Source organism: Tachypleus tridentatus, chromosome 9 (assembly GCF_004210375.1).
Source record: "Tachypleus tridentatus isolate NWPU-2018 chromosome 9, ASM421037v1, whole genome shotgun sequence".
NCBI lineage: Eukaryota > Metazoa > Arthropoda > Merostomata > Xiphosura > Limulidae > Tachypleus > Tachypleus tridentatus.
The window spans coordinates 118,473,020-118,748,653 of NC_134833.1; the positions used below are offsets into that span (position 1 = coordinate 118,473,020).

Genomic DNA, 275,634 nt, shown 5'->3' on the forward strand with positions numbered 1-275,634 from the left:
CAAATATATATATTTTTTTAATCTGGTAAACATTTCACAGACTTGAAAGAAAATATGAAAACTCAAAATAGGTAACTAATAATGGACGTAGCTAAACCTACAGTAGATTTTGTTCCTGTATCCAACACAAAAGTCGATTAAATACAGTAAATGACGGTGCTTGTGCGTAATTGAAATAAACTATAAATACTACAACGTTGAATCTGCACAGTAATTTTTTTTAAAAACAACACCACGTTCGTTAGAGAACTACTTGGCTTGACGATTTGTATTAATCCGCTGTCAAAGCAAGTCCCATGTCTCAGAGAAACTTACATACCTTTACACATATGTATGCGTGACAGACATAACTCGGTATAAATTATCATACAAAACCTTAATCTGTGGCCCTACCAGCACTGAAAATTAGTGGTGACTAGACCCTAGTACTATGTAAACAATATTTTAACAATTCTCTAATATTCAAGTAATATGTTTAACTTTTTTTTCCAGTCAATAAAGTTAACACGTTCAATAATTAACATATCCCAATTCGCTTTTTATACAACTTAAGTGTTTCCTACACCTTGGAAAAAGCTCTAGACATCAGGTCTTTGTTCAACACGTTACCTTAAAATTTCTTCCGCTTAAACAAAACAAAATTCTAGAAACATTCAGATGAAAAACAAAGGAAAGAAATAAACCAGTCAAACATTTTTACGTCCTCATCCTAACGTCGGCAGGTGTTAGGAAGCAATCAAATTAGTGCCTATAGCAACTCGGAGTTTTCTACTGTCCTGAGTGAATGGACTTCAGTGAATATACATACATATATATAAAACTACTACAACATGCGGAATCAGACACTAATTCTCAACCATTTAATTATCTTATAAGAAATAATTAGAACACATTAGTAATAACTATAGTTTCACTGAAGTAATTGAAACACGTAAGCTATGCGTCTATTTGTCACATACAGGATGTAACATTCATCTGTGAGAAATGTTAATGTTTAAGGACTTTTTCCGGTAATATAAGTTGCAAAATACATTTTCATCAGTAGAAAACCAATATAAAAACAGAAAGTAGTGTCACACTATTTATTGTTACTTGGTATTTTAAACCTAAATGACACCTTATGCAACATAAGAACTAAAAAACCGAGTGAGGGACCACTATATTAGACTTGGTCTTCCTTAGTCTAAAACTGCTAACCAGAAAGGAGACAGTATCATCCACAGCCTCCTTCACCAAATAACGATACTTGTTGTCAGTTTCATAACGAACCAATAGCTGAAAAGTTGAAGGTGTTCATAAACAAATTAAATTTAATTGTAGACTATTAAGATATCAAAAGTATACTTACATTAAATACGCGTGTGACAACAAAATCTGGTGAAAACATGACAATTTGCCAATATAATTGTTTGTGATGGTAGGACTGTTACACAACCATATGAAGGGAAGTGGTAAAAAATAAACATTAAGTGCTATAAGTTTAACATTTATGAATATGGCTCTGAAGAGGGAAGGAAGATCAGTGTAATAAACTTAATGTTCGAGCTATAATATTGTGAAATAACCGTATTTCATTTGAAAGTTAACATATAGAAAGGAGGAAGAACCAACAGACACATATCGAACTGTGGACCTACATATCCACAGCCTAACATGCTAAATAAAGGGGTTAGACCGGTCCACTAATACTTAGTTATTCAGCATTTCTTACAAAATGTTCACGTTTTCTAGTCCTACTTCTTATTAACTTATTTTACCCATTATTTGAAAATAAATGAAATTAAAATTACAAACGATATCATTGTAACTTTTCCGAAACGATCGAAGACGTAATTACATTTTATGTGATCCTCGTATATTAGGCTTATCCTAAAACTGAGCATAATATGCTTGATCGGTTTAGTTCTGGTTTAGTCAACGTGACCAGTTTTAGATCCTGTACACCCAATTCAATCAATGTAATTGCCATTAGCTACACTTAAACTCATGTCTGCCTTTTTTTCGCTCGTGTATGCCTATGGGTAATGTAAACGTAAACATGATTTAAACATTTAAGCTTATATTAAAGCCTACATTACACACAACAAGATCAAACCTTTGGTGAAATAAAACATATTTGTAATAAAAAGCAAGCCTTAACAAAAATATAACACTACATAACCAATACAGTCACCACGGCACAGATTTAGTGTTGGAAATAAAAATGTGTTCTGATCTTTGGAGGTGATTGCGAAAGTTTTCTTTTTGTTTGTTTGAAGTTAAGCACAAAGCTACGCTATGCCCAACACGAGTATCGAAAGCCAGTTTCTAGCGTTGTAAGTCCGCAGACATTTTGTTTAAACGGTTTGTAATATTCTAAATATATGAATGTTGATGGTCAAGTATCTAGACTTTTCCGATTAATAAGCGTTAATCACAATTATAGTTTTCTAGGTATATAGTACACTAACTGTAGCAAACCAACAATATACCTGTCTCTTCGTGCGTTACGATTTATAAACTTTAAGGCAATGTTATTGAACGTTCAGTTGGCAACTTCTTCTTTTTCTTCATGTGTCAAATCTGCGGCAGACATCGACGACCATGGCATGCCAGACTTCTCTGTTGTCAATCCTCCTTATCAACTCGATGTTGCTCATTGAGCTCTTGGTGACATAGTTATTGAGGTTGTCGATATATTTAGTTGGCAACAATACTGGCAATCTTTAGCATTCTACATACACACAGAAGCGTAGATTCTGGGGGGATGGGGATACATCCCCCTTCATTTTAGGTGGGGGTATGGTGCATACAATCATTCCCCCCCTACAGTTAGGTCTGTTGGATTGTTTTATTGCATCACAGGCCTACAAATTGTGTGTTTGTTCTTGTGATTCTCGTGTTCTTACCAATCAAATTACATAATTAGGCCTAGATGTAGGCTTTTTCAGTAGCCGAAATGTACATCTTTAATATAGGCGCTTCTAAGCTTTTCGATCTAAGCGATAGTTCGTAAGTATCAGTCAGTAGGCCTAAGTATGTTTACTGCATGTTTACAGCTTTCAGGTTCACGTAATTAGAGATTACCAATTTGCAAATTGAATAGTCCACATAAATGGTTGCAAAAATCATCCCCCCCATCAGGTGTAAAAAATCTACGCCCCTGCATACACACATAGTACATTGTTGATTGTTACGCTAGAGAATCTTTTACAAATTTAAAGAATACGCAAGAATTTCGCAACACATATTTAACGCTACGAGTTACATGCATTTTTAAATATATATTTAGCTTAAGAAAACATCGATATTAAAATAAATACATAATAGTAAATCCATTACACTTATCATGGCGATCTGCTTCCTCTTAATGCTGTATTAGTATCATACTAATCGTGAGATGCCTAGTTACCATAATAATTTTAAAATAAGCAGCACGTTTCTAATAATTTCGAAATTGTTACATCGTCATATGAATAACCTACAAAAAATAGCAAAAAATATTATGTGCTATATATTCATTGACAAAGATTGTGAGTGTTTACTAAATTCTAAAAAAAAATTATATTCAACGTTTGATTTTGCATCCTCTTTCGTGATAAACTACATGTACTTTTGCAGGGTCCCGAAAGTGTTCTGTTTCAAGAGTAACGAAAACCAAAATTAAAACTAATAAATAATTTTATTTATTGCTTTTGAAAATAAAGACTACAAACTGTGTTGTAGTCAAATGAGTGCATAAATCTTCTCGTGATTCGTGACATGCGAACGATTTACTGACGTCACGACAGTACAAATTACAACATTCAGCGTTTTTATATAACATATTTTAGTTCTACTAACTGACTGACAGACAACACATTACTGTAAAGTGTTGGGAGTGATTAAAACAGGTGATCAACTTACTAATTATATATATAGATCCTTTATTCCAGTAGTACTTTCTAAGCATTAAGCACAAAGTGAAACAAAGTTGTTTCTTGTATTTTTCAGGTCTGTGATCTCAGCATGCTATAATCCTGCCACACCCACGACAAGTTTGTTTGCAAGATATTGATTTCTCACTTTCACAGAAAACTAGTACAAACCATAATCCACCTTTTCCCTATATAACAATAGTTAAAACAGTATTAACAGCATTATAAAAGTGGCTTAACATATACTGTGAGTTTTGAATATATGAATAAATAATGGCATGACCTGGTGATTAGGGTGCTCGTCTTTCAATCTAGAGGTCGTGATTTCAAATATTTGTCACCGTACATGCTCTCCCTTTCAGCCGTAGGGACTTTATAACGTGACAGTCAGTCTCACTATTTATTGATGAAAAGAGTAGCCAAAGAATTGGCGGTGGATGGTGTTTACTAGCTGTCTTCCCTCTGGTCTGCTAAATTAAGGGTAGCAAGCTCAATTATCCCTCGTCTAGCTCTGTGCGAAATTAAAAACAAACCAAACCAAATAAATATTTAGAGGCCATGTTTTGCCTTCGAAAGACAAATGAACCCTGAAAAGAATATTTTTGCCTCAGAAGATATTTGAGCAGAGTAGCATGTAGTAATAAGAATTTTAATCAATAGAACACAAGCAACATCTGGTGACAAATTTAGTGTCTAACTTCAACATATTCGAGCTGTACCGCTCCGACAATGAAGCAGAATGGACAATTTGTAACATTCTACTTAATGATGATACACCGTTTTATTTGGATTTTCGAACTATATATGAATTGACTTGGGATAGTTTCATATTCTGCTAAGGATTGTTTGAGACAGTTGTGGCCAGTTTCAGCAGCATAAAATAATTGATGGCTTTCCAGATTAGTGAAATATCCAGATATCTTCTTTGAATCCAAGCCAAGGTCATCCATCATAAAGTGCTTGACCAGTCCTTTGTATTTCAGATCACGTATCTAATCATTAGATGCTTGATTTTGACAATGAACTGACAGAGGTGACCGACACTATTTTAGAATAGCGTACTTGCTTTCCTACTGTCATAATATTCTACAAATTCTATGAACTGCTTTGGGCAATGAACAGTATGAGCGTAGGTAAGGATGCGATGCACTCACTTTCTAAATTCTTACATAAACACTGCTGCTTCAAACAACTTACCCGTAGAAAATTACATACTTATATTACATGGTATGAGGCAAAATACACAAACTCTTTGAATTCTAAAACTTCTACGTTTATTAATCTCCCAGCACATCTCGTTAACGATTACAATTTCCACATCTCACTTTATTTTTTAACTAAATAGTCTATTTCTGTTTTAATCATGTAGTTTTAGTTATCAATAACTTCTCATCAAACTATGCTATTCATACGTATCAGAACTTAATGTTATCACACTCATTCAGGGAGATAATTTAATACATTTGCCTCACTAGAAATATGCAATGTCATAAAAAAAAAACTTACTCTGATTAGTGTGCATTGATACCCAAGTTGGAATTTGTCATGTTAAGTACAAAATTTTATAGATTTTGCTATACACCTCAGAAAATGTCTTAAAATAATAAACATTTTAGCGCTATTCCAAACAAATAAGCTTGCGCGTGATCTGATTACCCTTGACTAGGACTTCACGTTAGAAACAGTACTGTTCATTTTTGATTCCATATTTCAAGCATATTAATAGAAAAGTCTGTTTGTTTATTAAGCGTAAAGCTGCACAATGGGCTATCCATACTTTGCCCACGACGGGCATCAAAACCCGGTTTTTAGCGTTTCAAACGTTAAAAATTACCGCTGTGCCACTGTGAGAAGAGAAGGGATTAGCTGAAAAAAGTAGACAGTTTGCAAGCACGCACTATTGTTAAAGAAAACAAAGATTCAACAGACTTTAAGTAAACCTAGAGTATTTTAAACAGCTTTATAGCTTCTAAGGTTAATCAGTTATAAACAACTTAATGTTACATAATTCAAGTTTGAATATATAGTGAATATCAAATGGTGCTAATGAACCATCTATGCACCAAGAGTTGCCTCACATACCACCAAGTCTGGTTATAAAGAACTAAATGAGGAGTCACTAGTAAAACAATCTTACTACGAGCACAATGCTTAGGAAATGCAGAAATAGTTTTAAAGTAATATTATCAGTTGCCGAAAACATTGTTAAAGCATAAAAGAGGATAAAGAAAGGATAATCCAGTTACAAAACTCATCGAAGGATTAGCAGGTTGTTGTGTTTGCATTTTAAACAAAACAAAGATATCATAAAAATAAACAATTACAATTAATGGTAATATTTTTAACGACGTAGAAGTTGTGATAATGTCTTACTGAACTGAATGAAGTGGTCATTTCATTTCGGACAAGACTGAGTTGTTTTCCTGTTCTCTCATTAAAGCAACATTAGCTGTTGATGCTTTTTATCAAACTGAATTCATCTGTTAAGGTTTTAAACGGGTGTAGTTAGCTACCTCATCATTACACTAGTATTGGTTTCGTCCAAACTGAACGTGCTGATCAACTGACGTTAGTAGAAACTTAGGTTTTTCGTACGCGATTATTATACATAGAAAGAATAATATTTCTCTTGTATTACTGTTACTTAACAATAACCACTAATTCTGTAATGTCGATCGTTTCTAGCTTTCGTAACTTGATATGCAACTGTGTTATTCGTTCATACGGAAGTTTTTTGTTATAGACCTTACGCTAACATACATGCATATACTCTTATGTTTTTTCCAATAATCCAATAATCAACTGTCATATGAGTCAGCATATATAAAGATGTGACACTATAACATTCTCAAGCAAAAATAAAATAAAACAAATAAGTAAAAGATTGAAGATATTTATACCTTTCCTAAATCGTACAAAACTTAAGCAAAACTTTGCTGCCGTTATTCAACGTGAAAGTTTTAACTGTTACATGGAAAAGAAAGCGCTTTGCCATCTGTTTTACTTCCCGCTGATTCTCGCGGCACCCTGTAATTTGTCTCGACAATCTCTTCTACTCATCTATGTTGATAAATAGACGATTTAGGATCTCGTGATGTACCGACCAATCATACACCAGGACTACAAACACGCCCACACGATGTCCTCAAGTGTAGTGTTAATATCGTGAACAAATGTGACATCAAAATGAAGAAGTATTCTTAAAATATACATACTATGAGAGAATGTTACACCGAACTGAAGCATTCTTAAAATATCTACTATGAGCAAATATGACATCAAATTCAAGAACTATTCTTGAAACATATATTCTATTTTTGCTTGCTGTTTGATCGGCCATAAATAATAGTGAAGTTGTAGTAACGGTTCTTCCATGTTTCTATTTATAAGAATTCCTATCAACCTCATCGGATTTTTAAACAAAATTTCCTAACTCATGTACACACCAAAATGTTTACGGCTTCATATTTAGTTTAAACATAAACATGTTCAATATTATAATGTATTTCATTTTTTGAATTCACTCAACTAATAAGCATTTTGCAGATAAGTCGTTTTTATTTGTTTGTGTGGTTTTTGTTGGTTTTCACTTATGTTTTAGTGGCCAAAAATATAACATTACTCAATATAATGCAATATAAGGACCATTGGTAGTGAACGATATAAAACCAAGTTCTTAATTTGAGGGTTGAAAAGATGTAATCATAAGCGTAACTTACAGAGATTAATATATTTTTCATTAACAGTGGATTGTCTCCATTACATTTCAGAATAATTTTTTCTTCTTTTTCGGATATTTATGCAAAGTCTGTGTTAGACATTCCTAAATTTGAAGAAGTCATCGGCGTCTCTGCGACTCTTTGGGCTATACTAGTCGAACAGTGGGATTTGGTCATCACTTTCATATAGCACCCATGTTCTCAAAGTGTATGTTTGTTTAGAGCATGTAGCAACCAATGTAGCAATCTAATTCACACAGTATGATATCAAAAGGTTCGCTTCTGGTAGTAGTAAAAATGGATGATACATATTTTCCTTTCTTCTAGGAATAAAATGGGTTTAAGACATTATTCAAAACTGGCTTGATTTGGCTTTCTAAAAGATATGCTTCCACCCAACCATTCATCCACATCTAAAGATTTTAAGATGTTTAGTAAAAGCAAAATACTTTATTTTCTCTGTAGAATTGAATAAGAAAAGCCGCAAAAATCATGACGGATTTTTACTAATAACTAATCACAATTTGTGTAAGAGTCATTTCATTCAATGATAACCAACCAAAATGTGCGTACGAGTCGTTTAAACTTGTATTAACCAACTAGAATCCGTGTACGAGTCGTTTTATTCTTTAATAACCAACCAGAATCTGTGTACGAGTTGTTTCACTCAGTAATAACCAACCAAAAGCAAAACTGTGTAACACATCACTTTGAGTTTTAGCACAAATACATCCTAAAAATCCTGAATCTTAATTATAACTTGTATGTACATGTATGTAAAAAGTTGCTGCGAAAAGCGAACTGCTAGCTAACAAAAACAAAGATCAAACACACTGTATTTAAACTGGAACAGATTCCTTTTGCTTGGAAAATTTAACACATCTGTATATATTTTGCCATTGAGAATTACTTTAATTCAATATAATATGTTTAGGAAATACTATTGTGTTCTTATTTACTGTAATCAAATGTTAGAATTGCACCTATTTGCGATGGATACCTACCACACAAAGTTGGTAATAAGCCTGACATAATAAATCTGGTTAAATTAGTCTGTATTGATTAGTCAAGTTCAAGCGAAACGTGGCCTTGCGCATATGTATTATGTTACTTATTAATAGTGTACTTACACGTTTAAGCAGATTAATTTTAAACGAACAAGCCATCATGTCACAACATTGTTCAGTGTAATCCAAATATTACTTTGTTTACAGTCATCTTGTACTATATATCATTCAGTAAAGGGAATCTCCAGCGTCACAACGTTGCTGAGTTTATTCCAAAGATTTCGTTCTGTAAGTTCTGTAAGGTGAATTACTCCGAAGTAATATTCAGTTTATTGTTCATCACATTTTAATTAGTATGGTTTCTGGCTAAAGAAAACTGTGGATTTCTTAAAATTGTATTCAATTACTTTTTTCTTGGAAATATGGCATATTGCTATAAATTGACAATATAGGAACTTTGTTGAGTATACATATGAATATGGTAAGTCAAATCACTTTAAACCCTTTTATGTATATATATATATGTATATATATATGTATTGTATAAATGCTATCATACAAGTTTGTTAAGTATTGCAGAAAATTAAACTTACAAAGTTCTCTTATGTTCGCAAATAAAAATGCAAGGTGAAAATAAATTTTGCACACGATATTTTCACTCACAGTTTGGTTGACAACATGGGATTCTAACTTTTCATAAGTAAAAATATTTTTTATAAATTTAGAGCTAAAAATCTGAAATCCGTAAAATGTTTAGCTATAATTTTATAGTTAATAGAAAAATGAGTGTTATTCCTGATTTCATGTCTACACATCTTTGCTGGGAGTACACAGTGCCTACAAAAAAAGTTTCACATGAAAAAACTGATACTAATATTTTACCTTATAACACACATGAAAATGTTTAAAACCGTATTTTTCATAAACAGAAAATAAAGTCAGAACTTTCACTTAAAAGATGTTGAACATATCTTGAAAGGTGAGTTCTTTAACCTTCAAGGTTAATAAATTTTAGAAACATGAACCACGATAATATGTATATATGTTCAAGCATTAAAATATTACGACACCAAACATTTTACTCATGAAGAAGATATTTGCTTCAGTTGTACTCAAGAAAGTAATTAATCAACAAGTATTCATGACAGAATACATGATTTGTCAGTATTTTGTACGTCTTAACATCACTGTACGTTTTATTCGTATCCGATCTCCCCTTCAGCCATCTTTGTTCCACAGCACTCATAGGTTTATTACTTGGTAATTCATGAAAACTTATTTTTTACCTTCTTAAGATACAGTAATAAAGCCAGTTCACTTTAATACTGTGGTTGATATCCCATAACTTAATTCTCCTGTAAGCCAAACATGCATAAGAGTCACCAAAACCAAGCCAGCAATTATTTTGTTATTCACTTTACTGTGTAGGACGAGAAGGAGATATTTCAACATGATTTAGTCTGAAGTATGACAAAAAAAGTGTGTCAGACATTATCTTCAAAAGTGCCTTAATAACACTTTCAGAAACTTTACAACATTTCTCAAACATGATATCTTTAGAAGGTACAATAGTACTTTAACACTATACCTTTATACATGGCACTAATACATAAATTCTTTTCACATGGCTAAACGATGCTAAACCGGGGAAGTTGTGAAGATTTTAGACTTTGCATTTTTAAGAATATTTTATGAAGCTATTATACATATATATGTACCATGTAGATTACTTAAAAATACACGTACACATTTATAAAAATATTGAGACAAGATTACTCATCTGAAATCAATAATGGACCTTTTCTCCACTAAAGCTCCGTGATGTGCCACTGTATGTTGCTATTTTTACACAGATAGATTGGTGCCTTAGAAGACCCGTTTAAATCAAAATGTCGTCAGAACAGGGGCTCACTAATCCTAAAAGGGGGTGTTACACTGATGGTATTACTGTACAAAATACTTCTACCTAGTTATCCCCAAATCAGACTAATCAGCTAATCTGCTGAATAAGTGAAGGACGTGAGTGTTTTTCTTATAGCAAATCCACATCGGACTATTTACTGTGTTCACAGAGGGGAATCGAACTCCTGATTTTTGTGTTATAAATCCTAAGACTTGCCGTTGTTCAAACGATAGACTAAATGGAGGACAGCTAATATGGAATATCAGCTTAACTGTTTAAAGGTAATCACTCTTTGGTCCGAGTGGACTTTGAAACATCAAATTTATCCCTCGTGACTGTGACATACAAGGATGAGGCTAATATCTCGATAGGTTGCGAACAACTAAATTTGTATTTCAAATCATAAGAGGATCATGCAAAGTTCAGCAAGTTCGTCTAACCCTTAAAGACGTGTACAGTGAGAGAGTACAATTAAGAGGCCTACATTTTCATTACAGATAATAAAATATTTATTTCATCTACTGATAAAAAAGACAATGCACTGGTTGATACATTTTCAATATTTTGTCTCTCTAGTCATTTCAGTTAACAAGTCAGTTAAATACATTCACCTCTCACGTATTCTAACAAATCCTTCTTTATTTAATGATATTTATTGTTATTTACGTTTAGAACAAAAAGACATAATAGTTGCGATTCTAGGATATTGTTTATGGGCGAGATGACTGAGTAGCAAAAAAACTGATGGTCCATAGTGCTCGTCCCGTTACTGCAAAAGAAAATTAATAATAATAATAATAAAGTGCTCTTTATTTTGGAGTAATTGGTGTGTTATAACAGGGACAGTTAAATCTCAGTATGCGGTCTGACATGAGTAACCCAGGTTTCTCTTTAGACTATGAGTTCAAAATTAAAGACGACAAGAGCAGACAGTCCTAGAGTAGCATAGTAAGAATATCCGAACAAAGGAGAATCCTTTGAATTACTCGTTGGTAAATTCCTAGGAAGGACTAAAACACGTTAAATTAATTATCGTAACTTAATTATTTTAACGTTCAATTCATTTCAACTGTATACAAAAGGATCCATTTTGTTGAACATTACTCATGGGCCGCAAGCAGTTCATAAGCCGTTCGTTACAGTTGTCAAAAAAGGATATCAGGTCTCATGGCAAGAAACAATAATTAACCATCATATGGAGTGATAAGTTTCACAAGTCATTAAGAGACTCTCTCTGTTACTCAAAGGCAAGTCTGCAGGTTTACGATGCTAAAATTCAGGTTTCGATGCCTGTGGTGACCAGAGCATAGAGAGTCCACTATTAAGCTTTTTGTTTAATAAAGATCAACCAAACCTAACTAAGTGACATGGAAATAGTGTAACTGTGCTGTAATCATTATCTGGGCCTTTTACCTTTTTTGGGTTTCATGCAGTATTAATATTTAGGAGAGCTATAAAATCCTTATCCAACTACGACATCCTGAAATTGCTACCCTGGTAGAGTTACATTATGCACAATGCTATACAATTTTACTACACGTCCTTGTCGTACAACACTTAGGAGATCTGGCCAAACGACTGGAGAATCGTATTTCTATATCTAACAAAGGAGTAATGTGTCGTCTTTCAGGCGTTATGAAAATTACTTTAGAATCACGAGTTAAGTGTAGACGCTGCAACCATTTAAGAAGGTACATTCCGATGTCTGAGCACTTTACTTTAAATACACTTCCTGAAGTGAAAGACGTAACAGTAAGATGTTGAGCTTCTCATTTCCAAAGTCAAAGGAATAGGTAGTTTATGACTGTCGCTAATAAACTGTAATGTTGCCTGTCGTGACAACAAGAAAAACGTCTTGATAATGTTATGTGGTATCTTGCTTTATCGCGCTCCCTGCTGGGGGAAAGATGTAACTTTGTGGTTGATTTTCCATTTATGAACTTATAGTAAACTAAAAGCTCATAGCCCTGTAGGATGTACGTTAGCACCAAATAACTTACACCCCACCTATAAATTCTAAAGTGAACCACAGAGTACTGAAGTTGCTATGTATTTACAGTTGATCTAATGTACTGTTTAACGTTCATAATTCTACATACACATATAGCCACGGTACGTATATAAATAGTTGTTATAACATTTCATTTGGGCCTATCACCAGTTTTACGTGTCATTAACTACAGTTAAAAGCATACTAGATACTGCAAAATCGTTATGTTATAGATTTAAAAATAACAAAAACAGAGAAAGCACTAGTTTTAATTTTTGTTCGTGTTTATGTATCTATTTATTCTATTTAAAATGGGTAAAGGAAAAAAGGATCAATTCAACTCCTTCTTCATGTTGGAGAAAACGTATTACTGGAAGTAAATTTGTTCATACCGTCACTTTTCGTTTATATATATATATAAGTGTATGTGTGTACGCAGGTTTATTATTTAATCATATATTTATTCTACACATTTTCTCTTCAGCCGTGGTCCCTTAGTTCTAACGCAAACCTACACAGACAATCTGACTCTCTTCACTGCAAAGAATCCAGTCCCCCAATTTTAGCGCTGTAAGTTTGTAAGCCTATCGCTGACCTATCGGAGGATTTCTTAATAATAACAAGTTACAAAACTAAAAACAATAACAACTGTATAATGAGTGAAATATCAATAAAATGTTTTATTATTAATTCTGTGTACAAACTATATCTAAAGAAAGGTAGTGTTTCATTTGGTTGTTCCTTGTTTAGGTGACCCGAGAAAATCATAAACAACTGGAACTCCACCTCTCTCCTAAACTATTGATTTGGTTCTTGAGTGTTGGATAAAGTCCATATTCATTCTTCAGTAGAACACGGTCCGGTCGATAGAATGTCCCGTTCTTACATCATGCAATCACTGGATGCGTGTAGCAATAGTTCATTCGTACACATAGCCCGACATGGCCAAGCATGTTAAGGCGTTCGACTCGTAATCCGAGGGTCGCGGGTTCGAATCCCGATCGCACCAAACATGCTCGCTCTTTCAGCCGTGGGGGCGTTATAATGTGACGGTCAATCCCACTATTCGTTGGTAAAAGAATAGCCCAAGAGTTGGCGGTGAGTGGTGATGACTAGTTGCCTTTCCTCTAGCCTTACACTGCTAAATTAGGGACGGCTAGCACAGATAGTCCTCGAGTAGCTTTGTGCGAAATTCAAAACAAACAAACAAATAATTCGAGCACGTGGGTGGCCCTTTTTTTTCACATAAATAAACACTTTTAAAATAAAATGTACACTCTATTTAGCTACCGGTTTGCCCAGTATTAGATTACCATAAATTACGTAAGGAATTTTTGTATTTAGTAGTGAAAGGTACTTAACGAAGGTACAAAGTGTTTCGTGTAAAGAAACGAAGTTTCTGATTCTGACGAGTGATAATATTCTTGTAGCGTGTACCTTGATTTCTAACACAACATGAGCCATTTATAGATAACTCACAAAAGTACGCAACATATAACAAATCGGGGCACAATCGAATTGAGGACACGAACGGCCCTAGACAACAAACAGCTGCGCGTGAAAAATATGATTCAACTTTTGTTTTTTATTTCACAATAATTATCTTCTAATCCTCAGGCTCAGCCATCTGTTATGTATCATCAATGTAAGAACTGGTCTTTGATAAAAAAAACTGTATTTACTGAGTTGTGTCGGAGACGGTGAACAGTAGAGACAAGCAAGTTACAGTGGAGAGAGAGAAGAAAAAAATATAAACTATGCTACAGCAGAAGTAAAATATAACAGTAGAATATTTCTCAGTAACGCCTTAAGCTATTGTTTATAAATCATAACTAAGTAGTAAATTCAGTCATGGTAATAAATGAAACGCAGAAAAAATTAAAATAATAGAACATAATTAAATGTTATACTTAAATATTGTTTAGCTAAATATCATAAATTTCAAAGTAAAGCTTTAGCCGAACTTTAATATAAACCCTAGAGACAGAACCTCCCTAAACGTGTTTAGAGTGAATTCTATTACTCCAGAACCTGAATATTACAACTCACGTCAGCCATGTTGAACTTCTCCTCATTGTAAATTACCCGTTGTCTCTCAAAGACTAGTATTATAGCAGGATAATCACATCTCCACAGGTATTATATGTCACAAATATCAAACAGGTGAAAATCTTCATAGCTTATTTTTCTCTTCTTCACATTTGTTCTCTTGTGTTAAGCTCCCCTGTTGTTACATTTAACCTTTAAGGAGAAAATGAAAGATAAAACAACAAAAAAACATCACAGTAAAATTGTTTCACACACAAAATAAGAATTATAAAACCACTAATAAAAAGTTTATTTATCTTTCAAGCTTTTCTATTAAAAAGCAGAATATGGTTTAAACCTTTGGTGTTACGAATTAGGACTGGAGTCTTTTCAAAAGCCCAAACGTTCTCCAGTTACAATATTACATACTAAGAATGATTCCTCATGTAACGATCCAATCAAATCTAGCTGCTGTAGCTACTTCCCCCCTCTATCCAACTAGTTTACATTGTATATAGTAAAAACATTTTTAGTGTTTTTAAATACAGCTAATTGCGATCAGTTTCTTATATTATATTTTAGTCATCGATTTACGTTAAATTCGGTTTCTCAGTTTGTTCAGCATTATTGAATTATCGACGCTGTTTGAGGTTTTATGTAAATTTGTTTCATGTGATGTTTTAGAGAATTTATTAAGAACTATTAAGGCCCGGCATGGCCAGGTGGGTTAAGGCGTTCGACTCGTAATCTGAAGGTCGCAAGTTCGAATCCCCGTCGCACCAAACATGCTCGCCTTTTCAGCCGTATGGGCGTTATAATGTGACAGTCAATCCCACTATTCGTTGATAAAAGAGTATCCCTAGAGTTGGCGGCGGTTAGTGATGGCTAGCTGCTTTCCCTCTGGTCTCACATTGCTAAATTAGGGACGGCTACCGTAGATAACCCTCGTGTAGCTTTGAGCGAAATTCAAAAACAAATAAACAAGAAATATTAAAATAGGACATTAATTACTCTTCTAAAAGGTCAAAAAATTTTATTTGTAACATCTTTCTAGTGGTATTTAAATGAATTTGATGTGTTTATTATGAGAAAGAATAATTGATTGAATGGCGCAAAATTATACACGGACTCTCGCTCCACTAGACGTCCCTAATTTTCAACTTAAGATCTAGAGGGACGGAAGCTAGTCAACAGCACTCATTGTGAACTCTTGAGTTGCTCCAATCGAGTAATGGGGGTTGACCATTACTGTTATAACGCCCCCACAAACCCAAAGTGTGAAATGCATTTATGTGAATGTGGTAACGGGATATCAATCATAGATTCCTGAATCCACAGTCCTTCTCATTAACGTAAAAGCGTGTCTGTCCAAGGAAGAAGAAAGCTTGTGTAGGCTTAGCTCTTTAAATAGGTATAGTGGTCTACACTTTTTTCAACAATTATAATAATATTTTATTGTGATATCAAAAAATTACCATCAGCTTGTTAAATAATGAAAGTATTAAATGTTTTAGTTTAGGGTTATTAAATTCTTTTGCAGAATATTTTACACTTGCCAAACTGGATAACGAGAGATCATAAACATGTCTGCAAAACATAAGAGTAAATCTGGTCTTGTTTACAATCTGGTTATTGTTTATAGAAATATTTTTCCTGCAAACTGAGAATTTTATATGTTTTTACTGTTACCAGCACATGGCTGACATATGAAATAATAATCCGTGAAAATGAACTTATAACAGACCAGAAATACAAAAACACAGAAAAAATCACACTATAATGGAACTCTTGCTTATATGATGCTGGAAAAACTTTTTGATTACGCGATGTGTAGTCCCCAAATTCGAAAAAAATATTTTATCCTGTGTACATGTAGATTTGCTATAGGGGTCACGATTTTCCCGTTTTGCCTCCATTTCCTGTCATAATAAGCTAATATTTCTCCATTCTCAGGGTGCAGATATGACGCCATAAATACGTCATACGCAGAACTAATGTACTGGCACCATCTATATACATACAATAGTACTGTCTATTGTACGTCCATGTAGATACTTTGCAGGGTGTTTTTGAGTGATTTTTCGTTTGTTTTTTTTTTTTATCGTTACATTATCCCTCTTAATCGATCTACACCAAATCTGGCGTGAAGGTTCGTTGGGTCCATGAGGAGATACACGCAAATTTACGGTTTCACATTTTGTGTTTTGCTGTTTTCATGGGTGTTTTGGGTTTGTTTGTTTTTTAAATTAAGTATAAAAGAAACAACTTTTCACCTCCTAAAATAACCTTTCATTAATCATGAATTTACATGACTTCTGTCCAGAGTATGGTTACCCCAGCTAGTTACGTTAATTTTAAAACTGAGCCTACTCATCAGGCAGAGATAGCACTGCCTATGCATGGATGGCTCAGATTGTTCATCGAAACGATAATTTAAATATCTCTGCGATGGATCATCAGAACTTTACAGTATTTCCTTTTATAACAATATCTATATAACGATTGAGTCACAAGTTATGGTAATGTCTGTAAACATCATAACAAAACCTTTGAATTTCTTGTTCTTTTTTTCTTCTGCTTTTTTTATAGCATGATAAATGAAAAATACAAACAACAATTTCAACTAATTTCAGTGAAGTGCCATAGTTTCAAACGGAGTATTCGCTTTTATAACTGTTATTAATAACTTGTAGTAATTTTTAAAAAATCACAATTATAGTGTAACTGAGGTTATCATCATCCCTTGAAGTTAACTTTCTGACAAAAATTTGGTGTTCCTTTATAAACCATAAGTACAGGATTAAATAGGCACTGCCAGCCAAAAACAGGTAAACAATAAATATTACTGTTAGAACCACATCGTATTTAGAACTTGGTTATGAATACTACATAAAAAACCTTTTAAAAAGAGGAAGTTCTAGTTGCACGGCTTTTCTCGCTTGTTATTGAGCATAAAGTTTCACAATGGGCTATCTGTACTGTACCTACCACAAGTATCGAACCCCAGTTTTTATCGGTGTGAATCCTCAGATTTACCCATGAGCCACTAAGGATGGGGAGGGGTAGTTGCATTAAAATGTAATTGAATTTTAAAAGTTCACAGGCAAAAATGAATGCATAGCAAAATATATAACTGTTCAATCTCAACTGTGGTTAATTTATCCTATTTTTGTCTGTTAACATTCTACTGCATTGTGTGCCTGTGCTATTATGTAGGTTTGATGGAAATGTCATCCCTATTATGTTGTTTGCACTATTTTCGAAGGACTGATATTAGTAATGCATACAGTTACTTCCTTTTTAAAACACTTTCCTTCACTCCTTACAGTTTGTCAGCTACTTAGTTGGAAGAAACAGTCATCATTAATTTAACGAATTGAATACATTGGTTGGTTTGTATTTTATGAAGAGCTTTGTTTGTTTGTTTCAAATTAAGCACAAAGTTACATAATGGGCTATCTGTTCTCTGCCCATCACGGGTATTGAAACCCGGTTTTTAGTGGTTTGAGTTCGAAGACATACCACTGTGTCATTGGGAGGCTTATGAATAGCTATCCATCTGATGAGGCAATTATAACAGAATCAAAAAGTGTCAATTTCGAAATTTAATATATCAATATAGTTCTAGTTACAGTTCTTTGGTTTTTTTTTTTGCTTTTTGTTAAGTACAATGTTTCACAGTGTGTCTGTGTTCAACCAGCGTAAGTATCGAAATCAAGTTTTTAGTGGTGTGAGTCCTCAGATTTACCCTTGAGGTGTTTTATTTCTAAACTAACAAGTTCACTTACTTATTGAAAGTTTTATAAGAGACAGTCCGTTACAAGTAAAACAATTTACACGTGGCAATACAATTTTAATAAATACAAGTTGGTAGAATACCTTTCAAATTACAATTGTGATAAAAAAAAGTCAAATTTAGAGAATCATTTTCTTACACCAGACAAAGTAGGTGATAGAAATTATTATTATTCACGTTTTGGAAAAAAAAAACTGAATAAAAAAATAAAATTATTCATTTAATAATATTTAGTATAATGTTGAAAAGTGTCCTAATTAAGGAACTTTAATAGCATGTGTTAAAAATATCCAATCATAACTTTTATGTGTACAACCAGAAAAGCCCAAGGTTTGTTCTTACGGTAAATTCAAATGTTACTCAGTGAGGCAATTATTATACACTAATTTTAACTTTCTTAAAACTATAGGGTCTTGGATGCTGTGTAACAGTACTAGCTAGCATTTTCAAATACTACAAATATGTCTATATTATTTAACTAATTGGTCATCTTGACCACGTACAAGTGCTAACAATCCAATTCACATCACTTAAATTATCACTATTTTTCACATATCTACACCTGTTGTCTTGATTGTTTGCTTCCAAGAACTAAAACAGGCCATGAAGTACTGTGTATGTGAGAAAATAAAAAGTTAGTATTTGAAAATAAAACCTCAATTATAATTTTATTTCAGAGGACTAATTTCTCACGTGATTTTAAGTTATCCTTAAGCACAAGAAATGTTTCAACATTAAACACTGAAGCTCTTGTCTTGACTGAGAGATACTGCACTATTTGTAAACGTTCTAAACTGTATTCTACCAAATATTTTTCTTATTGAAATGCACTAACGTTTCTTTTACTTTTAGATATCACATTCCAAAATGCACAAGTTAATCTATAACCATGTAACTACCTCCTGTATAATAAACGTTTAACCATATACACGGAGTTTTTCTAAATCTAAATTGAATGAGAGAAAGTTTAGTGTTTTAATATTGAGGGTAGGAGGGAGTAGATCCATTAAAATGTAACTGATTTTATAATTTAACAAATTTAAATTTTATAAATTATGAAGTTTAATTCGAACCTCAATCAAGTGGTCAAATATATCACAGGAATAAACCATTAAAGAAAGCAGTAAATTAAAACTAGTAATATAAACTAATAAATATTCCAAAAGGTAAATATAATGATTGGTACGTTGAGTTTAACCACATCTACTACTAAAACTATGCCAATTTACCCCCTCATTTAAACAAATATTCCTTCTGAGATAGTAAAAATACATAACAAAAGGTAAGAAGTTAATTAGGCAAAGGTATGAACTACAACAGCTCTTCACAATAGTAAGTCTGGTGTTGTCCTTTTTCTATTTTTTTCACTGATTTGAACCTGAAATTTGTCGCATGCTCTAAAAGTAGTTAAAGTCCTAGTTCAAAAGTCGTAATACAGTTTTAAGTACTCAAACTAATACAGAAACATATTTATGTACATAAAAAAGATGTTCAAGTGGACCGGTGGCACAACCTATAACGTGTCTGCCCAAGGCTTAGAAAATTCCAGGTTTGAATCCTGACTGGTTGTACTATTTTATCATTTATAAGCCGCACTTTTAGTATTATGTATAGTTTTGGACTCCTTACCTTAGAAAGGACGTTGAATTGTTATTCAAAGGGTTCATAAAAGGGCTAGTAGAATGGGATGGATTAAGAACTCCAATATTATATTCTAGTAGAATGGGATGGATTAAGAACTCCGATATTATATTCTCTTGAAAAAAGAAGAGTAAGAGGGAAACCGATGAAGATGTTTGAGTTTTTAAGAGGAACTGATAGTGTTGATGTATCGTATTTTTTTCATTCTTAACAGCGCTAATAGTAAGACTAGTGAACACAAATATAAACTTTGACAGGAAGGAGTGATCCACAGATAAAATAGTTTTAATTTTTTAACAGGATAGATGACCTCTTGAATGGATTGCTTTCAGTTGTTTTGAAAACGATAAATTTGAATGAGTTTAAGAGAAACATTAATAACCGTATGAAAGATAAGGGCTCTCTTTAATATTTGTTTTTAATTTATCTATTTAATAGCTTCAGTTCAGAGGATGCGACACTCAGGAAGTCTCATGTTGTCTCTAAACATTATGTTATGTTATAATATTCTAATTATGGGTGTGAAAATAATAGTAATTTTATAAAAAAAAAGTTGATTAATCTTTGGCTTTAGTTTATACATGAGAAAACTTTGTTTTATAAGAAGGCAGTGTTCATTCATTGTTTGTTTGTTTCGAATTTCGCACAAAACTACACGAGGGCCATCTCCACTAGCTATCCCCAATTTAGCAAAGAAAAGGCAGTTAGTCATCACCACCAACTCTTGGGCTACTCTTTCACCTGGAAGATTGAACGCACATTATAACGCCGCCACCGCTGAAAGAACGAGCATATTTGGTATGTGTGTGATTCGAACCCGTGACCCTCAGATTATAAGTCGAGTGCCTTAACCACCTTGCCATGCAGGGCCTGTTTATTACCCCCTCTTGTTTAAAGCATAAACTTTTTAATTGATGACCACATGTTCCAGTACACTTGATTTATTGAAAGATTTTAACTTTTCACGTTCCTTCACACAATTTAGCAGGTTTTGTTTTGTTGTAACACTACAACCATAATTACAGCAATAAGAAATAAATTTATAAACAGAATATAATGATATCAGTGAAGGAACACGGTATTTAAATCTTAGAAAATACTGGGTTTCAAAATATTGAGAATATATCCTAGAATTATAGTCCGTAAAATGATTTTGTTTTTTTTGTTGTTTTTTTACATTCAAGTGAACATTTAGCAACGTAAGTCAAAGTTATAACTAGGGTTTATTTTGGAAGCTTTATACGTAAGTGGTACATTAAAGTTTTGCTTCTTCATCTAGTTACGAAGTATTTTATGAGTAATATGTATCGAACAACAATTTGGTGTAAGATTTTTGATATTATTAAAGACTTCACGAAAAAATACACAAGTACTTGGAATTCTGCAAGCAGGATGATAAAAAATCTTTAAACATAGTTAGTATATTCTTGTGAAATTAGAATACAAGCCTGGGAATGTTTTTTCATGGTATACAGCACACTTCAGCTTACCGTCAGATTAATGAAGAAGTGTACCCAAATATGATCCTTTTGTTATTCGACGGTACATTTTGTATTGCAATGTTATATCCACAATTTGAGACTGGATCAGAATTTCTAAAGACGGGGGAAGTTTCTTCTACATTCCTATGACAATATAGCGGTTTAGAAAATTGAACCCTTTTCTAACCATCTGTGGTAATTTGAGATCAAACAGATTTCCCTACAGTTTTTTTCCAAAGAAATACCAGCAAATAACAGAAGATTTTGTTTTTAACTAATCACAAAACTATACAATGGGCTATATGTGCTTTGGGTATCGAAACCTGGTTTCTAGCGTTGTAATTCTGCAGGTATAATGTTGTGCCACTAGGAAGCATAAGCAAAAAACGCACCTGGATTTCAAGCATCAGCTAGCTTCCTTTGTCCAGCATCATCTCGTGGTTTCTATTTCCTGATAGAATTGGTCAGCTATCAGATCAAAATCCAACCAGTTTTTAAACGTTTTAATCTAGATCAAAACACTATTTAAAACGTTCTTGCGAGCAAACGACGTTGTCTAGCAAACGAACAAATGACTGAGGTGACTAGAACAAGATAATATTAGACATTGTTTGTTTGTTTTTGAATTTCGCGCAAAGCTACACGAGGGCTATCTGCGCTACCCGTCCTTAATTTAGCAGTGTAAGACTAGAGGAAAGGCAGCTAGTCATCACCATCTACCGCCAACTCTTGGGCTATTCTTTTACCAACGAATAGTGAGATTGACGGTCACATTATAACTCCCCCATGGCTGAAAGGGCAAGCATGTTTGGTGCGACCGGGATTCGAACCCGTGACCTTCAGATTACAAGTCGAGCGCCTGAACCCACCGAGCCTCCAATATTAGACATCTTGGACCATGCGAAACAAATAATCAATAATGTAAACACATTATATCACTACAGCTGGTATTAGAACATAGAACACGTACGTAATGCACATCCAAATTAATCTATGTCATAAAAAAATGAAAGGTGATTATACACGATGATTTGCATGGAAAGTCTGTTGTTATAAAACCTCTAATAACATTTGTACAGAAGATAAATGTAAGAATGTGGTTTGGTTAGAAAATATCGCCTCATACATTTTCATCATTCATACAATATTGGAAATAATTGTGGAACAGTGAATAAAAGAAGTATTGACTGTCACTATCATGAGAGTGCCTCTCTTCTTTTGTACGAAAATAAACTTCACCCAAATACATTCATGTGTCAATAGCTTAACTGTGATTGGCTGTCATCCACTTCAAGTCAATGTAATGTCTATTAAAAATACTATTCCCATGCTAGTATGATGAATGCTTTTACGGCTCCTAGGATAGTGCAATGTCACAAGGGTGTATACATCAAAGTTGCAGCTGATGAAAACTGCTCCATGTTACAAATTGAAGCGGAATTGTATGTTTCACTTGGAGCTGTTTAAAAATTCTGAAGAAAGTAAGTGAAACTAGTGTTGTTGATAATAGAAGTAGTCGGAGTTGAAAACCCAAACTCTTTAAAAATGATGTTAAGCAACTCAGAGCATGCTCTTTATTTGATGCTCTATAATCCAGTAGAGATCTTGACAGTAATCTAGTTTTAAATGTAAGGATGAATGTTATTCTTAGAACACTAAGATATACAATAATATGAAATTATTTCAAATAGATGTGTAGATGCTTAAAAACCACTGTTTAGGAAGTTAGCCAAACCAATAGGCTTAAATGAATACTAGACTTCAAACAAGGGATGAACAAAACTGAAGTAGGAAATTTCTTACATCATAATTTAAATATATTACAACATTCAACAATAAATTATTCCATGTCTGAGGGAAGAACTGTATTAGTACTAACTGAAAACGTCACAATGAAGCATGTTTTGGAACTAATAAAAACTTAGCCTGCACGATAGCCCAAAATGTTGAAGATTTATACAGAATAAACAGTATCTTAACTGCTAACATGCACAAGCAGATTTTTATCTATCATGCTTTTATTGATAACGAGACCTGTTGTGTAGGGTTTCATTTTCAAACATTGAAATAGGCCAGTAAATGTATTGATTCTTTTTTAAAAAATAGTTTTATATTAAAAAGCAATAATAATCTTGTTAGGACTATGTTGAGACTTCATTTAACTAACATCATCATGCTGAGAAGAGGACAGGTACAGACTACTAAAAATGATATCTGATTTAAAACTTTAGATTTGCATAAGAGGCTTAAAGTTTTAGTCTTCATTCGCCTGGTACATACACGATAAATACATATAATTGATTCTGGTATTTAGAACTGTTTTGGGCCTTGTCATTACTTTTATGAAAGGTTTATATGAGTCGTGGAATGAAAAATTAGGAGATGCAAATAAGATAATTGGCAGCAAAAGTTAGTTTGAAGAGCTGAGATGCACATTTGTTATTTGCTAATTTAATATTTATTAGAGTTATAAATTTGTGTTTATTTTCTTTTTTGTTTGTTGATGACGTGTGCCTATTTCTAATTTTTAAACTTTTATTGCATGGATATGTGGATGTGAAAACAACATTTAAAATAAAATGTGAAAAACAATAGGCTATTTAGTCCTTGAAAACTGTCTTAAACGCACGCTAATTGTCAGCCTCTACTATTGTCAATCGAAGTTTTGAAAGGCAAAATAATTGTTTATCTTTTGGTTTCTCTTTCTTGATTGTTTGTTTTGAATTTCGAGCGAAACTACAAGAGAGCTTTCTGCGCTAGCCATCTCTAATTTAGCAGCATAAGACTAGAGTAAAGGCAGCTAGTCATCACTATCCATCGCCAACTCTTGGGCTACTTTTTACGAACTAATAATGGGGTTGACAGAACCATTATATCGCCACAACAACTTATAGGGAGAGCATATTTCGTGTAACAGGGATTTGAATCCACGACCCTCAGATTACGAGTCGAGCGCTCTAGCCATCTGGGCATTCCAGGCCCTTCTTTTCCATCTCTGTTCAATTCTAACTATAGTCCCATTCCAAAATATATTAAATAAACAAATAAACGATAAAATACAAACTTACAAAAGAAGATACTAGAGAAGTTAAATGTGTAAAACTGTGCTTGGAAAAATAAATAAACAAATAAACGATAAAATACAAACTTACAAAAGAAGATACTAGAGAAGTTAAATGTGTAAAACTGTGCTGGGAAAAATATTTTTCGATTAAAGATAAGAACAGAGCACAAAAGTCAAAACATCAAGTGAACATGAAGAGTTTTTATTTCTAAATTGCAAAAGTTGATTCTCTAAGCACTTTTTTATTTGAACTTACTGTAAAGGAAGTCAAATGGCTAAAGAAAGGTTGTTTCACTCCTACTACCTTATAAGTTTAATATCATTAGAACCACATCAGATTTTAAACTGATAAGAACAGATACTGCACTTTGATCTTTATATCAACAGCTGCTTTAATTTAGTTCTTAATGATAACGAAGAGATTTCTATCACAATCAGTTTTTAAAGATAGGGAGATTTTTCCTTAAATTACATTTTTGTTGTAGTAAGTACTGTTTTAAAACGTTTAAAACTTCTTTCTCGAGTGAGAAAGGCACTGGTGTTATTAAAAACCAAGGACTTAATATACGTTTTTGATAAAACCGTTTTAAAAATTAGGACTTGTTTTTCAAGCGAGAAAGGCACAAGTTTTATTAAAAACTGAGAACTTAATGTAGTTTGTGTTTAGGTTTGAAGCACAGGTCCAGAAGACATGCTTCCCTAAATCGTAAAGTAAGAAAGCTACTATAATTGTCAGTGTGTACTAATATTAATAAATGTAAATTTTACTGTAGTGCTGTATCATGTTGAACATTACTATCTAACAATCATGATCTCAAACTTAGGTGTTACACGTCATTTACATATCGTATCTTTAATAGAGGCATAATTAGAAAGTTTGTAAAGTAAGACGATAACGTTAGATTCTTAGGTATAGCCGTATTTAGGATGTTGAGGTATTACAGAATAACTTAGGTTAATTAGCATGTTTGACAAATATTTGTCAAATGCCCCTTAATTATAGTAAGGAAAAGGTAACGTTTTTTGAATTATCATAATTCGGATCGCACATTTAATATAGTTTGGAACCAACTCAATAGCTTGACGAAAGAAAAGTATCAGAGAATATTGAAAGACAAGACACTCAAGCCATCGAACCTATTTTCTGTTACTAGTGTAAAGCTAGTGTAGTATATATATTTATACACTAACTATAGGTCACAAAAGGTAATAATCTCTCCGTACAAACTACTTGCTAAACTTTAACTGGAAAAATTTGTACAGATTTAGCCTCTTTTATCTAAGAAAGAATATTGACGAATCGGTATAAAGTTCAGGTGAGGGCCGGTAGGATGATTACTGGGATGAAAGTGGCATCTTACATTCTATTAAGAAAGTAGGATCAAGTGACAATCCTAATTAAGTTTATATTATGCAGGTGCTCGATAGAATCAAAATGCTCCTGTAAATCCAGGCTAAGAAAATTCTAAGCCATCCAAGCCAGATTTCTGTGGTAACTGTTTGAGTAGATGAATTTCCTAGAAGTTTATACATAAATGCCATCATGCTAGCTCCATATTCACGAACATGGGGTGCAGTGTTTAAGATTAACCGCTGTAATAGGATTAATGTATTTTATGATCTTACGACATCCGGTTAACAAGAATGTAGGTAGCTACAAGAAGAAACTCCGTGATAAATTTTGAAATATTATATGTATATAATAGAATGAATAGATGTTTTATATTAATTAGAGTGGCCTGCGATGGGTTTTCTGTCTTGAACTTTTTGCATTTCTACAGTAATTCCTGTATGCTGGATCCAAAAATTATATCCATTTTTCTCCACCATATACGAATATTTCTCAAAACATTATATGTATTTTTATATAAATGAATCACTTTAATTGAAATCGGGTCACATTTTGTTATTTTTAAAATGCTGACAACCACTAGCTACAGATTTCTTTAGACCAATCGCGACGTTAGAATCTTAGAAATCGTTCTAAAGCTCAAACATAATAATAAATAAACTTCACCGAGGGGAATCGAACCCCTGATTTTAGCGTTGTAAACTTACCGCTCTAGCAGTGGTGGACTGAACATAATTAATACCTTGGATTTGGTGTACTTGGATATTCTGAAAGGTTTTGATAATATGCCACATAAGAGTTTTGTTAGGAAGGCTAAAAGAAATAACTAGTTAATTGGTCTGACAGTTGGTTGGATACCAGAAAGCCTAAGTTATGTTAAATGACACTTCTTGGAAGTTTACTTGGCAACAATACTGTCAATAACTAATTTTACATACACATCAAGTACATTGTTGATTCTTACGCTCAAGAATCTTCTACAAATTTAGTGAACAGGCGGGACTTGCGCAATACACATTTAACGTTATAAGTTACATGCATTTCTATATATATATATATATATATTAAACGGAAAGAAATATATATATTAAAATAATATTAACTCCTTTATACAGAGAAATAATTCTTTAAGGACTCTTTCTGACAATTCATTATTTTTGTGTGTGCATATAGTTTATAGTACGAAGAAGGCTGCAAAATTATGAAACAATCGCAAAAAACTTTAAGGAAGTATTATAATAAATTACTATTAAGTGTTATATTCCTACTGTTTTGCTAATGAATATGTTGGAAATGCTATTGTTGTTAAACCTGATCTCTTAACATTCAAATATAATCGCCATCGCCCTCTAGTGGGAAAAGCTAAGCAGAAAGCTTTTGCACGATGAAATGCCCTCTTTAGGTGGTAACAGCTTATAGACCCGCCTAGCAAGATTTTAACTTGCTCTCCTATTTGCCACAGAACAGATAATAATAGCCTAGAGTTTTCTTTCTTTTTTTTTTTTTTGTTGTTGTTATGTGGCTGCTGCTCTTATTTAGCCATTGATTTATACGCAGTCATCTTTATGTGTAAGAATTTTGGGCACTGCGAGAACCTCGCAAAGTAATATTTGCTTAATTTACGTTGAAGAGATCTTAACGATTTATAAAATTATAGCAAACCTTGAGTGTTTATAATTATGTGCGCCATATGCATACCAGTCAGGAAATTGAAAAGTGTCTGTTTCAATAAAAATATTCCGTAGTATATATCTGAACCATGTTAAAACAGAGATAAAGTATCTCTACGAATTATAAATATATATACTGTTGGCCCATACTCCTCATACAAGGACGCTATACAGAACAATAAGAGGCCTGCGACAGACCAGCAAGCATTTCAAAATTTCATCAAAAACATGCAGGTAAGAATAAATATGTTTTTTTAAAAGCTGTTTTGTGGTTGCTTGGTGCTGATTCGATGCTTCATAATTTGTTTCGTAATTATAAATTCAGAGCAATTTTTTGTCCAAACATTTGTATGCGTATGAAATGTATTTTTTATGGATGTAATATTTATTCATTTGAAAACATCACCCAAACGTCAGTCCTTAATAATCAGGTGGGCCTACACAATTGCATAAACATTCGCTCTCAATAACCAAAGACTGACATAGAATATCTTATAAACTTCAGTACATAATTCACAGATACACCTTGGTTATTGTGCTAGCTACAGGCCTCTTTAAGTGGTGACTTGATCGTTTACTAAGCTCAGAACTACAGTTTTTCATATAGTCTAATCATGAATAAATGTGGAGATCAGGACAATTGATAATTTTCAGTATAATCTAAAATGAATATTAGTTTAAAACCCTATCAACAGTTTAATTATTTACAAATATTCGTCTTTAAAAGGAATTTCGGTACATAGATATCTTTGACAACTTTCATCTGGACTATTCAGTGACTTCATATCTTAATCTTCATATCAAATCTTAAACATTTTGGCCTGGCATGGCCAAGCGCGTAAGGCGTGCGACTCGTAATCCGAGGGTCGCGGGTTCGCGCCCGAGTCGCGCCAAACATGCTCGTCCTCCCAGCCGTGGGGGCATTATAATGTGACGGTCAATCCCACTATTCGTTGGTAAAAGAGTAGTCCAAGAGTTGGCAGTGGGTGGTGATGACTAGCTACCTTCCCTCTAGTCTTACACTGCTAAATTAGGGACGGCTAGCACAGATAGCCCTGGAGTAGCTTTGCGCGAAATTCAAAACCAAAAACAAACTTATAGCATAATTTATTTCAAATACGAATATACGACTATTATAAGATTTCATTTTACATGTTTTTAAAATGTGCTTTCTCTATAGATAATTATTGTTGCATGCTTTAATAAAATGTTTAAGTTTTTTTTTTTTTGGAATTTCGCACAAAGCTACTCGAGGGCTATCTGTCACATTATAACGCCCCTACGGCTGAAAGGGCGAATATGTTTGGTGCGATCGGGATTCGAACCCGTGATTCTCGGATTAAGAGTCGAACGCCTTAACACACTTGGGCATGCGGGTCTTATTTTATGAGTTTAACGATTCACAGTGTATAAACCACTGATAGGTGGCTTACAGTCTGATGTGAATTTTTTAGAAAATCTTAGTTTCATAATTATTACTTGCTTGTTTTTAACAGAATACTATTTGCTTATTTTCAGAATACATTAATAATTAACCTGTTTATTTTTCGAATAAAAACTATATGCATTGTTTCACTGCTATTACAATGAAACTACAATATAAGAGAGTAATAATAAATGACCCCAAATGTTTTATCGAAAATAAATAATTTTAAGTATAAATTGAATTGACCTATTAAATCATTAACATTTTCTTTGATTGACATGGTATTTTAATAGACTAGATATACAAAATAAATGTTAATTAAAAATTAATTCAAGTATAATTAATTTATGCACACAAACTATTGTTTATTTTGTAAACAATTTGCATTATTTTCTTTTATTACTTTTTCAGCTGTTTAAGATAGCTGCACATAAAATATCTGTAGGTGCTATATTTGCAGTTAGACAGACTAAGAAAACCAGTGGAACTGGCCATAAACTGATAACTACCTGGATTCGACGGCTTGACACGCACATGAGAAAACAAACTTACAAACGCAGACCAAAACGTGCAAAAACATAGATAGCCGGCTTATCGCCTTCGTTGTCGAGACTGTAATTATGAACTTTCTCGTAAGTGAACAAACTGTTTGTGCACACAAGATCCTAAAGCACTGATTAGCGAACTCTGAACGCTGTTATTGTTATTCAAACAATTTTGACAATTTTGCGACAGGTCTTTAAGATATGGTTGAAAACGTTTCAGTACAGTTTTGAACGTGGAGAATATACATTCTATGGAATTTTCGTAATTACATAGATTATTTTGTTTTGGTTTGTTTTGAATTTCGCTCAAAGCTACACGCGGTCTATCTGCGCTAGCTGTCCCTAATTTAGCAGTAAGACTAGAGGGAACGCAGCTAGTCATCACCACCCACTGTCAACTCTTGAGCTACTCTTTTACTAACGAATAATGGGTTAAGATTTAAGAACTGTTTATGATATTTAAAACACATGTATACTTTTATTTAAATAACTGATGCTAATGTAATTGATATCTTCAGAGTTTTGTCTGGCAATCTTAACTAAGTAGCTAACTGATGGGTAAATATGAACTTAAGTGAGTAGTCAGCAGGAGCTTAACTAAGTAGTCAGTATGAGCATGAGTGAGTAGTGAATGTGAGTTTAACTGAATAGTCAATGTGAGTTAACTGAGTGGTGAATGTGACCTTAAATGAGTAGTCAATGTTAGCTTAACTGAGTAGTCAGTGAGCAGTCAATATGAACTTAACTGAGTGTTCAGCGCTAGTTTGAACTTAAATGAACTGACAATGTTTAAATGACCATTTATTCATAAAGCAACTTTTATCAAAGAAAGTTTGTGCTGCAAAAAAATGCGCGTCATTATGGATTCAGTTATTTAATATCATTTATTTCTGATATGAACAAATAATTATATTAATATTTAATCACTTCACACAGAAAAGCATTAACTAAATAACGATAAGTTAGCTGATGATGCTTTATCATCCGAATATCAAGAGGTAAGCCTATAGCAGTGTATTAGTTAATTGTCTTTTGTAAACGACTCAAACACAAAACATCGTTAAATTTCGTTATATGTTTGTCAGGATTGCGCCACAAAACACATTTTACTAAAATGTACATATTTTATTGTATATATGTATATAGTAATGTATTTTATATTTATATCTAGTGTTATGGTGCATGATAGTGATGACGAGGGCTGAGAACTTAATTCAGCCGGAATATTGACATCCTCACGTGTTAGTGTACTAACGTGTGATTATATCTCTATGTTTTTAAATAGGTAACTTTTCTCTTTATTTTTGACTGCTAACTACTTCCAGGAGTTCGTACTTAACGACTAATTAGTAAATTTAATGATAAAATATACTATGTACGTGTAAAATGCATACAAGCTTCATTTAAAATTGCCGAGATAACCTGCTTATCTTATTGTATTAACTCTACTTTCTACAGGCCTAACATGAAATCCACGATGCTTCTGACTTAATTATGAGAAGTTATGCTTATTATAACATAATCAAAGTTGGATATTTAAAATATGTGATGACAGCTATGCCTTAAGTTGCATGCTCAAGTAAACTACAAATCTGTATGGTCGTGGACGAGCTGCCCCAACAACCTACTGTTATTATGAAACAATGCCTTTAAAGTTTTGTGTACTGGACTTTCTTTGATTGCACCGACAGAGATATGCTGGACAGTCAAATTTAATAACCTACTTTTTAAAGGTCTTAGTAAGTATTTCACAACAATGGTTTCAAAATTTGCTTTTTCCAGGCTATTACGTTTAACACAGGCAAATGTTTCGGAATGTCGGTCTTCCACATTTCAAAATTAATGGTTTATTCATACCTGAATAAACAGTTAAATACTGTCACGACATATTAATACAGCATGAGAGTGGCTTTACATTCGGATATTATTATTATCTTATTTACAGTCATTTTAAATCATTACATAGGTATCTATCTGTGACACGATACACGTATATATATATATACCAATCTCCTCTTCGGTCAATGTTTTTTATGTAAACCAAGCATCTGATCACCTGCCATGTAAACTGAAATGCAAATAATTAGTCATACAGCTTATGCTTGTAAATAAAATTAGGTAAAAGTGACTTTAGAGTTTATCATTTTTCACCTCAACACAGAGAATGGTCACTGTCAACAGTAAAAGAAGCCTGCTACTCCTATGTAAGGTTTAAAATTAGTGTTGGTAAGGTCTTCTCAAATATCTCTCTGAAAGAACTGTTTCTAGTGGGCCTTGAGTTTCTAAACTCACACTATGCATGCTCGATGGGATTGAAGACCAGGGTACGTGCAGGTCAGTCCATTCGTTCAAACCCTTCTTTTCCTTCTAGGAATATATCGACGAGTTCCTTGCAGTGAAACCAACACATTAATATATTATCCTGAAATCAGAGGCAAATGTGCCAAAATATGGCAATATAAAAGGTCATAAGATGTAGAGTCCATAGTTTGTGGGATTAATGGCACCATTTCGTAGGATGTAAAGGTCAATACATCCAACAAGGCATGTCCCCGTTCTCACAAAGCCTTCAGTATTGTCACATAAATCAAGTCCCCGAAAAAAGAAACGTACTGGCTTGTAAGTGTCATATTATTGCATTCACACATGTGGCACTTTTACAAATACAAACACTATTTTCAACTGACATTTGACAATATTTGATGAAGAGCTTCCAAAACATTATAAAAAATATAATATGAAGCGTATATCGAGGACTGATCACGATGTGGTAATTTACATATCCAGTCACTTGCCCTCGGCTGTTTCTCGGTCTGTTATTACTGCGCGTAGCAATCCGGTTAAAGCGTGATTATTTGCAAGTACACATTGTACCTGGAATTAACCCAATGTGGAAGGGCTTCAAATGTAAAGTTTGTAAGACATATACTTTTAGTATATCGAAGAAACAGATTTTTTGTTAAAAGCAGGTTTAAAATACCAATGCTTTATACTTATTTTCTGTAATAGTTTATTGCACTAAAATAAAGTATTTATTCAGTTACAGTAGTCCATTGTTTATGACTCCTATATGTGCTTTATGAAATGTGCGTATATATATATTTGTATAATTATTTATAAACTACACGAAAAAATCAATATAAACAAAGATTTAGTACAAAAATTAAACAACCAGAGTATTGAAACATTATTCTATTCTAAATTAAAACAGTTATAATCTCAATAATGGGTGTTAGTAGAAACAGTTAAAAAGGAGATGAGCCACCAAGATGGTTGCCACCATAAACACGATTATGTTGATGTGGTTTCTTACAAAAATCTAAAAATCGTATTTATACCATTATATCTGATTACACATAGTTGAAATGCTATATTGTTTTGTAGAAAAATTGTAAGGTTCCCTAAACAAATGCCAAGGTTTTTAACTTTTTTTGCGCTAATATATCACAATATTATTTTAACCTTCACTGATTATATTCATAAGATCAGTTATATTTTATGGCTACTTTAAGTACTTATCCCTCAGACGGAAGTTATATAGCATCATGAATAATGAAAGGTTATGTTAGAAAGTGAAAAGTTGATTCTCTTATACGTAATTGTAAAAAATGGCCAATAAAAACTACAAAACAGAAAATGTGAAATTGGAAATTTGTATATATCTCCGCATGGACCCTATGAGCTTCCATACCAAATGTGGCAAAGATCCATCTAGAGGAGGTAAGTTAGTGGTAGAAAACTCTTACAAAAACCGCAAAAATAAAAGTTTGTAGGTATCACCCCATGGACTCAGAAAAAAACCTTCCTGTCAGATTTGATGAAGGCCGTCAAAAGGGCAGCGAGGTAGTGATAAAAAACGCAAAATACAAAACTGGAAATTTGTATGTATCTCTCAGTGAACATCCATACTAAATTTGGTAAAAATCTATATGCAGGGGGCGAAATAGTGATAAGAAACGCAAAACTCCTACATGAGCGGCAAAATAAAAAACTGAAAATTCGTACGTATGGACCTAATGAATCTTCATAAAAGGTAAAGATCCATCTTCACCCTTCAGAGTAGTTGCGTGGACAAAGAACAGGTAGCACGCACACATGTAACATTTTTACAAACACAAGAAAAACATTTGAAGATCTTTGATGAAGAACTTCTAAAATATTATAGAATGTAGTCGAATTTGTAATGAGCAATACCAAAAAATGTTATGGCACACGCATGGTATTGATGGTAATTAGCTCCAAAATTACGTATACGAACAATGACATGACCTGGTTTGAAATGGTTCTCTCTGTACTTTAGAATTTGTAATCGCCCCAAACGATGTGTAAATGGCGACTGTTTTTTTATGTATTTTAGAAGTAAGTACTTGCTCACTTACAAGTGCGACCTTTGAAATGTCACACTCCAATAATTGCTGTCAATCTAGTCTGTTTTTATCTTGTTCTATCCTAGCCGGGCTGTCGAACTGTGGAATGAGCAAAGCACGTCGTCGGCAATGGACATGATGAGCATAGTATGGTTGAGATACCATTATTATACATTTTTTCTAATTCTTATAAATCTCTAAAGGATCAACTAAAGAATGTAGTGTTTAAAAATATAATATGCCTAACACTAATGTCTTATGACAGGTATAATTAATTACAATCATGATTCTACAGGTTGTACAAGGCGTTCGTACTGTAAAAATAATTTTTGAACTAATTGTAATGCAAGGAAAATTTATGTTTGTTAAATATAAGATATTTATACTCCAAGTAGGACGTCGACTTTCTATACCAAAAAGACGACAGAAAGAATGTATAATAAGCTGAGAGAAGCATAACTTTCAACTACTATATACTTTATTATGATGATTTCAGCACTAAAACATGTATAAATTATTATATTCTTGTGTTAATCGTTAGCTGGATTAAAACTGAGCCTTCCTTATATTCTCTCTTCATTTTTCTTCGCCTTGCTTGAGAAACTATTGCTTAACTCATATCTGTTTGAACAGCACTTGTTTTATTTTATCAACCGAAAGTCTGGATGGAGATATATCCGTTTGTTTTGTAAATATGACACGATTTGCAAGCCTCTCACGATTCAATTAGAATTTTAAAATTAGGAGCAAATGTAAGTATGCCGAAGTTCATGACGTCCAAATTTAAAATTACCATTTACCATCTGCACCCAATTGTGGGAAGTTAATTGCTCTGAATGAAACGCGTGCGAAAGCAATCAAAAATGATTTGCAGAATAAAACAAGTTACAACAACCGGATCACACATGTCCTGTGGTTGGCAGTCTAAGCTTCACGGTACTTGCATACCTTCCACAGAAAGGACGAAGCAGAATGATTAGTATTCAGCTGTGTACATAACTTTTGTGTCCATTAAGTTAGTTTCTTTTGTTCTCAGCATTTTCTTACAGGAGTCGCTCCCCAGAATACAGAAATCTTGGACGGTAGGTGAAGTGTCATAGTCTTGTAAAGCATATCGAAGAATAGCCGAATATAGAGTGTTCTACGAATACTCTTTAACTGTTGAGCTCAAACAGTGAAAGCGGATGTAGGAATTATGTTCATGATTAGACAGTTTTGTATATGTATGATTATAAGAGGCATAACGAAGTATCCAGCTCACTGTATACCGCTCAAGTCAAGATAACGTACATATCACACAGCTTTTTCTCTTCTGTGCTGCTGAAGCATGCGTTCAATTACATAAAAGACTTGAAGATGGAATTGTCAGGGCATGAATTATAAAGCAAATTGCAATATCTTTTATTTGTAACAAATGTGTAACAAGTGTTTCTTTAACTTATGAGATAAAGTTTGGCAATATTTTTTTTTTCAGAATGCCAACAAATTCGCTGATCAAGTTATTACTAGAATTAGTGGAAGCTTTAAGGATACACTTCTACATCTAGCACATTCTTCAAACTTACCCTGTTTTTTTTTCACAATCCCATAAAAAATAAATTAAATTCATTTTTATTTCTAACTCCGCAAAGTTGGTATAAAAAATTAAAACTGTTTTTGAATTTATTAGTAAATAAAGTTGAGGCCACTAAAAGCCAATAAAAGCCACTGACTTGCTATTTCAACCGACCGGTAGCAGTTACTGCTACAGAAAAACTGTTGACTCCCACATCAGTAGTTTAAGGGTCCGGCAAGGCCAGGTGGTTAGTGTGTTCGACTAGTAATCTGAGGTGTTCTCAGTACGACTGGCATGGGTATTAAAACTTTAGTTAGAATAAAGTACAGAACAACATTTCGACCTTCCTAGATCATCTTCAGGTTAACAAAGAGGGTCGCGGGTTCGAATCCCCATCACAACAAACATGCCCGCCATTTCAGTCTTGGGGGCGTCATAAAATTACAATGAATCCCACTATTCGTTAGTAAAAGATTAGCCCAAGAGTCGACGGTGGGTGGTGATGAATAGCTGTCTTCCCTCTCGTCTTAAATTGCTAAGTTAGGGACGTCAAGCGTAGATAGCCCTCGTGAAGCTTTGCGCGAAATTAAATAAAAACAAACAAACAACCAACAGTTTAATTTAGCTCTCCTAACTAACCCTAATACTTCATGAGATGTAGGATTGATCATGAGCAAATTGATCTAATAACGGTATCAGGAAAAAACATCCACACTTACTTGTTGTGAAAACCTTTTCTTCTTCCGGAAAGTTAAAAAACAAAAAAGATCTCGCCCGTTTTGCCTCTTTTAACTCTCGTTATTGTATCAGTTTGCAGCTGAGGGAGTTCCCGGCTTGTGGTTTTGTAGTTTAATTTACTGTCGTCTGTATCAGTAGTGTTACCCTGGTTTTAGAAGCCACCTTCTTATCGGTGTCAATCATCACCAAGTGCCATGTTTTGTAACGTAGACGATCATGTCTCTCCACCTTTCCTAGTCCCAGGAACTTGTGTTCACACCAGTCAGCCTCTCTTTATGTAGCCACAAATTTTACAGTTGTTACCAAATGTTCCATTCACTTTCTCCTCTTCACGTGACCAAAGAATGCTGCTTGTCTTATTTGTACTTTTGTTATCAATGTTCTTTTATTCCTACTTGCTGTAAACATCACTTGTTTTCGATCGCATTAAGTGATTCTTTTTTTGTACATCAAGACTGGTTCCATGTAGCAGCTGAGAAATCTTTTCCGCACTTTCACTCTTATACCTTTGTCAGTCAATAACTTTTTATCTTCATAACTGTTGTCTTAGCCTGTTTTTGACCTCATTTTGTTATCTGCCATCTGATGTGATCCATGCCTCTAAGTATTTGAACTTGTAGATTTGATTGCGGAAGGTCTTATTTAATGATAAAGGGTATTTTGAACTAGTGACTTTCTTTAATATATTCATGGTTTCTGTTTTCTTGGTGTTTAAGCTGAGTCCCATATTTATGCTTTCTTTATTTAGAATGTCAAGTAAGAACTGTAGATATTTTTTACTTCCTGCAATTAATGCTGTGTCCATAAGCATATCTTATATTGTTTACATTAGCACTATGTTAACAGCGTATTTTATATTGTTTAAATTAACATTATGCCATCAGTATATGTTATGCTGTTTACATTAACACTGTGTCATCAGAGTATTATATATTGTTCACATTGTTGCCTCCAATACTCATGCCTGTATGTCTGCTATTTCTCTCATAATAATTACACAGTACAAGGAGAAAAGATCAAAGGATAACACACATCCACACATTCTTGATGGATTCCTCTTTTTATCTTCTGAAATTGGCAAGCTTATTTTCAACTCTGATTGCTGGGTTTTGCTCCCAAAATATATTTTTCATGATTCTCATATATTTACCATTTCAACCAATATTTTCAAGAATTCTTATTATGACTTCATGTCTCGCTTTGTCAAACGCCTTTGTATGATCTATGAAACAAAAATACAAATCTTGTTGTATTTGACTACACGCTGTATGATGGTCATCAAGATATAAATTGTATTGGTTTTGCCTTTATTTTCGAGAATTCACATTTTTCAGGTTTGATTCCGTTTCGTGCTCTCATCATAACTATTTTCGATAATATATTTATCAGATAACTTTTACGACTTAATGTTCAGTGCAGCTCACATTCAGGTGCACTTGGTTTATTTGGTAATGTTATGTACATTGATTTTAACAAGTCCGTTGAAATATGGGCTGTTTCGTAGATGTAATTTAAAAACTTGTAACCATATCAATACTAAAGTCATTTAATCCCTCAGCCATTTCAGGGATTTTTTCCACCTTTCATTTTCTTTATTGCATTTTTGCTTCTCCCTTCAAATTAGGACGGTTCTCAAGGTATTCCTTAATATAAAGTCTTCAATTAGGACAGGTCTCAAGGTATTCCTTAATATAAAGTTTTCAATTAGGACGGTTCTCAAGGTATTCCTTAATATAAAGTTTTCAATTAGGACAGGTCTCAAGGTATTCCTTAATATAAAGTTTTCAATTAGGACGGTTCACAAGGTATTCCATAATATAAAGTTTTCAATTTTTTCATCGTCATAAAGTTCCTTGAAATATTCTGAACACCTCCTTCTCCTTCCTTTGATTTTGGGCAGGCTATTGGTGAACATGTCCTTCTCCTACATACTCGGTCATTTCTCTTGTACATTACTTTTGTATCTTGATTGAATATTTCTTCTATCTCTTTGCAGCTGTCATTTACTCATACCTATTCCTCCTTTGTTTCCTTTCAGTTTTCTGATATTTCTTCATTTCTCCCTATTATTCCTGCTTTCTCTTCATTTGTCCATTAGATTCAAAACATTATCTGCCATCCATTTTTTTTTACTTCTTCTTTGAGCTGGTAGTATTATGTCTGTGACTACTTGGTTCATAGAATCTTTCAACAAATCCAATTGTTTCTCAACATCTCTAATCCTTCTAGCACCTTGAATTTGTTCTTTACTGCTAATATAAAATGTGCTTTGATTGCCGCTTTTGATTTCAGAAGTGTTGAGTTGGATATTTTTACTAGCTTTTTCATTTTCATCAGCTTTATTCTGATCTTAGTAAGCACTGGTTTATTATTACTGTTAAAATCAGCCATTTGTAATGCTTTGCATTTTAACATTGCATCGGTGTCAACAGCCACTTCAAAAACGTTTTTAAAGTATCTGGTTTAATTTATTAGTTTATTCTTTCATTAATACATCAGTCCAGTTATTAATTTTAAACCCCTTATTATTAATTATAATATTAATACGTACAAAATATCTTTTTAATTTCTATGTTTATAATTAATGTTTGTGAACATCAAATTTACAAAATAAAATTGTTGTTATCCCTAAGAGTATTAACTGTTCCTCTTATGCTAACTGCGTAGCGCAATATTTCTTTGGAATTTCAATTAAGTAAAATTTCAAATTTATTTTTCTTTGACAAATAGATCTACTTACGATATTATTAGAATATATTATTAACGTTTTAATATTACTAGAACATTAATAATCTGAATTGCTTTTATATATCCCATGTTGTTGTTTTATAGCAAGGCCAAAGAGGGCTATCCACTGAGCTCACAGAGGAGACTCGAACGGGTGATTTGAGAGTTGTAAATCCGTAGCCTTACTGCTGTACTAGTGGGGGGGGGCTTATATATTATCTAAAAAAACAATATATTACAGTCATACTCATTATTTAGACATAAAAGTATTTAGTGCTATAAGTGTAGGCTACGGTTTGTTGTCTTTTGCCCGCCACAATGAGCACATATTTACGTAGTATTTATATTGTTCATTTATTTTTCTCTATTATTCAGCAGGAAAGCTATTTAAGATGTTAAATATACGTAGGAAGCCAAACCTATCATTCCAATCACCCCTTATCACGGAGTTATACCGGTTTCTGCAAATACACCCTTCATCAACTGAATATCATGATATTATAATTTTGTCCTTCAAAGAATATTGCTGAATTTGTAGTAACAAGTACTGAAATATTTTCTCTCTGGAATTGATTATTTGATTTCTAGACTTAAATGAGTGTGTGTATTTGCTTATAGTAAAGCCACATTGGGCAATCTGCTGAGTCCACTGAGGGAAATCGAACCCTTTATTTTAGCGTTGTAAATCCGAAAACTTACCGCTGTAACAGTGGGGGACTAGACTTAAATACAATTGTTTTTACAAGAATGACTTTGGAATCTATTATAATGATACTCAGTTTTTGTTTATCCTCAAAATGCGTGTGTACATAATATAAATATGCATGAGTAAGAACATATTAAACGGTCCCCCGCTAGTACAGCTGTAAGTCTACGGATTTACAACGCAAAAATCAGGGGTTCGATTCCTCTCGGTGAACTCAGCAGATAGCCCTATGTGGCTTCTTTGAGCCACAATGGGCTCAATTCACACACACACAACAGATTTATTTGCTGATAGTAATGAGTACGGTAAAGTTTAGCCCTAAGTAAACTAGAGCAAACACGTACATAAATTAGTGTTAGTTTATCTCTTTATCAACTATAGGCTGTATTTAATTAAAGCTTAACTAATGTTGGGTCTATAGCAAGTGAACTTATAAATTTGCAAGTATAATTTTTTTCTGTTATTCTATAAATCCTGTATTTAAAGAAGTACTGTTGCAATAAAGATATTAATTAGAAAGCAACTGTTTACGGGTCTCTGCCTCCATAATAATATTCCATGTTATAAGATGCTACTAGAAATTAAAAACAAAATGACATGTTATATAATTAAACTGTTACAGGTTGTAACAATGTGCGCATATTCCTTTCTGTAGATTATCTTAACTGTGCTAAGCCTGTCTGTTTCCTCTTAACCACGTACCACGGTAATCTCAGATAAGGCTTAACATGGGCTAGTGGTTACGGCGCTCGATCTCCATTCAGCCAGACGCAGAACTCAAACCTGTCGCCGAATATGCTATATATGGCGTTGTTCATTCTCGAATGAGCTATGGCATTATTCAAATACCAACTATATTAACCAATACAAATCAAAAGACTAACAATTTTCATGTGTTTTTAGAATTCTGAGGTAATTATTAACACATAATGCATTTGTGTACAATACACTCGAATGTAAACTTCCGAACGCAGGACAATGTTCGTAGTAAAGGAGAAACACCGTAACAACGCAAAACCTTGCAGTGGGCATGCATTTGATTCGTAATATACGGGTCGCAGGTTCGAATCCCATTACCATACATACTCGCCCTTTCAGACGTAGGGTCATTATAATGTGTTGGTGATTCCCATTATTTGTTGGTAAAGAGTATTACAAGAGCAGAAAGTAGGAAGTATTAATCAGTGGTTTACTTCTAGTCTATAACTTCAAAATAAGCGCGGATAGCCCTCGAGGAGTTTTGTTCGATATTCAACAAATAAACCTCGGACTACACAGTTCGAATATTTAGCTAATAACCTGATTTATATGCCTGAGTATCTGTGTGTTCAGAATGAGGGGTCAAATGATATGTTAAATTACTTTAATACAGAGAGCACATCTGTTATATTTGTATTTAGTGGTGCTGATAAGTTAAATTCATGATGTTGTTGAAACAAGTATTCGAGTATTACTGTGCTTAAACTGCAACTCCGGCAAATAAATTTTATTTGTTCCATTCCCAACACAATCTATTTTTATTGACCTATCTTTATTAAAACTGTTTGTTTAATTTTTTTTCAACTCACTACTTTCACAATGCTGGTTGTAAATCATGGCTGATTGCTTTAAACGTAGAGAAAATATATCAGCTCATCATTTCATGTGAAACTTTCAGAATAAAATTATTGGACGTCCTATTCTCACCGTTGAGTTGGTCACAGAGATATCTTTTTACCTGGATATATATTTAATATTTAATATTCTAATTTTGTAAAAATGTGAAGTGATGGTCGCCGTAACACGAATTTTGACTAAAGTATTCTCTAAAGTGTTTTTTTTTTCAATAATAAATACATGTTTAATTTATTTTCGTCTTCTAATATATTCGTTATCAGGGACTTACGCTAAATGTTTGAAAGGAGAGTTTCTAATTTCTGAGATCAAAAGTCAACATATGTTGTACGAAGTACAATCAGCATGCAAAGCATGCTAAATTTACGGGGGCCTAAAGACATAATCCCCCAGAACATCTCTTAAAAGAAGGTGCTATGAGATTAAATCTGAAAGCAATTTCGCATGAAATGTGGCTAAAACAATAACATAACTGTTTGTGTATAATCTACAAACATCCAATGAAAAATAAACAAGTCATCTTTCTGTTGTAACACTGCATGGGAAGGTTAGAATAAATATATATATATATATATTGATAGTAATGTACTATACTATCTACATACAGAACAACTATTAAATGTTAGATAACATTACTATTTCATACAACTGTGTACAACAATAATAAGTTAGCTATTTAATCAACAGCTGTCATATACGTACATATTACGCACTACTGAAATATCATCTTAGCATGCTTTATTCTTCTGGGTGATTTTTCACAAATAACTCGCACTCAGATTCAATATTGATAGTAGTGTCATAATGATTATGACACTATATTAAAAGCTAGAGTACGCGGTCTTTTTTTCGGTTTTGTATACACATCAGATTCAATAATTTCCTGATGTGTACATTATTGAACCTAGCAGATGCCTGACGTTCACTTGCTTGTTTTTGTTTGTGTTTGAATTTCGCACAAAGCTACTCGAGGGCTATCTGTGCTAGCTGTCCCTAATTTAACAGTGTAAGACTAGAGGGAAGGCAGCTAGTCATCACCATCTACCGCCAACTCTTGGGCTACTCTTTTACCAACGAATAGTGGAATTGACCGTCACGTTATAACGCGGCTGAAAGGGCGAGCATGTTTGGTGCGACCGGGATGCGAACCCGCGACCCTCAGATTATGAGTCGCACGTCTTAACACGCTTGGCCATGCCGGGCCCCTCCTAACATTCACATGAACATGAACTTAGTTTTAGTGTGTCAAAGAATTTCACCAGCATAAAGACATTTGGTTCACTGAAGCATGTTTTTAAGCAGTCAGCCAGTATCTGGGGCGTGTCCTGTGAAGGTATAATAAATTATTTTGTCTTGCTTTATCAGAAAAATTAGGTTATATCTAAACCGTTGTATACCATGAGCAGCTTTTCCCGAGCAACTCCCGCGGACATGCATGATTATATCTATATACACTACTGGCAAAAAAAAAGGCCAATGAACATAAAGACAAAATATGCATTTTGCGTTGTTAGACTCAACCACTTATTTGAGTAGAGCTTCGAAGGATGAAAATAGGAAAATGGAAAAAAAAACAATTTAGCATTTAATACGGAAAATGTGAACACTGTGAAATTAGCCTAAATATTAGCTGGTCAAAAGTTTAAGACCATACCAAAAACAAGTCCTAAACAGGGTAGGAAATGCCCAACAAGAGGTCTCAGTAGTGAGTTGCACGGCCGCCATTGCGAATAACTTCAAGCATTCGCTTTGGCATGGTCGACATAAGCCTTTACAAAAGGCTGGCTGGAATGTTATTACAAGTGGTGAAGATGACTTCACGAAGATCATGCACTGTTTGGAATTGACGTCCATTTCTATAGACTTCCCTTGTCATCTACCCTCAAACATTTTCAATGGGGTTTAGTTCAGGCGAACACACTGGATGATCCAAAAGAATCACGTTATTTGCCATGAAAAAGTCCTTTGTCCTGCGGGCATTGTGGATTGCAGCGTTGTCCTGCTGAAATATCCACACAAGCGAGGGCCTTCAGTCAATAAGGATGCTCTCTCCAACATGCCAATCTAGCCAGCTGTGTTTGACGCCCCTGTATAACCTGAAGCTCCATTGTTCCATGGAAGGAAAAAACACCCCAGATCATGATGAAACCTCCTCCACTGTGTCGTGTATAAAATGTCTCCGATGGGATATCCTTATCGTGCCAGTAACGTTGGAAGCCATCTGGGCCATCCAGGTTAAATTTTTTTCTCATCAGAAACAAAACCTTTTTCCACTTTACTACGTCCCATGTTTGGTGCTTCTCAGGAAAGTTTAACCGAGCTGTTTCGTGGTGTGGAAGGAGGCGTGGCCTTTGAAGACTTTTACGGTTTTTAAAGCCTTTCTCTCGTAGATGCCGTCTTATTGTTTTTGAGCTGCATTCTGCGTCCCTAAGGGCCTTAATCTGGTTCGACGATCGGCTGGTTTCTTGCCGGACAACCCTTCGAATCCTCCTGCTCAACGCCAGCGAAATTTTACTGGGCCGACCACTTGGAATTCTCGTTCCGTATCTCTCAGGGTCTTTTAAGAAATTTGCAACAGTAGTTTTACTCTGCCCGATCTCATCAGCGATGGCACGTTGAGAGAGACCTTGCTTTTGCAGCTCGACAATTCTGCCACGTTCAAACTCTGTCAACTTTTTAGCCGTTGCCATGTTTTTACCCAATGTACACAGGAGATGTCAGTGGGTGATGTTTACAACACTAATGCTTGAACACAAATGACTAAATTTCGTTACGTGTTTACCGATTAACGTTTTGTTTCAGTATGGTCTTAAACTTTTGACCAGCTAATATTTAGGCTAATTTCATAGTGTTCACATTTTCCCTATTAAATGCTAAAAAGTTTGTTTTTTATTTTCCCTTTTCTTATTTTCATCTTTCGAAGCTCTACTCAAATAAGTGGTTGAGTCGAACAATGCAAAATGCATATTTTTTCTTTATGTTCATTTGCCTTAAGATTTGGGCCAACAGTGTATAAATATACTGGATGAATATTCACCGAAACGATTTCTTAATTCTTGTAAAGAAGCCAGTGAATGAAGTTGTGTGGTAGAATACATTATATTTTAACAGCCTGAGAAGGCACTCTGTATAACTACAGCTACAACAACAAAAATAACATAAACACTATGTTATTTAAGTGTGCACAAAATAAGCATACCCTAAAACAATTGTTAAATTAAGCATATATTGCAACACTTTCATATATTAGCACAAAGTCAGACCTAAGATCAGGTATTGCTATTCAATAGTGCTTTTTTATGTTACCAATATTATCTTAGTAATTTAATCAGTGTAGTGATTTATATTTGTAAACTTATGATGTTCTATTGAGAAACGATCCATTGAATATGAGCTACACTTTTTATTAAGATCATTTTGCACATATTTCCCGCCAGAAACGACGGAGAACCTCCTGACTACAAGTTTCATATATTATTGAAATATTAATAGTGAGCCACATGAACTCGTCAGATTTTTTGTAGTAAACTGTTTTCCCTCTAAGTGTATCAGTAATAAGCTTGCCAACTTATGTCGCTAATATTCATCTTAAATCTTGATGACGAGAAAACCACTTGAAATAAAAATGTATCTCCCTCAGAATCACTGGTATAGGTATTAACACTTTTACTAATGAAGCAGAGAACAACGTTTCGATCTTTCTAGGTCATCTCCAGGTTAAACTAGGAAGGTTAAAACGTTGTTCTCTACTTTATTAGTAAAAGTGTTAATACTCATACCATCCGTTCTGAGATACATTCGTCTGAAACGTTTAACACTAAATTAAAAACTATACTTTAACAGTTTTTCAAAATGGTTCAAACATGTATGGTAAATAATCAACAATGTATATATATATATATTAGTTACACCTAATGAATTCATACAAGTGGTTTTTCAAAAACATAAGGAATTTTTATTTTATTTTATTTTAATGTTTATATTTCATTTTAAAACCAGTACGAACGACATTACCAAAGAACACAATAAATCTTAATAGAATTTGCACTTGATATAAATAGTAATGATAGATAATTAATAAGTTATTTCTGGATTCCAAATCTTCACAAGTTATACTATAAATACAAATTTATAGGTGAAGCTAGAAAAAAATACTAAAAAAAAAAAGTTTCATTTTAATGAGTAAAAGTTTGAAATACGTCATAGAACATTTCAAGAAATATTGTAGCATTTTAAAATAAAGGACCGGTTTTAATCCATATATAATTATTGAACATACTTGTAATGTAAACAATAGTTAAACTCCATCAAACACTGATTTCAGCAACTTTTCGACTAATTTCCTCTATCCTTACACGAAATCAATGAAATCTTAAGTCTGCAATCAATAGCTTTTTTAACAACGAAGGAAAGTTAATGATTTACATAGGTGACACTTAACGCTTCTTTCATAATGCTCATCATAAAAACTATTATTTTTACACTGAATGGATCTTTACAAAAACAATATTTTTATTTTACTTAAGAAAGCAGCTATCTTTACGACTTGGTTCCCACGTCTTTAAAAAACACAAGATAAACCAGTGGGTGGAAACTTCAATCTACAAATAGCACACTTACTTTTTGTTGAACCGTAATATTAATGCGTCTTCACAACAAAGGGCCCGGCATAGCCAGGTGGTTAAGGCACTCGACTCGTAATTCAAGGCTCGAGGGTTCGAATCCCCGTCGCACCAAACTTGATCGCCCTTACAGCCGTAGGAGCATTATAATGTCACGGTCAATCCTATTATTCGTTAGTAAAAGGATAGCCCAAGAGTTGGCGGTGGATGGTGATGACTAGCTGCCTTCCCTCTAGTCTTACACTGCTAAATTAGGGACGGCTAGCGCATATAGCCCTTGTGTAGCTTTGCGCAAAATTAAAAACACACAAAGAAACAAACACAACAAAGACTTTACGAAGTCACAGATCGTGCAGATATAGAGGTGACATACCAAAGCTAAACCTGTCAATGTTTCTTGTCAAAACCAAAACATGTCTACACGACATGTCTATTACAATAGGAAAAAAAACTCAACAAGTACAAACGAAGCACACTACCTCAATTTAAATATTATTGTAAATTTCAAATACTCTCCTTAAAGATTTACAGAAAAACAGATTCTACATATCCTGATACAAACATCTCAAAATAAATATACTATGATGTTTAACTGTCGCAGCTGATCTGATTTGCTAGTATTTGTTGTAATTTGGAAGGTTTTATAGAGAGGAATAAAACGCTAACACTAAAAAGTTTGAGTAAAGGTTTTCTTTCAACAAATTAAACACTGCCTATTCTTTCTAAATTTTTGTGGCCATCACAATCTATTTTTAATTTTTTTATGACTCGATAATCTCGCCATTTTTTATATAATTTTATATAAGGATATTCTGAAAAATTACTTTCTATTAATTGAATGTTTTCGGATTATGCGTAGCTTCTTCATATTTACCTTAGGTGATCTAACACACACATAAGTACCCGCCTTTCAAAAATTATTTTATTCAACTCTGGCACAAATTATTCTGAGCCATTTGTTTTCCATTGTGTGGTCGTTGACTCAGTATGAGTCGCATTATTAACGTAGTTAATCCGTGATATAAATAGGTTTTTCATCATAGACGTATGTACTCAAAGGCAAGTCTAATTACTTAACAAATTACACTTTTATGCTGGGTCAAGAATTTACATTGGTGTAGTTATTGACCCTGTATATATCACGTAGTTAACATAGTCAGTATAGGATATAAATAGCTTTCGCTCTCCTGATCATAGATATTTTGCCCCAAATGTAAACATTTATTTCATCATATAAACTTAAAACCACATGTGTTATCCCTAATTATCTGTTATTTATAGCTCTCATCAAATCTTATACTACGTGTTTTTTGTTGTTGTTTTTTATTTCCACTTTTAAGACTGGTCACCTTTGGTTTGTTCACTTCATGAACCTCTTCAAGGTATGACCGTTAAGCGTATTCACCTACTGATTAAAACACGTAGACCCCTTCTAGTTGGCGAGAGAGAGCATTATATATATATATAAATATATTATTATATAAATGTAAATATATTAATATATATATATATAAATATATAGAGAGTCTTATAACGCTAAAGTCCAGGTTTCGATACTCATGATGGGCACAGCACAAATATCCATTGTGTAGCTTAAAGCTAACAACAAACTAATTTGTAAATATTTATTTAGGTTTTTATTTTATTTATACTTGAGATATGGTTATAGTTTACCAGTCTTTACCAACGTACCGCAACCATTTTCTCTCTTTACAAATTGAGAAAATGTGTTACATACTTCATATGTTTCTTTCATGAAACTATATATGTATTCATGTGTTCGTTTCTGTAAGGACCGAATCGTTAAGTCATGACGGGCTCCACCTACATAACCACACCCGCGTAATTCCACGACTGAATTCCGAGCTTATAAGCAATATGTCACCACGCCCATCAGACCTTATTTAGAAGACTTACATTCCACCTCTAGACAGCGTGGACTCCACAAAGCCCATTGATTCGAATATACAGGTGTAAAAAGATACGACAAAAGTCATTAAGTTCTTCTTGTAAACATGAACTCTACAAAATCCATTGATTCGAATATACAGGTGCAAAAGACACGACTCTTTATTTACGACTAGAATCTGACTTTTTGTGCTAGGTCTGATAACCATATCGTCTTCCTACGTCTGTTTCCCAAGAAGTGAAGTTTACGACACCTGATCTGTTTGGCGAATCTACTTTTTCCTTTGTATATTTATCAAAGAACAAAGCTTGCATTTTCTGCCATGTGTAATGATCTTTTCTGTTTGTCTGGTTATCAAGAAGAAAAGCCGTAACTTTTGTATGTCCAAATAATAACTGATTTGTCCTTGTTAAGTCAATTGGCGTTACATCCCAGTTGTTCTTCATCTGATATAGGAGCTAAACTAAATTCAAATTAATTTATAATTAAAATTCATATGTCTTTGAATAAATACTTTGAAACGGTAACACATCATAAACGTTGGTACTGTAAAAAAATTGTTCGTTCATTTGTTGAATTTCAAACTGCGCTTATTTTGAAGTTATAGACTAGAGACAAGGCAGGTAGCCAATACCACCCACCGCCAACTTTTGTGCTACTCCTTTACCAACGAATAGTGGGATTGACCATTACTTGCAAGAACGAATATGTTCATCGGTGAAAGCATTCTGACCCACTACCCGAAAATTGCGAATCGAGTGCCCACTTTATGACGGTTTTCTATTATTAGAGTAGTTCCCCTCCATTACGAATATGAAAAGCTTATTATACATGAATTGCCTAATGAAAATACTTGGTCGTATGCAATAATTATTTTCAAATTGTGACGTAGGCTTTGAATATTTTGGTGGGTAATGATTACTATGGTTGACATTTAAATAATGCTGTTTAGCTCATTTAGAAATCAACAACTTCTAACAGAGTTATAGAGAGAAGTAACTGGTCTAATTGCCTTAAGTGCATTTACCATGGATTGTTAAATTATTACATACAACATCATATATACCAGATATAGCTATAGCGATCGCTATAGAGAAACAACTTCCGGACAATTTTCAGCTTCGATTCAATGTATCCTTCCATATTAATTCCTTTATCTCAGGTGACAAAACAGATTGTTTTCTTCTAAAGAAACCATTCTGTATAAATGGCGTAACTTACAGACAGGTGCGTAATTGAATTTAACATAATAACATATGGATGGATAGGGACTTACGGACCACCCTGTAGTTTTACATGTATTAACAAATAATAAAATGTAATGACAAGTACCGTTTACAGTTAACAATTTGTAAAGAGAGCTGCCATTTACAAGTAATACTTAGTAAACCCTAGATTATTTCTGGCTTACACATCACAATTTGATGTTCACTCATTGTCCAGAAAGTTTGTGTATTTTTAGAACGTTTTGTAATTTATTAAAACACTCAGTATACCCTTCATAAATATTTTTTGTGCTAAGTATTTTGTAATCTTCACTGTTTGTTCAGAAGTACACCTCAAAAAAAGTTGGTTTATTTTCTCTGTTTCAAAACTTCACGCAAACTTACATAAGGCTTATCTTCTTATAGACGTCCCTATTTCCGAACTGATAAAGCAGACAGAGAGCACTTAGTTAACAGCGCCCATCATCTACACCTATGCTTTTCTTGTCTGATCGAATATTGAAACTTGACTGTTATTCTTATATCACACTAACGGCCTCAAAGTGCAAAGTGAATTTTGGCGGAACCGGGTCACGAAGCATGAATCACAAATATCTCACATCTACAAAAAACATAATATAATATTCACTCCCCTACAAAAAGTACAAGTTCATTAAAGGCATAGTGTAGCAGTTTTACTAATGTTGTTTTCTGTACGATATCTTATTTATTTTGAAAGTTCTCAACTTAGAGCTTATTCTACTACATTTGCTCTATCCTCTCTATGCTCTTTCGGTAGTTTCATTGATGTATTGGCCCATAGTGACAAGATATCTGATACTTACATGCTATCGACCTGACATTCGCATGAGAAGATTGGTATGGCTGGTATAACTAGAGAGTGTAACGTGTTTTTTAAGTTTTTGTACTTGAGAAATAACTAATTTAAAAAGTAATTGGATGATTCTTGTCGCGGATTTACTATTATATATTTATATTAATACCGATGTTTGTTTCAATTAAATATATATTTAGAAATGCATGTAAGTTATACTGTTAAATGTGTATTGGAAAATTCCCGCCTATTCACTAAATTTGTAGAATATTCTCGTGCGTAAGAATCAACAACTCGTGTGTACGTAAATACTAGTAATTGCCAGTATCGTTTCCTTAGCTGAAATTTCTTTAAACTCTCCTCCTCAGCTCATAACTTTAACCAACACAATGTGTCAAGAGACGGTATATATTGTTAGCTTCCCATTAAGTGAATTGTACCTAACTCAGAATTAATTCGTACATCGTGAACCCTCCATAACATATCAAGGAAATTCCAGATCGGACAGAAAGAAGACTCAATACTGTTTGTAAGTTTGAAAAACTTTTGTATGTAAAGTCATTATTTGTAATAACTATTTTCAAGAACCTTTATGATAAATTGTATCATTGTTTGTATGTTAAAATATATTTGTATTAAAAAAAGAAAACTGCTTGTATCAGTCTTGTTGACAAATATAAATTTAATACATCTCGACATTTAGTTAACTTCTAAATTAAAATTTAACCTAGTTTTAGGCTATTTTAAATCCTAATACATAACATAATAAAGTGGGTGCTCGTTCGGAATAAATTATAATACGTAACATCCTGAATAAACAAAATTTGTTCCACAAACACAAAAGCAGGTTTATATGTGAAATAGGTTACCGTTGGTCATGACGGGAAGTCTGCTTATGAGAACAAACACGGTGGAAAGAATGAAACACATTTTATTTTCATGATTAATGAAACATCCATCATGCAAGTTTAAAAATGAAGGGTTGTTATATGTAGCTAAGAACAAATTAAGTAAAATAATAATGACATTGGACGGCTTAGAAAACACTGAGAGTACATAAGCAGAATAATTAACACCTATAAATCATGAATACGAAGAAAACACTAAGGTTATAGAATAATAAGAAAAATATGTTTATATATATACTCTAATGCTCACTGCTAGTTCATAGCGCTTCAAAAAGATTTATATTACTCACTACCGGTTCTTATCACCCCACAATGATTTATATTACTCAGTACCAGTTCAGATCACCTCACAATGATTTATATTACTCAGTACCAGTTCAGATCACCTCACAATGATTTACATTACTTCACTACCGGTTCATATCACCCCACAATGATTTATATTACTCAGTACCAGTTCAGACCGCCCCACAAAGATTAACATAACTCACTACCGGTTCAGATCACCCCACAATGATTTATATTACTTCACTACCAGTTCAGATCACCTCACAATGATTTACATTACTTCACTACCGGTTCATATCACCCCACAATGATTTATATTACTCAGTACCAGTTCAGACCGCCCCACAAAGATTGACATAACTCACTACCGGTTCAGATCACCCCACAATGATTTATATTACTTCACTACCAGTTCAGATCACCTCACAATGATTTACATTACTCAGTATCGGTTTATACCGCCCCAAAATTATTTATATTGCTGGCTACCAGCTCAGACCACCCTACAAATATTTATATTACTCATTACCGGTTCAGAACACCCCACAATGATTTATATTACTTGCTACTTGTTGAGAGACCCCACGAACATTTATATTATCCACTACCGGCTCCGACCGCCCCACAAAGGTTTATATTACTCATTACCGGCTAAAACGCCCTAAGACCATAATGCTATTAATTCTAATGTTAAGAGGCTGATAAAGTGTTGTTTTGGGTTTTAAACATCCTTCATTAATGAAGTTTTGATGTGTTATTTACAAGAAGTAATGATGTAAAAACCACAAATAGGGTCTTAACAGTCTTTGTCAATACTGATAGTCTCTAAGTTTACAACCGTTTTATGAACAAAAATATAGGTAAAACATCAGCCATTCACTTTGAGGAGATTTTGAAAATACGTGTCATTAGAACACTCGGTTATTTCGCAACGAGGGAACGTGGAAATAATTAAAATGAAATTTGAACATTCATTTTATCCGCTCAGAGCATAATATATAAATACCGTATGCTAGAACAGTTATAACCAGAAATTTGAACATTCATTTTATCCGCTCAGAGCATAATATATAAATACCGTATGCTAGAACAGTTATAACCAGTAGGGTTAAATAGCACGATAAGCTGATAGACATTTTAAAATGATGCATCACATATAAGCAAGCGTTTCTGTTGAATATGCACCCAGCACCAACTCTATCCGCTCATGTTTCAATCCGGCATTATACGCCCGCTTCATAGCTCTTCGTTAGTTATGTGGTTCGAGGGAGTTAAATAGCTATTGAGATCAATTCCGCGAGTGCGAAATCGGAGCATAGTAAACGGATTGTTAGGTCGCTACTAGCGGGGAAGTGGTCTTGATCATCCGGCACATCACCAATTGTTCTGACAACACAGCTCATCCCTAGCTAATGTCGTTGGCGTTTGTCCTGGTTCACTCACCGCATAATTCGACATTGTCACAAGTTGGGGCGCGAATAAAAGAACATTTCTGAGCCTATTATGCAAATATGGAGAAGAGTGAACTAACAGCCCGTCATTATACTAACTACTTCACTGTCTCGCTGTACTGTAGGACTTCTAATTAAGAGTTTTCCTATAAACTGTTAGAAATGTTTAATACTAACGTTTCATAGAACAGAATGTTGTTTATAGTACTGTGGACCAAAAATGGTTAACTTTAGCTTCTGAGCTTAGAAAAATACATAAAAATATTGGTTAGTATGTTAAATGACTGCCATTTTATTAATGTTACTACGTATGGATCCAATAATCACAAATTTACAAAAATAACAAGAAACACGGAAGTTATTTGCTTACACCCAGTACACAGTGAAGAATCGACCCAGAAAGCTCATTTTAGCCTGTTCTTACTGGAAAATTCCATGTAGACCGGGCATGGCCAGGTGGTTAAGGCACTCGGCTCGTAATCCGAGGGTCGCGGGCTCACACCAAACATGCTTGCCCTTTCAGCTGTGGGGGCTTTATAATGTGACGGTCAATCCCACTAGTCGTTGATAAAAGAGTAGCCCAAGAGTTCGTGGTGGGTAGAGATGACTAAATGTCTTCCCTCTAGTCTTAAACTGGTAAATTAGGGAAGGCTAGCACAGATAGTCCTCGTGTAGCTTTCCGCGAAATTCAAAATAAAACAAACAATGTAACTATAGATAGATTGGTGGTGGTTTTGTTTCCCATGTAAACTACTGTCCGAGGATTAGAAATAAGTATTACTGTCAAACCTTAAATGCAAAATATTCTACTCTTGTTTCTCCAGTTTACGTAAGGATTTTTATACCACCTCTAGGAAGATTTTTTCGAGTTGTTCTAGAAAAATAACGATAAAAACTTGACTTACATTTAAGGTAATCTCAATCAATAAGCACTCCTATTACAACAACAAGTGTTCTTCCAGGTTCTTGTGATGGCTTATAATTGGCAGAAATGTAAAGATATCTGTTTATGTCTTGCTCAGGACAACAAATCAGAAGCTACAAACCATATTATACTGAGTATCTCTGTATCACTGATTTCGTTTTTACTGTAACGGTTGGTTGCTAGCGTTAACCGCAATAATCATGTCAGAAAGGCTTACATAATTTATGTAAATTTTAAATAAAAGATAATAAACTAGATAAATTTCTAACATACAACATAATTATTACGAAACGGCGTAATGCTTGTTTTTAATATTTGTTTAAACGCACTTTTTAGATATTAAATAAAACATATTACATTTCTTGATGTGTCACGAATATCGCATCTCGCATTTTGTTCATATATGATTATATTTTAAAATATGTAAATTGTGTTTTTTCTATTTTTTGGTGTATGCGCGTTCGTTTCCGGTGTAAAGTAAAACGGACATAACATCTAACGGTGTGAATGTTTTTTCTGGACTTTATGATATAGCTCTAGGACGTGAATCGGGGTGGCATGCATGTCTCTCCAAAAATTACAAAACGATTTACAAAATATGTTAAACGCTGATGGATCACTATGTATAAGAAATGCACTAGGAAATTTATTTAGTTCATTTCGTTGTTGGATTGTGTAATGAGGCCTGTGGATATAGAGTCAATTGTTGGATTGTATAGTGGGCCCGGCGTGGCCAAGCGTGTGACTCGTAATCTGAGGGTCGCGGGTTCGCATCCCCGTCGCGCAAAACATGCTCGCCCTTTCAGCCGTGAGAGCGTTATAATGTGACGGTCAATCCCACTATTCGTTGGTAAAAGAGTAGCCCAAGAGTTGGTGGTGGGTGGTGATGACTAGCTGCCTTCCCTCTAGTCTTACACTGCTAAATTAGGGATGGCTAGCACAGATAGCCCTCGAGTAGTTTTGTGCGAAATTCAAAAACAAACAATTCAAGCGGTTTTATTTCTAGTTTGCTAGACCAAAGCTAAGGTATGCTTTGTGCAGGCAGCTCGTTCGTTTGGCGCGAATATCGGAGACAAACATACAAAGCTATATTTGAATTATTCTTTATCTTAATAACTAAAATATAAATAGTATTTAAGTTTTAACATCGAAATGTTTATCAGCATATTTATCTCATTTTCATCAATTATTTTTCTGAATGTAATATATATTCAGTTTTTCTTTTTTTCCTGGTCTTCTACGTACAAGTATCATGATACTGTATGCTTTCTAATTTTGTACGTGTTTGTGTGTGTGTTATTATCTCCCGTATCAAAATCTAATGCTCGATAATGTTTCAACTAATATGGAACAATTCTAGCAAAAAACCGTGTGTGTGTGTAGCGAATAAAAGCGCACACCCTTTCCAGAAGCTACTGAGTTAAAAACATATTTGATCACGAGGGACCCACTTTTTAGAAATTATAGTTTAGAGAGGTCTCCAAACTTTAATTTCTAGAAACATTTGAAATGACAGAGCCACTCACGTTTCACTTAAAATCAAATGAACACCAAGCCCCGAAAAGCAGCGGGAAGAAGATAACTGATGAAAAGAGAGCAGATAATTCGCGGAGATCACCCCACTTCTGCTGCATAATTAAGGGCAAACGAGCGGTATCTGTTCTTGTAATTCAAAACCCTTGATTTATCCAATCGCTGGTGTAGGATATGGCACGAGCAAACTAATCACCCTACGCTAGTGTACAGAAACGTCATAATCAAATCTGTTTGCATTCAGATATTGTTTATAGTTCTGTATCACGTGTGAATAATGTTCTCGTTAGTTGCAACACTCTACCTCTTCGCCCTTTACAAAGTCCTGATCATAGAAGGAGAGCTTAATTTTCAAAGTGATCAATATCCAATTTTTAAACTAATCTCTTTCTACACTTTCTTTCATAAAGCTTTTGTAAAAGTACAATCAGGAATCGATTCACGAGCAACATCAGTTGAAAATCTACTGCGCAAAAAGAAGAACCAGGATCCTGCAATGATAATGGAAGCACAATGACAAGTGCAAAGACAAATGATTAACATCTTAATTAGCAACGCAGGCTCCTTTGTTTCATTCTTGTCGTACTTTCTTTATAATCACTGCTTTTATATTCGAACGATATAAAAAAGATCAAACTTAAAATTTTCAATTACAGTTTCTTTAAAAATTAAATAACCTATATTTATGTTAACGTGGGGTTCGATTTACAGTAGCATCAATACCTTCCTACATTTACGTTACTGTCAATATGTGCTTACGTTGTTCTTGTGTTTTTTGGGGTCAGTACATCTAGGTTTGTTTTAACATCGATATCTGTTAAGGTTTATGTTAACTTCAACGCCTGTATATTTTTATGATAGCACCTACACCTCCCTGCATTTACGTTAACATCAATATCTATTTGGATTTATGTTAACAAACTTGAATAAATCTTGGATATTTCACATCAGTTCCCTGGAACAGAGGCTCATCTGGTTGAGGAATAGATTTGGTATAAGCATCAACACCTTCTAAATTTATGATACCATCGACACTTGTCTCGATTTATGTTAACATCAACAAATGTTTGGATTTATGTTAACGTCAACAACTGTCGCGATTTATAATAACATCAACAACTGTTTGGATTTATGTTATATTAAAAAGTTTTAGGAAAAAACATTATAGCTGAATAAAAAAGATCCGTAAGGCGAGCTAATGAATTTGAAAAAAGGAATCAAACAAGATAGGGGTGGAAATGGACATATCACTTGATCCAGCTAATGATCACATAACACACTAAACTGTCTTGAATTTATATGGAGAATAAAATATCTACATTACTGGCTTCCCCACTTCGTCTATTGAAATCTTGGTGCTTAAATAGAATATCAGATTATACCTTATCTTTACTTAACTTTAGAATACTAATCCATGACTATTTTACTATAATGTAACACTTCATAACAGTAAATTATGTTCTATTTGTTTTATTAGTGAAAAAGCCAGTAATATAGGGATTTTAATATTCATGTTAAGTTGATACATCTTAGTCCGCTATGTAATCTTTAGCAGATCAAGTAATATACATAATATACATATAATATGTACATTTTCACCCCTATCTTATTTGGTTACTATTTTTTAAATACAGTAGCTAGCCCTACATAGCTTTTTTTATTTAGCGATGAATTTGTTTCATTATGCTTGTTTGTTTACCTTTTTAATATGATGGCGTATGTGGGTTACTAGACTATAGAGTATGTTCTAAAACTTTTAAAGTTTGTATATAATAATAATAAAGTATTCATAATGTGCTAAAAACACGTAGGTCCAAGAAGTCTTGATAAAACTGAAATAGAAACCTTTATGACCTGAGCGCTTTCGTCTTCAGGAGCAAAATAGGTGGTCGCAGATCGTGAAGACTGTTTTCTCTATCAAATGATGATAAAATTATAGTTACTGTCAGAACTAGGTAGGTGCTCTGCTTTTTGAAGAAAAACGATAATAAACGAAAATAAGAAATTTCAGTTTTAGCTATTCGACAGTTTTCGATTTTAGGACGTTCAGGGTATCTGAAAAGCAGCACATACACTGGAGTTAAAACGACTTTTCCAGATAGGTATTCATATCTAACTTTTGAAGAACCATAAAGTTACCATTAATACCTGTCTAAATTTATATCAATATTAGCTCCCTTTTATGTTTATTTTAGCATCAATACCAGTCAGTATTTTCCTTACCATCAATATCCGCATAGATTTATCGTAATAACAATACCTGTTTAGATTTATTTTAACAACAACACCTGTCTTGATTTATCTTAACAACAATACTTGTCTAGATTTATTTTAACAACAACACCTGTCTAGATTTATTTTAACAACACATGTCTAGATTTATCTTAACAACAACACATGTCTCGATTTATCTTAACAACAATACTTGTCTAGATTTATTTTAACAACAATATCTGTCTACATTTGTTTTAAAACAACATCTTTTAGATTTATTTTAACAACAACATCTGTCTAGATTTATCTTAACAACAAGATCTGTTAAAATTTAACTTAACAACACCTGTCTAGATTTATCTTAACAACAATATCTGTTTAGATTTATTTTAACAACAATATCTGTTTAGATTTATTTTAACAACAAAACATGTCTAGATTTATCAGGTCATCGCATAAGTAATGTCCGAAAATTTAATACAGAAAGTGCATCATTATTTCTGTCTTTGTAGAAAGCTTTAATTACTAAAATATGTAGTAGGACGCATAGATTCCCCCCCCGCTAGTACAGCGGTAAGTCTACGGATTTACAACGCTAATATCAGGGGTTCGATTCCCCTCGGTGGACTCAGCAGATAGCCCGATGTGGCTTTGCTATAAGAAAACAATCCACACAGGACGCGTGGAAAAAATGGTTAGACAAATAAAGAAACTAACCCAACTCCACTTTTTCAGATCATTAATCAAATAAACACTTATGAAGATGGATGTGTCTGAGGAACACATTACGCAAATAATGCTTTATGAGTTTAGAAAAAAAGGTAATAGTACAGCAGAAACTACATGAAACATTCAAGGTATTTATGGTGAGGTGTCTATCAATGAAAGAAAATGTCGAAGGTGGTTTCAGAAATTCAGATCGGGTGACTACAGCTTAAGCGATGCGCCACGTGCAGGTCGTCTTGTTGAGTTTAATGATGACTTGCTGCTGGTTGCATTGGTTGAAGATTGTGCTGCAACAGTTGAAGAACTAGTGCAGAAGCTTAATTCAACTCATTCAACAGTTCACCGTCATCTGCAACAGCTTGGAAAGGTGTCAAAACGTGGAAAATGGGTCCTCCGTGATTTGACAGAAGCCAACCTTAGAGCAAGAGTGGACATTTGCACTTCTCTGCACTCTCGTGAACGTAACTCACCTTTTTTTGGACAGGTTAGTGACTGGAAATGAAAAATGGATATTTTATAAAAATGTTAAGCGCCGTAGACAATTGTTCAGTGCAGGTAAACTGGCTAAAGCACAGCCCAAAATGAACCTCCACCCTAGGAAAGTCTTGTTAAGCGTTTGGTGGGATATTGTTGGTGTGATCCACTTTGAGTTACTGCCATTCAATGTAACGATTATGTCAAACTTCTATTGTCAACAGTTAGAGTGCTTGAATACTGCACTGAAAGAAAAGATGACTGCTTTGATCAGTTGTAAAGGTGTTGTGTTACATCAGGATAATGCACGGTCCCATACAACAAGAATCACATTTGCAAAAATTGAAGAGCTAGATTGGGAAAAACTTCCACATCCTCCTTATTCTCCAGACCTTGCCCCATCTGATTATCATCTATTCCAAAATTTGCAGAACTATCTTGATGGAAAAGAGCTTGGAACACATGAAAATGTCAAAACTACCCTCTCCACACTCTTTTCCTCCAAACCCAAATAATTTTATAGAAGTGGCATTCAGATGTGAATCGTTGGTAGGAAGTAATTAATAGTAATGTAACATACATTATTGATTAAATAACATCAAAAGCGTTTGAAATTCTTTCTCTTTTTTCTGAACCTAAAATCGGACATTACTTAAGGGATAACCTGATATTTTAACGACAATTCCAATCTAAATTTATTTTAACAATAACACCTGTCTAGATTTATTTTAACAACACCTGTCTAGATTTACTTTAATAACAACACTTGTGTATGCTTGTTTTTCTCAGCCTTATGTGTCTTGAGAACTGCTTGTGCACTCGCTTTCTTATAAGGGAGAAATTATTTTGGAGAACTTTGTGCACACTCAGCATAAGCGTAAGAGCCAGTCGTGTTGTATAAACACGTTCATGAACAAGATCCTTAAGTAAACAAAAGATATAGGTAGCCTAATTAATATCCAGATCGAATAAACCTGATAGTGTCTGCTGCATTCGTGACGAAGATTAACACAAGTATATGCAAAATTCATATCAATGTTTTGTTTAGTAGTACACCATGGCTGTAATAAGTGTATGAAAGAAATGCACTCATGAAAGCGATCATAAATATAAACAGAAGATGGTCTCATAGGTAATAGGTGCTTAAAGTATTTACAAGTAACTAGTTTGTAGACTTACCCTTATAAAGAAAATTGCTTATAAATACGTTAAAACAGCCTATAATTGTTCCACACCAAAAAATAAAGTCAAGTTTATAGCGTTGATATTATCCATTAAAAACCGTCTTTTAACATGTATAAAAGATTGTGCAAAAATGAGTAATATTAAAGCCTACATTACAGCACATAGAAACCTAGTAATTAGGATAATTTCTTTGGCATTAATGATTTCTTGAAAGATAATGGAAACACAAGATGCTCAAGTTCTACTGCTTAGCAACAGGTAAGGCTAATTAGACCCAAATTATTCCGGATAGTTCCGGAATACATCTCTGACACAAGAGGAACGGACACAAAAGGCCCAGTAGAAGACCACGGGATATGATAAGGAACACTGACGGGTTATTAAATGGCTGGTCAGAGATCGATGAAAGACATACACGAATCAACCTTGATTGATGATCGTTGATGAGTAGCCAAGCTGCACCGTCTACACGAACATCTACTTACTAAAGATTTTACTTGTTTTCAGAGGTAGTTATATGGGAAGAAAGAATCTGAAATACCACCTGCAGTCATGATTAATATATACGTAGTACGCATCAGTGAAAGAATGGATATGGATCACCAAGATTATGTCACTGTTCGTATGAAAGACTCCGGCATCCTTGTGGTAAGTATGTCTCGACCATGGAATATAAGTATTTTCAATGTTACCTGACCAAGGTTATGTCTCGAACTATCCGAATACATTTCTTTCACAGGTTTGCCCCATAAATGTTAAACGTTTCAAATTTTTGTCTCTAAGACTCCAAGAAAAATCAATAATTTCTAAAGAAAGGGAAATTATCTCATTATAAAGTAGGTAAAGTATATATATATATAACCTTTATATAACTTTTATAATTTCCATCTCTCCCTCTATCAGTTTGTTTGACTCACCAGATAGTTCAGAATGTAAGTGTATAGATAATCAAGAGCTTCCCTGAAGGAAAACTTGTAACTGTACGGATAATCAAAATCTTGCTCAAAGAAATAGCACGTAACTGTGTGGATAGTCAAAAACCTTACTGTTAAAGAAAGAATATGAAAGTGTGTAGGTAATCAGGATTTTGCTTAAAGATATAGTATGAAAGTGTGTTGGTAACAAAGACCTTACTTAAAGAAACAGAACGTAATTGCGTGGATAATCAAAAACTGTACTTTTAAAGAAAGAGTGTGAGAATGTGTGGGTAATCAAAACCTTCACTCATTAAAAGTTTATTTGTTACTTTGTTGTTAAGCACAAAACTACACCAAGGGCTATCTGTACTGTGCCCACCGCGGCAATCGAAACTTGATTTTTAGCTTTATAAGATCTTAAGGTCACAATGAGGCATCTGAAGCACACACGTTGAAAGTTCTTTACTCATTGAAAGAACATCAAGTATGCAAATAATTAAGATGTGCGTGCTTTGTAATTCGCATCTGAAACATTCATATTATATAAAGTAATATCAGTGTTATTGACAACTCTCGTAAACTGAAGCATGTGAAGTAAAAATATTAATTATAAAAATAATAAAGCTAAGTTTGTACCATTAATCTTGAAATACTTGGCTGCTAATAAATTAGCCTGATACAGATGGTTGACTAGTCATATTAAGTCAAATTTGAAACATAAATTAACAAGTCACGTGACAACTACAATCGACATAAAGTCGGTGGAACGGTATGTATTAGAACTACATTTACTTTTTGGTGTTCGTGGGTAGTATGATGCCATCATATATTGTTACCTTTTAATATAAATACGTAATGTGTAACACAATGAAGCACAATGATAATTGTTCAGAACACAATACACAATCATGTGTATATGAACGGATATGTCATGGAGGCAGTTTATATACACATGATTTGTGTCATCTTTCCAGATGGAAAAAGGTATTAGTTATGTTACATATCATTGTCTGGGGCACCTAGAAAGCTTTTGATACTGATTTCTGTGTTTACGGACTTTTGCCTGAACAATTATCATTGTGCTTATTACCGCTGGGATATGACTTGTTGCAGGTATATTTTTGGCTGGAACTGCTGCTACAGGTTTATCGATAATCCTTTGTTTTCCAATTCCATTAAGTTAAAAAAAATCCCTATCTTCGAAATTCTAAATATCCGATCTAAACATATCTTTAGCATTTTACTGTAAGAATATTTTACTTCGCAAAGAGGTGTTACATGTTACGTATTTATATTAAAAGGTAACAATTTATGATGGCATCATACTACCCACGAACACCAAAAAGTAAATGTAGTTCTAATACATACCGTTCCACCGACTTTATGTCGATTGTAGTTGTCACGTGACTTGTTAATTTATGTTTCAAGTTTGACTTAATATGACTAGTCAACCATCTGTATCAGGCTAATTTATCAGCAGCCAAGTATTTTAAGATTAATGGGACAAACGTAGCTTTATAATTTTTATAATTAATATTTTTACTTCACATGCTTCAGTTTACGAGAGTTGCCAATAACACTGATATTACTTTATATAATATGAATGTTTCAGACGCGAATTATTCGTACTATTTCACACGAAGACATCTTGTAAGATCGCCCGATACTGTGCTTAGATATTCCTTAATGTAACGCATTAAGTTTTCGTATACAGAACAGTTTTTATTTTTTATTTTAAAGCACAAGTACAAGAAACGATGATAATAATCTCTGGATGATATTTGAGCATTTTAAATTGCAGACGTGAGTTCAGATAATTTTTTATACAATTTGATATTTTTGAATGAATTTAAGGTGTCAAGTTTTGTAATGTAAGAGAGCAAGTAACTATTGTATTGTTCGTAATTCAACAAAACTGCTTTACAGATCTGTCTCGTTCTTTGCATTACCTGGAAGATGTAAATTCGATACCACATTATTATTGTAACGAATTCTTGCACCTTAATATTATGAACACAAATAGTTGTTTAGTATCATTAACTAATAATAAATATGTTTCTTTACCACATTATAAGCACATACCGATTTCAAATTTCACCAAGCGTAGTGAGTTGACAAAAACGTAAATTATTACAGGTTGGTGTCTCATTTAATTTGTCTAAAATTTACCTATTCTGAACAAAATTCCCATCTTATGATATACAGGACAGTGAGCGTATTTTGAACAAGATATCTACTTTATCATCTCCAGAACTTTGTGTTTAGTCTCGATAAAGATATCCATCCTATAGTGTTTAAAATAATGATTTTATCCTGTACAATAAATTCAGCCTATAATGTACGGGACATTGTGTGAATATTATGGATATCAAAACCTTTATCACTTTACCTTTCTAATAGTTTTAAGTCATAACAAGTTATTTAGAATCAAATAATTTCGATTATTAACAATATCCTTCTTAAAACAAGCTAAACTGTTATTTATTTAGATAAATACAATGATCCGCTGAACTGTTGATAAAGACACAACAATGGAACTTACATTTTTCAGTTTTCAAAATGATACTTAAATAAATCATAACAGTGTATTTTGGATATCTTTTAAAATCAAACAAGAAGAAGGCATTTTGTATTTTGCTACTCTTTCTAGCAGCACATACTTATCGTGCGAGAACAAAACGTTAAAATCGGAACTTTGGGCCTAAATCTCCTAACTAATAAATTAGATAATTTGACAGTCCATGCAACTGTTTATGGATTTAAAATTCTAAGTATATGATTATATTGAAACTGTTGTTTAACGCACGTATTAAAAATGAGTTGAATAAATATTTTCGAATTTCACTTTCAATAAACTTTTTTTTTTGTTAAAGGTCAAAAGCTGACCGAGCACTGCAACTATTAGGCTATGATTCGTAAAAAAATGGCACTAGTAAACAGAAATTGTTTTCTACATAACACTTAATTTGTCCATTACAGATTTCAACTCAGAGTAGTGTAAAGACAACATTTTAGAATGTCTTTTGTCCGACACGTATCACTATCAAAAAGGTATTTCGTTCAGTACCAGAAGTAGTTAGCTAGACACGATGCATGACATTGAATGAAATGATGTCATGTCCAGATCAGCTGACAAGTTCTCCTGCATGGGTAGTGACTTGCGGCAGACAAAAAAAAAAAAAAAAAAAAGAGATCTAAAACTATATTTCTCACATATCCTTGTTTTTATAATCTTCATGGAGAGAAGATGTTAATATAGTATTTATCACGGCTGGTTTTGTTTCCACTTTCATAAACGTTCAATTGCTCAAACGATTATAAAACATTGATAGTATCAGCGCACAGTGTACATTTAAATTTTTCAACCTGTTAGGTGTTACATATATGTATTATTTTATAATAACAAAGTAAAAAGCTTTCCGAATCAATATCATTTTAACTAATTTTATTTTACTGATCACTTGCAAATAATTACACTAATTATACCCCTACATTCTGGTGACTAATATCGGTCGCTTTGCCTCAAGTAATATACATCGAGGATAAGAAAAAACAAAAATATTTCATTCCGTTGAAGTGTTTAATCTTTGGTGTTTCTCTTAACTGAAGATTGAAAAAATGGTGGAATGCACAGCCCGTCGTAGAACTCTGTATGTAGTTTAAAATTACAACGTGATGTGTCGCTGTATTTATTTCAAATAATAACTGTAAAACGTTTAAAATAAAGTTTCTTAATTTTAAATTAGACTCCAGAGCACATCAGCCAGATGATGCAACGCAACTGTATGAACGTTTGCACGTATAATTATAGCTTCAACGCAGCATCTGAGTAGAGACCCGTACACGAAACGCTTTCTGTGTACGTTGACTTGCAAATAACCTAAAAGTTTTGTACACTAACATGTATGTAATGATAGAATAACACACATAAATAAAGAACAACGTTATTTAATTGTATTATTTAAATAATTAACGTTGATACGTACAACCTACGTATAAAATAAGATACGTTACGAGGTTTATAAAAGTAGACGAGAAAAATAATTATTTATAGACGTATTTTAGTATATGCAGAGTACTTAGACTCTATACATGTGGGTTTATAGACGTATTCTACAATATACAGAGTACTTAGAAACTATAAATGTGGGGTTTTGTTTTAAATTATTAAATACACAGATTTAAATCCGTTATTTTAAGGATTCACTGAGGAGGTTCGAAATATTTAACTCATATTTCACTTCAATAATATTCAAACAATATGAATGGGAAATAGTCTCAACAGAGAGTTAAGAATGTTGAATAATAAAACGTTGTATCTGTTGAACAATAACAATTCAGTTATTTCATTGTTCGTGTATCAAGGTACTGGCACGTTAAAGGTGAAACTAATGCAGCGATTATCCAATACCATATACAAGGAGGATGGAAAACATGTGAACCTGTATTATGTGCACAGGTTAAGTGACAGAACAAACAGTCTCTTCTGTTAGCTTATAGGAGGAAACAAACGTTTTCGTGAAACAGTGTATTATTTATGTGGTAAGTTATTTTCATCGTAAAGCAGCGTATCGTAATTGTGGTCAGTTTTTTCAATCATTAAGCAGTGTGTTTTGCTGTGGTCAGTTCTTTCAATCGTGAAGCAGTGTATATCGTCACTCCGATCAGTTCTTTTTATCATAAAGCAGCGTATCGTAACTGTGTTCAGTTCTTTCAATCATTAAGCAGTGTATTGTCACTGTGGTCAGTTCTTTCAATCGTGAAGCAGTGTATATCGTCATTCTGATCAGTTCTTTTTATAGTAAAGCAGCGTATCGCCTCTATGGTCAGTTATTTATATCGTTACCCAGCGTATCGCCTCTGTGGTCAGTTATTTCTATCGTTACCCAGCGTATCGCCTCTGTGGTCAGTTATTTCCATTGTTTTTAGTGATGTGCTAAAAGGGGTGGAAAGAAAGGTGTACAAGCAGACAGAAGGACAAAGAAAGTTAAATTAGTTACCATGCATAATTTTTCCGCCTGCTATTTCTTTCCATTACCATCACCTCCATCAACAAAAGCTCTGTCCTCCCTAATTCCCGCTTCCTACTGTCCACTGCCTCATGGCACACTGGCTCGCTCTAGGTGGCCTCAAGTTTTGCTTTCATGCATTTCTTTCTTTATTCGACTAATCCTTTTGTTCAGTGGAGTGAATTTGACAATACAATGCCCTGACAGAAGCGTTGGCGTTTTCATTAAAGTGGTATAGTGGTGTTCTTCGACACAGAAACTGCATTTTCTCATCTTTCGGCAAGCTTTGCTTCAGAGATACACGAAAATGTTTCCACTACATCTATCATTCCTGTTATGAAATAATTATACACATAACCAGCACACCATAGAAGTGATATAAGTATATAACAAGCCCACTATGCTGTTTGTTTGTTTGTTTTTAATTCAGGCTAAATTCTGTATAAAGTACGTAAGAGGTCCTCTAGCTGTCCTGGATCCTCCGAGCTGATGGTGCGGGAAGCAGGGCGGAGTCGATGTCGTTCACAGCACCTCTTCATACACCACACAAACACGATAAAGGTGGTTCCGAAGTGTCTGTGTTGTAGATTTTGTACTCTGTAGGAGCGATTGATTATAAACACGAAGGGCTGAAAACGACAGTGACATCTGAGAAAGTGAGTATAATAACGCAGCGTGTCCCCGCATTTCTGCGGAATTTTATGTTAGCTAAATTCATGCAGTTGATAGCATAAACACCGTCCATTTTAAAACTATAGTAGCGTCTAGAAACATCCACACGATTTAGAAAGGTGCACTTCGCCCGAGACAAAAAAAAAAACACAACATAAATGAAAACCTTTTTTTCTGTGTCACTATTAGTACTGTTTAGTTGAATTTCGAGCAAAGCTACACGAGGGCTACCTGCGCTAGCCGTCCCTAATTTAGCAGTGTAAGACAATACGAAAGGCAGTTAGTCATCACTACCCACCCCCACCTTTCGGGTTACTCTTTTACCACATAATAGTGGGATTGAACGCAACTTTATAACGCCCCCACGGCTGAAAGAACGAGCATGTTTGGTGACCGGGTTTCGATCCCCTCACCCTCAGATTACGAGTTTAGCACCCTATCACCTGACCATGCCGGGCCCCGATGTTAGTGTAATCCAGGTTTGTTATGCAGAGTATATTTATAAAATTACAAACTTGTTTTTCAAATAAGAAAACCTGATAAATCACATTTTTTAACAATAATATAAACTATATATCAGAACGGCTAGTATGGGTATTAACACTTTTGCTAATTAAGCATAGAACGACGTTTCGATCTCCCTAGGTCATCTTCAGGTTAACATCTTCGTTTCAAGTTTCTTGATTTCAAGTGCGTTTCTCGTCATGAATAAACACCATAAACTATTACTTAAACATCTGGAGAGTGTATCGATAGAGGTAAACAACTACTTTATTTTTGTTTTCAAGATTTAACATTAAAAACACCGGCTATGTACATTTTAACGTAGGGTTGTTGTTCTCGTATTTACTACTAACCTTTGAATTGTATTTATTGTTTACTGCTGTTGCATGTTATTAGTTTTATTACTGTTTAGTAGTAACTGTCAGTATTTGTACTACTTCTCTACAACATTATTACAAAATATTTGCAAAAAACATTAGCACGTTTAAAAGGCACGAAGTAAAAAAACACTAGAATATTCAATTTTTGGCTGATGAAATGTCATATGAAAGTCAAAGATTTGAAATTACTGTCGAATTTTCGGCATTCATTCTGAAAGTGTAGCTAAAGATATTTATGTTGCAATGTTCGTGGTCACAGTAGTTATTATTATCAAGGCCATCTTAGACCTATAGTGTTTCAAATATATGACATAAGGTACCGTTGTAGTTAGTTTTTTTGTGTGTGCATCACATGTCCGTTTTCTCATAAGTTGAATTTTAGGCTGAGACAAAAAGTATGTCATGCGTACTAATAGTGTAAACCGTCCTTTAAAATGCTTCGTTTGTGTCATAGATGCTCTTTGGTTGTACAAACTTATTAGCCCAATAAGGTATTAAAAATGCTTGTTAGTAGAATGTATGATCACCTCATTGTAAGTCCTTGGTTGTTTTTTTTATTTCACGCAAAGCTACAAGAGGGTTATGTGTGCTAGCCATCCCTAATTTAGTAGTGTAAGACTGGAGGAAAGGCAGCTACTCATCACCACCCACTGCCAACTCTTGGGCTACTCTTTTACCAACGAATAGTAGGACTGACCGTCGCTTATAACGCCCCCACAGCTGAAAGGGCGAGAAAGTTTGGTGTGACTGGGATTCGAACCCTCAGATTACGAGTGTCGAGCGCCCTAACCATCTGGCCATGACGGGTTACGTACCGACAATATATGAAAATAAGGAAACAAAAATGTAACTGGAAAGAGATGATTCTTTATTAAATACACAAAACACACATTGCTTTGTTGTGTAACTGATGAGGCTTGTTTTTCTTCTGCCTTGTGTAGCTTGGCAAGAGCAGGAAGCCAACATCAAAATATAGCAACCATATACCACATGTCTACAAGCGGATTACATTCTTCAAGCAATGCAACATACCATATTATGCCTAGCCAGTTATATAAGCTTCTGTATTACTGGATTGAACAAGCGAATTCAAAGCATTCCAAACAGAAATAGATAAACGATAATTTGAGACCCACGAATAAAGATTACCTTTACCTGGTAAAAGGATTGACACACCTTTATGTGGTTCAAACATTCGGTCACCATTTATGTGATTTACAGCAAATATAACCTGCATGGAAATTAAGAAGAATATTACATGAATACACCTGAATAAAGATATATTTTGTACTGTATTATGAAGTTCATTTCATCAAAGATAAAACTAAATTATAATCTGTTACAGCTGAGACTCGAATTAAGTAAGAAGCTGTTCTGTTTGATTTATATTTTATCTTTAATTCAAGGATGCATAAAAAATACAATACTTCAGTTTTTTAGTACCGTGTTTCTCCGATAATAAGACCTACCCATAAAATAAGACCTAGTGTGATTTTTGGGGATAGTTTTAATATAAGCCCTACCCTTAAAATAAGCCCTAGTTAAGAGTGGCAGGAAGAGGAAAGAAATAAAAAAAAATGAATTTATTAATTAGTTTAATAGTTAGTTAATTAGTTTGTTTAAGTATTAATCAGTTAGTTTAATAGTTTAATAATAGTTTATTTTAAATGGTTAGTTTAATAGTTGTACTTTGTAACTTCATTTTTTTAATATATCAAAATAAGACATCCCCCGAAAATAAGCCCTAGCGTCATATTTTGGAGTGAAAATTAATATAAGCCCTGTCTTATTTTCAGAGAAACACGGTACATAGCCAGCGATCTAGTACTCTGACAGTAGAGCATGGCTTTACGAATTCTTGTAACTAGGATAACGGTTAAAAAGCTTTAGGGACACACACTGTTGCGTTACTGTTTTTAAGTTTTAAATTTTACCTTTGGTGAAATAAACAGAAATATTCAAAATAATAATTAACCAGTTAATCCGCTGTATAATACCTAATAATAAATTAATTGCAATACCATAACGTTACTTGCACTCATAAATTAACTTAGGTTACTATATGGTAAGTTAAAAAAAGAATTATAAACCCATATATATGTTTTACTAGTTATTAAAGCGTGTAATTCGTGTCTATTTCAATCATAACTCATAAACGTTAACACATTTTTAATGCTTACTGGTTATTTAGCGTCCTAAGTACCACTTAGAAACGGTATTATTCTCAGTTAGTGTTCTATTTTGTCTTTCAAAATCTGTAGTGCATACTGAAGGCATCTGCATATTTTGGAATATAGTTGTGTATATTAACCCCAGGCGAAACATAATATAAATGTGTTAAAGTTCTATCTTTGCTGAAAGCTGAGTTGTAGGTTTGCGTCCTTCGTAACACCATATGATTTCAAGGTGTTAATTTCTTATTCTCTTCGTATGAACTTGTAAGATCAGATTTTATGCCTCACGGCATTTGAATTATGGTCCACTTAGAGTATACCACTGAACTCTTAAACTTCTTAGCGTCATTAAGTCTGGATTCGTTCATCTTACTTAACATTTTATGTTCTGATAACATTACTAAAATTTCTGTTGTTTTTTCAACTTACAACGGAAATATATTAAGCTATTGTTACTATTGTTGTATTTTTAACTTACAACGGAAATACGTTAAGCTATTGTTACTATTGTTGCCTAGAGCCTTGTTTTACAGCATTGTTACACAGTTTATAAAATTCTTATTACTTAGTACGTTGTGTGGCGACGAAAGCTCGCACATGAAAGTATTTTTACGTAGAGAAACGTTCGTGCATAATACTTAAATTTCATTTAGTTTCCTGCTTTTCTTCACTGATCATATTTTCTTCAAGACTAAATACATACTATTTTGTATATAAACTGTTAGTAGTTTTCTTCTTTTTTATATTATATATATGAATCCTTCACTAATCATTATGTAATCAGAAACAATTACGGTGCAGCATTTGTGTCCACAAAAGTACATGAATAATACAAATGTAAAAAATGACAAAACGTGTCTTTGTATCTTAAGGGAATTATCCGCCATAAAACAACGTCTGAATTAACAGCATAAACTGGTAAGTATATACGCGTTTCGCTGGCCTGATTTAGTGTTTATGTGAATACAGTCAAAAGCCGTTTCTGTTTTGTACGTATCTTCCGCGGGACCACCGGCGGCTTAGAAAGCCATAATTTGAAGGTCAGTTTCTTCGCTGGACCACTGGCAAGGGATGCCCCGAGTGACAAGAAAGATTGCTAGCAATTTTTAGCTACAGATGCATTGATAGCTTGGGGTCTCATTGTCAGAACCGTTTAACGAACACACTCCTATTTCAATACCTGATGTGTTTTTGTTGTATCTTTTTTTCTAAAAAGCGTTAAGTCGTTTGAAGCTTCCAAAACAGAGCTTCCTTTCTGGAAGAAAATAAAACATATCACATACAGTTTATTTTGGGTGTTACTATGCCCATTACTACTTAAAGCAAAACTAAATATCAACCGGATGACGAGCATAACTAATTAGATACACATTTATTTTTACGTTTTTGCAATAAATATTATAATGCATCATTTCATCAGTTGGGCACTCACTCAGTTAACTACATTTTCTGTTGTAAACCCAAGAATATCTCACGAGGTTTAGACAGATTCAGGTATTTAGGTTAGAGCTAAATTCAAACTTCTAAACAATGGAAAACAACATCTGTAATAAAAGTTTACAAATAGAATATTAAAAACTAGCTGTCAGTTTCAAGTGTTCTCGTAATATCAGTAAAACCGTACATAAACAGAACTTTTAAACCTCACTAAAAACGTATTATAACCAAGGAAACCTCATTAAACAGCTTCGAAAGAATTTGACATCTGAGATAAATAGGTAAGACACGTATTACTCTTTAAATGTGGAGTCAAGTAGAAGTATGTTACCGATAGCACAGCCCAAAACCGATGTTTATGAATATACAAATAAGTGATGAATTAAATGAATAAGTGAATCGCCAAATCAATAGCTATATTATCGGCGCTACAATTACAAGTTAGCAATTTTAATAACAAGAAAAATATATTAAAGATAATATGAGATGTGTAACACAACTCTTCTCCCATTAACTATCTCCGTAACTCAATAAAACACATGGAGTGGCTAGCAGTAAGTAATAATTAAAGTTGCATCTTCAGTAAAAGTCAAAAAGTAAATACGATGTGAATCTAGATAGCTCGGTAAAAATAATTAGATTTAGAAAGGTAAGTTAGTTAGGTTTTCAAACATCGTGGGTACAAGATTATCACAGTTTGGTACTTTCCTGTTCTATATATTTTGAATTAAGTTATATTGTGTAAACCAGAAGAATATTCTATGGGCTATATGACATATTACTTTCTCTCTCAACTTTCATACACCGCCTTTTTATGTTTAAAAAAATAATAATTATCACATGTGTCTTATTTTTACGACATTGAACAACACTGAGATGTTAGAACATCTATGTTCTTTCTGATCTAGATACTTCTAACTCAACTGCTTGCTCCAATCTAAAGTTGCTCAATATGAGAATCTGCTTCTCATTGTACAAATGTTTTTTAGACAGGTTCGTAGAGAATTGTTATTTTCATAAGTTGCTATTTTGTTTTAATTTTATAATACTTCAGCCACATTGCTCATTTTTAAAGTTAATGTCATTTTCGTTTTTGCACAGGTTTTCAAATAACACGAAGTTTTCATTTTAAAATGCCACTTCCAAGTTTTTTACTGCACATGTGTCGAAAACCCCTGACGCAACTAATTATATTTCAAAACTTGTTTGCGATTTTGTAATTTTTTTCAAAACATCTTTAAATATGCGACATCTTACTTCAGTATTGATAGATTTAAATTCTCCACAAAATGTGTTTGTTGAATTTCCATCAAAGCTATTCGATGGTATAGTAGAGATAAGGCAACTTGTCAACATCACCCACCGCCAGCTCCTGGCGGTATTGGCCGTCACATTATAACGCCATCACGGCTGAAAGGTCTGAACCAGCAGACTGTGTATGAGCCGGGTTTCTTAATTACCAAATCGTAACAGGCTTTACCATAGTCTCCATTAACATTTTGCATATTGTATGACGTCACTGAATAATCAATAGTGTATTGATATTAATAAATGTGATTAAAATAATGTTAAGTGTTCACCACATTTTATAGATCTATGGAAACATACTACACACACACACACACACATATATACTGTTTGTGATATTAATATGTCTTTGAACTTTATTAGATTAGAAGACATGGAATTGAAAACAACATATGTCTTGTATTTGTCGTGTCATGCAGAATGCTTTTTTAACGAGAGAAGTGTCCAGTAACATTGAGTTAGCTGTATCGTCGTGATTTATTATTTTAAATGTAAACAGCTATTACATACATAGATCATATCATATTCATTATTAAGGTAAAAAAAAATGTAAATCCAAGTTCCGAAAGCAAAATCAGAGTTGATACTAATAAAATAACACTAGGTAACACAAATTTTGTTCCTGGATGGTATTGTGTTATTTCTTAATTGCTTATGTTGTAAAAGTACAGAAAATGATGGCCGTTATTATCTTCAAACTTTGCTTTTGTGACCTAGATAATGAAATTTAGAAATTAAACTATTTTGTGTGTAAAAACGGGCACATTTGCACATTTTCATTTGCATAAGATCTGAATAAAACAACATATGAATCAAGATTTGCATGAAATTTATACTAAACTTATACAAGAATGTTTAGAAGTGAGTATTTTTTCGAGATTTGCGTCTGTAATGTAAATCACTTTCACGTACCAGCCCCCAAATATATACGCTCCCAGATCACAAAATCAAAGTTTGAAGAGAAAAATAGGTCTTTTCCATTTACTTTAGGTATAAGTAATTGGGAAATAACACTTTCTGTCCAGGAACAAAAAAGTAAAAATGTTGCTATAGTGTTATCAAATGAAAGATTTTTACTAATGACAAAATCAGAGTTGCTGAGAGATTTAGTAATAACAAAATTAGAGTTATTCCAAAATAGGTTTATCGAATTGAAATTTGTATAAACAGCGAAATCAGAATTATTTTGTTCTAAGTGAACTTATAAGGTAAAATGTATGTACCATGGGTAAAACTATAATTTCTAAGAATGATCTTATTCAAATAGTAAAAATTCAATTGTGTCTACGTTTTAGCTTTACCATTACAGGATGACCTGTATGTTGCTTAAGTGATCAATAAAACTTCCAAAACCTTGATTCATTATTGTTATTATTATTATTTAATATTCAATATTTCGCAGTCAGAAGTTAGCTATTTAAATACTAACTGAAATACATGTATTATTGAAAAAATATTTATTTTAACTTAAATCTTGTCGAAATTGTTTTAAAACAAATTAACACTCCATCCCTGAAAGTTTCAAAGCTGAGCATTTATCGTGTTTTTTGCCGTACGCTCACCAGGTGTAAATAAAATATAGCCGTGTTTATTCCTATCTAACAAAACTAGTTAATTAGCTAAATTGTTTAGGTTATATATTAACAAGACAATGAACTGTTTTTTGTTTTGTTTTTTAGTGCGACTCGTCATCTGCCGTAGGGGCGTTATATGTTACGGTCAATCCCACTATTCGTTGGTAAAAGAGTAGCCCAAGAGTTGGCGGTGGATGGTGATGACTAGCTGCCTTCCCTCTAGTCTTACACTACTAAATTAGGGACGGTTAGCGCAGTTAGCCCTTGTGTTGCTTTGCGCGAAATTCAAAAACAAAACAAACTTTTTTTTTCAAGCTTGATTTATGTTCAGGACGCAGTGAAACATGCTGAAGAAAAGAGCGCCGCTTTAATGTTCAAAGGTTAAGCCGCCGCTTCAAAATTCTTTTGGTAAATGTTTACTCAATTCATATAAGTACAAAATAATAGCCGTTCTTTATTTATTTATTTTTTTGGTTTATTTTCATTCCTTCCGTGAGAGAACCTTCACTCCATTTAACTTCTCCTCTGGACATCCCGAGTCTGCTTGAGGCAGATTTTCTAGTTAATGTCTGTTATCTCTGGTTTGTAAACATTGTAATAAATTTTGTTATTTACTCATTTAAACTACCATACAAGAAAACATCCTCTGATAACAATTCTTTTTTCAGTTATATTTATTTTAAACCATTTAAACACGAAATTCATTTTTCACTATACTCACTTTGAAACACAATATCGTTGGCAAAGTTATTGTTTTACTCGTTACTTCTGTGATTTTGTGAATAATGTTTTATTAAAATTATTAGACAGTTTTCAATTACGTTTGATTGGAATTTGAGTGATAACTAGAAAACAGTTGGAGCTGATTTGACAGTTTGGATTAATGTTTAGTGATAGCTATGAAACGACAGGAACTGACTTAACAATTTGGACTAATTTTATAATTTTAAGTAAAAGCTATTAAACAATCGCAACTGACTTGATACTTTGGACTAATTTTAAGTGAAAGCTATTAAACAATCGGAACTGACTTGACAGTTTGAACTAAGTGATGGCTATGAAGTGACTAAAATGTGTTTATGTAATAGAATCAAAACGTGTTTAGTTTAGACGTAGCATGGAACTCAGAACAAATAAAATGTTTGAGTTCAAATAGAGTGGAGTCTTTTAAAGCTACTTTCTCATATATATTAACATAAAAATGTGATTTTTCTGTTGTTGTTTTTTTGCTGTTGTTTTTTATTGTAAATATTTTAGATCAGCTAAAATTGTAATAATCTGACAGTAAATTAGACGAGAAGTTGTTAGATGTGTGGTATAAAGCTACAACCAAAATTATGATAATGATTATTTACTGGATTTTTACTGCTTTCAAATAAACATGTCAACCTCGCTACTTGGTTCTTGTACCGACGCTGCTCAGAGCTGTTTCTCTCATCAGCTCAGTGAGTTTACAGTACACAAATCCTTGATCGAAAGGTTATTTATAAAAGTTATTTATCAGACATCGAATCTTGTGGTGTATAACTTCTAGGATGACGGAGCTTTGTCTACAAACTATTGATCAATAGAGAGTACTTGGGCAACCGAGGTGTTATATACAATAACAACAGGAAGATATGAAATAGATCTGAAACATTAACGGTGTGGTTCACAACGTTTGCAACGGGTTCAGCGAAGCAAAAACCTAACGTTCAGCAAACAATATTAGGGAGATTATGTGAAATTCGAGACAGAAAAGTAAAAATGTTTTACTATTTAGTGTGTATTTTTAAATATCTATAACGGTTTTCAAATTTGTCAGTAAGCTAGTTCTATATTACTTTTAAGGGAGGAATGAAACATATTTTGTCACAGCGTTTTTACATAAATCTTCATACGTTCTTAATTCGAACAGTTAATTAAAAACAATTTATTGCGTAAAAATTTTATTTACAAATTTTATTGAGAAGCTTAGCGTTTAAATGTTTTCTCTATAAAATTAATTTGTTCCTGGAAATAGAAAATAAACTTTGTTGGTTTGATCGTTGTTATTGTTATTACAAACTATAAGTTGGGATATATTTTCAACGTAAACAATACTCTATACGATCTTGATTTTAAGTTTAATCTTATTGGTTAATATTCGGTACAATTTCTCAACTTTTTTTTTTTTTTTTTTTGGCTCCAGGTTGAACTGATCAGCTCATCTTTGAGATTATGTAAATAATACCCTATGACTTGCCATCTGTAATTTAGATATTATCCTGGACAGTCTGTATCTTTCTACTGGTCTGTCGTATTGATTATTTCTAAATTAGTCTGGTAGAATAGTTGTTGATCCGATAGAGTTTTGTAAACTGAGTTTTCACAGCTGTGATCGACAGCCTCTAGCTAGAACCACCGTTCAGACATGTCTCCAGTGTCTGCGAAGCAGCTTTCCTCTTGGAATTTCTTTTGTCTCGAGTTTTCCAGTGTAATTCTCTCGTGCCAGCGTGCATAAGTGTAATATTTTTTCATTTTCTTTACTCCTTGGTCGTTTTTAGCAAATCTATTATTCTATTATCCGAGGAATGCTAATATGTTTTATATATGAAGCATACCATAACATGGGAAATTACACAGTTTCCAATATTGCCTTCAGAAAGGTAAAAATGTATGATACCTTGCAGATTTATGTTTGACTTGTTTCAATATATTAACTTCAATATATTTATATTTTAATGGCTAATAATATGCATATTTCACTATAATTCATTGTATATTCAGGGAATTTAGTAGTGTTTCATACCTAAGTGGAAAAATATCTATAAATTCTATAATAAATCTATAGATTATAGGTGTTAATATTACACGGTATAAATATGAACTTATAAATAAAAGCAGCAGAAATGAGCGTTTTTTTCGTTTTGCCCCCGAGTAGCACAGCGATATGCTATGTTTGAGCAGAGCGCAGATAGCCCATCTTGTAGCTTTGTGTTTAATTCCAAATAACCAATCAACAATTAGTTCTTCATTTTGTTTTGACTCCTGTAACAGTATGTCTGCACATGTAACAATAGTACTTGTAAAACATTATTTCAAACTCGAGACAGGTGCTTGAGGAGGAGTAGATCCGCTTCCTAATTTTTTTGTAAAGCATTGTTGCGTCATCTGTGTGAAGAAGGTGCTACAAAGGGTCAGGTAGTGTTCCTGCAGCATAGCTGAAATTAATTAAAAAAATTTTAACAAACAGGGTCGGTTAGTGATAGACATTGAAGTGGCTTTCCTCCGACACCAGTTGAAGTTCGCGCGAAAATTGAGAGAGGACTCTCAATGTTGCAGAAACAAATGTTTGTTACGAGTGCAACACCAATCATATTAACAAACAGTGTGGAAACTGTGAACACCAGCCTGGAAAGTTATGTGTGTGTTGTTGAGTTTAGTCCGAGCAGGTTAAAGAGAGTCCATGCACTGGAACTAGGAGATAAAACAAACAAACAAAACACTGTGCTTTAGTCACTGTCTGGAACTGTTTGATGGTCCATGATTTGGCTGAATTTTATTACCTCATTTTTCTCGCCAGGACAATAACTGAAGCTATGGTATCTGAAGAGAAAGAACTGTAAGAGCTCGAACTGCGTGTTGAGAAAGTCACAGTATGGGTCGAACATACATTTGTTATTAAGTAGTTCTTCTTTTGTAGTAGGCCTCACACAAAGGCAGTTAATAGTGTATGCTGCAAATCCATGTTGGAAAATTATCTTATTCTTGAACATTCTGAACAAAAAGGTTCTTTGGCTGAAATGGTATCCACGTAACATGCTAACCTGCCCTACGTTGTATGACCTTGAACGCAATGATTCTAAGTGTATTTGGAATAATAAGCAAACGTATTTCTCTTGCATGGTGAATACGCTTCACTGATTGGTTTCCTGCTACTTCTTGATCTTGTGGTTACCCAAGTTCTTTGGTTTACCGAGTTGCTCCATAAATGTTGCACCCACCATCCCTGCACGTGGACATTGAAAACTTGTGTATTGTACCCTCTCAATAATATAATCATTTTTGGACAGCAGCGGTAATCATATCGCAAAGCTCACAGTTTACCGATTTCTACTTTTGATACTACGAGACGACCAAGTTAATAGTAACCCTGTGTTTTAATAATAAATAAAAATGTAAGATTATTAGAATGTTTTAACTTTTCCTTTTGCATGTTTTGAAATTATTGGGAGAATAAACATAAAAGTAACATTAAAGTAATCAATGATGATAAGGTCTTTATTATTTCGTTTATTAATTGTTCATATACGAACAATTAATGGACGAATAGCAGGTAATTAATAGGTTAATATCGCAAATCATTTGAAAACCTCCATGAAGAATTGTACATACACTCTAAACATTATTAAGTAAATCTTTAATGAAAAGAAGAGTACACATACCTTTAGACATGTCAGTTAGTAGTAATAGACGTTTTAAATAACAATGGGACTAAACACATACCTTTAGACATGTCAATTAGTAGTAATAGACGTTTTAAATAACAACGGGACTAAACACATACCTTTAGACATGTCAAATAGTAGTAATAGACGTTTTAAATAACAACGGGACTAAACACATACCTTTAGACATGTCAATTAGTAGTAATAGACGTTTTAAATAACAATGGGACTAAACACATACCTTTAGACATGTCAATTAGTAGTAATAGACGTTTTAAATAACAATGGGACTAAACACATACCTTTAGACATGTCAATTAGTAGTAATAGACGTTTTAAATAACAATGGGACTAAACAAGTATTAACAATATTATATTATTCAATTGATTTCCAATACATGTTACTCTGTGTCACCAGAGTGCAGCAACGGAGAACGTATAAAAAAGTACGTGAGTTAATCCTAAATATTTCAGAAAAGTTTTATAGCACATAAAACTTTAAAAGTTACACCATCTTCAGCAATTTAATACATACTGACATGAACAATAAAGCTACTGATTCCATTCGTTTTGTGACCATTGTTCAGTATAAACTAATGTTTTTTTCAATATGTTTATGTTAGCCTGTGAGGCAAGATATCTGTGTTGATGAAAGAAAATATCATCATGATACATACTCATCAGGATATCAACACATCACTGAATGCAAAACAATGTAAAAAAAAGTATTAATTATTCCAACATAAATAACTTCACATTAAAACTAATAATCAGCCTGCAGTTAATGTGAATAAAATCACAACCACACAAACATTTGTGTGTTAACTGGGTCAATACAACTTTTAAACATCAATACTGCTTAACATCTGATCAAAACATGCTGCTTAAATAGATCAGATTTAACCTTTCACCCAATATTTGATACAGTTAACGTAACATTTCGTTCTTACTAACTTAGTGTGATTAAAAATTCATTATTTCTTTGATTAGGTACCCCCACTGTTAGCGGTGATTTCGGCCGTAATCCAAATTATATTTTTGAGGTTCAATAAGCTTAGAAGATTTAGATTAGTCCTCAATTCATATACTAACGTAACGATGTAAAGTAATCACTGTGAGAAAAATATACAAATATTAAAATAAATATTATACATATATAAAATGTAAAACATTTTAACATATTGTTAAAGACACAAACGTTATGGCGACTAGACTATAACTTACTTAAGAAAACACATAAATACTTGATTCTGCTTCATTCTCTGTCCCTTGTTTCTTGAAAATATAATATAATATATAACATTTTCACTTCTTTATTCACTTGTATTTAATAATGTCCCCGGTGGCTCAGAAGTCTGAAAGCTTTTAACGCTAAAAATCGAATTTCGTTACTCGCATTAGGCAGAGCACACAGATAGTCCATTGTGTAGCTTTGTGTTGGACAGCAAACAGAATATGCACCACTGGGTCATATTGGTTTAAATGACGCTAAACAAAACTCTTTGTAAGTCAGTCATTTTCGTTATATCTAATGTTCATCGTAGCGGAGTACGGGAAGAAGTATACATTAAAAAAGTTTATCAATGCACATAAAATAACATTAATATACTAGAAAACACTGAACATGGAATTCTCAAGTTCACATTGTTTTCCTTACAAATAAGCATTTAAATATTTACAAAAGACAGATCTACTAACATAAAATATCACTATCTTTCTGTGTCTTAATATTTTGAGTAACGATTTTACGTATATTCTATAGAACATTTAAACATTGTTCAACGACACCAAAAATTAAATAAGTAGTGACCAAATTAAGTTGTCGGTGAAACTGATTCTTTCATTGAGATGATTATTTGTTTGTTTTAAAGCAAAGCCATATTGGATTATCTGTTGTATTCACTGTGGGGAAATTAAACACTATATTTCAGCGTTGTAAGCCCGTAGATTCATTTCTGTCGAAACACTATTCGAATGTGTTTTGACTTCTATATTTGAAATATAATGTAATCAGTATTTTCCAAATATAATGAACACAAGAATCTAGGTATTAAACGGTTTGAACCTTAATTGTATTTCATATTTAAAATTGTCATGACTTTAATTTATTATAGAGCACAGGATTAAGTAGAAAATCTATAAACATGATTTTCTTCTCTCTAAACAGGCCAGGCATGGCCTAGCGCGTAAGGCGTGCGACTCGTAATCCGAGGGTCGCGGGTTCGCGCCCGCGTCGCGCTAAACATGCTCGCCCTCCCAGCCGTGGGGTGTATAATGTGACGGTCAATCCCACTATTCGTTGGTAAAGAGTAGCCCAAGAGTTGGCGGTGGGTGGTGATGACTAGCTGCCTTCCCTCTAGTCTTACACTACTAAATTAGAGACGGCTAGCACAGATAGCCCTCGAGTAGCTTTGTGCAAAATTTCCAAACAAAAAAAACCCTTTTCTCTGAACACTAGCATTTAATGTCGTGAAATCAGTACTTGGTAATAACGTAATCCTTCCTGGTCGCTTTAGATTTACGTGACCACATTGACGACATTATAGGTGAAAAAGACGACTATTCTCACTCAGTTATGAACGTCAACAACCTTGTATTAATGTCACCCCAAGTCTCGATGATCTATTGTTTAGTACAGTAGTGTCAAATTATTCGATAGTGCAATACAGCCATGAGTCTTTATTACTTGAAGGGTTATCACAGCCTATTCCGGGGAATAATTTTTTATACAACAAAGCTAATAAATGATACCGAGTCAAATTACACAACGTTCGAAGGAAAGGTCCTTCAGAGTCCTCCGTGAAAACGGAAAACTTAAACAGCACGAATCTACAGCACCACACCTCAAGCCAATATATATAAAGACATCCTTGTGCACAAAGTTGAGATTATGATAATGGACAAAAACCGTCAAGCAAAAAAGCTAATGTGTTGAAGCTTGTACAGTTAACAAAATTTTAAAACTGACGAAGACTAGGCTTGCAAGTCTGATCTTTATACATTTCCAGTCATATCTCCAAATGGCTGTTTTCACATGAATGTGAACATAAACATTGGAATTCCTATAATCCCATATAACCACACATCCCTTAGTTTATTTGATGTAATGGATTTTTATGTGTTTAGTCTGGGAAAAGATTGTAAAGATGCTTAGCCTAAAACTAAACTCGCCTCATTTGCCCAGTATCGTTATAATATTAAATTGTGGAGTCTAGCAATAGTGTCTTATCACAGCTGTCAGATCCACCAAGATGATGGATGTAGAATGTTGTAGAATGTTTAACTCTCAGTACATGAGGGAATTTGGTTTTGTGTCTTTTCTTCACATTTGTTCTCTTACGTAAAAACATACAATCTTTTCAGATATTAGTGCAGTGTGACACTTATCTTTGTTTGTATGTTACTAATCACAACTTCACACAATGAACTATGTTTGCCATGCCCACTTCGAGTATCAAAACCCGATGTTTTAGCATTGTAAGACTTCAGATCTGCCGCCGATCCACCAGAATAGATTGTTTGATTTGTTTTGAATTTCGCGCAAAGCTACACGAGGGCTATCTGCGCTAGCCGTTTCTAATTTAGCAGTGTAAGACTAGAGGGAAGGCAGGTTGTAATCGCTATCCACCGCCAACACTTGGGCTACTCTTTTACCAACGAATAGTGGGATTGATCGTTACATAGTAACCCCCCACGGCTGAAAGGGCGACCATGTTTGGTGTGAGAGGGAACCAGGGTAGAGGACCTAACATTTATAACATAATAATTTAGTTCAGAAACGTATGGAAAACAGGTACCTCTATATTAAACCTATCAAAATCATTAGCGTTACATGTTGATTTTCACTTTCTAGTTTTCTGCAAGTTTCCTCAATCAAAGCAAAATAAGTTAAACCGTACAGACGCTTTTAAAATTTTGATTTTAGTTTCAAAAAAATAAAAGACAGTTAACTTTTACACTTTTCTATTTTTAATTCAATAAAACTGCTGTTATTCTTCAAAGATAACTCAAGTTGTTTTTTTTTCAAAAGAAAACATGTTATCAAACTTATTCAGAAATAAATTATATGCTTTTTTCGGAATTTTGGAACAAATAATATTTGAAAGATTAATTAAATTTCATATTTATTGTTGATAATAAGCCTGGCGTGGACAATTGGTTAAGGTGTTCGACTCGTTATCTGAGGGTCGCGGTTTCGAATCCCCGTCACATCAAACATGCTTATATAACTTCTTCCAGCCGTAAGGACGTTATAATGTGACAGTCAATTCGTCGGTAAAAGAGTAGCCCAAGAGTTGGCGGTGGGTGGTGATGATTAGCTTTCTTCCCTCTAGTCTTACACTGCTAAATTAGGGACGGCTAGCGCAGATAGTTCTCATGTAGGTTTGCGCTAAATTGAAAAACAAACAAACAATTGTTGATAATTATATATATAATAATACACATGTTTCTATTGTTAAGATTAGTGGCTTTTGATGACTCAGTTGTCAGATAAAGGGCTTGTAACTCTAGCATTATGTGTTCGATTCCTGTTGTAGGTAAATTGCAAATATTCTATGGTGCAGCATTGCAATTAATAACGATACAAACACGTAAACAAAAAAATTAAAATAACTGAATTAAATTAAACTACTAAAGAAAGACACTACCACGTGTCAGTTTAGTATAGTCTTTCAAGGAAAAAATTTTTTTAAACTAAAACTCATAAGAGTTGTACAAAAATCATGGGACGAAAACCCCATTTATACAAAAAATTCAGTAATTTTCTAAGTGACCCGAAACACGAGGAGCACCTTTACTACACAACATTGGTTAATGAGAGTATAAGAAAACTCAGAGCTGTCAAATAAGACAAAATATAGATTGATTAGAGCTCAAAGACAACCGGAAATACATAGATAAATGTTGGTGCTTTATTCGAATGATTTTGATTAAGAGTGCAGTAGCACGTCACCACAAAAACGAGATACGAGCAACAAGCTTAGACCTGAATATTTGACAATACCACTAGGGGTAACGAAAGATAAACTCTAGTACAGCAGTGATTATCAAACGATGTAGGTTCCCGGGACGCAAGATTAGGTAGAATGGAACTTTCAATATTCTTCATGGAGGCTGAGAAATTAGCACAACGTAACGCTCAGAACATCAATGCTCCAGATCCACACAACAGCCCATTCTGGATCAGAATTGTCACACTCAAAGTGAAGGTTATATGGTTACGAGGTCATACATAACCTTTTTGTTAATGTGCCACACTGTAGATCTTAAGGTCCAAGGTATAAGTCCGTAATATGTCCCTGAACATGTTCTGAATTTTTATTTGTGGCCACATTTCTTAATACGACTAAAATTAGCCGGGCAGGCGGTAATTACTACTGCTCAATTTTAAATTAGGCGTGGCTCTACTGTGAACTGAAAAGCTGTAGTAGTAGAGAAAGACTTAAAACTGGAGATGCCTTACATGTCTCTAAATAAATTGTTGTTCTCATAAAGAAAGAACGAAAAACTGTTGTCACAGCGATGTCATATGACCATCTACCTGTAGAATCTTCTGATGTCGGTCTATCGGTTCAATTTTCTGGCTTTTGGTCTGCATAAACGTAGCCTTAGAACTCGAAGTATACTCATAATGGGAGGTCTACGGAAGGTTTGTGGTCTGAGATAGACTTCTCCGTTCTTTCTCAGGAGGCTGTAAATCGCGGTATTGGGTAGTAACGGTAATTACAGTAATCAATCTGAGCAAGAACGACGAAGAATAAAAGTAGTTTCAAGGACAGCACGAGACCTGGAACATAAAGTGCGATTAACCTGGATACAATAAGGAACATGTTACTCGTTCTGACGACAGTGAATGAGTTGCTGGTAATCGAAAACTGTTGATAAAGTTTCATAAATTTTGTTACATGAGTTTGTGATTAGGTTAGTATATATTGAAATGTAACGACAAACAGCCAACTCGTATATAAACTGCTATATTATAGAGATTCTGTGTTTTTTTGTTTTTTAGTTTGTTGTTGTTGTTTTTGCTTGTTTTCGTTATACAAATAGCCTCCAAACACTAGCTTTTTTTCTGTTAGTAAAAAAGATACGTTGTCCATATATCTCACAGCTTGGAGTATATATTAACGTTCTTCTATTGACTTTCTCTTATCAAGAGTTTTAATTAAAGAAGTAAAAACAACATCGTAAGACTGGTGGAAATATTGAAAATATGGAAATGAAATAAACAACTAGTAGTGGAAAAGAGAGTTTTAAAGAATTCTGAAAGTGAAACTACATGAAAGAAATTAAAATTTGTACACGGTTTCATCTTAGAATACCTACTTCACAATGGGAAAGGAACTCAAATTCTTACAGTATTCTGTGTTAATTAGTACAGGTAGACAAAATTTTTTTATATGAAGTCACTTTTATGTGTGGAGTTCTTTAACAGGCCATCATAGTGTTAGAGGTGTGCATAGGTGTCTTTGTCAACTATCATGGTGTTATGTATAAGAGATTCTGTACATGTGGAATGTGGAGTCCTTGCTAGCTATGATTCTCTCTCCTTTTATAATTGCCTTACTACACTGGAAGGATAAATAAAAATTCGGAATGACTCCGTATGTCAAAAATAAAAGTGTCATTTTACAATTAATTAAAGAATCTACCATTTTGTAATTGTTGATCACGCCTGATTTACTGGAATTGCAATATTAAAATAACAAGTCACCTTATGTACATGTAGCTACTAGACGATCCTAATTTTAAATTCCTGAACAGAGAGAATAAAGCCAGATAGTAACACCCTCCGCCACAAGAATATGTTGCTCTTTCACTTTCATAGCGCGTCAAAAGCTGAAAGTGGAAGGGGGAAGTTTGACGTTCCTGTTTACATATAAATCGTTTTGAATGAAAATAAGGTATCATGAAAGGAAGGTTCAATACACTTAGTAATAGTGCTGCTGTTCAGAGAATGTATTACTTAAGGATGCAAACCCTTTACTCGTTAAACGTGAGGTATAAATAGAGCCTGTTTCTTATATGTTTATGTGTTATCTAACATGTCTTAGCTGCTGGTAGGACTGTAAACGTGTTCAAGCAGCTGTTTATCAAACAATCAAAGACAAAGGAAACGAGAGTCTTAAATAGAAAAATGTGATATATTTCGCCTACTCGAGATAGAAGGATTGCAAAGCCAGAAATATTGCACGTTTCACGTACAACGTGAAACAAACAACATTACCTATTCCGAAAACGTATTCTATACTGGGAGAGGTGTCCTCTCCATGTAAAACTTTATTATAGTACAGGCTCATAATACTTGAAAAAAAAAGTTTTGTGTTCCACACCTTCCTAACGATTTCAATATATATGTAAATAAACATATAAAGACATGAAAATAAGAGCAATAACTATTACATTGTTTTCTGAGTACAAGTATATAAAGTGCAAGAAACACTTAACGTTTCATCCTTGTCCTCCTCGTACACACAAAAACACAGCGTTAAGGCAAGGAGCGGTGGAAGAATAAAGGTTGCACTTTGTGTTTAGCACATGTTTAGAAAGTTCGGAGAGAAGTGCAATCGGCGTCCATCAACCTCTTGAAAACCTTTCCATATATACGTACTAACATACACAAAGAAAGCCTACTGACCTAGATGCAAAATAATTGTTTGTATGTTTTCAGTATTCCTACAAAGCTACATTTACTCCTATAATACGCTCGTGGCCCCAGAATGCGTCGGACCAATAATAGACAGGCGATAAAACTTCTAGTTCATAGTCCAGAGTGCAAGCTATTAGGCCACACCCATCTCAGTGCAGAAGAAACGAAGAGAAACTGCGAGAGGCTCTAAGAGTAATGATAGAGATGTGAGAAACTAGCAGCTTTCTCTTTCTAATGCACGAGCTCGTGATCACCACCGTTATAGAAAATATGTAAATGAAGGTGTTTCTAGAAGTACACCACTGTTCTTTATTTACTCTGAACATAAGTACATCCTTTTCCGACACTTAATTTTCTCCCATCATGAGAATTTATTAAAAAATAAAAATAAAACTCTTTTTCTAAAGTATTTTCTGTACACATAATATCTGCATCCAAAAAAAACTTTCTTTAAACAAAAACGTCATGCAATTCAGCAATTTCCTTCAACCAGTTTTTTCTGAAAAATTATAAAATACGCATAAACAACATATTCAATGGAATTTATTATAAACATATGGTAATCCAGTTCAAAACTTTTATAGAAAAGGTACTGCAAACTGTTATGAGATGAGTAAAAACGTGTAGCAAAAAACTACGAAATGATTATTGTATTTTCAGAACATCGTGCAAGAGTTATTTTACAGAATAACAATAATGAAAACCTTTTCACACAAATTTTATTCAGATCCAAATTGTACAATACAAAGTGCTCGTCAGGTAAGTAATATAAGTGCTTTTTAATCAATATAAAATAATTGTTTTTCGGGAAGTAGAGAAGCGCCAATTAGGTAGTTATGTATCACAAAGAGGCATGATTGGTTTGTTGTTGTTTTTTAATTTCGCGCAAAGCTACTCGAGGGCTATCTGCACTAGCCGTCCCTAATTTAACAGTGTAAAACTAGAGGGAAAACAGCTAGTCATCACCACCCACCGCCAATTCTTGGGCTACTCTTTTACCAAAGAATAGTGGGATTGACCGTCACATTATAACGTCCCCACGGCTGAAAGGGGAACATCCGACCGGGATTCGAACCCGTAACCCTCAGGTTACGAGTCCAACGCCTGAACACACCTGGCCATGCCAGGCCAAGAGGCAAGATATTATGAAACGTTTCGCACACGAACATTTTGTCGGTATGTCAGTTGGACGAAATATATCATATTAGTCTATTGGATTCAAGGAGATAATAACGAACAACAGCACGGCGTTGCCTAGTCGTTAGAATACCCATATTACGAATCCCAAGATTAGTGTTACAATATAGTTGCCACAAAAACGCGCTCCGCACTTTGAGACCTTGAAAATACTGAAAGAGTTGCAATCAAAACCTATTGTTCGATTAAACAAAAGTAGTCCAAGAGTTGGTAGTGAATACTGAGGTCTAATGCCTTCCCTCTATGAATGTTTACATTTCTACCTAATCTACAGGATGGCCCGTAAGTCCCTACCCATCCATACATCCTATGTATCCAGTGTATCTGTGTGCTGTCCCTCATTCTCGCTGCATAAGATTATGCGACGCCATGTTCTGTGAGACATTTTTCTCAACATACCAGGGGTTATTGTTCCAAATGTCGCGGTAACAGCTGCCTTCAACTTATCATTAGTATTATTGAATATAACATAATAACATATGGATGGGTAAGAACTTACAGGCCTCCCTGTACATTACCTAAGCGTGCAATATACCAGTTAGTATGTGTATTTTTGAGATAACAGCCTTACACACTGATACCCTGCTGATGATATAATGTAGCTTAAAATACTATGTACATAAAATTCTCGTTTATATCTTTCTATGGTTCTAATTATTTTTTACCATATTATACTAAGATATCTAACTTACGTTTAATATTGTGCACATACTTTAATTATAGTTTAGCGATTATCATTTTAATTACAGTATTTTCTAGCTTAAGTTTGTAATTCATTAACAATGTATTTAAAGCGTAATTCCCTTTTTGTAATTATAATCTTTCCTCTGTGCCAAAAATATCAACACCGTAAACCATATTTACATGTGACTTCTATACGTACCTCTATAGATTTCACGAAAACTAATATTTTTATGCAAGCGAAATGCTAACATTTTAAAAACAAGTATAAATGTCACAAGATTGACTATTGTAATACAATCTGAAAATATGTGTAAATAGATGTCATGAGATTGTACACATGACATTCTAAAGAAATGGGTAAATGTTACGATCATAATTATGTGACGTTTATGATAGGTGTACACGAGCAAACGTGACATTCTAAATAAGTACGTAGATATCGTGAATGTCAACATTTTTTAGCCTTGATATAATGATTGCATGGATTAGTGGTAACACATATAAAAAGGAATGTACAGTTAGGCTAAAATTTACTTCAAGAACGCAGACGTGCTAGAAAAAAAACCTGACTAAACCTGTGATGTTAAACAGCTGTTGTGCTAATGATGAAACACTTTATTTAAACAAAAGTGGGAAAGAACTCGGAACAACATATTGACTGCATATATATATATATATACATTTTTTTTCCTGAAAAGAAGAGTTTTATACTTTTTTAAAAGTTTAACAGATGAATGAAAGTAACAGAACTGTTTTGAACTAGCTTAATATATGAGCGGAATTAGGGTATTACGTTCTAGCTTTAACTAGGAAGAGAAAATGTTATAGACTAGCTGGATACGTGAAATAAAAGAATTTCACATTTAGTTATGTAAATAAGAGGAAAGTTATATAAGAGAAAGAATCAGTGATTTTAAAATGAAGCTAGTTATAAAGGTTACAACATAAACACCTGAGTCGGTTAGAATATAAGAACTTGTACACAGTTACACCACAAGAATCTGAACACATTATACCACAGTAACCTACAAAGTTACACCACAAGAGTCTAAACAATTTCTACTATAAAAACCTAAGCACAGCTACACTACAAAAGTTTAAACAAGTTATATCATAAAAACCTAAACAGCTACACCCCAAGAGTCTAAACAAGTGACATGTTACAGTGTAGCTAGTTATGTATATCATCAAGTGACATGTTACAGTGTAGTTAGGTAAGAGAGAGAATCACAGATGCTACAGTGTAGTTAGACAAGATAGAGAAACACAGATGCTATAGTTTAGTTAGGCAAGTGAGAGAAACACAGATGCTGTAGTGTAGTTAATTATGTATATCATGAAAAGACACATGAGATGTTAGAATGTAACTATTTATATTATGAAGAGACGTGTTACAATCCAACTGGACAAGCGAGAGAAGTTACTTTGGCATAGTCAGTAAAAACCTCAATTTATACTTTATTTGTAAAGTATGTAATTATTATACAGGAGACTAAAAAGTACATAGTTGTATCTAATTTCATGTTGTTGTTTTTTACAACAACGTGTTTTTCTTAACATAGAGATTACACAGTGCGGAAAATAACTTCAAAACACAGAAAATATACTACATCACGTAAAAGTAATAACCCAAACTCAGGACGCTATAACAGCTTTCTTTGGTATTGTTTTTCTACCATTCAGATGAAAACTTATTGCCACATGTACTCTCCTTTTTGTTTATTTTTACTTATTAGTCGATCCTAAAATAGTCGTATAATTTACTTTTATTGAATGTGGTTTCTAATTTTGCTGGAGAATACGATACTGCTTTTCTAAGATTCAGAACTGTCTAATATTTTTTTACCAAGCTATAGTGTGAAAAGTTTAAAAATTAAATTGTCTAAAGGAAAAAGTCTTTCTTGGAGCTGTATATCTGGTCTTTTTGCTGTTAAAAGTCATTAAGTTAACAAATTATAAAGAACAAAGTTTCCAAGTAATGGAACTCGAACCTCTGTGTCTTTTTATCTTGTTTGTTTTATTTTTGACAATTCCATCACAACTCTGTTAAAGTCTTTTGGTTGGATGGAAGCCAGCTGATTTTTAAAATACGGTCATTAAGCCTTTCACTATTCTTCAATGTCACGAGCAGAGCAGAAATATAAAACTCACCTTAATGATAGGCCTAATGTAATCAATTTTAACAGAAGGGAGGAGAAGAGAAGGTTAATCACCAAGAACTTTACCAAATGATGATTGTTGTCGTTTTTTTGAACTTCAATACATCTGGAAGTAGATGGATAAAAAAATAGACAATATATGATTATTTTAGCCAAGTTTCAAGTTTTTAAGTTAACTTTTTATAAACATTCTGAAAAAACAATGTGTGGAGACTTAGAATAAAGCATGTAGCTAATGCTGAAGGCATTATTAAATGTAATTGCAGTTGTTATCAACTATAACAGGGCCGTTTTATCCATTCTTTTAGACAAAACGTTCCCAAACCACAAGAAGTGTAATTTTTTTCAATATCTAAAATCAGGTCTATGTCTAGTATTTGTTTTAAGCAAAATGACATCGATATATATATATAAGCATGAATGTCCATTTCTATTTTACTGTGGATCTGTTCTTTATGCATTTTAAAGCTACAGATTCCAGACTTGAACTATGGATACCAAGTTTATACGAGAAGAAATAAGGGCTATGTGGTCATGGTCAAAATTGAAGTTAAAGTTACCAATATAGCAATTTTTAGCAAATAGGACAAACAGTTGGTCTCAACTTGTAAAGGCTGGATTTTTTTATATATTATCAAGATGGATAATACTTACGTTTCTTCTTTGTGTGAGAACTTCTTCTAACTATTTTATGCATGATCAATTATGTGTTAAAGTGATTTAAAATTTTCACAAAATCATCTGTTGCTTCTCTGTTAGTTCCTCCTTCTTCCTTCTAAACATGCATGCCTACTTTCTAACTCTCCTTAGTTAATTCAGAAAGACTGTTGTTTTATCTCACGCATGCGCGCACACTCTGTCATATAAATAGGTTTAGCCGTTTTTTTGTTTTTTTGTTGTTGTTTTTTTTTGCTTTACTTGCGTATACTCGCAAGAATCAACTACGTGATGACTTTACGAAAACGTTTGGTACGGTACATTTCATTTAAATAGTGTTGCAACGAGAAGATGATAAACTAATTATTCATAAGATGTAATGATAATAAAGTCATAAGGTGCTGCAAATGACGCTTGGCCACATAGCAGAAGTCAAGACACCAAAAAGATAGGGAATTTTGTTTTGGAAACTTGAGATGTCGTACAAACCATTACAAAAAGCAGGAGCAATATACCTGATTTTGCTCTGATTAAAATAGCTTTAGCAATCTTTTTTTTAAATTTTGTTTTGCACTTTGTTGTTTTTATTTAATTTAATCAAAATATTTAGTTAGGTAAAGAAATCATTTTGACTTTTATTTCTTTTTGCTAAAAATCCAGATTAATACGATTGATTTAATCGAAATAACTTGGGATATTTAAAACAATTTTCATCCGAGCAACGCTGGATAGTCTGTTAGTCAATAATAGAATATTATTCATTTTAAAATATTTTACTTTTTCATGGCATTCATCTTAATTTATGAAACCGACATCCAAAGTTGATATGGCCGTTTTATCCCATCTTCATCAGAATGTCATATATATAAATACTATGACTACGGTAAAAATATTTGTTTGTTTTGAATTTTGCGCGAACCTAAACGAAGGCTCTCCTGCGCTAGACGTTCCTAATTTAGTAGTGTAAGACTAGAGGGAAAGCAGTTAGTCATCACCACCTACCGCCAACTCTTTGGCTACTCTTTTACCAACGAATAATGGGATTGACTGAAACATTATAACGCCCTCACGGCTGAAAAGACGAGCATGTTTGGTGTGACGGGGATTCGAACTCGTGGCCCTCAAATTACGAACCGAGAGCCCTAACCACAAGGCCATCGGCAGCGATAAAAGAATTGGGATGTGATTTTCAATATAGTCGACTTACGCTATTTTATTTATATTCATTTATGGCTTGGATACGTTCTACAAGATATTAGTTACTGCAACTATATGAACACTTGATTTTAGAAGTAAGTGGTTTATATGTGTTTTTGTAAAACCGACTTTCTCCTTTTTCCTTTAGGCCCGGCATGGCCACGTGGGTTAAGGCGTGCGACTCGTAATCTGGGGATCGGTATTCGCATCCCCGTCACACCAAACATGCTTGCCCTTTCAGCCATGGAGGCGTTATAATGTGACGGTCAATTCTACTATTCGTTGGTAAAAGAGTAGCCCAAGAGTTGGCGGTGGGTGGTGATGACCAGCTGCCTTCCCTCTAGTTTTAAACTGCTAAATTAGGGACGGCTAGCGCAAATAGACCTCGGTTAGTTTGCGCGAAATTCCAAAAACAAAAACAAACCTTTTTCCTTTAATGTTAGCTTCGTTAATTCTGTTGGCTATAATGTTTAAGGTTATTCTAAACTTTACTATTATTAATAATTTTCATACTTGTTAGCTTGATTTGAATTTGTAGAATTAACCTGAATCCTCGAAGCTGACCAATTCTTATTAGATATTGTTGGAATTACGTTTTCAAGTAACGTTAGCAACTAGAATACTCAACCAATCATTTAATTCCAGTTTTTAATTTTCATTCGTATTGACTTATGATATTATTTGCCTCACAGTTTGTTATATAGGATTGGCTGCATTACTTTATGTTGCTATTTAGTTCATATCTTTATAATTTACTTAAACAAAGTATTCACAATACCATATCCAATAAAATTAAACGTTTTAATAATTCATAAAGTCAAAAGTCATTCAATACAAAAAAGATCAAATACAACAATTAGTAAGTGAATAAGACTAATTAAAACCCTTAAAAGCAATACCAGCAAAATATGAAATATTTTCACAGATATCACAAATATGTTATTATGTAAGTGGTATAACAAAATACCGCAGAGTGAATATAATCACCATATAGCAGAACACTGTAAAATTAATATAACCACCATATAAGAGAGTGAATATAATCACAATATCACAAAACACTGTAGAGTGAATATAGTCACAATATAACAAAACAATGTAGAGTGAAATCATTATCGTGCAATAAAAACCTATGGAGTTAAATCATCACCATATAACAAAACATCACAGAGTGAATATAATCAACATATAAATAAACACTAAAGAGGGAATATAATCACCATATGAAAAAACACTACAGAGTGAATATAATCACCATATAACAAAACATTGCAGATTGAATATAATCACCATATAACAAAACACTACATAGTAAATATAATCACCATATGACAAAACACTGTAGCATGAATATGGTCACAATATAACAAAATAGTGTAGAGTGAAGATAATCACCATATAAGAAAACACTGTGAAGTGAATATAATCACCATTCAACAAAACACTACAGAGTGAATATAATCATCATATAACAAAACATTGCAGATTGAATATAATCACCATATAACAAAACAAAACAGAGTGAATATAATCACCATATAACAAAACACTGTAGAGGGAAATCATCACCATGTAATAAAAACCAGTTGAGTGAAGTCAACACTATATAATAAAACATTGCAGAGCGAATATAATCACAATATCATAAAATACTACAAAGTGAATATAGTAACAATATAACGAAACACTGTAGAGTTCATATCATCACCATATAACAAAATACCACAGAGTGAATTTAATCACCATATAACAAAACACTGCAGAATGAAATCATCACCAGGTAATAAAAATCTGTGGATCGAATATAATCACCATATGACAAAACACTGTAGAGTGAATACAGTCACAATATAACAAAACACTATACAGTGAATATAATCACCATATAACAAAAAACTGCACAGTGAATGTAGTCATGATAAAATAAAACACTGTGGAGTGAATATCATCACTATAGACCAAAACAATGTAGAGTGATTATAATCACTATATAACAATATACTGCAGAGTGAATATTGTCACCATATAACAAAACACTGTAGAGTGAATATAACCACCATATAAAAAATACTACAGAGTGAATATAATCACCATATAAAAAACACTGTAGGATGAATATCATCACATTATAAAAAAAAAACATTGTAGAGGGAAATCATCGCCATATAACAAAACACTGTACAGAGAAATCATCACCATGTAATAAAAGACTGTGGAGTGAAGTCATCACAATATAACAAAATACTGCAGAGTGGATATCATTACCATAGAACAAAACACTGTAGAGTGAATATAATCACCATATAACAAAAACTATAGAGTAAATATAATCGCCACATGACAAAACACTGCATAAGGAATATTGTCACAATATAACAAAACAATGTAGAGTGAAATCATCACCACATAACAAAACACTCTAGAGCAAAATTATCACCATGTAATTAAAGCCTGTGGGGTGAATATAAACACCATATAACAAAACACTATAGGGTGAATATAATCACCATAGAACAAAACACTGTAGATTGAATATAATCACTATATAACAAAACACTGCATAGTGAATATAATCACGATATGACAAAACACTGTAGCGTGAATGTCATCACCATATAACGAAATACCGTAGAGTGAATATAATCACTATACAACAAAACTCTACAGAGTGTATATAGTCACAATATAACAAAATATTGCAGAGTGAATATAGTCAAAATATAAAAAAATGTAGAGGAAATGTAGTCAAAATATAACAAAACAATGTAGTTAGAAATTATCTCTGTTTAACAAAACAATGGAGAGTGAATGTAATAACCATATAGCAAAGCACTGCATAGTGAATATAGTCACAATATAACAAAACACTGCAGAGTGAATACAGTCACAATATAACAAAACACTGTAGAGTGAATATAATCACCATATAACAAAACACTGCATAGTGAATGCAGTCATGATACAACAAAACACTGTAGAGTGAATATCATCACTATATAACAAAATACTGTGGAGTGAATATGTTCACCATATGACAAAACACTACAAAGTGAATATAATCGCCATATAACAAAACACTGTAGAGTGAATATAATCGCCATATAACAAAACACTGTAGAGTGAAATCATCACTATATAACAAAACACTGTAGAATGAATATAATCACCATATAACAAAACACTGAATAGTGAATATAGTCATGATAAACCAAAACACTGTATAGTGAATATCATCATCATATAAAAAACATTGCATTGTGAATAGAATCATAATATAACAAAACACTGTAGATTGAATATATTTGCCATATGACAAAACACGGTAGCGTAAATATCATCAAAATATAACAAAACACTGTAGAGTGAATATAGTCGCAATATAACAAAACACTGTATAGTGAATATGATCACCATATAACTAAACACTGTAGAGTGAATATCATCGCCATATGACAAAACACAGTATAGTGAATACAGTCACAATATAACAAACCACTGCAGAGTGAATATCATCATCATATAACAAAGCACTGTAGAGTGAAATCATCATCATGTAATAAGAACCTGTGGAGTGAACATAATCACCATATGACAAAACACTGCAGAGTGAATATAATCGCCATATGACAAAACACTGCATAGTGAAGATATTCACAATATAACAAACCACTGTAGAGTGAATATAATCACCATATGACAAAACACTGCAGAGTGAATATAATCGCCATATGACAAAACACTGCATAGTAAAGATATTCACAATATAACAAACCACTGTAGAGTGAATATCATCACCATATAACAAAAGACAACAGTGTGAACATAATCACCATATGACAAAATTTTGTAGATTGAATATGATCACCATATAACAAAACAGTGTTCAATAAAATCATCACCATGTAATAAAAACCTGTAGAGCGAATATAATCACCATATTTCAAAACACTGCAGAATGAATATAATCACTATATAACAAAACATTGTATAGTGAATATAATCACTATATGACAAAAAAATAGTGTGAATATAATCACTATATGACAAAAAACAATAGTGTGAATATAATCACTATATGACAAAACTTTGTAGAGTTAATAATATCACCATATAACAAAAGACAACGGTGTGAACATAATCCCCATATGACGAAACTTTATACAGTGAATATCATCACCATACAACAAAATACCGCAGAGTTAATATAGTCATCATATAACAAAATACTGTTCAATGAAATCATCACCATGTAATAAAAACCTGTAGGGCGAATATAACCACCATACAACAAAACACTACCGAGTGAATATGGTCACTATAACAATATACTGCAGAGTGAAGGTAATCACCATATAACAAAACACTGAAAAGTAAAGTCATCACCAAATGACAAAACATTGCAGAGTGAATATCGTTATCACATAACAAAACACTGTACAGTGAAATCATCACCATATGACAAAATACTGTAGAGTGAATATCTTCACCATATAACAAAACACTACAAAGTAAATATAATCACCACATGATAAAACACTGTAGAGTGAATATTATTACTATATAATAAAACACTCTAGAGTGAATATCATCATCATATCACAAAAGACGACAGTGCGTATATAATCACCATATGACAAAACTTTGTAGAGTGAATATCATCACCTTGTAACAAAAATCTGTAGAATGAAATCATCATCACATAACAAAATACCGCATAGTTAATATAGTCACAATATAACAATACATTATAGAGTGAAATGATCACCATATAAGAAAACTTTCCAGAGTGAGTATTTGTTTGTTTGTTTTGAACTTCCCACAAAGCTACTCGAGGGCTCTCTGTGCTTAGAGTGAATGTAATCACCATATAACAAAACATTACAATATGAATATAATCACCATACAACAAAAAACTGCAGAGTGAATATCATCACCATATAACAAAACACTGTAGAGTGAATATAGTTACAATATAACAAAATACTGTAGAGTGAATATAATCACCATATGACAAAACTTTGTAGAGTGAATATGATCACCATATAAAAAAACAGTGTAGAATGAAATCATCACCATATAACAAAATAACGCATAGTTACTATAATCACCATATAACAAAACACTGTTCAATGAAATCATCACCATGTAATAAAAACCTGCAAAGCGAATATAATCACCATATCACAAAACACTGTAAAATCAATATAATCACCACACAACTACAGAGTGAATATAGTCACAATATAACAAAACACTGTAGAGTGAAATCATCACCATATAAAAAACATTTCAGAATGAATATAATACCATATAACAAAACACTGCATAGTGAATATAGTCATTATATAACAAAACAATGTCGAGTGTATATCATCACCATATAACAAAACAATGTCGAGTGTATATCATCACCATATAGCAAAACACTACAGAGTGAATATCATCACCATATAACAAAAAACTATAGAGTGAAATTATCACCATATAACAAAACACTGTAGAGTGAAATCATAACGATGTAATAAAAACGTGATGGGAATATAATCACCATATGGCAAAACACTGTAGAGTTAATACCATCGCCATATAACAAAACACTGCAGAATAAATATAATTGACATCTCGTATAATATTACAAAGCAAATATCATAATCATTACATATAACACTAGTTACTCATGACCTATGAACCATGAGGTTTAGTTAAAGGATTTATAACGCAGACAAGTCTAGACGAAAAGCCCATAGCAACGATTATAGAGTCAACCAACTTTTGTATTCAGCTAGTGAAGTTTGACGTGAAAGTTTCCCAAGATACACACTAATATTCTCTCTGCTCATAAAACTCTTCTCTTTACAATACTTACAAATAACTCCCTCAACTGACCATTAGAGGCTCGCTTTGTCTCTATACTGTAACTAACCCTAACCACTGATTTTGCCTTATCATATATTCATGCACATATATATTGCAGAATAATGAGTACAGACAGGTAATTATGTTCTTATAGTATTATATTAGTAATACAATTGTCATAAATATGAAAATATTTATGACAAATATAGCACGAGTCTGCTTACTTGTTCCCCAAATTACATTCTAAGTAGCTCTTTCCTTCTTGTAACAAACAGTTGAAATGCCCAGATAAACTCTTCAATCATACGGCTATCCAACATTTATTTAACAATTTCTTTCTTACAAGCAACAAATCTTTAACAAACAAAGTGAGTTTTCTTGTGCCATGCCTTTGTTAGGTTTTGAACTCCTCGTACTAGCAGTATTTACATAAAAAATAACTTCTTTATTTAATATTCTATAAAAAGAATAGCTAATTTTTATATGGTAATCTTTTTTAAAAAAATGTAAACTAGAAGTTTCTGAACAGTAAACATTAACACCATAAAAAATTACCCAGTTACAGATTTTCCTATTATTTCTGCTCTTCTTTTCCTTGACAAAAATTGTTTTTAATTTTGTGTAAAGCTACATGAGGACTTCCTGTGTTAGACGTCCATAATTTTGCAGTGTAAGACTAAAGGGAAGACAGCTAGTTATTACCACTCACCGCCGACTCTTGGGCTGCTCTTTTAATGACGAATAATGAGATTGACCGTAACATTATATAACGTCCCCATGTCTTAAAGGTCGAGCATGTTTGATGTGACGGGGATTCGAACCGGCAAACCTCAGATTACGAGTCTAGTGCTTTAACCACCTGGCAAAGCCTGGCATATTGGCAAAGAAGAAGTGTCATTTGGTTTGTTAAGAACATTTAAGTTCAATAATTCGCTAAAATTCATAATTCCAGTCATGAGTAAACAGCACTAATCTACTACATGATTCAAGTTTGAGTCTCTTACAAGACATTCTCTTGCCCTGAGATCCAATAATGAACGAGCGTCATTTCTTTAAAACATTGTCTGTATTAAAAGGTTTCGCTGCTTCCAGAATTAGATGGGACGTTAATACTGATTTTCTTTATTAAAGATAAAGAACCATCAAACCAGTTACAGTTGGGTTTTTTTCACTTTAGCAGTTTAACTGTAATTTCAATGCTCCAGAGTTTACCAAACTCATTTCATTCTAACATTCGAGTATTTTACATTTAATTACAGTCCTTCAGTCGTTTTTGTTTGAAAAAACAGTCAAGTTAGTTTTTATTGTTTTATCAAGCCTTCTTACAGTTCGTTGCTACATTAACTTCCTCAGTGTTTCGAACCTCCTGTTATCGTAGAGGCAAAAATTATCCTTTATGCTAATTATTCCTTGACAAAGAACGTCACAGATAAAGTAAATCTGGTTTAGAAAACTGTGATCCTTGATCACTTTGTTTTTTAGTTTTTTATGAAACACAGTCAGGTTACATCTGCAAAAAAACCACGTGATCTTTTTGTATATAGAATTCAGTTGAATGAACTGACAGACAAAATTTAAATCCAATTACAGGCTTAAATTATACGTTACACTGAGAGGAAAATAGTAAGACGATAATGACGGCTGCAAGATGGATGGTAGCCACTGTGGAAAGAAACAAACTGATATATAGAATAACCCAGACACCCACGCTGGTAATATAAAGCTCGTTAAGAAAATACGCTAGTTTGTAAGACAGAGCATCTTTCACACGACTTTCAAGCATAATACTGGAACCTCGCGCTACCTTAAAACAGAGTAACTACAGCATCCTAGCAACGATGAGAGTGACGAAGAACGAGGCCACGGGACACAGGACAACCCAGTCCTTACATCATTATGGCTGTTAACATAGATTCCTTGCGATGTTTCTTCGAAGAAAAGCGCATCAACACCTGAGAGGACGAGCACTAATCACCACGCCCACTCAGGTGCTGTATAAGACACGTGTAAGTTCTCTTCATTTTCCAAGAATTAAGCTAGCACTAATTTCACATGTATAGCAGCACAATGTCATGGTATCTCGATATCGTCTACCATTATTTATTGTAATTTTATTCCTATGCTACAGTTATCCTCAAGTCGCGCACACGGAGAGAGAGAAAGCAGGTAGAAATACAATGCAAATGGAAATACATAGGGCGAGGTCACATGTTATTTAACACTTTTTTTATACATAAATATATTTTATTCATTTTTGCTTGTTTCACAATGAGGCTAATTTTCTTTGTTCAATAATTTACTACGAACCACAGTGTGATATAGTGGTCCAGCTGTGAATCATAGAAGGTTATGGAAGTAATAGTCATTGCTGTAATTCGATTACAAAAATCGGACAAAGCTCACATGGCGATGAATATTGCTAATTGGCTGCCTTTACTTTGTTTAGTAGATAAATATTAGAGGCGATTATATTTGAATTCTAATCTGGACATTTAGCCTATGTGTGCATAAAAAAACATTTAAGTTGAAAGTCCAATTACTAATTTACTTTGTGTGTTATACATACATACATCTTTATGTTTTCAAATATTATTTCAGTTTTATCTCATATGTAAACTGAGTTATTTTTCAGAACATCGTTAAAAATGTTGGAATAAATGTTTTCTAAAACATCGATAATATCGTTCCAACCGTCTTCTTTCTTTATTATTAGACTTTGTTTTCTCTCTCTCTGTTAAGAAAGTTTCTTTGGGTATTCCTTTTCAGAATACTTGTACCTTTTTCATTCATTCTATTACCAGTGATTAATTTAACTGATATATTTAACACGTATCAAACAAAATACTCTAGTTTCTAGAGATATAGACATTTAAAATATAAAATACTCTAATTTCTAGAGATATAGACATTTAAAATATAAAATACTCTAATTTCTAGAGATATAGACATATCAAACATGAAATAGACTAGCTGTTGCTGTACGTTTTTAATGCAAAACTTCATAGTTGCTGTCTACACATGTGGGGAAATCGAACTCCAAATTTTAGCGTTGTAAGTCCGTACTTTTATCGCTGACCCACAAGATGGCATCCATGTAAAAAGGAAACGAGGCTTTATTGAAATGTACCGGAAGAGGTCAGTTTTTTCATTATAATTATTTTCCAATCTTTTGTATCAATAAATGTTCATGAATCAGGGATGTTATCCCTCCAACAGCAAAAACTAAATGCGATAGAAGGGTTTTCTAAATATGAAACTATTCTATTCAAGTGATCCAAACAGCCTGAATTGTAACAACCACATGATATACATCTGTAAAAAAAATATCACAGACTGAAATATTGTCTTGAGTTTCTTATTGAAATAAGGGTACTTTTCTTTTCTAATGTTGGTGATGTATTTCTTCGTATAATAAAACACACATAAACATATTCACTTAACTGTGCTCACTAACTTATGGTGTTTGATACACGAATGTCAGCTGTGTAATTTGGGTTTTTACAAAATGATGTAATAGATTGTTCATCTTTGAGAGGCGAAGAAAGTTATGGAACCGTTAATGACAACAGTTTGCTTTTCGATCACAAGCAGTTATGATATGATGGTGTTTCGAACAAAACATTTTGACGTTAAGCGTTTTCTCGTGACTTGACATCACCTGCTCTGTTTCTATTCCGCAATGGCTTCGTGACTTTCTCATTTCGAGCACCATAATTTACCGATCACTTTTTTAAGATCCAACTAATAACAAACTAAAATACAAATATAAGGTTTAAAACATGTTAGGCACAGACTAAAATACAGATATCAGATTTAAGACGTGTTAGGTACGGACTGAAATACAGATATGAGAATAAAACATACTAGCCATAAACTAGAACAAATACATGAGAATAAAAACATGTAAGTTACAGACTAAAATACAAATCAGAAGTAAAACATGCTAGCCAAAGATCAAAACTGAGACATGAGAATTGAAATATGCTGCATACGTATATACAGATATTTGAATAAAACGTGCTAGCTATATACTAAAATACAGATATGGGAATTAAAACATATCTAACTACAGACTAAAATGCAGAAGTAATAAAAATTTTGTTTGTTTGAAGTTAAGCACAAAATTACACAATGGGCAACTTGTGCTCTGCCTAATACGAGTGTTGAAACCCGCTTTCGCGCGCAGCAAGCAAGCAAGCAGACATACAGCTGTTCAACTGTATATAATGCAAATGCTACATATAGAATAAATTAGAAACACGCGTGTTAAAACGCACTGATAAAGAAATTAAATTAAAACATGCTAGCTATAGACAAATGGGGTGAAATTTTGTGTATTGTGGCCTGGTAACATTAAAGATTACACTTCACCAACTTAATTCAGTTCACACCATAACAGTCGTTGTCAAAGAATTTGTTAATAGAAATAGCGCCTCAACCATTAATTACTATGACTGTCTTTTCCAATTTAGCCTCAAAATCCCTGGCGTTGAAAATAACTCCTCGTAAGCATTGGATATGGCAGATACAGAGTGTTTAAACATTCTTACTAATGATAAGTTGGTATGTCTGTTTGCGCCAACCCACGGGATTGTATGTATGCAATTAATATTACACTGACGGGTAAACTCATGCTTCGCATACGAAGCGTATTTAAACATTAGGTCTAATTGTTGATATTTTGAGCGCCTGTATTGAGTAGGAAATGCATAATAGTTGTGAAATATTGAACTGTTATAATGATGGAACAATGAAGTATGAAGTTCTGTGGTAGTGTCTACCAAGATTGAGTGCTATACGTTTTACAAGGCAGACAAGCTCGTACTTCGTGTAAAAAGCATACTAAAACTTTAGGTTTAACTACTGATATGTATGAAGATATAACGGTATTGCGTTCATTATAAACCATTGAAAAGTTAAGAAATGTATTGTGTTTTCTTGCGTGTTTTTACAATACTCAAGTAATTCTATTTAAAGTTATTTCTACAAACTTTGTAGTTTTCTACTCGTACATATGTGAATGTACCACTGTACAATTATACAATAGAAATAGTGGTTTTCCATGTGAGCTAACACGCACACGCACACACAGACTAATTGACACACATTGTTCTTTTCATTACAGAGATTTCATGCGTTACTTTGACACTTGTTAATCTCGTCTGACGTTCATCTCAACGACAGTTATTGTTATTGTATTTCAAATATCGTTCTGAAATAAATTATTCTAGTCCAAAAAAAAATTTATCCAAGTGCCATTCAAGGAAAATTTCAACTTAAGTATCTGCTTGAATAGTTATTATTGTATTTTAAATATCTTTTTTCTGAAGAACATTTCTTCAATGAAGTATTTTCTAGATTATTGAAACCTACAACTATTTTCTTATCTTGGATTTCACTTAATATATGTTGCTAATTTTCTTAATGTTTGCTTTTCTTACTAAGTGAGTTTACAACACTGCTGAGCGTTGACAGATAAATTAGAGCAAGTTGATATAGAACATAATGTGCCGCACATAGACAAGCGAGTGTCGCAAATCACAACACTTACGTAATGACAAAACAATGTGGCGTGGATTTCCTGCTGCAGTAAAGTGTGACCCGACTCTTCTGCTACAGTGAATAGCATTTCTGTTTGTTTTTCCGTCAGGATTAAGGCTAAAAATGCGTGATTTGGACGCCGTACCTAAATTACTTTAAAAAAGGATAAACTGTCTGGTTGTAAGGGTGTTTGACCCACAATTTGATGGTTGCAAGTTCGAATATTGTCACAAAACACCTTATATTGTTGCAGACTGGGCCAACCACCAGGGTGTAAAAATTGTGATTGAAGTCGTAGAGAAAAAGTAAAAAGTATAAACAGAAAAAAATGCTATTATTTTATATTTTTTTCTTATATTGAAATAAAATGGAAATCTATTTAGAGCACCATTTAGAGAAAACAAGGATGTTCTAATTTAATCGTTACTGTCTTCATTGCTAACAGAGCCAGGGTACGATAAGTTTTAACGTAATATAATAATTAACTGAAATAAATCCCTTAAACACTTTTCCCAACTTATCCCAAGAATTAATGTTTAGCGAGGTACTTACCGAAATGAATGATTAATTCAAAGTATAAGAACAGCGACTATTACAGCAGGCAAGTTTTGATTTTAATGATTGCCTAATAATGGCCCCGTTCGGGTCGAAATGTTGCAACCATAACATTTAAACTTTACTGCTGTAAAATATTCTATTGTTGTATTTTTAATTAATTATCCCAAGAATATCTCGGGAAAACAACACGAGAAAGTGTCTCCTTTTTTGGTGCTGCAACATATCGAAAGACGCATCGTTTTCACTTGTTACCAGCGCCATGCCGCGTGGCAGTGATTATGCAGCTCGTTCACAACACGTGCGAACTTGAACGGGTTTTATTTTCCCACGTGACTTTTTTTTTTTGCTGGAATCCTACTAATTCTACAGTATTAACGGCAGGAAGCCGAAAATTACAATAATAAATCGCAGAATCACCTATGGGCAAGGTAAACTTGAAAGAATCATGAACGTTTTCACTGCTAGAAGTCTCATTTTAAAGAGCGTTTAGGGAGCCATTTTAGTGGTAACACGAAGTGAACAGATACTAAATATGGCTCTCTTGTTTTTCTTCTTTTTTTTTTTGTCTGAAACTAAGATCGTTGTTGTCTCAGGAGATTATCATGGGTGACAGTAAATGGACGTGCAAGTGACTGTAACTTTGTTTGTACTTGAGCACAAAGCTACATAAAGGGCTATCTGTGCTATGCCCACAATAGGTGCAGAAACCAGGGCTCTAGCGTCGCAAGTACGTAAACATACAATTTTGCTACTGGGGAGCAACTAAGAAAAAACAACATATACAGGATGGCCCGTAAGTCCCTACCCATCCATATGTTATTATGTTATATTCAATAATACTAATGATGAGTTGAAGGCAGCTGTTACCGCAACATTTGGAACAATAACCCCTGCTATGTTGAGAAAAATGTCTCACAGAACATGGCGTCGCATAATATTATGCAGCGAGAATGAGGGACAGAACACAGATACACTGGATACACAAGATATATGGATGGGTAAAGACATACGGGCCACCCTGTAGAGTTTGAGCTATTTTGGATACTGTGGTTTAATATAATGGGCCTTTTTTAATGGTTCATTGTTGGCAAATATAACATTGAAACCAATAATTAGAAGTCACGAAATACAAAGAAAGAAAACGAACAATTAAAAAGTAAAAACAAAACTTACTATAGAGATCAATAATGTGATGATGATGATAGACTTGGGTAGTTTATAAAAGTAACCCAAAAATACCTAAAATGTTTGTGAATTTTAATAAGACAGACTTGGCGAAATATCTAGAATCAATGATGCATTATAAGTATCTGTGAAGCAATTAGTCAGATTTTTAATTCGTTCAGTGATTATGAAGTTCATGATGTTTTCAGAACAGTGTTAGTCATCGTGTTTATTTTACTTAATCGCTTGATTGGCTATAAAATTGCACAAGTAAAAAAATAATTTTATTTGTAAATTAGTCGTAGTAGCATTAGCTAATAAATTTGTGTTCAAAGTGAAAACGATATTTGTGAGCCTACAACTTGTCATACGTAATAGAAGACTGTAGCAAACGTCAAAGATGAAATAAACTATTCATAAACTATGAAATCGATGGTTACGTTCACTGAACTTCGTGTTCTTTTCAACAATTAATTTAATAATACCCGACGAACATCTGAACACTTCGATTCTCGATTCGAACACTCATAATAATAAAAACAGTTTCTGCATTTCAGACAGTGGATAACGAAACAATGAAAATCCTCAAATATTCTGTACGTTCTACCTCTCAAACCGACACAAATATTCATTAACAAAGTAAAAGAGGTATATTACTGTAATGGTAATCGCTGAAGGACTGTGATAAGTTATGCAATAATGCATACATATTGTGTATGTTTTACGTGGTAAAAAAATAAATAGCTGATACAAATATATGCCTTTGAACTTCCTTTCACCTTACTAATGGTGACACAAATTCACTTTTCAACAGGATGAGAAGCTTTCGAAAAATTCGTGAAGTATGTATGTGTGTTTCGATACGAAATAAGATTTCTATAAGAATTATTAGCTACTTTTATGTATCCATTTTAAATATATACTAAAAACGCTACTATCTACATGGTGTACAAAATGTTTTCGTTTCTGTTACATAAAAACAATAACATTTAAAATAACCAGTTTTAAATTACATTGTAGGTGTTGAGACAGTGAGTGATATTACACCTTTCGTGATAACGGAAAACCCACTTCAAGTAAAAATATGTCTCAAAACGGCTGGTATAGGTATTAACACTTTTACTGATAAAGCAGGTTAACTTGAAGATGACCTAAGAAGGTCGAAACGTTGTTCTCTGCTTTATTAATAAAAGTGTTAATACCCATACCAACTGTCCTGAAACCACACCTTCACTTTTTGAGCGTTCGCAGTGCCACAGAATCAGATTCAGTCGAATAACTTAAACTGAAACTAAGATAGTTTAGCTTGAAAAAAAACCCACAAGATTTGTATAGTATTTCACGTGGCACATTTCCATTTATCACTTCTAAAAGCAAAATAATTCGACTTACACAGCATTGCAGTAAACACCAGTGACTCTCTCCTGAGACAGGTGGAGACATCTATAGTGATAGATGGGGTGATTATTTATGTAAGCGGCGGTTTACTAACTCATAATTCATTTCTATTAATTTTGGGGTCTTATTGTTTATTCACAAATTCTATATAAGTGACTCCGCAGCTAGGTTTGATTTAGATATAGAATGAAGCATGCCTGGAGGCGTCCCTTTCTGTGTGGTCTGCCTCTGAGTAAAAACGAAAAATATTTCTCATGCAAAGATTATAAACCTAAGACAGTTTTCATCAGACAAAGAACTCTAGAGAAAAATGTCTAATATAATACATAGATGCCTCATCTAACTGGCATACACATTGAACTGTCGATATTGTTTCGTCAGAAGATTTTACAACAATTAGCCCCCATAATTTTACGTGTAGTTTCTAACACGTAAGTAGTTTCTGTATTACTATAAAGAAACTAAAACTCTAATTGTTAAAGATGTACTTCTTTAAATAGAAAAAAGGATCACATTTTTAGGTAACTTTAACAATATTCGTGTTTGCTTCTGAACGCATAACTAAAAAATGGTGACGTACCCACTGTGGGTATCGAACTTAAAATTTTAGCTTTAGAAGCTCTCACAATTATCTGGTTTTCCAGACATGTCTGTAGATAGTTTCAAATGAAAACAATCTCTTGAAACGCCCGCAGTTCTTGCACATAGAAATACTTTCAGAAACGTATTCTTTTATTCATGATAGAAAGAATGTAGTTGTTTTTTTTGTAAACAGAAGTCACTTGTTCATTTCCGGTTCACGACATAAAAAAATAATTGCTGGCGTAAACAATTTTCGGTTTTATCTAACAAATACGTTTGTTTTAGAGCAAAGTTATGCTAAACTATCTTCCGTATCCACCACAAGGAATCGAATTTCGGATTTTAGCGTTTCGAGTCCGTAAACTTACTGCCTTCCCGCCAAGGGACAACGTATGAATATGATAATTTGAGTTATAAAAATGTGTTTCCTTAAAAATAGTTGAATGGACTGACCCTTCAGAGTAGGTAGAACAGCAGTCGCGTTGTGCATGAGGTCCAGACTTCGATCCTATACTAAGGAGCTGACTCTAAAGGTAGATCTTAAATTTTTATAAACAAAAACAAACTAACAAAAAATGATTTTAATTAGAAAAGGGTCTTAGCCCCAGCTTTTACAAACGTAAATAAGCTCTTATCAAATTATTAGTTTTATTACAAAAGGGTTATGTCTTTATAATAGTCTACAATTTTCGTAAACAAAAATAAACCCTAACGTGAGTTTTTCTTATAGCAAAGCCACATTAGGCTACCTGTTGTGTCCACCGATGGGAAATCGAAACCCCTGATTTTAGCATTGTAAATCTGTAGACTTACCGCTATCCCAGCGAGGAACGATATAATAAACTCTAACAAATGTGTTAGTTTTATTACAAAAGGGTTACGTCTTTAGAAATGCTTCAGTTTTTGTAAACAAAAAAAAAAAAAACTTTGAATAAAATTTTGAGTTTTATTTGACAGCTTTTGTTCTGCTTAGAAATATATCCAGTTTTTTTTGTAAACACAAATAAACTCTAATAAAAAATATTGATTTTATCACAAAAGGGTTACGTCTTTAGAAAGGTCTCCGTTTTTTTTAGATAAAAATCGTTTATCAAAAAAGTATTTTTATTTTGCCTCTGAAATAAGATTGATGTTACAGAAATATTCACGTGTGTATAACTCATTAAGCGATAAAACAGTTTGTATTTAAAATATATGCACGTCTCATTAAATTAATGATATTTCAAGTAGCGAAGAAAAGAAAACTATTCATTTATTTCTAATAAAAAACCTTTTTTGTTCCAAATACGTTATTAGAAGTGCTTCTTTGTAAATAGATGCAAAAAAAAAGAAATACAAGCTTTCATAGCTTAGATTCAATGATGTCCAAGTGTGGAGATTTTTCCAGTTTTTGCACATAAATAATACTAAAACAAAAACTGCCCAATACTTCACTTACATATTATATAAGACGAGTATCTGGGTTTCGTCGACAGACCTAGTAGTCCGAGTAAAGTTGCTGTAAAGTCTGCCTGATGCATTTTCCTTTGTGCCTAATTTTGATCATCAGACGGCTCGTTCAGATCCACGCTTTTATATTCCCAACAATTAAGAATTTCATAATCAGGACGTTTTTTACTTTTAATTAGAATCATGGTAACAACAGTAAAAAACAAAATACCAGAGCAACGATGAAATTAAAAAACAATTCATGCCCAAAACAGTTAAAGTGTGGATATTGTTTTTGTTGTTTATTTTGTTTTAGTGATAAGATGTTCACCACGGGTAATCAGGCGCTGTGAGCCACTGGTCCAACGGAGGACCATCGTTTTCGACGTGGAAGTTATGACGAGACATAGCTGCTATTATAAAAACATTTGTTTTATGTATTCTGGTTTCGCGGGAAATAACTACTGTAATTAAATATTTGCAATGGTACTCACCAGTTTACTTTAGATATATATATAAAGCGCGATACGGTATATAATAGACAGTTAACCCTTGTCCCGTCAATCCAGTGACCTGAATTTTCTAAACTTTGATTAATAAATTTAACTTCTTCCCACAATATAACGTTTGTTATCAACACTTTTTATTGCATAATTATCCTTCGCCTTTCCATAAAGGACTTTTATTTTGGCAAATAAAGCAATGTTCTTTGACTCAGCTACTGATTAGTTGTTATATTTGGGTTTTAGCATTAATTTTTTCTTATTGGTAGTTTACCACGAGTAAGCTGAATGGCGAAACGTTATATTTAGGTTTTAATTATAACGTGAATAAGTTGAATGACATATTGGAATAAGCTGTATTACCTATTGATTAAAAGATATTATTAAAAAGAAAACTAGTTGTTTACTGGAGTGGTAATCTCCCATCCGTGGTATAACATGTTAAGTCTGAGAGCTTATATCGCTAAAACTCAGGTTTCGATAATTGCAGTGAGCAGAACACAGGTAGCCCATTGCATATCTTTATATCTAACAACAATCAAACAAGTTAATAAGCCCCTTGTTCCTGGAGACAAGGCATGGCCAGGTGGTTAGGGCGCTTGACTTACAGTCTGAGGGTCACAAAATCGAATCCCACGTCTCGCCAAACATGCTCGCCCTTTCACCCGTGGGGGGCCTTGTAATGTGACGGTCAATTTTACTAATCGTTGATGAAAGAGTAGCGCAAACGTTGGTAGTGGGTGGTGATGACTAGCTACCTTCCCTCTAGACTTATATTGCTGAATTAAAACAGCTAGCGCAGATAGGCCTCGTATAGCTTTGCGCGAAATTCAAAACAAATGAAAATTATTTCTGTAATCAACTAGGGACGTGTGAACTACCAACAAAAGAAATGGAATAGGGCTCGCTAGTAGCTCTGACAGCATGAACTATTTCATAACAGTTTTCTTTGACACTCTGATTGTAAGAAATAATACCAGCTTAAGCTCATGTGAAAAACTTAACCCTGATAAAAATAACATCGTTGTCAGCACCCAAGTTTAATTATAATCGGTAACTTTATTACTATGGCTAGTTACTAACTAATTTGTTTTCTGTGTTTCGTCTTCTAACTACTAGAAGGATTATTTGTGAGTTGGTAGTGCGATTTGATCCTGGCTTTTCTTGATGAAAATCTGGTGAGTTACAGAGACACATAACCCATATACCATAACAATTACTGTAGATAAGGAAAATATTACACGAAGTCAGAATATTATTCAGAATTGACAATATAATCCTATCATAATACCTAAAGACCCAACTGGTAGAAAAAAAAAAAAACATGATTTGAAGAATCCACTGTGAATATGGACTGTAAAACATCGAAAAAACATGATAAACAAGATACAGAAATTAGGACCATAGTAGATATACATTACTATCCTGATTAGTATGCAATATCCCATCATTTTAGAGAAAAATATCATATGATAAATTAGAATAACAAATAAATAATACGAAAAAAAAACAGATAGAAGAAGCCTGACACATTTTCACAAAGTACTTAGTCAATATAGAAGTAATTAAAACTTAGATACTGTTCTTAAAAACATTCAGATACTTAATTCAATTTATACTGATGAAGATCCTATTCCAGAGGATAACGACCGGATTATCATCAAATAAATACAGGATCGAATCCAAGTCAACACCACAACACTTGTATCAGGTAGTTCTTGTTAGGTGTGTTGAAGTTAAAGCTATCTTCAGATAGTTCTTGTTAGGTCTGTAGAAGTAAAAGCTATCTTCAGATAGTTCTTGTTAGGTCTGTAGAAGTAAAAGCTAGCTTCAGATAGTTATTGTTAGGTCTGTAGAAGTAAAAGCTAGCTTCAGATAGTTCTTGTTAGGTCTGTAGAAGTAAAAGCTAGCTTCAGATAGTTCTTGTTAGATCTGTAGAAGTAAAAGCTATCTTCAGATAGTTCTTGTTAGATCTGTAGAAGTAAAAGCTAGCTTCAGATAGTTTTCATATCACCCTAAAAGTATTTATTTTTGCTACATAAAGTCGAATAATAATCCGTGTAAAACCTTAATAGAGGAATCAAAAAGAGTCTTAGCGTCTCATTGAATCCATACCTCAGAGAATAAAAGAAGTATTGAAAAACCATGGAATACACTTAACAGCTAAATACTAATATGGCTTCCAAAAAGCTTTTGTACCAACACTTTGTAGTTTATTTGGTTAAAGAATGTTAAATATAATATATCCATTATGTTACTATAATGTTTTTGTCATTATGTTTCAATCCTAAATTTTTAGAGCAATGCAAATGTTTTATGTATAGCCATACAGGAAAATATCATTCGTTTCAGAATAAACAATAATTTACTTCATAAATTATAAATACCCTCACTCACTCACATTAAAAAAAATTAATTGCACATCTTGAAACAAATGACCATCACCCCTCCTGCATGTATCCATCTACTGATATATTAACATGAAAGTGTCGATCCGTCTTAAAGCCAATTAATACATAAATACAAATACATATGCCCTGTACTTAACTACCGCATCTTGCTCTATCACCTACACGCAAGTACTCTGTTGTAGACATTCACTTGTTCACAAATGTTTATTATACGTAATAGTGAGAGATATCAATACACAAAATTTGACCACGCACATTTACATACAACTAATCAGTTATACATAAAACCATAGATTACTCCCACAATAGGGAAAATACCAACTTTAATCTCATATAGATGTCATTATATTTTGTACTACTCATACTGAGTAAACAAAAATAATAATTCATTTACACTCAAACACCCCCTCATATGAACGTAGTTATTTAAATCTACGTCCACGTTCATTAGTACAAAAACACAAACAACCAGTTTGGAATAATTCGTATGAGCCAAAACTAGTTGTATCAGCTAATTTTGGTTACGTCTCTAAAATAAGTTTGTTTCAGATAGTTCTGGCTAAGCCTCTAAATGTAAGCGTTTGTTTCATTTAGCTAAGTCTGTAGATTTAAGCGTTTGTTTTAGGTTTGACTAAGCCGGTAGATATAACAGTTTGTTTTAGGTTTGGCTATGCCTGTAGATATAAACGTTCGTTTTAGGTTTCTTTAAGCCTGTAGATATGAAATTTGGTTTCAGATATTTCTGGCTAAGCTTGTAGATGTACGGGTTTGTATCATATAGTTCAGTCTGAGTCAATAACTCTAAAAAAAATGTTTTACATCCAAAATGAACCGATAAGCGTAAATGTTTTTATTAAATAGATCATGGCTGAGCCAAAGCGATATACAAAGTTATATATCAGAAAGCTAACTTGGTCGAAGTTAGTTGTAAAAGTTTGAATGGGAAACGCTAGTCGACCCAAAGTTGCCCGTAACACAAAGCCGTTTGGATTGATAACACTGATATTAAACCTTGCTTGTTGTCAGTTTAGGTTGCAAGGTTAATTGCTCGTAACGTAATTTTAATATAACATTTTTGGTGAAGTGATGTTTTTATAGTATTTAGCATAGTGATGGTATTTGAAGGCTTATGTTAACCACTTATTAGATTGATTTATGTTTAATTCAAGTGACACATCAAGCAGAAATTATTAATCATTAATTTATAGTTCAGAATGATAAGCGGAAAATTTCTTCAGAGAGAGATTCCTCTAAACTTGAGGGTGGACATCATCCACCTCTTTAACCCCTGTCAAGGTGTTGGCCCTCCTGGATGGAAACGTTTAAATGAATCGGATTTTTTTTGTGCACAAAACGTTTATTCCACATACACTTCAGTGCGTGCACTAGTCCTACTTTATTGCTTCAGGCCCTCTGTTTCTTCCCTTGCCACTCCTAGTTGCTTGACGTACCGCCTTCCCACATCTGACAATCATTTTAAGATACTTAGTAAATGCAAATGTAGCTTCTCGTAGAGCAATCGCACGACTGCCAGTTGCCTGCGGGACACCAATTATAGAGTGCGAGGCCGCTGTCACCGAGAAATTCCAGCTGTGGCGCTGCTGGATGAACCATTTCGGCACAGTGGTTTCCCCGAGATTTCTCGGATCGGTCTGACAGTTACTGGGGGAAATATCCTGCGGACCTTACAAAGCAAAAATTAGGCCTGTTAGTACGCACTTCTTTATTTTTGGAGTGTTCATAGGGGCATCGATCATACTTTCATTCAAACATAATATGAGAGCAAAAGTGAAAACTGTATCCTGGAATCAGCGTCCTTTCTCTACGTCTGATGAACGTAAAATGTTGGTTAAGTTTCTCATTTAAAGCTCAAACTAGATATTTTGTATTAATGAGGAGTAAAACTTTTGTTAAGTTTACTATCCATAATTCAACCATAAACTTTGCATGGAAAAAAAACAACACGTTGTTTAGGTTTAACATTCATAAATCTAATTGGTCATCTTCTATTTATTAAGATGGTAATATAATTATCATTAAGCTCAATATCCAGAATTCAAACTGGATACCTTACGTTTATGAGGAGTAAAATGTTCGTTAAGTTTAACACTCATAGTTCAATTGGACACCTTGTATTAATGAAAATAAAATGTTTATTTAGGCTTAACGCATCATGTTTTAATGAGAAGTAAAACATTGCTTAGGCTAGCAAAATCTGCTGAGATATTATTGGGATTACGGCCGAGAGTACCCAATTGATGAATCAGTGCACTCTTATATTATACGTATTGTTTTACGGCCCTGCATATTAAGTACGTTATACCCATCACTAATTATCTATATAGATAACTTACCTTGCTCAGAAGTTATTAATAATCTATAATTCAAACTCGAAAGTTGTTTTAACTGTAGAAAAAAATTTATTAGACGTAACATTCATAACTCAACCTGCACATCTTAAATGAATAGGAAGTACATGTTGTTGTTTAACATGTTAAATTCACACTGCACATCTAATTCAACGACTGTCTATAATTACTGCGATTTATGACATCTGACATTTAAAAAAGGTAGATTATTGTAGGTATTTGACTCGTGTTATTAATATAAACACAAAAATGGCACAGAGTTAATATCTAAACATAACACTTTCAAAATTAATATATCGACATATATCACTACCAAATCTAACTCTTAAAAATAACACTCATCAAGAGATTAGTCCATAATAACACTAAATTGTTAACATGTAAAAAGTTACAATACCAAATATTTTTTAAAAACCTAAACATTTGCACCTTCTTTGAACTGTGGATAAACTTTAATAATTTCCCTTCTTCTGATGTCTAAAAACACGAATACCACAGCACATAATTCAGCTAATGTTAAAATGCGAAGCTCTTATACCAGTTGTACGACATTACAGTAGTAATTATTCAACTAATACAATATTGATATTCACTCCAGAGCACCCTCTCGTCATCGGTTGCACCCTCCCACCACCACAGTGGCTCATCGGCAAATTTAGTACTTATGACGCTAAACATCTGGTTTCCATACCTGTGGTTGAAAGAGCATAGATAACCTATTTTGTAACTTTGTGTTTAATTGCAAACAAAGAAAATTACCGGTTCTTGTAAAACTTAAAATTTTAGTTGAAAAAAAGAAATCTGATGTTTAACCGAACGTGTCTATCTAATAAGAAAGTCAGAAAGGCTTATGATGAGGAGAAAGTAAATTTTAAACTAAACAAAAACCGACAAATTGGGAAAAATAATTAATAAATGAATGGAAGAAGAAAGAATTAGGAGAGAGAATACAAACAAATAAAGAGTTACAATACAATGAGAGGGAATGGAAGATGTAGCAGTGAGGAAGACAAGAGTACATTTTGCATTGTAACGTGCAAACAGTGACTTGCCTATCAAGTCTGAAAAAAACAACAACAAAAACTATCCTCTTGACGTTTAGCAGATCCGAACGAGAGTTTTTAACACGGGGTGTCGCTAGTGTCAGAAAATCTATTCATCACAACATAGAATACAGCCGCGATTGGCTACGCAAAAAACCCAAGAGACTTCAAAGGAGTTGTACGCCGCAATTAGTCACGGTGATGGGCGGGCCCACTAGCATTCAACTGTGAGCTACCCGTGCGTCTCGTGCAGCGAATAAGAGCTACGTTGTTCCCAAACTCGAGGGTTCTAACGTGGTGTAGGATTCGCTAAACTAAAACAACTGTTTTATAAAAGTAGTTCTCTTGTTGATAAGCTGTTGTAAGAACGCGTTCAACAGACAACTCGTATTACTAACTGTGGTTCAACTCAAACGTTAATGGTTCAAGAAATTTGGTGGTGTTCGAGGGCTAGCCCGTGGACTAAGGTACCAACTTTTGAGCTTTGTGGGACCTCAAATTCTCCCTCTGGCCAGTGTGAACAACAACCTCACTCAGTCATGGCTAGTACCATTAATTTTGGAGTAAGTAGCGAAACTAGAATAAAGAATTTAGTTTTAAGACGCACTGTGCGACTATGTAATAATAATCGCCAAAAGATATTCATGAAAATGTTAAACTTTTACTTAATATAACGTTTTTACAAACAGGCTTGTTTGAGAAGTGAAAACTTCGAATCAAATGCTGTGAACATTGTGTATGCTATACATCTGTTCCAATATAACGGATATAAAAATGAACTTGAACATTAACTACGACTAATTATATTAAACCTTTATATTTTCTATAATTTGTTTTTGTTTGAATATATATATAACTGCCTTTCGTATTGGAATGTATAAATATATATTGTCGGTCAACAAAAATGCTAATACAGATTATCCTTCTGCAGTATCTTCAAGCCTAAACATACGTAACTTTTAAACTAAATATGATTGTACCTCTGACAGTAACTTTTAGGAAAAACATAGCAGTGAAACAAGCAACGTGAGCAAAATATGCGTTGTGACATAATCATAGATGTCGCTTGTTACAGTCCGCTCTACAGTCAACTCTCCAGGACTTATTTCCGCTCAGTTTCTGTGAAAATTATCAGTCATATTCGCTACAGAAAGATATAATTTTAGTATTATTTACAATCGGTTGTTTACAGACTTTACAAATTTTTTTTTACTGTGATGTAAAATAAATATATGATATTTTTGACAATGTAATTACTAAGAGCCATGAGAGTTTAGTATTATTATTGATCTTATGTTATATTCAACACAACGAGAAGATACATTGGTCTCGAGGGTAAGTCAGAGGCTCTGATCTAAGCGAAAAAAACCCCTAAAGGTACATGCCAGTTTGCTGACAATCGGTATAGCATTCTACTCTACTTACAAACGAACATACATACAAGCTTTTGTCAAACACTGATTCAGAAAATGTGAGTGTGTTTATATTTTTTACAAGATACATTTTTGTTATAATTCGATTGAAAACATTTAAATATTGACATTTTAATTTCGTACAATTTGATGCATCAACACAGAACACCGTGATCGCAGTAACTAAAATTTCATTTTTAAAAAAACTGGTTTAGAAAACCAGTTGATGGCTCATGTGAATGTGCGTGATTCATAAAGCCTATAGTTTAATTCTATTAAAAACGACATTTAAGGGACCAAATAATCAGATTGCATGTTTCTCAGACTCATCTTTATTACAGATGTGAAAAAAATGACAATGTCATTTATATTACTAAATGAAAACACAAAGTTTGAAAAGATTTCAACAACAGATTTCTGAAGATGACTTCTCAGAGACATAAATTAAATATACGCTTCAAACAACAGTGATTTTTAGTCTTATTAGATATATTCAGCATCATTGTTAGCTCATCATTGTTTCAGAGATATTGATGATTGTGAGGATGACTTATTTTATTGCAAAAAGTCGCACTGTCTAACTGATATATCTGTGGATATTGGAAGTTATGTGGAGGAACTATTTTGTTGTAAGCAAATTTTCCGCTATCTGGAGATTCATCTCCTGATATATCTATGGATATTAGAAGTTATATGGAGGAACTATTTTGTTGTAAGCAAATTTTTCGCTATCTGGAGATTCATCTCATGATATATCTATGGATATTAGAAGTTATATGGAAGAACTATTTTGTCGTAAACAAATTTTACGTTATCTGGAGATTCATCTCATTATATATCTAAGGATATTAGAAGTTATATGGAGGAACTATTTCGTTTTTTTACAAATTTTCCACTATCTGCAGATTCACCTCATGATATATCTATGGATATTAGAAGTTATATGGAGGAACTGTTTTTTTTTTTTTATCAACAGTGAGGTTTATGATACCATATAATTTTAAATATGCGCACTTTTAGATGTCCATGCTATCGTAGTATTGTCGATTGGTTCCGTATAACTTACAATGGATTTTAAATATGGTTTATCAAAGTATTCATACATCATATTATTTATGGGCTTATAACTTTGTTGGTTACAGAATTAGCGTATGAGTCACATAAACAAAGGTAACTAAAAATATCATTAATATTTCAATTAGTCTCTCTAATTGTTGTTGAGGTGACCTTTGTTTTACATATAAAATGCCCAATTTCACTCAATAATTTTAGTAAGTTATTTACACTGCGAATTGTAACAGGTCAAAACATAAAATTACTCAATATCATGTAACATATCGACCCTAAAATTGGTGTTAATTCTGGTTATATTACTTGGAGGTTTTCATTAGTAACATGTATGTAAGTCGGGTTATATTACTTGGATGTTTTCATAAGTAACATGTATGTAATTCGGGTTATATTACTTGGAGGTTTTCATTAGTAACGTGTGTAATTCGGGTTATATTACTTGGAGGTTTTCATTAGTAACATGTGTGTAATTAATTAATTTAGTGATACTTTCTTTCAGTCAAACTTATTGTTACTACTTCGAACATATAAGGTATGATTTGGGTATTTGAAGATAATTCGCTGTATTTTACAGTATTTAATCCCGTGCTGTATTTGTCGAAGTTATTCAATCGTCATACACTTTGGGTTACTACGATATTATACCTATTGAATATGTTTCGCTATAAACTTAAATTCTCTTAAATTAATGCATTGTTATACTATTTAGTGTCAATTCGATATTGTTTTCTGTTGTTTAAGTTAATTAAGTGTAGTATACAATATTCTATTTCAATACTATCATCATTTCTGTGTAATTACATTCGTGTAAAATAATTTATTGTAGTAACTTTAACGCTTGTTTGTTTGTTTTGGAATTTCGCACAAGGCTACTCGAGAGCTATCTGTGTTAGCCGTCCCTAATTTAGCAGTGTAAGACTAGAGGGAAGGCAGCTAGTCATCACCACCCACCGCCAACTCTTGGGCTACTCTTTTACCAACGAATAGTGGGATTGTCCGTAACATTATAACGCCCCCACTGCTGAAAGGGCGAGCATGTTTGGCGCGACGGGGATGCGAACTCGCGACCCTCAGATTACGAGTCGCACGCCTTAACACGCTTGGCCATGCCGGGCCCTAAAGTTTATTACACGATCGTAAACGTTAAAATAAAATGTTTCTTCGTCTCTCTGGTCAAAAATATCTCTAATACCAAGAGTGTCCAAGTGTTACATTAATACATTATAATATTGTAGTTAGTAAAGGTGTATTAAAATAGCTATACTCATTTCTACTTTAATTCTCAACCTTGATTTATGTAGGTAACTTCATTTGATCAGAAGTAATATATAATTAGAGTCAGAAACTAGTCGCGACGATTGTTATTTGATGTCTCCTAACGCAAGCTAATCTCTTAACGTCCTCTCGTGACTTTACTGGTACGTAGATGAAGGATTACAGGTGGTAGTTTAGCTTCTAACAAACTTTTTTCTTTATCAGGGCGTTGTTACCTTTACTAATTAAGAATTGCTTTTATATTGCCCAGCCTTACTTATTAAAATGTTTTCAAGAGGAGTAACTATTTTCGTTGCCTTATTTGATTCTTGTCTGAGAGTATTGTAGGTTATGTAAAGTGTACTCGGCTTCTTTGATTTTTATTTTCTTTTGTGTGGCACGTATTCCATTATTTTAGTTGTGTTCCAAATTATTGTACAGTCTTATTTTCTGGCGTGATGAACTGTTGTAGATAAATCGGTATTACGGAGTCTTGTGTGTGTATTATTCTATTACAGAGGTATTATTAACGGATTTTTATGTTTAGCACAACTTGTATAAATATTTTTAACGGCATTGCTTGTCTGTTACAACCTGCAAAGATGTTATCATTCAGCGTTAATCGTCAGTTATTTTGCAGTTGGTGTTTGTTTGTATAATACAGTCAGTATTAAACATATTTTTAATGGTGATAGAACTCTCTGGGGATAGCATGTGTCTAGTACAGCTGGTATGACGGTCAGTTTATTTGATGGGCTTACAAGTTAATGGTAATAGGAGGTAATGGTAATGGTCTTGGGAGGGTAAGTGCCTGGTACAGCTGGTGTGAAATTTTGTTTATTTCATGGGCTTACAAATTCGACACTGACACTTAGTGCACTATCAAAATTGATGGATACTTTTAAATTTCAACGTTCATGATTCGGTGTTTAACCTTCTAGTACACTTACGTTATTTTGTTAATGGTATAAATAATGATAAACTTTATATTAGTGAATCTTTGTAAATCAAGGACCTTTTTAAAAAACTTACATAGCTTTATAAACATGTCACTAATATAAATGTTTATTCAGTTATTTATACCACTAAGGTTGAAGTGATATTAAAGATGTCCAACGTAAAGTGTACTAGAAAATTTAATCAATCAACATCCACACTTTTTTTAGATAGTTTAGAATGATTGAACATAATGAAAGTTCACAAAGATAAATGAACTGCAAATAGTTGTGGATGTATAAATATATATATGAACTTATTTCAGAATTAGTACGAAAAAGCTCTTGAGAGTCACGCCTGAAGAATCCAAAAGACCGGCATTTCTTACTTGAGGGGAGTTTATTCCTTATTTATTCTTTACTTGGGTTTCACCATGAATACAAACAAAGTAGTAAATAGTGTAGTTTATTAACAAAGTCTTTATTTACGTCTTGTCTTGTGCACTACCGATATACGTCGATATACAAGCAGTATACTTGTAGATGAGACAGTACCATGCAGTCTTCCTAAGCTCAAAATTTAACTTATCGGATAGATGTCTCTTATCCCTGTGTCTTTAGTCACCAGGTAGAGTATGAGTTAACCGATATTTGAAGTGTGGTAATGTCGGACATTTTTTTTTCCTTCAAAACTTTATTATTCAAGGTCAACAATTAGTTGGATAATAACAGAACCACTGTTTGTATTTGTCACACAAAAATATCACCTCCAACGTGCAGTTTAAAAGCTTTTCTACCCCGACAAGTCTACTGAAATTAATTAAGTCTGCTTTCATGGCTGTTGCTGTATTTTTGTTTGTTCTTCGCAACAAATTTTCTATATTGTTTTGTATACTACTAACTTTTGATCTTCACATCGTAAGACATTTATGCCTCAACCATATTTTAGTATTATTCTTTTTATTGGTTAATGTAAACGTGTATGTCAATTTCACAATGGAAATAACAAGAGACACTCTCGTGAGTAGGAAGATATTTTGATGAAAGAAAAAAACATCATAAAAACTCAACCACAGATTCACTAAACTCTAAAAGTTGTAAACTTGGTATACACACTACTGAGCTATGAACGAGATGGTATTCAGGACTAATTACTGTGTGTGAACTTAACTGTTTAGTTATTTATTTCACTCTTTCCTATAACCTAAAAACGTACACGAGCACTTTAAATGTACGAATAACCGAATCACAAGCGTAATGATGTAACTTGTAAACAATTATTAGAAAAGTAAGTATTAACTTGTAGATTTGTAATAACCCTTGCTGTCGTACAGAAGTGGTTAGGCCTATCGTAAAATTAGATGGCGAAGCGTTCCTGTCTGGTTATATACTGCATCTCTTAACATGTTACTCTGATATACTACGAAATGTGCTGATAAACATATACTAGTATATTAGGTCGAAATGTAATTAATTTTTAGCGTGTGAGTGTCGAAAAATCGTTGTAGTATTAATTAACTGAATGAAACTTATTTGTTATGTGACGAGACCTCGACAAACTTTACTTACTGTTGGGTATTAAAGTAATAGGAAATAATAGATATTGTTTGTTTGTTTTTGTGAATTTCGAGCAAAGCTACTCAAAGGCTATCTGCGCTAGCTATCCCTAATTTAGCAGTGTAAGACGAGAGGGAAGGCAGCTAGTCATCACCACCCACCGCCGACTTTTGGGTTACTCTTTTACCAATGAATAGTGGGATTGAGCGTCACATTATAAAGCCCCCACGGCTGAAAAGGCGAGTATGTTTGGTGCGACGGGGATTCGAATCCGCAACACTCAGATTACGAGTCAAACGCCTTAACCCACCTGGCCATGCCAGGCCTTAGTAGATTTTGTACCATTTTCTAAATCATTTTATTCAGCAGATTTCAAAGCAACAGTCTGCACTAGTCACGTAATGTGGAGTAATACTTTTGTTCTTTCTCAAATACATTGTGCACACTTATGGAGAGTAAGGGTGGTAAGTGCATTATATAAATACATTTTGAATAAGTAAATGAGTAAGTCACGTGACAATCACAGCTGAAATAAAGTAGAACAGAAGGTATCAGAACTACATGTTTACGAAATTGATATTCATTTTTATTGGGGGGAGAAAGTGAATTTGAGCCCATACATGTGAATGTTATTCCATGTAGAACTTTAAGTTTCCGCTTCTTTACAATAGAAATATCTATAAATTGCTATGAAGAATTATAGCTCATGTAGAGCCAGGAGAATCTGACCTCACCACTAATTTTTGTTGGTTTGAAATATAAAAAACAAAACAAAAAGGGCCAATCATATCTATGTTGTAAAGCTATGCTGTTTATCAGCCATCAATCAGCGAAAACGTATTTTATACGTCTGAGTTTATGCATATTTATATACGGTAAACGTTCAAAACATTAAATCAGTCAAGCTACAAGTGATGTGAAACATCAAGCTTCCAGAGAAAAACAATTCAGAATAAATAAAATACTTTAGAAGAAAATAGTAAGAGAAAACTTTGCTCTTAGTGTTAATTTTCCTGCACAGTATAAAGTTGACTTTAAAAAAGTCAAACTTAGGTGGTAGTAGAACTTATTATTTCTCAACTCAAGAAAATGTGTTTTATTTTATACTTTATAAAGAGTTTAGGATAATTCAAATAACTGGTTTTTCCTTTTTAGAAACGTGTATGTGTTAAAGTAGTTGTTGTTAATATCAAACACAAAGCTGCATAAAGGGCTACCTGTGCTCTGCCCACCACAGATATCGAAACCTGGTTTCTAGCGATTTAAGTCCACAGACATACCACTGTGGGAGAAGGGCGTGTTAAAGTGTATTTGAATGTAAAAATTTCATACGCTAGTCAAAACAAAGTATATTGTATTGCAACAATACTGGAAGCCTTCTATACTGCTCTTGAGATTAAACTAAACCGCGTGCAGTCAGTTTTTTAATTATCACGTAAACAGTAACCAACTTTATATCCTACTAAATGGTACAATAAATTAAAATATGATAACATCAATGTAGCTAAGAGTCCACAATGGAATCATTGGAGATGGTTTTTTAATGACTGCAAAATCTGCCAAACACTCTTTGGGAGTGGCGAGTTGAATTTATTGCTTTAACCATATGTATAGAATAGAGCCAAAATACACGTTACGACCACTTACTGAAAACTAAACCCTTGTTCAGTCCCTGGAGAAGCTGACTAGCGATGAAACCATGCTTTACTTAGCAAACAACAAACAATGATAAGAGCGATTATTCTCCACTTTTATGTGTAGACTTTATTTTTGTCAGCTTTAAATTCTAGTTAAAAATTTTCCATTGTTGACACAAAGGACTTTAAGATATCCGTTGGAACTCAAGTGTTGGTTGGGCAAGAGGATTTTATCCAAGCTCAACTTGCCACCATATTCGTTAATGCAGATGTCCATCCAGTTCCAACTCCATCTTAACTTGTGTAAAAAGTCGTTCAGGTGAATTTTTTCTATCATGTTATATATCAAAATAAATTTTGTTTTCATAATTATACTTCATTTAAAGTTTCGAGTTTATGACCTGTGTTTTATGTTTCACATAATTAAAATGTTTGCTTGTTTTATTCCTGTTTAGGAAGGACTTGAGTTTTTATTAATATGGTGTCGTCTGTGTTTTATATGTGATGTTTTATATTTCGTATCTGCGCCCGGCATGGCCAAGCGTGTTAAGGCGTGCGACTCGTAATCCGAGGGTCGCGGGTTCGCATCCCCGTCACGTCAAACATGCTCGCCCTTTCAGCCGTGGGGGCGTTATACTGTTACAGTCAATCCCATTATTCGTTGGAAAAAAAGAGTAGCCCAAGAGTTGGCGGTGGGTAGTGATGACTAGCTGCCTTCCCTCTAGTCTTACACTGCTAAATAAGGGATGGCTAGCGCAGATAGCCCTCGAGTAGCTTTGTGCGAAATTCAAAACAAACAAACAAATTTCGTATCTAAAGGATTACTTTTGTTTTCGTTCTGAAACATTTCTTAGGTGTACCACACTATTGTTTGTTAACTGGTTTCATATTCATTGTTTGTATATTTGGGGCAATGTTTTTATCTTTATTTTACTTCTAATGTCAATGCCGTTTTCTTTTCATTTGCTGTTTTAAGTTTCGTTTAATAATTCGTTTTTTTGGTTATATAGGTTATATACTTTTACTTTTTAGATGGTTAGCAGTAAAATATTGTCATTTCGTTTAAGCATTATTCTTTCTTCCAATATTTTTCTCTGCCCTCCTGTATCGTGATCATTTTTTCTTCCCATATTTTTCTGTGCCCTCCCGTATGGTGATTTTTCTTCCCATATTTTTCTGTGCCCTCCTGTAGCGTGATCATTTTTTCTTCCCATATTTTTCTCTGCCCTCCTGTATCGTGATCATTTTTTCTTCCCATATTTTTCTGTGCCCTCCTGTATCGTGATCATTTTTTCTTCCCATATTTTTCTGTGCCCTCCCGTATCGTGATTATTCTTTCTTCCCATATATTTCTGTGCCCTCCCGTATCGTGATTATTCTTTCTTCCCATATTTTTCTATGCCGTCCCGCATTGTGATCATTTTTTCTTCCCATATTTTTCTGTGCCCTCCCGTATCGTGATTATTCTTTCTTCCCATATTTTTCTATGCCGTCCCGCATCGTGATCATTTTTTCTTCCCATATTTTTCTGTGCCCTCCCGTATCGTGATTATTCTTTCTTCCCATATTTTTCTCTGCCCTCCTGTATCGTGATCATTTTTTCTTCCCATATTTTTCTGTGCCCTCCTGTATCGTGATCATTTTTTCTTCCCATATTTTTCTGTGCCCTCCCGTATCGTGATTATTCTTTCTTCCCATATTTTTCTCTGCCCTCCTGTATCGTGATCATTTTTTCTTCCCATATTTTTCTCTGCCCTCCTGTATCGTGATCATTTTTTCTTCCCATATTTTTCTGTGCCCTCCCGTATCGTGATTATTCTTTCTTCCCATATTTTTCTGTGCCCTCCCGTATCGTGATTATTCTTTCTTCCCATATTTTTCTATTCCGTCCCGCATCGTGATCATTTTTTCTTCCCATATTTTTCTGTGCCCTCCCGTATCGTGATTATTCTTTCTTCCCATATTTTTCTCTGCCCTCCTGTATCGTGATCATTTTTTCTTCCCATATTTTTCTCTGCCCTCCTGTATCGTGATCATTTTTTCTTCCCATATTTTTCTGTGCCCTCCCGTATCGTGATTATTCTTTCTTCCCATATTTTTCTGTGCCCTTCCGTATCGTGATTATTCTTTCTTCCCATATTTTTCTATTCCGTCCCGCATCGTGATCATTTTTTCTTCCCATATTTTTCTGTGCCCTCCTGTATCGTGATCATTTAATATCATTTTTATTTCTTGCTCTTTTAAAGTTTTTTTCATTTTTGTACCGTATATTTTGAAGGGTTTCTTTAATATATTTCATGCCGTACTTTAAGGGATGTTTTAGTTTGTATTTGAAATCGAGCCATTGCCTTTTAAATAAAGTTATAAATTTATTTGTGTTGTTTTTTATTTATTTAATGCTTCCGTTTTAAAGAATTTGATTTCTTTGATTATATACACTATTTTATTTCCTGTAAAAATATTTGTTGGATATATTATTATGTACTTGAGTTTTAAAGGATCTTTAGCATCTTATTTAATATTAAGGGGATTATTTTGTCATTTTGTATTTGTAAAGGGTCTTTGTTTTGGAATTTTTTCTTTTTATGTGTCTCGCGTGTGTGTGTTTGTTTGGTTAATTACCATCCATAAGATATCTGTGTCAAGTTGATCCAGAGTTGAAATTCTCATATGATTTCACTCTAACTTTTTAACTGGGGTTGAAGTTAAAATGAAGTTGACTTGAAGATAAGTCTAAGATCAAGGTGTATATGTGTGACTGTGTTTGTTTGTTTTGTAACAGAGCCACATCGAGTTATATGCATTGTCTACCACGAGGTATCGAATCCTGGATTTTAGTGTTAAATGTCAGTGGACTTACTGCTGTCCCATCTCAAACAAGAACAAGTAAAAGAGGGATATAGTATGTATGTAATGCACACTTTACTCTCCTGTAGTATGTAATACACACTTTACTTTCCTGTAGTATGTAATACACACTTTACTGTCCTGTATTTTGAATCAACAAAATTTTCCAATGTTTCCAATTTCTCTTTTGAAACATCTTAAATTTGTTTACGATCATGTGTTAAAACCAACATGAGGTATTACTTTGCATATTATTTCTAGTCTATGAACTTATGTATTGTTTCATATGATAATTCCATTATATTCTGCCTAGCTCTGTGCGTAAAGAACTAACTTTCGCAGACATATGAAACACAGACAGTTTATTAATCTGCTGCCTGTTTTATGAGTGGTAATCTTTGAAGATAAAGTCCACTGTGAATACAGTTTTGACACTTTCACAAGAAATCCGTTCCGACTCTTTAGGAAGACTGGTTCTTTCATGTTTGAGAATGCACTCGCTTATGAAGTTTCTCCCTTGTTCTGCTTGTCTGTATTTGTTTTATTTTATTTTATCTTGAAGTTAAGCTTTCTTTATTCTACTTTAATTTTATATAGCTTATTTATTTTTATTTTAAGTTTTCCTAATTTCCAAAACAACAGTTCTACTACTAAGGACTGTCAGCATTTCGATCAGCCATTCTTGTGTTTTCAGTCTAAATATGTCACTTTCTTTTACTCAAATTCCAACGTCTTATCTTGTTTTACTTGTATCTGTAATACATCTTTACGCTTATCTTAGGTTTCATGTCCGCGATACTTCAGTTTTAGCGGAGATTGTGCGCTAAGCCTATCCTTGAGTTACCACACTTTATGAGTTTTTAATCGTTAATTCAGAATGCTCATATTTACACGAGATTTATATATTACAGATTAAGTTACTCAAGACTTTATTTATGTGAATTGGATTTTTATTTTTAACCTTTTGGTCACGTGTGGATGTTTTAGTACGTCTGTATGCTGCCACCTGGCAGTTTAGATACTTATTGCGCTTATTTTCCGGTTTCGTAAAGGATTCTTTTTAAATAATGGGTGGCCTCCAGCTGTGGGAAAAGCGTATGCGAGTGGCGCCACGCCCAATTGCACAGCATCCTATTAAGTATTGAATCTGACTTAAGACTGCTTCAGTTTATAAAATTACATATAAATGTGTTAATATAACTCGAAATACGTGGTGGATATTTTAAGTTTATCGATATTAAAGCTTAATATACATTTATCTTCACACGAAAATACTCGTTCGTCCACCTCTCTGAAAGGACTTTTGCGTTAGCTTTTGTGTTGAATGAAGCTTTAGGGTTAAAAATTGTGTAGGTATATTGAAACTTTAATATAACGATTTATGTCTGATAAATTAATTTCTGAAACTTATGTTGTGATACTTTTATTTTCAACAATTCAATTACTGAACAAATGAAGAAAACGCAACAATTAAATAAGTATTGCGTACATTTCTAAACAATACTTTTTAAAAATGTCTGCACATCTAACTGAATGCTTTATTATACACAAGCACAGTGAGTTAATGGTGCTATTTTGCTATAAATATCTGCGTTTTTTATTTTGTTTTGGATATTTATTCCAAACTCCTCAGGGAGTATCTGTGCTAATCCTCTCTGATTTTGAGCTGATAGAGAGGCTAATCAACAGCAACCACCGTCAACTCATGGACTAGTCTAATTAAATCGGGGGATTTGATTGTTATTTTTATAATTATCTACGACCTCAAAGTACAGAGTATGAAGATGATGTTGTTTTACCAACAGCCTGTTAGGCACCACTGAGCCACGCCCGATCCGTCTCTTTAAGAAGTTTATAACAAATTAAAAAGAAATTTGCGTTATTTTTCAAGATGCGATTCTGAATGTATTTTTGTAAAGTATATTAACGGTATCGATGTATGAAATTTCTGGTAGAATAATAAAATGTTCTTTCATATTCAAGGAATAGAATTTCAAGTAAAAAAATGTCCAAACTTCAGGTGCAGTAGACCTGGTAGCGGCCTATGGTGTCGTCATAAAGATCACTCGCGATTATTCTCTATCTCTTGCAGGTTTCACGTGTCATTTAAACACAAAGAATAGTGAACACACCTATTACAATCATTCACCCTATGACAATTTGCACATGATCGTAAACAATGTTTTAAATCTCTCTTCTGATAAAGACGTCACGATTTTTAAAGTATGAGAAACGTTATCTGCGCACGAGTGTGACTTATAAAGGATAACTCTTCATCATAGGACACAAGCATTTGCGACCCTGTTAAAATTCAAACTTTACTCTTTCTGATTTAGTAAACTTATCTTTATTACTAAATTCTTCCCGCGTATTCTTATTTTATTCATAAATAAATATTTACCATTTTTAAAGGCAAAAAAAAAAAACACACGCGATAATAGCATCGTGCGTCAGCACAAATGAACAAACGTGATGTATTTACGCGCATATGTTTGTGTTATGTTATCAAAGAAAAATAATAATGGAAGACAAGACCTAACCATGACACAACATTATGAGTGTTTAGAGGGTGGGTCAACTTATGGCAATTTTATAAGTATACTAGGACATCAGTGTCGAGATGCTGACCAACACAGCATGATTTGTAATGAAAGACAAAATACAACATGATGAGTTGTTGGGTGGTGGTTAACTCATGGCAATTTCACAGGTATACTAGGATGTCAGTGTCAAGATACTGACCAGCTCAACATGATTTTAAGCTTTTCTCAAGAGATGGAGCTGGAACATCGCTTCGAATGCGTACTTTGTCGCTTTCTTGTACTAGAACACATACAGCAACTGTTCGTTTTTACTGTTAGTTGCAGCTGATTTCATGGTTTCTTTGTGAAAAAACTCAAATCACTTTTTCTTTCCACAACAATATTTGGTAAACTAGAACACATTTTTTTTACTGAGTCTTCCTACTTATTCTTAAAACTCCACAATTTTTCTGACAACTGTAGAATTCATCAGAAAAGCATCAATAACATTTAGCTAAACAGATTACTTTGTTCATAAGTTCTGTTTTTATCAACACGTTCCACCATTTAACTAGTAATTTCTTATAAATTCACATCTGATAATACAGAAAGAAATATGCTGAAAGATTTTAACTTTTTGGTGAAATTGTTTTAAGTATGTGACTAGAATTGTCCCTAATAACTAAAAACGAGAGTAAGAGATGAAAGTTTTGTCCAAAGTGTTCGTAACTGTTGTTGTTACTTTCAATACAGCCAGAAGCGGTACGACCTCATCCAAGAGTTGTTGGTTCCTGTCCCTTTCGTAAAGGAATACTTTAGGTCCACATTTAGCTTAAATACTTGTTTCATCGTCCTCAGCTCTGCATCGATGTTTTTTAAACGTTTTGGTGTAACGTACAACAATGTTTGTTTTAGCGCAAAGCTACAGAGTGAAATATCTGGATCTGTCTACCGCGAGGAATCGAGTCATGGATCTTAGAGTTGTAAGTCAATAAACTGGTCGCTGACTCACAGAGGCAGAGGGGACTAAGGAGAATGACCTGACCTCTTTTTCGAGGCATTTCTGTTCTTGGACACTTTTCTCATCTTGCGCGATATTTATTCAAACTGCATAAGGTACTTACTATGAAAGTAATAAAATGTGCTAATATTAACAGTTTGCTCATGTCAATACGTAAAATACTTCTGCGGTCTTGCTTTTTCCTTTGTGATATATTAAAAATAAACACACACATGTCAAACATTCGTGTACGAAATCGGTTCCTTCTCACATATTCTTATTGCGAGCATGAACAGTTTTTTTTTAGCCTAGCCATTTGTAGCAAAAACAAGAAACAATACCAATACTTTGTTTTGTTTGTGTTCAAGGGCAAAGCTACACAAAGGTCTATCTGCGCTATTCCCACCACCATTATCGAACTCCAATTTCTTAGTGCACAATTCTTGTAACTTGTATCAGAACAACTGAGGGTCTTATGAATACAAACTATCGCATATAGTTTTGTTTTATTACTTTTTTGATATAATGTCCTAAAATGACTAATGCCAAGTATTTATGAAAATGTGTACTAATACAGTAGCCGGCAAGATGGAACTTTCAAGATATGTTAATTCCTTTCCACTTATCTGACTCTAACAAGTGGAATTTTAAGTGGTAATTTGTGTTATATACTTCAGAATAAAGTTATATATATATATATAATTATATATATTTTGACAAATCCAATGATACCTATCAACTGACACAGTAACAGAGGGAAGCGTTTACGTCTTAATACTTCACTTGTGGTGGTTGGTGCAACAGATTGGACGAACAGAATATCGGTACAAATTGTCTTTACATTGCATAATAGCTGTTTAAAACAAACCTTACTTTGATGCAGTATTCTTAGCCATTATTATACTTAGTCACGTGCAACATTTGTCTTTGGAAAGTACATGAATATGTCCTGGTGTCAGCAAAAGCTTAGTTACCATAAAGTAGACTCGAAGTGAGTACAGTATTTCACTGTCATTACCCATGTGTGATAAATTTACACTTAACGGAGACACTAAATATTGCTTTTTCATAAGAATTCCGCAAGGAGTAGGTCTCTGATGCCATATGCCTTGTTTGAAGTTTGATCCGTAACAAATTATTACCATGCTGCTTTTGATGAAACAGGACCTAACTGCCAATGTCTGAAAGTATATTTACGAGTCTAAAGTTTCGTTTGGGGAAATGGTTAACTCCTGAAGGCAGTTCTTCCTCGGGAAATATGGGAAAATCAGGCGGTGTAGCAGAAACTGCATGGAGCCATACAGCCCTTTTTCTGCATCTAAATGGTACTTGAAACAGCACCAATCCAGACCCCTAATTTTACTAAGCCCTTCATGTGGCAAAACTTCATCTACCTCCAATGTAGCTAAATTTAACGTGAAATATCTTCCACTATTCGTCATCTCCACATATATCTTGTGTTTCACAATTTCAGTAGATTTCGTTTCCTGTGGGAATTAAAGTGTGATATTAACTGATGCGTTTCTATTCACAACATTCTCTGAGAGTATGGATTACGTAATCAACTGAATGATTAACCACGATGTTTTTCCTATATCTATTGGGTTAAACTTTGAGCACAATTTTGGACATGTTACCTTCAATGTGGCACGTGCAACCTAACGTTTACTCTATTCGTTATGATAAGATAGACAGTTTAAGATTAACTACACAGACATTGAAAACGAACTCACTTTTATTTTCGGTTCTTATTCAGCTGACCTTTTTAAAGCTCTTCTTCAAGTAATTTCTGGAAATGTAACTAAATGTTTTTGCTCAACAGACTCGGGTGTAGCATGTGATATTACAACAAAAACGAAGCATACCCATATTAAATTTATCTGTTACATGTTTAAATCGCTAGTCAACATTACTTGTTTATCTATCATCATTTGATACAAACATTTAGCGGGATTAGATTATTGAATTATGACATTTATATTTATATTAGATAATACTCTGTATTTGTGAATAGCCTACAGAAAACTAACCCACACCCTGTTTCAACAATTTAATTAATCATACATCCTGTATAAACCTACATTCTATAATTAATCATAGATCCTGTATAGACCTACATTCTATAATTAATAATAGATCCTATATAGACCTACATTCTGTAATTAGTCATACATTCTATATAGACCTACATTCCATAATTAATCATAGATCCTGTATAGACCTACATTCTATAATTAATCATTGATCCTGTTTAGACCTACATTCTATAATTAATCAATTTTCACACAAATAGCGTGTTTTCATAAAAGCGTGGCTATGTTCATTGAGTAAACCTTCACTGGTTCTTGTAGATCAGACAGCGTGGAGTGTTAAACGTGTGTGTCTTAAAGCAGTTTTATGTACGAAGTCAAAAAAGAGCATATTTTCCACAACGGTACTGAATTAAGGAGTCACTGTCTGAGGTTTTAAATATAGTTAATTAGTTGGTTATAATTCACTCCGATATATAAGTTTGTAAAAAATAATGATGATTAATGTATAGTCTTATGTGTCACAGTTCAGACTTAATAAATATGGTGTTGAGGTTTGGGACTGATTTGTGCCAATGTGTCAGTAACTTCTAACAATGATGGGCAGAGATAACGTACTGAACGATAATAAGAACTTCGTCCAGTATTCTGCTTAATAAATAACCACTTAAAAAGTTATTAATACTATATATATATAAACAAAGCTTTATGATAGTGCACATTTGGGTTTTCTTTAAAACCATACAGAAAAGTGGTACCACGCTTTTGTCATACTAGTAATATATAATTAGGAGTTGTTTTTTATAAAGAGTATTTTGAAATTTACTCCAGAAATTAAGCTATTAAAATGTTCAGTTTATTCTAATTTTTATGAAGGGAAACCGATAACGTTTGGTATTAGGTGAAAGGTTTAGACACCAGGTGGATGTTATAATATAAATAAGTTCATTCATTTAATATTATATTTTGGAATCGTTAATAAGTCTGTTTTTTCTAGTGAATATTTGAGTTTGAGCTTATTTTGTTCTGTAAACCTTTAACAACGCAACTTACTTATTTTACTGTACCGGTTTCAGATCAAGTTTTTCTCTCTCTTTAGTGTTAGATAAACCACATTTTTCTCCGCACTTGCAGCTTGATTGTATTTTGTAGCACTTTTTAAGCTGAACTATTTCTATTGCCTAACAGTTAACGCAAAAACATGTTGATGTTTAAACAGTTTCCATTACCCATAAACAAGCCCAATAATAAATTTCATCTTCTATATACATTTTTGCTGTACTCAATGGTACAGCGGTATGTCTTCGGACTTACAACGTTAAAAATCGGGTTTCGATCCTGTGGTGGGAAGAGCACAGGTAGCCCATTCTATAACTTTGCGCTTAGCTTCAAATAAACCCATATATGTCACCCTTCAATTTAAGATTCGATAAGACAAGTTTGTTGGTTCGCAAGTTATTCTAAATTATAGCAAAATAAAATATAATAACAATATAAAATCAGCAATGAAATATAAATTTCTAAATAATATTATGTTATTAATCCTTTCTCTATAAAACATGACTTGCGAATGGCTTAAGTAAAATTGATAATTACTTAATCTCGTTCATATTATAACAGTTGTAGTTCATAGAACTGGAAATGTAAATAGCGCCTAGAGCACTACTGAGTCTGTTGAATCTCAGCCGGCCTGACGAGCTATGATATGTTACGAAAAGCCTCGTCGGCATTGAATGTGGCAGATCAACGGAGTTGACACATTATTCATAATATTTTATTTTGCTTTTGCTCATAAGTTCTCATAATGAATTCGTTCATGTGGACACCCTGATATGAAATATTTAAAAAGATATAACTAAGTCTGTACGTCTAACTCAATTTTTGATAAGTAAAAGAACTAAAAGGCTCTGTAGTTCTAAATGAAACTTTTTTAGCAAGTAAGTACAAACTAAGAAGCATTTTATAATATTATTTAAATCATCAAACAGAAATTTCTTTGCATTACGATAATTTAAAATAATAGTTCTTAAACTAGAGTAGTTCTCTATTATTTAAGCAAATATCTAAACACTGTACATCGGTAGTTTCTTTGTACCAAATAAAACAGGAAAGATAAATTCTTCCTTAGAATTTGAATTGACTGTTTTCCTGTAATTTTAGTAACATCAGTGGTTTTCGTTTCCCATTGTTTTCAAAAATTACAGTAAGTAAGCCATCCCATAATTTCTCTGATTTACGTGTTTTCATTATTTTATAAACCAGAAACAATTTTCACTTAGTTTAAATGAACAAATGGAACTCAAGCCTACGCATCTTGAGCTTCCCTGTGTGATCAAAACCCATTTACAGAGTGAAACTTTTACGTACTTTACACATTGAAACATTTGTTTCTTGATATTATTGTCGTCAAAACCAACTGGCTTCTTCTTTGTGTGGACGAAACATTTCATCGCCACTTTTATTCTAGAAAAACCATTCATGGGTCGTTTAGTAAACGCCACGTGAAATGGAAGTAATCTTTTTTGTTCTTTCTTCCTAAGTTTTTGAGTTCTCCTTCGATACCAATATATTTATACACGACAACTTCAGGCACTGGACACAAATTACACTGTGGAACATTCCCCTGCAGTATTTTAAGACCTCTAAGACAACATAATCTACTGACAGTTTTCGAGCGATCTTGCTATTAACACCGTGGAGACAGGAGAAAAGAAAGACACACAGCCTCGAGCTAGGAAGGCAATAAAAGTTAAGACACTGTTGGGGCCGTAGTGAGACTCTGATGTTCGAGAGGGCTCGTCCTTACCCACCACGGCAGATTGTTCATTTGTACGGCCTTAAGTTCAGTGCTCATACTACAGTAGCAGCCGTGAAAAACGACGCCCTTCTCCTGGAGGTTGTACATCAGACGAGCCCGGCAAGTCTGACATGTGTGAAAAATGCCATCTTTTCTTTGATTGGACATTTTCACCAAACAAAATGGAACTAAGCGCTTCAAGCAAGCCTTACAAATCACACGCGGTGAGTGCATTGCACTGAAAAGGAAGCTTGTTCACAACCTGGTTAGCAGATCAGTCTAGTTCAGAAACGTAAATTGTAAGTTTTTGGCACCCCCGCGGAGACCAGGCTATTAGGGCAGTGGCCCCACCATCCCTGTCGTACATATGTTTAGGTGCTTAACTACAATGAACACTTCAAAAAGTAGACCCAGGTTTAGTCTCCTTATGAATTACAATGTGTATTGTCAACACTCAGGTAGCCTCTATAGCTAAATAGCTGAAAGAGGTTCAATGGACACGGTTTTGGTGTCATTTGACGAGGCCTTTCTCTCTCTTACCCATTTCCGAATCTTCCCATCTTAGCGGCTCTTGTTGAAATCTGAAGAACAGCTTTCCTGTGTGTCCCGTTCCATGAACGTTAGACAGCAACAAGTAGGACTAACTAGTGGTCGATAAAGTAAATAACTAGTTCTTGTGTTAGGACTGTTTCAAATGATCTGTGTATTTCGGTTGAAGGTAAACAGAACCTTTTGAAACGAGGGGAAAAATATTCACAATTAAACTGCACCAAGTCTTACGCCTCATGTCGCATTTATACAAACGTTCATGTATAAGAATTAATCCAAGGAAGTTATTTCGGTAACTGGTTACTTATGAGATGAATATTCATTTCCTGTTTTTCTATTTGTTATGTTTCACGCTTGAACTGAAATTTCATATAGATCATTCGCTGAGTAAATAAGAGGTTATTACTGTGGTTACTTTACCGTGCATTATTAATTTAATGTGAGCAGCTTTCATAAACTCTACAAGTTTTTGGAATTATTTATGATCTCTTCTTAATAGACTGAAAAACAAATATGTGAAAACTACAAAACCTGCCTTATAAGTATTATCTATAATGAAATAACTTATTTTGTTTGAGGTAGTTCTTTTAACTTGTTGTTATGTATCCATTCCTTTAACTGTCTGTGTTTTACCTCCGAGAGTTTCTTCTAAAGAAACATTCTTTTTTTTGCTACTTTAATAATACAGTATCAAACATTTGTTATGTACAAATAAGAAAAAATACATTTTGTGATATTTAGTCTTTTGGTTATTTAATTTTAAGATGTGCTTTATAATGATGATTTTCAAGCCTAATCACAATAGTGTTTACCTTCTGTCCTCCAGTTGTGTGTGTGTCAATAGAGAATGTAATTTATGATCTTTTACTACACTTGTTCTGTAGGTCTTATAGACACAAAATTTACGTCTTCTACTTGGTTAGAATCAGATGTCTACTTGGTTGAATATCACTCGCTTCCAAGGATTCTGTCTAAAAGTATGTTTTTGTATTTCAGTTAGCAAAGACGCGAAATGTTTATGTATTTTACGTCGTTTGAAGATCATACTAAATAGTTTTTACTGAAATTTATGTCTTATTGAAAAAATAAATTAACAACTGAATATCAGTGAAGTTAAGAATTTGAAACTTCAAAACCTAAAAAATTATAGAAATAATAAATCAAGTTGTATGAATGTTTTGAGTCAAAATTAGTTATATTTAGTAAGTTTGTACTAAGTTTCATGCGGTTTGGTTAATTATGTTCATCAGTGCAAGTAGGAAAAGTAAAGGAATACAATAACATCAAGAAAAGTGTTAACATGTCCACGACCTTTCATAGCAGCAACGAATGTAACAAAATTAACTGTCTTTTGTCTCCGTGTACATTTTTTAACAATTAAACATCTCCGAGAGTTTGTAGTTTTATCGAAAACCCCTGTTCGCCTTTATCACTTTGCATCAAAAAACAAGTATGTTAAAACGGTTATTAAAAGTGATCATCGAAACAGTAAATGAATAAATCTGAAGGAAAAATGAGGTGTTTTATGTACAGGGCACGTACAGATTTCTGTGTATTCTCAATACGAAACACGTACGAGACCTAACTAACAAAATATAATTTTTCGAATTGTATTCAGATGCAATTTTCTAGTCTGTATTAATTGTTTGTTCCTTTTGCTTCTTGTAGTGTATTTTTACAGCTTTTTAAAGACTTATCACAGTACACTAATATCAATATAACAATGTTAAGAGTTATCCACGCAATAATGTGGTGGTAGTGTAATAGAAATTGAGTTGTAGAATTGATTAGTCACACCATAATACTTTCACAGTGCAACAAAAATTAAGCCGTTAAGCTTAGCAAAAGTTCAGTATCGTGATAACGAAAGAGAGTACAAAAATTCGAATCTCATTCTGTTACTTGGAAATGAAACTGTCGGTAATCAGTTGAGGGTTCAAGAAATTACTAGATAGAAACTGAAGAGGCATGATACAACCTAAGTCAGTATACGATTGAGAATAACGTTTGTCACTTGTTCTTTTGAAACTAAAGTGACATGAATCAATTTCTGAAGGAAATGCAATCACTCTTTAGATATAACTAAATACAGATTTTTCTTATCATTTTACAGAATTTACAAGGCTTTGTTAACACTGCTAAACTTGTTTATCCATCAGTGCTTACGTTGGAAGGAAGTTATTTTACTACAAAGATTATGGACTTATATACGTGTTTTTATCCACAAGTTCGATTTCAATTTTTTTTAATAAACAGATGTTCCATTACAAATACTATATTCACAAACACATACTGGTAAAATATGCGTCTTCAGACACCATTAAGGTAGAGTAGAATTTGTTCAACGTGATAATATTTTATATGGAGAACTAATAATCACACTTGGCCTCATTAGTTCAACTGTTTGTTAATAATTTAGGTATTTTATTATACCTTATCCATTGCACCTAATTCTAAATGTTTGAATCTTTATTTTTCTCTATCTACTCCTTAGCCACAGGTGTAGATGTTGAGGTTTAGGCTTCTAAATACTTGTTTATACAGCCTACTCATAGTAAAGTAAGTTATGTTTTCGTTTTTCTTTAATTAATTTGTAGATTTGACAGTAGTACTTACAACGTTAATCTATTGAATCACTATTATTATAAATATATATTATTTTCATTGCTTTTAAATTTGCCTCCCCTTTCCCACCGATGTCTCAGCGAAAAGTTTTACGACTAAAGGTCCTAAAAGTCGGGTTTCAATATCTGAAGTGAGCAAAGTGTAACGTTGTTCTTGATAATAACCAAACTGACTTGTACATTTTAGGCATAACTTTCTGAAGGTTTCTTTCGCTAACTAACAGTAATTTTGTGTCTTTTTTTTTTATCAAGTTAATTAAAGTTACACAGGTAGAGAAGTCGGTTTTAATGGACACCTGCTGTTGTTTGATAGGATTATATAGCGGTTTACTTATACTAGTATTATGATTACACAGGGATTTAGTAATGAATGATTGTTTATTTACCTGAATAGGCGGCTAGTATGTTTTAGATTTTTGTATTATTTTCAAAAGATTCATTAAGTTTTGCTCTTGATTGTGAACTTATTGCAAATGCATGAATGCTTTTAGATTTAACCATGTTTCTTGTACTGGTGGGCTGTTTGAATGTCTGTGTTTCGTGTGGTGATGAGTTATTTAAATATCTTCATTCCATGTATTGATGAGCTGTTTGTCTTTCATCAGCACACCTTTGGAAACACCTGGGATTACCACAATACTACAAAATTCAACTCAAAGAAAAATGAAGGTATACGTTGCGGGTCACCTCGGGTCCGACCAGAACCCAATATAAATATATTCTTATAGTAGGCTATAGATTGAAAATCCAATAAACAGGTTATTTACAACAATTATCAAACGAGGTTTCTGTAAAATAGGGCACTATAAGCAGTCATCACAGAGATCACTTGTTGAGGAATGAGAAGTGCATTCATTCTTACCACAATGATGTTATAAGCAAACAGATGAGATTATATTGTACTGCTTTAATGAAGTACCTCTACAACAACCTATACAGTGAAATAAACATTTAGAAATTTGTCTCGTATGCTATAGGGAAAACTGCATGTGTAGTGATGGTCAATGATGGTATAAGGTCCATATGGACCACAGATAAATATTAATTATAGCTGCGTACTCTGTCTGCCTGTTTAAAACAAATAGCGTCATGTTGATCCAGGGTTTCTGATTGGCATTGAATTGATATAAATTAGTAATAATTGTGCAAAATGATATACAACTGAGAAAATCGTCAGTGTCCATGTGAGACACCAAGTTTGCTGATGACGGTTCAATATCCAGGTTTCATGTATTGATGATTATTTAAATATCCACATTTTGTGCATTGGTAAGCGGTTTGAATATCCACGTATTGATAAGCTGTTTCAATATCTAGTTTCATGTATTGATGAGTTGTTTAAGTATTCAGTTCCATGTATTAGTGAACTGACTGAATTTTAGGAGCAGATGGTTATTTCTTCTATGTGTTTTCCAAATAATGATCTATTCCAATTTTGTGTATACTTAAATTATTAAAATTTGCGATTTTTAATATTTAAAATATTTTTCATTAACTTTGATTGTTTTTTCATTTTGAAAACTTTGAAAGATCGTTAACTTAATATATGAGTATAAAGGTGTTATTGGGATTATGGCTCAAAATACGCGTGCATGTGTGTATATATTCTTATAACAAAGCCACATCGGGCTATCTGCTGTGTTCACCGATAGAAATCGAACCACTGATCTTAGCGTTGTAAATTCGAGACTTACCGCTGTACCAGCAGAGGGACGGCTCAAAATGTTGTTAACAATAAGTGTACCCAATCGATGATTAAATGTAACCTTGTTATTATAGGTTTGTTTGTATATTGAATTGTAACATTAAATATAGGCATACTTAGTTTATTATATTGAATTGGCTTTATCAGTTTATAAGTAACCTTTTTTGTTCTGACATACTTATTTTTTCAATTTAATATTATGAACATATTTTCTCATTTTGTTTACGCATGTTTAGCACGTGTCCGTCTGATAAAGATCAAATAAGTAAGAATTAATCCAAATTAATTTCATACCTTCCATTAGTGTGCTAGTACAGCGGTAAGTCTACGGATTTACAACGCTAAAATAAGGGGTTCGATTCCCCTCGGTGGGCTTAGCAGGTAGCCCAATGTGGCTTTCTTTTTGAGAAAAACTCGCACACTTTATTAGTGTAAATATACGCATATAGTAAAAATAACTACACAATTTTTATATTTTGTCGTTCAGATGCAGTTGAGATGCAGTTTTATTTTCCGTCTTCAGATTTTTCACACACTTTTTTGCTTGGAATTTTTGGCCAGTTATATTTAATATATCTCATAAATTAACAATTACAATTTGGCCTATCTATATTGAAAATGTCTTACATATAAATATCAGTGAATCTAGTGCATCCAGTTGTGTGTTGTTGTTTTTTTTTACTTTATCAGAATAATCTAAAGTAACTTCATAACTTGTAAAACATAAGACGATTAAAAACTGGCATGTAAGTTTGAATGACGCCATGTTGAACAAAACTGATAAAACTACCTATTATAATATCGCTCTGCAAAATAAAATAAAAAACATTACATTAGTTAAAACGTAAAATAGTAAAAACGTTACGTCGCTTGAATTCAACTGAATAAAACGGAGTATGCCCAAATAGAATATCACTTCATATAAACACAAAACTTTTAAGGCTTTGCTTTAGCGAATAATGACGATAAAACCCCATTATTATAAAGCATCCACGACTTAAAAGTAAAGAGTACGAAAAATAAATTTTTGAATTCACGGTTCTGGTATGCTTACCACTGAGCCACGCCCGGCCAGAGTCGTGTTTTTCAGAATTTTTCTGTATGTTGGGATTTACTTTACCTGAGTCTCTTTCTTTATACGAATAGTCAGTATCAATAAAACATCTTCTATAATTTATCAGAAACACTTTCCAGGTTTTTATATGTGTGAATTATTATTCAGTGTCGATATATATGTTGTTTTTTGTTTTGTAATTAATAAATAGTATCACTGGGAATTTGGGTATATTTTGAGTTAATAATGAATATTCTCTCGAGAATATAATGTGGTGCTGGTAGAATTTATTAAATAAGAAGCATATTTAACAGTTTGATATGTTATTCAAATTACTCTAAAGCAATAAAGCATTTTCTGGTAGATTCTTCCTTTGGAATTTATGGGTTTTTAAGTACCAGGATAACACCACTGTAATGTATTAATCTTTCCGGGAATTTTTTAAAACTGTTAACAAGGTAGGTATGTTATATTTGTTTGTTTTTTCGAGTGTGAACAGAATGGAAGTTAAGGTTATTTTCTTTCAACGACTACTTTGTTACGTTGTTTTGCTGGTGAAGCACATAAGAAACGTCGCGATAACTCTAAGTCACTTACTTAGATACTGCCAGTCAATTACAGTTAAAGTGATCGTAGTCACCCGTAGAGCGGTTTATTCATTTTAACTTGACACTTGAAGCTTCGTAGACCAAACCTCCAGTCATAAACTACTAAAGCCGCTCCAAAAGATCAGTGATGAGATCTCTGATTTCATGTTGATAACTGCAGAATACGTCAACAATCTTATCAGCCGATCTAGCTTTTCTCCGTCTGCGGGGGTTCACTAGTGACGACTGACTGAGCTTTACGTGTGGATCGGATCGTTTCATTTAGTGTACGATCGTCTCAACTCAAGTTCTTCTCACATCACAGATATGTTATCATAATGAAGAGAACAATTCTTTCCGTCAAAATCAAGTGTGGAAAGATGATGGTATAAATATGTGACCACTCCATGGATAGGAATAAAATCAGTAGAATACTGAATTATCAGTAATGATAAGCTAGTCAAAATGTGTTGGAATTGGTGGGGTTCTTGTAGAACGATAGAATGGCGTCAACTAAGTGGAAAAGTGACGTCCGCAGTACACTAAAAATAAACTAAAATATGATTTAAGATGTAGAGAAGCGGGAAGCTGGCATCACGTATAAGAAGCACAAGTGTTTATCGTGATCCTCAACAGCTTCATATGACGAAAACATATTAGCTCCAATCACACGTTGTTTTAGCTTTAGTCGTTTGATAAAACGAAAGTGGTTAAGCCTAACTATTCATAAGCATGGTGTTACATTAAGTGTTGCAGTGAGATTTGAGCTTAATGTGTTTGAAAAAACAACAACTCGCGTTTTGCTTTGCATATACTTACAAAATAATCACAAAGATACCAGTTTTACTGAGTCACTAGTTTCCTTTAATATCGCTTGTATGAGATGTTTTGATTGCTGTAGTACACGCGTATCAGTTCAGCAGTTGTTAGGCGTAGATAACTTTGATGTGTTTCTTAATAATTTGAAACTTGTATTAAAGTAGAATCATGTGAACAATGTATGACACTAATACATAGGCCTAACTACAGATGGTGAACATTTCTATAGGTATTGATATAATAATGCTCCAAAATTAATTCTTCTTTAAGCACTGACTGTTTGTAGTCTCTTTAAAGTTTGGACATCTTTATCTAAAACATTCACAAGCTTATAATGTTTGAAATTCAAGTTTCAGAACATTTAAGGTTTGACATCTGTGAACACATGGTTTCACATGACACTTGATAAAACCTTCTTTAACATTTTCAATGTGAAGGAGTTGCGGCAATGAAGCATAAGACCGGAATATCTTATTGGTTGGTCTCCATATTCATCGCCATGTTATAAATTGAGCAACAGAGGTGTTTTAAACACATTTATACCTCTCTGTCTCCATCGACACTTATTGTGTTTTGTAAATATTACCATAAAAACATATTGTTCTAGCACTGCTTTCTAACAGTTTTTCTTCTTGTCAACAAAAGACACTCGTGTTACTGCTATTCCCTTCATCAGTGTTCAGGTCTTATAAAGCTGGGAGAGTCAGGTACACAAAACTAGTTTCTCCCGTCCTGGTAGCTGTTTTAATTGAGTACAAATTTGTTTGTTTGTTTAGGAATTATGCGTAAAGCTACACGAGAGCTATCTGCGCTAGCCGTCCCTAATTTAGCAGTGTAAGATTAGAGGGAAAGCAGCTAGTCATCACCACCCACCGCCACCTGTTGGGTTACTCTTTTACCAACGAATAGTGGGATTAACCATAACATTATAACGCCCCCACGGCTGAAAGAGTGAACATGTTTGGTATGACGGGCATTCGAACCCGGGAGCCTCAGATTACGAGTCGAGTGCCTTAACCACCTGGCCTTGCCGGGCCTAAATACAAATTTGAGCACTATATGAGATCATAGTTTCCGGCATTTATCCTGACCAGTTTCAGGGTAATGTCCATGTAAATGCATATATATTTATTCGTGTGAATAAATACATAATCTCTTTTTTCAGTTTTGCAAAGTACTACACATGTGAACTTTACTATCACATAATATTAATTTTACATCACTTGAAAGCGCAAACATAAATACTGTTTCAGTGCTGTCGTATGACCTTAAAGCTAATGTGGGTTTTTAGTCTAACGTCAGGTGGAATTATTATATGCTTATCCTAAACACACACACACACATATATATATATATACACACACACACACGTTAATTGGTGAGAGGTACTTAGGGCTATCTCCATCATGTATGCAGTAGCGGTTTAGTTTACACAGAAAATCATTTTTGTGCCAATTTTTCGTGAAATAATTTCGCTAATTGTGTCGGAATTTATCGAAAATAGTTTGTACATTTGCATAATTGTGCATAAATTTTAATGAAGTGTGTCTGGGTGCTTTGCATGCAGTAGTGAGTAATGAATTTTGTGTTGTTTGTAGTTTGTTGAATTTGGTACAATGTTTATCCTTGATGGGCATACATATTAAGCTACTGGATGAATGGATATTTTGTAAATTTTAGTTATGTTGTCTGCTGAAGTGATTTGTCTTTGCCCGTTGGACTCGTGGCATAATTCGTACGTTACCACTTTTGTTAAAATATTGTTCATGTACTTGGCCCACTTTAATTTAAAATCAACCCCGGATTAAGACATGGGCTTACTGGGCTTAAGCCTAGGGCTTCGCATTAATCAGGGGGTCACACACTATGACTATGAATGTATTGCACATAGAGGTTCTGTCTCGAGGGTCCTCTATAAGTTGAAAAGCCTAGAGCCAATAAAACCCTTAATTCGGCGTTGTTTAAAATCGTAGGTTAATTTTAGGAATCTGGTTGATGTTGTGGTCTGGAGAAGTGTCCCATTCATACATATTGTGGGTGAGTCTTTTTTTAAGTTTAATAAGTTTTAGTGAATACTATTCCAATTCATTTTGGAGGACATTTGTTTTAATGTGATATTTTTGGCAATACTCTACGATATTATTTAATCATGTTTGTAAACTTTGTTGCTGCTGTTGAGGGAGTAGGAGCACTTCTCCAGGCTGCAGCATCGTCATAAGAGAAGCCTAAGTATAGATCCTTAAGGGGCGTAGTACGTTACATACACTATAATTGAGATAGGGCTAACTACCTGCCTCTGGAGAAAATGATTCTGAGAATGTTTCCTCCCTACGTTTATTTTATATTTTCTGTCCTCCAACGAAAAATACCGCGCGGCATTTCCATTTTTGAACTATGTTTGTTTGTTTGTTTTCGGTTTCGCACAAAGCTACACGAGAACTATTTACACTAGCCGTTCCTAATTTAGCATTGTAAGGTTACAGAGAAGGCAGTTAGTCATCACCACCCACCACCAACTCTTGGGCTACTCTTTTACCTACGAATAGTGGGATTGATTGTAGCTTTTAACGCCCCCATGGTTGAAAGGACGAGCATGTTTAGTCTGATGGTAATTCGAACTCACTACCCTAGAATTACCAGTTGAGCGCCCTAACCACCTGGTCATGCCAGGCCGACTTATATTCGGAACTTTGATCATTGTGCTAAATGCTTTTTCAATATCATAAAAACATGCAATGGTACATTTTTTATTAAAACGATCTGTCATTGTTTCTGTTAGCCGAGTTGCAGATAGCCTAGTTGCTTTGCGTCATAAAACGCTACACCAACCTACCAACTGTTAGTCGAACTAGGTGATGGTTTGCAGTCTGTCTGAATGTCCTAAATCCGTTTTGTTTTTCTTTCGTTATAAGGATGTTAGTTTTTCTGGACCGGAGAAAGTCAGGCTCACTGGGGCCTCTTGCTTCTGTCAGACTGTGTTTTAGGAACAAGTGAATGTTTATGATGATAAAACATTAGTGAACCTTACTTGCTTCAACCCTTTACAGGGCAAGTGTCCATGTACTTATCCGCATTATCATTCTTATGTTATGCATATTCTCGCTAATGTTCAGTATTGTAAAGTCTTACACTAAACGAACAGTTAAGTATATACAAACAAAACATTTCACTCGTTTTAAACTAACACAAGAACATTTTACATATGAAACCCTTTTTAAAATGTTTTTATATTTGTCCAAAACTTACGCCGATTTTACAGTCTAGTAATAGGTGACCTTATTAAATTTCTATTTCTAAAATAGATATTAACAAGAGCGAGGTACTTAGACCTACTTCCATCATATATGTAGTAGCGTTCAAGTTGAACGGCAGATCATTCGTTTTCCAGTTTTACTTAAAAACAAAGAATTATGCAAGAATCTGTCGTCGATGGTTTGTACATTTTCGTAGTTGTGCATAAATTTTGATGATGTGCTACGGGGAACTTTAAACGTTGTAGTAATTAAAAAGTTGTATTAATTTTAGGCTATTTGTGTGATTGGGTGCTATGCTTATCTATGTGGGGCGTGCATATTCGTTAATGAGGCATATATATGTTCTGTATATTTTTATTACTTTGTCCAGTTAGATTGCTTGGGTTTTGCCGGTTAGACTTTAAAATGTGGAACTCTTTGTAATTTTGTGTGTTATCCTTTTGTAGGGGTTATGCTAGTATTCTCGTTTGATTAATATTGGAACACAAACATTTGCTTAAAGTTCGGGACTTTTTTAGTCGCTTGTTTTTAAAACGATAACGCAGAGAAATGTTTGAATGCAAATAAACGTATAAAATGGAAGTGTTCGTAGTTCACTGGAATCAAACCACTAGATTTGAAATTTTGCAAAACCGTAAAATGTAAAATTCGGAAATAAAACTTATGAGTTAGTTTTCTTTAATAAGTTGTTTAAAGTATAACACGCAAACAAAGCTAAAATTACGTAAGTAATGCCATCTGCTGATAGTTTCATAAAATTATTAAGCTTCAAGAAAAATAATTTAAAAATTTTAAATTAGTTTTAATCAGTGTTCTCAAAAACTGTTAATTAAGCAAGTCAAGCAGCAAATTAATGAAAATATTAAACATTTTGTTATATGAACAAGATAAAATCAGTTCTGAAGGCCCTAGAGTTTCGATATACCCCTCCCTTATTTTTAATTACTAACTGGGGGAAAGCAGCCAACTCTTGTCACTACAAGATCTTTCCTCAACTCCTTGAATCAAGTAATGGAACTGCATTTTTTCATCATACCCACAGATTACAGTATAGAACATGTTCAACGGTGTCACGTCTCAGATCCGGGCCCTCTACTTGCAGAATCAGAACCACAAACCGCGACAGGTATTCAGTTTAGAGGAGCGAAGTGCTGGAACCGTCTTGTCCCAACTGGGGTCTTCGAGAATGTTTTCATTCTCCTTCGTCCTAGTCGTGAGGTTCAAAACAAACCCGTCACGGAAGATTGGGGTTGTTTCGTTACTGTGAATCTTGATTTTCCTTTTACAGTTCCGATTTCAGAAATGTGCGGCTGAGGCAAAGAGGTGACAAAAGGAGGCGATGGCGGAAAGTACTAACTGGGCCCGACGTTGTCCGACACGTTTAACAGTAGGTAACGCACATCTTTGGATGTAAGGGGCTTACACCTGTGTAGATTATCCTGAACATGATTGGCTCAGTACAGCTGCAGCGTAGCAGTGATCTATAGTGGGGCAGTTATAGCAGATGTGTTTTTTGTTTGTTATTTTTTATGCCTTCTTAGTTATTAAACTGTACTTATTGTCCTACAAAGGAGACTAAAATGAAGTTAGATTTTTCATTATGCATCATATAATTTATATTTTCCCTGTTTTCTTTTATATAGATCTAGACCGTGTTCAAACTACATTATGTTATTAGTACATCCTATCACCAAGCTAGGATACCATATTTTGTTTAAAACGAATAAAAACTACGAAGGAAAAAAACGTTACTTAATGTTGTGGATTATCAGTGATAAGTTACCCTAATATCAATTGTATGAACCTAAAGGTATTTTTGCGCCTTTATACATTGGCACACATTAATTGATCAAGGATGAACATTATTAAGCAGATATCAAAGAACTTGTTTAATGATAATATACCAGTCACAGGACAGGGTAACAAGCTTCATACCACCGTGTTAGTTTTCAAATTATGATTTACGCATTGTACGCTAGCAAGTTTAAAGTACTGTCTTTAAGCTATCACTTGTTTAAGTAGCTCGTGCTCTAAGCTAGAGTAAGGTTTTAATTTTATTATCTGTACCTAAACGTAAAAAGCATATAAAAACGTAAGTATTGATTTGTATGCACTTGAATATACACAGTAGTTATTACCAAAATGTGTCAAAATTCTCGTCAGTAAGTTACTCTTGCAAGAAGATCGTGGGAAATAGAATATCCCAAGTACAACACTGTGTTAGATGAGGTAAATAATGAAAAGTTACATTATATTTTATAGTTTGATTTTGATTCACATATCCACTGGGGGCCCGGTATGGCCAGGTGGGTTAAGGCGTTTGACTCGTAATCTGAGAGTTGCGGGTTCGAATCCCGGTCGCACCAAACGTGCTCGCCCTTTCAGCCATGGGGCTTATAATGTGACGGTCAATCTCATTATTCTTTGGTAAAAGAGTAGCCCAAGAGTTGGTGGTGGGTGGTAGTAACTAGCTGCCTTCCCTCTAGTCTTACACTGCTAAATTAGGGACGGCTAGCACAGATAGCCCTCGAGTAGCTTTGTGCGAAATTTAAAAAGACAACAACAAACAAACATATTTGTGTATACCCAGGAGGGTCAGGTACACTTGACCTCTTCCTCCTTGTTTTTCGTTGTTAGTCTGAACTGCTTAATATGTTAATAATTATTACATTTGGGCCAGAGTAATACACATTTACTCGGGCCTCTTTCAGGGCAATGTCCATGTATATTGCATCATCAGTTCCTTCACTTAAGTTTAGCTCATAGGTGGCCTGTTTTATTATAGCACTTAATCATTATTATATATTACATATTTTTAATTTATTTGTTATTATTATTATTATCTTTTTTTAAGAATAATTTTATCTTAATGACCTAATATATAAATTAATTGATTTACATGAGTGGAGCACTTCTCCAGACTGCTACATCTGCAAAATTCCTAGAATTAACGTATGATTCTAAACGTACATGGACAAACCATGTAAATAATATTAGAACAAAAATTTGGCGAAGAAAAAACTATGCAAGGAGTTTAACTGGTAAAAACAGTGGAGCAACGGAAGGGAGGCTTGGTTTGTTTTGAATTTCGCGCATGTTTGGTAAGACGGAGATTCGAACCCGCGACCCTCAAAGTTATGAGTCGAGTGCCTGAACCACCTGGCCATGCCGAGCCTCGTAGGTAATAAAAATACACAGCTCCAAATGGTCAAGATCCTAAATATTAGTAATATATTCTAAAACTCTGTGGAATTCAACTAAACAAATATTAACTAACTTTTTTAACAAGTTATTTTTAAGAACTGTTAACAAAATTGAAACAAAAATCGTTTGGAAAAAATAGAAAATCGACTTTAAGATAATCCACAAATGTTTGTGATAAAGTAAACTTCTGCTTATAACTGTAATCAACAAGACATTATTACTACAGTGCTCAAATTTTCATGCCTAAGAAATGCGTGTTCGATACTACTGATAGAGTTACGAGCAACACTGTTGTCATTTATAAGAAATGTTTTATTTTAAGTTGTGCAAATGACTACAGTTGAATTTGCAGTCACAAGCAGTATCTGGTAATGAATTAAGTCAGCCCATTAAAAACCGGTGAAGCGATTGTCTTACAAAGGTATATGAGAGGGTTACCAAACTATTCGTTCTGCTAATTATATCAAACCAATTATAGATCCCCAAATTACTTAAAACATCACACACGTACAGTTTTACAACCAGTGTGTAAAAACAACAACAAAAAAACTACAACACGGGACTTAATTTAATCTATGACTGGTCTGTTTCTTTTTTAAGCACAGAGATGTACAATGAGCTATCTTTTCTATGCTCACTTGTAAAAATCGATCCCCGAACGTTAGCTGAACTACTGGGATTTATTAAAGATCCTTAAACATTAAAGAATATTCAATGAACAATTCCATCATTTGTCGAATTTTTAGTAGTTGTTTGCAACACTAGAGGGGATTGTTTTTTTGTTTTTTTTAATTTCGGCAAAGCTACTTAAGGGCTATCTGTGGTAGCCGTCCCTAATTTAGCAGTGTAAGACTAGAGGGAAGGCAGCTAGTCATCACCACCCACCGTCAACTCTTGGGTTACTCTTTTACCAACGAATAGTGGGATTGACCGTCACATTATAACACCCCCACGGCTGAAAGGGCGAGCATGTTTGGTGCTACAGGAATTCGAACCCGCGACCCTCACATTACGAGTCAAACGCCTTAACCAACCTGGCCATGCCGGGCCAGAGAGGATTGAAAAATATTATAACAAAAGCGGTCGAAGCGTCTGATTCTAGTAATATTTGTACCAGAATATGAGCTATTAAAAACAGCTTCACCAACAACATCAATATATTTTGCTAAGCCTGGTAAATGAATACTCTGCATTGTTGAAAATAATTATAATATTTTTTATAAAAAAATCACTATTACAGAATATGTTGTTTTGTAGTTTTTACTTAATGCTTGTTCACAAATCTGGCCAACATGTTTTTGAGCAAATTCAAGGAATCCCTTTGATGGTAACTTCAGTTTGTAAACTGCTGATGAACTTGTATTTTAACTTAAGTTGTTATTTGTAACTAATTCTGTTAAGAAGGACCATAAAATGTATTCATTACGTGTGGTTATTGGTACATTAAAAGTGTTGTGTCAAACTTTCAAGATTTTCTGTATTCTACTAATCTCATTCATTCACCATAACTCACCCTACAAACAAAGTTCTTTTACTACAAATAATGTAATGTTCCTTCGACTTAAACATAACTTTTGTAAATCAAAAATTCAGTTTCACGGTCTTTATTGCGTCTTTGGACTCATTACATACAGATAAACGTGTTCAACTTGGTTTTTTCTTTTTTTCAAGACTTCGTTTTTTATCAGACCGTACTTTAAGCATTTAAATTTACATTATTATGTGGTAAATTTATCACACTACATGATACCGCTTCAAGGATCATAATTTTACATAATTCCATGAGAAATGTTTCATAGCCCAAAGATGAACGATCATTAGAAATAGTCTTACGTTTTCTTCTTTGTTGTAAGCTATTTGATTTCTCATTATACAATATAGTGTGACATCCTTAGACTTTTTGTTGTTTTAAGCTACACTATATTATTTGATAATTATTTCGGTTGCTGTTCATGTAGTTGTTTAAATTCTTGTAAGCTAAGTCAACTCTAGAGCCTTTCTCTTTATGACTTGTACTTCTCACCAAGATTTGTCGATACCTTTGTTTGTTTATTGCTTCCGTTTGCCCGCCTCCAAGCTGATTTATTACACTTCTCTTTGAGGTCAAACCAACCTCAAGAGGTCAAGAGGTCAGTTTTCGTTGGTAGCTTGGCGTTGTTTGGTAGGCGATACAGAGGTGCTGACTGAAAATAAGCCTTTGATTCACACTATTTATTATTGTTGTTTATTTGTTGCTCGCTAATCGGTGTCTGTTACTTTTACAAATGGGTGAATAGTTTCTGCGTGTTCCGTTATCGTTGAATCACACTAACAATCGGTTCAAGTTTTATAAATAATCTAAGTTGACATTGTTGTCTGTATTATTTACGAACAATTTTATTTTAACTTCTCTCTATGGTTAATTACTTTATTATCATTGGTAACAATTTTCATAATAATTGAAAAATAATATATTAAAAATTTTACGCTTGTGGGGATTATTGTGCATTATTAATTCAATTTGTAGATCTAGGTTTGTTTGTTTGAGGTTAAACACAAAGCTGCACAATGGGTTATCCGTACTCTCCCCACTACGGGTATCGAAGCCCGGTTTCTAACAATCCAAGTCCACAGACGTATCGCCGTGCCATTGTGGAGGGGGGGGCAATATCGGATTAGGATTAACTTAAATATTATACAGTCGTCAAACATCTGAATTATTAATAGAAATACAGCAGCAGACTTCGTAAATTAAATCGTACCCATCTGATGAGTTAGAGCACTTTAACCATTACAAGCTACACTTTTTGTTTTATATGTGAAATGATTTGCAATATTTAGTGAGTAAAAATATACACACCAGCAGAATTCCTGATGCTAATGACATAAAATGGCTCCTATTATTTGCTGAATTTGTGTTCAGATCTTCTCCTGCTGGGTCTAACGGACATAAAACCCGCCATGCATTACATGACATCCAGTTTAGTTTGAAGCTCGCCCAAAGCTACACGAGGGCTATCTGCGCTAGCCATCTCTAATTTAGCAGTGTAAGACTAGAGGGGAGGCAGCTAGTCAACACCGCCCACCGCCAACTCTTGGGCTACTCTTTTACCAACGAATAGTGGGATTGACCGTCACATTATAATGCCCCCACGGTTGAAAAAGCGAGCATGTTTGATGTGACGGGGATTCGAACTCGCAACCCTCAGTTTATGAGTCGAGTGTTTTAACCACCTGGCCATGCCGGGCCTACATGGCATGCAGTCAATGATTAACCGCAATATGTATATGCAACTCAGAATTTAGTGGACAGTGGTTTTTAACACAAAATAATAACAATGAGATAACGTTAGGCTAATTTACATGAATTTGGAGCATCCTTTTGCCAGGGACAGAAGACCTTATTAAAATACTGTCTAAGGAAATCGGGGGCACTTTTTATGTTGTGATCTAATTAGTTTATTTTTAATCAAAGTTCCTAATAATAAACTTTCAAGGACTTGATGTGTATAATATGTATGTGTGTGTGTCTGTGTCTGATGTATGAGTGTGTGTACGTGTACTTTCTTATAGCAAAGCCATATCGGGCTATCTATCTGCTGAGTCCACCGAGATGATGTATGATAAATGAAACACTTAATCATTTACGTATATCATATGTACTTATTACACAGACCTACGATGACTTTATTGTCTTTAAATTTTTACTTGTTGTGCTGTACTTTCTGTACACTGAATCCGAAAACGATATTCATTTTTTTTCCATCACGTACAACTTTTCACAAGACGTCATAAATTATTTTATAAAAGTGAATCATCTTCACTGAAATCTTTTTTTTCTGTTTAAAATGTTAACAACAACACGCTATAGATTTTTCTAGACCAATCGCGACGTGAGAGTCTTATGGTTTTAGAGCCCACGAGAAACACACCGCTAGTATATAAACGGTTAACAGGCTCCATAACGTGTCATTTCTGGATAATTTCTTTATATGTGCACTATGACATTATTATTATTTCAATATTATTTATTCGTCGCTATGGCAACAATAGTTTGTATAAATGACCCAAACATATTCTGTTATATTTGTTGTAAAGAAACAAAAGCAAAATATCATAAAATTCATCAAAAAAGCTTATTACGCGTATTTTGGAATAAAACTTAGGTACCAAGGCAAATCCTGGGTTCTGCACAAAGTATGCACCATTTGTGTCAACGAGTTGAGACAATGGACTAAAGGTAAGAAAAAGTATTTGCCTTTTGAAATTCCAGTGGCTTGGAAATAACAGCTATTTTTGATCGTGTAATTTGTAAAGCTGGAACACTGGAAATAAAAAGGAATTTTTTTATCCGAACCTCTAATTTGCTATAAGACCTGTTGCTTATGGACCTTATGTTCTGTACCTACTTCAGCAGAGACTCTTGATACAGTTTCGCCTGATTTTGAATTTGATATCAATAAAAATTATGATAGGGATTATTTTTAACATGAAACGTCTAGAAAGGTTTCATCAAAACATCAGGGAAATGGAAAGAAGATAAAACATCAGCATGATGGTTGATTACTGTCGATAATTGAAACGAGATGTTATAGGCATAACATATAAAAAAAAGACCACAACACGTAGTTTTGAAACTAAAACACTTTGATTTCATAAACAAATCAGAACAAATGGGGATACATATTCGTTTGACATGACTGTTTTTCTCTTTTCGTCAGTTTGTTTGTGTTTTTGTTAACAAATATAATTTAAAAAAATATTCATTGCGGTAAATGGAATAATAATTTGATCTATATAAGTTCTTTGTTTCTTCCAAATTCGTAAAAAAAAACTCCTTACGTGATAGGAAATATTAATATTATTTTCGAAATCTGCGAACTTGAATTATGGAGAATCCATTGTTAAAATCAAAACAACTTTAACGAACTTTAAATTCGCAGCCCTCTGTTATGTAAAAGATGAATTAACTTGTTTGTAATAAAATTTACATTAACTATAACTATCTTAAAATAATGTAAGTTTGAGCGTATCTGTGTGTGTGTGCGCGCAGAAAATGTTCAAGGGTAAAAGTTAACAAAATAAAATGTTTGGATAATTAATTAATTAATATGACGTTTTTTAGAAAATGATTTCGTTGTATTTACTTAAACATACATTATTTTGTTGAAAGCTTCCGTTACTTTGATGTAAGTTCTAGCTACATATATCGAATACACAACCTTCAGCAAAGTAGACATTTTCATAACTGTGTTAACCAAAGAGACGAAAACAACTCTATTTATTCGTCCTTTACTTAGTGCCTGTTTATAAAGAGTGATGGGAGAAAGAATGGTACGTGGTGATATATAAATCATGATAATAACTTTACTCAAAAATTAAGATATGCATGTATATCTTTTATTCCAATCAGTCTCCATCAAACTGAAATGCATGTCTACTGACTACGCCCTTGTGCCAATCCCACCTTTTAGCCCCCTCTAGCGAGATAAAGAGACTTGTCACATTTGAAAAGAAAGAGTACTTACCTCGTTGCGTGAGGTTAACATCTTGGCCTGTAGTACTAAGGGTTGTAACTAATGTTTTCAACATTTTGTAGAGTTTAACAAGTGTTATATTAAGTGAAAAAATTAACAATTACATGATATGCATTTTAATCATGATTAAGCTTTAGCGAGATAGGTAGCGCTGTTTACTTATACTGTTAAAAACTGGTCTTCTTAGAAAACATAATTGCCATTGTTTGTAGTTGTATTGTTCTTTTTCCATTTTCAATATTTATAACATTTTACTTTGTTAAGTCTAGTAGTAGCATTACAAAACGTGGCATAATAATCGTAAATCAGGCTAAATGTTGCCAATAGCATTCATTACATTATGTTATGTCTAAGCTTCTACTAGCGGTCAGCAACTAAAATGTTTTAAAGATCAAATTGATAGTGAATTTTACGAGCATGCGAATAACCTCAGTGTGTATATAATGTTATAATGAGGTAACTTAGAATTAATCTGTTTTATACAATAGCCATTGATCAATGACTATTGTATATACATAACATTGTTGTTATTATCAGGATTATCTTTTTCTTACATATAAATAACATTCTCGTTGTCTTTCTTACCAGGATCATCCTTGTTTGGATGGAACACCTCTTGCTATGCTGGCAGCTCAGTGCAACAAGCTTGGTAGCAAGTTGCCGCCACCACTCCCGGACGCTACTATTGGAAAAAGTTTCGACCTCAGGAAGAAAGATGCACAAGCAACTGGTAGTCCAGTAGCAGGACTGTCACTAGGTTCACCGCGAGTTTCTACTTTGACCAATAGCAGTTCTCCAACTCTAAACTACCAGAGATCTACTATGACATCTTCTTGTGGCACAGCCTCATATGGCAGCGACAGCTTGTTTTACCCAGGAAATTGCATAACGTCCTCTCAAGGGGATCAAAACGTCCTTTTTAGCAAAGTGCATGGAGAAACTGCACATTTAGGAACTATGTATTCCAGAATTGGGATGGGAGCCCATCCTTATGAAAGTTGGTCTTTTAACGTAAACATGGCTGGAGCTCGTGGTGGAATCAAGCCGGAAGTGTCCTCCGTCAAATCGACAACGTGGTGGGATATGCACGGAGCTTCAGCGGGAGCTAGCTCGTGGCTCGACATGTCAGGAACACCCCCATCCTTGCATGGCCATATTTCCACAAACTATGCCAGTGGTGATTACAGTTTTACTCCAACTCTCACACCAACTTCAAGTCCATCTCATCTGCTGACACCTGGGCAGCATTATCTTCAAGACACCTACAAGTCCATACTACCCACTGCTCACGGAATTAGTTCTTCAATGACTTCACCATTCGGACTCTCCGAGGCCACTCTCTCTCAGGTGTCATTCTCTCAATCCCAACGGCGTTACACTGGACGCGCCACGTGCAACTGTCCAAACTGCCAAGAAGCTGAGCGGATAGGACCGACTGGGGGTCACTTGAGAAAAAAGAACATCCATTCCTGCCATATTCCTGGATGTGGAAAGGTGTACGGGAAGACATCCCATCTCAGAGCGCACCTTAGATGGCACACAGGTGAGCGGCCTTTCGTTTGTAACTGGCTGTTTTGCGGAAAGCGTTTTACAAGGTCAGACGAGCTTCAGCGCCATCTAAGGACCCACACCGGGGAGAAACGATTTGCTTGTTCTATTTGTAACAAACGTTTTATGCGATCGGATCACCTGAGCAAGCACGTGAAAACTCACAACGGTCAAACAACCGAGAAGAAAAGCAGCAGCAGTGAGAACTGTAGTGATTCTGAAAACAGCCAGTGTGACCCCCCCTCACGTGAACTCTCGTGCATCTACAAACACCCTAAAACTACCCCTCAAATAGAGCGTACATGACCAGTTATAATAGTTCGTTAGTAGATAGTGAATAGTGGAGACTGTGGTCTCAGTCATTCTTGATGAGACTGTGGTCAAGTCACATGTCATCATTTAGCTATGCCAGAGTGAGAAAACATGTCTGCATATAAGATTGAGTTGCAATGTTGAATTCAACTGGTTAAGTTGTGGTCAGTCTTAAGGTACAGAAGAATGAAATTAACGTTATATGTATGTATATATAATGTAGTTATTTCTAGATGTTTTTTAAAACTGTTCTTTACATAATTTCCATTCAGAGAAGCATATGAGCGTCAGATACACTCTGTCATATGAACGTTATATATATACGCTGTTTATGTTGCAATGTCGTTTTTTTTAATTCCATGAAAGCGTATGTTCTTGAAACACAGCTTTCCATGTGAAACAATACAACAGTGTAAATAACGCTATTATTTGGGTGTTCTCAAAAAGACCGTAAGATTTGCTTTTTTATCAAGCACTTTGGTATTGCAGAGTAACTATCTACATGGGAACGTGGATGAAAGGAACCGTCAACTGAGACTCATAACTGTTTCTGGTGAAGTTGTAGAACCGAAGCTAGTGTTTTCTTCTCTTAATCATACCGACCCTTGTATTAACTGTCTTTGTTTTGTAACTGAACTTGTTGCTTTTTAATTCGTTGAGTTTTATCTCTACAAAAAAATAACTGTTACTGAAGCGCCACAGAAATATTTTTATCGGTCGAAAGAGGAACACAAAATATAACAGGTATTTATCGTTTGATATATGTGGACATTTATCCATTCTTTACACCTAAACTGTGAGAGACCTTCGGAGTTTACATTCTCTGAAAGTCTTATTGGGTATAAACTATTTAGATAGTTGTATCTCAGAACAGCTGGTATAGGTTTAACGCTTTTATTGATAAACAGAGAACAACGTTTCAACCTTCCTAGGTCATCTTCAGGTTAACATCTTTGACCCTCTTTGTTAACCTGAAGATGACCTAGGAAGGTCGAAATGTTGTTCTTTGCTTATCAATAAGTGCTAATACCCACACCAGCCGTTCTCAGATACATTTTTATTTCAAGTGGGTTTCCCGGCATCAAGAATTTAGATAGTTGTTCTGAATTTGTGAACATTGTATACTTTGAAACATTATATCGTAGAAACGTAAACTTTGGTGACTGTTTTGTGCTTTTAAACGTTACGTTAACTAGGAGACCGCTCTAAACTTGCAGATTCACGCTCTTCAAAAGTTTAATCGTGTAGAAACACAAACTGTGGGACAATGCTCTAGACTTCAGCTATTACGCTTTCTGAAAATCTTACTGAATAGATACTTATGCTAGGTGACTGTTCTGGTCTTACGTGGTGTAATACATTCTTGAAAAATTTTAAACGTTTCAAGAAATACGTTTGCGTAGCTACCAATAACATACTGGCTTTACCTTTTCAAAACTATATTAGCCTTGAGTTTCTAAGGCATATTGACCTTACGTTTTAAAGCTTATTGACATTACCTGCTCTAGAACATTTTTCTTGAATAAATGCTGACCTTGATGGATCTCTGATAAGCTAGTATTGTTTAATGTTTTAAAAACTGGTAGAATACGAACTGTATCTGCAAATGAAATCTCATGTTAAGACTTCCGAGTGTGATTTAATAAGCACACATTTGATTAACAAGTTCATCGTAATAATATAAAGTATGGTCCAACACTGAGTCCAAAAACAACTGCACTCTTAGTCACCTGATCTACAGTAATCTACTACCTGATTTATTCTTTGTTTGAAAGTAATTATAACAAATAATATATCTATATGCAAAAACGGCTCGTTTGGGTTGAGAAAATATTTTGTACGTAAAATATTTTCTCAACCCAAACGAGCCGTTTTTGCATATAAATTTCTCAACAAGTGGGTTTCTCGACATCACCAAATAATATATCTAATTAACAGGATTAATTCAGTTGTTATCGATGAGTGTATATTTTGTTTCTGAGTTGTAAGTAAACTAAAATCGTCAATACACTCTCTAGTATGCTATCGCCCTTCTCATGAACTCGTGAAGATACTCTGAATATAGACCATTACATGTTACGTCCCCATTTGTTACATTTATAACTGCGTAATGGGAACTGACATGGACTATGTGGTTGTTGTACCAATAGTGTAGTCACTAATTTAAATTGTCAATTGATTCTCTTTCGAAGCTACTACACAATAAACTTATTGTTATATTGATCAAAATCGAAACCCTCTGTATAATACTCAACCAATTCCAGCTGCTAATGCATTACAGTTTTATAGTATTTTCTTCAATTGCTCACCATCTCAGGTTGATCACTTCAGCACGAAGCAGCTCCAATCTATTACACAAGAAAGTAAATAAAGAGGTCGTAATCTCTAGCAAAACTAGATAATAAGTATCAGCCTACTTTCATTAGTAACAGTTAGCCTCAGACATTTGCTGCATACCTTGTGACAGTTAGCCTCAGACATTTGCTGCATACCTTGTGACAGTTAGCCTCAGACATTTGCTGCATACCTTGTAACAGTTAGCCTCAGACATTTGCTGCATACCTTGTGACAGTTAGCCTCAGACATTTGCTGCATACCTTGTAACAGTTAGCCTCAGACATTTGCTGCATACCTTGTGACAGTTAGCCTCAGACATTTGCTGCATACCTTGTGACAGTTAGCCTCAGACATTTGCTGCATACCTTGTGACAGTTAGCCTCAGACATTTGCTGCATACCTTGTGACAGTTAGCCTCAGACATTTGCTGCATACCTTGTGACTCGATACTCTTTTTAAATGTATAAATATGGAGCTGTATAATATTAGTACTTATGTGGTAGCATTTTGTATTTGCTTGTTTTAGAATCTTTTAGCAAAATTACACAAAGGCTGTATACACATAACTATTAAGTGATGGACTAGAGTCAAAACAGCCAAGAAGACTATCTACACATACTTATTAACTAATGGACAAGAGGGAAAGCAACCAAGAATATCTACACGTACCTATTAACTGATGAACTAGAGAGAAAACAGCCAAGAAGACTACCTGCACATGACTATTAACTGATGGACTAAAGGAAAAACAGCCAAGAATACTATCTACACATACCTATTGACTAATGAACTAAAGGGAAACAGTCAAGAAGACTATCTACACATACCTATTAACTGATGGACCAAAGGGAAAACAGTCGATAAGACTATTTACACATATCTATTAACTGATGGACTAGATGTAAAACAACCAAGACTATCTTCACAGTACCTATTAACTGAGAGACTAGGAGGAAAACAGTCAAGAAGATTATCTACATATGTCTATTAATTGGTTGGCTAGAGGGAAAATAGCCAAGAAAACTATCTACAAAAACCTATTAACTGATGAACTAGACGGAAAAGAGCTAAGATGACTATTTACACAGTACCTATTAACTAGTGGACTAGAGAGAAAACAGCCAACAAAAGTATTTACACGATACTAATTAACTGGTGGACAGGAGGGAAAACAACCAAGAAGACTATCTACACATACCTATTAATTGGTGGAATAGAGGTGGAATATATTCAAATATATTTGAAATAAATGTCGCTTATACGATATCATGAACCAGAGATTAACATGCTTGAAATGTGTAATGTGTAATCAAAGTATGAATTTCTACACCTAATAGAGTCAAGTCAGCTTTATAACTTTCGACTTAATTATTACCCAGTATTTTTGCTTGGGAAGTGTTACCTATTGATCTAAAAGTTCGTTATTGTTATTTCATAAAAGTGTTAACATGTTGATGACGTAGTTATAATAATTATGACTAAAACCCTCTTAAATATTATTGTTTAAAGCTGTTTTTACTTCTGGTAAGGCTTACAATATGTTTTATACAATCAATTATTTTTATATGTTATACTTCGCATAACCTACAGTTATCCAACATAATTTTGAATTGTTGGCTGCATAATTTTATTTATTTATTGACGCATAATAATCAGGACTTTGTACAGGGTGTTCAGAAAGTCACTGTGCAGTTTTGAAAGCAGCGATAACAGCATTCATTCAGTCTATTTCAAGCCAGCAACTGATAGCAGTGTTTAGAAACAAAATAAGAAGATCCAAGCATGTATTGATGCCAACGGGGGTCACTTTCAACATTGTTTATAATTGTCATTCATATTTACCTCCTATATTCTATATTGAAACATGTTTTGTTAATAAATATATAAGTGCACAGTGACTTTCCGAACACCCTGTATATATGCTCAATCAGTTTAAGATATATTTTTGCTGAAGAGTTTGAATAGCACGCGGTGTCTGTTCCATCCAAGAGAATACAACATCTCAACTGGTGAATAATGTGAAGTGACACTAACTGACAGCTTTCTCTATCTCAATTATTACGTTACAAATCGCGCGAAAATAATATCGACCATTTAGATATTTACAGTGATGTTAGTTAATGCAATATCATTTTCAAAAGAAAAAAATACAAATGTTAGCAATTGAAAATATGTGCTCAGACTGAATTAGAAATATACGTTAAAATTTAATAACGGCTTTTTTACAAAGTTAGGACAGTAATCTGATGATAGGCCAGATGGCAGATGCAGAGTCAAATTCTAGATTTGATTATTATAAGTAGTTTTTGTGTATTAAAGTGTTTAATTTAAGCCCACGATACCGAAACAAAAATATAGTGCATAAAATGTTCAATTTTAGTTGATTTCATACATCAACTACACAGGAAGAAAAGTTGATGTAAAATAAAAATATATATGTGTAATCTGACCTAATACAAGATATAGTTTCATTTGTCAATGTAAAACGATGTATATTTTGGGAAGAAAGTCTACAGGTAATTAATTCTGAGGGCATCAGCCTGAGATGTTTAACATGTTTTATATTGTTAATAATTATCTTTAAAGCTATTTTTAACTTATAATTAATTCACTAGTGTATGAGTACTATTCATTCAGAATTTGAATCTTCAAGTTTAATATCGCGCTAAAGCATTTTTATTGCTCTCCAATATAAACGTTATTGGTAAAGATATGATATCAAACGAAAGTGCTGATATGTCAAAGCTAAACTTTTAACAACTTAGGATTTTGAATACTATTATATGAAATAAACGCATTAGAATATAATATTTTACAGAAAATGTCAATAATAACTTTTAGAAATTGGGTAAACACCATGATTTATGAAATGATTAAATATAATTTTCATTATAAATAAAAGTATAACCTGTAGATGTTATCATTTTCTGTCTCATCATGAGTCAAATCGACTCGCATTATCGAAAGGTTCTATCAACAAACACTACTACATAATTTAGAAAGAAAAAAATACTATAATAAAGTCGACAATGAAGTGAAACGTTCCAGTGACTGGACCGTTACATCCAATATCAATTTTCACTGTATTGCTAAAAGTACTGGGATAACAAACACTGTTCAGAGGTTCCAATAATTCAAGAATGGATATTTCTTTGATATGGGCGACAGTCTAGATTCTGTTTGTAATGCGTCATCATCTGTTGGAATTATTCTGGTAAAAAGGTCCTCTCACGCAACGCAAAAAACATCTCAGAGGGATAAAATTCAATTTAGGTTGAGATTCTGGGTATATACTGAACGTAGTTGGTGTAAACCATGTTATACTTAGCACAGTGCAAAAAGTACAGTAGTGTGCAGATATTGTTGCAATAGAAGAAATATTTTAAACTCCTTTAACTTTTACCAATGAACCAACTCTAAAACAACTAAAGTAAGCACACATTACGATTTGATTTTTCATGATTGAAGAAATAAAACTGCCCACGAATGAAAAAACAATTGTAAAAATTATTCAATGTAAGGATTGCAACACCAACAGAAACAAGTTAGGGATGAACACGCAAAACCTTACAATATAAGTAACAAAATCTTCCCAATAATAACTTTCATCCACAACTAAATGTTGAATTTCTGTCAGTTGTACGAATTTTGGTTTGAATAAAAGCATTCAAACTGAATAATGTTGTACAGTCTTACATTGGCTAATAACCTTAAACGTGTAAGATTGACTCAATACTTAACGGCTACATAGAAGTGATTTTTGTATAGTTTTGTGTATTCTTCCCTACGTTGTTTCTCTACTTTTTGTCATTGCCACCTCTACATCATACCGAATTTTGTTACTTGTTGCCCTCTGTGTTTCTTTTTTTTAAATAATTTCGTTGAAGTAGGTTTGTAACTGAATATTTATTATTATAATTCAATGATAACAATTTGTCCTGCCATCTAGCAACCAGATATGAAACATGGAAATAATATATGCTTATAAACTAAACTCATTGCTAAGTATTAGTTGTTGTTTTTTTCATTATTTCCCTTCAGAATAATAAGAAAAACAGAATGATATCACTGTTTCAATTATGTGATCAAATAAGGGTACAACTCAACTTTACTACTTATTTTTAAGCTCAATAGAGTAATAAGATTTAAAGCGAGGTCCATTATTTTTTCGGCCTAACCCTACATACCGTCCTTAGTGATAAAATATTATTCTGTCATACTAAATTCGTTGCGTAAACTTCACTCATTTTTTTGGAGTAACATGGGAGAAGGAAAAAGAAAGATGAACACTTTGGTTCTATAGCTTGTTTCAGTTATCCACTTTAGCAACACTTTTCAATGACATTTAGAGTCTCACAAGCTATTAAATACTCGATAATGGCAATTACGTGCTCATATAAAGCTGTAACTCAACTTTAGCAGCTATTTGTAAGCATCATAGAATAATAGATTGATCGCGGCAGCCATTTTTGTCTCGGCCCATCCATACGTATGAAGCACTACTGTCCTAAGTGATAATATTGTCAAGTGAGCTTTTACACCAGAACAATGAGCAGCAAGATCCTGTGATGATTTAATATCACCTTTCATATATACTACTGAGTATATCTTCAAGTGGATATATTCGCGTGATTTTTTTTTTAATATTCGTGTAATTTCTGCTTGTAATTTATACATCCTTGTTAGCCGGAAGTTGACAAGATGGAAAATGTGAGTAATCCTTTTACAAGGGTAAAGGACACACGCTACAAATTGTGTTGGTAAATCTCAAACGAGCGTGTACAGCTCTGTATAGCCTTTATCAGAAGTCAGCCTATTCAAACAGGTACTACAGAAAGATGTACAAAACTATTTGAGGTACTTCGGATTTCGTTTACAAAATAGCAGTTGAAGTATGTTTGATTTGTTTTGAATTTCACGCAAAGCTACACGAGGGCTATCTGCGTTTGCCATCCTTAAGTTAGCAGTGCAAGATTAGAGGAAAGGCAGCTAGTCATCTCCCCCCACCGCCAACTCTTGACTAATCTTTTACAAACGAATAGTGGGATTGACTGCCACGTCATAACGCCCCACGGCTGAAAGGGCGAGCATGGTTGGCGTGATGGGGAATCGAACCCACGACCCTCGGATTAGGAGTCGAGTGTCTTAACCACCTGGTCATGCCGGACCTTGGAGTATGTAACCTAAGCACTGTAAGATACCAAACCATGGACCCATTTTACTGTAAAAGGGGTTTTGGTTTTCGGTTTTCTAAGCTTCCTCTTAAGTTTCAACAGAAAACAGACACTAGCTAGTTGAAAATAAACAAAATATTACGTTTTGCTGTTGGATATACAAGATTGTTTAGTGTAAGAGTTGTTATATAGATCATTTAAACATCTAATATTTAGTTTTTATTCAGTTATACAATAAGAGTGTTAAAGTCGATTATTTTAAAAGCCATAGTTATGAAAAATTTCGTTACGTAATTCGGTAATAATCGGATGTTATCTTGTCAAAGGGTGTTCTAAAATAATTGAACCCACCCATGTAGACTTTGACGAAAACGAGATAATTATTTAAAATTCTGAATACAACTGTGGTAGCCTACGTGGTAACGTAAGCGTATTTATCACAGATATATATTGTGAGAAACAGCGTGAAAAAATTAATTATTCTTGTAAACTGGATTCTAAGAAAATAGAATTATTTAGAGTTTTAGATACAACTGTGATATCCTATAGTGTGAAGAATGCTTGTACGTACATTTGACTTCTTTTGAATATATTGTTTTAAAACAAGTGAATTGTTTGCTGTTCTTTTATTGCTCGAATTTATCGCCAACAATTTACATACACGTACTTTAAAAGAATCCCAAACCCATATACAAAAACCTAGATATGTGTAAAATAACATTTTATTTCACATTTTCACTTATATCTGGTTGTTTGTTTCAGAGCAAAACTACATTTGGCTATCTGATGTGTCCATCGCAGGGAAACAAAGCTGCGATTTTAGGATTCTAAATTCGTAAACTTACCGCTGCCCCACCTGAAGACCATTTGTGTCTCATACATTTCTTTTCAGTAAACTGGCCTGGGTAACAATGAACTGAAAGCGAAATGTGAACTGATTTTATAAATGGTTTTGCTTGTCATAGCGCTACTACTATAGACACAAATAGCCAACCTATCAATCGTTTTGCGTATTTTCGTAACATTATACCATTATAAGAATACTACGTCTGCTGATAAGCAATCGGAATTGCGCTGAAACTTCGCTAGTGAGGGGGTGGGAGGTGTGTTACAAACAGATCCCCACTGGCAATTTACTTTTCAGTATTGGATGTCACTCGTTTTTACCATATTCTAATTTTCTCTACTGGTCTTATATGTGTTAAATATGTGTAAAGTAGGTAGCTTAAAAGAAAAAGAAAATTTCACTGATGTTAGAACTACATCACGTGCTGTTTAAAAACAAATCAAGTGGTTCGTTTAGAACATTACAACAAGCTTATTCCATTTGAAGACGTCCAAACTGTCACAAGCGATTAACACTCGAGACATAATTGTTCAAATAAATGTTAAATAGTTTCTCTTTCGACTGGCATGAAATGGTTCAGGTAGTTGGCCCTATTGTCTGTTTGCATCATTTTAAAACCAAAAAATAGAAACATTATACGTATATCAGAATTATGAAAATAAAATTGACGTTTAAAAACTAAAGTCATAAATGTTGAATTACACGTATACTTTCATCACATTCTTATTAATTAGTGTTGTAAACTTGGTACGTCTCTGAGATACTTGGACAGATGGAAGGATCAAGATAATTTAGCTTCCTCTTCTTGAAAGTTAAATAACACCAAGAACAATCAGGTTTTAGCTTACTTATTACAGTATGTATCCTATGTAACATATTATTTCCTTTTTATTATTATATGAACTACAAACCTCAGACGTATCTAAATTTCCTATGTAACAGATATTATTTCCTTTTTATCATCATATGAACTACAAACATCAGACGTATCGAAATGTTTTATGTAACAGATATTATTTCCTTTTTATTATTATCTGAATTATAAACATCAGACGTATCGAAATGTTGAACCAGCAAACCCTATTTAGTTTTGAGCATTTTATTCTTTATTGCACCTCTGCAAAAACACTAAATTCTTTGGGAGCATTTACAAAGTCACATTCTTGTAGGCTGAATGTTGAACATCTCATTTTAAACACCTTTAATTTTTCTCACGATTCATTTTCAGACTTTTCATGATTTTAAAGATTGTACGTCTAAATCACGCCTTAACTTCTAGCACTAAAATTCAACCACTCTCTCTAAACTTAATTCGATGTATGTAAACCAACGATTTCTTATCATAACGTAAAGATATAGTTTCATCTCATGTATCTACAAGGATCTTCACGTATTCTCTAAATCTACATGGGATTTTCATTGTTTCTTTATACGCCAATCGACGTTGAAAACGAAATTATATAATTTTTAAAGAAATTCTTGTTGAGCATATATTACTAGAACGAGCACAACAGATGTTTGATTTTTACAGTACATAAACTGGATATTTATTTGAACAATACGGCTAATTGGTCCTTCTGATAACTTGCGTGATGCGCTACTTGAGAAAACATAAATTCAAAATACTTTAGTGACTACTGATATTGTGTAGAAGAGTTTCTTTGCACGTTCAGGGACTGATTGTTACTACACAGACAAGGCACGATATATAATGGCATGACAAAATTAAACTGTTTTTCAACGTATTTAGGACTGGCGGCATTTTCGGTACACACGACATGAGGAAATACTTCACATGCCACATAAAGGATACGTGTTTGGGTTTAATAAAATACTATAAAATAGAGTGTGCTTATACCTTGAAAAATGAGTATATTTAATGTCTTAATGATAGAAATGAGTTTATAGAAAATTCTTTGCGTAGCGAGATCTCTGATCGTTTGTTTGAAGTTACACGATGGGCTATCTGTGCTCTGCCCACTGTACACATTCCGCTGTGCCACTGGGAGGCAGCGATGTGTCACCAGGTGTCTGTAGAGATTACCCACAATAACGTAGTATAGGCGGGAATTGTGATTAAGTGATGTCTCGTAAAATATTGGAAAACAAATATGACAAGATCAGATTTTTATCCGCAGTTAACTCTGTTTTGTTTTCTGTTTTTCCTTTATATTGTTCTTTCATGTATAAACATTTACTTCATAATTACGCCATCTCTTGACTCATTTGAGATCTAATTATAATTTTGGACTCGGAAAGTCAAATTAACACTTTCGATTGATGTATTTGACCTCACCCAAGATCTCATAAGCTAACTTAATTTAATCTGATCCTGCCTAAAATAATTTCAGTTTGAAGGTAAGCTGGTAAAGTTCGTGATGGGTAACAAAATCAAACGGAGTATACTTGCACAGGCTATTGAGGATTCCCTCTTGTTAAAAAGAAATAATACTTTCTTCACGGTCAGTCAAGAAAATCGGTAGTCAGATTATGAGCCAAAGAATATATAATTAATTATATTCTTGAACCTACTTTAGAACAAACTTAACTCTTTTAGTTCGTAGTTCTCGACGAAAGGCTGCATAAAAAATGAGCTTATGAAGCATGATGTTGACAACATATTGGACATTGTAGCATCACACTATTTCATTTACGAATGTATCAACAAGGGATAATTTTTTCATTCATGTTCTGCCCGAATGTATACTAGTTGTATGATGAATTGTAACTTCAAACATGTGTTGTCTTTAAGTGCTATTTAACGACTGAGGAACTTTAATACCACAGTGTCAACATTTTAGTGCTGATATTTGATGAATGAGAACATCAAACTACTCGATCTAAGGTTGTTCGCATTAAGTATTATGATAGACACTTTACTGGCTGTAACATCTCAACTTTTCACTCATTAAGTCTTCACGAAACAACTCATCATTTTAATGAATTGTAACATCGCATTACCTAATGTACGTATGCATGTCAGAACACAGTATCTGATTTATTTGTGTTACATGGAAGTAGCACTGAGTGTATTAGTAACTGTCAGGATTGCATCTGATTTATTTTTGTCACATGGAAGCAACACTAGACGTCTTAGTAACTTTCTGGACACTGCATCTGATTTACTTGTGTTACATGGAAGTATCACTGGTCGTATTAGCAACTGTTAAGACACAGTATCTGATTTATTTGTGTTACATGGGAGCAGCACTGGACATCTTAGTAACTGTCAAAACATGATGCTACAAACGATTTTTCACTAATGCACAATGTGATGTGTAATAAACAGCTTTCCGTTTTACTAAGATGAACTGTTTGTTTGTTTGTTTTTGAATTTTGCGCAAAGGGCTATCTGCGCTACCTGTCCATAATTTAGCAGTGTAAGACTGGAGGGAAGGCAGCTAGTCATCACCACCCACCACCAAATCTTGGGCTACTCTTTTACCAACGAATAGTAACGCTCCCACGGCTGGGAGGGCGAGCATGTTTGGTGCGACCGGGATTCGAACCCGCGACCCTCGGATTACGAGTCGAACGTCTTAACACGCTTGACCCTGCCGAACCCAAGATGAACTGAAGACAAAGTGTAACAATTGTTAACTGTAATATTTCCCTTGAATAACAAATCTAGTGTACTAATTTTTATTATAAAGAAAAGAAAGACTGTTTTTAAACCTCAAACACTGATTTTATTCCGCCATCACTATTATAATCGAACTTACTATCGTGAAATGAGCCCTAACATTTTAACATGACGTACTTTTTCTAACGTTGAAATAATCCGAAATACTCCTACAGATATTAACCAGCGAATTTCGTGTTAAGAAAATAAAAATATTCAGGAAAACACAAAAACTGTCCAAAGTATAAAAATGACAAAATTGTTCAAATTATTGTTTTGCATCATGCTATATGATGAAGAAAATTACAAAGCAAAATATATAAAGTGTAAAAAGCAAGAGACAAAAACTTAAATTGTATAGAAAAATTCAAAAGCATATAGAAAATTAAAATATTGTCAAGTCAGACGTGTAGTTATTTACGATGACACTCAGGAACGAAGAAAATGCGGTAATGAATGTTTCAATACTTTGTCTCGTTCGTTTCTAACGTGTGGAATGTGAGCGCAGAATTTCTCGCACGCTAGGTGAGTGCTTTGGAAACTGAGGTAAAGCAAGGAAGGACTCGTAGGAGGTAAATGGTGTCATTACTTCACATAACTGAAATTATGCTACAGGTGCTGCCCTCTGGTGGTCACCATTATACATCTTTACTGACAACCAACAGAAGAGGAAATTGCCAAAATACCTATGTAGTAGTTGTTGTTTTGAATTAAGCATAAAGCTACACAATGGGATATCTGTGCTCTGCCCACCACGGGTATCGAAATCCGATTTTTAGCGTTCTAAGTCCGCAAACATACCGCTGAGCCACTAGGGGGCAATACCTATGTAAAGAATTAAAGATTAACTTTTCTTTTCGATTTCGCCCCAAATCCGGAATCTAAATGGGAGATCCTATATAATTGTATTCTTTGTAGCATCGAGTATTATTTCTTTCAATGTTCTGCATGCGCTAAAAATTTTTAAAACCTTAATTTTTGTTTTAAAAGAAGAAGAAGAAAACAAACAAGAATCCGATTTTTGAAATTTAGATCATTTAGAAATTTAATCATTTAGATTAAAATAATTGTGATAAATACACTTTATCAACCAACTTACATAATCTGACGAAGAAACCCCTTTGACACACTGTGCCATTGTTGTTTTATATCATCTCATTACTGACTTCCTGTTTATTACATTATCCCACCACATGCAAATAGAACTTGCGTTCAGATTACATTATTATGATCTCTCTCACAGAGTGTGAATATTATCAATTAAATATTCAAATATTATAATAGATCAAACAAATACCATGTCATGAAGATTAGATTTAAAAGAGAATCACGTGAAATCATGGTAAAAAACTTGCTAAGGTTAGTATTCTTCAGGTACAATTATATATTAATTACTCCAATTCTAGCTCCATTATGTAATTTCATGCAATATATGAGCATGAAATGCGTCTTTATTTGTTTATAGAATGCGAAAATCAAGCGTTAAATCCATTTAAATTTGCCCCTCATTGGCAATAACAAACAACAATTATTTAAATTATATAACAAAATTGCTCTCATTTACAGGGAGATTAAACTTCATCATAAATAAATGTTTTTGCTGATATACATCACAGGCGTGGAAATTACTTTCAGGTAAAAAAAAACTACAACAACAATGATATAAGCTTGTTGAGTGTTGGAATTAAGCACAAAGCTAAACAATGAGCTATCTGTGCTCTGCCCATCACGGGTATCGAAACCCGATTTTTAGCATTATGAGTCCGCAAACATACTGCTGTGCCACTGGGGGCAAAACGTTTCTGAAATGGTAGCCTTGCAATAAACTCACCTAATTTCCTTATAACAAACCCCAGTGGCCACCAGTGGCACCATCAAAATAGTAAAACAGAGTAAATGATGTAAAATAGAATCTCCTTCTATTAAAACTTTTCAGGACGAGTTTGTCTGTGATGATGTTTTTTTATCCCTACTTGGTTTTGAGCCCCGAAATTCCACAAACCGGGTGAGGACTGTACCAACTAAGTTAAAACGTCAACCTACAAGCAATTACAAGTAAAACTTTTCTTTTACAAACTCAAACTACTACAAAGGTGCATCTAAAGAGATATTTAAAATAATGCATCCGATGAATATACAAGTAACAGTGGAAGAGTAAAGTATGGGTAAAGTCAAGTGTCACACACTAGCTTGTAAATTCTAAAAGATGACGGTGAATGAAAAAGAAAATTGACAGCATGTAGTCTTCCTACAACCAATTCCTGCCTTCGAATTCTGTAATAACAAGATGACTAATTCTCTATAACACGCTGAATTAGGAATAACTTACTTTAAACACCTCATTCCAAAGTTGCTGCCAAATGCAATGGAATATTTAAATTAAAAACCTGCTCACAAGAACATTATTGTCGTATATCACATTTCAGCTGTATTAACTGATGCTGTGACTCTTAATTAATCTAGCTTCAATATGCAATGTAAATACCAAATTAGTCAATAATATTCCCTATCCCCTTGCTCAGTGGTAATTTTATGGACTTCCACACTAGAATCTGAGTTTTGATTTACTGCAGTGGACCTAGTGAAGACAGCCCATTCTATAGTATTAAAAATAAATAGCAAACAACTAATCTGAATTTCTCTATCAGTTGTATATTAATGACTGACATTAATTATATTTCCACTTTAGAAAGGGAGAATTATGTTTTCTGAGTTTCTTTCCAACAATTGGAGTTTTTTGTCATTTTATCTCTGAATTGATCGCCTTGAAACATATATAACATATACCTTGGTTCAGTACGTTCAGATGGTACAGAAATACTTCACAGCCCACATAGCTAAAGCAGACGTGTTTTGGAATTTGGACCTTTCTTTGATTTTTAAAAGTTTAATATAAAAGTAAAGCAATTAGAATACTGGAATTTTTGGCCTGTTATTTCTTTATGTATTTCACTATTAAATTAGAGATGGCTAGCGCAGATAGCCCTCGTATAACTTTGGGCGAAATTGAAAAAAAAAAACATAGGTAAAAGTATATGTTTGCATTTGTTCTACTCTATTTTTCTATTCAGTTAATCGTTTTATTTTGGCTTTGTTCAATTAACATTATTTTAATTCCATTTATTTTATGATTTAACTTGATTTTAAATTTAATTTTGATTTGTGTTCAGTATTATTTATTTTGAAATTTTAAGTTTTGTAATTTATTTAATAAAACCAATTTTTATTTTATTTTATTTAAAAGCTAGTGTTATTCTGAGCTGTATTTGCTTGTTTTATTGAAGTTTAATCTCAATGTTGGAACCTATATGTTTGAATAAAGTTGTAGAGGTTTGAACATGTTAGAATGAGCCGGGAGTTTATCTCACATAGAATATATCACCGACTAAGAAGTATAAGGTATCACACTATTCCTTTTTTTTAAAAAAGTTTTGTGTGATCATTATTCCGATTTTCGTTATGTTTTGATGCGCAAATTTTTTTGTTTTGTTTTAAAATATAAATTTATCCTCATGCTATTTATTTTTCAGATGTAAATTGTAAACACTCGCCACCTATACTGAACTCAACCAACCTCATTGGTTCGAATTCGCGGGGCTGTTTATCTATGAGTGTCCTGTTTTATTGTTGTTAAGGCTGTTTTGTTGTGAAGTGACGAATTGTTGTTAGTTATATTTTGAAGTTTGAACATCTTATAGGTAACATAAGTTTTATAATTTAAGTATTTTGAGTAAGTAATCGTTTAATTTACACTACCACGTTGTGATAATGATTCCAGCTACATATAATTAACAAATTCAATGAATTATATTTAGTTTGGAACATACTATATTTACTCTTGGAACAATGTGAGAACACAACGCTATAACAATACCTCATAGTATAATATTATTAAGAAGTTCACACATGATCAAGTTAATCTTAGATTTAATAACAATTTAATAGTAAATTGGTATAATCGTAGAAGTAAACAAAATATTACAAACTAAAACTTTTAACTTTTCACAACTTTCAGCTGTAATACTGATTCTTTATGTATTTAAAAACATAACTGTATCAAAGTTTACTCTCTTGACTGTTGACGTTTTGAGCTAAGACACCTTTGACCATTCTAAAAGGTGACAATAACCATATTTTCCACTTTTGTATTTTTTATAACTTATAATATATCAGTCAAATATTAAATTTTATAGACTTTCATATTTGATATTTGTCATGTATTATTGATTTTTAAATTACTTATTCATTTAGGAATGTTTTCTAACTCAAATAGAGAATCTGGTAGTAGTCTACTACTTTAAAGCTTAGTAAAACTAACAAAAGTTCAGTGGTATTTTTCTCACTAAAATAAGTCAATGAATTTCATAAAATATTGTGCAGTTTATAAAAATTGATTTTCTTGTAATTAGGTATAATTATTATTCATTCTTGTTTGCATATGACAAAGGTAATCAATATTCACTACTAATCAGAACAAACTACCTCCATAGATCAACTAAATACCAACCTGATAATGAGTATAACTGAGCATACATTTCTTATAAAGATTTATTGCAGTATTTTATCTGTTGGGTACTCAAGCTGTTAAAGTTTTTTTTTTTTTTGTACCATAAATGTTATGATTGCTGTTATTCAAGTGTCCTTTGCCAATTACCTTTCAAACTTTATGTTTCTTGGTAATATGCCCCTCAGTGTGGATTCCTGTACATGGTGAGGGACCTCCCTGGGAAGGTTCTGTTCTTTCAGTTTACCTCCTCTGAGATCTAAACATCCACCCACGTGTTTGCCGTGTGTGGCAACCCGTGAAGGGGAGCAGAGGATCCTGGAGGTTGAGGGGTCCAATCCTAACACACCAGTTTCGCCATGAATTTCTGTAGACGGACAGCCTTGGGGTGGCCCCCTTTGGTCAATCGGCTGGTCCACTCAGGCTAGGATAAACCAAGTACCAGTGTTGGATGTCCTCAGTAGGTGTTGTGGACTTTATATCTGGTGCTGGTGTTTAGGTATAGTGCTCACGAAACACTGGTGTTGCAACAGTGTCCTTGTTTGACATTGTAGTGTGTCCCCTCGTAGGGCTCCATGGTGGGTGGGGTCAGTGGGCACCGAAATTTCCCTCTCTTTATTATGAATACTCCAATTAAAAATCATAATAAAATATAGAAAATACAGTCTGTAGGTAAACGACCACGTGTTGAAGATTCTGAGCAGCAATCCTCATCATCTGCACTACTTGTTGTACCTCATTTTCTTATATTGCATTCACTTTCAGACAAACCTTTAGTGCAAATGGCTCCCTTTTTCATTCAGAAGAGACTTGCTGGCTCTCCCAAGTCAGTAAAGAAGTTTTGATCTGGTGACATATTGGTGGAAACATCCACATCTCAACACCGTGAACTCATCTTGCATTCAAAGGCAGTTGGGGATATACCTATTGAGGTTATACCTCATGCTACTTTGAATTCATCATGAGGAATTATTGTTGAGAGGGATTTGAAGAACATCCCAGAGTTTGAGATTATTGCTGGTTTCTCCACCCATGGAGTTTCTGCAGTGAGGCGTATATCCACTTGCAAAGATGGAATTATGATGCCAACCAGTGTCTTCATTCTCACATTTACATCACCACATCCTCCTGCTACCATCAAGGCAGGTTATCTTAATTGCAGAGTAGGGCCATACATTCTAAACACTCTCCAATGTTTCCAGTGACAATGGTTCGGTCACTCAAAGATGTCATGTCATGGTTCTTTGACGTGTGCTTGTTGCAGTGGCAAGGACCATGATGCCTACGAGTGTGAATCTGACCCTCATTGCATCAGTTGCAATGGCTATCACCCATTCTACTTTCGTTCTTGCCCTAAATGGTTGGAAGAAAAAGAGGTGCAGCATTTGAAAACAATTCATAACATTACTTATCCTGAGGCTCGAAAATTGCTATCCACCACTTCATCTCAGACGTATGCTGCTGCACTTCATTCCACAATTACAGTGGAAGTGCAGACAGATCTCTCTGTGCCTCCAAAAGAATCATTCTCCAAACAAATGAAAAGTCTTTGACCTCCATGGTTAAAAAAGTTGATGAATCAACTTCAACACCTATCTCTGTCCCTTACATACATTCCACCAAACCCCAAGATTCACATCCTTTGGTTCCAGGTACAGGCATTTCCTCAGATAAATCTTCTTCTCCCACTTCAAGTTGCAAAACAATCACTCATTCACGTCCTCAATCTCTTGAATCCCCTTCCAACAGCAAAGACCTGCCCAATCGACCCAGGGCAGGATCCATGGAGGTTGATAGACCTCCCTCGAATAAGAACAGTAAGGAAAAAAGATGTGGTCATAAACAGAAGGGTTTTCCACCCAATTCACCTACACATAAATAAAAATGGTCACCCTGATACAATGGAACTGTCGAGGTTTATGATCTAATCTGGATGGCATCAAAACATTGATTGCTTCCTACCATCCTGTTTGTCTGTCCTTACAGGAAACATTTCTGAAACCTTCAATACAGTCACCTTTCAGTGGTTTTCTTTATACAGAAATGCTAGGCTGTGTGATGGACGAGTGCATGGAGGGGTAGCGCTGTTGGTTGATCAGCATGTGCCCACCCTGTCTTTGCCACTTGACACACCCTTGGAAGCTGTAGCTATCCTTGGGTGATACCATCACTGTTTGTTCTCTCTGTCTGTCCTTTGGAGAGACATATGATCAGTCAGAACTTGATGCTCTCATTGAACAGTTGCCATCTCCCATTTTCATCCTGAAGAACTTTAATGGACATCATCTTATCTGGGGAAGTGCTGGTATTGATAGGAGGGGTTGCTCTGTAGAGAGTATGCTCTCTCATCACAACTTTTCTCTTTTCAATGCTGGTTCTTCTATTTATTTCCATGCACCTAGTCAGTCCTTTATTGCTATTGATCTCTCAATTTGCTCTCCTTCATTATTTTCCCATTTTTCATGGAGGTTTGACAATAATCCATGAAGCAGTGATCATTTTCCATTAATCTTGAGAGAGACTGGCCATGTTTGATGCCACCTGACCCACATTCCCCAGTGGAAGCTGGATAAGGCAAACTGGCCCTCTTTCAATGTTCTCGCAGAACTTGATCCTGCCCTCATCTGTAAACCATCAATAGACAGCTGTGTGGCAGCAGTAAAACCTCAACACATTTTCCATTATATCCTCGTCCATGGTGGAATCTTGTCTGCCACATGGCACGGAAGGCTCAAAAACAAGCCTGGAATACTTTCCATAGATATCTCACACTCTTGAACCCCATTGCTTTCCAACGGGCCGTGCACATGCTCGATGGGCAAGACGTCAAAGCCAGAATGAATCTTAGATTAAGTTCACAACCAGCATATCTTCTACCACCAGTTCCAAAGTCATATGGGTCAAGATTTGAAAGGTCAGTGGGCAATATAATTCTGTCCCCTCTCAATCTTGTTCTCTAATGGCCAGGAAGTAGCTGATATCTGAGCATTGCCAATACTCTTGGTGAAAGCTTTTGCCAGGTATCTAGCACTTCTGCCTTTTCTTCCACCTTTTTGGCCATCAAGACTTGGGCAGAGCAATTACCTCTTTCCTTTCAAGCTGATTGTCTCTGACTATAATCGTCCCTTTACAGTGGTGGAACTCAAACTGGCCCTTCATTGGTCTGGCAGTACATCGGTTGGACCTGATGATATACACCATGACATGCTGCACCATCTGTCTCCTGCGTCTCTTGCTATTCTTCTGATTGTTTCTAACCAGATCTGGCATGAGAATGTTTTTCCTAATGTTTAGCACCAGGCTATTGTCCTACCTTTCTCTAAGCCTGGGAAGGATCCCAAGATTCCTTCAAACTACCGTCCAGTTGCTTTGACGAGCTGTCTCTGTAAGACCTTAGAGAGGATGGTTAATGTTCGTCTTGTTTGGTTCCTCAAATTAAACAACCTCTTTGCACCCATCCAGTGGGGTTTCAATGACAGTGCTCCACCATGGACCACCTGATTCGACTTGAGACGTCAATCAGAGAAGCTTTTCTCAAATGACAACACCTTGTATCAATATTCTTTGACATTGAAAAGGCTTATGATACAACATTGAGTTATGGCATTTTGTGAGACCTCCATACATATGGGTTATGTGGTCATTTGCCCATTTTTATTAAAAATGTTTTAATGAACAGGAAATTCCAAGTTTGTGTGGGTTCAACACTTTCCTGTTCTTTTCTACAGGAACTTGGAGTCCCTCAGGGCTGTGTTCTGAGTGTCACACTTTTGAGTATAAATATTAATGTCATCACTGAACAACTCCCTCTCACTGTTGCTAACGGTCTTTATGTTGATGACTTTCACATCTCATGTCAGTTGTCGAGCATGAGGCTTTAACTTCTCTCTCTAAAACCGTTTGCATGCACTTTTGCCACCAACAAAGTATTCACGCTAATCCTGAACTCCGTATCAATGAAGTTGTGCTGCCTGTGGTCCCTGAGACAAAGTTCTTCGGGCTTATCTTTGACCGTAAGTTGACCTTTATACCACACATCAAGCATCTATGAGTCAAATGTACAAGAGCATTGAACATCCTTCGTGTCCTCTCTTCCGCCACTTTGGGAGCAGATCAGTGTTCTATGCTAAAGATATATCATACTCTTATTTGATCAAACCTTGATTATGGATCACTGGTTTATAGCTCTGCCAGAACCTCAGCCTTAAAGATGCTTGAACCTGTTCATTGTCAGGGACTTTGGCTCTGCACCGGGACTTTCCAAACAAGCTTTTCCAAATAAAACCCTATATTGGACTTTGGCTGTCTTGCTTCTGTAAGGATTGGAAGGAGGAAGTTGTTCTAACTAGACTATGCATTGGTCACAGTTTTTTAACTCATCATTTTCTTTTACCTGGAACTGATGCACCAGTGTGTAGTCTGTGTAACACTGAGATCACAATAAGCCACATTTTACTTTCTTGCCCTCGTTATGGCTCTCAACAACGGCACCATTTTAAACATGTTCTGTCCCAAGGTTTGCCCATAACATTAGACAGTGTTATTGGTGATGGTGACACTGGCCACCTTGATAACATTTTTAGTTTTTTAATGTCATTTAAGTTTTTTAATTTATACATTACACCATTTTTAATGTGGTTCCCTTTTAAGAATCACAGTCTTTCTAGTTCAATTTGAAATTGGAAAATGGCCAGAACATTAAATAACTCGACACCAGGACTGGAAAGGCCAACTTAAGGTGACTAACACTGCTGTTTTAACCACCCATTAGTCATCCTGGTGAGTTATTATTAAAATTTTGCTTCATGTCTTTTAAAACTTTTATTACTTTTTGAAAATGGCCATAATGACACATAACTCGGAACCAGGACTGGAAAGTTCAACTTCAGGTGACTGATGGTGGTTTTTGTACTTACCTGCTAGTTTTTTTGATGAGTTATGATTATTACAGTTACTCTACAGAAAGTCCTTTACAACTTGTATTACTGTAGTTTTTCTCTTGACGTTGTAGACTAGATGTATACATTGGTTTTATGCTATTTATGTGTTGTTATTTTTAAACTCTGTTTTGTTTTACCGTAATTTCCTGTTATGAATTTTACTAAATTTACCTTTAACTTTTTATTGGGTGTTTGGTGCAGATAGCCTAGCTGCTTTGTGCCATAAAACACTAAATCAACCAACTGACCAATCAATCTATGTAATATGAATCTTCCTTTGTCATTACAAAATGAATGTGTTCCAGTAAATTACCTTAAAACTAGTTTACTGAGTTAATAAACCTATCCTGCATATAAAGCTTTATTCCTCATTCTAGATCTTCAAAGATTAAACCAAGAAATGGCAACAGAAGCCCAGAAGGTGTCAATAGAATGGAAGAAACGAGTGAAGTCTGAATATATGAGATTACGACAACTGAAAAGATTTAAGAGACATGATGAAGTGAAAGTCAGTGAACCTTATTTTATTTCCTATTAAATATTGTTTCTCATGCAGTGACATGTTTGCATTTTTATTGTTTCTACTTATACATGTAGTATAAGAACATATGGATAGAAGGTAACTGTTTTTTGGGTTTTTTTCAATTCTTTCCCACTGTGAAGCATTACAGAGGTTGGGAAAATGAATTTTGACTAAACATATCACAGGGCAGTACATATAAAGATCTACACCTGATTAATTTGTAAAGGTCAAGGTTGAAAGATTACTAGTACACAGAAAACTTCCAAAACCTTGTTGGCATATTTAAATATAGAACTAATGGATATTGACCAAACTTATACAAAGGTCATTACTGACACTCTAAATATTATTAACATTGAAGGTCATGAGTCAAAGATTAAAAGATCACAAAAAAAATCTGTCCCAAACTTGTGGTTAGGTATTACATTATCAAATTAGGGGAAGTTGGACATCATAACATGAGCACAATTTGACTTGTGTATAATTGAATGCTGTTAAGGTTTTCATTGATCTGTTTTCCAGTAAGACTATAAAGTTAAAATACTATTGTGAGATTTTAGTAAATTTTCACTTGTATCAAATCACTCAACATAATTATCAAAAAAATATTAGTGATAAAGACTTAGTAGATTTTTTGTAGAATTCTGTATCTGGCAAGAACAAAAAGTAGAACTTGGACATTCTTAAGTGATAAAGAAATTAAATATTATTCTTCTTTTCTTAAGAAAAGAAAAATAAGTCAACAAAAACTATTCAGCAGTAATCTTTTCTAGAATTTATTCTTATGTAAATACATTTGTTGTAAAAGAAAAAGTTATTTGCATAATAATTAGAATGTTTTGTGATTTCATATTACACACTTATTTGATATGGTACTTTACACATTTATATATTTAAGATAATTGAAGGACAGGGTTTCTGAAAGTTGTTTGAGTATATACTCAACATTAAATCTATTTCAGTAAATTTAAAAATACATTGCTTGGATACTGAAAAGAATTTTTACTTCAGATTAGGAAACTTGTTTGTATAGAATATTTCTTTCTTTTGCAAGACATTTATGTTGCCCTTAAAATTGATCCTGGTACAATATGGTTAGTTGGGTAGGGCACTCAAATCATTATCCAAGGATTGCTGGCTTAAATTGCCATCACACCAAATGTGCTCACCCTTTCAGCCTTAGAGGCATAATAATGTATGGTCATTCCCACTATTTGTTGATAAAAGGGGAGCCCTAAAGTTGGCAGTGGGTGATGATGACTAGCTGCTTTCCCTCTAGTCTTACACTGCTAAATTTGCGATGACTAACACAGATAGCTCTTGTGTAGCTTTGCACAAAATTCATAACAAATAAACAAACTGGTACATTATAGCATGATTGTAGAACCACAAATATCTTCATTCTATACTCCAACTTTCCAGACTACTTGCTGCTCATCAGTGAGAATTGAGACAAACGAATTGATTTACATCACATAAACTTTGTTTTAATCATTATTAGGAAATGTGTAGAATTTGATCCACAAACTCATGTAAATAAATAATTGTATATAAGTGTTTTTTATTTAATGTATATGTATGCTGGATCTTTATAAATTTGGCTCTTAGTCTTAAAGTAATGCCTGCTGGAGAACAGAAGGATTACTAACATAGATATTATTGTGTAAAAGTGTTTTATTAATTTTATTCATTTAAATTGTTTTAACAAGCTAATATAAAATAGTTTCCATCCAGCCATATCTTATCTCTATACAAAAACAGTTGCAGGAATATATGAAGATAAAAGCTCATGGAATTTTTTTTTTTTAATCAATAAATGGTAACATATTAATAATGATATTTTAAGTGAACTTGGATATGATTATTTATCCTAATGTACAGTAGATAATGCTGTCTGGCAAGGCCTAATTATTTTTTTAGAGCAAAAAAAAATGTCTTGTTTCTGAGGGAAGTCTGTCCTTTAACCAAATTCTTCTATATACATCTAATTCAGTTTAGTTTTCACATCTTTGTGCATGTCAGTTGTGAAGATCTTGTTACTAATATTTTATTTCACTATTATCAACATCATTACTAGAAATAAAAATGATCAAACCTTGATCTATCGTCATATTCATTAGATCATGTACATAGGCTTATGAAAAAGTTAAAATAATATTATTTGAAGTTACTAAGTATAGAAAAAAGAGTTGTGAAGGAAAATAATGCTAAATTTTAGGAGGTAAAATGGGGTAAAAGTAAGCTTGTATGTGTATAAGTAAAAGAATTATTCAACTTAAAGTTTGTTCAATTTTCTAAGTTTTATGGTACTCTTCAGATAATTACAAAACTTTAAAACTGTTTGATTTTAAGGAACATGTAAAGTGGATTAATATAATAAAACAAATTTTCTATGCTGCGAAATCCAAAGTATGTATTATTGAAAGTTTGAAATAATGAAACTTTAAATAGTTTAATGATTTAAGTATTTACTGAATCATTCTAAAAAGATGTACATGTGAACTTTTAATTTACTCTAAACCCTGTGTTTTCCAACTTAGTACATTATACAATAAAAGTTTTACACTGGGCCACATTATGTTATGAACAGCTTAAAAGAATAATTTTTTTTACACATATTACAGATACACTATTTAAAACATTCAAGATGTTTTCATAAACTGTATTGACTGTATTTCTCTTGATATTTTGGTAATTACTTATGTTATGTTTTTGGTGTTATTAGTTTATTGTCATCGTGTTTATATATAGCAAACCTTTAATTTTCATTTGTGTTTGGTAAGAACTAAAGGAGTTTTCTGTCATAGGTTTTTGCTTTGGAAATAAGTTATTGGTATCCTAGTATCTGTTTTATGTCTGATCATACAATTTCTTGTATGTTTTTTATTTGTAAACATTTACTAATGTTTATCTGTACAAATATTTTTTTAAATTGTTTTTCTAAGAAAAACATCTTAATAGAGTAGTTCCTATTTGTAACACAGCATAAACATTTGGAACAGAATCTGGAATATGATACTTTGTATTTATGTTTATTATTACTGTTTTCAAATTCTGCGCATTGTATGTTTTGATAAAAGTAGCTTTAAATATCTTTTAATAATGTATTTTTTAGCATTATATTTATTTCTGTTTTGTGCCATGTGAAGTTGAAAGTAAATATCACATGAGAAAACTTTTAAGTTGTATAAGCAATATTTGTTGTTCAATAAGGATAAAATACTGTTTAAAATTTGCTATCATTAAATGCGGTATCACAGAAAGAGTAGAATAATGGCATCAATCTATGCCTCATAATATTATGAAAAACAGAGTTGTGTAATGCATAAAAATTGGAGGATTTTCATTATTAAAAAGACTTGTTCTTTATTCAACTGTAGAAATATTATATTTCTATGTAACTATGTCAGTGAATAATATATACATTCATGAAAATCTCTAATCAGTTGTACATTTGTATCAAGTCAACCTGAAAGTCAGCAAATTAATTTCAGCTCGGCTTTTTGACTAAATGAGTATTTTTAAACTTTAGCTCAACAAATAGGGCAAATAGTTTATAATTATGAAATATTTGTAATGGATGTGCATTTATCAAAAGCAAGTTATAAGTGAAGGGATTTTTGTTTTAACAAATGATTGAACAGATAATCGGTCAGGAACCATTAAAATGTTAACAGTCTTCAAGATAATGAAGTATAAGCTGTTTCATTAATCAAACAAAAATATTGCTTATTCCACCTTGTTTTGGAAATCAGCCATTTTTTATATTTTTATAACCATAATTAAAGTATTGATAGTTGTTTTACCAACAAATATTACATATTACATTTATGTTCACAACTAAGGTTAGGAGTAAAAACATTTGGTTTTTTGAGATATGTCTTTGCAGCAACTTGTGCTATACCCATACATGAGTCCTTGTTTTGACCTTTGTCAATTAACATCATGGAATTCACTGGTTTTAACTCACTAAATTAGAACTTTTAATTATACCTCTTATATAGCATAAAAATTGAAAATAAAAATTTTAGTATTTGCATAAGTTCATAGTGATAAGTCATGATATTCCAATTTATTTAATTTACTGTGTTCTTAGGCAGCATATATATCCAATAGACAAATCATCAATGAAACCACAGCACTGTTGAAGAAATGGCACCTAGAAAAAAAGGCTGAAGCTGTTTTTCCAACAGAAGTTCCAGCTCACTTCCCTCTGATGAAAAAGGTATAAAACTGCAATTTTCTGTGAGAATAAAAAAATGGATCTGAGTATAATGAAATTTTTCAATCAATAAAACAGAAACAGATTAGAATGAATCCTTATTTAGGTGCTTCTCCAAGCTTTATTTTATGAGGATAATAAGATAAATATAACAAACAGAAGTCATGTTGGTATTTTTTATTTTCAGAGATGGTTTACAAGTAGTGTTCAAGTAAAATGGGATTAAAGCTCATTTTTTCTCATGTTTGGTAAAGAATGCTTTGTAATGAAGTGAAAACTGTATCAACTAGTGATTTATCATAAATTAATACACGATTGTAACATTGCTTTAGTCAGCTGTAGTCTGACAAATGCAATGCAAGTAAAAGATTTCTACTGTTGTACATGTTAGCTATTTTTTTATATTAAAACTTTAATGCATAACATTATCAACTCCGTGTTCAAGACAAAGGTGAAGTTTTGTTTATATCATTATTTGTGATAACATTACAATGTTTTCATTAATTGAAATTGTGATTTTAATGAAGTAATATTGCACGTTTTGAAAGGTTTTTTGTCAGTAATTCCTACTGTAGGAAAAAATTTTGATCAACAAATATCTAGACTGGGAACTTAACCTGTTAAGAGAGACTAATTCAGAAATATCTAATTTTCTGTTATGACTAGTAAATTTGAACAGCAGCTAACTTACAAAATATACCAAAAAGCTTTGTTAAGAGAGAGATAATTTCCTCACCAATGACTTCTGTTTGGGAAATTAAATAATATGACAAATACATAGAATTTATGAGTGAGCTAGTTTGTTTGAAGAAGCCTTGTCTTTATTACTGCTGAACTGTTGCTAGGAGTCTTAATAATAAAGAACTATTGCATGTTTTGTAATTGAGTGCTAATTTTTTAAAACTTGATGTACCTGAGCTGCTTTAATTTTTGCCATATAGTGTCTCTTTTACTAAATGCACTAATTATTTGTAATTGTTTATTTTAAACTGACATTATTTTAATGTATAACAACATAATAAAGTTTGAGTCTTGACTTTGTTGTGAAGCTGAGTGCAGTAGATTGGGTTGTCTGACATGTGCTGTGGAGCTGAATTCTGAAATGGCACTAATTCCTCTCATCCACTTGCCCTAATCACCTGGCCATTCTGGGCCAGACAAGAGGAAAGGCAGCTAGCCAATACTATCCAACTCCAACTTTTGGAATCCTTCAGTCAGACAAAAAGTGGGATACAACTGTCACTTTTGTAATGTACTCATGGCACCAAAGTGCAATGGTCATTTTTTTGGTAATAAGATGCAAATCACTAGACATTAACTTTGTCTAATACTGAAAATGTATTTTTGATTGATATCTATCTCTTCTCAACCCATTGCTATCTCAACTTTCATTTGCTCTTTAAGTATTGGTAAACTTTTTAAAAGTATGCCAGTCTTTTATACCCTTATTTTTTGCATCACTGCAGCAACATGTGCTGATTATGTGACCATCCTATGCCAATCCCTTTATACTAGTACAGGTAATTTCCTCTATCCTTGCAGCACAACCCTTACTTTCTCAGTTGGCATTCTTATGGATAGATGTGTTTTATATTCTTTGTGTGACTGCATAATTTTTGATTGATTGTGCTTGATCACCAATTAAGTAATATCAGTTTCAAGTTCAAGTTTCTACTTATTTGTCTTTTAGATGTTTCTGTTTCCCAAATTCTGCTTTTTTTCATATGAATTCAGATTATGGTGTTTTATAATTTTTTTGTCATAAGTAGAAGCAGTTATGACACTAGGTCACAGTCTCATGTTTCATAATGTCCACTGAGGAAGCACAGACTTTCACTCATGAGGAGTTCGTGTTTTACATTTGGCCTGAGATTTTTTTCCTTTTGAAATAGGTATTGTTCTTTATCCCAAGACGATATGTTGCACGTTTTTTGGTGTGTATTTCTCACTCCCCATAGGTATACCCATGTTCAATGTGTTTATGGGTCTAATTCCCACACTTGATATTCATATTCTACGACAGAATGGAGCTGTTTAACATTTGGAATCCACTCAACCAAGAGTTTACTCTGATCCTTCTTTGTCTAACTATACTAAAGTGTATAAAGTTTTTTCTTGATCTATCCCAGCTGTGTATTTCCTTGCAGTTGCCTCACTTCATCATGGAGTTCTCCCTTTCACTGTGGTAATTTGCTATGCCTCAGTGCTATGTTCTTTTCTTCATTTCTTCTAGGTAAGTTTTGCTTTTCTGTTCTGGGCACTCATGTATGGTTCAAAGTAAGGTGACTCTGTGGGCTCTGCCATGTTTTATAGTGGTTCAGTGGTTACGTATGGAATCCCCTCTACAGTCTGGATTGACTGCTGTATTACATTTTTCTTGTCCTGGACCACATAGAAGCTATGCAGTACATGAATTGTACTTTTTATACTGACTTGCTTAGCTCTCTACTGGCCATGGAATTGCTTCACATTAGTTTCACCCTGTTCTCATCAATAGTCAAGACTCATTGACCCATTACTTTTTATCATCCATTTCCAGATTTTCTGGACAGCAGGTTACAAAGATATTTGTGGGAATGAGCTTACTAATATCACAGCTAAGTCTGTCTGTACTGGTGTTATCACTGCCGTGACTGTACCATATATGGACTACAGTCCTGTATTCTAGATTTGGCTCTGTGTCAGATCGCATTCTACTTGGAGTGAGTAACATGATAACAAGTTTTTTCAGATCAAATCCTCTAATGCTCTTTGGCTGTTTTGTTTCCATAAGAATCAAAAGGAGGAAGTTGTGCTAGCTAGGCTACTCATTAGTCACAGTTTATTAACTCATTGTTTTCTTTTATCTACAACTAATGACAAATGTATTGCCTTTGTGACACTTGAGTCACAATAGCCCACATTTTACTATCATGCTGCCTTTACAACTCTGAACAACAGCATAATTTTAGACATGTTTTTCCCCAGATTTACCACTTATGCTGGACAGTGTCATTGGCACTTTTTTTTTTTTATAGCAGTCACTCTCTGCTTGATTATTTGTTTTTGCACCTTCACCAGACACTTCACCTTTGCAATGTGGGATTCTAGCTATGGAGGAACAGAGGTATTACCATTTTGGAAGTTAATATTTTCTAACACTGAAAATGTATTTCCAATAGGTACTTACATTTCCCAATCCTTTCTCTTCCCTTATTTGCCAGTGTTTGGATTTCTATATGCCTGTTCTTGAAAGTGAGCATTGTGCTGCAAGGATAGAGGAAGCTACCTGTTCTAGTATAGATGGCAAAATGGTATTGATGAAATGTGGTCACATGATCAGCACATGTTACTGCAATAATGCAAAAAATAATGGTATAAAAGACATGTGCTTTTAAAAAATTCACCAATGCAAAGAGGGCAAATAAAGGTTGATATAGCGCTGTGGTTTGAGAAAAGGTAGGTATCTATAAGAAATACATTTTCAGTGTTAGAAAATGTTAGTGTTTAACGATTTTTATCCTATTACTGTGAAGAACGTCTTTTGTACTTCGGTGCCATGAATACATTACAAAAGTGACAGTTATATCCAACATTTTGATGCAAATGAAGTATTTCAAAAGTTAGATAGTACTGGCTAGCTGTCTTTTCTCTTGTCCGGCCCGTCATGGGCAGGTGGTTTTGACACTTATCTTGCAATCTGAATGCTGCTTTTTTTTTTTTAATCCTTATCCTACCAAACCTGATTGTCTTTTCAGCCATGGAAGCTTTATAATGTAACAGTTAATCCAACTACTCATTGGTAAAAAAGTAGCCCAAGAGTTGGTAGTGGGTGTTAATGACTATCTGCCTTCTATGCAGTCTTCCACTGCTAAATTGGAAATGGCTAGCACTGATAGCCCTTATGTAGTTTTGTGCAAAACATGAAACAAATCAAACCCTCTAGTCTGTCACTTAAATTAAGAGATGGCTATTGTAGTTAACTCTCACACATAACTTTGTTTGAATTCTAGAAAATAGTCAAACTGACTGTAGCACCAGAAGTCACCTATCTTAAACATAATTATTAATATGTTAATATTGGTGCTGTAGTATCTGTTTACTCATATGTAAAACCCCTTTATATATATATATATGTAGAGAGAGAGAGAGATGCCTCTTTTGAAAGGAATAAAAAGGCAACTCTAAGTTTTATGGTATAAATAGACGTACCTGTACACACATAAAACTATCAGTGACAAATATTTATAAATGCAATTTATTCCAGTCAAACTGTGAAGTCACTTTTATTTATTCAGTTTATTTATAACATCTTTTGAACTGCTAAGGAACAAGTGGCCAGATGGATGCTGAACTAAAGTGACACCAGTGTAAGCATTTAATGAAACAAATAGCAGCAGTCAAAAATGACCTTCCATATAAATTTAACTAATGTTAGACCATGATTAAGTCCATTAGAAATTTATGTTGATGAGAAATATTTAAATTTCATTTTAAAATCTGATTAATTTTAACTGTATTCTTTATGTGCATATAAATGAAAAAAAAGGTTTAATGATTTCGTAAACATTTGTTATTTTTTTATTTATGCTAGGGTTACATAAGAATTTATAACTTTTTAAATTAGCAATTTTTCAACTGAATTTAAGACTGTTAAAGCACTAAGATATACAAATGGAACTATGAAAATTCAGTGTGATTTTTGAAGAGCTTTTGAAGGTGGATATTAGTAGGAGTAAACATGAGGGTATTAGTAGTGAGTTTTTTCATTAAATTTGCTTATCAGAATACAACATTCATTACCAGTTCTTGGTATAAGATTGGGTTTCAGTTGGGCACATTTGGATGTTTTTTTGGGATATGTTAACATAGCAATTTTTTAAATTTCAGGCTGTAATAGAAGTTTCTGATGGTACAACTCAAAGCAAACCTATCAGGATAATGAATGCTGTAAACTCCATCCCAACTATGTACACGTGGGCCCCAATACAACAGAATTTTATGGTAAGATTTCACTTTCTGTGGGTTGATTGTGTATTAATTTGTTGTAAATGGTTACATAGTACTTGTGAGTGTAGTAATGGAAAGTTTGGCTGAAAGTTTGTTACCTTAAAAACTGTGTAATTGATATGGTCAGATCAAAATTGAATGTCACTAGTATGGAAATTAACATGTAGGTTTATAATTGGTAACAACATTCCTAAAGTTGTGAAATATAAGATAAGATTTAATTCAAACCTGTGACTACTTTTCAGTAAAATGGTTTCTTTAATTAAGGTGGCACTGACCCTTCAAGAGCACCCCTAATATTTCAAAATTACATTTTTCAAGTTTAGCTTAAATTGAAAGTTTAACCTCTCTTCTATGTATGAAAGTCATTTTTATCTTAAAATCTTTACTAATTATTCTTTATTAAGTGGTTAAAAATAATAGTTTAATTTGTTTTCATTCTATTTCCACTTCACCATTAAAGCCAATATTAGCATGAAATTTAGCACATTTATAGATATTACACACTTCCATAGTTTAAACTTTTTTAGAATTCAAAAATTATTGACAATTGTCTTGTTATGAGTAATTACCTTTAACATTGTAGAATATTTACCAAGTTTTTGATTAAACTATGAGAAAGTTCACAAAGAGCATGTGTACAAATTTTCACATGCTTTTATCATTCCTGAGTAAAGTTATGGTGTTAAAACAATTTGTTATGTATTTCTTTGTCCTTGCCACATTAATTATGCATATGACATACATGACTGAAAGTGTAATTTTTAGAGATTGCATTTTGTACTCAACCTGAAGGTTATAACAAGTGTTTCCACATCATATAAATTTGCTCATGTTTAAAGGTCAGTGCTACCTTAAAGTATCATGTGAGATTTTAACACCAATCTTTTTCTATGGGGCAGATGCTTAAGCTAGCTAATCTTCTTGGTCTTTAAATATCATAAGTTCTTATTTTATATACTGATTTATGACTTTTGGTAAAACGGATGAATTTACATAGTCTTTATAGTAAATATGTGTTATCATTTTGGGTGGTCAGTCATTGGTTTTAAACATGAGAGAGAATTTACACAATAGTAGTAAGAATTTGTACTTTTATAATGTATGCATTTTTCTTTTTTTGGCTCAAGAATATTATTCTAATAATGCACAATGTCATATTTTGTGCACTGTTTAGTCATTAATTTATTGGGTTTTTATATTATAACTGCTTCTTATGTACTTTGCACATTGCCAGTAACTTCAAAAATATAATTCACCTTGGAGAAACTTTACTTAATAATAATGTGTCAAATAAGTTTTTAGTTGTCTTTACTTTAAACTGCAGCATATCCACTGCCAAATGTATTATATTAACCTCTCCAACAAATTTGTTTGTTTGTTTTTTGATATCTGATACAGAAACAAAATAGAATGAGAATGAAGTATTTGGAGAGAGATTATTGATTTACTGTAAAACAGTTATATGGTTGCAACTAGTTACAATTGGAAAGTAAAATAAAAAAAAATTGTTGTGTTTTTGAAAACAAACAATTAAAAATTTGAAACTTTCTCTTAGTTTTAACTGCAAATAAAATGCTATGAATCATAGCTTCCTTGAATGTTATTGGTATGTTTTGAGAGAAAGAAAATTTAGGTATTTGAAAGGATAACCTTTACTGGTAAAAAATAAGTTATGTCTAATTTATGTTATTTTTGATACGGTTTGTTTCAGCTTAGTTTTGATGTTTTAATTTTCCCATAAAAATTTTTATTCCTTAGGAATCAAAAGTTGTCAGATTATTTTCATTTTTCTTAAATAAAGATATTTACATAATTAGAAAGCCTTTACAAAAAGAAATATCAGTATGTTTAGAATCACATAAGAAAGAGCATTTGGGATTCAATTTCAAACTTTACTAAGAAGTGAGTCTCTCTTAGTTCTAATTAGTAGATTAAATAATTACTTAAACTTTTTATTTGATACTTTAAATATATTAATCATTATTGTTCTCTGTAACTTGAGGTTTTTTGTGATATTAAATGCTTGTGTGTAACTGGTATTCAACAATGGGAGTTTTTCTCTGGCAGCTTCATTAGAGAAAGTTTCACCATTCAAGATTGATGAACATTCTCACAAATGTAAAAACTAAAATCTTAAGTTAAATGCAAACTTTAAAAGTCTACAATTAATAAACTTAACATAGGGACCTATTGAGAATAATCTTGTTTTTCTTAAAATAATTTTTCACAAAATATGATTTGATATAACAAAATGCCTGAATTTGGTTATAGCTAGATGACAACCAAAAAGCAGACATTTAGTGTTGTTTTTTTACACAAATAACATTTTGACCAAAAACTGTTCTAAGACAGCAGAAAATAGCTACATTAACCATTTATTTTTTGTTACTATTTTTTTTTCTATATTTAGGAATGAATCTATGAATTAAAGAAAAAAAACACTGATGCAGGACTCCATTTATATTTCTAATTGTCAAAAAATTTACTTATGAAGAAACCAGAACCTAACATTTTCTTTTTACAGCTTTATAATAAAAGGAAGTTAATTAATCATGAACAGCATTAAGAGTCATGAAATGGCTTCTAATATGACCAAAACTAAACTTATAATAATGTTTCGTGTCTAAAAAGCAAACTTTAACACTTACTACATCTCTTGAGGTATCCCTTGAATAATTATTCATTATTAAATCAGTTTTTGATTTTATAATAGTTTTTGGCAAGCTTTATTATGTTTTAAGCTTGTTATTTTTATTAACAGGGGCCCTGTTAATAAAATGTGAGCGTTTTCTTATAGCAAGGTCACATCTGGCAATCTACCAAATCCACCAAAATTCAAAAACTTATTGCTGTCCCACCAGCAAGGGTCACAGCAATAAGTTTTTGAATTTTGGTGGATTTGGTAGATTGCCAGATGTGACCTTGCTATAAGAAAACGCTCACATTGTAACTAGTACTTGATGACTAGACAATGTGGTTAATGATTTGTCAAAATGCTAATAAAATCTAAAAGTGTTTGTTGATGATGTAATTGAATTAATTATGTGTAACTTCACCTTAAATGTTATACTTTTAAGCTATGTTTACTTTAGGTAAGGGTTATATAATTTTAAATTTTGCTTTATGTATTAAGATATTAATGTGAAAGAACTTGCAGTACCTCATTTGAAAATTTATTGGAATAATGATTTCACATTAAGAGCTTTCTCCTCTCATGAAACATTGTCAGTGATCATACTATTCAGTGTCTTTAAATAATTTAAACTGGGAAAACATTGGGTGCCACACACTATACCAGGGCTTCAGGTCATTTTCATACATGAAATGAGTAATGTATATCATAGCTTTCACCATATCAAACTAAAGACATAGATTCTGCAACATTCTGCTGTTTTGTTCCAGAATAACACACTACATATCAACAAAATGTTGTGTGGTTGTTTGAATTTATGTAATTTTGACCCAAGGTTTAAGTTAGATCAAATTTAGAATTGTTATAAATTGTTGTCTATGAGAAAAAACATTCTCAGTAAAGTGATTTGAGGAGTGATCTTTTGAAATATGTTATTTTCCCCTGTCACAAAATAGGTTTACTCAATTATTACTGCCCTCTATAGGCACAAATTTTCAATGTTTACCACTAGCCTTCTACCTTTTGCTTCTGAATATCCACATGTAACTGATTGTGCAGCAACTATTCACCAATATGAGCTCAACACAACCCCTTTTGTAACCAATGCTCTCTCTATATTTGCATTCATTAATCACTTCTTGATTGGTAGTAGTAATGTACAGGTGTGTTTGTTTTTACTCGCAAATTTGTCATCATTTTCCTTTATACTACAGACTTAGTTTTTCTTTATTATTTCTTTAATTTCTTCATGTTTTTTTTTTAATTGTGAAAAGTTACTTTTTCAACTTTTTGTTTTCATTTGCTTCTAGTTTGGAATTTTCACTAGGCATTTGCAGTTTCAGATTGTTATGCCTACTACAGCTGTTACTGCTGCTATAAGTTTGCTCAGTGCTACTGCTGGGTTGGGTACTCAATTATTGTTCAAGGACATGATGGCAGTTATTTGAAGAGAAATGTCAATGTTCATGCATTTTTCACCTCCACATGAGGAATATCCTGTCATTCCTGCTCCTGATGTATCTGACAGGGCCAATATTTCATGTTTCCTCTCTCACCTGATGTTCAAGTTCATCATGTCCAGCATTTTGGGAATCAACTTAAGTAGGAGATTAGTATGCCCCATCTGCCTGGTACATCTGAATATTGTGGTTATGCATTTCATTGCTCTTACTTTTTTTATCTTAATTTCCAACATTTGGAATCTCTCATTACATTATAGGATTTGAATCCTAATGCATCAGTGAATTTCTTACAGCATCAACTTTCCCGTATCACAATGATGTTGTCCACAATTCTTTGTGTATTATTGAATATGAACTTGCTGAATCAGACAATTCACTTGTTTTTTGAAGGGTTTTTGGATATTGTTCACAGTCTTTTGTTTACTTCAATGGGACACCTTTTATCTTTGGCCTTGGCTCTTCAGATATGGCTTATATGCTATTGGGACCCTATATGTTGGGATGCTACTTTCCTGCACAACTTGTGCATGACATCTTTTTTATGTGAAAAAGTGTTTGAGGGTTTTCTCAATTTAATGGAGGCCCAAGTTGAATCTTCTCATCTGCATAATTTATTATCCATGTTAGTCTCACATCTAGTCCAATCATTTCCTAATGTTTCTGTGTCTAAAGCTTATCCCTCCCACAAAACCCCTGCCAGTCCTAGCTTCTTGTTCTTCATCCATTCACAGTTGAGTTGTTACTTGAAGGCATTTCAGAGGATTCTGTCCTTCAGTCAGGGCCAGTGGAGGCTAGGTGTTTCCATTTTCAATGTATATGGACACCATTACAATGGTCATACAGGTTCTTTCAGAGGGTTTGATCCTTTACTTCCTCTCCTTTTCTGCTTTGTCTTACCTCCAACAAAAGATTCTGTTTCTTACCAACATCTACTGGAGGTGGTTCAGGATTTACTTTGAAAGAGGCCCTTGAACTTGGGGAACCTTCTTAACCAGAGGTTTTACTCTTGTCTGTTAATAGTAACCAATAAGATGTGAGATTGGCAACTAGTTATAGACTTATATTCCTTGAACTGTGTCCTTGTCATGCCAAAACTTACAATGGAGTGCTACTTCATCCTCCAGTGCATTTTCACTCCTAGGTTGTGAATGATGAAGGTTAATCTCCCAGGCATCCCAGCATTTTTGTTTCACAGGGGCTTGTTTATTTGTTTTGAGCTCTCCCATTTGGCCTTCTGCCAAGTAGTCAAGCTGTTTGCTTGACTGGCTCAGACCAGAAGCCTTCCTTTCCACCATTACATGACAACTGACTACTTTTGGCTTCCTCTCAGGTCAATTATGCTGTTAATACTCAGTTTATTCTTTGAGAGGCTACTGGAATGGGTTAGCTCACTACAGAAGAGATGTCATTTCTCACACCCACACAATATCTGATTCACCTGGGTGTATTTTTCAATTCTCTCATCAGTTGGGCCCACCCTTTTCCCCTTCATTTACAGAACATGGAATGTCTCATTCCCAGTGTATTGGCCAGTCTCTCTCCTATGCACATGCAAACCTAGCTCCTTTATAGGTGTGGGCTTCCATTGAAGCTCTCATTTCACTTGGTCACACCCATATGTCCCATCTTTAGAGAGTGTTATTCAAAAAGAGAAGCCTCATTTTGGATACCTTAGGTGTTCTGCTTACCTTCCCTTCCCTTCTGCAGGCAGACTTTGCCTGGTAGTTAGATTGGACCATTATATTACCACCAGAGTTCCTCTTCCATCTGCTTGACTGGATTGTCAGTTTTTTACGGATGCATCCCTTTTGGATTGGATGCATATCTCAACACTCAGAGATTTTGGGTCATTGAACACTGGCTAAATCATCCCACTCTATCAATTTCTTGGAGTTGCTTGGAATTTATTGTGCTCTGCTTCACTTCTTGTTTTATGTTAAAAAACATTCAATGATGATCCAATCCAACAATTCCACAGTAATGTATTGTATTGTCAAGTAACAGGGTAGATGAGAACTTACTGGATCTCTTCTACTGGTTTATCATCATAAATGGTATACTTTCCACTGGTAGTCACTCTGCTGGGTAGATCCATACCACAGTTAACTGCATTTTCCACTTGCCTTTTCAATAGGGAACTGACAGATTTCTCAGTTGTCAGCTATTGAGATGCTTTATCTTGCACATTCACATTTACTGAGTTTACCTTTGTCTTCCAATCTCTCATGTTGTTCATTTTCCCCTTCCCTTTTATCCCAGATTGAAATCTCAGTGTTGTTCTTCACACTCTCACTCCATTTGAACCTTTGTCTTTGTGTTCCTTGTATCACTTTTCCTCAAAATCTCTATTTTTCATATTATTGGATTGAGGCTAGCAGTATCCTGTGATTTTTGCAATTGATGCTGATACACAGTTCCTAAATGGATGTAAGATATTGGATTTGAAATAACATTTTCCTGAGCTGAAAGTGCTTTTTCGATAGATATTTACCTCCTTTTACATTTCCAACCCAGCCTCCTCACTTCTGGTGATAAGTGGTGTAGGCTTCTGATGAACATTGAAATGATTAATGAGTGCAACTGTGGAGAGGGCACTGGTTATGATCAGGGCTGTGTCACGCTCTTATTGAAGGATAACCGCTGCATAATCATTTGCATATGGATATGCAGAAGCAGGAGGTGGATGGCTAGTGATGAGAATTGAAAATTTTTGCTGATAGAGAGCAATACTAATAAAAAAAGCTATTTTCTTAGGGGAGGTAAGTATTTATCTGAAATACATTTTTAGTTTGAGATAATGTCAACTTTTGTGTTACTTGTAATATTTTTTTTTTCAATATTTTTTAACTATGACTTACATCTCAGGCTTTTGTAGAATTATGATATTGTTAGCTTGGCCCTCTAAATTGTTTGAGTCCATTATAGATTTGAAATTGTTATGTTTTTAATTTCTTTGTTCTTCTTTTGTTACATGTCAGGTTGAAGATGAAACAGTGCTACATAATATTCCATACATGGGAGATGAGGTTCTGGATCAAGATGGAACTTTTATAGAAGAACTTCTAAAAAACTATGATGGCAAAGTTCATGGAGATAGGGAATGTAGATTCATAAATGATGAAATTTTTGTAGAGTTAGTTCAGGCATTACAAGCCTATGGAGATACAGAAAATAATACTGACAAGAAAGAGAAGTCTGATAAAGACAAACTGCCTGATCTCAAAATTTTGCCAAGAAAACCAATTTCAAGAAGTAGTTCTGTTGATGGAGAACAGTCAGGGCAAAGTAAGTAGCATGTCTCTTCTGTGTTGGATTAAAAACCCATTTTTGAAAAAATAGAATCAATGTTTAACCCTTTCTTTCCATATGTGTTTGGGCAGGGCGATGTGATAAACCTTGTAACCACAAAGTAACTGTCAGTTTCCATACTAAAACTTCTAATATGTTTTATGTATCTCCATGAAATTTGAAGAGCTTTTAATAAGCATTAAGATTATTTTGTAGATGAACAATCTTTTTTTTTTTGTTAAATGTTTTTACTAAAGATTTATCCATGAACATATGAAATCAGAATATTAACTGTCCAAAATGTAAAGTGGTTTTTGTGTTAATAATAATAAAGATACATTTCTTCATTTGTGTAACCTCTAAAATCTCCTAAATTAGTACGAAACATTTTTGTTCTGTTTTTCCAGTCAAACTTTGTATTTTGTCTAGTATTTTATGTACCCTGAGACTACATTGACTCAATCAATTTTTATTGACCTTGTAACTAATAAATCTGAATCACCTTTTTTTTTTCTCTCTAAAATGATTACTGATTGTAATAGAAAACTAATTGTTTATCCTAAACAGCTTAAAAATTATAACCGTCTACATTTATTTGTACTTTTTTGTTCCATTGTCCTTCGAACAATGTTTAACTAATAACCCTGCCACACAAGTTATAAATCATTCTGCAAACATGTAGCTTACTTTACAATACTGAACAATATAATTCATGAACTGCTTGTGAAGAATTTTCAATATTTTACCTTTCTAACCCAATAAGTTTTTTATCTTTATATTTTAGTTACTTTTATAAAAAATAAGCTTAAAATATATACGAAAAACAAGAAATGTAATACTTTTATCTTTTATTCTTTTGCTGCTGGTTGCTAATGAAATTTGTATCTACTTTTTATAATGGTGGTACTAGTACACTGAGTAATTTTTTTATTTCCTTAAATAATACACTTCAGAGCAAAAAAATAGTAACGCATACAAAGCAAACAATGTCCAGTAACTATTATGACTTAACTGACTTTCTAACAAAGACAAAAGGAGCTTGAATAAATTTCCGTAGCTGCTCGATATGAACTCTGCAAGATAAAGTTTGAAACTGAAGATGAAATTGGAAATATTCTCTGTTTAAAACAATGTAGCATGTATGTCATTCAGTAAGTTAAAACTCTGGCTTTCTGTTGGTTGTAAATAATTTAGCATAAAGTGTCACAGAGAACTGTTGACAATTTGTGAAAGAGAGAATGTGACAGTTGGGTCTGATTTTCTAGTTTATGATTCTGTATACAAAGAAGTCTAAAAGATATAAAATTACGTTGTGCTAGTAATATTTATATTATAATGAGTAATTTACATTAAATCTGTACTTTAGAGAAGGGTGATAAGTATATTATAGAAGGGGTAAGATCTAAAGAATAAATGTCAAAAATTTGTTCCTTATAAAATTAAGAACTTCACATTTATATGGTATTAAAATGTGGTTAATTATATACTTTAGATGCCAAGTTCATTTATATACCTTGATATTAAAGTTTAAATGTAATTTGTCAAAAAGGTCATGACATGCACACTCTGACCTACCCATAACAAGAAGATTAAAAGGGTAAGTAATAGTAATTTTACAAAAAATATCTAGACGTACAATTCATATGAAGAGTATTATGTTTGTTCTTTTACCTGTGTGAGATATCCTGTTTAACTGAAGAGAAAGAAAGGAGAGACAAAAAAATACTGCTGACAATTAGTTTTCCAGACTTTATTTTATTTTCACATTTCAAGTGGACTCAGTTTCATGTTTAACATTTCAATCTAAAAAAACCAGTTATTTTGAGTCTTAAAGTGAAAAAATTGACAACTTTGAGACTGATGTAATTTTCAGTGACTAGTTTTTACTCTGAAATATGTATATTAATTCATAACTCATCAAACATTGTTCTAAGTTAACTAAAAAACATTAGGTATAGAGACTTGCATTTAAATGCATTACACAGATCAGAAGTTCGGATACAATACACAGTAAATGACATAATCTACATCTGATATTTTAATATGTGACATACTGAACATTACTACCATCACAACATTATTTTTTATGTGACTTAACAAGCAAAATCTTAAAATTAATTTAAAACATTAGATGTGCTTTCAGTTTTTGCATTATTAAGTACAATTTAAGAATTCTAAATTATTAAGAAACATTTAGTGTGATGCTGCTACAGATGTGCTGTTAATTTTTATGATGATTTTGACAGAACTATGATGAATGGTGTTAAGTTTGACTGAAAACCATTTGGTGTTTTTTCAAATGTGGTTCAGCAAATATGTCGGTGTTTCATAGATTTTGTGGTATAATTTCTGTTATATGAAGTAACTAAATGTTAACATGCACATAGATTCTGCAAATGTGGTTATAAATACTATCACATCCCTGAGACTTAGAGTGAAAGTTAGGAAGCAAAATGTTACATATGTTGCAATTTTAGCCTCAGAAGCTTGTAATATTTGAAACTATGTGCAGTGCAGCTAAGCATTTTGAATGAATATCTTAAAAAGTTAAAGAAACTATAGTTGAGAACATAACTAAATCCTTAGTTTTTGTTATTGAAAGAAACAAATGCATAATAAATCTGTACTTTATTCTAATGTTCTGTTTAGATTTTTTGGGTGATAAGAGATCTGCAGCTGAAATTCCAGATATCATATTTGCAGCCATTTCTTCTGTCTTTCCTGATAAAGGATCTCCATCTGAACTTCGTGAGAAGTAAGGAGACTCTCATTTTTTGTCTTTTTTGGTGTTTTTGACTTATGCACTTATGCATTTTAAGTGTTTAAAACAAGTTTTGCATATATATTCTCATATTTGTTTTTCTCACATGTACCATATCAGTTAGTTTTCCTTGGATTTTTTACAATCCTTATGATAAGCTAGCTACTTTTAACAGTTGTTTTTTAAGTTTCATTTTATGAAATAGAAATTGTACCAAAAAGTTTTTAACTTTTATGTCTTCAAGTATCCTACATTATTTGAATAGCCTTGTATATATTTGTAAATTATATTATTAGTTGTACACTTAGTGTATACAGGAAATACCAAGAAGTGTTCATCAGTATTATTATTTATACAGTACCTATATTCACCTACTCACCTTCAGTATTAAATGTTGTGTGATAAATACCATTGCAGATAAGTTTGTTTTTTATTGGTAATAATAGTAATAATAATACTGTTTAATAAAAATAAAACTTTTTAAGTATTATATTGAGGAAGATTTTTCACAAATTGATGTTCTAATCAGAACTTATGAATCAAAAGGCTTATTATACGTGTTTCTATTCTTTCTTCTTTGATAGATGTCTAAATTATGATGAGAAACAGTTACGTATAAAATGAAATATCATATGATTTTTGAATTTCTTAAAATTTCACATTTCAAGGGCATTATCATTAACCCTTTTATTATGGGCTGGGTGTAATTCACCCAGCTGGTAACCATGAAACTATCCATGAGAGTAATTATACTATACTTTTTTGATAAAGTACACATATTTCTACAAATTTTGCAGGTTATTAGTAAATATTACAAGGTTTTCATATCAGGTTTTTAAATTAAGTATTAAAATATTTCATTTAAATATTTTCTGGTATTTTTTTTTCTTTCAGAATGTTGTAGAGTAATTTTCATTTTAAGATTAAAAATACTTTTATGCATTAAAACTTTATTTCACATGCAAAAACTTTATAACCTCCAGGTAAATATCAAATGTTTTTCAAGAAAAAATTTCTATTTTATTTGTTATTTTGACTATCAAATCAAAATCTCTTTATGTGCTAGATAGACTTGACCAATCTTGTAACCACCATACAAAATTAGGAAGTAAGTATAAATTATGGTTTTTTTATTTATAGAATGACTACAAATTATAACTGATACACAAATATTTAATCTAAATAGCTTAAGTGTCATAACATTATATATTTATTATTTTTATTATATTGACCTTTCAATCATTGCTGGCTAAGACAGAAGTTATAGTGATGCTTCATATGTGCACTTGTGTTGCCGTATCCAAAAATATGAAACTGACCTTTAGTCTTCCCTGTCTTGGCTGTGTTTTAGTGGACTAGTATTTTGTAAAATACAATAAAATTTTAATTATAATACGTTATATTTGTATATACATTGTTACTGTTTACAAACAAGATTTTAAACTTATTTATATTAAAACATAGAACAGTAAAGAAAGAAGTAAAACAAACAATTATCTCTTCAAGTTACAGCCTTTATACTCCATTGCTCCTTGTCATAGGTTGCTAAGCATTAAGAAGGTTTGCATGTGGAGGATGAAAAAGGAAATAATTTTTTAGGTTTTATACATACATTTGAATAACCAAAAAATAATACATTACTATATCAATACCACAGAAATCAATTATAATTTACTAAGTTTAGTAACAAAGCTGTATCTGGGTCAAAAAAAAAGAACTTCCAGAGGCTAAAGACTCAACTTATCAACACGAGTGTTTATCACAAGAAAAAGAAATTATGCTGTCATTTTTGAAAATGGCTGGGAAAATTGCTTATGGATATTCTGAGCTTTTGGTTAGTTATTCACATGTCATATATATATACAATTAAGTATATATAAGGGACTGTTTCCAAAAATTGAAGGAGGTAAGCAGGGGCTGCTATGTTTGATTCAGTATATTAGTTATATCTCATCATGTAGAAAAGATAGCAACTTTTCACTTTATGTTCTAGCTTTTAAGTATCAGTAATTTATGTTTCTAATTCATGCAAGATTATAGACTGTATTTTGACATCATAAACATCCAATTTGAACCAGTGCTACATTCATCATACCACATGGCACTCAAAAATCAATGTTGAAATAACTTATAAAATTTTGAATTACAATCTACAGTTTTATACCAAATTTAGTGACATAAATTTGTAAAATAGTAGCTGAATAAAAGTTTAAATCCAAGACAATAAACATGATGACATGGCCTTTTACCTGTGACCTGACACAATACAATTAATTACTTTTTTTCCCTAAATTAAGTGCTTGAAATTAACCCTGGTTAGTGTTTTAGTTTGTTAGGCACTAGAAGAAATTTATAGTGCAAATTTCAGAAGAAACGTTTGCAGATTCTCACTGTCTACTACCAATATGTCTGTGATAAACTCATTTCAGTTATTTATATTGCAAGATTCTGAGTATAGAGGATCACTATAATTGTGATTTTCAAGTCTGTTTCACTTGCTTGTGTCATGCTAACAAGGTTTTATAATCCCCATGATATGTATCAGGAAAAGGTGAATAACAAGACTTATTTCTATCAGTTACCAAGATAACAAGTGGTTATTGTAGGTAATAATAAAATAGAAATCACATAAACTACAGATTTGGTTTTCACATATGTCTTAATTCTTCCATGATTAACACAGGTATTAAACTTATTGGCTGCTAACCCTTCATTAGCTTTTGGCATTTAAACTGTAACTTTTAATTAATAAAATACATTTTTTTTAAACATAGGGTGGACACCAGTTTATGGTACTGTAAACTTGTCAGTCCAAGCAGTCATGGCCTAGATGCACCAGTTTCTACCCAAACCAAGGAGGCACTAAGTTATTATTTTTAGTGTATGCAGACATTATTTTGTTTACATTTTCTTCAGCAAACATTGCTGTGTTGACATTCTTTGTTGAACAAATGGTCCTTGATACCTGTCTCATGTGTAACTTCATTTTCCATCTAGTTTATCCTTCATCCATGACAGTTTTGCCTTCTCCTTTTCTCATCTTCCCTTCCTGATTAATACCATGCCCTTTCCCTCCATATTTTCATGTTTGTTATGTTATCTTTCCTTCAAGTCACTGTTCTTGCTCTGGTTCACATGTGAGCATTGTTGTTCTGATGTTTTTGCAATTAATGTTTGTCATGGTTTTGTTTTTTTAGTTCCTGTGTTTTTCTTCTTCCTGATTGGTCCTTTGTGCCCAAGAGTTTAGCTGCTTGAAAGGGTACTTATTCCCTTACACCTTTTTCCCTTTTTTCCATTTCCCATCTTTGTTACTGTTTCAATCCCACCCACTTCATTTTCCCAGTCAGAGCTTTCCAATTTTATATGACACATGCTGCTCCCTTCCATAGTTTCCTAATCCATTTGTTTCTTCCATGAAATCTTTACCTTTTCAGGTTGAATTTGTTAATAATTTGCTTGGCATTTTACTTCCTCTTCCCTATGATGATTGTTGCTTTTTTCATATTTTCTTCCCATCAGATCCATCATCTTATAATGTCCCTTGATGCACCTTTCCATCTTCCATTGTTCGTATGCAAAGATAAATGGGAGTGTCAGGGCTATTGGTGAGCAAAAATGTGTTCTAGTAGAAGAAGGTGTAAGTCAAGAAAGTGTTTTGTGATATATATCTATCAGAAATACATTATCAGTTTAAGAAAATAGGAACTTCCAATTGTTTAAAAGTTGTCTTTGGATTTCTGTTGTTATTACAGTTTAATAAATTGTCTTTTTTTGTTTGACTCTGCAGCAGCATGCTTTAGTCTGTTACATGTTGTAGTGCTATACAGATATCTGCTTTTTTTGTTTGTTGTAACATTAGTGCACATTAGTGTTCTTTTATTAGTATTTTGTATTGTTAAGCATAGACACTGATATATTCATGTATTTGGAGACAGACATTCTTAACTTAGCATATGATATTACTAGGCAGACACTATTCTGTTCATCTGTTAAATATAGAGATACATAAAGTAAATACAAGATTTTCTAAAATAATTTGAGATTAACAGTATATTAGTGGGCAACAAAGATGTTTTTCTCTATTCCATAAAAAACATGCAATTGTTTATGAGTAATTTGATGATGTAAATTCTAAAAATCAAGTTGAAAATTACTTATCACATCAAGTTCTTTTGGTTATGGTAGATTTATTCAAAATATTCTTATATATCATGAAAATAACTTTTTCCTTAATAATTTATTTATTAATTGAAAATTCCAGGAATTCAATAACTTTTAGATCACCATGAATGTTCCATCTATGGTGATCATAATTTGATGGTCTCAAACATAACCTACATGCTTTTATGTTCACAGCACGAGCAGTAGGAATTGACAGCTAATTGTTCTTATTACACAAAAGTACAGCTTTCAGATGCACTTTAGATGAGTCAGTAAATGTCCTTTCTTGAAGATTACATACATATCCTAATTCTTCCATTAGTGTATCAACAGTTGTATAGATACACAAAGTATCTTGCAAGCACTAGTTAGAAACAAAACTGATGGAGACTTTGATAATTGAAAGTCTATTTCCTGAAGTTCATAAATTCCATTGTTGTAAATGAGAACCAATAAGTTCCCCATGTTGCTTTGGTAGAGACAAGTCACTGATCAGATCATTTTGCTCTCTTTTTGTGATCAGATGAGGGAGTTTATATTGAAGTGCCACAGAAATAGAATTATTAGGTGGTGATGGATCCTTATCTTCTTTGCAAGATAACTTTGTTTTTGAATTTGCTGGTGCGTGTAACACTGGAAGACAATCTCTGTGAAATACTGGTTTCATTGTGAATGCAATATCTGGATATTTAATGTCTTGTTTAGTTTTGTCTGAATATCCAGAAAAATTGGTCATGCAAAAATAACAGTCAGTTAGATGATCTTTGAGCCCACACCATATCATGGGAAATGTAAATGACATATTTGTTCTCTTCTTATTCAGCCACTATGTCAAGCCAGATATGCAGACTGTTCAACACACATGTGTAGCTCAATGTTTTTCTTGGTCACTAACTGTACACCCAAAATGATGGTAGTAAACTATCTTTACCTCATGTGTAATGTTCTTCCTTAGTAACAATGTGCTATAATATACTTCCACAATTGTAGCATAAACTTTGTGTGATTTTTGCACTTTTGAACATTACTTGAACTGAAAGCAGCCAGCATTTCAAATGATTTTATAGAAATTATAAAAGAATTTATGTTTACAGAACTAGAGTTCAAAATATTTAAAAACAAAGTTTTGCAGAATTTGATTGTATTGTGGATATGGGGGGAGGAAGAAGATCAGACTTTGTTTTGACGAAGTTCAGAGCAAGGTAAAGTGGCCAACTGAGTGAGAAAGAGGCATCTGAATTTACCTCTTTTATGCTTAGTTGAGGGACTGAGCAAGTAAGGGCTTCATGATTGTGGGGTGGAACAGGTGAGTGTGGGAATGAAGCAAAATTGGTGCAATTTGCTACAATTGTATCAAAAACAAACAGCATAGGTGAGCAGTATATTTGGAATTTTGCACTAATACAGTATAGTTAGTATTTGAAGTTGTCAAAAATGTATGCCTTTTACCAATTAAACTGTCTGAGTAAACTTAGTTTCACAGCATACAGACATGTGAAAAAGTTAGGACACCCTATGAAAGCCTGTGTATTTTTGTAACATTTTTGGATATATAGATATTTAATCTTGATTTTAACAATAGTGAGAGATTATATGAATATAACTAAACAATTGAAACTGAAGAAAAGACTTTTCAAGATCTTCTGTAAATGTAATTCTACAAAAATGCATATTCTAACTGAGGAAAATGTTAGAACACCCTCACATTTATTCCCACTTAAAATGGCTCATCTAACACACAAGTGTATCACACCAGGTGCACATGATTAGAAGATTGTTACTCAGCATTTTGAATGAGGCTTGCCCAATTTAAACCTAAGACATTAGTTTGGTGTGCTCCTGACTGTTGAAGTGAGAGTGAGCACCATTGAGAGAGCAAAAGAGCTGTCTGAGGCCTTCAGAAAGAAAATTGTAGCAGCTTATGAGTATGGTAAGGGATTTAAAAAGATCCCAAAGGATTTTGAAACCAACCATTCCACTGTCCGGAAAATAGTCAACAAGTGGAGGGCTTTCAAAACAACTGCCAACATGCACAGGTCTTGCCATCCAAACAAGTTCACCTTGAGAGCAGACTGCAAGATGTTAAAAGAGGTCTCCAAACACCCTAACATGTCATCACAGGACCTACAGCAGGCTCTGGCTACTGTTGATGTGAAAGTGCATGCCTCTACAATCAGAAAGAGACTGCACAAGTTTAACTTGCATGGGAAGTGTGCAAGGAGGAAACCTTTGCTCTCTAAGAGAAACATCAAAGCCAGACTGAAGTTTGCCACAGAGAATGCAGGCGGGACTTCTGGAATAATGTTCTTTGGACAGATGAGTCCAAAATTGAATTATTTGGACACCAGAACAGTGGACATGTTTGCTGTAAACCAAATACAACATTCCAGGAAAAGAATCTCATACCAACTGTGAAGCATGGAGGTGGAAATGTCATGGTTTGGGGCTGCTTTGCTGCAGCAGGATGTGGACAGCTCACAATCATAGAATCTACCATGAATTTTACTGTGTATCAGAGGGTGCTTGAGGAACATGTGAAACCTCCTGTAAGAAAATTAAAGCTGAAGCTGAACTGGACTCTGCAACACAACAATGACCCAAAACATACCTGTAAATCCACCAAGGACTGGCTGAAAACTAAGAAATGGAGAGTCCTGGAATGGTCGAGTCAAAGCCCAGATCTTAATCCCATTGAAATGCTATGGGGTGACTTGAAACGAGCTGTACATGCAAGAAACCCCTCAAACATCTCACAGCTGAAAGAATTCTGCATTGAGGAGTGGGGCAAACTTTCTTCAGACCGATGTCAGAGACTGGTAGATGGCTACAAAAAGCGTCTCACTGCAGTTATTTCAGCCAAAGGGGGTAACACTAGCTATTAGGGGGCAGGGTGTCCTAACTTTTTCCTCAATTAGAATATGCATTTTTGTAGAATTACATTTACAGAAGATCTTGAATAGTATTTTCTTCAGTTTTAATTGTTTAGTTATATTTCTATAATCTCTCACTATTGTTAAAATTGAGATTAAATATCTATATGTTCAAAATTGTTACAAAAATACACAGGCTTTCATAGGGTATCCTAACTTTTTCACATGACTGTAAATCTATTGTACTGAGTCGATTCCATAGTATTTCACATAGTGCTGATAAAATATTGAGATTTTACAACAACTCAAAAGAGTAGATGTGATGGACAAACGATGACTATGCTTTTGGAATCAGCAACATCAAATTACATTGAATCATATGAGTTTTTTTCCAGTAGCTGATTTTTTTTGTCATCTAGTGTTATTTTATGATTTGCTTTTGATTTTGTAATTTTTAGCCCTAGACTTAGAGCCAAGATTAAATTATGAAGGAAAACTTTTACTCATTTTAATTTAATTATATTTGCTTTAATGTGCAGAAGGTAAAATTTATAATTCGATTTTTACATTTTCTTTTGAAATTTTTATTTTAAACTGATTTCATGAAAGTAGAAACTCTTATTGCAATGCATAAGATTGCTTTGAATTCTAGTTTTGTCTTGTTTTACATAAAAGTTTCACATCTAACAGTTTAACAGAATACTGTATAATGGTTGTAAATACAGAATTTGATTTATGCATTTTGTTTTACATTGATGTGATTGAACTGTTTCTATAGATCTTATCAGTAGTGGAAATAACTCGATTTTTATAACACATGTTAAAATTTAAAAAAGTGAAATCAAATGGTCTTTATTTTTGCATACATGAGTATAGACTATTAATACTAAATACAAATAATGTGTATATAGTATAATACTAATAGACTTGAGTTGTAGAGTCATATGGTACAAAGTTTTCAAGTTCTTCATCTTTTTCTACTTGACCCATCTGTTCTTTAAACCATCAATTTGTTTCTCTTTAGTTTTGATAGAGCTGAAAACTTTCAAGTTTTGTTCACATGCAGTTGATTAATTGTTAAGAATGTAGGCTGCAACTCATAAGAACTGGCAGCTCTTACAATATGCTTGTAACCATATTAGTATGAACAAGCTTAACAAAATCCCAGGTGATTTTTTTAATTTGTATTTGCTGATCAGTTTATTTCATAACATCTGCAGGATGTATATTACAAAGGTTTTAGCAAGTGTGAATATCTGATTCATTGTTTAGATTGTTTATCTTTGGCAAGGCTCTTCTCACAATATTTAGTCAAGTAGCTTTGCTAATAAATATACAAAGTATACATATAATTTTATACTATTTGAAAAAAACTCTGTATTTATTTTTTGTTGCTTTGGTGTATAAAATGTTGAAGCAACTTGTTAAATTTTTTTGTCCATTTTCCAGAATATGTCACTCCACAGTTTTCAGATATGTTACCTTCATGCCATTGATTGCAAAGGGAAACAGGTTGCAATAGATCAGTCATACATTGGACTTAAATCTAAGCTATTGCCTACATTAGATATAATCCTATCAGTTTCTTCATTCATTATCATTCTTTGCAAGCATACCCTGGTAGAAAAAGTATGTGAATGCAGCATATTGTTACTATTCATTGGAGTCTTCAGATAATAACACAGCATTCTCTGTGATTTCCAACTTTAATTTACTTTAATATTCAAGTGAAAGCTGAGAAAATGGTGGAAAACTTGAAATTCTAGTTACATTTTAACAAAGTCTTGGTAATACTTGGTGGATGCTTAAGAAATATTCAGACAGTAAATATAATCTGCATTCCAAACAACTGAAGACAACAAGTGGAGATACTTCTTCAAGAGAACATCTCAGGCAGATTTAATGTTGCAAATATTGTCAGTCACAGCAGGGCCCATTTTATTTAAGTTGTTACCAAAAAGATCAGTTATAGATTGGTTTCTTTACCTCAATAATGGTTTGAGAATAGCTTGAAAAAAAAAAAAAAGCTCCTAGAGTGGTGAACATGATGTTCTTAAATTTTACAATGCCATTGGATATCAGTTAAATTGTCTGTTGTCAAGACATGTGATTTAACTTGAGCAGTTTCCTCAGATAGTGTGTATTTTGTATTTATTAAGCAAAGAAAAAAGAGTTGGTAGCTCAATGGTGGTTTGAATAAAGGTCACTAATCCAGAATAGAATTGCTCCCCAAAAATACAACACTCACTTTTTTATGTTCTTTTAAATTAAATTTGGGAAAATAATATTTGAACAAATAATATGTATATTATAATTATTATGTACATGTGAATAAATGTTTATTTTTACTGAAGCATATAATTCAGCATTCTGATATTTTATGGTCACAGGTAATGATCTTTTTTTAAGTACTAATATAACGTCTTCAGGTTTTGCTTATTTAAGATAACCTTTGTCCATTGTAATGTTTACAATGTATGATGACACAGAAGGGTAGTAAAAAATTTAACTTGTCTGCTGTCAACTTTCTGAATGCAGAATAAATTGAAGTCAAAGGGTTGATTTTCCAGAGCTTAAAGTATATCTGAGGATTAATTATAATTTTTTGTGTTCACATTTTACTGCCAAGCTTTATTTCTAACCTTAATTGGTCTAATATCTATATTTAGTTTCATTTCATATGAAACTTCCAGTGTTATAGCACTGCACAATTTCAAATGAAACTTCAAAGGTTGTGGAGGTGTTAAGGTTTAATGTATTTCAATTTTTTTTCTTTCTTAGTCACTAATGTATAACCAAAGATACCATGAATTTCCCTGCACAGGTACAGAGACCTAAGAGAGAAAAAAGACCCAAATGTTCTTCCACCTGAGTGTACAGCAAACATTGATGGACCTAATGCCCAGTCAGTTATGAGAGAACAGAGTATGCATTCTTTCCACACACTCTTCTGTCGCAGATGTTTTAAGTACGATTGCTTCTTACATCGTAAGTGTGTTGTGTACTTTTAGTTATGACATTTTACAAGATAAATATTGTTATCACATTTTCAACTTTTACAAAATATTCATTGTTATCACTTATTTATCTACATTGTATGTTTGACAAAGACATGGGAATGTCTTTCAAATTTTTTATAATAGAATTAGTTATGATGGCATCATGAAGTATTTGTTTAATCAAAATAGGAATAAACACTACTAGCTTAAGAAATTAATATTTATGTTTCCTAAAATGTAGTTTTGTTTGCCTGTAAAAATAGCCCTCTTGGTATGTTATGACTGTTATTTAAATGTTTGCATAATCAGTTACAGAGTGGTTTAATAAAGATTTGTTTAACAGTGAGTTCAGGGTTTTGAAAAGTTTCCTTGGTGTAGTAGCTTCAAACTAGATATATCAGATATAGTATGGTTGATATATTATTTTATGTTGTTCTTTACTTTCATTCATAAATTCTTAGAGTTACTAATGTAGTCTTCTACTATTGACACTGTGACTGCATGACAACTGACAATTGATGTTCAAATAAATAACATATTTTGTTATTAATCCTTACCCTAATTCTAATTTGTAAATGATTTATCTGTAAAGATTGATGAAAATTGCATTTCAGCTATTAAATCTAGTTCACATTGTAACTGTTGTTCATTCAATTCGATAATGTAGTATCTCAACCACTATTATGTCTTTCATATCCTGGCTGGCCTTAAGAGTCCTGATGTAGCATATATAGTATGCTTGTCATATTGTTACATAATTTTTACTTTCACTCATAAGTTCTTAGAATTACACATTTTTTAAATAAAACCATTACAACACAGGATATTATGACATCAATAACATTGAGATTTATGATAACTAGAGTGTAGATTTCCAGATGACATAAACCCAAAATGAACTAATCTAATTCCAATAACATTAATATTTGAATTGAAAATAAATTTATTATATGGTTAATATGTAATGCTCTTTTATGTCTCTATCTACAAATACGTTTCACATGGGAATGCATTATTGTTTCAGTTCTGTAGCTAACTCCCTAGATTTATATGTCTGACATATGTAAAGTTAAAAAAAAAAACATATTCAGTTAAATCTATTAACTTACTTAATGTAAATAAAATTTGACATACAAATTCTTTATAGATCACAGCATAAAACTATTTATTTTTGTGTATTCAATTTTAATTGACTTCATGATTCAGGACCCCTTAGGGTTATACCAGACAAAATACTTGCATTAAACATAATTGTGAGATGATCAAAGCTGGGAGATTGTGTTACCCTATGAACAATTATTAATTCCAGCACAACCAAATGTTCTGATACTAGTTTTTTTAAAAAAATATTCAAAGTATTAAAACCTGGTGAAGTGACTAAACAGCTGAAAATGGTGTCATGCACAGTTTCTCTAACCCTTGATGTTAATCAATGTAACCAAGTGACCCAGAAAGAGCATATCAAACTTCAACAGAATATCTCCAAAAATTTTCCATAATGGTACAAATAAGTGATACTTTTCTTAGCTTTGTACTTGTTCCTAGACCTAAAGACTAAGGTGCTTTTTTGAACTGTTACAATCTAGTAGATAAACAGATGATATATTTGCTTTTAAAATCTCTGCTACCATCATAGCATAAAAACTTGAAACAAGTAAGGCTGTTTGTATGCACAACAAAAGTAGTGAAATATTTTGTTACCCCAATTTTTTTATTCCTTGAGGAAATAGTAAAATTATTATTTGTTTTTTTGTGCTGGAAATTTTTTTTTTACTTTCAAGTATGAACAATTTAAAAATACATTCAGTTTAAACAAGGGCTAAAACTTTATAAAGTAATTAGTAGGATTTTTAAATGCATATTTTAATTCTAATACAATATCTTACCTCCTCTCACAAATAGCTTTTCTCTACTTATGCTACTTTCTATATGCACACCCCTCGGTGTGGATTCTTGTACGTGGTGAGGGGACCTCCCAGGGAAGGTTCTGTTCTATTTGGTTACCTTCTCTGGGATCTAAACATCCACCCACGTGTTTGCCGTGCGTGGCGACCCGTGAAGGGAGGAGAGGATCCTGGTGGTTGAGGGGACCAACCCTAACACACCACTTTGGCCTCAATTCCTGTAGACGGGCGGCCTTTGAGTGGCCTCCCTTGGGTCAATCGGCTGGTCCACTTGGGCTAGAGTCAACCAAGTACCAGTGTTGGAAGTTCTCAATGGGTGTTGTGGACATTGTGCCTGATGCTGGTGTTTGGGTATAGTGCTCACGAAACCCTGGCGTTGCTGCATTGTCCTTGCATGACTTTGTAGTGCGTCCCCTTGTAGGGCTCCATGGTGGGTGGGGTCAGTGGGTACCGAAATTTTTCTTTTCCTATGGATCCTCAAAAAATTTAAATAAAATTGTAAAAAAACAGTCAATGGGTAGCGACCACGTCTTGAATACTCAGAACAGCAATCTTCAACATCAGTAACACACGCACCTCATTTTCTTATATTACATTCTCTTTGGAAAAATCTTTAGGGCAAATGTCCCCCTTTTTTATTCAAAAGAGACTAGAGGGACTTGCTGGCTCTCCAAAGTCAGTAAAGAAACTTCGATCTGGTGACATATTGGTTGAAATATCCACATCCCAACACAGTGAACTCCTCTTGAATTCAAAGGCAATTGGGGATATACCTATTGAGGTTACACCCCATGCTACCTTGAATTCTTCACGAGGAGTTATTGTTGAAAGGATTTGAAGAACGTTCGAGTCAGAGATTCTCGCTGGTCTCTCCACTCAAGGAGTTTCTGCAGTAAGGCGCATCTCCACTCGCAAAGATGGAGTTACACTGCCAACAAATACCCTCGTTTTAACATTTACTTTACCACGTGCACCTGCCACATCAAGGCAGGTTATCTCATTGCAGGGTTCAGCCATACATACCAAACCCTCTTCGATGCTTCCAATGTCAGAGATTCGCCACTCAAAGATATCTTGTCGTGGTTCCCTGACATGTGCTCGTTGTGGAGGCAAGGGCCACGATGCCTATGACTGTGGCATGAACCCACATTGCGTAAACTGCAATGGTTCTCACCCCTCTTACTTTCATTCTTGCCCAAAATGGTTGGAGGAAAAAGAGGTGCAGCGTTTGAAAACGACACATAACATTAGTTATCCTGAGGCTCGAAATTGCTGTCCACAACTCCATCTCGGACATATGCTGCTGCACTTCATTCCACAACTACAGTGGGAGTGCAGACAGATCTCTCTGTGCCTCCAAGAGAATCGTTTTCAAAACAAATGAAAAGCCTTTTGACCTCTGTGGTTAAAAAGGTTGATGAATCGACTTCCACACCCATCTCTGTTCCTCCCATACCTTCCAACAAACCTCAAGATCCACGTCCTTCAGTTTCAAATACAGTAATTTCTTCTGATACATCTTTTTCTCCCACCACAAGAGACAAAACAATTATTCGTTCGCGTCCTCAGTCACTGGATTCCCCTTCCAATAACAAAAACCTGCCCACCCGACCCAGAGCAGGATCCATGGAGGTTGATAGACCTCCTCCAACTAAAGACAGTAAAGAAAAAAGACGTGGTCATAAACCGAAGGGTTCTTCAGCCACTTCACCTACCCCTTCTTAAAAATGGCCACCTTGATACAATGGAACTGTCGAGGTTTACGTTCTAATCTGGATGATATCAAAACGCTGATTGCTTCCTACCATCCTGTTTGTCTTTCTTTAAAAGAAACATTTCTCAAAACTGCTGATACTGTCTCCATTCGGCAGTTTTCTCTGTACAGAAATGACAGGTTGTGTGATGGTCGAGTACATGGAGGGGTGGCACTGTTGGTTGTTCAACACGTGCCCACCCTGTCTTTGTCACTCAACACACCCTTGGAGGCTGTAGCCATCCGTGTTTCCTTGGGTCATACCATCACTGTTTGTTCTCTGTACCTGTCCCTGAGAGACATATGATCAATCAGATCTTGATGCTCTCGTTGAACAGTTGCCATCTCCGTTTCTAATCCTAGGAGATTTTAATGGACATCATCCCTCTGGGAAGTGCTATTATTGATGGGAGGGCGATCTGTAGAGCGGATGCTCTCTGATCATAATCTTTCTCTTTTCAATACTGGTTCTTCCACTTACTTTCATGCACCTAGTCAGTCCTTTACGCTATTGATCTCTCAGTTTGCTCCCCTTCATTATTCTCCCATTTTCATGGAGGGTTGACAGTAATCCACTAGACAGTGATCATTTTCCGATCCTTTTGAGAGAGACTGGCGTGGTTGATGCCACCCTACCCGCATGCCCGGTGGAAGCTGGATCAGGCAGACTGGTCTACTTTCACTGCTCTCAGAACTTGATCCTGCCATCATAAATCAGCCATCAATAGACGACTGTGTAGCAGCGGTAACTGACTGTATTACACATGCAGCTGCTCGGTGTATTCCTAAAACCTCGACACGTTTTCCACGATATCCTCGTCCGTGGTGGAATCCTGCTTGCCACTTAGCACGAAAGGCTCAAAAGCGGGCCTGGGGTACTTTTCGTAGATATCCCACACTTTCAAAGCGGGTTGCTTTCCAACGGGCCGTGCACATGCTTGGTGGGTAAGACATCAAAGCCAGAAGGAATCTTGGATTAAGTTCACAACCAGCATATCTTCTACCACCAGTTCCAAGATCATATGGGACAGGATTGAAAGGTTAATGGGCACTACAATTCTGTCCCCTCTCGATCTTACTCTCTGATGGTCAGGAGGTGACTGATGTTGAATATCGCTAACACTCTAGGTGAAAGCTTTTGCGGGTATCTAGCACTTCTGCTTGTTCCTCCACCTTCCTGGCCATCAAGACTCGGGCAGAGCGATCACCTCTTTCCTTTCGAACTGACTGTTTCTTTGACTATAATTGTCCCTTTACCCTGGTGGAACTAAAAATGGCCCTTCATCGGTCTGCCAGTACGTCTGTTGGACCTGATGATATTCATTATGACATGCTGCACCATCTATCTCCTGCTTCTCTTGATGTCCTTCTGATTGTTTTCAACGGATCTGGCAGGAGAATGTTTTCCTGATGCCTGGCCCAGGCTATTATTTTACCTTTTCTAAGCCAGGGAAAGATCCCAAGATTCCTTCAAACTACCATCCAATTGCTTTGACGAGCTGTCTCTGTAAGACATTAGAAAGGATGGTTAATGCTCATCTTGTTTGGTTCCTTGAATCAAACAACCTCCTCTCGCCCACCCAGTGTGGGTTTCATCGACAGCACTCCACCACAGACCACCTAATTGTCTTGAAACATCTATCAGAGAAGCCTTTCTCAACCGCCAACATCTTGTATCAATATTCTTTGACATAGAGAAGGCTTACGACACAACATGGAGGTATGGCGTTTTGCGAGACCTCCATACATATGGGTTACGTGGCCATCTACCCATGTTTATTAAAAAATTTTTAATGGACAGGAGATTCCAAGTTTGTGTGGGTTCGACACTTTCCGTTCTTTTGTACAGGAACTTGGAGTCCCTCAAGGCTGTGTATTGAGTGTTACACTTTTCAGTATAAAGATAAATGCCATCACTGAACAACTCCCTCTCACTGTTGCGAATGGGCTGTATGTCGACGACTTTCATATCTCATGTCAGTCGTCAAACATGAGATATATTGAGCGGCAACTACAAACTGCCCTCAATTGTGTACGGAAGTGGACTCTGGCGAACGGCTTTAATTTCTCTCTCTCCAAAACTGTATGCATGCACTTTTGCCGTCGACGGGGTATTCACCCTGACCCTGAACTTCATATCAGTGAAGTTTTGCTGCCAGTGGTCCCGGAGACCAAGTTCTTGGGGCTTGTCTTTGATCGTAAACTGACCTTTATACCACACTTAAAGCAGCTTCAGGTCAAATGCACAAGAGCACTGAACATCCTCCGTGTTCTCTCTTCTACCAGTTGGGGGGCAGATCGCTGTTCAATGTTAAAGGTATATTGTGCTCTTATTAGATTGAAACTCGATTATGGATCAATGGTCTATGGCTCTGCCAGACCCTCGCCTTAAAGATGCTGGACCCCATTCATCACCAAGGACTTGACTCTGCACTGGGGCTTTCCGTACCTCTCCAGTTCAAAGTATATACATTGAATCTCATGAACCTTCTCTACACCTTCGCCATTTGCAACTATCTTTACAATATACTTCGAAACTTCATTCCTTACCAAAGCATTCCACCTGGAAATGTGTTTTCCTTCCTCGGTGGGCAGTACTATTTCAGAACAGACGATCTGTCATTGCTCCGTTTGGCCTTCGCATCAGGTCGCAATTGGATGAATTGGGTCTGTCCTTGGATAACATTGCAGATTCCACAGGTCGGCTTATCCCACCATGGCTTATTACAGCCCCCAAATGTGACCTTTCTTTCAGTCACCTAAAAACGGCAGATACTCCAGATTGGAAGTACCGTCTTTTATTCAATGAATATCTTTCAAACAATCATTCAGTTCCCATTTATACAGATGGTTCCAAATCAGGTAACTCAGTGGGCTCTGCTATGGTTTGCTATTGGTCAGTAGTTGTGCGCAGAATCCCTTCTACAGCTTCTGTGTTCACTGCTGAACTGTATGCCATATCTCTTGCCCTGGATCATATTGCAGCTGAGCAGTACTCCAACTGCACTATTTATACTGATTCGCTTAGTTCTATACTTGCCTTGGAATCGCTACGTTAGCTCACATCCTATTCTCGCTGATATTCAAACCGACTGGCCCATTTCTCATTAGCAGCTATTTCAATCCAGTTTTTCTGGATACCAGGCCATGTTGGTATTCGCGGGAACGAGCTTGCAGACTTGGCAGCTAAATATGTCTGCTTCAGCACCATCACTCCTATGCCTATTCCGTACATGGACTATGGTGTTATCTTCAAGGCTCGGCTCCGTGCCAGCTGGCAGTCCACTTGGAGTGAGCAAGCGACAACAAACTTTTTCAAATCAAACCCAAAATTGGACTTTGGCCATTTAGCTTCCGTAAAGTTCGGAAGGAGGAAGTTGTTCTCACTAGGCTACACATTGGTCACAGTTTTTTAACTCATCATTTTCTTTTATCTGGAACTGATGCACCAATGTGTAGTTTGTGTAACACTCAAATCACTATCAGCCACGTTTTACTTTCTTGCCATCGTTACAATTCTCAAAGATGGCAATATTTTAAACATATTTTTTCCCAGGGTCAGTCTGTAACATTGGACAGAGTTATTGGTGATGGTGACTCTGTCCACCTTGATAATGTTTTTAATTTTTTAATGGCCATTAATCTTTTTAACCTCATTTAAGTGTTACATATTTATTCATTACACTTTTTTAATTGTGGTTCCTTTTTTACAGTTTTAATCTCTCTCGTTCAATTTGACATTGGACAATGGCCAGAACATTAAATAACTCGACACCAGGACTGGAAAGGCCAATTTCAGGTGACTAACGCTACTGTTTGAACTATCAGTTTGAACTACTCGTTAGTCGTCCTGGCAGTTGTTATTATACTTTGCTGCATATCATTTCACACTTTTACTACTTTACTTTTTAGTACTGGCCATATTGACTCATAACCCGGAACCAGGACTGGAAAGACCAACTTCAGGTGACTGACGGTGGTTTTTATACTTACCTGTTAGTCTTCCTGGCGGGTTATGATCATTACCATTCTGCTACAGGTAGTGCTTTACAACTTTGTTGACTGGATGTCAACATTGGTTTTTACGCCATTTTCTGTTTTAATTGCCGTTTTGCTTTTATCTTCAATTACTTTTACAAATCTTACTCCATTTACTTGACTTTATCTTTTTACTGGACATTTGGCTAGTCATTGTTACAATTTTGCTATGTATCTTTTAAAACTTCTATTCTTTTACATTTTGATACTGGTTGCTATGACACATAACCCGGAACCAGGACTGGAAAGACCAACTTCAGGTGACTGACGTTGGTTCTTGAACTTACCTGTTTGTCTTCCTGGCGGGTTATGATCATTACCTTTTTGCTAGAGTAAATACCTTACAAGTTCTTATACTATGTCTTCTATCTTAACATTGTAGACTAGGTGTCAACATTGGTTTTATACTTTTTTGTTTTACCTTCATTTCCATTTATGTCTATTACTACATTTATTTATTTATTTATTTTTATTTTTTTTTACATTTTTACCGAATGTCTGGCGCAGATAGCCTCGCTGCTTTGTGCCATAAAACACTAAATCAACTATATGTGCAGACTTTTGCTTCTTACTAACCTTGATGTTCACATGAGACATCTGCATGCTATCATGCATATGATCGTGCAGCAACCCTCCACCGATAAGAGTGTGTGATACAACTCCTATCATCACTAGTGCCCTCTTTTGTGTGCAGTCTGCAATCACTATTCGATTGGTAATCTACTGATAGGATGTTTCTTTTTTTCAAATTCCATTATATTAATTCTGTCTTTATCATTGTCATTAATTTTTATCACTCTTGTTTCGGTTTGTTATTCCAAACATGTATTTTTTTCAGTAGAATTTAGTTTTCTACTGAGTTGCTCTGTTACCATGTGAAAGTATGTTTGAACGTGAGGATGTATATTTTGACAACCTGTTCTATTCTTCTAACTGTGCCTAATTGTTACATTTCATTTCAGGGGATGTTCCCAGGCCTTCCCCTCACTTTGTTCACTTAATAGTTCAAATTCTTTTCTTTACTCTTCATGTTGGTATGCAAATATAGTCTGTTGAATTTGTTTGCTATTAATGTCTAATGCACCTTATTTCACTGTTCTTATATATTTCTTTTTTTTTTTTTTGTACTGTTCTTATCTTCCCAAGACTTCAGCTGCTGGGGAGGATACTTTCACTTCCACATTCATCTTCTTCCCTTTCATATCACACCTTTATGACCATCTGACCTTAACTGCCTCTTCTGCCTGGTTTAAGCTTTCCACTGTTCCATGCCATGCACTGGTTCATTCTGTGCTTCCATTTCAATCTGTTTATTAATTGATATTCCTCCTCGTCTCATTGACCTTTCACCTGCTACTCTTAGGGATTTGATTTACAGGATTATGCACCTAGTTTATTCTTCCCTTTCACCAGATGTTTGTCATCTTTTCTCCATTTCTTTACATCATATCCATCTCTTTTTCATTTTCCAGGCTGCTCATTTTCATCATCATTGTACATTGAAGGACATCATTCTTCCTTGTGTGTAGACCATTTCCCTTGCTTTAACTGTTCATTATCCTCAACACATGATCTTTTCCTGTTCTACAGGTTGTCATCTTTCTCCTGTTGCCATTTTGCACTCCACAAGATCTTTTTTTTCTATATTTTCTTTTCAAGATCACTCTTTGGAGCGAGTGTTACCTGACCAGGTATACTTATTCTTAGATCCACACTGTAAGATCTGTGTGTTGTATATGCCCACCATTGAGATGAAGTGTTCTGCAAGACTGCTTTTAGGTATGTCTTGTGCTCCATGAAGACATTTGTCCTGGATTGTACTCTCATGGACTAACAGGAATAAAGCATACATATATTACTACCCATCCCAGATGGTCTGTGTATTGTACATCACAGAATCAACCTGCATTTCACAATAAGGTATGATAGTCAATTCTTGAACTCCCTAATGTGCTCCCACCCATTCTCCCACCTCTCTTAGTGGTGTATTGGAGACCTTGCAACTTATCAGTTCATAGTTGCTGGAGTGGTGGACCATGGATTTTCCTTCCTAGTGTGTTAAATCCCACTCAGTTGAGAGTAAAGCAGTGGTGTTCAGCAAGTGTACATGGCATTGTTGGTTATCCTACCATGGACCTGATGTACAATTCCAGATGCCATCAGGTGATGGATGATGCATTCTGCCAACATGTAGTTTGATTCTTTGGCTGAGCCAACTCCTTTTCTTCTGTCCCACAGATGTGAGTTCCTAGCAGATATGGTGATTGTTGGAGCTGGACCAACGACATGCCCTCACATATGTGGCAGGTTTTCCCTCCTCCTACTGTGGACTGGAGATGCACCACCATTTTGCTATCCTCTAGATGCCAGTTCCAGGTGGATATGATGATGGTTATATTGGATTGGTACACATGGTGATGTAGATCCTTGGTACAGAGCCCCATCTTCCCTACTAATTCCCATATCAGAAATTAAGTTAGAGTACCCTCTTCCTATCATGGGCTTTCAATTTATTTGCTCACCCTAATTTCCTCCTTTGGGCACTGTCTCCCATTTGGATAGTGTTAAATCTATGGATTTATAATGCTTAAAATAAGGGGTTTGATTTCCCCTGGCAGACCCAGCAGGTACCTCAATGTAACTGCTATAAGTAAACACACACCCTTTGGACACTTCCTTAATGAGGATCCTTTTCTAATTGGACTTTCAACCAACTTGATGTGGGGTTATAACTATTTATGAGAAGAGGTAAGATAATTTATTGGAAGTTAACATTGTCCCACATTGAAAATGTATTTCTGATAGATACTTACCTCCTCGCATTTTTCACTCAATCTCACCATTTGTGATGTAGGATTTGTATATTCTACCCTATCTCAAAGTGATTACAGGCTGCCCAGAAGAAAGGGTGCTAAAAACACTAATTGTTATGTCTCACTTATATTGGTGGCATGATGGCATGCAGATGTCTTTTGAGAATACATTATGAGGTAGATGGAAACATCAAAGCTAGTGGTGAACAAACATTTGTGAGTGTAGAGGGAAGTATAATTCAAGAAAAGCTACTTGTGGGAAGTGGTCAGCATATATTGGAAACACATTTTCAGTATAGGAAAATATTAAGTATTTCCAGGAAAAGATTCAGGCTAATAATGAAGGAAATTTCTATATTTATGATTTAAATACAAGTGATTTGAACAAATAAAAGTTAGGAAGTTAAAATTTACACACAAAAGAAAAATACGTCTGGTATTTTTAGTTTAATTCATGAGTATAGAAGTTCTGAATTGTTTATAGAGATAAAAGTTGAAATCAGTGAAACTCAAGTCCTTATGTCATCTCAACCCAATATCTAAAAGTATGATTTTGCATAGTTTGAGTTGCTTATTTTATCTAAAGTTAACGGTAACTCACTTCAGGTAAATTTGTTTTTGTTTGCAGCATTCTGCTACCTTATTTTTCATTTCTTTATCCTTTTTTCATAGCCACTAAAGGAGTACCCCCTCCCAGGTAGAGTGCTGTTTTTTGTATTTTGGTGCATGACAGTTAGTCATATTTTAAAGTCATTGAAATAACAGGACTTTACCTGTGACTTTATATCCATTAAAAAATCTAATGTGGTTTGTGAAACTTCCAGCTTTCTCAAAATGCATTGTCACCTATCACTGGTTGACCTGCTTGCTCTGCATTTGTGTAAAGCATGAAACAAGCACATTAATAAAAATATGTAAAAGTTTATGATTTGCACAACTGTATGTCAGATTTCCTTGGTATATTTCAGTAAACTCTTAGTGCTACACATGTTACAAATAGCTGATTATACATGTTGAAAAAGTAAGAAAGAATGGACAAAGTTGACAAAAGTTATATTAAAAAAATCAGTTTATATTGTCATAACAAATTACTTTTCATATCACCATAAACTTGTGTAAGTCACAATGTATGGGACTAGTTCAGTCTTGATAAAAGTTCTAAAGAATAGTTACACATTCCAGTGTGCTTACTTCAGACATTCTGTTAAACACTCTGGAATTCTAGTCTTCTTTAAGATATTAAAGTAATTTTTAATGAAATTTAAGTTGTCTCTAATGCATAAAATGATTTCAATTAATATTAGTAATTGTGGAAAATATTTATTTTGATAAGCTCTTAACTGTTTTATTTCTTGCTTAACTCCTTTATTTTTTAATGCAAGTTCAGTTAACACATTATTTATTCATTGTGTTCTAGCTAGCTATCAGTTTTTAGCATGGCCATTTTTACTGTGTGTTCCTTTTAATTTTTGAAAAAGATGGCTTTCAGATTTCTTTTTTGTAGGTAAAGCAGGTATGTGCCATTACAAGGTAGTTACATAATTTTAAGTTGCATAAATAAGTTACTTTTCCTAATGACTGTGTAGTAAATTATATGTTTTATTTTTCCAGCACTTCATCCTACTCCAAGCCAATTCAAGAAAAAGAATTGCGATATGAAACCAAGTGTAGAACCTTGTGGTCCTAACTGTTATTTGACTCTTGTAAGTTTTTAGATAAAATACTAGAATACTTCAATGTATATAATAATAGTCAATTTTAGTCAGGATGAGGGATTACTGTATTAAAGTAGGGAAAAAAGGCATATTTTCAGTAGCATAAATATATTAGGTTGTCCAGAAATAAATATTGGAATTCTCACAATGGCATTTAGAAGCTGAATGCTAAGTAACTTATTGTTGGTTGGTTGGTTTAACCCAATGTTTGCCGCTTACAAGGTGTCTTATTTGTCGCCTGTTTCAACTCTACTCAGAATAGGTTTTGCAACCCCCAAGTCAGCATGGACAAGAAGGGCTTTTGTCTGATTTTCCTCTACTATTTTAAACTTGGATGAAAAGCTACCGAAACTACAGAGAACATCAAATAGGCATTCAGATCTGGGTCTGTTACTGAACTTACAGTTCAGCATTGGTTCCAATAGTTTTGACATGGAGATGAAAGTCTTGCAGTCCACAAAGGTTATGGAAGGAAGCCACCCTTAGATGAAAACACATTAAGGGAAGCAGTTGAGACAGACCCTCGCACAACAGTACATGAGCTTGCAGAAAAGCTAGGAACAAGCAAATGAAGCATTGCCAACCACCTGAGTGTGATTGGAAAGACAAAGAAGTTGGATAAGTGGGTTCTGCATGAGTTGACTGAAGATCAACAAAATTAGCGTTATGAGATCTGTCAAAGATGACACTCCAAAAAATTGAACAAATTGGAAATTGAGGTTCTGTTTCATCCACCTTATTCCCCAGACCTCTCCCCTACAGATTTTAATTTTCTCAAGTACATTGACAACTCTTTGAACAATAAACACTTTCAAAACCAGGAAGTTCATTGATCATAGAAACTCTGATTCCTACAGCAGGGGCATAAACAGCATCATTACACATTGGTAAAAGTGTGTTGAAGCAAATGGTGCTGACTTTGATTAAGGCATATTTTACAACACTGATTTATACTTTTCCAAACTTTACAGTTCAAAAATGACATTTATTTCTGGGCAACCTAATAGATTGCTTAGTTCAGAGCTGGTTTTCTTCTAGTCTGTCACTTTAATTAAGGGTGGTTTGTGCAGATAGTCCTTGAACATGTGTGAAATTCAATAAATAAACTGAATTCAGAACATCAGAATTAGTTGAAATATAAGAACTAAGAAAAATAATAAATCAATTAAAGAAAGTAAACTGTAAAAAACACAACAGAGAGCATACAGACATTCAGTGATGACTCAGATGATGTTAATCATATTTCATTATGAGCTTATAGAAAGAGTAAATAAAGTGTTACCTAGAAACTTAGTTTTCAACATTCCCAGAAAAACTTGTTTGTTATAACTATCCTCTTTATGGTTTAAAACACTTGTGAAGGAATTAAAGATAATCCTATTTATGGAAAAATAGAAAATGGTATTGTAAAATAGATATTAGGGTTAACCTTAACTTATTTTTACTCCCATGGAAAACAAACAACTGGGGAAGAAATTGAAGTTTTTATTCATTTAAGTTAAAGAAGAAGATGTAATTAAATCAGATAGAGGGAATGGCATAGTTATTTTGAATAGATAAGATTATGTAACTGAAGTACTTATAGTAATATCTGACTAAACTAAACTAGGAAACTGGGTTTTGATTCTAGAACAAAAGATATACTGTAAAAATATTTGTTAAGATTGAAGAAAAATAATTTTCATTAGTGATGAAATATTCAAAGGTCAGTAGGTTTTCACTGGTGTTTTGAAGTTACATTCAAAAATTTAATTAAATGACTTTATTATTGATCTATACTAATCCACTTGGCATAGCAATGTAGGTAATAAATTAAATGTTACTATTATACAGATTTAAGTTGTTAATTTTATAAGAAAATATATGAAAAATAAAAAATCATCAATCTCCCCTAATATAAGAATTGTGGCATTTCTCAAAGTCTTCCCCTTTCTCTAGTTTATTTACCATCCATTTATGAAGTATGGAATTTAATGTGAATTACTCATTATAACATAGGTATTACTGAGCAAAGTGTAATCTTTATAGCCTTCGATTTATTTGTTTACAAAGTCATAAACAAGAAAATCAGACCAATTTGCCATGCTCACTTATCACATTCTCTCTCTTACAAATTGCCAGTAGTTCTCTCTGATGTTATATACTGTTGTTGATAACCAATAGAAAGGTAAAGTTTTAATCTGTCAAGTGATGTATGTTACTTTGTTTTCAGTATAGTGTATATTTCATCTTCAGTTTGAAACTTTCTCTTGTGGCATTCAAATCAAGAAGCTTTGGGAATTATTTTTAAGGCTTTTATGGCATAGCAAGAAAGTCGGTTAAATTATAATCAGAGAACGTTGTTGGTTTTGTGTTCTTATTTTTCTGTGTTTTTAGGTGTTTTATTCAAGTAAATAAAAACATTTGGACTGGTATTATTAGTATAAAAAAAAGTAGGCTTAAAATTCTTCACTAACCAACAGCAAAAGTCAAAGGTAGGTATGTTATTTGTTTATTATTATACACTAATTTAAAATGTAAAAATTAGAAACTTGCTAGGTTAGATTAGGTAAGTAAGATAAAATGATAATAACAGTAAAAATTCTTTACATGGTATGCTTACAAACAGCTCATACATTGCATCATTCAATACAATGTAAGCTTTGCATTAGTTGAGTGATTGATCACTTGTGTAGCAGGATTGTTAGTTAGACATGGTTCATAGGACAATAAAATTATGTATAAACACATGTAGACTATTACAGGCTTTAACCTATTTAGCACAAACAGTTGTACAGTTGTAATTTCTTATTACAACTGGAAGTCATTCTGCAAAGAAAATAGTAATTTATATTTCATTTTTTTTATGGTGGATACTGAGTTCTTATATTTGAAAAAAATAAAAATGTTTGATGTTTATTTAGGTGGATTTAGAGGTAATGCAAAACAATTTTGAAAATTTTCAAATGAAGAAAGTACATTTAATGTTAACATGAAAATCACCTTCTATTCAGAACAGTCAATTCACTGACTTCATATATTTACAGACAAATATTTTATAAAAGTTCTGAATTTTTGTGTTCATGTTTTATAATATTTACTGAAAGCTTGCTAATACAGAAACTGATGGTTTCTTTGTAATTGCAAGATCAGTCACATTGACCAAGTCCATACAAAATTTGTTTTCGTTGAGTTATTATATTTTGATACTAAGAAATATTTCAATTTGACTGCAGTATTTTTACCAAATAAATGATAATGCTATAGGTTTAAAATTATCACTTTAGTCTATCAGACATTTTTTTTATGTTATGAGAAACAGTAGTTGATAAACTGTCTAGAGCTTTAATCCTGTTATATGGCATCAATATGTTGAATGATTATTTATTACTTTTAAGAAAAACAAACATGTATTTGTTCTTAGAGTGTTTAAAAAACAACATCCTTGTATAAAGGTTGCAATTGAAGAAGAAAATGACTAAAATTTATCTTTGTTAGATTTTGATATTAACAACTGTGGTAGTCACTTAGAAATAGAAACATATCATAAACCAATTTATACAGAATTGTGTAGGCTTATATCTGTTCAATGTTAGGTCAGTTTAATAAATATTTTATAGAGCTTATCCTATTGCCAATGATTATCATTATTTTCATAAAGAAATTGAAAGTATGAAAAATGTTAGAAAATAGTTTTCATCTATCATTACTTAACACTGTAAATCATGTGTACACCCCTAATAACATTAAATCTCCCATTCAGTGGTAAAGTTTTTTGTTTTTTTTCAGGATTAAGATAAAAAATATTTTAATGCTATCCACAAGTGTTTAGTATCTTTATTTTTATAATTAGTATTGAGAATAGAGAACTTTCACAAAATGAAGGACAGAATTAACAAACTTCAATGTCTTGTATTGTTTATTAATGTATTCTTCTCAATGTACAGGATCAGTTATACATAATTTAGAGCAGTGTATAAATGAGCATTTAAGCCTAATGCTTGTAATTCTTCAATCATGTTAAGCAGTAATATGACAGGAATACAGATCAAAACAACTTTGATATAATCATAAGTTCTGACAATGAGCAAGTATTCAAGAAACTTGAGTTAAAGTTGAATCCTAATTCATCAGCAAGTGAAACCTTCAACAAATTTAAGTTGTTATTGCATTTTTGTAAAATGTAATAAAACATTAGTTATTTTGATGGAGTTTATGTTCTGTTAAAATTGGTAAATTACATCTCTGGGAATGATATGAAGTTATAAAATATTTTTCTGTTAGCATGTTCAAACTATGAGTGGATTTATCATTAAATGGGTAAAAATACAGGTTGAGTTTTAAAATAATAAATGTATTTTTAACAGGAATCAGTGAAGGAAAAGAGAAGACAACAAGAAATAAAAAAACAAGAGGAAGAAGAGTTGGCTGAACGACGAAAACTAAGGAAACAGAACTCTGTTGACAGTGGTAATGAAGCCAGTAGTGAAGATAGTAATGACAGTATGAAGTCTACAAAAGATGAACTAGTAGAAAAAGTAGAACCAGAAGGTAGACATTTTATTTATAGAAGAATGAATGAGGTTACTTATATTCATGGTTGTTTTTATCCTTTAAAATTTATATGCAATTTTTAATAGAATTTCTTATTTAACTCTTGTTTATTAGTATAAAACAATTTATAACAAATGAAGTATTAAACTTTTAGTAACATACATAACTTTAAACACATTATCTAGAAACTAGTACTATTTATCTTGCATTTGTGTGCATACAATGATAAGCATAGGAAGTCCAAATAGACAGGAATGTTTTAAAGTATAGTTACAAAATATTGTTTTTATATCCTCTTCTGAAGAGCTAAACAAAAGGTAGTTGTTTTTTTAAAAACATTTTAATTGGAATGCTTGCATTATACTGCTCATTAGTTGTTTTTTTTTCTTATAAATTGCTCAAAATAATTGTGGGTTAATGTGGTATAAGTATGACCTAAAATAAAGTACTGTAGTGAATACCATAGATTACCTAAGTTTCAACACCATAAACTTAAGAGATGGTGTGCACAAATTTCACAAACAAATCTCAGTTTTGGTTCATGTTTGTAAAAATTAAAAATCTTTGTAGTGATTTCAGCACTTAATAAACAAGTTTTGTTACAATCAAGTTCATGAAATGTAATTGTCTGTGTGCATGTAGAATAATGTATCTTTGGTTAAAGGTCAATGCAACAGGTCATGGTGAAAGTTTATCAGTTAAAAATACAAAATTTCTGATTAAGTAGTGTATCTTACTGTCATATACGCTGTTGTTATACTAGTTCTTAGTCAACCCTCTCTCTGTGGGTAGGTCAAAGTGCATGTGTCATAACTTTTTGTTTGAGTTACACTCAAAAGTTAATTAATTTACTTTATTATTATTGTGTATGAATGAGCTTGGTGTCAAAATGAGGTTAATAAATCAAATTTTAATATTATATAAGTTTTAAGTTCTTAATTTTATAAAGAAATATTTTTAAAAATCTCCAAACATAAGAATTGTGATATTTGTTCCCAAGGTCTTCTCTTATTTATTTACAACCTTTCTAAAAATTATGGAATTCAATGTAAATTAGTCACTATACTATACATACTGTGAAGGCAAAATGTAGTTCTTATAGCTTTCAATCTTATTTGTTTACAGAGTAACAAACTGTAAAATCAGACCCATTTACCACACCCATGAATTGCAATAGTTCCCTTTGATGTTTTATACTATGTTATTTATATTTAATAGAAAGCTAAAGTATAATATATCAAATGATGTATTATACTATGTTGCTTTCAGCACAGAGTATTGTCTAGTTTGTCTTCCTTTTGAAAGTTTCTCTTTTGGTGGTCATATCAACAAGCTTGAGAAAAGATTTAAAGCTTTGCATTTCCAAACCAGTTTATCTGATATCTTCCTAATGGAAATTATAATATCAAAAAATACTGCTTTGAAACCATAGTGTACACATAAAAATATTCATTGGAATTCATAAGGGTAAAAATATCACAAATTGCAAAACCAACTTTATCAAAGCAGCATGGAACTTACACTATTTGTATTACAGATAAATAAAAGAGTTTTAATATTATAATTTTCCTTTGTTTCAAAATATAAAGAAAATTTGTCAAACTTTAACAAAACACATACACACTATTGCTTGCTGAATATTTATCTCACTGGCTTTTTCATCACACTTCCAAAAAGCTTAAACAGGATATTTTCATGATAAAGTACACATCTAATTTTAAACATCCAGTACCTGTGGCATTGGAACCCCAAACATCAGCAACACTTATATTTTAATGTGCTTCTTGTAATGCATTGTCAGTTTGAATCTTCAAAATTCTCACCAAGTAAATGTTTGAATACCAAAATACTTTCCAATCCTCAATACAACTGAAAAAGTATGATAATCTTCTTACTTCTGTGATGAAATAGGTAGTGTCAACAGTTTATCATCCCTGAGTGTCTCCAAGCTAGAATGATTGATGCCAGCACATGACAGTTTTCCTGTCATATATTATAGTTTTTGGCATCATCAAATTGAAAAGTAATATCAAATATATAGATGATGAGGTTATATTAAGTCTTCATAATAGTTAACAGACAGAACTTTATTATGATATATGAATTAAACTATCATTCACATAAACACATCTTTTGAATAATATACTTACCTCTCTCACAGGGTTAGCTCTTCTTGTTCAGTGCTGCCTTCTATATGCAAACGTTTTCTTTATGCATGCCACAAGCCTTCTACTCCCCTCTGTTTGAATTGTAAAATGCCAGTATGTCTCTTATGCAAATCATGTGTCACCTCTTCACCAATAGGAACACAATATGCTCACAGGTGACTCACTGTACACTTTTCTACCAAACTATCACTTCTTGTTTGGCAGCATTTGAGTTTAGATGTGCTCTTTTGTTTGTTTATTTTTGCATGTTTAATTAACATTTTGTTTTCCTCACAAAGTGGTTATTTTTCACCATAATTTGATGCACTTAACTCAGTTCTTATATTTGTAGTTTGGTGAAACTTATCTGTACAATGAATTCCAAAGTTAACTTTACCACTTCAGAGGTTATGCCAGTGATTAGCAGTGGGTGACCTGACTGTGGATGCATCTGCTTTTATATGTCAGGAAGTTAAATATTACATAATCCAACCTTTATCTCCAGACATTTTCAAGGTTCCTACTGAAACTGCTAAGGCTCTACTGGTTGACAAGAACTTTAACTGTCTTTCTTTTTTCTGTCTCCAGGGTTTGTTGTTTGTTGATCATTCCCTATCCCAACCTGTTGAGTCTTCTAGACTTAATTTGAACTTCATGTATTATATGTCTCAGGTTTGTAATGTTTTATCCCTGTCACTTATTTGTTATTTACCTTGTCCTTCCTTCTTACATGAACAATCTTTCCATCCTATTTGGGTTTTCTCCCTCCCTTGATACATGAGTTCTTGCTGAACCATTGACCTTGCAGTTGCAAGAGGGGATTAGCATGTCATGCCCCTCAAGGACTTCTGATTGATTATTTCACCCTTTGTTATCATAGTGCTGTTTATCCATTTTTTAGATGAGCAGTTGTTTGGCTAGTTGTTACCTGTTTTGGGCTGTCTTACACATGCCCAATATCCTTACTTGCTTCTTACCCTTTTCAACCTCTTATGGTGTCCTTCTTCCATACACCTTCTCTCTGTGTTTCTCCAGAGAAATGCAGTGGGGTTTTGTATAGCTACCCATATCTTTCTTTTCTCTGCTTTAGCTTGCATCTGTACTTCAGCTCTAGTCTGAAATACTTAGTTTCCTTATTGTTAGAACCTTATAAGTCGTTATGCCATATTGAATCAGGTCTATTTGCCCACAACTCCTATTAAGGATTATGTACAACTCCATTTCTGAGATGTTTGGTATTTGATACAGTTTCAGATATTATCAAGCCTTTGGTGACATCAGTCACCAACATTCCACCTCTACAAATATTGTAACCCATTTGTTTCCCTTGAGGTCTCATATGCTTCTAATGCCCTTTTTTTTTTCTCCTCCTTAAAATTATATAACCAACTAGAGTCATTTGGAAGTAGTTCAAGAATTGCTCTTGCAGCAAGCAATTTAACCTTCTTCCCATACTTCCAGTGGTTTTTATTCTCCCCTTTCATTGCTTCCTAGAAAACTGAAAGTTGGTAGTTTTTAATCAATTTATATTACCTCAGCTGCTTCATATCACAATCCAAGTCTTTTTTTCACCCTGAGGTAGGTATTTTCTCCAGGGTTGTGGGTGACATAAATACATATCCCAATATCACCTCATTTTCATCCTGATATTTGATTTGTACAACTTTTGGTGGTTTAATAATTTCAAGCCCTTCCCTTTGGACTTACTTTGGCACCATACCTGTTTCATCAAATTGTCTGAACTTTTGCAAGGCATTTCCATGCTCAGGGACTACAATTTTATTACTACATAGACAGCTGGCTTCTTCTGACCCATTTCGACAGGCATCAGCAGCTGCTTTCTGGTCTTTCTATAGGCTGATTGGTCAAGTTCAAGAAATCCTTCCTCAGACCCATGCAGTATCTTGTTCATTTGGCAGTCATTTTAGACATGCCTTTCAGTTGAGCACTGCCTTCTCTTTTATGCTGTAATTTAATAGATCTTTTGGTTCTCTATGCCCTCACAGCTCAGACACTTACTATTCACAACATTCTGTTGCTTTAGGGGATATGGTCTTCCATGACATCACTGGTTCTTCTAAGTCTTGCTTAGAATGATGGAATGATGGAACTCTGATTAGGATCCTCTTTCCACTGCTAAGTCCATTCCTTTTTCTCTTCAAGACAGTCTGCATTGGTGGCTGGGAAAAAGCTCATATGACTGCAGCTGTGTCTCTTCCTTCTCATCCAGATCTACATCTTTTCATGAACATGAAGAGTATGGATCAATCACCAGGAAGTTTTAGCTGAATTGTCTGCAGTCAAAAATGCTTTGCATATTACTGTTCACAAATTTCTGTCTATATGTTGGTTCTTACATCTTTTCTCATCCTACATTGTCTAGGGATAGTTTCTTTGAACAGTTCTATGATGATAGCATATATTACACATCAAGGTAGCACTCGCTCCAGATATGTGTTTTTGGATGTTGAATGCTGAGGCCACATGTCACATTTGGCTCATCGTATATCATGTTCTGGGTACTTTCAATCTGGTTGCTGATTGTCTTTCATGTTCTAACATGATATATCCCATGAAGTAGGCATAGATCTCCTCATTTTCAGTTATCTACATGGATGCCTTGCTATGGGCCTCACCACCTGAATCTTTATGTGTACCCATCCGTCTGATTACTTCATTGGGTGATTTCTGTTATCCACTCCACTTCTTGTCAAGTCTCTCTGATTTCTCCAACTTCTCTCTCCCCCCACTGCTCATCCACTTCTCCCTCCTTTTTGATCAACCTTGATCACATGTCCTACATCCTATTATTCACATTCTGTGTCTTCATACTTGGCATTTGTTCAGTCCTTGACAAAACATTCCAGTTTGGCACATCAGTTCACTTCCCTGTTGGTTAGTTTATTCTGTTAATCTTATATGGAGATGTACCAATGCAAATGGAAGGTATTCTGCAGGTGGTCTACTACTAGAGGGTTTCCTGCTGACAAGCCTACTATGGCTCATGTGACAGAAATTCTCATTTGGCTCTTCTAGCATAGGTCTTTGATCTCCTCGCTTTCTGGATGTCAGGATGCCTTTAACCCATACCTTTTGTTTTTCCAATATCATAAGGTTTCTACTTCCCCTTTTCTTACCATGCTCATGCATTCCTTTCAGATACATCACCCTCACAGGCATCCTACCTTTCTGGATTGGGTCATTAGAATGGGCCAAACTTCTCTTGCTTTACTTCCATATTAACTACTTTTCATGTTTCATCTATCTCTTCAAATGTATTTCCTTCTCTTAACATTGAAGGTCAAAGTTGTTTGCTATTGATGTTTCACATATCCTTTATTACCCAACCTGTCTTCTTGTTTATCCAAATCATTCCTTTCTCACTATGGCCTTAGCAGCTTGAGAGGACTGTTCCTCCTTTTTTCCTATTCCCTTCATTCATTTTCTGATCTTCACCCTTGACTGGATTTCATTAGGTTTCTCTATTTGGTCAGAGCTCTTCGTTGTTATATAGACCAAACTGCTATTTATCTTCTCACAGTTTTTCCTCCCTTCATGATTTTTCACCTTCTGCTCTTACCATTTGGCTCCACCTTTTGATCAAGTTGGTCTGTTCTTCCCTGCATTCTTTCTCCTGGACTTTTTCCAGTTTTCCATTCATAAGATCTGAAACCTCACTTTTCCCTTGCTTTTTGTCTTTATTGTCCAGTGAAGGAGATTCTACTATCTGACGTGGACCATTCTCAGTATGTTTATTTCCCACTATCTCCATCATATTGTGGTTTCCTCTTATTTGGAGTTTTATTTACCACAGGTTGCCATTCTTCAAACTTTGTTGTGACTTCAACTAGTAGGTTATTAATTATGCTTTTTTTCTTTCTGAGGTATTTATCTACTTTTTATCACATGGATTCTGCTCTCTGGTAAGTGGGGCCTGATTAGGTATTCTTTAACTAAAAATCTCCACTGTTAATGCTATGTTGACTCATACTTTATCTTTCATGGCTTTTCATGCTCACTGTGGAGATGGAGTATTCCACAAACTCTCTTGAAGGTGAATGACCTTGCAACATTTTACTTCATAAACATGCCTGTCCCAGACTGTGCTATCCATAGACTACATGGATAAAGCAGAAGGGGATTGCTGCCCCTCCCTGCCATGCCTAGAGTGAATAATTCAGTACGACCTACTTTTCAAAATAAGGTTTTGTGGTCATCGTTATGTCATCACTGGAGATGATGCAAGGTGTCTCCATGCTGAATGAGATCCACACAATAACCATTCAGTTCAAGAGTAGGATCCTGGTGTTCTGTGGGTGTAAATAATGTAATATCCTACAATTTGTAATAATCCATACAAAAAGGAAGACATCAGAATGTAGTTCATTCCTTTGATTGGGAGTCCTCGTCCTACCCTTATGTGGATGTCAGCATCCTGTTGGCAGAGTGAACCAATCAGCATGAGTTCTCACACAGGTTTTAGGTTGTCTTCAGTTTCATCTCTCTGTGTTGTTGGTCACAGTAGTGTACATTAGATTGTTCCTGTTCTGTCCTTCACTATCCTTTGTCCTCTTATTTACAGGGATGTTATTGCTGTTTTGGATGATCCTGGCCTTTAGTGCTAACATCTGTCAAACTTCACAGTAATAGTTCAGTAGAGTAGTGTAGAAAGAATCACATGCATTTTCATGAGAGATATTTTGGAATCTTGCATTTCTAATGGGAGGGGAGTGGAAGGTTTATGGCATGCATAAAGAAAACGTTTGCATATAGAGGGCAGTACTTAATGAGAATAGCTAATCTTGTGAAAGGAGGTAAATACCTGTTGTAAATATATTTCCAGTACAGGAAAATTATAACTTCTGAAGCAAAATCTTGCTGTTTATTGGTTTTCAGATCTTTAGAAGTTGTCACTTGCATCTGAGAAAATGTATTCCCCTGTAATGCTCTAAGAGATGTCTTGTGGCTTGTTTACCTCTGTATTTTTTGTACTCTTTTTTTTTTTTTTAAATTATTCCCATGAAAGCTGCAAGATAAAGAGGTAGCCAGTAGTCAGAAATCAGAAGGTACAGAATAGTATGATAGCAAAAGTATGTAGTTGACAGTTAGTTTCAATCAGGATAAAGAAGAAAACCTAATACATAAAGAAAGGATAATAAGATACCTGTTCAGCAACACACTCACTGCCAGATCCTAAAGCACTTGACAAGCTGAGATTTGATTGTCACTCACATTGAAAAATCTTGTTAAAATTTTTAACAATGATAGAATAAGCATTTTTTAGACCTTGTGTTGTATAATGTTTATTTTTTTTATTTTACAGTTAAATGTAGGAGACAAATTTGGAAGTAGAAAGTTTCTTGTCCAATATTTTAATTTTTGTAACTGTTTGAGTTGCTGAAAGCAGGGGTCAGAACTATTGTTGGTTACAGCAAATATGTAAGTGCACATAAGAAATGAGAAAAATACGATTTCTCTTAACAGCTAGCTTTCAGTAATTGTTTTACTTTCATTAGGATTTCATACATAAGCTGTCAAAATGCATTTTCAGCTATGATACTGCTCAAAGCACAAATAAATGCTCTGATGTTTAGCTTTATGTTAGAGGACCATACAGAAAATGTGTAATACTAATTTGAAGTAAAATTAGTAAATATGGTATGCATAATTTTTTGCAGTATCATTGGCTACCAGATAAATTACATCCAGTGGAGACTATATGTAACTGTATCAATGTAAATTTAGTTATAGATTTTATTTTTATAATACAGTTAGTAAGGAATTAATTAGATTTCTTTTGACTTTACAATGTTTGTTGCTCCTTTAATTCTGTACATGTGTATAACTACTATAATAAACATTATCTTTAAACTTACTTTAGTTTATTTAGAGACAATTCCCAAATAAAGAAAACTATATCTGGTTAGACTGAGTGTAATAATCACTGTTAAGTGTGTTAACTTATTTTTGGATGCTTAAAAAAACAAAAAGCAATTAATTTTCATAAAACCACTTATTAAGCATGGCTATTGTACATTAATACACATCAACTTTTGTGCAGTGTGTAACTTGATGTTCAAGGGGTTTTTCTTCTTAAAAATTTACATTTGAGAAAAGTTTTCAGAATAAACTTGTGACAAATGACAATTTAATTTAACAACTGAATTTCCTGATTTAGGAGCTCAAAAGCTTTTACTTAAGCAATTGTGCTATGAGATTGTTCAAGTGCAATGTTATAAATTCATTTGTTCACCTGTTGTTTGACTTTGATAACTTGTTGTGTGCTTGTGGTTGATAGTTATAATCTCCTGCACCTTGAAAGGTTAAACTGATAATCATTTGAATCTAATTTCACTATTTATATTATTTGTTTATACTAGTAAATTATTAAAGAAAAGCTTTTCTTATTTAGCTCTTGATGGGTTAGCATGAACAAAGGTGTAAAAATGCCTGATCATGAATCTTTTTATAGAGTAGTTGCTTTTAATTATTAAAAAAAGCATTTGTTTGTAAGTTCTTACATTTTTGGTGATTATCTAAGAATAAAACTAAATACAAATATTTTTAAGCTTGCTGTACTTGGTACATTATAAACAATAACACATGTTACATTATCTTAATGTTTACACTTATGACAACATCTGTTGATTAATTTTTAAATACTAGTAATATTTGTTACAGTTAAGGCTTTCTAAATTTAAGCACCTTTTGTGTTTACAACTTCCATATATGTTCATTATTTTCAGTAAAATTCTTGTTTAGTAAATTGTGCTAGATACAATTTTCCAAAAGATATTTTTAACTAAAGGTGCACTAGCTCAGTCCATTGGATTAACCCTGTATTCAAGAAGGAATTTTGAACATAATTCCAGGTGTACTATGTGTATTTGCACAAAATGTACCAGTCTACTGTACACAAAAAATCAGATGAGTTGTAAAAATATTTGTACTTAAGATACAAGTGTGAATTTACAACATCAGTCTGACTCAAGCTCTAAAAGGTCAGAGTGCAAGGTGATAGTTATAAGAAGAAAAAAATTACTTTTGTACATTGTGTAGTTTACATATTCCATTTGCATAATCTCTAGCTTTTGAGAAATACATTTATACAGTTTTTTCTGTATCATTGAATATTATATCTGGTACTAACTCTCATAAACTGTTACCACTTCAGCAATGCGAGATAAAATGAATTCTAACATTAAATACACAATACCATAATGGATGGCACTCTGTAATAGGTCATGGCATCATACTATAATGGAGCTTTTGCTTACTTGATACTGGAAAAACTTCTTTATTATCACAATGTCCAAACCCCAACTTTGTGAAATTTTCATCTTGTATACATGTAGATTTACAGTAGGGGTCATGATTTTTCCATTTCCCATTACAGAGAACTTTATTTTTCTACCTTCTCAAGGTGCAGATATGATGCCATGATTGTGTCTTGGGCTGATCTAATGCACTGGCACCTTCTATGTAAATATAATAGTACTGTCTGTTGCATGTAATGTAAATACTTTGTAGGGTGTGGATATATGAGTGTTTTTGTGGGTTTTTTTACCACTACTTTGTTCCTGTTGATTGAATTTCCCCAAATTTGGCATAAAGGTTTGTTGAGTCCATGAGGAGATACATGCAAATTTACAGTTTTCCATTTTGTGTTTTGCTGCTTTTATGGGTGTTTGTGTTTTATTTTTGTTTTTTAATTATATATAAAGGAAACGACTTTTGATGTCTTAAGATAACCTTTCATTAATCATAAATTTACATAACTTTCACCCAGCTAGTGCACATAAGGTTAATGTAAATTTTCATGTGTGAAAAATTTTAAATCCCTTAATAAGCTACTGCTAGTTGTATGTTTTTAAAATAAGTATATAATAATGCACTATAAATCACAGGAAAATTATTAATGCCTGAAAATGGAGTAAAGTTTTGAAAATAAACCAAATTCCTTTGATAATTAGGCTTAATATAATGAAAGTTTATCAGCCACTTTATATTTATAGTCACCTGTAGATTGCATATTAAACAAGTTTTTTTACTGTATAATTACATTATTTCTTTAGCTTTGCTTAAAATCTGTTTGTGCTTAGTTTTAAGTAGGTAGAATTTCATTTTGTTACATGGTACTTCTTGTCTTTATTCTGAACTTGTAATTTATTCCTGTTTAAACTTATAAATTTACTAATGATTCTATTTTGAACTCAAAACTTGTAGAATATAAAAGAAAGATCTTTATAGTGTAATATTTTATTATGAAGAAAATTTTATTTTCAATTATAATTGTGATAAATTGTGTAATAAAAATTAATCTTGGACAGTTTCGTTAACAAGCTGGAATTTTTTGCTTTTAGAAAAGAAATAATTAATATTCATTCAACTGTAGAAATATATTGTAATCATATACTAAATAACTCAAGAAAGAAGTTCTTATGAGTGACACATTTTAGCATTTTAAACACCTCAATTATTGTTTGTTTGATCTTTTAAATTACAGTTTCCTTGAACAGTTACTTAAACACTTTGTCCTGTAGTTTAAAGCTTTCAGTTACTGAATCCAATTACAAGCAATGAGGGATCTTCTGTAAATGTTAGCTCAATAATCTGCAATCTTGAAAGATTAGTGATACTTTTAAGGGTATCACAACATATGCAACTGAGCAAAATATTTCATATGTTAAACATGTTAGAAATGTGTATGTTTTGATGATATGAAATTTGCTATTTTCTTGTACCAGTTTGAACCAGAAGCTTATTTTTTTTAGGGAAATCTAGTGTACACGTTAAACTGTAATGTCAAAAATAACTTATTTCACAGTCAGTTTAACATGCTGTACTGTTATCATTCTTTTGGTATTATGTAAGTCTTTGGAAGCACATTTACATGCTTTAAACATGACCTTAAAATAAGAAGCTTAATCTTGAAAATATGAACAGTGTAAAGAAAACATGTTTTAGACAACTGGTGATCTGACATAATATATGAATAATATTGTAAAGAGAAAGAAATGTTAGCTATTTCCTTCCTCACTGAAGCTATTTATAAGGTGTTCTGTGTGTAATTTGTGCTAGTAAGTTGTATGTTGCATGGTGAGGCATTGTATAGTGCATTGATTTAATGTTTAGTGTATGTAATCTTGAGATCCCCAACCAAAATCAAGAATTATTGTGAGCCCCTTTTGAAGAGCACAAAAATGAAGAAGTGAAGAAAATCATTGTTTCTTAGTTCTGTACTTAATAATTAATGTCAGTTTATTTGAATAATTGCCTTTTTTATGTCTTTTTTAAAGTGTGGGCAGTTTACCATTTCGATTCTCTTTGTTGGTTTGTTATTATTAAAATGTTATGTAGTTAATGTTTTAATTTTTATCATTTATTCTGTTGCTTTTACCTGATGTATTTTATTGCCTTCTTTCTTATCATTTCTGTTACTAACTGTTACACTAATGCTAATTGTGTTGTTCTGAGGCTTTTCCTAAGTAAGTTACAGTTTGTTTGCATCCACATGATTAGCTGGTCAACTCAAAACACTGCATTTATGTGCCTGTCAATGAAGTTTGATTTTGTGGTAAAATGGATTCTATACAGTCTCTGTTGGTAAGTGATAAACATTGCCTTATTTCTTCCAGATATGTGTAGACTGTGAAAACAGACTAATTCAGAGATTCCAAGGTTAAGTTATGAAAAGAGTTTTCTTCTTTCTTCAAGATCATGTGTCTTCTGCAATTATGAATCTACACTTTCTTCTCTATGTTTTGTGAATATGCTACTATCACTCTAGAATGTGATACAGAGGGACTGAAGAGTTGGTCTATCCAAACCCATTCAACTATGTTTTAATGTCTGTGTGCTGTCTCAAAGTCTTTAGAAAACAATTTATAAGGATAAAAATCATATGTGAAGCAAGTGTATGAGGTTTTTACCAAGGATGCTTCCCTCCTAACAATCATGATTACTGTAGACATCTTTTGAGGAATGTTACTTCTTTCTCTTTTAAATATCAAGAGTTTTGGAAAGAAAAAAAAGAAAAATCTTTATTATTTCAGACCAAATTCTGTGGAGGTAGTGAATATGGTGAAAATTCAGAAATTCTTTTAATGACTGAAAAGTATTGTAATACATCATTTTGTGAGTTAAATTTCTCTGATTGTGATTCATCTGCTTTGTGCTTGATACTAACCTCTGTCTGTCTGTTAACAATGCTGTCTCTGGTGTGCCTTGGCTTTCTGAAGTAAGCAAATAAAGTTCATTCCTCCCTCTCCAGACTAATAATGAAGCACGGTACCTTTCAGAAGGATATGGAAACACCCCTGTAGTGCCACAGAACCCTTCAGATTTAGAAGTGGAGTGGACTGGAGCTGAACAGTCACTGTTCCGTGTTATTTGGAGAGTTTTCTACAATAATTATTGTGCTATTGCTCGAATGATAATGTCCAAGTCTTGTGCACAGGTTTGTTATTTATCATATCAGTATGTTATTTAAAGGTTTGTTGAAATATTTCTTTCTCATCAACTATAAACAGCATTTTTTCCTGCTTGATAATACAGCTTATCAGTCACAGGCTAACAATCAGATAGTTTTCTCATCATTACAGTAACATTATACAGAAAATACTGCTATATTAGTGTAAATATTAATGTTTTATACTTCAGTGCACTATAAGAGTATAAAACTAAGTGATGTTCCAGTCCATTATTTGATTAGAATAACTCAAAGAGTTGTTGATTGGTCTAACTGTAACCTGTCAGCTCAAAATTAGGAATAGCTAGCACAGACAGCCCTTGTTCAGCTTTACTGAAATTTCTGTAATAAATAAACAGCAACAAGGCATATGTAATACATAAAATATTTCATTGACCAGTTTTGGCACAAAATAAACCTCAGTGAACTTGTATTTATTCTTGGTGTTAGGTGCTGACCCACAGTATAGATGTCTTGTTGAATTAATGGTTCTTAATATAAATGCCCAGCCACTGCTGTTTGGATATAAAACAAAACATTATTTTCACTTTTTATATTTAATTGTATGATCCAGAAAAATATAATTTGAAGTATTTCAAGGTTTAGATAATATTTTTGATAGGATGAATATTTTGTTTGTTTGCTTGTTGAATATTTAACTTTTTAAATGTCTTTTATTTGTTCAAGTTCACAATTTTTCTACCATTTATCACTTAGAAACAGCAAATATATACAGCTTGATGTAAGCAGAAATGTCACCCTTATAAAATTTTAACTTCATCTGTCAGAGTAATCATATCAGTTGGAAATTATGTTTAAATAAACCACAGTTAGGATTTTTTTAATTAAAAAAGAATTGGTATTATTGAGAAAGTATTAAAATTCAGAATGAAATAAAGCTGAACTGAGAGCTCTTATCCTAGTTGTTTATATATTATTATGTGTTCATTAATTGAACAGTATTTCAGCAGATTAACATTTCTTTTATACATTCAGAAATCCAATAAGCATTTGTAGATATTTCTATTTCTTGTGAATTGAACCACGTCTGATTAACTAGCTATAAATTTGAACATTTCCACTCATATATTTTGTAATACTAACACTTCTTTATAGCTGTATAACTCTGCAAAACTTCCGTTTTATACAGGGTGTTTGTCACTGTGCAGTTTTGAAAGCAGTAATAAAAGCATTCATTCAGTCTATTTCAAACCAGCAACTGATAGTGGTGTTTAGAAACAAAATAAGAAAGATCCAAACCCGTATTGATGCCAACGGGGGTCACTTTCAACATTGTTTATAATTGTCATTCATATTTACCTCCTGTATTCTATACTGAAACATGTCTGTTAATAAATATATAAGTGCACAGTGACTTTTTGAACACCCTGTAGAATTACCTGAAATGGTAATCATTAGGCCTTACGTACATGATGTAAAATCATATTTTATGCCCAGTAAGTAGGCTTAGTGGCGTTACATGTCTTGCAACACAGGTTTTAATTGTCTACCATTCCTTTTCTAATGTATTCATCCTTAATTTACAGATTATATTGAATTATTCTTGGCTAACTGTTTTTTATTGTCATTCTCAAAAGCCTCCCAAAACTTCAATGTTGTATGTCCCAGTGTGCAGAATGTTATCAAAGCTGTTCTATAATTATATATAGCCAGAATTTCATAAAAGTGTGCCTGTTGTTTACTGGCATTGAAGGAAATGTTTCCTGGTCAGTGACTTTGGGGAAATCTAAGATAGTAGTTTTATACATGTGTGATCTGAAATCTGTAGTGGACACTTCAAAAAGGAATAGAGGAAAAATATTTGCAGTCTTTGTTAGCCTGGAGATGAGCTAAGAAGGTTGAAACATTATTCTCTGCTTGATTAATAAAAGTGTTAATGCCAATACCAGCCATCTTGAGATACATTAGGTGTAATATTGAACCCATATCTCAGTCAGATTCAGTTGACTTCTTGTGCTCTCTGGTTTCAAAACATTTGGGTGCTTCATCCTAAACAGCCATTTTGGTGGTATTACATGCTCTTTCTGAACATTAGTTTGAGACCTTAGATTTATTTACCACCTTTCCCTTAAGGTTTATTTTTGTTGCTGCTGGCCTATGGACTTTGCTGGTTGGAGTTGATTTTGCTGCACATGTACAGGACACTATCATTCTACCTATTTCTTTCTATACCAAGAAAGGTCCTTCTTACCTGAAATAATGGCAACCAGGGAGTAAGATAAATTCTTTCCACCAATTCATCCAATTACTTTTTCTCACCTCTGACCAATTGAATCCCAATCTTTGTTCAAACCAGTGAGAGCCTTGAAGTGTTATATTGCTCAAAGTAATATCTGCTACACAATGACTTTTTATTCAGTAGGATCCTTTAGCTTTACTGGATTTATCTCTGGTTACTTTGTCAAGGTAAGTATCCTTATTGCTTTATCTTGAAGATAGAGTCTTCTGTGAATCATGTCTCCTCAGCTTTGTCCTTGGTGACTTGATTAACTTGCTAAGTGGAGAACATTGTTTGAGCTGGTATGTGGACCTCCCTCAATATTTCTATCTTGTATTATTTGCATGATCTGGCAACATCTTTCTTTAACACTCCTATGAAAAGTGGGGCCTAATAGGCCCCAGAGCAACTTGAAAGGTTATTAATATTAGGCTAATAATTTTGTATTTAAATGAAATTGCCATTTAAATCCATTAATGAATGGATTAACGAGATTCCCACTGTCCCTATCTACTATCTAGCGAAACCACAGCCAGGGAAACGGGCTTGGAGAAATCAGGACTAGAAACGTCTTTTCGTAGGAGTGTTAAGGGCTTTGATTGCCTGCTGTGGCTATCTCAACCACATCTGCTAGATTATAAGGAGTTGCAGCTTCATTACTGATATTGTCTCTTTACTTTCCAGGGTTCCTTGCGTCTTTTGGGATTCCACTTTGTGATGAAACCAATTCCACTCTAGCAACCATTAACACAATATACTTTTATCTAGGTTCCAACAAGCTCTGTAGAAATAAAGTGTACCATAAGACCTCTTAGAAATAGACTGAGTGGTATTATTGTATTAAGCTGGACTGCTACTCATGGACTGTCATGAGTAAAACTAAAGAGTTTCCTGCCCATACCTGCCGATCATTGGATTGAATAAATCGGGATCAGTTTACTTTTAAAATTTAGGGACTTGCTTCACTTACTGCACTGTTTCCAGAGCATTGTTCCTCAGGACTCTCCATCTCACATTACATGCCCCAGCAATATTCTATTATTTAAGCTAGGAAGTCCTTACCACACCCAGTTGCCAGTCGCTGTGGTGGTGGACAGAAGTAATTCTTCCAAAATGTTCAAGTGGCTTTCCTCCACTCTTGGAGAAGAGGACAAAGTTGGGCACCCTCCTACCTGGAATCCTGGATGTTTTTTGGTTTTTACTTTTTTTCAGATGTTAGTAAGAGAGGCATCAGCCTATGCAGGAGGCTATTTGTAATAGTGGTTCACATTTGACACTCTCTTATCATGTTAGATTGAGCATAGCTCTTATTTTTGATGAGTGTTGGTTGTTATGTATTATTATTTATCTGGGACAAGTCTCCAATTTATTATGTTACATATGTTATATGATTTCAAAAGCTGGAAATTTTAATTTTAATTTAGAAGTTCATTAAATGTTAATATCAAATTTATGATATTTGCCAACAAGATTAATGCATGCAATTTTTCTTTCTTAACACAAATATATTTTAATATACAAAAAACAACAATACAATTTATAATTGTTATTACAAATAATTATTTATATTAAAAACTTTACAAACTCACAAAAAATGTTCAGTCTTCTCTCTGGTCTGGAACTGAATATTTTATCAATGGTCCAGGTTCACAATGTACAAATTACTTTTATATTGATACACAGTTACACTTTGCTTGATGGGAATGTTAGCTAGCTCTATTCTTGTTTGGCATAATGTGGTTTACAAGCTTACTTTTCACAGAGGAAGATAGATATCTAATGTCCTCATAGAAATACTGCCACCAGTCTTGAAAAAATGGTAATATTATCTAAATGAAGTGCTCGTATACACTACTGGGATAGAGGGCAGATTGGCATAGGTGGAGAGTGTGACAAGACAGATGTCATGAAGGGCAGTTAAGTGGAAAATAAAAGACTGGAGCAAGTGAAGAAAATCAGACCAATATTTAGATGGGCAAAGGAAAGAAACCCTAACAGTTCAATTCTAGCTATAGTGTGTGTGGAAGTAAGTATTTGTAGAAATGCATTTTCAATTTACGTCGACTTTGATTACATTTTATTTACATATTTTTGTAGGAGTAATTTGTCTTACTAATTATTAAAGAGGGCATTCTAATGAAATGGCTGGTCAGTGTGCATGCATGTACTTGCAATCATGCAGTTTTTTCAGTAATCAATTGGTAGATGCACTTCCTTTCTCTGAGATGCTACATTTATTATATGTTTTTTGATATTTTTAAATATATTGTGCATATGTGTATACTTTATATATATATATGTGATACCTGTAATGCTTGTATTCCAAAGGTTTACACCTTTGCACAAAAGGAATTAACAGACTATCCACCGGAGGAACACATTCATGACAGCACCCCTCCTAGGAAGAAAAAGAAGAAACATCGGCAATGGTACATGCATTGCAGGAAAACTCAGTTAAAGAAAGACACATCATCTAATCACATTTACAACTACACCCCCTGTGATCATCCAGGTCAACCATGTGACCAGTCATGTCCTTGTGTTATTACTCAAACATTTTGTAGAAAATTCTGTCATTGTAAATCAGACTGTAAGTTTCTTCATTATGTTTGAATTGTATTACATATCTTATGTACATGATATTAATAACATTAGGGTTAAACTATTGTTATTGTTTAAATACAACAGAACATGTTTTTGATATGGTCTGTGGCAGTGTATAGTAATGCTAAATTATAGTTTATGATAAACTAAAGAAAACAACATACATTATAGTCTTAAAATTTAATGAAAAGACATATGGATATGATCTTTCTTATAATGAGGAAACACAGGTATTCAGTGGTATAGCCTGTATCATTAGTTGTTACAAGACTTTAGAAAATTATGTTCAGTGTATATAGTGAGGAGTAATGGTTGTGTTTTATTAATCATTGAAATATGACTAAAATAAATGCACCTAAAATTGTTTTTAGCATTTGTAATTTATGCTATTCTATTTTATCTCATCCAGTGAAATATAGCTGTTTGTTAAACATGGATCTCCTAGTTGTAACTTATGCTATTTTATCTCATCTCATCAAGTGAAATCATGCTGTTTGTTAAACATAGGTCTCCTAGTGAACTTTTAAAAACCTGTATTTAAAAAATGGTATATTTTTTATGAAAATAACCTATGAAAACTTGTTTTGAAATTAGTTTTATTCTTGGGAAACAGTTTTATAAAAATAAACAGAAAAACCTATATTTTTTCAAACAACATGAATCTCATTTACACGTTAATCAAACGTGTAAAAAACAGGACTTTCAAGAAGAGAATTTTCTTCACTATAGCTGCAAATAAAACTTATGTTTTTATGCTTCATTTTGTTTGTTCTCAGAAATGGACTGAAGACATATGATCAGAAAAAGTTTAGTATTTACAATATACACTGAAATCATCAGTAACTTGTATATTGAAAAAGTTATTGGTAGGAAATTTTAAACATTTCTGTATCTTTGGTTTTGCTCTTACTGTTTTACCTTTTGTCTAAATATACTTGTAATGATTCAGTAAAACATCTCCATACAAGCAAAGTTAGATGTAGCAGCACAAGATATGTCAAGATTTGTAGAAATTTGAAGAAGGAGTGTAATTAAAAGATATATTAAGTTTTATCATGAATTCTAAAATACATATGCTATTACTGGTGATGAAATCTGAAGTACAGAGATATCAGAATTTGTAATGAAGTACACTTAATGTCACAGCTTTAGAGCTAGAATTTGTAATTAAGGTCACATAGTCATAATAGAGACATCAGTATTTGTAGCAAAGGACATGTAAAGTTACTATAGAGTTATCAGGATTTTTAATGATTTCTGAAGTACATGTAATGCCACTATAGATACATTAAGATTTGTGATGAATTGTGAAATACATCTGGTATCACAATAGATAGCAGAATGTGTAATGATTTCTGAAGTTTTTACACTGTGAAGACACTAGGCATTGTTTTCAAATGTGTACTAAAGATATATGTTTTAATAAATAACAATTAAAGTTAGTGTTTTTGAAAAGGTAAAGGTTAGAATGTAGTAAAATAGTGAACATTTATGTGTTATTATACAGTAGGATAAAAGTAGGATCTAACTAATTGAATCAATTTGGAAAAATGTTTTATTTGTTCAGGTAATTTTTGCTGTTTGTATTTTAGCATACAACATTTGTTTCCTATTGATAAATCAACAAAACAGTTGTAATTTTTTGCTGTATTTGATTTTCAGCCAAAATAATTTTAGTCTTTAAATTTATTAACCCTCACTGTTTTTTTTTTAAAGAATTTTATGTAAACATTAAGTGGTTTAAGAGTTTTATCTTTAACTTCCAAAAGAACAATGTTCAATCTTACCAACCATGCAGTTTTTACATGCTCAGTGTCAAGTTCTTCTTAAAGACAAAAAGGTTGAAGCTTTTGTCAAACAATTATTTTAATAGTATTTTTAAGTTAACACAAGTTTTCTTTGGCAGGCCAGCACCAGTATCCTGGATGTCGCTGTAAAGCCCAGTGTAACACTAAACAGTGTCCATGTTATGCAGCAGTTCGTGAGTGTGATCCAGATTTGTGTCAGACTTGCGGTGCAGGTAAATATTTTAATATAAATCTGATAGTGTCAAGTACGCTAGGCAGAAATTGTTTCTGTTGTATGAAAGTTTGATGATGCTCAGTTTTTAGTTTTATCAACTGAACTTTTGTAGTGAACTTGTACAGTAAACCTACATAACTTTCTGCTTAACACTTGGTTTACAAAGTCACCATGTCTAATGTCATCTTGGTTTTCACACACACTTGCAGTTCTATGCGAAATTGCATATTCTCATTCACAGTGAGTATTATCAAAGCTAGTGGCTGCCTTAATTATTTTTCAGTAAACAAAAAAATATTCCTTGCCTTTATGCATCTGTGTGGAAAATTTTTATCTCTGAACAGAAAATGTCACAGCTTTAAAGTTTAATAAGAAATTTGAAAAAATATTTATCTTTCATGAAATACATTACACCATTAAAAAACATACAGGTATATATGTGGTATTTCAAAATTATGTAGTTTAGATTAATAAAACCCAACAATATAAATCTGAACTTGAACATTTTTTAAGAAAAATAAGCATTGTGAGTAATTCCTGTTTCTAATTAACTGTAAATCTCCTGCTGTGATTGACATGGATTTTAAATTTTATTTCAAGAACTTGGTTTTGTTCTTTGTAAAGTTTTTTACTGTTTGTTTTCATACTTGAGAAGGTTCATGATATTGACTTTTATCCTGCAGTTGTCATTATTCACAATTTATAATAAGAAAACTATTGATTCTTATGCTGTAATTGTTGTTATTCTAGACCAATTTGATGTGAAAAACATTTCATGCAAGAATGTTAGTATACAGAGAGGCCTTAGTAAAGTAAGTTTATTGCTGATTCAGTAGAATAAGAAGTATTATTACACATATAAGGATTACTTTGCTATAATTGTGTAGTATACTCTCATTCACACTAAAATTGGACTTTCATGGCATTCATTAAAAGAACAATATAGAGTAATCTAGTGGTCATTGAACACCTATGATAATAGATCTATTTCCCTTACCTCACAGCCAATAAATAATTTCTAAGCCAAGTTATTTTTTATAATCTTAATAATATAAATGAACATCTGAATTTCTTATAAATATATCCCTTAGTTTCTTTTACAGACTCATTACCTCATCATTTAAATATATTCAATTTATACAGTGTTTTTATAATGATTTATATCTTTAAACTATTCCTGTTCATTTTTTAATTGTAGAAATAAAGCTGAAACATTTTTTTTTTCATTTTGTGTCATTTTATTATTCACAAGTTTATTTCTTCATAAAACTGATCACTTGTATGTTGTGTATAATAACCTGATATTTCTTTCAATTTGCCCTGAAATAACATTTTTTAATATAATTATACATCAAACATTATACTTTTGGTGCATTCATATTTACTTTATTATTTCAAGTTAACTTACTGGTACTAATAATAACATAATCAATTTAAAAATAAACTATTACTGTGAGATTTTGTTTATCATTAGCATCATTATTACATTGTTTTTGTTTTATTGTGTAGTGAGCACACTAGGAACAGTAAGTAACTAACTATTGTATCAATACGTTTAAACAAAGCTTGACAAATCCATCTGCTAGAAGCAATGCACAATACAAATTTTTTTACTCCAATCATATTATTTTCCTTATGCAATTTCAACTTTTAATCAACTTCATATGTTTTTATTCTTTAGAAATGAGTATTAACTCAAAATTAAACAAGAACATATAGTTACATTATGATGGTCATTGTCTGTTGTATAAGTAAATTGCATTTAACAGATGTGTTTGTTTAAAAAGTCACAAAAGCATTTGTGGGACTTTTGTAGCATCTTTTATTGGCTCCATCTGATGTGGCTGGTTGGGGAATTTTCTTAAAGGACACAGCTCAGAAGAATGAATTTATCTCTGAATACTGTGGTGAGGTCTGTAAATTTTAGTATCTTGTAATTAGATATAAATACATTTTTTTCAGAAAATGTGGATAATAATAAAGTAACCTTTAGACAGTTTTCTTTGCATTGCAGAAAATTATCAAGTTAACACCATAATTAAATGTGGTTTAATCCTGAAGATGAAAATGAAACTATTTCATTTAATTTCATCTTCAGTCATATATCATTTGGTGAACGAAATATATTAGTTCATTGTATTTGTTTACTACACAAAACCTATATAGTGTATAGTATCTTAAGTAATTGGTCAAATGTAATACATATTCATCTACGTAATTTATTACAAATTATATTGTATTTGTGTGTGTACTGTGTATGTCATTTAACTAGGTTTAATGAATATTACTTTTATTAAGTATGTCATTTTGGTAAGTTTGGTGAATATTACTTTTGTTGTGTATGTCATTTAACTAGGTTTAATGAATATTACTTTTATTAAGTATGTCATTTTGGTAAGTTTGGTGAATATTACTTTTGTTGTGTATGTCATTTAACTAGGTTTAATGAATATTACTTTTATTAAGTATGTCATTTTGGTAAGTTTGGTGAATATTACTTTTGTTGTGTATGTCATTTCAGTAAGCTTGGCGAATATTACTTTTATTGTGTATGTCATTTTGGTAAAGTTTGGTGTATATCTGTGTGACATGGACACATTTTAGCTACTCTTTCATACAGGGAACTGTGCCAGCTAGATAAGTACACATCCAGGTCAGCCCAAATCTGACTGTCAGGTTTGGTTTTACTACCTTAAAAATTGTAGTAGAAGTTTATAAACAAACACATTCATGCACAATTTGAACTGACATAGACTTGTGTATATTTAATATATTGGAATGTTTAATGAACATTATCTGTACTCTGCATATCATTGTAAGCCTAGTGAACATTACTTGTAATTTGTGTGTGTTGGTAATCCTATTGAACTTTATATGTTTTGTGTATCTTGGTAAGTCTAGTGAACATTATTTTTTGTCTACCTTTGTAAGTTTATAATATATATATTGTACATCTAGGTTAGTTTAATAAGCTTACTATGTTCTTGCATATCATTAAGGTTTATAAAAGTTATTATTGTTTCTTGTATTGTTAACAAAAGTTCAGAAATTGTTATGTAGGTTTATTTTGCATACATTTCTACATTTTTCTTAGATAATATCTCAAGATGAAGCTGAACGACGAGGCAAAGTATATGACAAATATATGTGCAGTTTTCTCTTCAACCTTAACAATGGTGAGTTAATTGTGAAAATACTTTTGAGCAAAATATTTATGTAGAGACAACCTTGCTTTATCAGCTGTTTATATTATCATTTCTTCTCGTAAATATGTAGCCCAACACATTGTCAACTGATACAATATTCTTCCAAGATATTCCACATATATTGTAATTTACATCCATTAGCTTAAAAGAATTCTAGTACCCTCACTAGTGTAGTTTAAAGGATCCTACCTCTGATACTCAAGTCCAGACATGCCCTAGTGATTATTGTGTTTAGATTGTGAAGCCAAGGATTAATTGGTTCATGACTGTTTAATGTAAGAAAACACACTACATTTTGGGACCATGTGTATGCTATAAGTGTGATGGTCAAATTCCACTATTCAACCAGACAAAAGAGTTGGAGATGATGGTCAGTTGCATATCCTCTGGTCTTCTAGTTCAGATTTAAGCACATATTCCTTTTTGTAGCTTTGCACAAAACTTCTAAGACATACAATCTAACACAGTTGTAAGTAATTTCTGGGCATGCTGTATATTACTCTCTGAAGACTTCATACCATTTATTGTAGCTATTACAGTACAGGTATGGACATCCCTTGTAGAAATAGAACATTTTCAAATTTTATGGACTGAATCAGTGTCACATAATATCAGTTAAATTAATATTAAAATGACTGTCATGAAAATAATCAACTAATTAGCATTAGTGTATACAATTATTCCAATTATCCAAGTAATTGAAATATTACCATTGTCAGTTGTCCACAAGAATTTCAGCTGGTCTGCAATAATGTTGAAAAATAAAAAATATGTTAAAATGTAACTACTAGAGTACACACACACACACTCAAAATATAGTTTTGGTCTCCTGTAAAGTGCGTAGTTATAATTCTAAAATAAAGTTTACGAAGTTAAACTCATCAGGAAATTTTGTTATTTTGCTATACCTCATAGACTTATTGGTTTTTCAGTTAAAAATCATGTTCTTTTGGATTTCCATAGGCCTCATACCCAAACTTGCACTTGCTCATCCTGTATAATACTGTTAATGCTATTTTTTTGTTCACTAAACTAATCTCTCTAATTAAAACAACCCATTAAATGTGCTTAAACTTTCTTCTTGTAAATGTTATTTTAATGCTTCCTGGACTTTGAACATAAGTGTTTTTGTTATTCTCATTACATGATTTTTGGGTTTTAGCAGTCAGAAATTCCTCATGTAGAATGTTAAAATATGAAGAAAGAATTTTGTGGTATGGAGTTCTGTAATAGTTAAAGCCTAATATTTATTTTGTCTGGTTTATCTGATAAGTATAATACTACTGAATAGGATAAACACAATACACTTGAATGAATAAGAGAAAAATGCCCCTTTTATTATAATGTTTTTATGAATATAACTCTGTGTGTGTATGGATATTAAATATATGTGTACATTTTTTTCTTCAGATTTTGTTGTTGATGCAACACGAAAGGGTAACAAGATAAGATTTGCTAATCATTCTGTGAACCCTAACTGCTATGCCAGAGTGAAAATGGTTAATGGGGATCATCGTATTGGAATTTTTGCCAAACGTCCTATTCAATCTGGAGAAGAACTTTTCTTTGATTACAGGTGAAAATTCAGCTTGACTGTTAGTGGTCTTTAATAACTTGCACCAAATAAAATTGTATATTTTTATTTAGAACATTGCATTAATCTCTTGTATTTTGATTGATGTTAAGAACTTTATTTCTTTTAGATTACCATAACACTACCCTTTTCACAACAGGCTTTTTGGGGGGGAGTAAGCTCAGAAAATTCAGGTTGTTGTTTTTAATAGTTTATCATAATATATGATAATATGTACATCAATTTCAGCAAATAATTAAAAATATGGGGAGAAATGGTTAGACCAATTTATTTCATTCAAGTTGCAGGACTTCATTTGCTGAAGGATAAAATTTTTTATATATTTTGTCTGCACTGAATTCAAGAAAATATAAAAGTAATTCTCTTATACCAGTGTTTCATCTTGTTTATTATTGGGTTGAGGAATAATTTATGAGCGTTTTTTCAAGTTAACAAAATATATTCATAAATGAAATGCTTTCGCAAAATATTTCATGTCATTTGGTAGATAATTTTTGCTCTAATAGATGGTGTGTTTGATTTTCATATGTCTTTAATTTTTGCTTTCATTTTCAGCTCATTAAATGGAATGTCAAGTGGACAAAATCGAGCATTTTCGACACCATCTGCTTTTCGCATTTAATTTCTTGCAATTTCGTTTAAAACAATGCATACTATATACCTAGGTATTACATGAAATAAAGTATCATAATAAATGTTTTGGGTGTAATGTGTTCATGCACTGAAGTATTGTATAGTCTTGCATGTAATGCTTGAATGAAATTATTTAAAAACGCTCACGAATTATTCCTCAACCTTAATAGATACTCTTCTGTCACTTTCTCTACAAAAACCATTAAACAAGTTGATACTTAAAGTCATTAACAAACTAAAGTTCTTTGTTTATTTGTTATGATGTCAAATGTCATTTCATTGTATTTACTTCTTCTGAATTTATACCCTATTTTACTAAAGGAACAACTTATAGGACATGTACAAAGTTGATTTTTACAGATTATAACCATTGCAATAGAGTTATCAAAATGAGAGTTTCACAGTTTTTCATATCATGCGTGTGTGTGTGTGTGTGTATGCTTAACCTTAAGAACTAGAAACTATGTGGCTGTTGCAAAACTCAAAACTAATGAGGTGTTTGGTTAGTTATATATAGATATTGTTTGTGACGTATAACATCCTTCTAACTGAATGACAACAAAAATTAGACTTGTTCATATACTTCTAATTAGATCTGAATAATTGTTCAGAAGAATATTAATTATAGTACATTGATTCTTATTGAAACACAGAATGATATCAGGCCTAATATGAAACGCAATTCTAAGAATATTGGGTATAGTCTGATTTAATATTTAATGTACTTCTTAGTAGTCTGACTTGATTGAAAGAGAACTAAGTGGTAGTATGGCTTGATTCTAAAAACATTTGTTAACAGTATGACTTGATTTCAAGATCATTAGGAAGCAGTCCAGCCTGATTCTACAAATATTTTGTGGTAGTTTGAATTGATTCTTATGTACTTATAATTTTTTTTATTTCAGCTGAAAGTGCCTTTAAATATTTTAAATGGGTTAAACATAAAGACCTATTAACAGTAATGGTTATGAAGAAACAATTTAAAAGTGGGTGGAAAACAGAGTTAAATTAGATAAAACTTTAATTTCTCAAACTTTTCTCATTAATATTAATTATTTTTCTACTTGATAAAGCTTACAGTATAAATTAATATAATTCTTGATCATATTATGTTTCTGTAATATTAGTGCCCCAAATGTAATTACTGCATTTTTCCACTTAGATATGGCCCTACAGAGCAGTTGAAGTTCGTTGGAATTGAGCGTGAGCTGGAGTTCTTATGATCTTATGGAATTCAGTATGTTTTAGGGTGCATTCTTTCATATCTTCACCATGTCATATTGTTTTTAATATGTTGTGAAGTAAACCTGTTCAACTTTTTAAAGGGGTTTTACACAAGTTATTTATTTGTTTTTTATTGTTTTCTAACTCTGATGTCCAGGTATTTCTATGGAGCTTTTTATATAATGAATGTTTTATCACCTAAAATATTGAACTACATTACGCATTAAATTTTCGTTTTATTTTCAAAAATCATAAACTTTAAAGGCAAACATTTCAGTATTACTCTACAGTTTATGATTTGGGGAAAACATTTTTAAATTGGCAAATTTAGTGGTCCTTCAGAAGAGTGTCAACATTTTATTCAAAGGCATGAATAAATTCTCACATGGCTCTTAGTCATGATCAAACACAAAATTTGATTACAGGAGGGTTGTGTAAGGTATCATTTCAGTGTTTTGATATTGTGTATAATATTAAAGAAGGTAATGCTGCAAGGATATTGGTACCTTTTCTTTTTACATTAGAAATGTATATTTCACCACCTATCATGTTTTATTGTTTTCAGTTATTGGGATTCAGAATAGTTTTGAATATCTTTTAACAAGCAAATTTTTGTACAAGAAAAATAATCCTGGAAAATGCATCTTCATGTACCAGGATGTAACAGGCAATAAAAAAAACAACATTAAAATGTGTTTATGCAGTCATGTTTTGTAACACAATATATTGTAAGGTTTCATACACAGTACAAAACAATTAAAATATAAACAAAATTTTTAGTGCTATACTTATGACAAAGTACAAGTTATGTTATAAAGTCAGTTAACTTATTTTAATGTTTATAATGTGAAAGGTGATATTAATGCAAAGATGTTTAATTGCCACAGACACTGAACACATAGTGTGAAAATATAAAGTATAGGACTAAAGACTATACAAGTGAAACATCTGAGTGCAACTATTAGTTTCACTTAAATTAAAATATGTGTACTAGTAATAAATGTGTACTGGTAATTTTCTCTACATTGAATTGTGATTCATGTGGAACTGGATTAGCCTTTCTAAATTTCACAGTTCAACCATTATAGATAATCAAATTAACATTTATTAACCACATACATTTGTAATTAGTATACTTAGTATTTGTTTTATCTTGACTGACATTCTTTCCCCAGGTAAAGTTAATATACAATCTGAAAGCAATATTTTTTACACAGTTGAGTTACAAAATTTAAAACTGATGTTTATTCAATCTATGCTCTTGGACACTTGGTACGTACATTTCTATTAAACTAGTAATGGATTAATGTTACTTTGTAACACTTTTCAGATTTTGCTGAAGATGGAATAGGAGTAGTCCAAAATGTTTGAACCTTCTAAATAAAATGTTTTGTCAATCATCTTCACCTTTATTAGGAAACTAGCAATACTTCTTTGTATTGCATACAACACTCAAATATCGGGTTAACAACTTTTTTATAGTATTACTAGAGGAAAATGTCTTAAAATTCCTTTATTTCATTGACTCCCCAGATGTATTTCAACTTGTGTAAAGTGGAAGCAGAAATATAACTATTGTACCTGTTAGAAACTCACATGTGTTAAGCACTAGAGATAAAGGTCACAACATTTTAAAAAAAAGATCCTTCTGTTTCTTCTTGACTGTGGAAAAACTTGCAAAGTAATGTATCTGTGACAAAGATACATCCTAAGCCAATGAATACCGATGCTTTAATCCAGGAATTGAGAGGCTACAGTTACATGAGAGAACTTTTCTGAATCAAAAATCCTATTTTGATGAAACTGGACATATTTCTTTTTAAAGTTAACAAGGATTTGAAATAAGCAGTAGTTAACAAGTCTTCTGATGTAGCTTCAATGAACTTTTATACCTTTTGTCTGCTTTAAGTGACCTCAAGGGCTGACATCCATAAAACCCTATCAAGATGACAATTTAAGATCTATATTATCAGCCTTTGCAAAGATGTGTTACAATCAAAGCTGCATTGTCAACCAATAACGTATAATCATGACCTTCATCAATGATGTAGGAAATCGTTCCAAATGTAGCATCGGACCTGGAACATTATTCTCGTAATATACTATAAGCTTTAACTTGTGAATAATTCTATTGTGTAATGTAGTAGAAAGAGCTACTGCTTTAATGAAATTTCTGTTTAGTAGTAAAGCAAATTACTTAAAAAAAAAGGAGAGGTTAACAACTTGAAAAGTGGTACTGCTATATTTTTATGTTTTAATACCAGCTTCTGTGTGGTAATTACCATACTACCTCAAATATCTGAATATTGTGCTTCCTCAGCTCAATTTTCATAAACTATCAGTGGTGAAAAGATTACATTTTTATAGATGCTTTGTGTGACACTTGACAGATTCTTAGGATTGTCAGAAGTATGTTTTTTCACACAAGCAGACATCCATGTAGTAATGGAGCATGACTGTTTGTTAATACATGTAAAACAAGTAAATCTGTAGTTGACAACCTTAAAGAAACAAAAACTGGTCTCACAACATCTTATTTGTGCCTGTGAATTGACTCTCTACAGAATTAAAATAATAATGTAACTGTTTTCTTATTAGTATTGATTAAAAAAACATCAAACTCCAGGGGTGGATAGTTTGTTCAACATTTCACTAATACACTGCTGGCCAAAATCTTAAGGCCAATGAACATAAAGACAAAATATGCATTTTGCGTTGTTAGACTCAACCACTTATTTGAGTAGAGCTTCGAAAGATGAAAATAAGAAAAGGGAAAATAAAAATAAACTTTTTTAGCATTTAAAAAATACTAAAAATACTTCCTTCCATACCATGAAACAATTCGGTTAAACTTTGCTGAGAAGCACCAAACATGGGACATAGAAAAGTGGATGAAGGTTTTGTTCTCTGATGAGAAAAAATTTAACCTGGATGGTCCAGATGGCTTCCAACATTACTGGCAAGATAAGTATATCCCACCAGAGACATTTTATACATGACACGGTGGGGGAGGTTCCATCATGATCTGGGGTGCTTTCTCTTTCCATGGAACAATGAAGCTTCAGGTTATACAGGGGTGTCAAACAGCAGCTGGCTACATTGGCATGTTGGTGAGAGCATCCTTATTGATTGAAGGCCCTCGCTTGTGTGGAAATGATTGGATCTTTCAGCAGGACAACGCTGCAATCCACAATGCCTGCAGGACAAAGGACTCTTTTCATGGCAAATAACGTGATTCTTTTGGACCATCCAGCGTGTATGCCCAAACTGAACCCCATTGAAAATGTTTGGGGTGGATGGCAAGGGAAGTCTATAGAAATGGACGTCAATTCCAAACAGTGCATGATCTTCGTGAAGTCATCTTCACCACTTGGAATAACATTCCAGCCAGTCTCCTGTAAATGCTTATATCGACCATGCCAAAGCGAATTTTTGAAGTTATTCTCAATGATGGCCGTGCAACTCACTACTGAGACCTCTTGTTGGGCATTTCATACCCTGTTTAGAATTTCTTTTTGGTATGGTCTTAAACTTTTGACCAGCTAGTATTTAAGCTAATTTCATAGCATTCACATTTTCCCTATTAAATGCTAAAAACGTTTTTTATTTTTATTTTCCCTTTTCTTATTTTCATCATTTGAAGCTCTACTCAAATAAGTGGTTGAGTCTAACAATGCAAAATGCATATTTTGTCTTTATGTTCATTGGCCTTAAGAATTTGGCCAGCAGTTTATTACTGTCAAAGCTAGAACTATTAAATTCATTATGTTTCAAACACTGTTTTTCAGTAAGAAGATATTAAAAGTCCAGTAAACATAATTCACAAGAACTTTTTAAAGTTATCTACATGCTGAAGGAACAAAATTAGCATCTAATTATGAAGATGTTGGTTTATGATACACATCAACCTGTTTACTTGCTCACTATGAACTACAAGTCTAGTATCCCAAGTAATGCTTTTCTAAAAATTGCTCTGGCTTTAACCTAGAAGAAATACATATTGTTTCAGTAATAAATATTTTGGTTTCAACTTAACAGAAACCAATTTATAATGGTAGAAAAGAACTGAATTTAGCTTAAAAGAAGCACTTTATGCTTTATGGTACAGTAAAACCTGTATAAGGTAGAATCACAAGGGACCGAGTAAAATTTCCAGCTTTTTTTAAAAAATAGCTTTTTTTAAAAAAGAGGGTATTAAGTAATTTTTCCCTAAATTTTAAAATTAAGGAAGAATTTATTTTTTTCAAGAGAATTATTTAAAGAGTAAAATTTTGCACTTAAAAGACAAATATATTTCTACAAATCATGAATCTAACGTAACTGCAAAAATAATGATGGCAGAAAAAAGAACAATGTATTTAACCAATACCTACTGTAACAAAATGCCCAAGAATTTAATATTTAAACAAATTACTAATTAAACAAGAATTTATTCATATTTAAAGAAATTAATATTTAATCATAAACAAATTTTTTGCCTCAATCAGGTTCTAATCCTACTTGTTGATAGATGAGGTAGGTGAAAGATAGTTTTCTCTCTGCGTTACGCAGGTTCCACCATATAGAGAGCCTTTTGTAAGAGATATCTTAAGATAATGCTGCAAAATTTTTATATTTCCAGCTTGTACAGGTTTCCACCCTATGCAGTTTCCAGCTTAAACAGGTTTTACTGTAGCAGCAAATAACTGTTAACAGAAGTATTTGATGCTAAGTGGTAGTAGCAGAAACAGTTGATGCTTAGCAGTATTAGTACAGAACTGTTAAAGCAATTGATGCTTAGTGGCAGAAGCACAGAACTGTTAACAGAAGCAATTCACACTTAGTGATGGCAGCAGAAAACTGTTAATAGAAGCACTTAATGTGTAATGTAGTAAGGAGGAGTTAATGTTTTAAATGAATAAAAACATTTTTTATTATGGAAAAACACTGTGGATTTAGTTTTAAAAGAATAGTTCTTGTTATTTAATATAAGCTTTACCAAATTTGTGTCTTTACTGTAGTAACTGATGAGAAATAGAACTTCATATTTATTGAAATAAACTGATATAAGGCTTCATTTTTAATACATTCAAGTATTTTTTTATTTCAAATTTGAAAAGTAGTTTACATAAACAGGGATCTAACGTAAATATATAATTTTTTTTTCCTCAATAAAATCTACAGTGCAGTAAACAAGTATTTTCAAAGAAAGATCAAATGGAAACTTGACTTGGGAATAAATTCTCACTGTAATACTTACAGTTCTAACTTGTAGTTCTACTCACCACAATGAATCCATATTTATATATGACAAAAATAATATTTTTTTAATTTTCCTTATTGAGGGTTACTGGTTAGTGGTATAATTCCCCAACTTATATATAACTCTGTGGTATATCATGGATTCAATAACAGACTAGGCTTTATGTTTATTTTTAAAGGAAGAAAAACAGAAGTGCATAATATACTCTTGGTTCATTTATCATACACTCCAATGTGCAGATAATAATTAGCCTATTTTCTTACAATCAGAAGTTTGACATTTCACATGCAAATTACATTCTGTAATCAGCAAAACTATTGCTTGTCAGAAACGAATAACTGAACCACAAACAGATTTATAGTAAATGGACTTGTGTGCTTCACATTCAAGTCCATTTTAAAAAGTAGACTTGGCTACATCTGGAACATGAAATTAGTAATCCACTAATTCTGTAAATACCCCTCAAAATTAAATTAAAATTAATCTTTAGAAGAAAAAATTTACATACTGTAAATTTTATAGCACAAACATATATGTATAGGTCTGCCAGTTTTTTTTCACTACTTTGAATGAAGAAACAGAAAATGTATGCATTATATACACAATTAGAAGGCATCACTAGAAATTGATTAGAAAAATATTTCTTTACCTCTATGCTTCTACTCAGTTATTTTTACTAATATCCATGTCTACTAATATTCTCTTGATCAATCAATGATGGACAAGTTTTTAAATATTCTTTTGAACATTTGGTATCCCTATAAACAGATGTCACATGCATATTGTATACAGTTTGACCTCGAATGTCACAGACAAGGTTTGCTTCTTATTCTGCACATGATAGCAATTAAATTTACAGAGATGTATATGTGTTGATGTCAAAATCACTTCAGAAAACTATTTAATGAATACAGACTGCCCCTCATACTCACGACCCTATGGATACATTTGGGTGTAACTGTTTAGTGTCTTTCTAAGGCATTTTTTGCCTAGAGAAAAAGATTTGCACTTTATTTCATATTAAAACAATGGATTCACATCAAGAACAGATTATATCCTTACTGGGTTAAATGAAAATATTCTATTAGTTTTACATTTCATTAAATCCAGAGAGAAAATAACATATCTTGAAACAGGAAGTTAACCTATTTAAATGCAAGGAAACAGTAACATAAAATAAACCCAACTTTGTACAATCTTCAAGTATAATGTCATCCTGCTAAAACTATAAGGAAACATTGCATTATGTATTACTAAAAACACAACTACTGTTACTGGTATTGCTAAGAGAAAATTTGGTAGCTCTTAAATAGAAAATTAATGAACAAATTTGAAAAGAGTGGTTGAAAATGGATGTGATACATTTTATAGTTTGGCATAATTACACTTTTAAACTGAGTAAAGTTGAAACAGTAGCTGTTCAAAGAAACAAGAAAGGAAAACATCCCCACCGTAATGAAAAAATAATAAGAGAATGAATACACGAACATTTATTGTAACTCTTAAAAATTGTTTTCATATAAATTAGTCAAATTATTATCAAATTCAAATTTACAAATGTATTAAAAACTGAGCATGCTTAAAAATACAGAATTTTCTAACCAAAACAAGGTCAACACATTTCTTTAAACCCTTTAAATTTATAGCTTAACATAAACTATTATGAAAATGTTCACTTGAATACATAATATGCTCATAGCATATATATATATATATATATATATAAAAAATAAAAATTATAAAATCACCATTCTCACACTAAACCTAATCCACATACAATGTCAATATTAATTACGGTTCTGCAAATGTTTTTAAGACATTTTATAACTAAGAATTTCTTAATATTCGCTTTGAAAAGAAGTTATCAACTTCGTTATTTTGTGAAATCACCATGATCAATGATGTTAACATAAAACCATATAAAATCCAATAATCAATAAAAATTAGAAATGGAATGAAATTTGTGACTAGAAAGATGACAGAATTTGATCACCAAGAACTTATATTATGCACACATTCTAAGGTTCAAACCCCTCTTTTTTTATGTAAAAAATTATGCATATATAGTTATAACACAACTGCTTACGATATTTAATGTTTTCTACATAGTTTATCATTCTTCTGACAAAGCATTACCATTTATTCACTTGAAATAATTGCATACCCCCAGGCCCCCCATAGCATTAGCATGCTTGGCAAGCTGATTGTACTTCACACAACACGTGTTGGCTTTTAATCTCACAAATTAGAACTGCTTTTCAAACATTCTACATAAAGGCCTGAACACGTATTGGTTAACTGGTTTTTCAAACAGCCTTAAACATTGCTATAGAACTGGAACTACTCAAGAATTAACAGTACTCACAATATTTTTGTGCATGACTAACAGAACAATGTCAATAGCATTTACTTATCATTAACCACTTTGTATCTGCAAATTTTAATTAAGAAAAATTTAACAACAATGCATTTTAAGTCTCATAACATTCCCTTAAACAGATATTGTCAATATATACTTATATTTTTGTCAAGAAAAAATTATTAATGCAGCAAGTAAATGACCTATTATTAGTTACTTTTCTTTTATACACACATATATATATATAGCAAAGCCATATCAGGCTATCTGCTGTGTCTACCGAGAAGAATCGAACCCCTGATTTTAGCCTTGTAAATGCGGAGACTTACCACTGTCCCAGCAGGGGACTAGTTACTCTTCTGTTACATGACATGCAAAAATTGATAAAGTATGCTTGGAACAATTATGCAACTTTAATAAAAAAATTACTGAAATTAGTTTTATGTTTTAAATACAATACACCCATATCTTACTAATGGTTTTTGTATAATATTACATTATATAGGTATTACCAATAAATACTATTCTCAATACAAGAAGTGGACATAATTCAACAAGTCATCCCAGCTCTTCACATTCAGCTTACTTTCATAATAAGTAATTTTTTTAATTCATTATATTATAATAATCATCATAATAATAATTATAAAACAATAATAATTAATTATTATAATAATCTTTTTATACAGTAAGGACATATTTCTTGTTCCATAACTTCATTTTCATTTTAAAATCTGTTTGCCTCTAACATAAATATAACGTGCAACTTACCAGTAATACTCAAAAACCTGCTGGCATGCTATCAAACATTGTGCTCAATCACTCAAAAAAATTTCTATTTTTTTTTATTATTATTATTAATAATAATAATAATAAAATGCAGTCACTAAGCAGTACAATTCAACATTTGCACTTTGTAGATCTCAAAATTTTGTTTTCAGAGAGTTTTGGTAGATTTAGATTTTCTTACTAGCAAACCTGGCATTAATACTACAGCAGCTATGCAGGCTAGTTTCAATATTGTGGCAGTACTGTAAACATCGTCTAAAGATTGGATCTGTGAAAGAAGGGCTCCTGTCTGGACACAGATGTAGTTGTAGGGCATAAGGCCTACTCAGAAAAACAAAAACTTATTTAGATACATTTCTTTCTATGCACAAGTCATAAATCACTTAAATAAGATATAACCAGCTACTTAAAGAATTTAATCAAATTTTGTTCCATATTTTCACAATGCTTTTTATATTTTTTTATTATGTTACTGACATGTTACCAATGTTGATTTGGAAGTTGTTAGGTTTACTTTTATTTTTTATTATGTTATTGACATATTGCCAGTATTAAGCTGTAAGTTTATAGTAATTAACACACTTGCAAACATTTAGCAACATGAAGGTTAAATATAATGAAGCATAGCAAATGACATAATGCCAATTTTTAGAAACTGGAAGACCCAGTTCATGAGTGTTTAGAAAAACATAATTGTTACAGCAAAATAATCTTGTATTAAAAAATTGAAACAATGCTATGAATTCACTAAGAACTGTCATAAAAAGTTACTGTTGTGTGTATTTGCATATTTTTATTTTACTACTGCTTTTCAAAAAAAATTGCAAAAGAAAAAGTTACTTTTTTTGTTTACATGGTATATTTATATTACGTATTATAATATTAAGTAGTAACATAAGTACTCAGCTTCACTTGAGGTATTAGATTGATTTATTCCAGACGACTATGTCAGTACATGTATTATAAAATCATTTCAGCATAAAAGTATAACCTATGTACTTTTGTTGCTCCTTTGCAGAATTTGGCCTGTTTATAAAGGTGATATTCCCTCTGACTTGTCTCTGGGTTTAAACTTAAATAATGAGAGCAAACCTCTTTAATTAGCAGAGCCTCTAAGTTATAAATTTTATACTTTTAGCACATGACCTCTTTAACAACAATATTAGGTTATGCTTTTACTGCTAAACAACAATAAGAGCCACTGTTGTAATGCATTGTTACCAAATTGTAATGGCTTTTCTATGTGATTTTTAGCTACATTGACTTATTAGAAAAATGTGTATGTGCATTCAAGCACACTTGCAGATGAGTAATAATCCTCAGGTGCACATCCTCAGGGTCCACTTTGTATGAATATAAAATTTCAGGTTTCTATATTATTTTCTCTTAGAGTTATGGCAGTCACACACACACAAACTCACAGAGAAGCCTTTATATTATCATAGATAAACATTACTTTCATGACATTGTTTGTTTATCTGTATTCAAGCACAAAACTATACAATGGGCTATCCCAACCAAGAGTATCAAAACCAAGTTTTTCATAAATATACCACTGAACCACTGAGGGGATTACAAAATATGACCATTATTTAGTACATTCTCTCCTAGCTTTAACTATATGAAGGCACTGATTAGTCTTATCGACTGGTATGAACTTACTAAAATTTGTGAAGAAAAATTAGTCATGTATCAACAAAGATTGGAAATGTACACATATTCATCACATAAGATTACTATTGTATGTATTTTTCCATCAAGAGGATTACTGTTATAGACAATATATATATATATTTATAATAATGAAATGGCATGTCTGTGGATCTGTGTAACTTCCATAACTCTAAAAAAACAACCTAGAAACCTAAAATTTTTCACACATACTAAATAGACCCTGAAGGCATGCACCTGAATATTATTACTTACACATGTGCCTGCAAGTGTGCACTTTTTTTAAAGGTAAGCAAGTAAAAACACATAAAAAAGTCACAGTTTCAAAAGCAAAAAACCTAGAAACCTGAAATTGTACACCCATACTAAGAGAACCTTGAGAGTGTGCATCTGGCTATTACTACTTATACACAGGCATGTGCATCTTTTTAAATGGACACTCTAACAAAAGATTACATAGAAAAAAAAGGTTTCTTATATAACAACTTCTAATGCATAGAAGAGCCAGAGCTTTTTGGTAACAATGCATTCCAACAATGGCTTTTATATTATGTTGCTTGTAGCAGTAAAAGTAGAACCTAATATTGTTGTTAGTTTATGTGCTGAAAGTATAAAATGAAATTCATACACTACAAGTATGAAAAAAATCTGTTGTTTTCTAATTTAGAGCCTCCTTTGATTAAAGTGGTTTGTTTTTTATTTAAGATGTTGGTTATATAACCTTAATATACCTTAATTCAGAAACAATTAAGTTTAAAATGGGACTGATATTTTTACTTTCACAATAAATTTTATACACTTGCTAAAATATATTGATCTAATAACCCATACAAACCCAGGAACTTTTACTGGTATATCATAATTGGCTACTGATGTATGCACATATTCAACATCAAATATTACTGATGTTATTGTTTATACATAAAACCACTACATCACTCTTTTCTTGAAAGTAACATAATTATGTTTACTGCATTATTTCACCAAACACTCATGAACCAGGTATAATAAAAATATTTACTTAAAAGATCTGTGGATACTAATCAAGATATAAACCGATCCAAAAATAAGCCTCAAGTCTCAGTTATTTTAAAACCATTACACATAAGTACCATATCAAATTATTTTCTTTAAACAAATTATAGAATAGTATTAACAGAATTTATTAATTTAGTTTATGTTTACCATGTGCATATCATAATGTTAGTACTTTCAATGAGAAAGCAAATTATCACCCACCACAGCCAACTGTCAGTGAAAACACCATAGTTTCACATAATACACAAACAATACACTTACATAAGAGGCTTACTGTTAGAAGAAGGTGAAATCTAACTCTCAACATAAAGGTGATGAGATTAACACTTACCATTTTTATGCTAACACTTTTTTTTTGGAAAACCCATAGTAAACATAAAGGACTGAAGTTTTTAGTACATACGTACTATTGATAACAAATTGAAGACCAATGTGTCACAAACAAGTTTAAAAAATTGCAAAAAGAAAAGTATTGTTTTGATTTTTATATATGTATATATACACACATGCACATAGCAATTCTAGGAATAAACATTAGTTTCAAAACTTAAAATTGAATAATTAATATTTGGCATAACTTCCTCTAGCCTTAACTATATATGATAGCTTCAATCAAGGACTGATAACACCAATTTGTTTGAGATTATCCACAGGTATTTCCTTCCACTTTCATCATAAAGACTTTCAGTGTTGCCAGAGTTTTATTGCCTTCTTCTTTGCAACATTATTTTTCAACCAGTGACATAAATGTTCAATTGAATTAATATCAGTACTCTAAACTAGACATTTCATGATTCATATAACATCAGCCTCCTTTTCTCCTTCAAATACCTCTTACTCATGAGGAAAATAGTTTTCAAATGACTATCCTGTTACAATCTAAAATAAAGGCTTAGTATCAAATGGATACTGCATAATAAACAACAAAGTTCTGATATTACTCCTTTTTAACAGCATCAGTTTTAACAATACCTTCATAATCGTATCTCCACACAAAAGCTCTTCTTGAGTTTCCAAGAAGGTAAATCTTTGTTTCATCAATTGTTGTCACAGTTACTAGTGTATGAACACCTAAGTATAATTATTAATTTACTTATGTTTTATGACTAGACACATTGTTTCATTAGTCCATAGCCTATTCTCCCATTAGTATATCCAACTTCCTCCAATACTTTGCATCATATTCACATACAAAATATTATATTTTGTTTGCAAATTTTCCATGCAAACTACTTTCTTATAATTATCTTTGGTTCCAACTCTTTGCATATTCTTACTTTTGCATTTATATTTGGAGATATTATGAATTAAGTCGATGTTAAAATACTTGGACTGTTCCTATCTTCAGAGCTAAATGTTTGGTTTTTTAATGTTTGTTCTTTTTGGATTTAAACTTCCAGTTGGGAAAAATATATTTTGAGATTATATCTACAGTCAAAACAATAGGATTTTGATCAATATACAACCGAGTTTACTTTTCAATATATAAAACAATAATTTATATTCCTTTTTGCTGTTTAGTTCTACATTTCATAAAAGATCTCATCACAACCATACTAAAACTTGCAATAATAACAATAATGGATGTGTGAATCTTGCACCTATATGAAACAAGCAATACCAGGCTAGTATGGGAGGGCAATATTCTTGAGTATGTGATAATGCATGTTCTAGCTAGTATACAACCATTATCATTAGCTGATGACACTCTACATATAGCTGTGGTAAATCTAAAACTGCATCACCAACTTCAATTTTTTTCTTCATATTGACCTCTTTCTCACTAGACCTTTTGACTCCATTATATGTTAGAGATTTCATCAATTCAAGTATGTGTTGTATGACAGCAGAATCTGATTCTGTATTTGTATGAAAGCAGACCAACAGCGTTTGCAAAAAGAGCTGACAAATAGATTCCCTAAATAAGTTTGCACAGATCTTACAAGGTATTCTTAAATGATACAATCCCAGAAGACAGGTCATCAAACTCAAATTGATCAGTCCAGTCAGATTAAAGTATTCAACATCAATTAACAGTGAGACCTATTAGTGTATATTCTACCAGATGCTTTTGCAAAAAATCCATTCTGCTATGCTTTTTTAATCTGGAGTCTTAGTAAGTTTATACCAATCCCCTTAGATTAAAAAAAACTATGTCCACAGTATCACCTCTACCAGTCATATTTTTACAGCATGATAACACTGGCAGTGAATAATTTAGAGGGTTGTTTCAGTGTTCACATACTCCCCACTATTATCAATCATAAAAGAATGAAAACGTAAAAAGTCTGAAAAATCCAAACTCACCAAAGAATACAGACAGAAAGAATAGATGTAGAGGAATGTTGACAATAGGAGATGCCATGTTTAAAAACCAGTTTGGTGTCATCGGAAACAACCGTAGAAAGAGTAAGAAATATGGAAGTCGTTCCTTATTTTCTTCAACCTAGAATTTGATATTTGCCTAAAATAAATAATTTAGCTCTGAAATATCTAACAGTAAATTTTCTCACAAAATCGTTTTAAAACATTTTCAGTTAACTCTTTGTTGTCAATAATTTCAGTAATCTTGATAAAGGCAATTATGCAGTTTATAACAATGAGTTAATTTTAACCATTACAAATTACATAAACTAGTATCTATACATCCAAAAATCTGAATCTGTTAAAGATGAATAAAAATATAAATCAAATATTAATAATTTCATCCTTTGCTTGGAAAAGTACAAAAATATAAAAATACCAACAAGTGACAGTTACGTATAGTTTTAATTAGTGGTCTTCATGCAAACTAAAGAGTTAGAAATTATGTTACTACATAGAAGGTCTTAATATTTTAGGTATCAGTTCCAACAGCAAAAAAAATAAACCAGTTTTAAGGCCTCCCTACTGGTTTGTAAACTTCTAACTATATTTAATTGAATAATATAATTGAAATATTATAGCTAACACAGCTTTAATTCTATCATATGGTACATTAGCAATCTAAACTATATTATGTTGTTAAAAGTTCATTAATTACAACTTTAGTTTATACACAATCTCCAAAAGTTTTTTTTAACTGAAGCAAATGTATAACACTTAACATGAAATAAGGCAACAACACCAAACCCTAACTCTCAACCTATTCCTATCTGATTTAATATTGGAATTTAACTCACACTCTGATAGTGCATCCAGTGCCCAAAAGTGCAAAGCACATTTTTTTCCAGTGACAGGACAATGAGATATTTGGTTTCATAGACTGAGTGTGCTAACCATTAGGTAATGCTCATCCCACAACTTAAAAACTATGCTAGACATAATGTGTAGTTACTTTTCTTGTTTATATAACCCAAGTAGCAGAAATTAAAGCCATCAGGTCCACTGAGATCAAATTTTGACCACCCAAAGTATTAAAACCTAACTAAATTAAACCTTTCACCTTAAACTTGCCCAACAAAAGTTTAACTTAAAGCCACACCAAACTTCAAAATACATCATTCTACAATTCTTCAGATATAACAGAAATAATATTGTCAAAGAGCAAGTCTTGACCTGTGCTTCCAAACTTTAAAGTTAATTATCCTTAATATTAAAGTTTTGATGAGGACATCTTTAATTTAATAAATAAGTAAATTATAAAGAAGCCAACTGATCTCAGCCCCAAACAATATTAAACACTTGAACCAATATAAAGTCATATCTAACATAACAGGTATATTATACACGTCACTGTATTACAACTGTACATAACAATAAGCAATGCTCTTTAGTAAGAAGTTATGACTTGTTAATCCCAGACATGATATATAAACTAATAAAACCAATAGCTCATTGAAACTATCAACACAACAACTATAAACTGATTATCTACTCTTTCATTGATAATTCTAATTGATATTTTATATTTATTCCACCCAAATTTGCATTAATGGCAGAAATAATTAGATGATATTTTCTTTTCTCTTCTGTGACAGCACTTAACACCAGAACAATAAATTACCATTTCTAAACCTATACTCTCAAATATAAACTGTAAATCTACTCAGTAACAAATCAGTAAATTCAAGTATTCTGCTTTGGTAAAAGAACAGTGAATTCTTAAATTATGAATTATTTTTAAAAAAGGAATAATTTCTCTTTATCTGTTAGAAATGAGAAAAAATTATATTGTCCTACAAATCAAAAAGTAAAAATATAACAGAATTAGAATATCAAAACATGGTTTCTTTTCTGGAAAACATGAAAACGTTGTTTAAATATAAAAATATTAGTTTGAGAAACTAACTTTGTTTTGAAGAAATTTGACTTTGTCTGGGAAAAACTGGTAAACAAGCTCTTTTCCACAATACTTGAATAACAAATAGCAGCAAGAAGCACCAACAGCTGTCAAAAAACATGTCATGGGAAAACCAAACCATATTCCAAAGAGGGCACCAGCTAGACAATTCTGTTAAAATAAACATACTTCATAACAGCTAAAGTATTTCATTAAAACCTTAGATATATGAAGTGTTACTAACAAAAACATTATGACAAAGTGTACTGCAAGCAAACATATAAAAATGTACCAAACTGCAAACAGTAGTGTGTGTGTGTGTGTGTGTGTGTATATGCAGGGTGTTCGGAAAGTCACTGTGCACTTTTGTAATCATATTTTATACAGTCTATTTCAAGCCAGCAACTGATAGTGGTGTTTAGAAACAAAATAAGAAGGATCCAGGCCTGTATTGAGGCCAACGGGGTCACTTTCAACATTGTTTATAATTGTCATTCATATTTACCTCCTTATTCTATACTGAAATATGTCTGTTAATAAATATATAAGTGCACAGTGACTTTCCTGTATATATATTTATAACATTGCTTTGAAAATTTTATCACCAAAGTAAATAAACATATTTCTCATATTTCATCATGTTTTTTTAAGTTTTAAAGTACTTTATACAAATTTCATACATTTTGGAATGATTAGAATATTTTATTAAGATGCATATTATATTTTTTTAGTACAATAGTCACTTCTCTCGAAACTCAAAATAAATATACATACTCTTAGAAACCTAAAACCCTTTTATACTCTGATAAAACTTCTGAATTGTTTTCTTTCTTTTTGAAATCTCATAAGATATTTCTTAAAACTTCTAAAAAAAAAATCTTAACTCCTTATCGATACAAACCCAGAAAGAAAAAAAAATCCATTCTTACCAAAAATACTGATCCAGGAATAGCAAATGTCTGCTTATAAAGGTAAGCAGAACAAAATAAGAGAACAACGAAAGTACTATTGGTGCGATAATACTGCTGAAGTAAAGGAGCAATTTTTTGGAGGTCATCGAATGTACTTGGAAATTTTAGTTCACCACTATAATAACAAAAAAAAGTCAATAATGAAACATTTTGGCCAATTACTGAATATTTTCAACTACTGAAAAGAAAATAATAAAGAAATACTAGTCTTTTACTTAGTAACTTAAACATAAAGCAGATTAATGTCTGTTTCACCATGATTTAGAATAAGCATGTGTTGGTCATTTAAAAGAAATGATAGAATTTCATTAATACTTCTACATATATGCACCATTAACATGTGGTATATCATTACCAATAATAAAAAAGTTAAAAAATAAGTTCTTAGTAAAGCACACTTTTACATATAGTGACATAACTTAGGCAATCTTTCTATAACTACCCTTCATCAATACAACTGAAGTCTTTGATAACTAATAAAATTTTGTAACTACATACACACAAGTATTGAAACATGAATTAATTAATTAAACAATGAACAAAGATTACATTTAAAGGTAAGAACTCATAAAAAGCATTATAAAGTCTGATTCAAACAAAATTTGATGACCTATTTTAACCCTATACAATCATAAGACTTAAAGGACATAATACTAAACTACCTGAGTATCACATGTGATTTGTAAAACATTTATTTAACACACAAATAATGCTTGCAAACACAGAAAAAGGGATTGGTTGTTTTAGTTCAAGAAACAAGATTAGAAAAGAGCTTCTCGAGAGCATCACATGAGAAATTCAAAGTACAAGTGAATAATGACTGGTTAAGTTACATTTCCAAAAATTGAAATTTGCACTAGCCAGTACTGTGTACAAAAATTTATTTTTAAGGCAATACTGGTACTTGGACTTTTTTTTTAAACATAGATTAACTTCACCCAGCTGAGTAATTCCTGCTTTCTTGTGAGAATTTCACACCTGATTTTATTTTAAAATATGACATTCCAGTTAATACCAAATTTATTCAAAAACCAGGCACAAAACTAAGGTCTATACTATGTAAAAACTACACTGACAAACACCACACCAACATTATTTATAAAATACAATGTGATAACTGCCATGACTTATATATTGGAGAAACAAGTAGAAAAATGGAAACCATATTCAAAGAACATAAAAAGTCACCTTTGCACATTTTCGAACACTGCAAGTCAAATAAACACATAAGCCTTACTTATACAACAACTCAAGACCAAAATAAACCAATACGAAGAAATACCTTTATACTGATATTAAAAAACATAATCAAACATCTAAGCATGCCCTATACATTCCTACACTTAGTTACAAAACCCCCTTCAAACATGTGGTCAACTATCGGTCAGTTACCACTTTCTTTCTGAACATGACGATGACCGAAGAAGGTTGAAACATTGTTCGCTCCTCAACATAAAAATATTTTCTCAACCCAAACCAGCCGTTTCCACATATATATGGTTAAAAGATTTAAAACAGAGAAAGTGTTAAACCTGAAGAGGGAAGAGAGTGCTTTAAAGAATATTAAATAACTCTGCATTTTTTACATTGCCATATATGTTTTGTAAGCTTATGTGTGTGATTCAACAGAGAATTACTTTATCACATTCCGTGAAATGGCCTCTTCTATATAAATGTTGTTATTATTATTACATAACTATCAATCATTTTATGATTTCAAAGACCAGAAGTATTAATTGCAGGGTAATAGTTGAGCAAAATGTAAAGCCTAAAACAGAGATTAATGAACACATATATGGATCAACAGATCAAACTAGTTAAATCAATGTGACAATTTAAGAGTAGAAGGTATACATCTGCACCTGATGAGCTCCACTAACATCAGGTGACAAAATGTTTAAACAAGTACTAAATAGTTTTCTTATTTACTCTTAAATACAGCAGGGGGAAAAAGGATAAAACATTATGTTAAAACTGAAATCAAAGAAAATAACTAGGATCTTTTCTTATAGCCTATGATCCAGGCATAACAGTATCTGTTTATGAGATTAATCAAATAAGAGAACAACAAAGGTACCATCGGTGTAATAATATTGCTGAAGTACAAAAATAATTCTATGAAAGCCATTGAAGGTACTCTCAAACTTCACACTCTTATTATAGCTTACCATGTTGGAAAAGTTCTCTAAAACTATAGGGAATAATAATGACTTGTAAATGTTATTAAATCATGTTAAATTTATTCAGGTAGCATTACGTAATGTTTAGAGACAACAAGAGGCCTGTTGGTCCATCTTGGCTGTCTCATTCTCTAAACTAAATTAAAACTATTAAACAAATAAATTTTAAAACCAATCCTTATCATCCATATATCTATAAACCTTTCTTTAAAACTCACTCAAATTTACTGCCTTCACAACATTTGAAGGCAATCAGTTCCATAGACCAACCACCCTACTTGAAAAATAAAATTGTCTTAGCTGGAGATGACTTCTACCTTGCTTAAATTAATATTTGTGTCCCTTAGTTCTAAAATTCTCACTGTTAAATATCAAAAATGTTTATGCATTGCATTAACATTATTAATTCCTTTTACAGTCTTAAACACTTCAATCAGATCCCTTCTGACACTTCTTTTGTTAACAGAAATCAATTCTCAGAATCTTAATATCTCCTCATATGACAACCCCTTCCTCCCAGATACCATTTTAATAAACATCCTCTAAACCCTTTCTAACAGTTTAATGTCTTTCCTCAGGTAACAGATCCAAGAATGAACACAATACTCCAAATGTGGCCTAGCCAGTGACCTCAATGAAATTATAATCTCTCTAGAGTTGTATTCAATATTTATATAGATATAACCTAAATATATAACCTAAAAATCTGTTTCACCTATCACTAGCAACAGCACACTGCTTGGATGGCTAACGAGACTGACCAACCATTAGACCAAGATCTTTTTCTTTCATGACATACTTAAGTTTATTCTCATCCAAATTACACTTTAATTGAAATTATAACAACACACATGCAATATCTTATATTTATCACAATTAAAACCCATCTGCCATTTATTTGCCCAATTCACTAAATGATCCCAATCATTTTCTAAAGTAGCAGCATCCTCTTCACAGCCAGCAACACCCAGGACCTTGACATCATCAGCAAATTTAAGTAATGTATTGACCATTCCTTCATCTATGTCATTAACATAAATCAAAAAGAGTAATGGTCCTAAAACTGAGTCCTGAGGTAATCATTTGTAACATTAATCCAATTTGACTGAACTCAATTTATAACAACCCTCTGCTTTCTTCCATCAAACCACTCTTCTATCCAATTAGTTAACTTATCCCCCACACTTACAAAGATAAGTTCCTTTACAAACCTTTTACATGGCTTGTCAAACACTTCCTCAAAATCCAGATACACCAAGTCTACACCCTTACCCCCATCTACATATGCAGTAACATTTTAAAGCATATCAAAAGACATGTAAGGCCCTACTTAAACCATGTTGACTATCTGATAGAATGCTTAACTTTTTAACTGATTTTGCAAAGTTTCTTTTGTTAGCCTTTCCAAAATGTTTCCTACAATTATAGTAAGACTAACAGGCCTATAATTACTGCAACAATTTCTATTACCTATCTTGAAGACAGGAGTGACATTAGCTAATTTCCAATCTGTTGGTACTTGTCCACTATTCAAAGACTTAAAAAAATTGTAGCAAGTGGCTCATATATCCAATCCTTGACTTCCTTTAAAACCCTCATGGAAATATTATCTGGTCCAGGAGCCTTATCATTCTTTAAACTTCCCAATTTTATTTTAACAAGCTCAAAATTTGTGTAATTATCTTGTTAAATTTTGTTTTCATCTAAGAATTGTTCAAGATGAGGAATACTGCTTGAGTATTCATTTGTAAAAACTGAAAAAAAACAGAATTTAATAACCTAACCATTTCACAACAATCAGATACAAGACTTCCTCTGTCATCCCTCAAGGGTCCTATTCCTATCCTAACATTTTGTTCAGCATTAATGTACTTCACAAAATTCTTACTGTTAATTTTTGTTTTTGATCCAATTTTTTTCCTACATTCTTCTAGATGTCTTAAGTTCATTTTTGACTAACTTTCTTGATCTTCTATAATTGTCTACATCTTCTATAATACCAGTCAAATTAAATTTCTTAAATTTGTGATGCTTTTCTTTAATTTTATCTCTTATACCTTTTGTGAGCCAACCTGGATTTTTACTTGCAGCTGCCCTATTTTTCTGTGTGGAATATATTTGTTTTGAATATTGAAAAAGTTTTCCCTAAAAGTGTTACACATTTGCTCAATATCTCCAAACAATTATCCAATTCATAACAGATAATTCTTGTTCCAAAATTAGTTGGGTTTTTTAAATTTGGAATCAAAATATCACTATTCCGATTTACATATACAGCAGAAAATTTATTTACATTTATTCTTTGTTTTACAATTAACAGAAAGCATTTTGTGAAATGATAAGCTTTGGTTCTTTTTATGTAACATGAAAAAATTAAAAAACAAGGAAAATAAGCATATTTTACTCTTAGTGAGACTTTTGCTGTTGCACCAATGATGACAGATATTCAAACATCCACAGTATTATAAGCACCTAGCTTTTTAATGTCTTTTATTTTTGAATACCACCCTCTATCTAAATGCTATTTTGGAAAGTACAGTTATATTTTTGACATTGGCTTTCAACTTAAAAATAAAATGAATACACATAAATATAAATCAGCAATGTACGATCAAAATGAATAAGTTGATAACTAACATCAAATACACAATACCATGTTGAATGATAAACTATAAAGAGTCATGGAAGGCACACTTGGAACACAATCCATGTATATAAGGTTAACAGTCATTACATGTGAACTCAAGTAACAGATCATATCTCACTTTCTCAGGTTTTGTCAATTTGTTTCACATGCACACACACATGTATGTATATCACCTGAGCAAAATTCCACTATCTTATGCCCATTTATAAGAAAATTATGGCTATTCAAAGTGGAGAGGTATGAAATTTATATTAATTTAATGCTGTTTAGGGGTAACAGGTATAAGCTTTGAATTCTCAAACAGTTGTTCATCTACACATTTATTTTTCAGAGCTTTAAGTAGAAGAAATAGTTTGTAAGATGATGTGATGTGTTCAGTTATTGTGACTTTCGTAAATAACTTTGTCAAAAAATCTGAATGGCACAATTAACTGAGTTATGTTTTCATTAATTTGTTTGGTTGGTAAACTGAACAGTCTTCTTCAGTATGCTTTTACTTGCAATATTTTATATCACTAAATTCTCTTCTTTCTTCATAAATGTTGCAAATATATATATTTTGTTTATTAATTTCTGTACTTAAGAAAGTCTTCTTTAGAAAACCATCTAGATATATATGTAAATATTATATATATTTCACCATTGTAAGAGGCCTAACAGTGTTTCTTTGGTTTGCTGACCAAAACTATAAACTATGCCTCTACAAGTCTACATCATAGATTCTCTTTTTAATTTTACCTCTAGTGAAAAAGGAAAGCAGTCTTTAGCATGTTTAGTTTCAATTTATATAAACTATGGAACAAAAGTAAGAAGTTTATACCTATGAGATTCTCCACTGATGTTTGGTGACCAAACTGTGCAGAGATACAACCACACACTTGCAAGAATAAAAATGAGTGGTAACAACCATACTGATGCCATGACGACTTCTTTTGCAAAATGTTTCTAGTTGAAATCTTGAAATTCGGTAACTATAAATTATAAATAAGTAATAATAATTAACATAAAAATTGTCAACAAAGCTATTCTTTAGAATTTATTGCAGTTAAAAATATTTAAAAAGTCATGAAATAATACAACAAAATCCATAATACAAAAAACAAGTGTTATAAAACTCCTTACTTTTTTTGGGACAGTTGGTCTGTTTGCCCTTTAATTGTTTTATTCTTCACATTCTAAGAAGGCTGAATAGGCACATTCTACCAGACAAACACATATCAGGAAATAAAATATGCATCTCTTTTTATTTTTACTATCCTTCAATATCACTTACAAGAACAGTTTTTCTTAATATAAAGAAACAGAAAAAACTAAAATCATTATAATAAACTTGAAGTACATGACTCAAAGGCAGCATGATGCAAGTTAAAAGACAAAAATAATTTTCTCTAAAGATTAGCTTTCTTTAAAGAGAAAAAAAAAGGACAAATTTATATCAGGCTCAGTGAATACAGCCCTAAGTAAAACAAAAGTTTCAAACAACCACAGACAAAAACTGGCATCCAATGTTAGGTTTCATTTGTAAAGGGAAAATGTAATAGTTTGAGTTATTAAAAAAAAGCCTTAGTTTCAAGTGTTACAAGGTTAATCTTTTAATTCAATTGGATGAAAATTTTCCTGTTGTATGAAAAGCACTGGTTTTAACAGTGAACAATAGAAAAAAACTTTTCCTAGTGTGAGAATTTCTCATGACACTGAGATGAGAGGGAATAATATGTTTGATTCACTTGTTGTTAAAAATGCCTTGTTAGCAACTGATAGAAAATTCATCCTTTACCTCAATAAAAAAATGCCCATTTCCTACTTTGCTCTTTTTTAACAACACCATCCATTTTCAATTTACTTATTAGCCCTGTTTATAAGGTTTACCTAGTGACATTTCAAATTTAATTAAACAGTCTCACAAACAATGTATGCCAATGAAATTACCATTAAAAATTACATTATTGTTGAAAGTTTTATCTAAATTTTATTTTCTTTATTTAAAAATAAACCTTAAAGAAAAATTCTTAAACTTCAGTTTTGTGGTCAGATGATCCATAACTTCACAACTTTTCATCTCTTGAATACTTCTTCATGCACACTATACATCCAGGTGTGGTGTAGACATAAACTAGACATACTGCTCTGTTTACACATTCTTTTTCAAGTTCTTTAGAACGCCATTTGGAAAAGGGAGAAATACATTTCGTGGAAACCTTGACAGATGCCATGCCTACTTTCAACACGAGTTGCAATTTTTCAGCCAATTATAATTAGTTTAGCTAGAAATTTATAGCCAAGAGAAAGATCAAATTTTGAAATAAAATCTCTTAATAGTTATTTGTTTAAATTAGCATGAATAATACCAAAGAGAGAACTTCTCAAACTACTCTTAGTATTGTTGCTGCTTTTGCCCTTGCTAGCACTTTAGCATTGTATCTCTCCAACTAATATTTTAGTTAGATAGACAATTAAGTTATATTTTAGTTTTATAGTTTAATTATTTATGTGTTACCAATAAATACAAATATATAAGAGAAAGGTTTAATATTTTTTTAAATATAAGTCAAACTGCCTTGGATCATCAGGCTTAGTGTAGTAGGAATGTATTCCAACATCCTGACAGAGGCTGGTTATCCCATAATATTGCCTGAGAATGCCCATTGACATGTGTCATAATAAACAATAATGCTATAAGATAGGAAATAAAGAAAAACATAAAAAATAAATTATATGAGAAAATGTAAAAACTTACAATTAAGAAAAAAAATAACCAAAAGATATTTGAAAATTGTTCAATAAAAAATTAAAAGGTAATTTTTTTTCTATTTTTAATTTCACACATGATGATAATATACAAAATATTATGACTGAATGCAAATAACCACAGCACAAAAATATTTTGAGTTAAAATACTTAATCAAAATAATCCCATTCTTTGTGTACAAAATTTCTGTAATCATTAACAAAATCTTATAAATTGTGAAGATAAGGTAAAAAAACTCAGTTATGTTAAGTATTGTTGAACTGTATATTATTCTAGAAACAAGAACCTAGCCAAATGGATGCAAACCATAACTGTACAGTTAATACCCTGTGAAGCATTTTAACACAAAACCTACAAGGGACCTGTCTCTATTCCATTCTAGCCTTGTTGAAAAAGCATCTAGATTATTACAGTTATAAAAAGTGCAATTTTTTAAACTTTTTGAACTAAAATATTTTTATCATTTGCTTTCAAATATACTAAACACTTACAGGAACAACATACATCATGAAAAATATATGTATACAGGCTAATAAATTAATTTACCAGTGAGACTGTTAAAAAGTTTCCACCTTCAGTCATTTGATGTATAACTACAGTAAGCTAATTAACACAGAAACTAATCTTACCAGTTTTTTCACAAGTACCAGTAATGGTGATCAAACATTTGAGATTCTATTGTAAAAGTAAACAGACAAAGCTGTGAAAAAAGATTATGAAAATATATTACTTTATATTTAAGATGTGATTTAAAAGAAATCCTTATCAACATTACCAGTGCATAAAAAACAACACTCAGACTCTCAAAGGTAACAGAATTAAGTTTCCATAGTTTCTTTAATTAATTAAGAAAAATATCAACAGCCTACTATTATGGCTTTTAATTTCTATATTAAACTATTTAGAAATTTAGTATATTTCTGTTTTTCTAGAGTTTTAAATTTTGGGGTTTGAGTTTAGGTTTATAGAAAAAATAATATTTATTTAAGTTAGATACTGATTGGAAGCAAAAAGGTTAATATTTATTGGGAAAAAAAAAAAAAAAACGTAAATGAAGTCAGATTTCCAGGATGTAAATCAATGTAAACATTAGTTGTTGTTGTTTTAAACTGCTAACAAATAAGAACTCAAAATAACTTTGTGGAGCTTGCATTCTTGAAGAAACAGTTATAGCAAGAATTTTGGAAAACTGTTAAATTATAGTCCAAAAGATTGGGTTACAACAGAAAAGTAATGAAGTAAAAGAAATAATATAATCATTCAAGTTACGGTGATACTTGAAAGGGGAAAAATTAATAATACTGTAGCTATTAAGGTGCAGAACTGTAGGATTGTAGCTAACTGGAATAAAAACAATAATTTTAAAACAATAGAGCTGGTTTCTGATAAGGGAAGGAGGAGAATGGATTCACTAAGGTACAAAACAGTCAATTATGGCTCAGGAAGACATCTGATTTGTAGTTTCAAAACTCTTTTACTAAGAGAAAAAGGAATAAATCATTAAGAGCTTGTGACAAAGAAATTGACAAATTAAGTATTTGTTCAAAAATACATAAAAATTAGAATAAAAATATGTTAGTTTAAAAAGTTCAAGATATTATTAATATAGTAAATAGTCTAGCAATAAGAACAAAAGAATAATCAGTTTTCACAGTATATATATTTGAGCAAATGAATGGTCTGAACAGTTAAAACAGCAAATACAAAGAGCTACTGAAAAACATTGAGGATAAAGAAACTGTTTAGTTCTTTCAAAAATTCTTTTTCTATTAGTTGCAAAAAGAAAGTTCTAAATAGTGAACAAGGTATATAAAAAAATTGGGATATTGTTTAAGTCATCACACTAACTTGCTTGATTTTTGTAATAGCTGTAAGTGTAAAAGCACAGAAGTGTTTATTCTCATCCACAACAATCTCCACTTCAATAGCTTAAGTATATTGGAGAACAGTGTATTTGGAGAAGCTTTAGAAAACTTCCTTGAGGATCGTTTAAATCGAAATATTTAATACGTTTACAGTTTTGTTTACTAGAACTTTAAACAGAATTTTAATTTTGCACAAAATTATGATCATAATGGCATAAGATTAGTTATTTTAATTTTTATATTACAACTTTAGAATATACGTTCAGTTGAAGTAGCTCGTTCTTCGTGTCGCGGAAATATTATTATATTAATATATTGGTAAACAGAACACAGTTAAACGGTTATGGTTTGGAAAACAATTATAACTATGAGTAAGTGATTAAATTTCAATTCCGCAATTACAGCGTGCTTTAATAATAGCCTAATGAAAGGATCTTTATTTAGAAAAACCTGTTCAACTAACCATATTAGCATTATAACAATAAATTGTTGGAGTCCTGCCTGTATAACTTTAGAAACTTCGACGCTAGATAACGGAAACATTTTCTGGGCATATATATAAAAATAAAAGTTTTATCATTATTAAATGATTCCTATATGTTTTTCGAAAATAAAAATAAAAAATGAATATTATTTCACGTTACCGTACAATTCTGCACTCACTTCTAAATCTTCTATCTCCGTACCCATTTTTTGTCACATTTATTTAATACAATTCATTTTGTAATAGAGAAGTTAGATAACGGAATACACCCATATTGTAATATGGTTGAAAAATAAATCTCAAAGAATAGTGTATAGCAATTAACTAAATAATTAAGTTAGTATAACAAGTAAATGGATTATGATTCAGTGAAACATTTTATGATGACTAAAATGAATTTAAAAATAATAAAAGGGCGTGTCTTGAGGTCTGTGTGTGACCGCCATAACTCCTGAAATTTTTTGCATATCCTAAGTCAACCCTGTGGGTGTGCACCTGGGTATTATTACTGATCCAAGTGCGTGCGCATCTTTTTAATAAGTTAAATTAGCAAAAACACATAGAAAAAATGATTCCTTATATTACAAGTACAAATTACAGAGAGACACGCACGCGTGTGCACAGGTATGTCT

The 275,634-nt window shown here is 33.1% G+C and overlaps 3 protein-coding genes, 1 non-coding gene and 1 pseudogene across 21 annotated transcripts; 2 read left to right on the plus strand and 3 right to left on the minus strand.

Annotated features, from left to right (window-relative positions):
• Window positions 1-24,805: 24,805 nt before the first annotated feature.
• Window positions 24,806-24,948, minus strand: LOC143227623 (U2 spliceosomal RNA; annotated as a pseudogene).
• A 2,534-nt stretch (window positions 24,949-27,482) lies between these two features.
• LOC143226177 (transcription factor Sp9-like) lies at window positions 27,483-156,302 on the plus strand. 2 transcript variants are annotated; one of them, XM_076456776.1, is made up of 2 exons: window positions 27,483-27,780; window positions 153,244-156,302. In XM_076456776.1, the coding sequence occupies exons 1-2, from the start codon at window positions 27,775-27,777 to the stop codon at window positions 154,507-154,509; spliced, it is 1,272 nt and encodes a 423-aa protein (XP_076312891.1). In that variant the 5' UTR covers window positions 27,483-27,774; the 3' UTR covers window positions 154,510-156,302. The 2 variants fall into 2 exon arrangements, with proteins under 2 accessions (XP_076312891.1, XP_076312890.1); XM_076456775.1 differs by lacking the exon at window positions 27,483-27,780 and adding an exon at window positions 114,503-114,844 and having other exon boundaries at window positions 153,244-156,299.
• Window positions 144,337-144,438, minus strand: LOC143227588 (U6 spliceosomal RNA). Its single transcript, XR_013015018.1, has one exon. It is a non-coding gene; the product is annotated as a U6 spliceosomal RNA (small nuclear RNA).
• Window positions 156,303-170,059: 13,757 nt separating the features above from the next.
• Window positions 170,060-249,437, plus strand: LOC143226178 (histone-lysine N-methyltransferase EZH2-like). Of its 5 annotated transcripts, none has more exons than XM_076456777.1 (17): window positions 170,060-170,193; window positions 176,317-176,447; window positions 180,559-180,687; window positions 185,554-185,667; window positions 192,750-193,056; window positions 195,709-195,814; window positions 205,676-205,839; window positions 217,970-218,061; window positions 222,420-222,603; window positions 235,055-235,212; window positions 239,792-240,053; window positions 241,974-242,087; window positions 242,840-242,901; window positions 243,906-244,001; window positions 245,184-245,265; window positions 246,706-246,871; window positions 248,685-249,437. In XM_076456777.1, the coding sequence occupies exons 2-17, from the start codon at window positions 176,340-176,342 to the stop codon at window positions 248,743-248,745; spliced, it is 2,205 nt and encodes a 734-aa protein (XP_076312892.1). In that variant the 5' UTR covers window positions 170,060-170,193; window positions 176,317-176,339; the 3' UTR covers window positions 248,746-249,437. The 5 variants fall into 5 exon arrangements, with proteins under 5 accessions (XP_076312892.1, XP_076312895.1, XP_076312896.1 ...); XM_076456780.1 differs by having other exon boundaries at window positions 235,058-235,212; XM_076456781.1 differs by lacking the exon at window positions 248,685-249,437 and adding an exon at window positions 246,999-247,061.
• Window positions 249,438-253,802: 4,365 nt separating this feature from the next.
• LOC143226180 (transmembrane protein 41A-A-like) lies at window positions 253,803-275,245 on the minus strand. Of its 13 annotated transcripts, none has more exons than XM_076456784.1 (8): window positions 275,182-275,245; window positions 273,283-273,328; window positions 271,027-271,103; window positions 270,725-270,875; window positions 265,036-265,192; window positions 264,116-264,277; window positions 262,153-262,291; window positions 253,803-257,457 (listed from the first exon to the last, which is right to left on the minus strand). In XM_076456784.1, exons 4-8 carry the CDS (start codon window positions 270,823-270,825, stop codon window positions 257,285-257,287), a joined length of 732 nt encoding a protein of 243 aa, XP_076312899.1. In that variant the 5' UTR covers window positions 270,826-270,875; window positions 271,027-271,103; window positions 273,283-273,328; window positions 275,182-275,245; the 3' UTR covers window positions 253,803-257,284. The 13 variants fall into 13 exon arrangements, with proteins under 13 accessions (XP_076312899.1, XP_076312898.1, XP_076312897.1 ...); XM_076456783.1 differs by lacking the exon at window positions 275,182-275,245 and adding an exon at window positions 274,982-275,122; XM_076456782.1 differs by lacking the exon at window positions 275,182-275,245 and adding an exon at window positions 274,982-275,101 and having other exon boundaries at window positions 273,283-273,353.
• Window positions 275,246-275,634: the final 389 nt, after the last annotated feature.

Coding starts and splice junctions, on each gene's coding strand:
- LOC143226177 (XM_076456775.1), top strand. CDS start 114,701: ATGGTTCAAGAAATTTGGTGGTGTTCGAGGGCTAGCCCGTGGACTAAG. Junction 114,845..153,243: donor CTAGTACCATTAATTTTGGA/GTAAGTAGCGAA, acceptor CTTTCTTACCAG/GATCATCCTTGTTTGGATGG.
- LOC143226180 (XM_076456784.1), bottom strand. CDS start 270,825: ATGGCATCAGTATGGTTGTTACCACTCATTTTTATTCTTGCAAGTGTG. Junction 262,292..264,115: donor TCAAATTTCTTCAAAACAAA/GTTAGTTTCTCA, acceptor ATCAAATTCTAG/GTTGAAGAAAATAAGGAACG. Junction 257,458..262,152: donor CTTTCTGTCTGTATTCTTTG/GTGAGTTTGGAT, acceptor TTTTCTGAGTAG/GCCTTATGCCCTACAACTAC.
- LOC143226178 (XM_076456777.1), top strand. CDS start 176,340: ATGGCAACAGAAGCCCAGAAGGTGTCAATAGAATGGAAGAAACGAGTG. Junction 180,688..185,553: donor ACTTCCCTCTGATGAAAAAG/GTATAAAACTGC, acceptor TTTAAATTTCAG/GCTGTAATAGAAGTTTCTGA. Junction 185,668..192,749: donor CAATACAACAGAATTTTATG/GTAAGATTTCAC, acceptor GTTACATGTCAG/GTTGAAGATGAAACAGTGCT.